Source organism: Pelodiscus sinensis, chromosome 25 (assembly GCF_049634645.1).
Source record: "Pelodiscus sinensis isolate JC-2024 chromosome 25, ASM4963464v1, whole genome shotgun sequence".
NCBI lineage: Eukaryota > Metazoa > Chordata > Testudines > Trionychidae > Pelodiscus > Pelodiscus sinensis.
In genome coordinates this window covers 14,094,203-14,348,377 of record NC_134735.1, presented here as the reverse complement: position 1 = coordinate 14,348,377, position 254,175 = coordinate 14,094,203, and the positions used below count along the sequence as shown (strand labels likewise).

Here is a 254,175-nt window from a genome sequence, read left to right as displayed (position 1 = left end):
CTGTGCATTGCCCCATCTCCCATTGGCTGCAGTTCCCAGCCAACAGGAGCTACAGAGCCGGCGCTCGGGGCAGGGACAGCATGCAGAACCCTGGCTATCCCTAGTGTAGGAGCTGGAGAGGGGACGTGTTGCTGATTTTGGAAGCTGGCATAGCCAAGGCACACAGGAAGCCCGCCTTCACCCTGCTGTGCTGCTGACGGGACTTTTAATGGTCTGGGCAGAGGCTCCACAGGTGTTCTGGCCAAAAACAGGAGAGCTGGCAACTCTACTCTGTGGGCATGTGCATGGTGGCGAAGGATCATTGCCCCATTTTGCGGATGAGGAAAAAGGTCTGGAGATGCACCGCGTCTTGCCAGCGCTCACCCAGGATGTCAGGGGAAGAGCTGGGAATGGAAACCAGCTGTCCTGACGTCCAGCGCTGTTCCTTTGCCCTCCCAGAGCATTCACCCCAAAGCATGGGTGTGATGGACCGGGCCGGGTCTGAGCACAGCTGAGGGCGTCCACTCAGGGCGAATTGCTCAAACTAGGGTCTTCGTACAGCCCCGGACTGGAAACCTTCTCAAACAGGCCACCAACCAGTCCCACAGAGCGCTTCTGCTGTCAGCCTGGGCAGCCAGAAGCCTCACTAGCCAACTCACTGACACCCCAGCTCTATCTGTGCCCCAATCAACCCGGGGCCTAACACACAGGTGAGGGGTTGTAGAACCCAATCTCACCCTCTCCGAATAGGTTCTGTCCAGTCCCAAGAAACCAGCCACAGGTCCCGATCAATTTACACTCTGGATCTTACCCACAAGTCACACTGAGCCAATCCTTTAGAACGTAAGAACATAAGAACGGCCATACTGGGTCAGACCAAAGGTCCATCTAGCCCATTATCCTGTCTACCGACAGTGGCCAGCACCAGGTGCCCCAGAGAGGGTGGACCAAAGACAATGGTCAAGCGATTTGTCTCCTGCCATCCCTCTCCAGCCTCTGACAAACAGTGGCCAAGGACACCATTTTATCCCCTGGCTAATAGCCTTTTATGGACCTAACCTCCATGAATTTATCTAGCTTCTCTTTAAACTCTATTATAGTCCTAGCCTTCACAGCCTCCTCTGGCAAGGAGTTCCACAGGTTGACTACACGCTGTGTGAAGAAGAACTTTCTTTTATTAGTTTTAAACCTGCTACCCATTAATTTCATTTGGTGTCCTCTAGTTCTTCTATTATGGGAACTAATAAATAACTTTTCTTTATCAGCCCTCTCCACACCACTCATGATTTTATAGACCTCTATCATATCCCCCCTCAGTCTCCTCTTTTCTAAACTGAAAAGTCCCAGTCGCTTTAACCTCTCCTCATATGGGACCCGTTCCAAACCCCTAATCATTTTAGTTGCCCTTTTCTGAACCCTTTCCAAGGCCAAAATATCTTTTTTGAGGTGAGGAGACCACATCTGTACACAGTATTCAAGATGTGGGCGTACCATAGTTTTATACAGGGGCAGTAAGATATTCTGGGTCTTATTTTCTATCCCTTTCCTAATAATTCCTAGCATCCTATTTGCCTTTTTGACCGCCGCCGCACTCTGTGTGGAAGTTTTCAGAGAACTGTCCACGATAACTCCAAGATCTCTTTCCTGATTTGTCGTAGCCAAATTAGCCCCCATCATACTGTACGTATAGTTGGGGTTATTTTTCCCGATGTGCATTACTTTACACTTATCCACATTAAATTTCATTTGCCATTTTGTTGCCCAATCACTCAGTTTGGTGAGATCTTCTTGGAGTCCCTCACAGTCTGCTTCTGTCTTGACTTTCCTAAACAGTTTGGTATCATCCGCAAACTTTACTACCTCACTGCTTACCCCTTTCTCCAGATCATTTATGAATAAGTTGAAAAGGATTGGTCCCAGGACTGACCCTTGGGGTACACCACTAGTTACCCCTCTCCAATCTGAAAATCTACCATTTATTCCTACCCTTTGTTTCCTGTCTTTTAACCAGTTCTCAATCCAAGAAAGGACCTTCCCTCTTATCCCATGGCCATGTAATTTACACAAGAACCTTTGGTGAGGGACCTTGTCAAAGGCTTTCTGAAAATCCAAGTATACTATATCTACTGGATCCCCCTTGTCCGCAGGCTTTCTGAAAATCCAAGTATACTATATCTACTGGATCCCCCTTGTCCGCATGTTTGTTAACCCCTTCAAAGAACTCTTAGGGTATGTCTACACTACCCCGCTAGTTCGAACTAGCGGGGTAATGTAGGCATACCGCACTTGCAAATGAAGCCTGGGATTTGAATTTCCTGGGCTTCATTTGCATAAGCGGGGAGCCGCCATTTTTAAATCCCCGCTGGTTCGAACCCCGTGCAGCGCGGCTACATGGGGCTCGAACTAGGTAGTTCGGACTAGGGTGCCTATTCCGAACTACCGGTACACCTCGTTTCACGAGGAGTAACGGTAGTTCGGAATAGGAACCTAGTCCAAACTACCTAGTTCGAGCCCCGTGTAGCCGCGCTGCACGGGGTTCGAACCAGCGGGGATTTAAAAATGGCGGCTCCCCGCTTATGCAAATGAAGCCCGGGAAATTCAAATCCCAGGCTTCATTTGCAAGTGCGGTATGCCTACATTACCCTCCTAGTTCGAACTAGGAGGGTAGTGTAGACATACCCTAACAGATTAGTAAGACAGGATTTCCCTTTACAGAAACCATGTTGACTTTTGTCCAACAAATTATGTTCTTCTACATGCTTCACAATTTTATTCTTTACTATTGTTTCGACTAATTTGCCCGGTACTGAAGTTAGACTTACCGGTCTGTTATTGCCAGGATCGCCTCTAGAGCCCTTTTTAAATATTGGTGTCACGTTGGCTACCTTCCAGTCATTAGGTACGGAAGCCGATTTAAAGGATAGGTTACAAACCACAGATAATAGCTCAGCAATTTCCCATTTAAGTTCTTTTAGAACCCTTAGATGAATGCCATCCGGTCCCGGAGATTTGTTAATATTAAGTTTTTCTATTTGTTCCAAAACCTCCTCTAATGACACTTCAATCCGGGACAGTTCCTCAGATTCATCACCCACAAAGGACGGTGCAGATTCAGGAATCTCCCCAACGTCCTCAGCCGTGAAGACTGAAGCAAAGAAATCATTTAGTTTCTCCGCAATGGCTTTATCATCCTTGATTGCTCCTTTTCTAGCTCGATCATCTAGGGGACCCACAGGTTTTTTAGCAGGCTTCCTGCTTCTAATGTACTTAAAAAACATTTTGTTATTTCTTTTTGAGTTTTTGGCTAGCTGTTCCTCAAAATCTTTTTTTGCTTTTCTTATTACATGTTTACACTTGATTTGACAGTGTTTATGTTCCTTTCTATTTATCTCACTAGGATTGGACTTCCACTTCTTAAAAGATACCTTTTTGTCCCTCACTGCTTCTTTTACATGGTGGTTAAGCCACGGTGACTCTTTTTTAGGTCTCTTGCTATGTTTTTTAATTTGGGGTATACATTTAAGTTGGGCCTCTATTATGGTGTCTTTAAAAAGTTTCCATGCAGCTTTCAGGGATTTGGCTCTAGTCACTGTGCCTTTTAATTTCTGTTTAACTAACCTCCTCATTTTTGCGTAATTCCCCTTTTTTAAATTAAATGCCAGGGTGCTGCACTGCTGAGGTGTTCTTCCCACCACAGGAATGTTGAATGTTATTATATTATGGTCACTATTCCCAAGCGGTCCTGTAACGGTTATATCCTGGACCTGATCCTGCACTCCACTCAGGAGTAAATCGAGAATTGCCTCTCCCCTTGTGGGTTCCTGCACTAGCTGCTCCAAGAAGCAGTCATTTAAGCCATTGAGAAATTTTATCTCCGCTTCTCTTCCTGAGGTGACATGTATCCAGTCAATATGGGGGTAATTAAAATCCCCCATTATTATAGAGGTCTTTATTCTGGTAGCCTCTCTAATCTCCCTCAGCATTTCTATGTCAGTTTCGCTGTCCTGGTCAGGTGGTCGGTAATATCCCTACTGCTAATTTCTTATTATTGGAGCATGGAATTTCTATCCGTAGCGATTCTATGGAACATGTTGATTCACTTAATATTTTTATTTCATTTGATTCTACATTATCTTTCACATACAGTGCCACTCCGCCACCCAGCCTGCTCTATCCTTTCTATATATTTTATATCCTGGTATGATTGTGTCCCACAGATTTTCCTCATTCCACCAGGTTTCAGTGATGTCTATTATGTCTATCTCCTCATTTAATACGAGGTACTCTAGTTCACCCATCTTATTAGTCAGACTCCTAGCATTTGTGTATAAGCACTTTAAAAATTTGCCACTGGTTATTTGTCTGCCCTTCCCTGATGCATTGGATTCCTTTGTATGTGGTTGTTTGTCAGCTCTGGCCCATGGTTTGCCCTCTCCCCTCCTCTCTTTCCGACTACAGCTTAGAGAATCTCTATCAACGGATTCTCCTCTAAGAGAAGTCTCCCTCCGATTTACGTGCATCTCCGCACCAATCGGCTTTCCCCCATCTCTTAGTTTAAAAACTGCTCTACGGCCTTATTAATGTTTAGTGCCAGCAGTCTGGTTCCACCCTGGTTTAGGTGGAGCCCATCCTTCCTGTATAGGCTCCCCCTCTCCCAAAAGTGTCCCCAGTTCCTAATAAATCTAAACCCCTCTTCCCTACACCATCATCTCATCCACACATTGAGACTCTGAAGCTCTGCCTGCCTACCTGGCCCTGCGCGTGGAACTGGAAGCATTTCCGAGAACGCCACCATAGAGGTCCTGGATTTCAGTCTCTTTCCTAGCAGCCTAAATTTGGCCTCCAGGACATCTCTCCTACCCTTCCCTACGTCATTGGTACCTACATGTACCACGACCACCGGCTCCTCCCCAGCACTACACATAAGTCTATCTAGATGCCTTTAGAATCTAAAATCTAAGGCCATGTCTACATTGCTTTTGTGCAAAAACGTGCTGCCTGTCTACACTGGCAGGGAGTTCTAGCACAAGAACACTGACGTTCTACTGTATGAAATCAGGGCTTCTTGCACAAGAACTACGATGCTCCCACTCAGGAATAAGCCCTCGTGTGCAACTGTTCTTGCGCAAGAGGCCAGTGTAGACAGGTAACATGAATTTCTTGCGCAAGAAAGCCCAATGGCTAAAATGACCATCAGTGCTTTCTTGCGCAAGAAAGCATCTACATTGGCATGGATGCTCTTGCGCAAAAGCACATCTCTTGCGCTAAGGCACATGCCAGTGTAGACACTCTTTTGCACAAATACTTTAATGCAAGAACTCTTGCGTTAAAGAGTATTTGCGCAAGATCAAGCCAATGTAGACATAGCCTAAAGGTTTATTACTAAAAGAAAGAAAAGCATGAGAGTAAGGTTGTTAAAGTATCATACATTAGATGCATTGAATCTCCCCGTTCTCGATGCAGGCTTGCAGCAGAGATGTTATAACTGCTGGCTTAAAAGTCCTTGGTGTACATCCTATGTCAGGATGGGTCCACAGTTCTTTCCGGCTTGTTGATCCCTGCAAGGCTGCCTCGGGGATGAAGAGCTGAGCTGAGCACCAAGATGGAGTCAGCCACATAGCATATTTATACCCCCCCTTGCTTCTTCCAAGCTGGAGATGGTCAGTGGCCAGCTGTGTCTTTGGCCTTCAGAGGTCCATTGGGCACGTTGCTGACTGATGCTTTTTAACCCTTTTTATTGTATAATTACAATCTTATTACTATGATGGGCTCTAACCCTGCAGCCCAATCCACTGAGGTCTGGACCACGCTGGGATTTTCCCTCGGTATAGCTACATCTCTCAGGCATGTGACCTCCACTTCCCCTGAGAGATGTAGCCCCACCAACAAAGCCCCACGTCAATGGACAAATTCTCCTGTCGACCTAGCTACCATCTCCCAGGCTGGGAAGTTCCTACGCCATGGAAGAGCCTCTCCTGTTGGTGGAGATCGTGTCTACACGGGTACAGCTGCACTGTTGTAGCATTTGAAGTAGAGATGTACCCTCAGGCTGCCCAGATCCTCAGGGCTGGAAGTATCCACCCACTCAGCTCACATTGCAGGCTGGAGGTGAGGAAGGGGACGTGGCTGAACCATGGCAAATGCTGAAAAATCCCAGCTCTGTTGTTACTCAGCAATCGTCCGGGCCCCTGTTGTCCCTATGAACTTGTTTCGTGTCCTGCCCATTCCAGTTCCTCATCACCCTTCTGTGTTCTCTCTGGCTGAGCCTGTGCCACCTCTGCCAACCTTAAGTAAGTCAGGTAGCGACCCAGATCTTCCAAGCTATGTCAGCACCTCCCTCCCATTGGATACTATGGGGATTAGGCACCGTGCCTGAGATCTTTGTGATTATTTCACCCTCTATCTCTGCTCACTCTTTAGGAATAAATTACCACCACCATGGAGCCCCAGCTCTGCCACTGTGGGCCTCGGCCAAATCGCTGTCTTGCTGTGCCTCGGTCTCCCCTCTCTGCCAAAGGGGGAAATGACTGGCTCCATTGTACAGGTGCATTGGGAGTCCTCATTAACACTTGTAGATTGAGACCCTCAGATGGGAGGGGAAATAGAAGAGCCAGGGACTATCATTATCTATGGCCCACGCATGGACTAGCCTCTCTCCCTGCTATTGCTGTCCAGGGTCGAAACTTCAGCTGCTCTTTGAACATAACCCATCCATCACTGCCCCTCCAATCCCTTGCTTGGATTTTAACCCAGCCACTCTGATTGGCTAACAGTTCCCATCTGCCCCTTGGGGGGAGGGGAGGGCCTGCCTCCGCTGTGTCTCACTGATTACTCTTATCAGGCGACAGTGGCTTTTCCTCTGCCAGCCCAAAGGAGTGTCACTGGCTTATTGATTGTGTTTCATCAAGGCCAGGCCATCCTATATCCTCATCCCCCTGCCTCTTAATTGCCTTTTGCATTTGAAATACCGGTTTCTAAAGAGCAGGCTCTTCCCACTCATACTCAGTCTCCAGGGCTCCATAAAACTCCTGGGTTTCTAAAACGAGCCTGGTTTAATCTCCTCCATACAGATTACTGCTGAGGCTAGTCATGGTTGTCGTTGCCTGGACATCCAGGACACTGACAGATGCTCACTGTGATCCCATCCAGCATGGTTGGCAGTGGGCAAATGAGGCTGTGTAGGCTAAGGTTACCTGCATAACTGTAATCCAGCCCCGGAGAAGATGCCTTGTGATTCAGTCTTTAACTACATGATCCCATTTACCACTTCCAGCAAGTTACCCGCTTTCCAGGATAGAGCCTGGTTCAAAGTCTCACTGGTCATTCTCCTGGGTCAGCGTCCTGAGGGAAGGCGGGTGTGTTTCTGGCACTGGGAGAGGGCGCCTCATGGGAGACTCCTGGGAAGTCCGGAGGGCTGTGCCTCTTTACACCAGCACAGGATCTGGCCTCTGAATTTGCATAAGAAGCTTTCCTTGATCTGTGTGTGCACCTGCACGGGACACCCACACAGTACCGTGCTGTTCCTTCCGGCACTGAGAGCTCGGAAATGCAGAGTGAAGGTTGCCTGCATGACTTTACTCCAGCCCCCAGGGGATATGCCTCTGATACAGACTTTAACAACATGATCCCGTGTTATTTTGCTACAGGACCCCTGCCTCCAACTCCTGGGCGCCACCCCAAGCTCCTGGAGCCAGTTTCATCCCACCATCTCCCACCCACCTGGTTCAGTTCTTGTCCTCTTCGGTCCTGCAGCTTCCTCCTTCTCCCTGGGCACCAGCCGGGGGTGGCCCTGAGGGCCTGGAGCCACAGCCTTCCCCTCTCTGCCCAGTGCCTAGGACCACAGTGGCCCCTGGTGAACACGAAGAGGAACTGCAGGGCAAGTCTGGCTCAGATGGATGGAGCATGCTCCTTTGCTCAGTTTGATCATGTACAGGAGCTGTGAGGGGCTGGAGCATGCTCAGTGCAGAGGGACTCTCTGGACAGAATACTGTATGCACCAGCACTTCATTGCTGTCCTCAATGGGGCAACTCCTAAGGGTGGGGAAAGAGCCTCCAGCCTAGACAAGGCGAGGGGGGACATAAAGCAATCGGGGGAGAGGTCAATGGGCATTCACTGTAAAATAGGCACATCTCGTCTATTTCACACTCCCTACGACTCCACGGGTCCTGCAGACCAGCATGTAGGGAATCTCGCTGCCAGACTCTGAGTCTGCACGGAGCCTGTGTGAGCTGAGCTCTATCCCTCCCCCCCCCCCCCCCCCACACACCCCCAGAAGTATACTCATAACTTAGCCAAATTTGGGCAGATTTTCATGGAGATGTCAAAAGTCACATCGAGGATGCCAGGATGAACCCAACCCTCCACCAATTGTCAAATCCTTTCTCTAAAGCATGGAGGTGCTAAAGCTGCTCAACAAAGCAGTTGTAGCCTTTTTTAAATGGCGTCAGAATGTATCGTCCGCCAATCTTATTCTTCTGAATGGCTGGACAACTTTTGCTGCAAGTTTAAAAACCAGCCCAAGTCAGACACCTGGCATGAGACACTTCAGCCCTAAGGCTTAAAGTATGAGAAAGTTACAAGCAATTGAAAACAGGATTTTGGAATGGAAAATGCCAGCTAACCTTTTAGATGGTACTGCTGATTCTGCCTAGAATTACACTTCTTATGAAGCCTCAAAGTCAAATTCGCTTGCCCACACTGTATTTATATGGCCCCATTTCCACAGCATCTCAATTCCATCAAGGGATTATGGATTTATAGTTAATGTTGTTGGGAACCACCAAGGGACGTTTGGATTTTAGTGATTTTTGTTGCTAAGGAACAAACTTCCAGCACATTCAGATCCTGAAAATCTGAAATCTCCCAGGCAGGTGACTGTGAATTAAATGACTTGTTCTGTAATACGAGCTGTGGTGGTGACATATTGAAAATCCACCCTCTCCCCGTCCTTCTTCCTCTGGATTGCTCCACTTTTGAGGGGTGGGTGCTGCTGACTCCTGCACGGAATAGACTTTGGGCCAAGTGTTTGCCCTTGGTGAAGGCTGCAAGGAACTATGCATAGGTAAGCATGGCAGAACCTGGCCTTGTATGCAGCTGGCACTTCAATCTCTGTCCTGGTCCCTACTGCCAGAACCTATATGTAATCAACAGCAGACTGGAAAATTCCCCCACCTCTGGAATTCTTGTATCATCTGTTCCTGTGTTTTATGGGCCCTCCGAGGCAAACTGCGAGGCTGCATTTGTATCCGCACTGGTGTGCTCTGCAGGTCTGATGGGCACGCAAGCTCGACGGGTTCTGCATGTGCAGCTCATTATGCACAAAGGCGGGTGTCTGGTATAGACGATTCCAATCTTTTCAAACAGCAGAGTAATTATTGCCACATGGGATGAGAGGGCCGAGTCGTGGGAGCTTTGATTTGCACGGGATGGGTAAGGTACTGCTCAACGGGCAAGGAGTGGGTTTCCAAATCTGACATTGACAGAGATTAAGGAACGGCTCAGGCTCAGTTAGCCCCCTCCCCACAAATATAGAGGGTCAGGCTGAAGGAAGGGCTTGGGGTGAGAGCCTGGTGCTTGCTCCGCTGGACAAGGGCAGTCCAGTGGCTCTTGCCGGGGGAGAGTAAGACCCTGAGGAAGACTGCAGCCTTAGCTGCCCCACCTGAAGAAAATGTGGGCCGAGCTGAAGACACCCGGGACCTGTTAATGCTGCTTAGGTGAGGCCTCCTCTGAGAGAAAAAGGGGCAGCGAGAGCTGAACCCAAAGGGTGGATGGACAAGTAACCAGCTGGGACAGACGCCTTTAATCAGTGCTGGATGTTGGCCTGTGACTTTGGACGCGGCTCCCCAGGAAGGGGACGGGCTGGTGCAGTGGCGTGGCTGGAGGGCTGAGCCACGTAAGCCACCAGAGCCATCAGGAACCTGCTTCCATTTCCCACCCCATTGCTCTCTGCCACGCGAGGGAACACGAGGGGAGGTGATGTAACCACGGGGTGTTACAAAGGGTTTGCACGCGGGATGCAAAGGGTTTGGGCGATGTTCTCAGTGTTTCCCATGAACTGTGAGAGAGACAGATACATTGTTCTTCACTGAAACCCATCTCTGACATGCAACTTCCAGGGCCAGCTGGAGTCTAGGGAGTGTGAAATAGACGAGATGTGTCTATTTCACAGTGAATGCCCATTGACCTCCCCTCCTCCCACCCCTCTCCCCACCCACCCCCGATCGCTTCCTGCCCCCACTGGCCTTGTCTAGGCTGGAGGCTCTTTCCCACCCTTAGGAGCTGCAGTCAATGTTCTCTCAGCTGCATCACTGCCGTGTTGCCACATCCACGAGCCGTCAGATGAGGGCGGCTCAGACAGCGGTGGTGGGTGCGTGGCTGTGGAGCAGCCTTTGCTAGCACCAGTGGAGATGCTCCAGGTGAAAATAGTCTAGTGTAGACACTGAGGCTGGTGGAGCCATAGTGCTGGGGGGTGACAGTACCCTCAAAGGCCTTGTAGCCATTGGCCCTGGCTCCGTTAAGCTGGAGTGAATGCCTGTACGGAGGCTCATGTTTCACTGAAGAGCAGTTGTTTTGGTTTAACCCTGTTCCTAACTAAGCGGAAGTGAAGACTCCTGGACTATGTCTACACTGGTGGGTTCTTGCGCAAGAACGACCTTTCTTCTGCAGAGAGTCCACACTGCCCGCCTGCTCCTGTGCAAGAAGATTTACAGTACGGCGTCGGACGAGAGGGCTTCTTGCACAGGGGCTACACTCTTGTCTAACAGGTGTAAGTCTTCTTGTGCAGGAGCTCTTGCGCAAGAAGGAAATGTGGACGCGCGGCAGGGGGTTCTTGCGCAAGAGACCCCTATGGCTAAAATGGCCATCAGAGCTTTCTTGGCAAGAGAGCGTCCACACCGCCATGGATGCTCTTATGCAAAAGCACATGGCAGTGCGGACGTGTTCTTGTGCAAGATGTTCTTGAGCAAGAACTGCCAATGTAGACATAGCCCTGAGGGAAACAGATACAAGTGTTCATGCTGCCTCTTGCACCAGGCCCAGCAGGGCGGGGACCCCAGGGGGCTGGGAACAGATGCAAGTGATCAGGGCTGTCCTTTCTGTAGTGCTAAATGGGTGGGGCGACCACATCTCCCCAGGCAAAATACGGGACACCAAGGCAGGGGGCTGCTGGCTCTTGCGGCTTCAGCCCTGTAGTGGGGTATGCAGGGTACCAGCACTCAGGGCTCCAGCCCCACAGGGAAGAGAGCTGCCGGCACTCGAGGGCACTCAGGGCTCCCGCTACAGAGTGGTTGGGGGGAGGAGCCCTCTTCTGCGGGGGAAATACGGGGAAATGTGCCCATTTAAAAAAAGAGTTGGGATGCCAGGAACAGACCTTAAATACAGAACTGGCCCAGTAAAAATGTGACAGGTGGTCACCCTATACATGGGAGGGGAGGTGTAAAGGTGAGGGTGGGAGTAAGGGTCAGTATGTAAAAGACCTAGTATGGGGCTGGGTTCATACATGGCACTCATCAGTTTTAATTGTCTCTGGCTGTTAACTCACTACAAAGGCAATTTCCCCTGCCTCTGACATCCACATTTTCACAGCAAAAGCAACGAATAGGACACATCCAGCCCACTTAACTAGCTTCATTTACACGGGTCCTACAATTGAAAGGTGCTTCTTTTGCTGTTATATATAGGGTGGATTCTGCTATTTCCACTTCAGCTCATCTGATGAAGTGGGTCTTACCCACAGAAGCCTGTGATCCTGTATGTTTTGGTTAGTCTCTGAAGTGCCCAAGGACCACTCGTTTTTAAAGTCGCAGACTCACATGGCCACCCCCTGAGACTTCACACTAGACCCTTTTTGAAACAAATTTCTACAATTTCCAAAGTGTGAGTGCAAGTGGGAGCTGGCTTGTTGGCTGCTGAAGGAATTTAGAGTCTTGGTGCCCTGTTACTGCTCTTCTCCCGCTCGTCAATCGTCTGCTTATCACAGTCTCTGTGGTTACATGGCCATCGTACTTCCTGCGACCATGGCAAATCAGCGGGCTGGTCCCTGGAGCGTGAGAACAAACCCAGGCTGCGGTAGGCATAAGTCTCCCGTTGATACGCTCTGAGCGGGCTGCCTATGACTAAGGTTGAAACATACAGTGTGAGACACAAGAGGGCCAAACTGTGTTCACCTGCCTCATGTCGTTTTGCCTTAATGGCAGCAGCTGCTGGGAGTAAAGCTCACGAAGATGAAATCGAAGGCCTGGCCCCACAAATCTCAGGCGTATGGGAGAGGCTGAGTCCAGCCTATTTGCAAAAGGCTGGCAGAAGCTCCGGCCCTACCACAGGCTGATCTCCCGTACCAGGAGTCCCATCACACTGGAAGTTTTACCTGGGCAGGCTCCAGCCCATCTGTTTCCTTATCTGGCCGTAGCGAGGCAGGGAGAGGATTGCGTTTGCAGGGGCTTATTCAAAACTCCCATCTTTCAAGTTGCGGTGGGAGAGGTCCAGGTTGGATATTAGGAAAAACTATTTCCCTAGGAGGGTGGGGAAGCACTGGGATGGGTTCCCTAGGGAAGTCGTGGAGTCTCCATCCCTAGAGGTGTTTAAGTCTTGGCTTGACAAAGCCCTGGCTGGGTTGTTTTAATTGGGATTGGTTCTGCCTTGGGCAGGGGGCTGGACTTGATGGCCTTCTGAGGTCTCTTCTAGCTGTATGGTTCAATGATCTTTTTCCTGAGACGTAATGGAGTGAGCCCGCAGTGTCTTGCTTGGCCCAAAAAGCCGAGCAGGAGAGCAGCAAAGTAACAGACAAGGCGGCCTTGGAGAGCAACGGTTCCTTTAGAGTGTGGTGAGGGAGCTCCAGATAATCAAGTCAGGCTGTAGGGAAAATAATCTCTGCATAATCAAGCCCAGCCTCCTCATCTCTGCTGGGGGCATCTGCGGCTGGGTGGGAGCTGCCTCGGAGCAGAGAGCGGAACATGATCTTGCTGAGGAAGGGAGGCGGGATGGTACCGGGTGTGGAAGAGGGATGGATAGTTCCTTGTGGGTCTAAGTGCCTTTGAGGGAAGGTTCTCTTATTTCGCCTCCCCTCTCCCTGTGCCCTGCATCCAAGCGGCTGGGAGGGAAAGAGGCGTGCATGGCTGTGCTTTGTCTGGCTGGTGGTAATGCCTTCGGGGCTGAGGTTTCCAGTTTTCACAGATCTCCCTGGCTTTTCCTGAAGCTAAGCTGGCCTTGGCTCCATTTCTTCCATTCCTCTCTGTGCCACTCCAAGCAATTCCTTTCCCTCCTCGGAGTTCACCCACACCAGGGCATGTAGATACACCAGAACCCCTCCCGCCTCCTGCTCAGCAGACAAATGCATCTGATTTTTTCTCTTTGCATCCACAACTCCAGCTGGCCAGGGCTTCCCCAAGCTCCTGTGAGCGTATTTGCTGGGCTTCCTTGTTGAGCACCAGGTGCGTGAGGCTGGCAGGCCAGATGCCAGGCCCTGCCTGGCTGCAGGCATTAGCTGAGGACTGGCAGTCTCCTAGCTGGAGACCAACCAGGTCACCAGTACATCAGTTTTGCTCAACCTAATCTTATGGGAAAGTATTTAGTGGTTAGCCTCCACGACAAGGATGGGCAATAATTTCTGATGGGGGCCACACCAAGAATTTGCCAGACTCTTCCATGAGGAGGAAGAACAGAGTCTGGGATGGAGGTTGGGTGCAGCAGGGAGCTTGGAGGACGGGACTGTGGGCCGAAGGAGAGGGTGTGGGGTCTGGGAGGGAGTTTGGGTGAAGAAGGGGGCGTGGCCTGGGGCAGGAGACTGGGGTGCAGGGTCTAGAAGGAGGTATGGGTGCAGAAGAGGATTCTGATGTGCAGGAAGGATGTAAGAGGGGGTGAAGAGTCTGGGAGGGGGTTGTGTCCTGGAGGAGGAGAGGGAGGGGTGCAGGGATCTGGGCTGTGACCATAGGAAAGGGATTGGGGTGCAAGGTCTGGAAAGAGGTTTGGCCTGGAGGAGGGGATGAAGGAGACTGTGGTAGGAGACTGGAACAGGAGAGGGTGCAGGGTTCAAGAAGGGAGCAGGAGCAGGAGTGCAGGGATTTGGGTTACATGGGGTAAGGATCATAGAATCATAGAACCATAGAGCTGGAAGAGACCTCAGGAGGTCAGCAAGTCCAGCCCCCTGCCCAAGGCAGGACCAATCCCAACTAAATCAACCCGGCCAGGGCTTTGTCAAACCAAGATTTAAACACCTCTAGGGATGGAGACTCCACTACTTCCCTAGGGAACCCATCCCAGTGCTTCACCACCCTCCTAGGGAAATACTTTTTCCTAATATCCAACCTGGACCTCTCCCACCGCAACTTGAGACCATTGTTGCTTGTTCTGCATCTGTCACTGCTGTGAACAGCCTTTCTCCAGCCTGTTTGGAACCTCCCTTAAGGAAGTTGAAGGGTGCTGTCAAATCCCCCCTCACTCTTCTCTTCTGAAGATTAAATAGACCCAACTCCCTCAGCGTCTCCTCGTAGGTCATATGCTCCAGCCCCCTCATCATTTTGGTCTCCCTCCGCTGGACCCTCTCCAATGCATCCACATCCTTCCTGTAATTGGGGGCCTAGAACTGGACACACTACTCCAGGGCTACATCTAGACTGGCATGATTTTCTGCAAATGCTTTTAACGGAAAAGTTTTCCGTTAAAAGCATTTGTGGAAAAGAGCATCTAGATTGGCACAGACGCTTTTCCGCAAAAGCACTTTTTGCGGAAAAGCGTCCGTGCCAATCTAGACGTGCTTTTCCGCAAAAAAGCCCCGATTGCCATTTTCGCGATCGGGGCTTTTTTGCACAAAACAAATCTGAGCTGTCTACACTGGCCCTTTTGCGCAAAAGCTTTGCACAAAGGGACTTTTGCCCGAACGGGAGCAGCACAGTATTTCCGCAAGAAGCACTGATTTCTTACATGAGATCGTCAGTGTTCTTGCGGAAATTCAAGTGGCCAGTGTAGACAGCTGGCAAGTTATTCCGCAAAAGCAGCTGCTTTTGTGGAAAAACTTGCCAGTCTAGACACAGCCCGGATGTGGCCTCACCAGAGCCAAATAAAAAGGAATAATCACATCTCTGGATCTGCTGGCAATGCTCCTCTTAATGTAGCCTAATATGCATTAGCCTTCTTGGTTACAAGGGCACACTGTTAACTCATCTCCAGCTTCTCATCCCCCAGGTCCTTTTCTGCAGAACTGCTACTTAGCCATTCTGTCCCCAGCCTGTAACAATGTTTGGGATTCTTCCCAAGGATGCAGGAAGGGGGCAGAGGGCTAGGGAAAGAGGGGCTGGAGTGTCAGAGGCAGGCTCTGGGCGGGAAGCACTTACCTGGGCAGCTCCCAGCCAGCAACCCTGCCCAGCGACCCTGCCCAGCAGGTTCCTCAGCCAGGTGGGGGCCATGTGTGCTGCTTTGAACGCTGTGAGCCAGGGGATGGGGGAGGAGTATTTCACACGCTGCCTGTCCCATAAATAGGCAGCTCCCATTGGCCAGAACTGCAAGATTTTGCTGGGGGTGGGGGCAGTGTGTGAAGGTTCTCCCCTCCCCTGCCTCAACTCTCAGTGTTCAGCAAGCTGCTCTGAGCAGCACGCAGGGACGAAGCAGGCAGGGGACTGGACTGAGCTCCAGTGGGCCAGATCTGGCAGCTTGGTGGGCTGGGTACAGCCCAGGGGCCATATTTTGCCTGTCCCCCTTCTATGAAATGCTTCTGTTCCAGCTTGTTTATCTCACTGGTCATCTCCACGTCCCATGGGCCATGTAACTGAAGGGTTTGCTCTGGAATGGGAAAACCCCCCAGTTGGGGGGAAACGCATTCTCAGGTGAGAAATATCAGCTGGCCACAGGCGCTGTTCTCTGCTGCCTGGCAAAAGAGGGCCCAGAGCCCCCGACAAATCATCGTGGAACCTCAGAAGACGGAAGACTGTGTTGCTTACTAACCCCTCCTCGCCTCCCTCATGAAGTGGAGACTTCCCAGCATCTGTGAGCTCTGGGGGAGGGGAATACAAACCCTGGGCAAGAAAAAATGGCTTCTTTTTGCCTAAAACTCTGAAGAGCCAGAGACTGTAACTCAAGCCAGAGATTCCCCAGGGGCAACCTCCTTGGGTCCATCCTGAAAGATACTTTGAGTAGATCTGTACCCCAGTGGCTGAGCCAGCAGCTTCTTGCTCATGCGGCAGAAGCTCGAGGCTTTAGCCCCTTAGGGCTTGTCTATCGAGGGGAGTTTTGGTGGAGCCTTGGCACTGCAACGCGCTAGAAGTCGTGAAAAATGCCCAGTGTCGGCAACAAAAAGTTCGGCCTCCGAGAGGGACTCTGTCCACAGCAAAGGGAAGGGAGCGACCAGTCAGGCCGGGTGAGCTACAGGAGGGTTTTTTACAGTTCATTGAACTCCAGCATGTTTCCCACGATGCCCGAAGAGCCGCTCTGGCCAGCGCTTTGAAGTCTGCTGTGCTGCGGCCACGTACACAGGTAACCAGAGACAGGCCCTTCCCCCTGCAGGCCCCGGGACTTTAGAATCCATTTCCTGCTGGCTGGCTCATTGTGGAGCACTCCTCATGGCACTTTCCCGGGGCCCAGGGTGGGTGTCACTCCAGGCGCTCTCCTGCAGGGAGCACCCCAGAGCTTTGGGATCTTATCAGTGGGGGGGGGGGGGGGGGTGAAGACTCAGTACAATCACAGCTGTGAGTGACCTGTAGGAAGTGGGACACGGACGGTCACATTTCTGGAGCCCTTGGTGCAAAGGGGTAGGAACGAGGCACCCAGCAGGGCAGAGCCAAGAGAAAGGGACTCCGGCAGCCCACCAGGAGATGGGGCAAACCTCCGGTCTGGTGCTGCACCCGCAACGTGCTGCTTTTATAAAGAACTGGACCCGATCCTGGGTGGGGGTCCACATGCCAGGCCCTTGTGGCCGTGTCCCAGAGCACGGAGTCAGCAGAAACAGAACTTGGCGTGGAGGAGGATGCAGACACGGGGGAGAGGGGTGTGACGGCGCGTTGGGGTCCCCCGTCTCCTGCACCCCGAAATGGCACAAACAGACTGCACCAGCCGGTGGAGTAGAGGAAGTTTATTGCCTCTCCAGGATACAGCACAGCACAGATGTAATCTGGTCACAGAGCTGGGCTAGGATGCCTCAGGCCCCCTTGAGATGGGGGAGACTGGGCCCCTAAACTCCAGCCCCTTTCCCTAGGCTCTCCTCCATGCTCTCAGACCGCAACTAACTAACCCTCTTCCAGCCCTGCCCCCCAGCCAGGGCAGCATTCCACCTTCCTTTGTTCCTCTCCATGGGGGGTGGCTGGTTCAACAAGTTTGGCATTACCTCTGCCTAGCGAGGTTTTCCCTGCTGGGTCTTGCTCCAGACAGCAGGGGTCACCACAGCCCAGCAAGTACCCCCACTACGTCACGGGGGGGGGCTCAATGTGTGGTCAGCCTGGGCGCCAGGCAGCATGGAACGGTTCTCAAGCCCTGAGGCTCATGGGGGGTCTCAGCAACTGGAGCACAAAGCAAGGGAAGAGATGCAGGGGGAGTTGCTCTATTGCAGCGGGGTGGGGGTTAGGGTTAGTTCCCATGTGGATGGTACGTTCTCGGGACCCCAACCCTCCTCTCCCCTTCTCCCACCTTTAAAACTCCCCACGATCAGAGTGTCTGGAGAGATCTGTAGGAAATATCGAACAGTCCTGCAGCAGCTGGGAGACTAACAAAAAACAGAGCAGTATCACGAGCTTTGGTGGGCACAACCCGCTTAGTCAGATGACAAATATGGAGCAAGAGGCTCAGCAGGTCAAATACAAAGCAGAAAAAGAGGGGAGAGGGGGAAGAGAAAAGAACCTGTCAAAGTACAGCCCACTCCATTAGCTTCATTTAGCACAGACACTTCATCATCTGAAGAAGTGGGTTGTGCCCACACACTGCACCTTCCCTTGCTCTTGCCCCCTCCCCCGGCCACACACCCTACTCCCAGCCTGCTCCTGTACCCCACCTCCCGCCCAGATCCTGCACCATCACCCCCTCCTGCATCCCATCTCTCATCCAAATCCTGCACCCTCATCCCTATCCCACTCACTGGCAGCCCTGTCCTATACACTGAACCCCTCATTTTTGTCCTCATCCCAGAGCCTAGGGAGGTCCATAAAATCCACTAACCCTGGAATCCCAGAAAAGTAAATCTGGCCGATGGAAAGCCCCAAACCTCAGTCTCCCCTGTCCTTGCCCTTGCTCTGGTGCTCCAGCCCCACCTGGGGTGAGATGTCTCAGTTGGAGGCCACATCAGTGAGGGCTGGAAATTTTTTTTTTGGGGGGGGGGAGATTTGCTTCTCACTTGTGTGGTCCCCAACTGATTTTTCTGTGGGTCTGTGGCCCCCACCCCAAAAAGGGCCCCACTCCCGCCATAAAGAAAACATGGAAACCTTTTGTGTTGGACTTAAATTAATATCTGACCATTTAAAATGACCTTTGATTAACTTTATCGTGTTAGTTGAAGCGTTTTGTCTCTTTAACAATTTAAATCAGTATTTCCACTGGTTAACTTAACCCTTCTCCCCGGCTGCAGCACTAGCCAAACGGCTGGGGCATAATCCGTAGCGACCATCGAGTTTCCCTTCCCAGTGGGTGGGCCCCGGGAAGGTTTGCAGTGAGCCAGGAGGGCCACGGACCAAACAGCTGGAGCACCAGGGGCTCAGCTCCGGCTGCTGCCCCGGTGCCCTCTGCAAGGCTCCCTGGGCCCGGCTGTCCGGGGCGGAGCGCTGGGGGCTCCCCGCACTTCTCTTCCCCCTTCCCAGGCCCCGGCTTTGGGCTTCCATCGCTGACCTGAGGGCCCCTGGGCTCTTGGGGCCCACGGCAGACTGGGGACCAGAGTCCAGGCGAGCCGGTGAGCAGCTCCTGTCTCCTGCTCCCGCCTGCCTACGAGAGCGCGGGGTGAGCCTGGGGGATGGGCAGGGCCCCTGTCTCCGCTTCCCCGCCTGCCTGCCGCGTGGGCACCGCTCGCGGGGCTGGGACGCCAAAAAGCAACTTTGGACTCCGCTTGGGACCGGAGCGCCCCCCCCCCCCCCCCGCCTGCATCATGGAAAAAGGCAGCAGGGCTCCAGCAGCGCCCCTGGCAGGGCTCCACCATTGCGCGTGCCAGGGGCAGGCTGAGAAATGAACAGGCCGTTCCCTGCCTGCCGCCTCCCCCCCCCCCCCCCCGGCTCGGCCGATCCCTTCTGCGCATGCCCCCAGCTGCCCCCTCCTCGGGCAGATGCTCCCCCCTGAACGCTCCGGCGCAAAAGGCGCACGGGGCCGCCTGGGACCTCGGCACGCGCCCCGCAAGGCTCCGTCTCCAGGGGAGTGCGCGCTAGGTGCGAAGGAAACTCCTCGTGCGGCGGGGCGCTGGGATTGGAGCCCCCCGCGCTGCAGCATCACAGCCTGGGGGGGAACCGGCCGCCTGCTCCCCCGCCTGCTGCGCGACAGGCAACCCCTGGCCAGCCCCCCCCCGCCCCCCACCAGGGTTTTGTTTTCGTGCCCAGTCGCGTCTTGCCTGCCCTGCCCTGCCCGGTCTGGGGCCAGGGCGCGGGGAAGCAGCTTTCCAGGCCACGTTTTACTCGGGGCGGTTCTTGGGGTCGAGCCACCGGTCCTATCGGCGGAGGCGGGGGGACTCCGGGGAGATCGCCAGCAAACCTGGGGGGCGCGTCACGTGGCGCGGTTGTAGCCCTAAAAGAAACATACAAGGGGGAACTTTGTGAGGGGAGTCGGGTGCCCAGATGCCTTCTTACTCCCAGCCCCCAGCCTGATTATCTGCATGTTCTGGCTGGTCACCCCCGGGCAGATGGGGACGCATAGGGCCGGGTTGCCATCTTTCTACTCCTACTTCCTAACCCTGCCTCTTCCCCTGCTCACTGCACTCCCCTCCCTTGGTGACTCGCTTTCCCCCCACCCTCCCTCACTTTACTGGGCTGGGGCAGAGGGTTGGGGTGCAGGGTGGTGAGGGCTCTGGCTGGGGGTGCAGGTTCTGGGGTGGGGCCAGGGAGGAGGGGTTTGTGGTGCAGGAGGGGGCTCTAGGTTTGGGGGGTCTCAGGGCTGGGGAAGAGGTTGGGGTACAGGGCAGTGAGGGCTCTAGCTGGGGGTGCAGGTTCTGGGGTGGGGCCAGGGAGGAGGGGTTTGTGGTGCAGGAGGGGGCTCTAGGTTGGGGGGTCTCAGGGCTGGGGAAGAGGTTGGGGTACAGGGCAGTGAGGGCTCTAGCTGGGGGTGCAGGTTCTGGGGTGGGGCCAGGGAGGAGGGGTTTGTGGTGCAGGAGGGGATCTAGGTTGGGGGGGGGTCTCAGGGTTGGGGTAGAGGTTGGGGCTTGGGGTGTGAGTTTACCTCAGGCGGTGCCGTGTCAGCAGCACAGGGGGGCTAAAGCAGGCTCCCTTCCTATCCTGGCTCCTCGCTGTACCCTGGAAGCAGTCAGCTGGTACAGATTCTAGGTAGGGGGCAGGGCAAAAGGCTCTCTATGCAGCTCTCACTCTTGCCTGCAGGCATCACCCCTGCATCTCCCATTGGCTATAGTTCCCGGATAATGGGAGTGCAGAGCCAGTGCTTGGGGTGGGGGCAGTGTGTGAAGCTCTCTCCCCCCCCACAGTAGGAGCCAGACCTGCTAGTCACTTCTAGGGCATAGCATGGAGCAAGAACAGGTAGGGAGCAGCCTAGCCTGCCTTTGCACCACCAACCAGACTTTAACTGACCGGTAGGTGGTGCTAGCCAGAGCCATCTGGTCAAAAACTGGACCCCGGCAACCCTAAGGAAGCATCCCATCAGCCAACGGGCACAAGCCCTTTCCTTTGTTACCTTTAATTTAACATCCCATACATGGGACAGGTGGGACCCACTAACCCATACCGTTACAAGGTCAATAGCTAGAATCTTAGCTAATACAGCCAGTTGGCATGGTTTGGAGTCCAATTGTGTTGGATGGATTTTTAACAGATGGCCCATTGCTGAGTAACACTATTATTATGTCTGGTGCAGAATCTTGCACACTGTAGATGTGACAAAGAATCTATAAAAGACGTAACCAACAATACTTAGCTCTTACTAACTCTTGTTAAGCTGTGACTCTCAAAGCACTTCACTTCCAAGGCAGGGGAACTTCTCAGTTCCATAGAGGGGACTTAGAAAAGTTAGGTGTCTTCAAGTTACCAGGGCCTAATGAAATACACACTAGCATTCTCAAGGAGCTGACTGAGAAGATATCCCAACCTTTAGCTATTATCTTTGAACAGTCATGGAAGAGAGAAGAGTTTCCAGAAGATGAAAAGGGCAAATCTAGTGTCCATCTATAAAAAGGGAAATAAGATCAACCCAGGGAATTTCAGACCAGTCAGCTTAACTTTGGTGCCAGGAAAGATAATGGCACAAATAATTAAGGAACCCAAATATCTGGAGGATAATAAGGTGATAGGTAACAGCCAGAAGCGATTTGTAAAGAACAAATCATGTCAAACCAATCGGATAGTTTTCTTTGACAGGACAAGTCTTGTGGATAAGGGGGAAGTGGTGGACGTGGGATACCTAGACTTTAGTAAGGACAGGACAGCTCAGGACACAGACTTGCCTCAGCTCGCCCAGGAAGTGCATCAAACCCAGTTCTCCAGACTTGTGGCTCTGAACTCGACGCACTGGACTCTGCTGCCTCGCGGGACCCCTTGAGCTCTCTGTTGGGCTCGCCGCCCTTTGCATGTCCTGCCCCCGCTGGAGAGAGGCCTGAGACTGCTGCATCCTCCTCACCAAGGAGCTAGGAAAAGCAGCCAGGCCCCGCCCACTGGCACTCAGCATGGCTGGATGCAGGTCCCTGGGGAGCTGTTTGCCCCACACGAGGCTGAGCAGAGTCAGTGAGGTCCATTAACCTGACAGGCTGCACCTGGGGGAGAGCCAGGGGTGGCAAGACTGACGGGTACTGGAGCCCAGCTGTGAAGGAACAGGTGAGGCTAGAGCCAGGAAGTTGGCAGCAGGAGAAGGTAGCCTGCAGTCACTCCGGGGGAGGAAGGAGGTGATCTGAGGCTGTGGAGTTAAGTGGTTTACAGTTATTCTCTGGGAGGAGTTTGCTGGGCTGGTAAACTCTGAGGCTACGTCTACATTGGCATGGACTTGCACAAATACTTTTAACGCAAGAGTTCTTGCATTAAAGTATTTGTGCAAGAGAGCGTCTACACTGGCATGTGCCTTTGCGCAAGAGATGTGCTTTTGTGCAAACTCAGGCCCACTACAGTCTGTGCTCAGACTGCTACCGCCTATCCCCCTCCCCTTGCTTGTATACCAATAAGCATCCCAGCAGGTGATGTTTCTCATTTAACCCTTAGGGACCAAGAGCTGTGGCCTCCAACATTTTCAGCAAGCAAAAAAATGTTCATTTTGTTCAACAAATGTTTGTGTAGCAAATCCCCGTCTGTTTCTATTTCCTTTTTCGACCGGCCCTAGTTTAATGTCATCAGCATTTTCCTGCCGTGCTTTATTGGTCACTTCATTCAGCATGAGTGCAGATCACAGAATTCTGGTCCCTTTTTTCATAAGCCTGCTGGACAGTCTGGCCTCTGGCCCTGACTTTTCTTAGCCCCGCTCCTTGACAGATGTGGTGTAGTTCCCTGGCTGGCAGGCATGCTGAAGGGGGAGCTTGCAGAATGTGTTTGCACCACACCTGCCTGTCCTTGGTCCCGGGATATTAGACACACAAGGTGGGTGAAGTCTTGTCTTTTATTGGACAAACTTCTGTGGGTGAGAGAGATGAACGTTTGAGGTGCACTGAGCTGTTCTACAGCCCCGTGAATCTAGCAAAGCTGCTGCTGCTTGTGATGTTCCTGTCTCCAGCTCATGGGGAACTTTCAGTTGCTTTTCAAGACTTAAATTGAAAAAAACCCAGGCACAAAAATTCCGAAATGTATTTAATACGCTTTTATTCTAGGCTTATAAAATGAACTAATCAGACATTAAATGTTCATTAAACAACAGTGAAAGTGACTCAACGGGCTCCCTGCAAACCCCACAGCCCACCCCTTCCCCAAAACTCATCATGCAAACTCATCGGCCAACGGATGGGTCCCATCCGGCAAGGTCCTCGCGCAGCAGTGGAAACTCAGAGCGCGTGTTACTGGAAGGGGCTGGGGCTTTGCAGATGAGAGGCGGCAGGCTGCTCTGAAGATGGCTGACTTAATACAAGTGAAGCTCTCCGTCTGCTCGGGGACCCGGAACTTTTCTAAAGCTGGAGCGGCCTTGGACGGATTTGTGTGGCAGGTCAGAGCTGGGCTTCCTATTACCCGCCTGTGGGTGCCGGCACCTCTCAGGATGGGGCCCTCTGACTCAGCTGGTCACAGCACCATGGGAACATGTTTCATTGCTGAAAGCTCCGACTGACTCGATACTGTCCCTTCCCCCCCTTTATACTCCCTCTTCTCCCTTCCCTGCCTCTGCAGCAGTGATTACGCAGCCATCTGCCATCAGCCCGGCAGCTGTCCATCAAGGAGCCCCACAATTGCTACCCCCTGCTCACTGCTGGTGGGAATTTCTAATTTCTGTTACACAACCCCAGGAAACCTCCTTGCCTTAATGGGTATGTGACTAGCGCAGCCAGTCGCTAATAAAGCGATGGTTATATAAGCAGCCTAAGCCCCCGGCCTGAGCTGAAAAGGTTAGGACTCCCATCAGCTGATGCTAATGAGGGTCAAGGTAGGTGAGGGAATATCCTGTCTTGGACCAACTTCTGGTGGTGCGAGAGTTGCTGCACAGAACTCTCCTTCGGGGCTGGGAAACGTACTTCGCGTGTCAGCGCAGATCGGCTACCCAGTCTGCTCTGAGCAGTTAACACGTTGGGGACCATTCAAGGTGAAGTGGCCCATAACACACCTGCAGACATGGGAGGAACAGCCTGGGGAGTGCAGCTGGGCCGGGGGGTAGTTAGTGTGTCACGGATCATTGTAATAAGCCATAAAGCCGGGGTCTCTGTTCAGCCCGGGACTTTTAGTATCTAGCAAAGTTATGAATTTAAACTCCCAGACGAGGCTTCTGGAAGTTCAGGGCAGGGCTCCTGCGAGGCCGAGGGCCGACAGGTCGAATATGAAGCGATTGTTTTGGGAAAAGTGTTTGAAAAAAAGCCCAAAACACCACATCCGCTGTGGGTGAACAGCAGGGAGTGTGGCCGAGGGGTGAAGGCTTGGGCTGGTTCTGTTCTTAGAGCAGCTGCTAACCTGGTGTATGACCCTGGGCATGTGGTTTTGCCCAATCTGAGCTTTTGTTTTCCCTCTTTCTCTGCTTTGGCTTCTTAGCAGTTTAGGGAAGGTTGGAGCTGGTCACCACAGGACATTTGTCTCCCATCAGAGATTCCAAGATTTCGGATGGAGTGGTTCCGAATTTATGAGATAAGCTAGAAATCAACTTCTGCAGGCCTTCTGATTCAAAGTCAAAGCAAAACATTGTCTTCATTTCTCATCAAATTTCCGCTACATCGATTCCTTCCCACAAGATGTTTTTCTCTGGAAATTGCTGAGTCCATAAAACTGTTTTCTTGGAAACTTCAGACCCGCTCCAGGGCAAAGCCTGGCTCTTGCTCTCTGCACGGAGAACCCAGTATAATAGGGTGTGAGTAGGCACTGGTTTAGTATAAAAAACTGGAGAAGATCCACCAGGACCCTAATTAGCCAGCTTTTTTGTTTGGGAGTTTTTAGGGCAGCTACTTTGGCATTTCCTAATTTTCTGTCATTTCCCTCACATTTGCCCCCTTTTAAATTCTCAGCGGGTATGTCTGCACTGCAAAAAATGCTCCAGCAGCTGGCCCATGTCTGCTGAGTCAGGTTTGGGCTTCAGTGCTGTAACATTGCTGTGGAGCGCATGAATGTCTGCACTGCGATTGTAGAGCCCCAGGGACCCCCATCCGCTGTCCTGGGCCAGGCAGGGGTGTTTTATTGCAGTGCAGATCTACCCACAGACACCACAGCAGGCCAGTCCCAAATTCTACCATGGGAAGACAGATACAGCTGGTCCTGGAACCCAGCAATGTGTTCCGGCTGGCAGAAAGCGGGGAGGTTTAATGGGCTGGCATGATGGGAGGAGGACACTGTCTCTGGCCTGAAAAATGCCATCCCCTTGCATGGCCAAGTCAAGGGAGCTCTCAGGCAGCGATGCCCCTGCGAGACAAAGCCAACAAGCCCGCTATGTCCATCCAGCGCATCCCCCATGGAGCATGGATCACGTCTCCCAGTCAGTACCCAGCCTGGCCAGGAAAGCTAATGATCCAGCCAGCAGCCCAAATGCAGTGATGAATTGTGGCCACATGCCCCTTGACATTTCCAGGCCTGCGGGCGGGGCGGGGAGAGGGGCAAAGGAGGCAGTTGCCCACGGCCCAGTGATTCAAAGGGACTCAGAGCCCCGATCCCTTTAAATCGCCACCAGAGCACCAGGCGGCTCCAGGCAGTGCTGGGTGAGGTGCCGCAGTCCAGGTGCCACTGAGGGCCGGCTGCCCGTGGCCCCCTCACCTAGCCCATGGCCCCGGCGTGGCTCTCTCTCCTCTGGCATTTCCAGTTGCTTGCAGGTGGCCTCTTACTCCCTTCTCAGCTTGTGCAGGGTGGAAGAGCTCAGAGAGATTGAAGTTTGGCTTCCCTATCCCCCCCCCTCCCAGCTGTATATTCAGCTAATACAGCAGTTCTCAAACTGTGGTCCATGGCTGCATTCCATGTGGTTTGAGCTCAGCCCCCTCCCTCCCTCTGCAGCGGGGAGCCCCTGCTGGCGCTCCAGCCTTGTGCCCCCCCACTGGCTTCTCACAGGGGAAGGGAAGGGAGAAAGCCCCCAGCCTAACTGCACGATCCTGCTCATAGGGAAGAAGCAGAGCTGCACGGCTACTCCCGCTCCCCCTCCCCCAGCAGACGTGCTGCCTGGTGGCTTGCCCCATTGCTCCCATTGGCTGGAATCTGGCCAATGGGAGCAGCAGGAGGCTGTGCCTGGGAGCCTGATGCCTGGGAGTGATGTGGGGCACCAGGGCTGGCGTTAGGAAGTGCGGGTCCCACTTCGAACAGTTTTGACGGGGCCCCGGCAGCCAGGATTTTTTTGTTAAGCAAAAAACAAAAAAACAAAAACCCAGCACACAAAAAAAGAGTCACAGCCCCTTTAAATCCCCAGCTACAGGGCAGAGTCCCGCCTTCCCGCCACACCCCAGGGCCGACTCACCCCTCCTGTGATGCAGGGAAGCCGCTGCGCTCCTCCTCCGGGGCCGACCCCCACTCCCGCACTGGCACCAGCAAACTTCTGGCTTTAGGGTATGGGGCCCGATTCAGGGGAATCGGATGAATCGGCCTAAAGCCGGCCCTGTGGGGCACGAAGGCAAGTAAGTGCCCCCCTTCCACTTGTGCCCAGACCCCATATCTCCAGCCTGCTCTTGCACTCTCCGTTACTCCTGCCCCCTCCCTTGGCCAGACACCCTACTCCCAGCCTGCTTCTGCACCCTACCTCCCAGCTAGACCTCGCAGCATCATCCCCTCTTGCACCCCATCTCACCCAGATCCTGCATCCTCATCCCTATCCCACTTGCTGGCAGCCCTGTCTCATACACTGAACTCCTCATTTTTATTCCCACCCCAGAGCCTAGGGAGGTCCACAAAATCCACTAACCCTGGAACCCCAGAAGTATAAATCTGGCCTCTGGGGAGCGCTGAACTTCATCCCTCCCTGTCCCTTCTCCTCCCCTGGTGGGGCTGGAGCACCAGAGGAGTGAGGTGTCTCAGTTGGGGACCACATCAGTGAGGGTTGGGAATTTGTGGGGGAGGGTTTGCTTCCCACTTATGTGGTCCCCAACTGATTTTTCTGTGGGTCAGTGGCCCCCAATCCAAAAAAGGGTCCTTACCCCGCCATAAAGAGAACATAGAAACATTTAGTGTTGGACATAAATTAATATTTGATTTTATTTAAAATGAAGTTTGATAAACTAACATGAGAAAGTTAAAGCGCTTCATCTGTTTCATAATTTAAATCAATATTTCTACTGGTTAAATTAACCCATTCTCCCGAGCTGCAGTACTAGCAAAATGGCTCAGGCGTAATTCTGCAATGAATGGCGAGTTTCCATTAGCAGCTGGTGGTCCATAGAAAGGAGGGCCAGGTGGGTCACAGGCCAAAAGGTTTGAGCACCACTGAGCTGATAACATACTGTCTGTCCCCTGCTTTAAAGAGACACTGGGTGAAACTCAACACTGCTCGAAAACAGACTTCCTTTCCCTGCTTCTAACAGGCCCTCGCTGTCAGAACTGAGGCAAGTGTCCACTACAGAATTAACCCAGCCTCAATTACGTTACACTGGCTTTACGTGTCCCCACTACTCTGTTTCTTGTGTCAGCCGCACGTGGCCGCACCAGGAATGCTTGCACCGATGTGACTGCCAGTGCCGGGCGTGTGGGATGGCTTCTGAAGGCCAGCGACAGTCGATGCAAACAAAGCAGTCTCCACTGACAGTGCATTAACCTAACTACATCAACCTAAGCACTATGCCTTGCACGGAGATGGAGGGAAGTCAGGTCGTGAGTGAGTCACTTTGGTGGGAGCGACATTTTAGCGCAGTTACATTGATGTAAGATGCTTTCTTATGTTGACCTAACTCTGTTGTGTAGCCCAGGCCTGAGAATGGTAAATACTGAAGGCACTTCACGCTATGGATGGTTCTGATGGGCATTTTGCTTAATTTATCAAATTCACTTTGTTGTATAGTCAGGTTCACCTTCCTCTTCTCTTACCATAGCAGCAGGCTGCAGTGTTTGGGCTGCAAATGCAACTTTTTGGTAATAGTTTCTACTAAGCATTTTATTGAGCTCCCTGGATATATTTCTGTTCACCTTTGCTTGTATAAAAACGTGGTTTATGGAGTTCAGTTCTGGCTCTCACGTATGTTCCTTTCCACTGATTGTGTAAGGGTTTAATTTTTCAACCCTTACTTACCTTGGATATTAGTTTTGAAATCAATAAGTATCACTTCCCGGTTTGATTTTCCACTGTCTTGTAAATCACATTGGTTTCATTTTACCCCCTCTTTCCGAGGCGTAATTTATGCCCCAGGCAATAAGGTAGTGGAGACTCAAACGCAATGTAAGTGAGGATTGGCACAAGAGAGCTCTATTTCTCTGGCCGTGCTCTCTGCCCAAAGATCAGTGTCATGTAATGCAGCATTTTATAAATGAATGAGTTCAGCTGATTTGAGATTATCCTTGTAAAGGAATAAAAGTCTAACCAACTTCTCAAAACTGTGTACATTTGCCTGTAAATGGAAACTGGTTAATATCTTGGGACTTCAAATTCTCAGGCCTGTTTCCAAGACCTCACTGAAAAACTAGCTGTAATCACTCTTCCAGTGACATGCAAAGGTTCATTTTCATCACTGTCTTCCAAACAGATTTCAGTGCAATCGCTTCGTCAAAAGTCTTAACCATTTCTCTTGAGGTTGCATTTCTTACCCACTGAAATGGTGCCATCTCTGGGTGGAATGTGGCAGCTGTCCAACCACCTACATGACAATTTGAGTCCTGTTTCCAAGTAAAACTACCACGACACTTGGAATTTGGACAGGACATGTGGGGGCTTCTCTATTGAGGACTCAGTTCCTATTCAGGTACCTAGACAAAGCTAGATTTTCCTAAGTGTTTGTGCTATACAAATGTTAATACCTGGCATTGTACGGGTGCACAGTCCTATGGCAACCCGCGTCCCTGCCATCTCTTTCAATAGCTCCCTGCTGGCTTTTGCCACAGCTCAGCCAGCTCTTGCCAGAGCTGTGCACCCAGGTGCACCTGCGTCCTTTCACCTCTGAAGGGTGAAAGTCCAGGCTGATCCTCCCTTAGCCACAAGTTGTTTGGGTCACCTCCCAAACCCAGGAAGTCCATGCTCTTCGGCCAGGATAACGCAAGGCAACTGTAATTAACAAGAATCGGAGAGGTAGCCCTGTTAGTCTGAATCTGCATAAACAACAAGAAGTCCTATGGTGCCTTACAGACCAACAGATTTATTGGAGCATAAGCTTTTGTAGGCAAAGACCCACTTCGTCAGATGCATCTTTGCCCACGAAAGCTTATACTCTAATAAATCTGTTAGGGTATGTCTACACTACCCCGCTAGTTCGAACTAGGAGGGTAATGTAGGCATACCGCACTTGCAAATGAAGCCCGGGATTTGAATTTCCCAGGCTTCATTTGCATAAGCGGGGAGCCGCCATTTTTAAATCCCCGCTGCTTCGAACCCCGTGCAGCGCGGCTACACGGGGCTCGAACTAGGTAGTTCGGACTAGGTTCCTATTCCGAACTACCGGTACACCTCATTTCACGAGGAGTAACGGTAGTTCAGAATAGGAACCTAGTCCGAACTACCTAGTTCGTGCTGCGTGTAGCCGCGCTGCACGGGGTTCGAAGCAGCGGGGATTTAAAAATGGCGGCTCCCCGCTTATGCTAATGAAGCCCGGGAAATTCAAATCCCGGGCTTCATTTGCAAGTGTGGTATGCATACATTACCCTCCTAGTTCGAACTAGGAGGGTAGTGTAGACATACCCTAAGTCTATAAGGTGCCACAGGACTTCTTGTTGTTTTTGTAATTAACAAATGACTTTCAAGATCATTTCTCCCTCTGCCATGGACTCTCAGTGTGACTTGGCCCAAGAGGCATCACCTCAGTTTCCCTAGCCACAGGGCTAGGGGCTGGCTGCAGCACGGCACCGAGAGCCTGCAGAAGGCCAGGCAGGAGAGCAGGACAACAACTGAGCACAGCGGCCCACACAGCCACTATGTGCACCACTGGCAGGGGTGAGGGGCAGCAGCATTGGCTGCCCCGTGGGCCCCCCAGGATTGGCCTGCCAGCTCCCCACCATAATAAAGGGGCCATGTGGCAGAACTAGTGCACACACGCAGGGCAGCAGGTCTTCCTCTCCGCCTCCCCGGGGCTGGCTCCTGACACCCAGAAGGGCCTGCCCGGCCTTGCCCCACATCCAGCCTGCTCTCAGGGCTGGGATGCGACACTGCAGTGGGGCAGAGGGGGCTGAACGTGGCAGCTGAGGTGCAGGAGCTGGCAGCTGCAGCGGGGGGAGGGAGGCTCCATGGGGCTGGATGGACAATAAGGAATGTCTAGGGGCATGTGACTTGGCCGGAGGGAATGAAAGCCCCAGGCAGCTCTGCTCCCTCCTGTAGCACGTCCCATTAACCTAGGACCCGGGCTGGTGGGGTCTTCCCAAGTGCCTGCTTGAGCATCTGGGCTGCAGTGTTACCCTGGGCTTGCCATTGCCAGCCCACGTCTCCCAGCTGTGCTAGCAGCCGCACTGCCCTCGGCAGCCCTTCCAGCCCTGGCTGGAGCTGCATCTTCACTGCAAAATGGCAGGACTTGGACCCATGTCAAGATGGGACTTGACTTGAGCTCTGACCCATCCCCGTGTAGGCCCTGGGAGCTTCCTGACCTGAGGCAGCCTGACCTGTGTGAGGAGACAGGAGGAGCAATGGTCTCAAGTTGCAGTGGGGGAGGTCTAGATTGGATATTGGAGGGTGGGGAAGCGCTGGGCTGGGTTCCCTAGGGAGGGGGTGGAATCTCCATTCCTGGGGGATCTTAAGTCCCAGCTTGACAAAGCCCTGGCTGGGATGATTGAGTTGGGTTGGTCCTGCCTTGGGCAGGGGCTGGACTCGATGACTCCTGAGGTCTCTACCAGCCCTAGGATTTGATGAGCAGGGCGGCTGGGGCCCAATCCCCCGTCAGAGCCCAGGCGCAGGGTGCAGCGCAGCCATACCTGTAAGCTCCTCTCCTAGCTACTGGGCAGGCACAGAGCTGGCTCTAGGCTCTGGCCCTCATCAGGCTGCATGTGCATGTCACCACCTCCCACCAGCCCCCCCCTTGCACCCAAACCTCCTTCACCCCTTCTGGCCAACCCTCTCCCCAGCTCCCCCCCCAGCGCCCCAGCTGCCACATCTCTTCCCCGCCCACTGATCAGCCCGCTCTGGGGCTCTGGCTGAGACCCCGCCCCCTTTGCAGGGATTCCTGGGACCCTGTGGAGCAGGGAAGGGGCTTGTCACCCAGCCCAGAGCATGCCCGTGAATGGCCTGACAGCCCAGGCCAAGCGAGAGGCACATTTGCTGCAGCTTTTTGCTACTGCTTGGCCCAGCTCCTGTGTGCAGGGGCGCCCAGGAGAGGTCTCTGTCTGGCCGGAGGCAGGCGCCCAAGCAGGGCCGATTTCCAGACTGTGCTCCCACCACTGCTAAGGAGGTTTTGCCGCCCCTGAAAGCCTGTGCAAAGCAGCCTCCAGCAGCTGTGTGTTCTCGGCGTGACTCATCCCCACCTCCCCAGAACAACATTCCTCCTCTGTGAAATCAGGGCCTGGCTGTGTTAAATCACCAAGCAGTTCTCTCCCCACGCACCTCCTTGTAGCCAGTCTGGATGCCTGAGTCCCAGGACAAGGTGCCTGGGAGAAGGGAGTAGAATAATGCTACTGCTTTGCCTGCCTGTAGCCCCTGGGGTGCAGGAAAGCCTACTCAGTGGATGGGAAACTGAGGCACAGAGCCGTTGCAGCAGATCACAGAGCAAGGCAATGGCAGAGTTGAAAGTGGAGTGGAGCTCTGCCTCTTGTCCCCTGCCCTTCCATATGGACCATGCGGGGTGTTGTGTACAGCAAACGGCAAGGGGATGCTTAACTGTAAAGCAGGAGGAACCCGGGGTAACACCCTAGCAAGGAACTTTCTCTAGTCACAAATGGGGACTTAACCCATAATCTCCTCTGCTGATGGTCCTGAACCATTCACACTGCTGGCGCCTGCTCACTCACACGGAGGAGAATCAGGAGCCACCCAGCTCCCAAAGCAGGAAATAGATTGAGCACCACTGAAAAATCCAGCTTAGCTCTATTGCTGGCCATGGGGGAAGGAGGGTCTGGTCTGTGTGTGAGGCCCTGGAGAGAAATCAAATAATGCCCTTAAAAGAACTCTGCTTTCCTGGTTCCGGGAGCCAGCCTCAGCTGCTGGGGAAGGGAGCTTTAATGCAGTGCTAAGTGTTGCAAAAAGCAAGGTCAGGAATCCATGGTGGCTCTGCTCATTTTCCTCCTTGCGGAAGGCTGGGCCATGCAGCTTTCAGAGCCATTTGAAATGTGTCATCACAACCCCTCGCCCTGCCCTAGGGCTTCTCGTCCAAGGGCCTCCAAAGTGCTTTCCTGACACCACTTTAATTAACCCGCACAACAGAGACACCTGGCAAGTCAGTGGACATGCAGGAAAGAGAACCCAGGAGTCCTGACTCCTAGCCCCCTGGCTCCACCCACTGATCACCATAAAGAAAGAGGCACTTGCTCACACCAGGATGCCATCCCCTGTAAATTGTCAGTGAACAGAGCCTCATGTCTCCCCCCAGAGCTGACCTGCCTTTACACAGGCACCGAATCCTGCAGCCCTGACTCATCGAGGTTTGCATGCAGGAGGAATTGGGCTAGTCCCTAAACTGAGTGGGGGAAGGGCAAGGTCCAGGGTTTTAAATACAGGGCTGATGAATAGGCTCTTGCCTGCTCCAGGTCAAAAGGAATTTAGATCCTGGAAGCTGATGGACACAGCTCCTTCCCGCCTTGCGCAGGCTGGTGTGGCTGTGAGCCTCGGTGAGGTGCATTAGCATTTCATCTAGAACAAGTCCGAGCACACTGGCCGTTGATTTCAATCGCCGCACTGTGCCAGGAGCACTTCTGGGGAGGTGCGGGTGCATTTAGACACTTTTGTTATTTTTAGGTCCACTCTTCCAGTAAATCCTGCTACTGATTTCAGGAGGAGAGGGTCATCAAAGAGAGAGGAAAATATAGACACACCAGCATATATAAAACTGGTTTTAAAATCTTTCCTTTTCATTTTTCCCATCATAGGACATGCCTGGAGACCTTAATTAAAACATCCCCTCCAGGCCCCTGTCAAGTACTTTAGTCCTCAACCCTGGCAATGTATTTGGTGCAGCAGGCTTTCATGGTGAATGATACATTCACATAGAAGAGGTACATTTTGGAGGCAGAAGGTAAAGCAAATTATAATAAAGTGGCAAATCTGTCTGTGTGTCCCACTGCCAGGAATAAATCAGAACTGTTCCATTGTGTGTCATGGGCCCTATACTGCTGGCAGCTCTGGGAGACTTCCTTAGCTTCTATGGTAGGAAAGTGGACTTTCAAATCAGAAGGCTCTGTCTCTATTGGCCTCTCGTGTTAGCATGCCAGTCTGCCCATCAATTTATGGAGCTCACACCAGCCCTGGGAAGAAGAATCATAACTAGAGCTCTGCAAATCCATAGATAGCCTCATCCATGGATGCAGCAGCTGCTCATTTTTGCTGATTCAAACTTTGTCTCCTCACAGGGCAGGGAGATTAAGTGATGTGGCCAAGGTCACTCAAAGAGTTTGTAAGAGCCAGGAACGGGCGTCTCAGCTCCTGAATCCCAGCCCAGTGCATTAGCCACAAGACCATCCAGGCTGCCTCTATTGACCCCTGCCACCCTCACAGGGGCGGCAGCTCATTGCTATCCCCCAAAGGGAGTGCAACTCTACAGTACAGTTAAAAGAATCAATATACAGCAAAGCGATCGCTACTCCCTCGGGAACAGACTTTGGGTTGAAATTCATGCTTGCTCACAAGAAGTTAAGGAACCTCCGTTGCCAAGTGGATTTCTCTCCCCTTCCCCCCAAAAACGTTGTCACCAAGTGGGCAAAGGTGTCACAGCAAATATCGCAGCCGCTTCCCCGCGGCAAGACTGCAAAGCGCGTTTCCTTGTGTCCCCCTTTGACTCACCTTGAACTTGTTAGAATCGGCGGGGGTGGCCGTTCCCGCTCCCTGCCTCTGGGTTTTGCGATCTGTTCCCACACCGTGTGCACCCGAACGGGACAGCCCGAGCCAGGAGCCGTTCCACGCTCGGTCCACAAGGGCTCTCGCGGTTCCCCCTCTCTCCTTATCAAGCGCTCTGCGGGGAAAGCCGGATCGCGCGTGGGGAATAACTTGCGGGGGGGGGGGGGACTTTACCTTCTTTCTGTCACTGTCTGGGGCGGCCGTGGCGCTGTCTCAGCCCAGCCCAGCCCAAGGGGCCGCGAGGGAGGACGAGAGAAAAGTGAGCCGGGGGGAGGCTGCGTGCGCCCGAGGGGGGAACGGCGGGGCCAGGGAGGGGGAGGCGGCGGAGGGAGGCCGGGTTTAAAAGGAGGGCAGCGCAGGATTACGGAGGAGGAAGGGCGAGGGGAGGCGATCCCGGGCATGGCAGGCGGGGCCGAGCCGCCCGGCTGGGGAGCAGCCGCCCCACACGCGCAGCGCGGCGAGGATGGGCCGGTGCTGAGCCCGGTGCCCCCCGCAGCCGGAGGCGCAGCATGGAGCCGGGGGCTGGAGCAGCGGCAGCCGCGGGAGCCGGAGGCTGGTGGGCGAGACCGGCAGCGCGGGACGCCGCGGGGTAACTGCCCGGAGCGGACGGGGGCCGTGGCCCGGGGCCCCTTCGCACCCCGCCCAGCCCCGGGCCCGAGCGCGTGGGGGAGCCGGGCAGAGCTCCGGGCCCGCTGCCTCTGGCCTCCCCCGGCGCAGAAACTTCTCCCGCCGCAGCCCCGGCTGCGCGCTGCCCATCCCGGTCAGTGCCGGGCTCCCGGCGGGACCCGCCCCGGTTAGCCTGGGAGCGGCTCGCGGGGGGCGGGTCGAGTTCCCCCCCCTGCCCCGCGGGGAGAACTTCCCGGCTCAGAGCGCCCGAGGAGCGGGGCTGGGAGGGAAACGCGCGCGGCCGGATTCGCTCCGCTCCCCCGGGGCGGTTCCCACGCGGCGGACTCTGGCTCGGGGCGCGGGGGCGGCTCTTGCAGGTTGGGGCCAGGGGCCTGCTGGGAAGGGGCGACCGGCGCGGGTATGGCGGGATGCAGTGCGCCCTGATGCCCGGGCTTCAGCGGGGGGGGACAGGGACTGGGGCTGCCTAGGCTGAACCCAACCCGCCCCTGTGCGGAGGGAAAGCGGGTTAGGCTTCCCGGCCTGGTCCTGGGGGACGGCCACAGGCTCTCCTCGCCCTCCGGGCGCACAGCCCTGCAGGAGAGGCGATGAAATCCTGGCCCCCAAAAGTAGCCGGTTAAAGGAAGGCTGGAGCCGCGAAAGGCGGGGACTGGGCTAAGAGGAGAGAAGGATCAAGGGGGGGGGGGGGTTGTGATGCTACTGAGTAATACCAGCCTGTCTGCTAAACCCTCTGCTGTGGCCTTGGCTGCATCAGGGAGTATTTGGGGTAACCCCCTAGCTAGAGAGATGCACCCACTTAGACTGGCTCTGCCCTGGCTCTGGAGTTCAGTAACTAGCCCCATTGAGCGGCTTTTACCTCTCTCTCTCCTCCTCTGTTGCTGGAATTTCCAAAGGCGTTCAGGGAGTCGTGCACCAAGTCAGCGGGAGCAGAGCCCACAGCCAACTCCTTGACCATCCTTTTGTGTGATTCCTTTTGCTGGAGCACTTGTGCATAAGAACTTATTTAGCATTTCCCTCCCTCTGCAACTCTGAGATCTCCCTGCCACTTCCGAAAGGTGGGCATGCGTAGAGACTAGTCCCCCCTTTAGTAGGAGAAGGCACTGAGATGAGGAATCATGTTCTAAGTTCAATGGGAATATAGTCTTCTCTTGTGTGCCTCTTGCTTTATTACAATGGTGAGCAATGCAGATATAATAGTCAAGTCTCAGAGGCTAGCCCTGTTAGTCTGTAACTTTAAAAACAAGTAGTCCTGTGGCATCTTAAGCTCAAGTTACTAGATTTATATTTGTTAGCCTTCTTGGACAAAACCCACTTCTCAGATGAGCTTGAGTGGAGGAAAAAAGGGGTTGGTCAGAATATATAACTGAAAAAGGAAGGAGAGTGGAAAGAAAAAAAACCTGTCGGTTGTCATGCAGGTGCTAGTGAGGCTAACTGAGTGGGCTGGAGGTGTCCCATACTTAGCTTTGGATGTCAGTGGGGTGCTGAATGTAAGGAAAGCTGGTTTATAATGGGCCGTAACTCAGATCTGCTAGAGAAGCTGCCTGAGCCCACCTCTCTAATGCCTTGCTGGCCAGAGTAGACAACTAATGAGAATCCCTTTTTGAGACGCCTGTAGCTCCAACTCGCTTGTGACAGATTGTAGTTTAGTTTCCAGCTATGGTGATTAGTGTAATTAGCAGCACAAATCTGCATAAAATGGGCTTTGTAATTAGCAATCAGTTGGATGTTTCTGTGTTGGGGCTAGTGAGAACTAGACCACTGTAGCATCTGGCCCTCCTCTGGAGAACAGCAAACCCCAAAGAGACTAAGGGAAGTTTATGGCTAGAAACAATCCAGGAAGGGTAGGTCACTGAGTTGCACTTAGAGAAATAGTACCAGCAGATTCTTTATTTGGGTGACACAACAGTGTTTATTGTGAATGCAGAACTCATTTTTTCAGTCCCTAGCTACAAAAACTATCCAGCACACATACGTGCTCTTCCACAGATGGGATATAGTTACAGCCTCAATTGCTCATGCTAGTTCTCTGGCCAGGCGTGCTGGGTTGTGTTGGTGCGCACCAATGCTCCGGAGGATGATCACAGAACCGAAAAGCCCAACTGTCTAGTTTTGCATCCATCTTTTTATGTTTCAGTCCCTAGATCCGATCCTGCCCCAGGGAACTGTATGACCATGAGTCACCAGTTAGCAGCAAATGCAACTTTGATCTTTTTCGCGGTGGGGCTTTTGTCTCTTTCTTGGATGGGCTCTTTTATTGTTGGCAGCTGGTCGCAGAGACCAGAAGAGTGGCTTCTGGCACTGATCCCATTACAGATACATGCTTTGAACAGAGTTGAGGCAGTACAAGACTTAAAATTGGGTTTGTGACATCGTGGAGTCAGTTGAGTTACAATAACAGATTTTCAAAGGCAATTCTTAACAGGTTACTGACGAATTAACCCGAAGGTGGTTAATACTGTTTCGTTTATAAAATCCTGTCCATAACAATTGGGCTGCAATTCATGAGGTTACGTAACGTCACATTAAAAAGGTGACTTAATTCTGCAGCTCTACAGCTGCTTTTCAGACTGTGGGCTCTCTGGGTGCAGCACTTTCCTTACGTAGAACCTGGGCCTCCCCTCTGCTGCCTGCCTTGTCTACTGCTCTGATCTTTCTGGATCACTCGGCTGCTTAGTTCTGTCTGCCTAGTTACTTCCTATCACTTTCACTGTGACACTCAGGCCAGAAGTGACTTGCGGGTGATGCCAGAGTGAATCAGAAACACGCCCCAGAAGTCATCATTTGCCTGCTCCTTGCTCTAACCACCAGACCCTGCTCCTCGGGGGCAGCTCTAGGTTTTTTGCCGCCCCAAGCAAAAAAACTTGTTGCCGCCCTGCCCCCCTCCTTGTTTTTTGTTGGCGGCAACCCGGAGCAAGGGTGGCTCCGGCCGCGGCTTGGGCCCCCTGGTGCGGAGGAAGGGGGCGTTCTGCTTGGCCTGGGGCATAGGATCTGGCCTGGCACAGCCCGGCACAGGGGGTAAGAGCTTGGCCTGAGACCAGGACTGGCCTCAAATGACCTAGAGCACCAGGCTGGAGCCTGGATTCTGTCCCCAGCCCTGCTTCAGTTTCCCCTTTGGGAGCTGAGGAGACACTGCTGCCCTGCGCGGCCAAGCGCAGTGACTGGGTGGGGAGGGGCTGGGGCTCCCCGGCCACCCCCTCCCGATGGATGTGTACCACGACCCCTGGCAGGGCCTTGTGCCCCTCCCCCTCCTATTCTCCCCCGCAGGGCCCTGCCGGGTCTGTGACGTGGCGCCGGCTGGCCAATCAGCACGGGCAGTGGGGCACACGCAGGTCCCAGCCCCGCAGGAAAGACTCAGGCAGTGCTGCCCGTGGAGGGGTGGGGCTATGGGGCACCTGCCTGGGTGCTGGGACCCCCCCCCATGTGGGGGGGGCATGTGGAAGGGGCTGCTGCTGGCAGGTGACTGTGGATGGGGGGGAAGAAAGGGGGTGGCACAGTACAAACAAGTATGGCTGGAATGCCCCCCCCCCCAGAAATGTGCCACCCCAAGCACGTGCTTGCGTTGCTGGTGCCTAGAGCCGGCCCTGCTGCTCCCTCCCAAAACGCACTGCTTTTGGCTGCTGGGCCAACCTTACTTTTGCTGTACAGTGATGAGCCTGGTAAGTCCTGTGCAGTTGGCCCTGGTTGGGGTCATGCAACCTAAAAATACAACCAAATAAAATAGCCCCGCCAGGCGCCAGCCCCGCATCTGGGCATAAGAGGTGACTGCTCAGAGCAGCACAATGTTCAGGGGCTGGTTAGCAGTGGCAGGGCCGGAAGCAGCTGATGATGCGAGCTCTGATTCTTTGAGCTGCAAACCCTGTTCTGAATCCATCTCCTGAACAGGAAAGCTATGTCTACACTGGCGGGTTCTTGTGCCAGAAATATGCAAATGAGGCAAAGCGTGGAATATCGCTGAGCCTCATTTGCATACCTAATGAGCTGCCATTTTTGCAGAAGAGGCTCTTGCACCAGAAGGAGCGTCTACACTGCCCCTTCTTGCACAAGAAAAACCCTCTTGCGCAAGGCCATGATTCCTGAAAATAATCAGCGTAGCGGCATTGAGCAAGAGGGTTTCTCTTGAGCAAGTAGGGGCAGTGTAGACGCTCCTTCTGGCACAAGAGCCTCTTCTGCAAAAATGGCAGCTCATTAGGTATGCAAATGAGGCTCAGCGATATGCCACGCTTAGCCTCATTTGCATATTTCTGGCACCAGAACCCGCCAGTGTAGACGTAGCCGAATTGTTTTGGGTTAACATGTCCCATACATCGGTCCCTCCTGCTGGGCCTAGACTGGGCTGAAGTGACCCGGGAACAGAAGCAAATGAGAGTGTTAAGGACTCGCGGGCAGACTGCCTCACCAGTGGCAGCCCCGTTCCGCTTCAGGGCCCTTGGGCAGGTGGTGCCCAGCAGGGGCTGGGGGAGGTGGCTTTTGAGGGCCCTATTTTGGATGGGTGGGGTCAGGTGTGGAGCTGCAGGCCAATTTGGAACAGATCAGGGCACCAGGCTCCCAACATTGCAGCATGTTTGATGCAGACGGGCTCTTTCTGTGCAGAATGCCATGGGGGGGGGGTGTGTGTGTGTGTGTGTGTGTGTGTCCCCTAGGCCTGCCTCCTCCTGAAGGAAGATGGCCCACGCTGCTCTCCTGCTGTGGCTTGGGGCTTCCCCAACCTGCTTTGGGAGTTACCATGAGGGAGCCAGGAAGAGGGTTGAGCTTGGCACCCGTCATCCTGATGGACGTGAGATGGGGCCAGATTTGAGGAGACCCATCCTGCTTCCTGCCAGCTTGGAGCTTGGCAGATGGCCGGAGGAATGCAGAAGCCCCAGATGAGACCAGGGGACTGGCCACTAAGGCTCCTGCATCCTGCTCCTCGCCCTGTGGCTCAGCTTGGCTGTCTGTCAAATGGTGCGAGTGCGTTTGTCTCCCAGGGTTTTCCGTTAGTGAGTTCTCGTTAGCGCTTGTAAAGCCTGTTAGATCCTGGGGGAAACCAACTTAACTGTGAGTGATGAATGTGGGTTCCCCATTAGTTTGAAATTTACAACAAGGGGATGCTGCATGAGGGGACGCTGCTGGCACGGGGAGTCAGCCAAGGTAGTGGCAGCCCTAGAGAGAATGATGTGCAGGAAGCACTTCAACAGGTGTTGTGTCCATGCAGAAATACCCGTGAGGGCCCCTCTTTCTTTATCGCTTTGCCCAGTCGCTTTCCCTCTGGGCTTGGCAGCTGATGCAGGGATGGGGCAGGAGCAGCTGAACAGGTGCATAAGCCAGGGGGCAGAGTCTGTGTTTGGGGCCAGGAGGCAGCACTGAGTAGCAGAGGGAAATCGAGGAAAGGAAAACCGGGGGCCTGGCTACCAGCCAGAGGTGCTGCTCAGTGAGCTCTGGCAGGCTGCAGAAGACTCTACCCCATTGCTTGAGTCACGTGGGGCAGGCTAGACCAGGCTCTGGGGAGTACAGACAGCAGGGAGCAAGCCAGCTCTAGTTCCCGGAGTTCTCTTCCGTTTGATTCCTCTCTTCAAATCTCTTAGCCGGGCAGTGGAAAGGTGAGCCCTGGGCCAGCCTCTGCACGGGTGACCCTGACTCCTGGGAGCAGCACTGCTGAAGCCAATGAATGGGGCTGCTCCCGGGAGCACAGAGCAAGCCTGGAGTCCCTGCGCTCAGTTGATTCCCGAGTCTCTCAGCAGCGGGGCTGCTGTGCAGATGTTCCCCCTGGGAGGGCCTTTCTGAGCTTGCCGCAGGCTGGCATCCGGCTGTGCAGCAAGGGGCCTGGAGCAGGGAGTGGTCTGGAGCAGGCTGGGGGCTGATGAGGGAAGGGCTGCTGTTCAGGAGCGTAGGGCCCAAGGGTGCTTGCTCAAGGGGGAGGGGTGATGCACCGTATGAAGGGGGAGGGGTGATGCACCGTATGAAGGGGGAGGGGTGATGCACCATATGGGGGGGGGGGGTTGCTTTTCATTCTTATTGGCCCTTTGCTGCATTGGGAACTGGACATGGCAGCCCTGGGCTAGTGCCGGCGCCCGGCGCGAGGGCTGCGCTTTCCCTTGCTTAACTCCGCTGCGTGCTCCCCCGGACAGCCCCAGGAATCATCCCCTGGCATTTGGTCACGTCTCTCTGGGTCAAGGGGGCCAGAAATAGAAGCTCCCGTTCGGCAGCTCCAGCCCAGGTCGTTTTGTTTTCAGTTCCCCCTGCAGCTGCCAGGACGGGCTTGGTCCCCTCCTGTGCGCTCAGCAGCTCTCCCGGCCCCTCACACAGCCCGTCCTCACCCCTCTGCTCCTGGCTCTGTCCAGGGGCGCTTCCTCCTAGTGCAGAGATTGCTCAGAGCCTTCAGCTCTGCTCCCTGGCTGGGCGTTGCAGTGTCTGCTGCTTGCTCTGAGCCTCGCCCGGGGGCTGTGGCTGGGGACTCCAACGTGTCTAAGATGGGGGAGGGGGTGCCCCCAAGGCCTGCCCACTGCCCCCTTCCTCTGGCTCCGTGCCGGTTGATAGTCCCCTCTGCCGTGGCATGCCTGGCTCCCCGGAGGCCCTTCGTGAGGCTTAAGGCCTAGCCGGGACTTGCTGCTGCCGAACTGCCGCTGGAGATTGCCCACTTGTAGCTCAGTGGGGCCCTTGTGGCCCCTCCTAAGAGACCCAGGCCTGGCCCCTGGCCCTTCTCACAGGTCGGCAGCGGCACCAGGAGCAGCGTTTCCTGCTGGATATTTCTCCCTCAGAAGCAAAACAAGGTGGCCCCCGCCCATGGCAAAATGGCGGCCACGCCCGCCCAGGCAGCCTGTTGTGCGTCAGCTGGTTCCTGGTGACTTTCTTGTTGATGGGCTGGCAGCCTTGGAGGCCCAAACACTCTGAGCCCCGGGCCAGGGGAGCCCTCCTCCCGCGCTGCACTGGACCAGTGAGTGCTCGGCTGCCATCTGACGTGACCTCCCCCAGGGCGGGAGGGGCCCCTGGCTTCCCTGCCAAGACGGCGATTTCCTGCCAGCCCTGGGGGGTTCTTGAGATGCAGACACCAGAGGCCCTGGGAACTGGCCTGAGCCCCTCTGACCTCTCACTCCAACAGCCACCCCGCCTTGGGGGGGCGACTATGGACCCGGTGCAGGCCCTGCCATCGCTAAGCAACGCCTTGGTGCAGCCAGGCGCGGACCGGCTCCTGGAGGGGGCGCTCCGCTCCCAGGTGCGGGCCTTTGAGCTATGTTGGCAACGGGCACCAGGGCGTGTCTCTGCCGTCGCCCCTGCTGCTCTCGCCCAGGGAGGAGTGGGCAGCGTCCAGCCTCCCCGCCCGACAACTCGGAGATTCCAGGGGAGCCTGAGCAGGGACCAGAGCCCTGCGAGGGCTGGAGCAATGGTGCAGCCGCAGCACCGCTCTTGTGCACGGCAGAGGGCTCGCGGAGCGTCTCCTCTCTGCCCCGGGCGTGGGTGGCACTAGAAGGTGACACTGACAGGGAGTTATTTTTAACCGTCCTACCTTGGAGCAGACTGTAATTATGATTCCCCTTCTCCTGCCGTGGTGGGAGGCGGCTCCGGGGAGGATGGTTCCAGCAGGCGCCGTGCTGCCTGGCCCCTCCCGGCAGTCGTGTCTCGGGAGGGAGGAGTGGATGACAGCGCAAGGGAGGGAGCTCTGTGGCTGGAGAGGAGCTGGGGCTCACGGGTGGGAGTTTTTCCTACCTGCCATTGCTGGTTGGGACTGTCACCAGCTCCTCTCGTGGGTGCATTGGCGTGGGGGTGTTTAGCTCTTGCTCCCATGACGCAGCCGTGAGCTGGAAGGGTCCCGTTCACTTCCACAGACTTGGATGGGTGCAGACCAGGCCCTGTGTGGCACCCGGCACTGTGGCACATTCTCCTTTGCTGTGGGGGAAAGACAAGGGTTTGACTGTGCTTTGGAGTCTGTAGCTTGGGTGCTGTCCTGCCTGCCCAGTGAAGAGCCGGTCTTGAGTCCCATGGCCTGGAGAGGGCCGTTGCATTTGTTCCAGTCAACGAATGCTACAGAAATCTTCCCCTTATCTCCATGCTCGGCATGCTGCAACTGCCAGGCTCTGCCATGCCTCCCTCCCCACCCTACCTCGGGACCAGGGCCTGGCCCCCGAGCACAAAGCAAATTGGAGGTGGCCAGCGTCAAAGCCCAGTTGAACGCTGGCTGACAGGCTTGACCACGAGCGCGATGAACCCCTTTGCTGAGCGCTGTCCCCGGCCTTGCCTGGCCTTGCAGTTGCACAGCAGCCTTGCAACGGGAGATTTATCCATGTCTAGAGACCAGGCTCCAAGCTCCGTTTGGCCACTGCGGTGCCGCTTGCTCGGCAGGAGAGAGCTGGAGGTGCAGCTTCCTGCTGAGACCTTGTGTCTCCAGATCTGTTCTTGTCTCCTCGCTTCCCCCTCTCCAACCCTCTGGCAGTTTGTCTCCTGCTGGCCCAGCCTGGCAGAGCAATTTAAAATACACCCACCATGGAACCCCAAACATGGGCCACCCTCCCCCCATCATGCCATTTTGAAAACTAATAAGTACGGGGGAGGGGTCATTTGCTTGTGAAATTCTGAGCCTTTAGGGTGTGCTCGCATCACTCCCTGCATAACGACAAGGGCTGGAAACGTTCGCTCCGTGATGCTCATGCAGCGAGTTCTGCCTGGACGCCGCCTTCTGCTCTAAGCGGAGCCCCTGCTATCGTGAGAGCGGGCGATGCCGAGAGCTTGAGCTACGTGTGGGCCTGGGCTGCCACGCCGGGCGTGTGTGCGCGTGTGGCAAAGGGCCCCTCAGCCTAGTGGGGGGCCATGTTCTCCGAGTCTGTGAGAGCGTGGTCACCGAAAGGCCCCTGGGTTGGTCCCGTCCCACCGCGTGGAATTTCTTTCTCCCCTCCCCAAGGAAGGCAGAGGTGCTGACCGACTCTGTGGTGTTCCTGGTCCATGCCGACATTCCGTGGGCATCTCTCGCTCTCTAGGACTGAGCCACTGTTGTACCTGCTGCAGGACGTTAAGGAGCAGCTCCAGCTGGCCGCTTTGGAAAACTCTTCTCCCAGGGGCACGGGGTGGATGTGCTGTGGTGAGAGCCGGGAGGCTGGCTGGGAGCCGTGTGTGGATCCAGGAAGCGGAATGTGCTGGTAGAGCACCAGAATGTCCCAGCTGGCCCCAGGGCGTGGGTACCGGGGAAAGCTGCCTGCCAGGGTTGTGCTGCCAATGTTCTACCCGCAGGTTCCTCTGAGGTCTCCCTTCTGGAGCCTGTGACGATTCCTGTGCTGCAAGAGGAAGGGGATGAGCCATTTGGATGCCTTCCGCACTGGAGGGAGGCAGTTGCACAGAGCAAGTTGGCACACGAGCTGAGAACATAATAGACCCTGTTTGTGAAGAGCCAGCTGAGTGCGTGGATGGCACAGGCCAGTGCTCACCTGGGCAGAGGGTTGTGAAGGGAGGCTGAGAGACTGTCTTGCTCTAGGAAAAATGTGTCATACCTGCCTGCTTGGTACCATCTCCTCCATGCCAATGGCCACCGAAAAAGCCCTTCCCTTGTAAGAAGCAGTTTGACAAGCCCCCAGGGAGGAGCCTTGCTTGGCAGGAGTACCAAGGGGGCAAAGGGAAGGGGAGTCACCCCAGCCCTTGCTTCTGTCTGAAACTTTAACCAGCCCCTACTCCCCCCCCCGCCCCCCCGCAGCGTCTCCTCTTGCACAGAAACAAGCCCCGGGTAGGAGCTGGCACAGGTGCAGAGGAAACCTGGAGCTGCCCTTTCCCCAAAGTGCAGTGATCGGACTCCCCAAGTCCTTGTCCAGGTCACTCCCCAAACATCCTGTGTTTGGAGTGGGGGACTGGGAGTTGTTTTAAATGCTGCCTGCTGGAGTGAGGGTCCTCCCGGGGGGGAGGGGAAGGGAGTCTTATGGTAATATCCTACTCTTGTCATCAGTGTTATCTCTGTTTTATAGACGGGGAAACTGAGGCACAGAACAGGGTAGTGACTTGCTCCTGCAGGCCAGTGGCAGAGCGAGGAACAGAATCCACGTTGCCCAACTTTTCCTATAATGCATTAACCACTAGGTAACACTGCCTCTTGTGTCGCTGCTTCTTGTGGGCTCTTTGCTCCTGATACTGTCCTGGCTGCTGAGGTGAGTGCAGGATGCTTCGGGCTCATTGGATGGACCCGGCTCTGGAAGTGAAGGAGCTGCTGCTCTGACCCCAGCACGCTGGGCTCACGTTAAACGGCTGAGCAGGCCAGATGGAGCGTGTGTCTGTTCAGAGCCTTGCACCCCCAGGAGTGCGGTGCTGGGCCTGGCAGGAGCAGAACCCCCTCACCACCTGTGGTGATGCTGCCCGGTGCTCTAGTGCAATCGATCAGCAGAGAGACTTTTCCCAGCACCCACGTGCTTCATGCCCAAGTTGCTTTTGCCAAGTCTCCCAGGGCTGTTTGAAGATTTTAGGCATGTACGGGAGGGAGGAGCGGCCAGAGGGCTTGTGGGGGAGCCATCAACCTGCCCAAGTGATGGGGGATTAAGGAAATGGTTCTGATTTTTAATGAAAGGCTCATAGCAGGATTTGAAAGCTTAACTTCCAAACTCCCAGTCTAGGAGCTGAGCTGCTGTCTTGCTGTATCATGCAAACGCCGTTCACGTTTCAGTAGCATCTTTCATCCCATGGGACACCAAGCCCTTCCCGAACTGCAGATGATCTGCTGAAATGCAGCCACCTCTGGAGTGGAGGGCAGCAGTTGATTAGCAGCACAGCAGCCTGCATTTCAGGAGGGATGGAGAGTCCTTCATCAGTGACACTGGGGCAAACACCCCTCTTTTGCAGGGCGTGAAGCTGAGCCTGTCATGCCGGCACAGAAGAGAGGGCTTCAGTCTCTCTCTACACTTGGCGCGGGTTTGTGAGCCTGCTAAAATAGCGAGTTAATCAATGAACTCGAGTGACAGTGTCTGGGAGTTTTAGCATTTGGTGGCAACGCTGGATTTTTTTTACAAAGCTTATGTAACCCTTGGGGATTCTATTAATAAAAATAATGGGGCTGCACTCCGGGAAGAGCCGTCACTAGCGAGGAGCATGAAATGCTCCAACTTTCAAAAACATGCTGCCGTGAGTTGGTGCTTTCTACGCGCAGGGGAGGACAGTGGGGCTGGCTGGCAGTGGGCGGAGGGGGACGTCACGCCAAGAAATTTTCGGGGAGGGCGGGTTGTTTCTATTCAATGAATCCCTTTCAATCAAAGAGCTTTTTGATGGAGACTGTTGCAGGCCAGTCAGCTGGGGCAGTGCCCCTTTAAATGCCACTGACCCTCCTCTGATCAGCACTAGGGAATGGGATGTAATTGAATCATCGTTCAAACGGTTAACCAATATGCATAAGCTTATCGGTTACCATAACGGTTACACACCCGCTCCTGGCCCTGCTCCCAGGGAGCCAGCTGCCACCCCATGCTGTGAGCTCTGTAGTGCCAGGCAGCAGCCAGCTCTCCGGGAGCGAGGCCAGAAGGTGGGAGCCAGTACATGCCAGGAGCCAGCTCAAAAGCCAGCTTCCAGCATGCAGCAGTGCCCAGGGAGCTGGCTACCATCCCATGCTGCGGACCCTGCAGTATAACGCTCCCACTCCCAGGGAGCCAGCTGTGCTGCGGGCTCTACAGGATAGAGCCTTCAGCCTGTAACTACCAAGATTTTCAGAGGTGACATGGTTACTGAATTAACTGCTTTTTAACATCCCTAATTGGCGCCCCTACCCCACCCTGTTGAGCTCTGGAGCCAGGTCTGCTCCCAGTGCCTCCATCGCAGAGCCCACCTCTGGCTGGCTGCCTCATTGGAGGGCTGCGCAGAGATGCTGAAGACCAAGAGAGTCATGGAGAGTCAATGTCCTTCCTGCCCGGACAGCCAGTCCCTTGCACGAGTGGCAGTACCGTCGTGCGGCAGGGAAACGAGCTGTGTCTGGAGGTGGCCAGAGGACTAGCTGAGCCGTGCGGAAGGGCACTAGCTTGCTTACCCTTTTCACAACTGACAGCTGGCACCATGGACCTGATCCAAAGCCCAGTGACACTCATGGAAAGCTCCCACTGACCTAGGCGGGGTTCCACTCGGCAGGGCCCGGTGCGGATACAGAATTTCTATCTGCATCCGAGCTGCAGAAATGAGCTGTAGATACCCATGGCTGTAAAGTGACATCCACAGCTTTGCAGGGTCCTGCCAATCAGCTCTATGTGAAGAGGAAACCAGAGGGTGAGCTGCAGATCACAGCCCAGAAGAGCAGAGCTAGGCACATCCGAACACATGGTGCTGTCCTACACAATTGTCGTCTTTGACACACAGGTCGTTTCCAGGAATGAAAGGTGGGACTCACAGCCCGTCTGTGTAAGACGCAGGTGAACTTGAAGTCTGACCGAAGGGTGACTTGGAAGGAGGGTCAGTTGGGTGTGATGCTTGTTAGTCCCTGAGCAATTATAGACAGTTGCAAAGGGAAAGCTGCTGGCTCTCTTTGCTGGGCTCTGCAGCGGGGCATGTGGGGCTTAGAGGAACCTCAATGAGAGGAAGGGAATTAGGTTTAAAGAGACACAGTCAAGGCTGACAGCCAAAAATAGGACCAGCCCATTGTATGTTCTAATGGTAAGACTGTGTGTGAAATTTACAAGAATCCTCTTCCCTGCAACTGCTGGGAATGGATTGCACTCTGGGGGTGGTTTTCACTCAACCTTAGAGCCGCCAAAGTTTGCAGTGGCATCAAAGAGGCTTTGCAAAATCCGTGGAGTTTGGAGATTTGTATTTTTTTTAAACATTGATGCTGTCAGCAGGACATTTAAAAGTTTTAATGTAATTTAAAAGTAGGTCAAATCTAAGATCGTAATTGAGGCTAGTTGCTCTCCATAGCGGGCTGGGAACAACACAATATAAACAACAGCACACTGTGGAGAAGCAGCATAATCTTGGGAAGGCTTAAAGTGCCTGCTAACTTCATTTGGTAGCAGACAGTTTTAAGGGAGAATAACTCCATTACTTTAGGTGACTGTTAAGGCAACCTTTATGATGCATCCCCCATATGATGAAGGCTTTCGCAGTATCAAAGGCAGATTTAAAATCTCACCCGTCAGTAGGCTGTGGGTTTTGTTGGGTTTTTTTTCCCTTTAAATCTCCCTCATTCAAATTGTCACAGCTTGACAGGCCTGTGCCAGGAACACACTGTCATCAAGAAGCTTGTATACTTAATTCCTTCCCTCTGATACTAATAATGCCTTAAGATGATTAAAATTGGAAGAACTTTTGCATCTAATTTGCTTTCCATTGCTTATGCTGTTTGCTGGCTTTTTGCACTTCGCTCAAGTTAGGTAGTGAAATTAGGTCACTTTCCTTTCTTCCTCCTTTCCTTGTGTATGTTTTTAGTTTCCAGTCAGTATTACTTTCAGGCTGAAGGGCAGTCGCTGTATCCTGTAACAAGGAACCCAGTTCAGTTTGGGACCATGCTGTAGTCTTTCTGCCTCCGCACCATGGCCCGTCTGCATCTTCACGCTGCGTGGGACTCGTATCGGTGCATTGTGGGAGCGACTAGGCAGCTCTCCAATCCTGCTTCAGCAGGGCATAGAGTGCCCGGAAATCCTGCAGGACTGGCCAAGTCCATCATATGGGCGCTGTTAGGGGGTCTGGTCTGTGCCACGTAAGGGCTACATTCCAGCCCAGTTACAGGAAACACCTCTGACTGGGGCAAGGTGCTGTTGGCTGCTAAGTCGGTGTGTGGACGCAAACCTCCTTAGTGTAGCTGGACTGTAGCTTGGGCACCTGGCTGCTGTCAAAAGACCAGATACTGGGCTAAATGGGTAGAATATTTGCAAACCCAATTTCAAGCCACAATTGGAGGAGAGGGGGGAATATTCTCCGGGTGTTTGATTTGGTTTTTTTTTGCAAAATCTGATCAGCTGTGGCTCAGTTGGTGCCTGCCTGCTAATGCAGCCACATGCTTCCAGCCATGGTGGTGACCTCCTGACAGGCCAGAAAGAGAATCTGTCGGCAGGTTGTCAGGTAGGCCTGACAGCTCTAGAACTGACCTAGAAACCAGGCTGTGCTGCTGCTTCTTTAACAAAGACTTGCCGAGCACAGCGTGCGCTTTACCTCTGTGAAGTATGTGCATGCCAGGTGTAGCCAACCCATGTCTTTGCTCCACGCTGAGGGGAATGTCCCTGTGAAACTCTGGAGGGTTATTTTTCTTGCACCTGTGGTGCCTTTGGGGTATATTGGCTGCTACTTACCGGAGTCACCACTGCACATCCCAAGAGAAATCGACTGCACCTGTTCTGTTCATTCCCGCTGTGCCACCTGGCTTTGGCCTCTGTCGGAAGACAAGATACGGGGCTAGATGGACCTTTGCGCTGACCCAGTCTAGCTGTTCCTATGTTCTTATCTAATGATCCCTCCTGACCTTACGTACCAGGCCGTGTCTAGATTGGCATGATTTTCCAGAAATGCTCTTAATGGGAAAGTTTTCCATTAAAAGCATTTTCGAAACAGAGCGTTCAGATTGCCACGGACGCTTTTCCACAAAAGCACTTTTGCGGCAAAGCGTCCATGCCAATCTCGACGCGCTTTTCCGCAAAAAAGCCCTGATCGCCATTTTCGCAATCGGGGCTTTTTTGTGCAAAACAAATCTGAGCTGTCTACACTGGCCCTTTTGCACAAAAGTTTTGCACAAAAGGGACTTTTGCCTGAACGGGAGCAGAATAGTATTTCCACAAGAAGCACTGATTTCTTACAGTAGGAAGTCAGTGCTTTTGCGGAAATTCAAGCGTACAGTGTAGACAGCTGGCAAGTTTTTCCGGAAAAGCGGCTGATTTTCCGGAAAAACTGGCCAGTCTAGACACAGCCCATGACTCTTATGTTCCTTTGAAAGCCAGGTTTGTCATGCCAGCCAATCCCTGAAGTGCTATAAGCCCCACCCATAACAGTGCAAGTTCACGTAGGACCCCCAGAAAAAGCAACTGACAATGAGCAAAAAGCAAAATGGCGCCTCTAGTTACACTGCCCAAGCTGAGCAAAGAGCAGGAAGTAAAAGGCAGAAGGAGGAATCGGTAGAACAGGCCCTTATGTTGTTGCATTTCTCCTGCCAATGACCCTGTCATAGGAAAAGAGCTTTTTCTCTCCACCTCTGATGGGGCCTCTGAAGCCTTCGTGTTGAGTTAGTGGCAAGGGTTGATTTATGTGTGGCCATAAACCAGACCCCTGGCTCTGCACTGATCGGCTCCCTGTGCCTCTTTTGAGATGCATCAGCTTAGTTTGACAAGGTTCTTGCTGTCAGCCCCATGATGCTGCAGGCCAAAGAAGCTGGATTCTGCCCGGCTTCCAGCATCTTCACTAGAGCTGCAGGCTGAGTCTGGAATGGAAGGTCATTAGCATGAATGATGGGGGCTGGTGAGTTAGGGAAGTTCACAGCGTGGGGAGCAGACGCCTGGCTCAGCAGCAGTCAGTAATAATAATGCTAATGCTGATCATTTAAAAAACCCTCGTTTTGATTAGGAAACGGAGCAGATTGGCAAATCAATGTGATGGTCCCACGATCCTCTGCTGCTTTCTTTTGTCAGGTTTGGTTTTAATGGAGACATTTTTCCTGCTTCCAGGAGAATGATTCAGTTGTAAGGCCCTGGGCTGGGAGCTGGGGGTTCGAGGCTTTGTTGCACTCAGACATGCTGTGTAACTTTAGTCATGTCATAGCCCTACGCCATGCCTCAGTTTCCCCAGCTACAAAACGTGGATAACAAGATCGACTACCCAGAGATGTGATGAGGCTAAGCTAATATTGTGTCAGATCCTTCAGCATCCCTCCCTAGAAGATGCCCGAAAAATGGAAAGTACAGCGTGGAAGCCTGAGTTCTTACTGCGACTTCCGTGTGAATGTTCTTTGAGCAAGGGTTGTTTTAAAGACACCGCTATGTGACCCAGTTAATAACAGGTCAACACATCTTGCATGTGCCTGCACTGCTCTGAGGTGCTCAGAGAGCTATTTGCACTCACCTGCCTTACATTTGCAGAACCCTTCGGGGAAGGGACCGCTGTTTTCTTCCGCAGTACATGCAGTCAGTCTTACTAAGTCATCAGGCAGATGTGCGCTGCTTTGTGTGGGCACGGGCTAGGTGCCTGTGTTTGAATGACACCCTCCCCCCCAGCTGTTCAGCCGTTGTCTAGCTTCTGAGTGGGAGGAGAAAAATGCCTCCAGGAGGATGTAGCCCTGAGCCAGAGAAGGGAATGAGAAGGCCTGTTGCATGAGCCGCCATGTCCCAGTTCCTCGGTTGCGAGCCCTTTCCCTCCACTGCCTGCTAGTGATGTCTTCTGTTCATCTCTTTTCTCCCCGATTCTCTAGAAAGATCTGACCAGGGGGATGCCATGACGGCTGGAAGCGTTGAAGCCAGCAGAGCCATGAGAAATCAGGATCGTCCGGAGAAGAAGTCCCTGGGACATGCCCCTCCTTCCCGGAGGCATCGACGCAAGCTGAGGCACAAGCCACCAGCCGAGGTGAGGGTGAAGGGGCAGCTCCGGATGCGCTCAACCTCTGGAGCCTTCGTGATGGTGGGCGTCTCCGTTGTCTTGGTCGGCATGACGATTGCCGTGGTGGGCTACTGGCCACACCAGGGCCCACATGCAGCTGGGCCTTCAGCCAGGCCAGTTAACTCCAGCAGCCCAGGGGACATCAAAAAGCAAGTGAAGGTCTCTGCCCATGCCCGCTACCTCCCTCACAGCGAGAAGCTGAAGCTGATTGGCCCCGTTATCATGGGCGTTGGCCTCTTCATTGTCATCTGTGCCAACACCATGCTGTACGAGAACAGGGACACGGAGACCCGCCTGTTGATGCAGAAAGGCCTGTACTCCATGACCACGGGCCTCCCCCAGGATCTGAGCCATGAGGAGAAGTACTGCCAGAGGACTAGCTTGCCCCACCTCAAGGCCAATGCTGAGTGTGTGGAGGGCTGTTACGAGGTGGATCTCTCCTCCAGCGGCTTCCAATCCTCTTCCAATCCCAGGAACAAGTGGGCTGACTGCTACGGGCCCAGCCGGCTCCAGACAACAGCCCAGCTGCTCCATCACAAGGGAGTTTCTCCCTCCATGTCCCTCCTCAGCGTCCGCTCAGACTCTGGCAACTCCATGGAAGGGAACTTCAATCCGTCCTTCACCCAGGGGAGCGAGTCAATCATTTCCTCAGCCGCTAATGCCTTGTCGCTTCCCGTCATAAAGGTGAATAACTGCCTCGTCGAGAAGCCGGCTGCCTCTCGGAGGGTGAGCGACGAGGGGGGGAGCAGCCTGCCCGGGACGCCAGATGAGGTGCTGCGGCTCTCCTGGTCTCTTCCACCCGGCCACTCCCCCGGAGGCCGTGACCTCCAGGGTGGCCACGTCGTCATTAACATTGACAATGGGCCTCCCTCCCTCGCGGTGGTCGAGACACTCCTGAACCCAGCAGGCAGCGAGGCCGAATGCAGCTTAGACATGCAGCTCCCCAACCCGGGTCACTCCAAGTCGCTGGATCTCGGGAAGCCGGGGGTGCTGCTGGTGGCGCCCATCAAAGAGCGGAAGAACAGGAGCTGGCCTAGACTCGACCACATCAGCCTGGTTGGCTACGCCAAACTGGAGAGCACGGGCGAGTCCTCCGACAGGCTCCTGGAGCCGGCCGAGCCGCAGGGCAGGGACGAACCCAGCCTCAGCATGCAGGAGGTGGGAGCAGAATTGGGCTCACGAGTCTGACTTGGCAGGGGATGGGCGACGCAGCCAGGCTGCCTGTTCGGCCATTGCTCGCTTGGCGGACTGCTGGGCAGGTGGTTCTTTGAACAGCTGCTCCAGTGAGGAGGGGGGAGGTCAGTGCTGCTGACTGAGCCTAGTACAGGCCTGATCCCCCTTCAGGGAGACGCTTCAGGTCTCCCCTCCCCAGAGCCCCCTGGGGCTGAGTCACTGCTCCAGTTCTCAGTGGGCGGGCGTGGCCTGACCTCGCGCCCCCGCTCCCCAGGCTACGTGGGGAAGCCGGGCTTAGCCACTGAAGAGAGGTGGGTGGGGATCCCCCTACAACGCTGCAGGGGCCCCTTTCCTCATTGCTCACTGGAAGGGCAGCAGCAGTAGGTGGACGAGGGCGCCACGCTGCTAGGCCCCTGGTCAGTAGCAGGGTTATTGAATGTTCCCTCGCCACCCTGAGGGGCTGTCAGTCATTTTGTACGATGTTTTAGCAACGGCCTTTGCAAAGCTCCCGTCTCCTGCAGCAAGTTCCATTTGCCACTGGCCGGCAGGCAGAGTCTCCGCTGGGTGGGTTTCATTGAGCCCAGAACCTGGCTGAACACAAGGAAGCAACGGGGGCATTTCCCTATGTCTGGATGGGGCTCCCCTGGCCCAGGGCAGGCCCCCGCTGCAGTCGGGGCGTATCCCTGGCCGAGGGCAGGCCCCCGCTGCAGTCGGGGCGTGTCCCCGGCCCAGGGCAGGCCCGCGCTGCAGTCGGGGCGTATCCCCGGCCCAGGGCAGGCCCGCGCTGCAGTCGGGGCGTATCCCCGGCCCAGGGCAGGCCCGCGCTGCAGTCGGGGCGTATCCCCGGCCCAGGGCAGGCCCGCGCTGCAGTCGGGGCGTATCCCCGGCCCAGGGCAGGCCCGCGCTGCAGTCGGGGCGTATCCCCGGCCCAGGGCAGGCCCGCGCTGCAGTCGGGGCGTATCCCCGGCCCAGGGCAGGCCCCCGCTGCAGTCGGGGCGTATCCCCGGCCGAGGGCAGGCCCCCGCTGCAGTCGGGGCGTATCCCTGGCCGAGGGCAGGCCCCCGCTGCAGTCGGGGCGTATCCCTGGCCCAAGGCAGGCCCGCGCTGCAGTCGGGGCGTATCCCTGGCCCAGGGCAGGCCCGCGCTGCAGTCGGGGCATGATTGCTACTCAGACAGGCACACCCCTGCTAGCTGTAATGTAGCTAAAACTAGCAGTGAGCCTGCAGCTGCACAGACCTCACCAGGGGGCTAGGAACATGAGCAGCGCCTGGGGTCAGGGTGGGTTTTATGCAGCCTGTACTGCTGTGTCCTTGTTAGCTCGAGTAAAGCTACCCTGCACGTGCCTCTTGGTCACAAATCCGTATCTGCTGGCACTCGTGGGGCGCACGTACGCCGGCTCGGAATGTGGCCCTAGAGCTGTGTGAGAACAGGGAAGGGGGAGAATTTTTTTCCTGGGAAATGTTCATCATTTAATTTTGACCAGTTCCCATCCCCTTTTGCCTCGGCTGTTGTGTCTCTTCACCTAGCGCCTCCGCAAAGCTGCTCTCTGGGTGGGAGGAGGAGAGTGTCGGCGCCTTTTCACAAACATGCAGCACACGTTGTCCTTTGGCTGGATGTTCTCCCTGCGGGCGGGGCCCTGGCCCCCAGCCCTTTGCCCAGGAAAAAGGAGGCTGGGGAGAAGGGTGGTGACCTCCACCTGAGTATTTCAAGCGTACGCGGACGTGAGCCAGGATGTGAAGGCAGATCCCGCGCAGGCACCAGGCTAGCCTGGCCCGGGTGGTGGCTTAGGCAGCTGCAGCAGGTTGGTTTGTAACTAGAGATAAAGGGGAACCTGGATCCGAGCCCTAGTTTGGTTGGTCGGTTTGTGCAAAACCAGCCACAAGTGAAGTTTTGCAAACTCCAAACTGTGCTCCCGCTGCCCCAGCACAGTTCAGGGCAGGGTCCAGTGTGTGGCAGGCGCATTTCCCAGCCTTGTGGCTAGCAGGTCTGGACGGGCTAGGCCCACACCCATTCCGGCACCAGCGCTGTGGTCCGACGAGGTAGAAATTAAAGGCTCAAGATTTGTTTCTTTTGTAGATCACAGCCAGGCATGCTGCCCTTGCAGATAGGCTAGGCTAGTGACTCCAGTGGGGCAGGGGGAGCTCGCTGGGTTCAGGTTCTGTCCATCACTGATACAAAACCCCAGAGTGATAGCACAGTCCCTGGGGGTATTTATGGGTTTGTGTAACAGCGGGTCAGGGGGGCAGGCAGGTGGAGGTGGGTGGGGTATTGGGCACAGCAGGAGCGGAGACCTCTCAGTGAAGGGATTCTTAGGGGGGGAAGTTTTGCGCCCAAAGGCAAAGTCTTGAGTGTTTTGGGCAGACGCTGGATTTGCCTGAGCTCTGGGCGTTGGCCACAGCGCTGGGCTGCCTCGGCCGAGGAACGGCAGTAGCGCGGCAGGAGGCTGCACTTTCAAAGGGCAGCATCCCCTGTGCCAAGCACAGCTCTTCCTGCGCGCCAAGCACCACGTGGAGCGTGCCCGCACCTGGTCGGTGAGCGAGGTGCAGGCTTCCTGCCCCGACACCCGCGCCGGGGGGTGGAACAAGAATACTCCGGCCACGTAAAAGAGTCGCACGCTCCAACCTCCTCTCCCACTGCCTGGGCGACTCCTGCAGGCATGTGACTTGGGTCATTGCTGAACTAGGCAACTTACGAACCCAGCGGGGCCAGATTAAAAAGGGGCTGTAGGGGCTGCAGCCCCCAAAATATCTCCAGGCTGTCAAACGTGCAGCTCTTTGGGGGCCCCGGTTTGCAGCCACTAAACCCCCGTGCTCTGGCCCTGCCTGGTGGGGTGTGGAAGCGGAGCCACGTGCTATTCCTCCCGTCCCCGCTGGGCGGCAGCTGCAAGCTCCTGGATCTTTGCTCCTGGTTCCCTTGCCTGCAGGCTCGGCCCCCGCAGCTCCCATGGACCGGGAATCGCCGCCCCTGAGCCCCGGGGACGGTGCCTGCGGGCGAGCACAGGGCAGTGCACAGAGCCACCGGCCCCCTCCACTCCTGGGGGCCTGCACCAGCAAAGAGGAGTTGCCCCCAGGGAATTGCGCCACTTCTCAACCCCCAGCCCTGAGCCCCCTCCCACACCCTAGCTCCCCCTCAGACCCTGCAACCCCCAGCCCTGAGCCCCCACCCACACCCTAACTCCCCCTCAGACCCTGCAACCCCCAGCCCTGAGCCCCCTCCCACACCCTAACTCCCCCTCAGACCCTGCAACCCCCAGCCCTGAGCCCCCTCCCACACCCTAACTCCCCCTCAGACCCTGCACCCTCACACTCCTGCCCTGAGTCCCCTCGTGCACCCAGGAATGGGCTAAGAGGGTGCTTGGTTCTGCCGTGAGGGCAGGGGCCTGGACTTGATGCCCCCCCACTCCCCGAGGTCCCTTCCAGTTCTGGCGTTCAGTGAGTATGATTCATTTCCCTGCCTCAACCCACAACCCTCTCCCACACACTGATACTCTCACCACATGGCCTATTTATCCCTCCTTCCTGGTTTCTTCCAAGCTGGCTAGAGTCACGTGGCCAGTGGCCAGGTGTGTCTTTGGCCTCCAGAGATCCATTGTTCCCTGGAGACTTGCTCATTGGCATGTCCATAGGCTGAGCATTCTTCATCTATTCTCAGCCCCAGAGAAATAGTCAGTATCCACACAAAATACCTGCTTACAACTTCACACACAGACATTATATGATTACACGAATAGCATATAGAGAATCAGTATAAAGTAAGCTTTTCTTTGACACCTCACATGCCTCCCTCCTCTCCCCCCCCCCCCCCCCGGGTGCAGCAGTGACCTGGCTGCACCCCTCAAAATCCAATAACATGACAGGAGGCACATGCCATCTATGCTAGGTATAATCACATGGATGCTCCTCTCCCGTCCATGCTGATCTGCTCTCAGCGGGGTCTCCCACTTTGTCTGGCGTCCTGGCGCTGGAGCACAGCTCCCTGCTGCCTATGAACATGAGGGCTGGAGTGGGAGCTCTCCCTGCAAGCTGTCTGTAAGAAAACAAAGGGGCAATATGTGGGTCTCGAGGTGGGGAGCGTTCAGCTGCATCTGCATCTGGGTGGGGGTTGGGTTTCTAACACCCGTGGAGTTGGCAGGGCCTGTTATGGCTGGAAGAAACCAAGCCCAAACGAGTGTTCTGAACTGCCCGGCCCCGCCGCAGGGGGCCCACGCCTGTACACAGCGTCTGACTCCTCGCCTTACACCCACTTGAGCTGCTCTCCTGGGGGGAAGACGGATGGTCCAGAGGTTCTGAGACTGGAGAGACCAGGCTTCGCTTTTCTGCTCGCTATCACAGATTCCCCATGGGACCTGGGGCAAGTTCCTTAGGCCCTGAAACTCCTAGATATTTAGGTGCCTCGCTCCCATTGGCTCAGTGCCCATACCTCTGAAACCCGAGGCTAACAGCATTTCCCGAGCTGGAAGCATAAAGGCATTAAAGACTGCAAGCTGCTCAAATCCAATCGCAATGGGGGCTGTAGGTAGATTTACCCCCACGAGAGGAGAGTCAGGCAGCTGGACTTTGGTCTGCTGATCCAAGGGTCCTCTGTGTCCGATAGCCGGGCACATCGCAGTTTGGCAGCAAGCTGAGGACGCATCTGCTGCCCATTTTCTTCTGGGCGAGGCATTTCAGAGACATGTTTCCAGTTTTCCTCCTGACGTCCCTTTCCAAATTCTCTCCGTTTCCTTTACCGTGACCCGAGTCACCCCCCGGAAGGTGAGCTGAGAATCCAACTGAGCCCTGGCTTTGGAGCGGTTAAAGGGGCAGTTGCTATATAAAGCTCATCTCTGCCTTTTAGCTACGTCCTGTCTCGTAGTTAATGACACTGCAGCCAGCCTGGTACAAGTCAGGTTTAATTTTTACCTTCTTGTTGCCTGTAGCGAGATTTGACATTGCTCAGTTCCCATGCATTAGGCCAGTGCTGTGATGTTCCTCATGTTGCAGGGGCCCGGTGTAGTCCAGCGAATAAGGCAGCCAGCTTGGCTAACTCTAATCCCCGCTTTCCCTCTGGCTCAGTGTGGCCCCAAGTCCCATAAACAGCCGCTACCTCAGTTTCCCCATCTGCATAATGAGACTCTGTCTACTTGTAGAGCAGTTAGAGACCCTTGGCTAGAATATCCTCTGTGAATATTATTAGAGGATTGATCACAGGAGTCTTCAGTCCTGCCGCAAAGCTCGTTCTGTGACCATAAACACGGCACTTAACATCGCCTTGCCTCAGTTTCCCCATCTGGTTTAAAACAAAAGGGAAAAGGGTGTCCTGAAGATCAGCCAGTGTGTGAAGTGCTAAATATTCTCCCTGGGGGGAGGTTTTGTGTGAGTGCGTCTTTCAAAAGCAGAACCACTCTGGTTTTCTCCTGGCCCTTCTCCCCGGTCCCCCTCTCGCGGGCGTTACTCCTGCTACAAGCGGGGGGTGACGGGGCTTTGGCGAGGGGGCTCTGCACTGCAGTGACACGTTGGAGCTGAGCAGGGGGCAGTGACTGACTTGGCTGAAGGCCCAACGGGAAGTTACACAGTAACTGTCTGCTCTGAGCTCCTGTGTAGCCCAGGCCGGAGACCCTCTGCCAGGGACTTGCTTGTGGTCCAACTGGAGGGAGCACACGTCCTAGAGAGACCTCCAGTCCCAATGGGAACCCGCCCAAGTGATAGAGAATCCATCACCTGCCTTGAGAATTTGCTTCCCGTGCTCCCTTGGCCCTTTCTCCTGATAAGCAGACAAGTTTCCTGAAATAATAAAGCCGTTTCCTCTGGGTGACCTTTCACTTTTCTCAGGGCAGGGCCTGCTGGCTTTGCAAGGGCCGTTCTGGCTGCGAGCCAGCTCCCCACAGCCTGCTCCTCATGCAGCGTCAGGCTCCAATTCCAGAAGAGCCCAGCACAGTCAGTATCCGAGCTCTCGTTTGCCTGGCCCTTTGGTAGGCGAAGAGAAGCTGCCTGCAGCACCAACCTGCCCTGGCTCCTAGCCTCACTGCACCAAGGAGAAGGCAGCCACGGCTCCATTGATGCTACAGCCCAGGCTTGGCCTGGCTTAATATCAGAGGCACGTGCACCTCTTCTGGGAGCACTCCCGGGCCCTGCCCCACCACCTCCCTGCAGCTGAAACCTGAGTTCAGACTTGGCTTCCGGCCTGGGGCATACCTCAGTTTCCCCATCCGGAAATGGGCCCTTGGGCAGTGCAGCTCCCAGTGTTTATGGGTCCTGATGATGTTTAGTCTTGGGGTCCAGCCCCACTGTGCCAGGTGCTGCACATTCGTGTAATGTATCGGCTGCCTCTCTGAACTGAACTCCTTCGCTGCCCCCTCCTGGCCCCTCCAATGGGGTAAACACCAAACCGTTCTCACGTCCAAACTGGCTCTCGCTGCACTCGGACCCAGTGCCAACCTCTGCCTGACCCCAGGGAGGGTGTTTCCAGGGGACGTGACTTATTTCAAATGGAGGGGGATGCAAGAACAAAAATCAGCCAGTCTGGGATAGGGCCACCCTGGAGGCGGCATAAGGATTCAAGTGATGGACATTGGGCGTCCCGCTCCTCTGGCTTCCTCAGGGTTTGAAGAATAAGGAGGACTGGGTGGCAGAGGCCTATGTTCCTTGCAGGCCAATGGAGTCTCGCGCACTACGGAGAGCCGAGCCAGCCTGCCCCGAGAGATGCCGGCACTGACGGAGCCAGACACTTCCCGGGCTCTGAGAGGCTTGGCTCTGACATGACACATAGTGTGAAAGTCGGCTGCTGCTCTCAGGATCGCAGAGGAGGCGTTTTAATAGCAGCCCGTCAGCTGCCTTTCAAAATCCAGCTCCAACGCAAAGCAGCAAGGTTAAAATAGCGGCGGCGGCAGCCCAAACATCGCCGAGATGGGAGCGCTTCGCCCGGCGCGGGTGTGGGGCTTGGAGGGGGCTGCTTTAGGGTCAGCGTTTGCTCCCAGCAGTATTGGGGTTTGTCATTTGTTACAGTGGCATGAGAGGCCCCAAATGAGGACAGGCCCCCTGGTGTGAGCAAGAGCAAGCTGCTGGTGAAAGAGCGTCCCATCAAATGAGACAAGGCTGAGAATGGAAGGTTCGTGTCCCATTTCGGAAGTGGGATGTTAACGTGGCAAGAGATCTAGTGACTTGTCCAGGGTCGCGCAGGGCGTCTGGGAAGCGTCAGGGAGCAGAAGCCATGTCTCCATCCTGAGGCACTGGACCGCCCCTCTCCAGTGGCACCCGTGTACTCTGGGGTGGACGGTCCTTTGTACATTGTTATTCCCAGGGGTATGGAGGCAGCACCCTCTGCTCCTGCCCCGCATGCTGGGGAAGGGCGTGGCTCATTGGGACTCTTTCTCAGGTGCCTGGGACTGTGGGTTACCTTGTTACTCTCCACACAGCTCAAGAGAGAGATTTGCTGGTGCTACACAGGGTGACAAATCCCTGCCAGGCCAGACAAACCAGTACGAAGTCTGCTGGCCTTTCAGCTAATGCTTTGGGCACGTCATTTCCCCAAGCTCCATTGAAGCTCATCCCTCTGAGGTACCCCAGCGCCCGGCCCTGGACCCACACAGACGTTACTGAGTCTGAGAGCCAGCACACACAGCAGTGTACTCCATTCTGCTAAGAACTCACCCCTCGCTTGCTCTGCAGCCCGGAGAAAGGGCAGGTACAAACCAACACAAACATGCAACATATTTCTAAGGAACTAAACATTCCCTGAGTCGGCAAAAATCTTTATTTCTCTCCGAAAACAACCTACGGGCATCACCAGGGCCAGGACCCAAAAACACCTGTCCTGTTCGTTCCCTCAGGGATGGGTAATCAAATGTCTTTGAGCTTCGCCTCATTCTTCCCCCAGAGTGATTGTTTTGACCCCCAAAGACAGGCCAACCCACACCCTATGGGTTACTCTGCCATTTCTTCAAACACCCCCAGACCCCCATCAGTCTGATTTCCTGTTGACTCAATATGGGGCTTCCTTTCTCTCGGCTCCACAGTGCTTAATTGCCATTAGAAACATAGGTAGCTGCCTTCTCTCTTGACTGGGCGAAAACCTGCTTTTCCCTGTGTTTGGTCACAGACTTTAAATCTGGTGCGTGGCCATAACTCCGATGGCGTGAATACGGACATGTCCCAGTGATATCTTTAAGAAAGGGAAGTGATATCTTTAAGAAAGAGAAGAAGGACGATCCAGGGAACTATAGGCCTCAGTCTTACCTCAGTCCCTGGAAAAATCATGGAAGGGATCATAAAGGAATCCATTTTGAAGAACTTGGACGAGGGGAAGGTAATCAGGAATAGTCAGCATGGATTCACCAAGGGCAAGTCATACCTGACCAATCTGATTAGCTTCTATGATGAGGTAACTGGCTCTGTGGACATGGGAAAGTCAGTGGATGTGATATATCTTGACTGTAGAAAGGCTTTTGATACAGTCTCCCACAATATTCTTGCCAGCAAGTTAAGGGAATGTGGATTGGATAAATGGATGGTAAGATGGATAGAAAGCTGACTGGAAGGTCGGGTCCAGCGGGTAGTGATCAACAGCTCAATGTCAGGATAGCAGTTGGTTTCTAGTGGAGTGCCCCAAGGTTCGGTTCTGGGACCAGTTTTGTGCAACATCTTTATTAATGACCTGGATGAGAGGATGGATTGCACCCTCAGCAAGTTTGCAGATGACACTAAGCTAGGGGGAGAGATAGAGATGCTGGAGGGCAGGTATAGAGTCCAGAGTGACTTAGCCAGTTGGTCCCCAGGCTGTAACAATACTTGGGATTCTTCCAGCCCAAGTGTAGGACTCTACACTTGTCCTTATTGAACCTCATCAGATTTCTTGTGGCCCAAACCTCTGATTTGTCTAAGTAGCAGTTCTGCAGAAAAGGACCTGGGGATTACAGTGGATGAGAAGCTGGATGTGAGCCAACAGTGTGCCCTTGTAGCCACGAAGGCTAATGACATATTAGGGGGCATTAGGAGGAGCATTGCCAGCAGATCCAGAGATGTCATTATTCCCCTTTATTCGGCTCTGGTGAGGCCACATCTGGAGTATTGTGTCCAGTTCTGGGCTCCCCATTACAGAAAGGATGTGGACGCATTGGAGAGGGTCCAGCGGAGGGCAACCAAAATGATGAGGCGGCTGGAGCGCATGACCTATGAGGAGAGACTGAGGGATTTAGGTTTGTTTAGTCTGCAGAAGAGAAGAGCGAGGGGGGATTTGATAGCAGCCTTCAGCTTCCTGAAGGGAGGTTCCAAAGAGGATGGAGAGAGGCTGTTCACAGTACTAACAGGATGGTAGAACAAGGAGCAATGGTCTCAAGTTACAGTGGGAGAGGTCCAGGCTGGATATTAGGAAAAACTATTTCCCTAGGAGGGTGGGGAAGCACTGGAATGGGTTCCCTAGGGAAGTAGTGGAGTCTCCATCCGTAGAGGTGTTTAAGTCTCGGCTTGACAAAGCCCTGGCCGGGTTGATTTAGTTGGGATTGGTCCTGCCTAGAGCAGGGGGCTGGACTTGATGACTCCTGAGGTCTCTTCCAGCTCTATGGTTCTATGATTCTGTGATATCAATGCCCTGGGTGTTACTTGCTGTCATTTCCATTACCTTACCCCATGCCGGGTGTGCTGGGTGCAGAGTTCGTCAGGCCTGCTGGGATTTGCTGATGTGGAGCAGTGAAGTACTGAGGCGTTTCTGTGCCCCCGGCCTAGGGTTGCCAGGTGTCCAGTATTCAACCGGACAGTCTGGTTTTTGAGCCCTCTGTCCGGTGAAAAATATTCAGAAAATACCGGACGTGTGCAATGTCCAGTATTTTCTGGTTTTCCAGCTGGGCGCCTGAGGGAAGCCTGGTGGGGGTGGGGGGAGTGGCTAGGAGGCGGGGCGTGATCGGTGCTGGGAGCCTTTGTTTGCCTCTGACGTACGAGTGATGCCTTGGGGAGGAGGAGAAGCCCTGTCCATGCTCCTGAGCACCATTCAAGCATGTTGGGGAGCGGTAGCCAGATTCACTCGTGCTTTGCTGGGACTGTGTGCAGGTCAGGCACGCCTTGGGATCTGCATGTGCCTGGGTCAGTCCTGCTCCCCGCTGGCCAATTCTCTCCCCCCCTCACTCCCCCTCTGGCCAGCCCTGCTCCCCCCGACCCCCCCCCAATCTCCCCCAGCCAGTCCCACTCCCCCCGATCCCCCCGACCAGCCCCACTTCCTGCCGGCCACACCTCCCCCTATCTCCCCCGGCCAGCCCCACTCCCCCCGACCTCCCCGACCAGCCCTGCTCCCGCTGGCCACCACCCCTCCGATCTCCTCCAAACAGCCCCACTGCCCTGACCCCCTCCCCGCCAGCCCTGCTTCCTGTCCCACCCCCCCTCCCAGCCAGCCCTGCTCCCCTCCCGGCCGGTCCCTCTCCTCCAATCAAGTGTGTCTGGTGTTTTTTCTGAAGCTACCTGGTAACCTGATCCCCACCACAAGCACTGCAAACCATCCCACTGGCTTCAAGGGTGTCCCAGCCGAACAGTCCCTAACCAGACAGCCGGAGGGTGCAAGGCTGTGGGGCAGGGTGTGGGTTGGCCAAGGCCTGGAGTCACTCGGCTGGGTAAGGCGGGACTTCCAAAGTGCCTCTGTGCGTGAGGTGCACAAGCCCCACTGCAGTGGCCACTTACATTTCGCTAGGCAGAAGCGCCGTGTCCCTAATCCCTGGCACCGTGGTAATGCCAGACCCCCTCCTCCACGGCATGACATGCTGCTGCACACTGAGAGCTGACAGGGACCCGGCTTGCCTGTCACCGCCCGAGGAGGGCCAGCCCCTGGCTGGGGCCACCTAAGTGCCCTGGCGCCCCTAACTCGCTAGCTCAGCTCATGCTTTGCAGCAGCAGCTCCCCATGCTCCAGCCATAAGGCTGAGCTGCAGGCCAGCCGGGCTCTGCCCTGGGCTGCAGGGAGGAAGCATTTGGAGCAGCCCTGCTTGGTGGAGCTCGAAGCAGCCTTCCAGGTGGGTAAGTCACAGTCCCCAGGGCTCGGGCTGGGTTAGCAACGATGCCCTTGTACCAGAGCCATGGAAGTCACATGCGGGGATGGGATCTAATGCTCTCTGCCCGGAGCTCCGAGTTCCTACCATACGGGGGGTGCAGTGTGCGGGGGTGATCGGCGTTTCTGGGCTAGTGGGGGGGCTATCCACGGGGGGTGCGGTGTGCGGGGGCGTTGTGCATTGCTGGGCTAGCGGGGGGGCTATCCACGGGGGTGCGGGTGCGTTGTGCGTTGCTGGGCTAGCGGGGGGGCTATCCACGGGGGTGCGGGGGCGTTGTGCGTTGCTGGGCTAGCGGGGGGGCTATCCACGGGGGTGCGGGGGCGTTGTGCGTTGCTGGGCTAGCGGGGGGGCTATCCACGGGGGTGCGGGGGCGTTGTGCGTTGCTGGGCTAGCGGGGGGGCTATCCACGGGGGGTGCGGGGGCGTTGTGCGTTGCTGGGCTAGCGGGGGGGCTATCCACGGGGGGTGCGGTGTGCGGGGGCGTTGTGCGTTGCTGGGCTAGCGGGGGGGAGTTACCCACGGGGGGTGCGGTGTGCGGGGCCGTTGTGCGTTGCTGGGCTAGCGGGGGGGAGTTACCCACGGGGGGTGCGGTGTGCGGGGCCGTTGTGCGTTACTGGGCTAGCGGGGGGGCTATCCACGGGGGTGCGGTGTGCGGGGGCGTTGTGCGTTGCTGGGCTAGCGGGGGGGCTATCCACGGGGGTGCGGTGTGCGGGGGCGTTGTGCGTTGCTGGGCTAGCGGGGGGGGAGTTACCCACGGGGGGTGTGGTGTGCGGGGGCGTTGTGCGTTGCTGGGCTAGCGGGGGGGGAGTTACCCACGGGGGGTGCGGTGTGCGGGGGCGTTGTGCGTTGCTGGGCTAGCGGGGGGGCTATCCACGGGGGGTGCGGTGTGCGGGGGCGTAGTGCGTTGCTGGGCTAGCGGGGGGGAGTTACCCACGGGGGGTGCGGTGTGCGGGGCCGTTGTGCGTTGCTGGGCTAGCGGGGGGGAGTTACCCACGGGGGGTGCGGTGTGCGGGGCCGTTGTGCGTTGCTGGGCTAGCGGGGGGGAGTTACCCACGGGGGGTGCGGTGTGCGGGGCCGTTGTGCGTTACTGGGCTAGCGGGGGGGCTATCCACGGGGGTGCGGTGTGCGGGGGCGTTGTGCGTTGCTGGGCTAGCGGGGGGGCTATCCACGGGGGTGCGGTGTGCGGGGGCGTTGTGCGTTGCTGGGCTAGCGGGGGGGGAGTTACCCACGGGGGGTGTGGTGTGCGGGGGCGTTGTGCGTTGCTGGGCTAGCGGGGGGGGAGTTACCCACGGGGGGTGCGGTGTGCGGGGGCGTTGTGCGTTGCTGGGCTAGCGGGGGGGCTATCCACGGGGGGTGCGGTGTGCGGGGGCGTAGTGCGTTGCTGGGCTAGCGGGGGGGAGTTACCCACGGGGGGTGCGGTGTGCGGGGCCGTTGTGCGTTGCTGGGCTAGCGGGGGGGAGTTACCCACGGGGGGTGCGGTGTGCGGGGCCGTTGTGCGTTACTGGGCTAGCGGGGGGGCTATCCACGGGGGTGCGGTGTGCGGGGGCGTTGTGCGTTGCTGGGCTAGCGGGGGGGCTATCCACGGGGGTGCGGTGTGCGGGGGCGTTGTGCGTTGCTGGGCTAGCGGGGGGGCTATCCACGGGGGGTGCGGTGTGCGGGGGCGTTGTGCGTTGCTGGGCTAGCGGGGGGGCTATCCACGGGGGGTGCGGAGTGTGGGGGCATTGTGCGTTACTGGGCTAGCGGGGGGGCTATCCACGGGGGGTGCGGTGTGCGGGGGCGTTGTGCATTGCTGGGCTAGCGGGGGGGCTATCCACGGGGGTGCGGGTGCGTTGTGCGTTGCTGGGCTAGCGGGGGGGCTATCCACGGGGGTGCGGGGGCGTTGTGCGTTGCTGGGCTAGCGGGGGGGCTATCCACGGGGGTGCGGGGGCGTTGTGCGTTGCTGGGCTAGCGGGGGGGCTATCCACGGGGGTGCGGGGGCGTTGTGCGTTGCTGGGCTAGCGGGGGGGCTATCCACGGGGGTGCGGGGGCGTTGTGCGTTACTGGGCTAGCGGGGGGGCTATCCACGGGGGGTGCGGTGTGCGGGGGCGTTGTGCGTTGCTGGGCTAGCGGTGGGGCTATCCACGGGGGTGCGGGGGCGTTGTGCGTTGCTGGGCTAGCGGGGGGGCTATCCACGGGGGTGCGGGGCCGTTGTGCATTGCTGGGCTGGGGGGGGCTATCCACGGGGGTGCGGGGCCGTTGTGCATTGCTGGGCTGGGGGGGGCTATCCACGGGGGTGCGGTGTGCGGGGGCATTGTGCGTTGCTGGGCTAGCGGAGGGGGGAGCCGTAGTTGTGAGCTCCCAGACTTTTGTAAGTCTTTTGACTGCGGCCCCATGGCATTCTCATCTGCAGGCCTTTATGGTTGCAAAGGGGCTGCAGGAGGCTTGCTCGAAACTGGGGGCAGCTTTACCGGAGTCCTGCCGGGGGCTGTGCAGGGCCTGGCACTAGCCAGTATTTTCGTGGCTGCCTGACCCGTGAAGCTGGGAGGGTCCCAAGCCGTGTGGCGGACGGGGGGCGGGATCCCAAGCGGTCTGCACGAGGGGGCGCACCGGTCTGAGCCCTGCAAGCTGAGACAAGGGCAAAGCCACTTAAGGGAGAACGAGCCCCACAAGCCCAACTCCAAAACGGGGGCAACTGGCCGAGACGGGCCTGGGGGTGCCAGTGGGGCGCCCAGAGAATACGAGCCAGCCGGGGCGTGTGTGCGAGAACAACGGCTAGCCAGGGGGCTCCGAGCCGTACGGCTCTCAGAGCAGTGACCCGCGTGCACAGGCGGGCCGGGACAGAGAGGGCAGAACTGGCCTGGCTGTAGCCCGTGCTGGCTCTCCCTGGCCAGGGCTGCCCAACAGCTGCTGAATGGTGGGTTTTGTGTCTAGGGAGGGGACATCATGGGGGCACCAGTCCCCGGCACAGTGTACCCAGCTCAGCCACCTGGGTTCTCCCTTGGCAGCAACAGCCGCGAGCGGGCCCAGGTCCAGGAAGCTCGCGAGGGGCTGCTGGAAGCTGGTTGTGGGAACGCTCCCTTTCTGGGGCACAGCTGGGAACCATGAAGGGAGCCATGGCTCAGGTCCCAAGGGGGAAGCTCCTTGACAGCCCTGAGTTCTGGCTCCGCCTGTCAGCAGGAGCCAGCAGCTGTTCCCAATGAAGGGCTTGCTGGCCTGAGGCAGGCAAGCTGAGAGGGATGGTTTAAGGGGGAGGGTGTTTGAGGGAGAATTTTAACCCCTACATTGCTGAAGAGTCTCCCTCAGATGGGGAGAGACCCAGCTGTGGAACTGCCCTGAAGACCCGTGTTTCTCAGCTACCGTTTTGTCCAGCCTGGAAGGGGTTCATGTGCCTTCCTTTTACTCCCTCGGGTGCCAGGCGGGTTGACTGGCCAGCGCCGTGGGGAGCCTGGTTCTGCTCCCACTTCTGCATGGCCCTGAAAACCCTTTTCGCCGACAGTGAAATTGGGGATGGGGCGGGGGAGAGGGGTGCGGCTGCTTGTGCCAGAGCAAGGAGCGGAGGAAAGAGCCAGGAGCAGTGCTCGGCTGAGGGAAGGGCTCTGTCCAGGCCGTCTCCTGTCTGAGTGGAGCTGCCTGGCCCGCACGGGGGGGAAGGTTGTGGGCCCAGAGGGCTCACGAGGGGAGGCTGAGGTGCTTGCGTGAGAGGCCTGAGCAGAGGCCGCAGGGCTGGGATCTAGAGCGAAGCGACAACCCATCCATTTCCTGCTGCTCCTCCCTCACGGGGCAGCGGGCTGCTCCCAGCTGTGGAGACAGCTGCAGACGCTCTGCACTTTGGGGCACCACCAGGGCTGGCCTTACCATGAGGCGGCTGCCTCAGGTGCCAGAGTGTGGGGGCACCACTAGGCCCCCGAGTGTAGAAAGTCGTGTCTGCTGCTGTGCCGATGTTCGCTCTCTGCTCGGGACGCACGGTGCACGAGTTACATTGGCTGGGCAGGCGTTTGAAAGGGAAGGGTTATGGCAAAGGCATCGTAAGTCGTTAGCTCTCCGCTATTGGGGAGGCAGCAGAGCAGAACAGCAAGGAGGCAGAATCGAGCCCTTTCGAAGTTTTGGCCCAAGCGAGGGGGCGTCATGTGAGCTCCCCGCCTCAGGTGCCAAAATGTTGTGGGCCGGCCCTGGGCCCCACATCGCAGGACTGGAGCCCATTGTTGTTGTTTGTGCTGTGACCGGGCCGGATACGTGTTGCTGGTGCGTGCGCTGCGGCTCGGCTCTGTGGGGCATGGAGCTCTGGCCTTAGAACTGGGCTGGGGGTAGGCAGATGGGTGACTGATTTGTTTCCCCAGTCCCAGTGGCATCGCCACGGATGGGCCTCAGTAGGCCGTGGCCACCCACTTGCGATCCAGGCCCACCCACCTGCTTCCCCGGCACCCATGTCCTGCTCAGCCAGTCTGGTGTTCTTGCCAAGGAGCAGGGGCGGGGCGCAGGGACTTGCCTCTCTCCCCCACGACGAGTGCTCTTGCCAAGGTCCAGGCTCACCCTGCATTTCCCTTCTGGCGTTCCAGCCCTGTGGCTTGCCTGGCTCCTGGGCGGGTGTGCCCGGCAGGTGGAGTGGGGTGAGCCTCCCTGCCCCGATCCTGCTCCCCAGAGGGAACGCTACAGTGCTAGGGCAAGCCCCCAATTCCACTCCCCAACTGTAGTGCTGGAGGAGGGGGCCCTGATGGCTCCTACCCCACCCTCCTGTCCTGCCCCCCCAGTCAGGGCCCACCCTAGGGTCCCAGTTTGTCTAACCACAGCCCAGTCCACAGAGCTCTGTCCTTGCTGGAGGGCCTTTGAGCCGAGCTCGCCAAGGCCTAGTGGCAGGGCAGGAACTCCAGGTCCCCAAGCCCCGAGCTGTAAATCTCTCAGGCAATTGTATCTGCAGGGACAGGGAAGGCCCGTGCCCGTCAGTCCAGGTACCTCGGCAGCAGGCACAGATGGCCCGAGCCCAGTGCGAAGGGTTTGCCCTGAGAGACATGCCAGGAATTGCGATCGCCCATTGGGGGCTGATGTGTCATGGGGGACCCGTGCGGGTTGTGCAGCCCTGCGTGCCGGGCGACTGGCAGTGAAAGGGGACACGCCCAGCACTGGAAGGGCCGGCATGACGCTGATGGTTGGTGCCTGCGGCGTCCAAGAGTTTCCTCTTACGAATGATGGACTCCTCCCTAGTGGCTAGCGAGGATTTGTCCTTCCTCCAGGACCGGGCTGGGCAGGCCAGGAGGGGGATCCACCGGCTGAGCAGCACAGGGTGGGTGTCGCAGGGGGTACGGTACTCGGGTGGCTAAGAGCAGAGGGGGGCTTAGATGGCAGCACCGGTGGGTGTATCTGGGGCTGCCCTACAGATGTGCCAGGGCTCCACTGAGCCATTGGAAGTCCTGGCTGTGCATGGAGGGGATTCCCTATGTGCATGGCGGGGGGGGGGGGGGGGGGGGGGGCTCTCGTAGGGAGCCCACTAGGGACTTGCTAGGGGTACTCAGCTTGGGAGGTGCAGGGTTAGAGCCGTCCCAGCAGGGCTGGGGCTCGTGTCTGTTTGGGGCACGGCTCACTGCAAGCAGGCAGCCTGGCCCACCCCGGGTGTTTGCAACTCCCCCGCCTGGCCGCAAGGAACCAGGACATTGGCAGAAGGATCCATGCGGCTTTTCAGACTCATCGATGCAGGTTTTCTTTGCCCTCTTGTCCGTCCTTCATGGCTGCCGGGGCTGGAGACTTTCATTTAAAGCTGATGCCATCACCTGCCCCCAGGCGCTGGGGCTTGGTGGGTGACACCAACTGTTGGGAGAGCTGGTTTTGGCATCTCCTCCTCCCCCCTCACACATTCATTGGACACTGGCAGCGCTTGGTAGGGTAGGAGCCAGGGGGCAGGTGAGGTCAGCGGGAGAGACGGGAGCGTGTGTCGCTTATGGGGCAGCTCTGTGTTAAGAACCAGAACCCCATCCTCTTGCCCCAGCCCCGGCTTGGTTCAGAGCTTGGGAGCTTCCGCACCTGATTCCATCTAATCACCAGCCGCTGCTGAGGGTGCAAGTACCGAGCCGCCTTCCCCGGCTCCTCCTGGCCTTTGCTCTGTCTTCCTGCAAAACGGCCTGTGCAGCCCCAACACTGACGGCATTCGGCCAACTTGGAAGAATTCCCCAGCCGCCGAACACGGGCCAGGACCCAACCTTGAGCAGCAAAGCCCAGAAATTGGGCTTCCTTGCACCCCACTGTCTCCTTTCTCCATAGGCAGGAGCATAACCAGAAGATCCCGGCGTGGGCAGCTGGAACGGAGGGTGTTGGGTCTGCTGGCTCAGCCTGCGCTGAAAGATCCTGCGGGCAGCTTCTCAGCCACGCTGCCACCAAGGTCTGTGGGGTCTGATAGAAGCAGGACATTGCCATTGGGCTGGAGAGGGACACAGGGACCCTGGAGATGTTGCAGCGTATCTGGGCCAGTGCCGGTGTGTTCAGCGCCGTACAGACCATGGCGTACGGACCATGTCTCCCTCTAGCGGCCGACTGAAGTGACTGCAGTAGCCTGCCCCTTAAAACCAGGCTGGAATAGAATATTTTTTAATATAATTTTATCAATGTTTGTTTTAAGCCCTTTTACTACACTTTATTGTATTGACAAGTTTTCACACACGTAAAAAAAATTACAGTGCTGGGGGTCAGAGGATAATAAGCACTGAGGTTCAAAAACGGTAAATCTTTGCAACTGCCATCGGCGTCACGTACTACCATTTCAGCCTGCAATCAAAGTTCAGGTAGTTCTCAAACAGGATTTTTGTTACTCTGCCTATCTGAAAATTTTGATTATCAGTGCACTATATTTGTGTGTGTGTGTGAGTGTGAGTGTGAGTGTGTGAGAGAGAGAGATCGATCAGTCTTTACCACTAAAACTCCAATCTCTCCTAGCCTATTTAAAATGAAGGGCTTGCCCTTAACCCAGTGGGCGTCTGTATGATTGTGGGAAGTTCTCCAGTTGAAGCCTGCTAATTTGGCACCTGCCACTCCCCGTATGCTCCTTACATCACACCCTCTCTGGCTGACGCTGTGTCACAGAAGGGGCAGGCTGGCGGCTGTGCACTGGCTTCCTGTCCTGGCCCCACCGGGCACGTCTTCGCTGAGGTTAAAGGCCCACGGCACAATGAAGTAGACGTCTGGGCTATGAGGGCAGGGGGTTCCCACAGCCTGGGAACAGGCTGACTGTTGCCACAGCGCACAGCGGTCCCAGCCCAGTCAGGGGGTGTTAGTGCCCCTGGAGTTGTCCCTTCTCCTGCTCCAACAACCTCCCTGCAGCGCCCGGGCCCTGTTCTAACAGGCGCTCTGGGAACACTGGTGCTCACCGGGGCTGGGATGTGGGACGGAGTCTTAGTGGGGAAGGTTCAGTCCCCCCAGGAGTCGTCACGGGGCCTTGCCACCCACCTGGGGCTGTGGCATTTCAATTGGCTAGTCCCTGCGGCTGGTCCCAGCTCCAGGCTGGGGTCACTGTGGGGAGGGACAACACAACGGTGGTGGTCAAGGTGGAGTTAAGCCCCGTTACTCAGCCCATCAGCTACACACAGGGTGGAGACTCCCAGATCCCTCTGTGCGGGGCTGGTGGGGTCAGATGCAAGAAGAGCAAAGTCAGCCGGCAGCTGCCCCTCCAGGGACAACCTCTGGCCGAGGGCAGTAGATGCTCGTGCAGGGATTGCAGAAGAGGAATGTCCTGCGCTGCACAGGCACCCCCCTTCCTCAGCTTGCAGGTCCTCAGCCCCCAGCTAGTCCCTCAGCCAGGCTCTGTCCAGCAATCCGAGCCTTCCTGCAAGATCACTAGCACCTAGCAAGGCGGCTCCTAGCTGGGGCCTGTGCAGAGCTGTCTCCAGCCCCAGCTGTGGGGGAGGTGGCTCCAGGTACGTGAGCGATCCCCAGCTGCCCGGGGGTCCTGCTGGAGCTGGAGTTACCCACAGCCGGCCGCGCCCTGTAGCCTGTGCCTGAAATGCAGCGATTTCCAATAGCTCTAACTGGCTCACTGCCGCCGTGCCTTGGATTATCAGCCGGTTAAATCAATCTCCGCTCCCCCCTCCCTCCCCCCCCGCCAGCTGGCCTGGGCTCTGCGTCCGTATGTGCCACTGGGCGTGGGTCCAGCTCTCCCCTGCAGCTGGGCAGAGGTTGTTTGCTTGGGAAGGAGGCGGCCAAGGGTGCGGAGGAGCTGGATGCAGACATGAGATACTCAAGGCTCCAGTCCCAGTGGCCCTCACCTACAGGGATTTAATGGGGCCCTCCAGCTGGGAGCCTGAGAGGCCCAGTGGGGCTGGTGTCACCCATGGCCCTCGATGTTTTACAAGCCCTTTTGGGCCTCTCAATTCCCCACCCCATGCCAGCCCCAAGGCTGGGAGCCTGGTCTCCATCTGGGAAAGAGACTCGCACGTAGTTGCTGGGACAGATCTGACTGTTTTCAAGCCCGAGATCACTTTTGTGCCTCAGTTTCCCCCTGTAAAAGAGGATGGATGCTCCCCCCTCGCTCCAGTTACTGTCTTTCCGTAAAGGGCTGTGTCCGGGAAGCATCAAGCATCGTCACTGCTCTGTGGTCCATGGGCTGTGGGTGTAATGGCTCCCCTCTCAAAGCTGGCTCTGAGGCAAAGAAAATCCTTCCCCCTCCTGAGAAATGCTGGTGTAGGCTCCAGCTGCTCCTTTCAACCGTCCCCAGCTCCCCCTCACGTACTTAATAACCCTCCAATGGCACCCAGACACGGACAAGGCGGAGTCTTGAACCAACTCTGCCTCCACCTCCGGCCCGATGGCAATGGGATCTCGGTGTAGCTGCTGGGTTTCCACAGGGGGGATGTCTGGTGCTTCTCTGGTGCATCCCGTCTGACGAGGCCAGGTCTGGGCTGTCCCGTCTGATGAGGCCAGGTCACCTGACCCTCAGGAGAGAGGGGATTATTCCCCCTTTGCGCACAGAGCTGGGAACGTGGATCCCCGCCCTGCCTGCTCGCCGCTGATCTCCCTGAGCAGTCGAAAGGCTCGCGGGAGTAGGGTGCAGCTGGCACCGAACTGCAGAAAGGATGAGAGGGGCAGCGGGCAGGGAGAGCCGTAACTGGTCCTACTGAAATACCTTCCCACAAGCCATTGCAGGGGGGTTTCTAGCCCTCGAACAGCTTGCAAAAGCCCGGTCTCCAGCATGCCCCACGCAGGGATTCCCCGCTCCAGAGCAGGTGCTGTGAAACGACCCGTTTCCTGGGTCACGGGGGTACATCTTCACCGCAGCTGGGTGTGCGGGTCCTGGCGCTGGAGCTGGCTGGCAGGGTGCGGCCCCACTCAGCCCCCAGGGATGTACCCAAGTGGCTAGTCTGGGCCGTCCCCATGGCCATTGCTCATGTAGGCAGGAAGGGCATCTCTCAGCTGGACCCAAAAGGGGCTCTCACCACTGATCACAAGAGCTTCTGCTACTCCCAGCCATGGGAGCTGAGGGGCAGAGTCACTGTCAGCATCTAGCTCCCCTCGGCTAGAAACGGGGGACAACTGGTTACCTAGTAACAGTTGTGCTTGGAGACGTGTTGCTCTGTCCATTTCAATAGGGGTGCGCACTGTGCGTGCAGTCGTCGGCGAATTTCCCCTTTGTGGTACCCACGGGGTTGCCTGTGGGACCCCTGGTGTGGCGCGCCATCTTGGCACAGTCTAGAAGGCAAGGCCAACCCACTGCCTTCTTCGGGTATGTCTACACTACCCCCCTAGTTCAAACTAGCGGGGTAATGTATGCATACCGCACTTGCTAATGAAGCCCGGGATTTGAATTTCCCGGGCTTCATTAGCATAAAGCCGGCTCCGCCATTTTTAAAAGCCGGCTTGTTCGAACCCCATGCCGCGCGGCTACACGCGGCACGGGCTAGATAGTTCGAACTATGTAGTTATTCCAAACTATCTGTACGCCTCGTGGAACGAGGTGTACAGATAGATCGGAATGGCTACATAGTTCGAACTATCTAGCCCGTGCCGCGTGTAGCTGCGCGGCACGGGGTTCCAACAAGCCGGCTTTTAAAAATGGCGGAGCCGGTTTTATGCTAATGAAGCCCGGGAAATTCAAATCCCGGGCTTCATTTGCAAGTGCGGTATGCATACATTACCCCGCTAGTTCGAACTAGGGGGGTAGTGTAGACATACCCTTGGTTCCTTCTTGCCCCATTATTCCCGCAGGGGGGAGGTGGCGGGAGTTGGAACTGGCATGAGCAGCACGTCACGAAGAACACCAATGACGAGACGCACGGAGCCCGTTTCACCCTTTGCGTGATTGCTCATGTGCTTTCCCACAGGTGACTCACCAGCAGCATCCACAGCGGAGCTCACCTGCTTGCTGCCCACAGAACTGCCCTGCTGAAGGCTGCGTCCTCTCCTGCCACAGGGTAACGGCGTAGTGAGAGGGGTGGATGTCCTCACAGCTGTCCTGCACGTGTCCTGGCTAGGGATTGGGCGAGGAACGCCGCCAGGAAAGCCGGTGCCCGTCCGGAGCGAACCGTCAAGGCGGGTGTTTGGACTTCGGCCAGGTTGCAGCAGACCCTGATGCAGGACGTGATCCACGAGGAAAAATGCTGGGCCGAGATGGGGAGGCCCTTCATTCCCTCCTCTATCACAATAAAGGGTCGTGTGGATTTACAGAATGGTCTAGTGCGGTCACTGTTAAACCCCAGGGGACGCCGAGCGGCCAGGGAACTGGGTGCACACTCTGTCATTGCTGTGGGGGTTTCAGGAACAAAGCCAGCAAAATGATCTCCATATGTCTACATGCCAGTGGGAGACCACCTGAGGCAGGACGGCTGGGTGAGGGCGCAGTTGCACCTTGTCCTTCTAAAAGACGGTGAACGGTGGTTCCAAGGCAAGAATTCAGAGCTCAGAGGCTTGTCAGGTCCACACTATGGCCTCCAGGAAGGCTGCCTTCCGAGAAAGATAGAATGGGGGCAGGCTTCTGTTCCATGATTTTAGAGAAAGGCAGGTTCAAACCTGGGGAACTGGATCTTTGGCCTGAGGGTCTAGCCTGTCCAGCCCCTTGAAGAACCGTCCTACCATGGGGTTTCCAAAGACAGACCTACCCCGATCCCCGGCTGAAATGGCGAGATGGCTGCTGGACGGACGAAATGGCCAGGCCGTGCCGTTTTAGGCACAGGAGGTTGTCAAGGATGGTGGCAATGGACCAAATGGAGAAGCGCTTTTGCTTTGCCATATATGTTGCCCAAGTGGCAGGTTTGTGACTGCCAAGGAGGACTCCATGGACGGAATCCGAGCAGCGCCACTCGCGCTAGCTTAACCGTGATGTTTCCACACCACGAGGTGCAGGAGCTCCAGGCTGGGGTGTCATGGGTGGCCGTGGTCCTGGGAGATGAGGCCCGGAAGCAGGGACCTGCCTGAACAGGTTCAGCAGTGCAGTGAACCAGCGTTGCCTGGGCCGTGCTGGTGTGACTGGGATGAAGACAGCTTGTCCTGCTGGACTTGGAGAAGGACCCTGTGTCTGGGCGGGAAGGCGCAGAGGAGGGGGCTCGACCAGGCGAGGAGAAACAGATCCACTATGGAGCCCTGGCTGTGATTGTGGGAGGAGCAGACAGGTGGCATTTCCCATTGCTCCTTGTTGCTGCCCACCTGCCGAAGATGGACACAGTGTTGTCCGCTCTGAGGGACCATTCATGGAGCTGAACAAGCGGCTGAGATGGTCCACTAGGCTGTTCTGCACCCTCGGTAGATCCGAGGCCTGTGGGTGGGTGCGGTGGGAGATACAGAATCCCATAGGAGAAGGGCTTCCTTTGCCCTTGTGACGCTCTTGACAATAGCAAAATGCAGGACAATGTAGCACTTTAAAGACTAACAAGATGGTTTATTAGGTGATGAGCTTTCGTGGGCCAGACCCACTTCCTCAGATCAAATAGTGGAAGAAAATAGTCACAACCATAGATACCAAAGGATACAATTAAAAAAATGAACAAATATGAAAACTACCCCAGACTAACACGGCTACATTTCTATCACTATTCTTGACAATAGGGCACTTATCAGTTGATGGCCCTCTCCAAGGTACACGGGGCACCAAGCGCGCGGCTGGCCCATGGGCATGGGGTGTCCTGCAGCTCTGGCAAGACAAGCCGCTGAGACGGCGGCACGCCCCAGTCAGGGGAACTGTAAATGGGCCCCCCCCCGAACTCACTGCTACCACTGCCAACGCTTGCAAAACAAGAGTGTGAGGATGTTCCAGCGACCGTCACAGGCCGTGAGATGGGATGGAGAGGGGGTGGGGCAGCAGTGCCCCATCTATCGCGCCAGGAAGACACCAGGCGGGGGGGGCTCCATAGCTGCCCCAACAGGACCCACTGAGGGAAACGGCTCCGATCGGGCCTGCAGCGCGCTCACCTAGGGGCAAGCACCCAAAGAAGACTCTGACCCGCCCGGGGACCAGCTGCACGAGGGGCACGTCCACCACCCCATCCCGGAGTGCGGCTTCGCTTCCACGCCCGGAAAGCTTTTCGAGCCGCACCCGGTGAAGCCAAGGCCAGGATGTGGCCTCCTTCCTCAGCGACCGCACTGTGGAGCACGTGCCGGGTTGTCCCCGGAGCAGTGTCCATGATGACTCCTGCCTGCAGGACTGTCCGAGGCACCTGGATCTGGAGGCAGCGAGTTCGGTCTCCGGTTCTCCGGATTCCAGAGCAGCAGCAGGTTCTGCGGGGAAGTGATTTCCTCTGCGAATGAGCCTTCTGGCCCCAGACCTGCCTATGTCACAAGTACCGGCCCCGTATGCTGGGCTCTGCACAGAATCCCCCGAGGCCAGCTCTGACCCCAATTACACAGACGGAGCTGCCAGAAAAACAACCCGGCTGCTTGAGGCCCTGGCAAGAGAGAACAAACTAAAAATACCCAGCGTGGGACTTTCTACTCTTGAACTGGAATTTTCTCCTCGCTGCCTGGCACGGACTCGCGGAGGCCGCTGCACGGAAACCCTGTTCAATGGGCTTGTTTTAAAATGGCTTCATTGCCTTGAATTGCCAATTGTGGGAGATCTGGGCCGCGGTGGTGCACCAAGGTGGGCCAGCTCGTCCGGCAGGGGAGGCGGAGGGGGCAGCTTGCCGCAGTCGTGGAGTGCAAGGGGCTGTCAGGGTCCCCAGTGGAGATGCCTGGTGTAAGAGTCGGCATCGGGCCCCTGTTGGGGAAGGACTTGCCCACCTGAGCTGGCTTCTGACGCCACCGCGGCCTTTGGCAGGGCACTTTCAAAGCAGGTTGGGGGGTTGTTTTTTCTCTATTGCCAAATAAAATCTCTGAAAATGACCCTGTGATACAGCGGCAGGATGCTGCTCTGTGAGCTGCGCTGCTCCAGCCTGCTCGTGCGCTCCCAAAGCGGAGCAATTCATCCGGAACCAAAGCAGGTGGTGTGCTCTGGAACGGGGGGCTCCCGGAGGCGCCTCTCCCATAGTAGCATTGCCGGTCAGTTTCCCCAGGCCGGCCAGGGGGACATGGCCACTTTCTTACATTGAGTCCTAAGTTACATGATGCTTTTAAGACGGCCTTTCCCCGGGCTGTAGAGACCTTCAGGCTCCAGTGCTGCCAATCCCTGTGCCCCCGACAGCCCAGAACAAATATTTTCCAAAAGGCCTCGCTCTCCGAGGCCAGACAGGTGGAGGCCTGCAGCAGCCGACTCCAGGCCTGGCCCTGTACAGCACACATGGCGCCCTCTCCCGCGATGCCCCGTCAGGAGGGAGGAGTGTCTGGCACTGTACTGGGTGTGAAGCAGCCTTACCCAGCCTTACCCGTCCCCACTAACAGCCCCAGCCCCTGGCAGCACAAGCCCTGCCTGGGAGGCCTCGCACGCTCTATGCAGGCGGCCGATGGCCTGTCCCAGCCTCCTCAAGCCTCATTCACTATCCGCTCCCAGAGCCGGCAGCCGTGCTGTTCCCAAAGGCCCCGCGCCACGGCCTGGAGTTACCCAGTCCCATGGCACCGCGGCACGTGTCTCTGTGGGCACAGACCAGAGATGTGGGGACGGCACGTCAGGACACCCGGAACCAACGCTGTCGTGAGAACCAAACTATCCCGCGCTCTCCAGAGACAAGCTCTCCCCTCCCCCCCGCCCGCTTTTCCAGGCACGCTGGGTGGGGGCCCCCTTTCACAAAGCCAACTGGCTGGCTGTGAGCTTCCTGGGTGAGGCAGGTTGGGGGGTCATCTCCCCCCCAATATACCAGAACGGATCCTTGATGTGTGCTCTGAGGGGCCCCTCCTCCCCTGCTTTGTTGTGCTTCTGAAATCCCCGTTCTCTCTTTGCCAGAGGAGCCAGAGGCGGCTGCGTTTCCGTTGCATGCCGATGGATAAACACGTTTTCACCCCGCCCAGCAGCACCTGCCTTAGGTACGGCTGCAGATGGAGCGCCTCAGCGTCTGTGCGCCCAGGCTTGATCAAGAAAACAAAATGGCCGACAGAAAAAAGCCTAAAGACCAAGGGGAAGCAATGCTTTCCCTGGGTCTTAGTGCTCAACTGCTCCCCTATTCCTACCCCCACTCTGACTCTGCCCGCACTGAAAGGGGCCAGGCTGTTTTTATGCTGTTTTATTTTTTTATTTTTTGCTTAACTCTCAAAGTGCTTTTTTTCCCCCTCAACAACTTAGGTCTCCCGCTTTTTCCCTCCCCCTCAACAGAATTTTTTCCCTTTTTTGGGGGGGGGGGGGAGAGGGGGTGTTCAGTATTTTTGGTTAAACCATCTGGCAACCCTACTTGGGGAGCAAAGTGAGCCCAGTGCACGCTGGCCTAGGAGGGGTTAGTGGCTAACTCCAGGTGCCTGGGCCAGCTGGTCTAGGCTGCCAGGCCCCATGAGAAAGGCAAGAGACTCTAAGGAAGTGGGCGTGTTGTTGTGACTTCCTGCATGAGCTGGAGCCCAGGCTGGTGCCGTCACATGAAGTATAATGACAGCTCCTTGGTGGGTGCGGAGTCTGGCTAACGAAACCTCTGCAAGGGGGCGGGTGGCCCTAGGCGGAGAGACCGTCCTGGTGCCATATGTAGGAAGAACATCACAGGGAGCATCTCGGAGCGAGCAATGGGATCCAAGTGGGACTGAAGAATGGGCCTGAGCTGAGTTCTGCTAAGTGAATGACATTAAATAGAGGGGAGGGGAGGGGATGCTCTCCCCCCCACTAAGCTAGGGGGAGAGGTAGATACGCTAGAGGGCAGGGATAGGGGTCCAGAGTGACCTGGACAGATCAGAGGATTGGGCCAAAAGAAATCTGATGAAGTTCAATAAGGACAAGTGTAGAGTCCAGCACTTGGGATGGAAGGATCCCGCATTGTTACAGGCTGGGGACTGACTGGCTAAGCAGCAGTTCTGCAGAAAAGGACCTGGGATTCCAGTGGATGAGAAGCTGGATATGAATCGTGTGCCCTTGTAGCCAAGAAGGCTAATGGCATAGTAGGGTGCATTGCCAGCAGAGCCAGAGAAGTGATTATTCCTCTTTATTTGGCTCTGGTGAGGCCTCATGTGGAGTATCGTGCCCAGTTCTGGGCCCCCCATTACAGAAAGGATGTGGACGCATTGGAGAGGGTCCAGCAGAGGGCAGCCAGAATGATGAGGGAGCTGGAGCACGAGACCTATGAGGAGAGACTGAGGGATTTGGGCTTGTTTAGTCTGCAGAAGAGAAGAGTGAGGGAGGATTTGAAAGCAGCCTTCACCTTCCTGATGGGATTCCAGTGAGGATGGCGAGAGGCTGTTCAGTGGTGACAGAAGGAGGAGCACTCAAGTTACAGTGGGGGAGGTCTAGGTTGGATATTAGGAAAAACTATTTCCCTAGGAGGGTGGGGAAGTATTGGGATGGGTTTCCTAGGGAGGGAGTGGAGGGGTAACAAAGCCCTGGCTGGGATGATTGAGTTGGGATTGGTCCTGCTTTGGGCAGGGGGCTGGACTCAATGACTCCTGAGGTCTCTTCCAGCTCTGGGATTCTATGTCTCGCTTGCCTGCTCACATGCTTTACACACACAGAAGCTTTCTTTAAACAAACCAAAGACGGGGCCATAATGTTCTCAACCCAGTAAAACAGCCGTGCCTGAGCAGCTCAGGGTTCGTGGGCAGGCTCTGTTACCCACACAAATTTCTCTATCCCTTCCACACTGTAGGGACACACACCTTTACCCAGTTTCTAGGGCTCAAGGTGCAACCCTGTTAATTTACACACCCACCCTTACCCAATTCCTAGTGCTCAGGGAGCATCTTCCTGCGGGCTGGCAGGATCTTTAGCCACTGAAAGAGCCTCATGCAGTAATATCCTTATCCTCTATTTATTGCCAATTCCCAAGCAAGCAGACTACACATCACAAGCACACAGTGTCATGCTCACCAATCCGGGTGCAGGCAGACTTCCCCTGTTGGCCAGGCAATATCAGTCTCTCTTGGCTTAAGCTGTGTCTCAGAGGTGAGTTCTTCTTTTCCAGGTCTTCCCCCTTTTCCTTGGTGTTCCTGGTCTTCTTCCAGCCTTTTCTTCTTTCCTTCTGCTTCTGTTACTTCCAATCTTCTTCTTGGTCTCCTTCTTGGACCCCAGTTTATATAATGAAACCTGAGTCCTACTATACCGTACCAAATTATTTTAGTATAATTTTACTAACCAATCATAACAAAATTACCTAATCAATCATACCCCACCAGCTTACTTGATTTACACCTAGCAAAATCAATTATACAGCAGACAGGAACAATTACAAATCAGACAGAGATCACACAGTCAGACAATAGGAAAGCGTAATGACAATGATCATACGATGAGGATTCCACAACATTCTCTATTGATAAGCAGTTTCTTGCCAGACAGAACGATGTGACTTACGTTTTCTTTACCCATCTTGAGATCTGTTTCTTTATCTGGTGACAGTGGGGGAGCGATCAGGACAAAGCCCCCTCCTCACAGCTTGGGGTGACATTATTTTAATACAAAATAGATGGAATGTGAGCATGTGACTCCAGGCCTTACAGCTAACGGCTGCTGCTCTTCAGGCTGGCAGCAGAAGGCGGCTTGGGTTCGGGCCTAGCACAGGCCTTCTAACATGGCTACAGAAAAACCACATTGCTACTGCTCCTGCTAGAAGAGATTTCTCTAGTAACTTTTGGGTGCTTATGTTGAGATACTTCTTAAAGGGGCCTGATTTCCAGACCCTTTTGGAAATGGATGCATCTCCGTCTAAAACACTCTCTTCTCCTTTGTGCAGCTGCTTGGGATAGCTGCCTGCTTGGGATAGATTTATTCCCAGAAAAATGTGGCAAGATGTTTAGTACAAGGCTGTTGAGTTGTGCAGAGCGCGTGGGGTTTTGGAACGTGCTAGAGGAAGGCACCTCCCACTTGTGCCTTTCATTTCCCCACATACCTGTCTGTCTTCTCCCTCTGGTGAACGACTAAGCCCATAGACGAGATGGGCAGCTAATTCAGCTAAGTGTCACTAAGCAGGTTGCTTTCATTTTCTCAGCAACTTTCTTGTTCACTGGCCTTAGAACTCTCTGTGGAGCTGCAGCACATTATCCGAGTCTAACCAGCTCAACAGCCTGGAGAGGAGATTCCACATCCTCTTTAAACAGCCCCCTCCTGCAGAACTGAGTATTTTGGAAGGTTGGATGCACACTGTGATTCTAATGAGGTTAGACAGATAAAGGAGCCCTGGGTGTACCCCAGCATTGGAGCAGAAAGGGAGTTGAACAGCCTAACATGCTTATTTTCCATGGTATTTTATTTGAAAGCGCATTAGGCTAGTCTGCTGTGTTAAGTAAATCAAGATCTTCTGCAGGATTATTGAAGAATCGAGTCATGGCAGTGGCCTTTACCCAACTATTTTTGGATGATTTTTCATTTCACTTACTGAGCATGGGGAGCTAATGGCTGGAAGGGCTAGAAAGCACACTGCCAGCAGGCAGTTGTTAGTTTTGCAGCAGGGCCAACGCTATGATGTCAGTAAGAGAGAAACAGATGAGTTCTGATGCTGAGCATGCATCTACTTCCAGCATTCTATAAGCATGAACCCCTCCAAGTGGGGCTTCGGAAAGGTTTTAAGATAGTGAGTTCCATTGATTTCAATGGGAGTTAAGTGCCTAAATACCTTTTGGAAATCCCCTTGCCCCACCTCTCGGTAAATATCTCCCTTTTGCAGTTGGGGAAACTGAGGCATGGCAACTAATCTATGAGAGACTTCACCTCTCCCAGTCAACAGAGAGTGCAATTCTGAAAAGTTTTAGGCAGAGAGACCTGGGTTCTGATCTACAACTCTATTTACAAGATGAATTCAGGGAAGCCTCTTTAATTTCTTACTCACGGATGTCTGTAGGGATGCCACAGCCTCAGGCTAGAGCTACACACCGGTGTTTTCGGAATAACTGACGATATTCCGAAATAACAAAGAGCATCTACACAGCAAGCCATTATTTCGAAATAGTGGCAAGCCGGAGGACTTCTCACTACAACTCCTGTAACCCTCATTTCACGAGGAGTAAAGGAAGTGGAAGGAAGTGTTCTTCCTTTGACTTCCTGCTGCGTAGACAGTGCCGAAAGCCAAATTAAGCTATTTCGATTGCACCTACAGTTGCAGAGCTTAATTCAACTTTTGCCCTGCTCTGTAGCCGTGCCCTCGGGGAACTGTGTGAGTATTTTAATATAAGGAAAAATGTTTGCACTCAACCACCTATTTGCAAATTCCTGCTCTGGGTTCTGCTCTAAGGTTTGGCAACACTTCACTCCAGTGTGCTAGGGCTGCCTCCCATCAGTGCCAGCTTGACAGCCTTACCCCGATTCCTAAGAGCATGCAGCAAGGACAATGACTATGAATAAGCCACTACATGGCTGTTGCCTTCTTCTTCATTCCCCCTTTTCCCTCCAGGAGATTCATTCCCAGAGTCCCATCTGACAGGGCCTTATTCCAGAAGCTCTTTGCTGGTAACAATCAATCTGTTAAGGGCCTGCAACAGGCAGAGTTAATATACAGTCCCAGCCTAATCAGGAGGGGTGGCTAATACCAATAGGACAAACACACTGGAGGTGGCTTTAGCATGCCCAGCAAAACACAAGCCAATCAATTACTGCCTAAGTCTAGCGCAGAGCTGCAGAGAACTCTAGTGGTCATTTGCCTGAACTGCAAGCAAAGCTGCAAATGCAGGAAAGCCGGAAAAGTTTCACAGTGAAGACTCCATATCCTGCAGTGACCTCAGAAGAGATGCAATGGCATGTCTATCAAACTCAGCTTCCAATTCTCTTCCTCCCCGCTTCACCTGAGGAGCCATACTTCTGCTATCAGAGAACAGGTGCAACTCATTATACTTCATCAGGGCAGGGACTAGTGAAGCTAGAGTAAAGTGATTCCTGGGCCAGCTGTTATCCTGAAAGTGTCACTTCAAAGCTCTTGGGGGAGGATTTATGTTTGCCTCTCGCACATTAGCACCTTCATTGCAATATAGTTAGTGTTTCCAACACACTACAGACTTGTCTACATTTGAAGTGCTGCAGTTGTAGTTAATCCACCTTCCCGAGAGGCAGGAACTAAATCAACAGTCAAATTCTTCTGCCAATTTAATGTTTCCTATACGAGAGGTTGTCAGTTTCATTGCATCAGTCAAGATGTGGGATTTTACTTTGAAGATTCATATAACTCAAGTTTGTAGGGTGAAATCAGCAAATATATCATTGCTATCTAGAAAAGGTCTTGTCTACACTCATAAAAACTGACCCAGAATAAGGTACAATAGGAATTTAAGGCAGGAATTTAAGTTCCTGAGTAGATGCACTTATTCTGGCCCATAGAGTTAATTTGGAATAGCTATCTCAGAATAAGTCACTCAAGGCACAGCACCTGAAACTTGAAATAAGATACACAGTTTGTGCTATGCAAATTGCGTATCTTATTTCAAGTCTATTTCAAAATAACTTATTTCATCATTTGGCACTGTCTACACAGTGCCAAATTTTAAAATAAAGCGCTATTTCAAGCCATCCCTTACTTCTCGTAGAATGAGGTTTACAGGGATGGCGAAATACCGTGTCCGCTATATTTCGATATAGCGGACACATTCAAAAGACTATTTTGGGATACTCTGGTGTCCCGAAATAACTCTGCTGTGTAGACATACCCTCAGAGTTTGCCTGCCTAGAGAGTAGAATGTGCCGGACAACGGAAGATTTATTTTTTAAAAAGACAAGCACACAATTGTTTGAAAATTTATTGAAAAATGCAATACAAGAAACAATACTGAACCCTTACATCTAAATACTACAGCAACTTTCCCTTTGAATTGCTACAAAAGTCCAAAATAACAGCTCATCATTTACTATTCAATCTATAAAGATTTGCCAGTTTTAAGTCTGTTGCAATATTTCCTATTTGTTGTAAAGAAAAGATGTAAACAGCTAGTCTAAACAATTCACAATTGTCTTTAAAAATGTACAAAGCTCCTTCATATTTGCAACTAACTTTTGATTAAACTTGTAAAAAAAAAAAAAACCCAGGTTGGGATATTAACATCTCAAAGTAATTGTACATCATATGAAATCAGTAAACTAGTGCTCACTAAGCTCAGCACTCAGTCCTTTATTACAACTGTATTGCTTGGAGATTGCTGTCTGGAAACCAAAGCTGCCTTTCCAGTTTAATTCTTCAGAGGTCACATGCGTCTCTTTCCTTCCTTGCTATACATTCATTCATATATAAATAGCTTCTGTAAAGTGTATACTATACAATCAAGTCCGTCTCTGGCTGATCTCCTGGACTGGGAATAGCTGGGAACATTCATAGCTTATAAATAGAACCCTTGTTCACATGTCACGTTGACATGAGCGGCACTGGTCCCTGGAAATTCACAAGTTACAATGGACCAAATTTTAAAACTCATGAATATGATCAACTCATTTTAGGAAGGAAAGGTGAAAAGTGGGATGCGTCACAGGCAGCTCTGCAGCCTTTTCTTGCAAAGGTGGAAGTGAATTTCATTAGCAGTAGCAGGTATCAAAAGAGATCTTCAAGAACGTTTTCAAAGCTATTCTCTTCCCCACATCTGTGAAAAGGGAACAAGCAGTTCCAGCAACCCCTATTCCTCTCCAAAATATTGACTAAGGCTATTACTACGCTGCCGGGGTTTTTTTTCGGAAGAAGATATGCAAATCGTGCTTGCATTTGCATATCTTCTTCTGATTCTTTTTGCGGAAGAGGTTTTGCCGCTATTTGGATGTCAGAAAAAAATCCTCTTTCGCAAGACCCTGTAAACCTTGATTTATGAGGAATAAGGAGTCTTGCGAAAGAGGTTTTTTTCCTGACATTTGGCTCAGTCTACACGGGGCCAAATAGCGGCAAAACCTCTTCTGCAAAAAGAATCGGAAAATGCAAATGCAAGCGTGATTTGCATATCTTCTTCCGAAAAAGAACGGCAGTGTAGCCGTAGTCTCAGAGAACCTTCTGCCTGTAAAAACTTGCTCATCGGAAGGGTGCTGGAGTTGCATGGATGTGGCAGCTAGGAATCCCTCCTGGGATTAACTATCAAGCTCCTGAGGGGTCAGCAGTGCCCAAAGGGAAGCTTTTTGCCTGAGCTCTGAAGCCAGTTTGGTTTGGACCATATTTTGTCCCGCAATAGCACTGACATATCTTATCAGAGGGTGAACAGAAGAAACACACACACTTAATGCTATCAAGGGAACCTGAGCAGCACAGCAACCTAAAAGCACATATTATTCTACTTGTCCCTTTCAAAGAAGTGGTTCTATTGTCAAAGGCAACATGCTAGGAAATGCCTGTGCACCATTGTTCGGAAAGGGAAACTTCTCACCAACAAGAAACTCCTCTGGATCTCAGACCTAGTTCACGATCTCTGTTCCTTAGGAGGAGATTTAAAAAAAAAAAAAAAAAAAAAAAAAAAGATCAAACTTCGTGCTGCTACTGCTTTACTGAACAAGGTTGTGTGTGAATTAAGATACAGCTGTGTCAAGGTCCTCAGTACTTCCTTTGTGGCATATCTAAACCCTAACCACCACCAAATGCCTTTAATTAAGTGCTATGGGAAGATTAAACATTTGGTAGCTCAAAGTCCCATGAAGCCAACTGGGATGAACTGGGAACTCTTGTATGAACATTGTGCAGCCAAGCAAGACAAGCAAAATAATGACCTAGAGAAAGGGCATCCCAGCAAACGCTCAACCACGACTGCCAGATTGGTAGCTGTACCCACCAGATGATGGCAAAGTTACACAGCTGTTCTCATACTTCTCTCCTCTGCCTGAATAAGAGAGCAGCCAGTTGCAGGGTTTGCCTCTAAGAAAGGGAGGGGAGAGAAAGATTTGTCAGCAGACCCAAGAGAGCTGTGGAGATACAAACTAATCCTCAGATTCAGGAGCAGCATGTGAAATAAACTGGACCTGCCTAAGCTATGGCTAGAGAGGCTGATTCATGCCTCTTACTAAGCCTTTGTCCTCTGTACTTTATGGATGGATGAATGAAAAGTGCTCTGTTTCGACAAAACTGTTTGTCTCACTGCAATCCCAATCCCATTATAAGCACCCAATCCCACTGGGCCTGTGAGAGGTTTGTGGCTCCAGTCTAAAGATCACATTGTCCCACCCAGAGCAGGAAACCAGGCTTGTTGGCCAAAGGGAGCAGTCCTGAGGGACTGAAAGGGACTCTAAATTGCAGTTCAGCACCTAACTGCACGTTTAAATGTCTGCCAGTGAAAAGTCACAGGAGGTAAAGTAGCAGCCCCCAAAACAGCTGCCTCTGTGGGAAAGTAGATGCTGAGGATTACACCAGTAGACAAGCAACTCCATAATCCTTTCAAAGAAAGTGTCTCCAGCCAATATGAATCTACTTTAACAAGAGCTGCAATTTTAATGATATGGTCAGTGCCATTTAAAGGCAATTTCCAGTCCAACAGCAAGTCACCGGGTCTAGTTCAGTCTTCTACCTCCTTTAAAACAAAAACACAGTCAAACCAAAGTAGAGCTCTCACTGCCATTTTTTTCTCACCCTGGAATGTAGCTTAGCAGCAGAGGGTTCTTCTCCCTCCTGGCTAGAGATACACCACACCAGAGATAGGATTAGAGCTCCAAAGCCCTATCTTTAAAAATATTGCTCACAACTCTACTCGTTACAAACCTTTACAATATTGCTGGAAAGAAAAACCAGGGCATGATTAAGCGGTTTCCATTAAATCCAAACAGGCTCTGTTCGCCTGCTGCTCTCACGAAAGGAAAGACACCCTACCTCCAGAAAAGCATTACTCTTGGATTTCAAAAGTCACGATTAACACCACAGTGATCACCTTATAAATTAATGGATCATCTCCAGTTAGAAAATTCCATTCACACACGTTCACCCTAAAATAGTTTAAAAAGATTACAAGTAAAAAAACTACTAAGTGCGCCACAGGTTGCTATAGTGGTTATGAGAGAAGTATCTAGAAAAAATACTTTGTTTTCAGTGCCTTTCGGGAAAAATACACGAGGTGTTCTAAAACCAGCAGTTGTGTAATTGTCATTATAGATCTGACTGCGCCCATCATCCAGAAGCTGAAAACGGCAGCCAACGCTGGCCCTGGTGTTACACTGGCAGTGAAGGAGCCAATGTACTACAGACCCTTAATTTTATGTTAAGAGGGGGAATGTCAGTGGTTGAACATGTGCCCTTTCCAAATGATTTGACTTTGTTCCCAGTGGTTGCTACAGTCTACAGCTGTGAGGATGTCTTGGACAGCCAGCTCAAACTGAGCTTGCATGTCTGGGAAGGTGAGATTGTCTAAGAGATGATTTTAAATTAAATTAAGATTACATACATACATATACACACACACCCTGCCCTGATTTATGGGTAATGTGCTTAGCTTTAAATAGTATTAGGTAAAATACATGATTTACACACTTATTTAAAAATTAAACACAAATAATTGAGAAAATCTGACACTGAGAAATCAACTATTGTGAATGCTGCACAGCCTACCATATAGTAGTCAGAGCCCAAACCCCTTAACCACACACTTCTATAGACATATTTAATGGCATTTAGAAAGCAAAAATAGGTAGGTAGCATTCAGTAGACATGCAGTCTGAGGTGCGCTATCACAGTTCTTAGAGATCTAGAATTCACAGTATGTGAAGCAACTTCCAGGATTCCTTAATCTAACTACCTTCTGAAATATGTTACACCACAAACTCCCTCCCCCCGCCCTCATGTTCAAACAACATCAAGAGACTGAAATCCACAAAAGCAAGGAAATTCAGAGTGAAGGGAGAAACTCTGTTTTGTGCACCTGGGTATCATGGCTATCATGGCGTGAAGTTTTCTGGAAATATCTAGGGCCAATTCCAAGAGGCAACTAGAAAAGCCACACAGTGAAATCTAAGTAAAATTATTTTTTTCTGAAGAAAGCCCCATCAATCATTATCGTTCACACGGCTGTTATTTTGAGCATGGCTTAACCCCAGTATACCTGATGAGGCTGAAGGAGTAAGACTTAAGAACCAATCCTCTTGCGAGTACCTAAGGAGACTATGGATGGGGGAATGCAAAACTGAAAATCAGTAAAAAAACAAACAAACATTCAGTACAGTGAGACGTATGGCATACTGTGTTTTACAATATAAAAATATTCAAAAGGATTCACTGTATTCTGAAAAATCCCAAGTAAATGGTAAAGTGTAACTTCTAGTAAGTGATATGAATGTTCAGTTATTAAGAGTGAATCTTGTAAATCTGTGGTCTTTGTGCTCCCGGCAGTTTCCCGTAGTTTTGCAGTTTTTTCACCTCTCTCTCTCTCCCCTCCTTTTCTGGTGTTCTCTCAGTCAGGGAGAAATGTCTCCTAGAAAGATAAGGTTAGGGTAAGTAGCCAGCTGTGCAAGCACTCCTAGAGGCACCCAGTGAGGGGCATTTTTAACACCCCAAATTCACAAGGTGCTTTTCCTCTTGCCCCTGACACTCAGCTCATTAAAGCATCAATTGTAATTTTCCAGCATATGTCTGAAGTCAAACTCCTAAAGCTACACTGAGGCACCCTGATTTTTCACAAGCCCCAAACACACACACACACACACACACACCCCCAATGAAGTCAACAAGAACTGTGCATCCACCACACTTTTGAAATGCGCAAGGATCCTAAATAGGAGATAGGACTTGACGTTAGGCATGAAGGTTTGAAAGACCGGCAGACAATGGCCTTTTCCACTACCAAATTTGGCTTTTGCTGTTGTTGCCCGGTAGTGATTTCTTGGCTGCTCCCATGTTCATCCTCACCCTCCATCTCTCAAATTCTCATCTGCATACTTTGTTCTGAATGGATCTCACATGCAAGGAGACTGTTTAACTCTACCTTATCTAGCATACTATCTGGTGCACCAGTATCACTGAGGCTGAGCAAAGCCCTAGGAATAAAATGCTAACTTGACAAATAAAGCTGCAACTATGGATTCTTAAAGCAGCTTTAACAATTTACTGTGGTTTCCAAATCGCTAAACTAGGAGGTATTTAGAAGTCACAGCAGATATAGAAAGCTTAACTCGTATTTTGGGGACTTCTCTAGACTAGGAAAACAAGCAGTTTGATACTGTGCCACACGGTTCTCCTCTGCTCTGGCCTCAGGGCTAGGACTGAGAGAGCCCAACTCATGACTCCTGCTGCAGAGAAAGGGTCCGGGGTGAAGAAGCAGCTTCACTTCCAGAGCTGAAGAGGGGGTCTCCTTTGGATTCCCAATTCAAAATGCTACTTTCCACAGTCCCTGTAGCTGAAAAAACAGGTGCCACTGCGGCTAGCAGGCACCCCACTGCTCCTCAAGCCACCATCGTAATAGTACTGAGAGGAGACCCAGAAAGCAGCTCTTGGGACACTGTCAAACTGCTTCTTTCCTTGGGTGTGGGCAGACAGCTCAAGGCTCCTCACTTTAGTCTGTGGGCTCATTTGCCTGCATTGCACGATGTTATCAAAACAAAGAGTGGGAGCCAGTGGGAAGACAGCCATTGCAGGTAAATGTGCGCCTACGATGCCTTTTCAATATACAGCTCTAGCATGATCAGTGTCAATACGTTTTTATTCACATCGACAAGGGTAGGAAATTTCACTTGCATCTGGTGGTTGTTATCTAAACAGAAAGATGATAGTACTTGATAACGGTGTTATGCTAATACAATTAAATTGGCACAATTGTGTAACTCATTGTGAGTTTTCACAACAAAGCCAGACCAAGCTTGCACAGTCCTTGCATAGGAGTCCTCCAAGGAAGAAGCAAGGAGCTGCAGGAAGTGACATTGGCAATTCAGTGAATGGTGAGATAAGGGTTCACATTTAACACCCTAGCCTTTTCCTTCCGAGCAAGTACTAAACCAATGTCCAAGCAATGTGGTGTTGGATATGCAGGATGCAATGTAAAATGGAGATCATCATCCATGGTCACAGATGAAACTCCCTGCAAACAGTTAAGCGATTGTCTTCACTGCAAGTTAATTCAGGTTATTCCTAAACTCTGCATCTGCCCACACTCACAAACGTTATTTGTAGCAGAACAAGCTGGCTGGCAAGACCTGCGCTATTGGCTAACGCCCAAACAAGCACAACTCATCAGCTGATAATACAGCCCTGCTGCTGTGTAGTGTGGACACAGGACTGGTCAAATTCCAAGTTGGCTAACTGTATCCAACCTATCCAAATTAACCTGCTGCTTCATTGCTTATCATTTTCTCTTCTCAGACTGTTGTAGCATACACACCAGTATTCCTTCTTAAACAAAAATCAGTATCTTCATTCTCTCCCTCAGACAGTTTAACCCACTGTATTTCTCATGAGTTCATACTTATCTGTAACTAGAGACACTAAGGCCGCCCACATCAAGTTGAATTTGGCATCTGTTGAAATGATTTCTACTGTGCAGTGATTACCATAAAATCTAAGAAGTCGATGCTCTTGACTACATTTTACACTGGATCGACACTGCAGCACTCAATCCACCAGCTGTCAATTTATCACATCTGCTGTAGACATGATAAATCAATTGGCAAGAGCACTCCCATCGACGCTGGTACTCCATCAAGGCGAAGAGTAGTTGCCGCCAGTGGGAGAGCAGCCCCCTTTGACCTTACCGCATGCAAGAAGCCGTGATGAGTATGCAACTTCAACCACGCTATTTGCATAGCTGATGTAGATAGATGGTGAGAGTCAGTACAGAGGAGGCCTTACATGCTACACGTTTGCAGTTGTGTATTTTGGGCAGCTAACTCATAGATCCACAGAGAAGATGCCAGTGCACAAAGTGCTGTTAAAATGCACAAAATAAAGTCAAAATATTTGTTCTCTGTACTACTACTGAAAGAGATGATTTTTGTGATTCCCAGATAGGCAGGTTCTACTGTAGTTTAGGTCCGTAAGACACCTTGATACTTCAAGTGCTATGCAAATCAGTATACCTGTGCACCTTCCACTTCAAGTTCCAGGATTCCAAGAAAATCTGAAAAGGCGCTGATAGGTTTTACATTAAATTGTGATGACTTGTGCTCTCTGGCTTCAGGTGATCCCTCCTCAATTGAGCCCAGAGTCTCTAGATACTGGATCGGAACACTAACTTCTACCTGCTTACCTGACTTTGCTATTCGTCAGTAATCTCAGTCTCCTGGTGGACAACAACCTTGGTTACAGACATGTCTGGGTGCTGCTCTTTTGCTTCCTTGATGGCCTGCACTAGAACCTGAAAAAGAAATGGCTCTTCAGAGAAGCATGTTGGGCTGCCTGCAGCTGAACAGTTTAAAGTGAAATTCTTTGTCTAGGTAGTTTGGAAGCCCTAGGGTAGAAATCATGTCTTCATGCCACTGTGCAGCATAGCACAAAAGGATGCCCCATTCCTACTAATCTCTTACAATGCCAACAGCGGCAGTATTGCCTATTGCTCTAGCCGCCACCATCTTCACAGCACTTTAGAAAACAACAAAAGAACTGGAATTACTGGACTTACCCTTGTTACCTTTTTAAAAACCTGCTTTGTGCCTGGATGCAGGAAATGAACCATTTTACACGTATTTATTTCACACCTTTCTGACAAAAATGGAGCAAATGAAGCCACTTGCTTCCGGGAAAATTTGAAAACAATGCTGATTTCATAGAAAATTCTCTGTTTAGTTTCTTTCTAGACTTAGGGGTTCAAGTGGCATTGGCAGGTGTGAAATTCTTCATATCATTGGGCAGCAGCGGGATTGGTGGGAGGAGTGGAGAGGCATTAGAAATCTGCACTCCTCCTGGAATCTACCATAAAGAAATAGAAACTGACAAAGTCAATCCAATTTTGATCCATCCAATTCCAATGGACTTGGGAAAGGCACATTTGCTTTACAAGAAACCAGTTGCTAATGAGTGCATTATTATTGGCCTTTGCAATAAAGTTGTCATGAAAGCATTAACAAAACAGAGACACTGAAGAACAACAGAAAGTCTGGCCCAAGTAAGGTTTCTGGGAGAAGTGGTCTCTTTGCAGAACACAGTGATATTAGCGAGTAAAAACTGTTTCTCAAAAGAAAATGTTAGTGAACGGAAAAACTGAATTTCATCTAAATAAGATGCACATAGAGACATAAAGACAAAATCCAAGTGAAAACAAAGAGCATTTGGATTTGCTGCTGACAATAGGGTCTCAAACTCACAAAACTAGGTTCTACAAAAGATTGGTTTGTGACAACTGGAACAAAATTCACTGAAGGAAGTATGATAAGGAATCACATCCCAGTTCTCAGAGGATCTAAATTAAAAGTACTTTGTTGATTATCTGATGATTTTGGATGAAATTATTACCACAAAGGAGACTGTGGTTTTTTGTTTTTTTTTAGTAAAATAAAAACCTGAAATTGTACCAGAACAAATACTAGGTCAGGCTGAATGAGATTATTTAGATGGCAAATGCTCTCAACAATGACAATGCCCACGAATGCAGGAAGCAATCGTACAAATGGAAAAACCCCAACAAGATGGCTTCACAGACATTCATGGGAATGTTAATTTTGAAAAATTAGAGACGAATTTGCTTAGATGTGTTAGCTTTTCCATTCAGAATGCTGTGTGAGGACCACGCAATAATGGGTCTAGGATGTTAAATCACAGAACAACCTGTTTTGGAAAGAATCTAAGATCTCATCTGATGCACGCTCCCATGGTTTGGATAATTGCTCTGTGGCATTTGCTTCTAAGAGCACAAATATATAACAGAAACGTTATAATTAGCGTTGAGTGTCTGCAGTACTTCTGAATGCTATATAAATAATTTACCCCATTAGACACCCAAATAAAGAGCCTAAAAACCAGCTTAGTGTTCATGTGAGTTCACAATATTATTATTATGGGAGAGAGGAAGTTTACAAGAGGAACAGTTTATTGGATCAGGTTTAGGTAGCAGCACAGTGGTTTTGAGAACTGTATATCTCTGTAATTTCTAGGAAAAGCTCATATCTCCCATTAGGAAAAGTTACCACATTTCTAGTCAGGGTACTGTTGCTTGGGTCCAGATACTTAGTTTTTAATCACTGAGCTCCAACTCCTGGAGCATGTTGTCTATGTGGAAACAAGAGTTCTCGAAGGAGCAGGAAACAAGAATACCCAGCATAAAGGGGGCAAGAGCTATGAAGACTGTTAACTAGGGATGTTAAAATGCATTTATTTAGGTAAACATGTATGTGTGGGGAACCGGCTTAAAAGGCAGCGGGAAGGGGGAGGTGGTGGAGGTGAGGGGTGGCTTCCCGTGAGCACCAGCTCTCACCTGCTTCCCCACTGCATGGTACAGAGGCAGCAGCACACGGGGGGAGGTGGCTCACGGGGATCTGGCTTTAAAGTCTAAAAACATGGGTGTTAATGGTGGTGAAATTCAGAGAGAGAGAGAGAGACTGTAGAACTGGAATTCATCTACAAATTTGACACTGTTACCCTGGGCTTGAATAGACATTAACTGGTTAATGCACTACAAAGCCAATTTCCCCTGCCTTTAAAATCTGCATTTTGACATCAAAAGCTATGAATGGGACATCAAGCCCACTTAATTAGGTTCATTAACACAGGTCCTATAATTGACAGGTACTTCTTTTGCTGTTATATATATCATGGATTCTGTTATTTTCACTCCAACTCATCTGATGAAGTGGGTCTTACCTATGAAAGCACATGATACTACATATTTTTGTTGGTCTCTAAAAACAAGTAGTTCTGGGCACCTTAAGTTACAGACTAACACGGCTACCCTTCTAAAACATTTTAGCACAGAAATAATTTGCAGGTTATAACAACTGATTAGCTCTTTGCGAAAATGGTCTTGTCTAGGCGACAACAGAGTCGCTCACCTGATCATGGTCAATGTCTGCATCTCCTGTGATGACAATTCTTTTTTCAATTCTGGTCTCTGAAATTCCACCTTTTACAGTCTAGTATGAAAGAACATAAGTTATTAGTAGCCTACAGTGCAAAAATGGCAAGAGAGTTACAAAGTGAATTGATGCTGGCTTTCAAAGATGGAAATTAAACTAAACTTAATGACAATTATCAAAACGTTATGGTGAAGCTAACAACAATCAGTGAAAGAACACACAGAAAAATCTCAGCTCAGTGTAGGACAATATTCCCTTCATCCAAACCAAACATGCATGGCGATAATATTAATAATAAATACATACAAATACTAATCTTTCTTGTCTTGAAGGCTGGAATGTTAATCATGTCAAATGGACACTATGTCAACGGCATATTGGGGTGCATTAGTAGGAGCACTGACACCAGATCAAGGAAAATGATTATTCCCCTTTATTTGGCACTGGTGAGGCTACATCTGGAGTATTGTGTCCAATTCTGGGGCCCCCATTATAGAAAGGATGTGGATGCATTGGAGGCAGTCCAGTGGAGGGCAACCAAAATGATTAGGAGGCTGGAGCAAATGACTTATGAAAAGAGACTGAGGGATTTGGGCTTGTTTAAGTCTACAGAAGAGAAGGGTGGGGTGGGGGGATTTGATGGAAGTCTTCAACTACCTGAAAGGGGGTTCCAAAGAGGATGCAGAGAGGCTGTTCTCAGTGGTGACAGATGGCAGAACGAGAAGCAATGGTCTCAAGTTGTGGTGGGAGAGGTCCAGATTGGATATTAGGAAAAACTATTTTACTAGGAGGGTGGGGAAGCACTGGGATGGGTTACCTAGGGAGGGGGTAGAGTCTCCATCCTTAGAGGTTTTTAAGTCCTTACTTGACAAAATCCATCTAAATCATCCCAGCCAGGGGTTGGTCCTGGTGTTAGGAGGGGTTGTACTTGATGATCTGAGGTTTCTTCTAACCCTATGACTCTGTGAATGTAACATGTTCTATAATTACAGCTGAAAATCATTAAAAAAATCTAATTGGTATTTTAGTGCCAAGAGCATGCAGCCTGTTTTATGATTCACTCAACATGGACAATGCACTCAGGCGGATTTTTTTTACTTACTGACTCTCAGGAACTAGCACAATAATATTGTTTGATTTTTATTCAGAGGAATGTTCAAATCCAAATAACCCCTGCAACACCGCCTCAAATTAAATATATATATACACAAGAAGCCCACAGCAATGGGTCCTTTATTGGAGCCATGACAGCGTTTCCTAAGCAATTTAGGTTTTGTTACACCTTTGATAAAAATGTGACATGATTCTAGAGCAAGGGGACTTTCCTGTAACTTAGAACTAAACTGAAGTCTTCAAACTCCTTTCTACTCTCTCAAGTTGATAATTTTTCACAGGTAAGTTTCATTTGCCAACTTTTCCCAACGTGTATCTCAAACTCTGCATTAATTAATAAGTTCCATACAGGACTCAATCTTTTTACTGTACAGAAGAGCAAATAACTGAAAGGCTAGCTCAATTTAAAATGAAAATAAACATTTGGCTAACACACTGATACTAGAAGCAAAATGCAGGACTATGTAGCACTTTAAAGATTAACAAGATGGTTTATTAGATGATGAGCTTTCGAGGGCCAGACACACTTCCTCAGATCAAATAGTGGAAGAAAATAGTCACAACCACATATACCAAAGGATACAATTTAAAAAAATGAACACATATGAAAAGGACAAATCAAATTTCAAATATATACCTTTGGTATGTATGGTTGTGACTATTTTCTTCCACTATTTGATCTGAGGAAGTGGGTCTGGCCCACGAAAGCTCATCATCTAATAAACCATCTTGTTAGTCTTTAAAGTGCTACATAGTCCTGTATTTTGCTTCAGCTACACCAGACTAACACGGCTACACTTCTATCACTATTCTACATTGATACTAGGTTCTTAGAACTGCCTCAAGATCCCAAGCTAATGTTGGATCAGTTTGAAACCATGGTGGTACAGTTCTCCAGGAAGCAAGGCTATGTTAATTTCCAAGTGATGCTGAATTGCACAGGTGGCAGGCAGAATTAAGGGCAGAGAAACGGACAAACAGAATTGCAGGGGAAAATATTTGTACAACTAAATATTTGGCAGACAAAGGCCAACTGTGATCTCTGTGGCTGATGAACACCAATGGGACTTTTCGATTTCATACCAGTCCTGTAAGCATCATCTTTTTACCTTTGTAATCTGTGTGGTGGTTGTGCTGCTGGTGGTCTCTGATGTGATGGTCTGTGCAGTGAGCAGGACTCCAGGGTCTAAATCCCCATTGCCATCATCTATCTAGAAGACACACACAAAACAACCATCAACCATTTCCCCACTCAGTCTCCATTGCAATCGGACCTCAGTGCTGTAACGTAAGAGGACATACAATAATTTCAAAAGTAGACTTTGCATTATACACGAGACAAAGTGAACTCATTCACAGCTCAACAAATGTTTTAGCAGCATAATAAGTGTTTCAAGATGAATGCTGTCTGAAGTTACAGCATAGAACATTTGCACTTAAAGAACCAAGGAGCCATGTTGCCATTCAGAGACAATGAAATTGAGCAGGGAAGCCTTGACATCCATTAGGATATCTGAGCTGCGATCTCACCCAGAACACATAGTGATTATTTTCCATTTCACACAGTAACTTTGTTCTGCTTTCTCCCTCTCCTCCTTTTCCAGCTGAATTGGGGTGCTGTATTGGTAAGATTACTTAGCACACACTGCCCTGACTGGCAGGCTTTCCGGCAGCCTGGGTAGTGCAACATATTTACTTAAATTGCTTTGCACTGTCCTACAGATTTCATAGAAGCTGCATGACAAGATCCCCACACCTATCACTCCCCTGGCTCTAACACTACCAGCCTTGTCCACACTGCCTGTGCGGCACACATCACCTTCCCTGCACTGATCTGTGAAGGCTATTACCCAACTCAAGTCTCACTTCTGTTGAGACGTCTATAAAAGTATCAATTCAATTAAAATAGTGGAGGGGAAAGATGGTGTTAAATTGGATTCCAAATTTATAAATAGATTAAATGCCATCTCCTTCACTCTCCTACCACATTATCTGTTGTACAGCTCTTCTTGGCTATGCCCAGTGCAGTGTCAGATCCTTGCCTGCTTAAATAATAAATCCTAATTAACAACAACTGTGTACTACTTCTTTAATTACTTGGCTCCCGTCCTGTACAATTCTCAAGTTTTCCAAAGCCTATCTATTCATCCAGAGTTTACTGTCCATGTCTCCAAATGACTGAATTAAAAGTGTACAGTAACAGCCTCTTCTATCCAATTATTGTTACAGAACTGAGTGTCATAACAATTTTAGGCAAGATGTTATCTTCAGAACGACCACTAGATGGGACCATTTTCTGTACTGTATGAAACTTCAATTCCTCCAGAGCACCATTACTTTTTGGCTGTATCTCATCTAATCTCAAATAATTAGGTTACAGGATTCTCGTTTCTCTTGAGACATCAGGGCTAGAGATGGTGACTAAATTGAGCTGGATTAACTGATCTCACTTACTAATGCACTGAGCAATATGGGTTCAAACCTAACACAATAAGGTTCTGGATCTCATGCCCAGTACTGGTGATACAGTTTGGTTCTAGTGAGCATGTGATGCTGTTAGAGTGCTTTACTTCAGATGGAATGCTAAAGTTGCTCATGATCTCTGGAGGCAGAGTGTTATGCCAGGTATGCATCAAACAAGTGGTCCACTGCATGGATACCTCCTTGCAGCAGGCAGACACATCAATTCCATATTACAGATGGGGAAGCAGACACAAATATTTTTAAATTTGGGTGCCATATTTAGGCACCAAATAATTCATGTGATTTTACAGGCATCATTTAGTAGCTCTAAGAGTGCTAAGTGCCAGTCCATGGTAGAACAGAACCCAGTTCTTGGCTCCTAGCCCAGCTCTATTCCTCTACCACTTGGCCTCCAACACGCAGACTTCTTAAAGTAAAACATGATTACTTACCTGTTCTGTAACTGTTCTTGCAAATGCAAGTGCAGACATATATTCAGCTCAGTTGTGTGTGCAAGCAACACACCAAAGTCAGAGAACCATAGTTATTCTTTCAGTGTTTGCAGACACACATTTCTCTCAGGTGACTCACGGGAGGTTTGGGGGTTTGGCATCTATTTAAACAAAGATGGCAGGCCTGCTTTCCCAAAACTTACATCTGACCCAGACACAGTGATAACAGCATAGTGCTTGGTAAAACAAAAGACAAGGTAGCAGCCCTGCAAACTCCTACTATTGAAATATCACTGAAGAATGTGATCAGTGTTTCTTGGGCCCTCATCGAATAGCCCATAATGTTATGGAGGCCTGGTCTGCACTACAGCATATGGTGTTGTGAAGCAGGAAGTTATCCACCTGGAAATTGGCTATGCAAAGACTGATCTTTCACTCAATCCGCAATAGGCAATTTTGAATACTATGTGCAGATGTGGCTGCCTCATTTAAAAAAAAATCTATTGGAATTGAAAAAGGTTCAGAAAAGGGCAATAAAATTATTAGGGTGTATGGAACAACTGCCATATGAGGAAAGATTAAGAAGACCAATACTATTTAGCTAGGAAAAGCGACAACAAAGGAGGATATTTTAGAGGTCTATAAAATCATGTCTGGCGTGAAGAAACTAAATAAAGAAGAACTTAAAAAACAATGAATCGTCCTGCAGTATCATGACCTTTCGTGCGCACTGATGAATGGAGCAAGCGGTCCAGAGATACAAATAAACAGCAGAAAAAGAGGGGATGAGGAGGAAATGGGAAGGGAAAAAAAATCTTGTCAATTCGAGAGTCCATGCTAAATGAAGCTAATAGAGTGGGCTGTTAAGTATTTATGAACGACAGGCCTATCAATGGCTATTAGCCAGGATGGGCAGGGATAGTGTCCCTAGCCTTTGTCAAGGTTGGGAATGGGTAGCAGGGACAGGGTACTTGGCTAGATGGACCTTTGGTCGGACCCAATATGGCTGTTCTTATGTTCTTAATGGCTGAAAAATCCTCTTTAAAATTCCAAGCACTTCTTCCCATCCAACATGCGAGGTGCCTGCATTGGAGTTTAGTTTAGGGAAGAACACCAGTAAGTAAATCCTTTGGTTAAAATGAAACTACTGTCAACAAAAGTGTAAAAAACTGCGTACAATGGGGACTCTGCCATTTAGCACTATAGCTCATTTACTCTCCTTGCAGATGTTCTAGCAACAAGAAACACTGTCTTCTGGAACAAGAGGGATACGGAACATTAATGATTCTGAGAAAAAACCCTGCTGAGGTGATCAGCTAAGCAGTTCCAGATATTCAGTAGCATCTGCTCCTTCAGATGGTGTTTGAGTCTCAAGTCCCTGGCAACCTGCATTCTCTTCTTAAAAGATATGCAAATGGAGCACCTTTCTTGAACGTGACCTTCTCCCAGGCATAAGCAGCACTGTGTGTGGGGATAACTACTTGGAATAGTCATCCCACATGACAGAATGTTTAAACCAGCAATGGGCAACATCAGTTAGTGATTGGGCCGCAAGACTGTTGTAACCATGAGGGTCTCCTGGGATAGGGGGTCGTTTTGTTAACTGCATTTAAATACTTAGAATTTGTGAGGTGTGCTGACTGGATGCAGAGGGAGCACGTGGCTTTTACAGAGGATGTTGTGTGCAATCAATCTGCACTTCACTTTATGTGCCCTTGCTTTATGTGCATGGCATGTACCTATACTGGCATGAAAAAAATGACACTGAAGAGGGCATCCCATGGTAGCTATCTATCATAATTACTCTTAAGTATGGATGGGAACTATTAACTATCCCACAACAACAAAATCTTAGACCAAGATAGAAAAGTGTGAAGTAAATATCACAAATAACACTCCAATTTAGCCACAGGTACTGAGAAGGACTGGAAGGTCAGAGTTGTGATGTCTTTGCTATGCCAGAAAAGGGCTAAAACCTGCAAGGAGCAAAAGCCACCTCTATGGGTACTGTTAAGCAAAGTCCCTTCCCTTACCCCCCTCCCCCCCGTGCTTTGGGAGTGTGCAGTCCTGAGTGGAATGCATGTTTATAGCCAGTCAGAGAAGAATCTATACTACACACAATTTAAACAGTCTGCATCATGCAACTGTAGGCCTTCAGCAGTCTGAATTTGGACTGCAGTGCCAAGTGGAGTTCCTACGGCATGCACTGTATCTTTGTGCAATGCGTGAAGTCTTATGCTACTGTTGTGACCTTACTTGTCAAAGCTTACACACAGAGCCCATAAACTACTTTCAATAACCACACACTGCCAACGAATCTCCAGAAGTGAGAAAGGGCACAGTTCCTTATCACGAACATCATCTTACAAAAATCAGAAGTTTACAGGCCAGTCCGTGTTAGAGTAATGATAAGTCAGAAAAAGAATCAGTAAAAATAGTGAAGAGATTTTTCTGAACCACTGTTTAATTTGCCTTGTCAGAAAAAATTTACTCTGATATAAAATTACATTTGTAAGATATTCAAGTGGTTTGAATTTGGATCATGTGCCCTTGCTTTAGGTAAAAATCTGCATCATCCTTAACTATGGAGCCACATCTGAATTTACAGTAATTACACCACTACTATTCAAATTTACTAACTGGAGATAGAGTCTGCTTATAACAAGTACTTTCACATTCTATTTTGAGTTTCAGTACCTGTTTTAGATAGAGACCATGTAGTAGGAAATCAGGATAAGATAATAGAAAACAATTTTTTTTAAAGGCAAGATCATTTAATCTGTACACAAAATTCTGAATAAAGATAAGTGGGAAAGGTTACAAGAAAAGTGTGATAAACAGGAATGAAAATAAAATAGATAGCAAATCTCTCACAGGACAGATGCTAAATGTTGTTTGCTTAGAACAGTCTAGTCCACATCAAAGCACCAGCAGCCAATGAGAAATTCTGTTCAGACATGAAGTGCTTTTGAAAATTGGTGCACACATACCAGTATGTAGGACAAGCTTTCACATTCTGAAAAACAGAACTTTAGTTTAATACATACATATTGGGAGTGCAAAGGCTGATTTCATGCAGCCTGTTTAAGGATTCATGAAACACGCCAAGCTTTTCTTTCTGTTTAACAGACTCTTTTAATGTGATGGGCATTGTAAGGGATAATATTTGAAACCGGACAACTTAGAACTGGCCATCTTGGAAATCAGAAAGAAAAGTAAGGATTTTCCTGATAAAAAAGAAATGTAATCTGAAAAAAAAACTATTACTACTATGGTGCCAACTGGCAAACTACCTAACGAGAATTGGGGATCAGGACAATATTTACAAGGAATGAACAGAGAGCCAAAAGGACATTGAAAACGGACAAGGAGCAGCTCCGTTTCAAAGCTAGAGATGGCAAGAGGAAATGAGTGGCAGTGGGTCATTCTGCCCTTTTAATGTGGTTTGCCTGGGGCATAAGAAAATTCAGAGTATATGTGGCCACAATGGACACTGCTAACCAAAAGACTCCAAACTCAGGCCCATGTGGCATATACACAGTATGTGGAATATGTACATAGACAAGCAGTTGAAAGAGAACCTTAATTCAGTCCTCTGTTTTTAATTAAATGATCACATTCCTGGCACCTGCAAAGACTACCTGGTTGCAGGAAATAATAATTCTTGTATTGCTGGAATCTATGGTGTTCACACCTTGAACAGCGCATGCATTTCTGGTCATGCCATCTCATAAAAGATATATTGGTATTGGAAAAAGTATAGGGAGGGGCCACAAACACATTCCATATAAGGAGAGATTAAAAAGGCAGACTACTTATCTTGGGAAAAAAAAGAAAATTAAGGGGCAGAGGATATGATAGAGGTCTCTCAAATTATGAATGGTGTGGAGAAAGCGACAAAGAAAGTGTATTTATTCTTTCACGTCACACAAAAACCAGGAATCATCCAATGAATTTAATGGTTTAAAACAAGTAAAAGTCTTTCTTCACATACTGCACAGTAACCGTGTGAAACTCATTGCCAGGTGATGTTGTGAAGGCCAACAATATAACAAGGTTCAGTGAAAAAATAGACTACATCTACATGACAATGGGGATCAAGGCTCTGAGACTGATCCACCGGCAGTTGATTTAGCAGATCTAGTGAAGCCCTGCCAGACTGACTTGCAGACCACCCTGCAGTTGGGCCCTCGTGCTCTATCCCCGATAAGAAGAGTAAGATGAGTCAATGGAAGAAGTTTCTTCTGTCGACTCCCGCAGTGTAGATCCTACAGTAACTCAATCTAAGGTATGTCGACTCCAGCTACGTTATTCACATAGCTGGATTTGCGTACCTTAAATTGACTTTCTGTAGTAGCATAGAAAAGTTAGGTAAGTTGATGGGGGATAGGTCTATCATTGTGTATTAGCCAAGATGGTCAGGAATACAACCCCAAGTTCTGGGTATCCCCAGCCTAGCTGCCAGCAGCTGGGATTGGAAAAGTGGGGATGGATCACTTAATGACTGCTTGTTCTGTTCATCCCTACTGATGCATCTGGCAGTGACCACTGTTGGAAGCCAGGATACTGGTCTAGAGGGACCACTGATCTGACCAAGTATGGCTATTCTAATGTTCTTCTGCTGTCTCATTCTAAGGATTAATAAAATGTGCACTTACATAATGGTAAATTTAATTCAACACACTGTGAGTTGGGCAAAACATTTCTACCTGTGCAGCTTCATAGGTGATAGTCTTCGTCTCAGTGTGAACAATGGGAACTTCTTTTGTTGGAATTTCACTTTTCACAGCATTGGACACGTCAGAGATGGTGACTGTCTGTGTCTTCACTAGGGGTGGCTGTGAAAAAGGTTTAAAAAGAAACACAAAGCACAGTTACTTACTGATGATGTTTCTGGTATACGTTCTGACATTGATCTGATAAAAACATCAGAAAGACTCATCTTAGAAATCTTGAACATTTTATCCCTACAAAGAGTTTGATGCATGTTTCAGAGTATGAAGCACTCAACCAGCAAAGTTAGAGGATTAAAACACACAGTGAAATGTTCTCTTTTAAATTAGACCAAGAAAGTAATCAAAGATTAAATAGTCTGATAACCATGAGTACACAACATTGATTAGCTTTCTCAGTATGAGGATCCCACAGACAACTGTCTATGTCATAGTCAGACCGTGACTGTCACTGTACTGTAATATCACAATTGATGCTGCAGAGACTAGCCAAATAAAAAGTTAATCCTGGCTGTCTGAAGCTTTATTCTGAATGCAAACAAAGCCATTTTCATTGTTAAAATGCTTGGTCTGTGGTTCGCTGGCTTTTATTAAATCAATGTCAGACACAAGTCTGTAAAAGACAAACAGCATGTGTCTTGAAAGAGAAACTAGAAAAATCAGTTCTTCCGTCACCTGGTAATTAATCAAAAGAGAAGATAATGTTAGCAAAAGACCCACAACATTTTCCCAGCTCAATCAGTTTTTACTCAACTTCCCAAAGTCTGAGTTGCCACCTTGATTGTTAGCATGCTAAGCGGTCATCTACTTTAACACAAATGATTAATATTCAGCAACACTGAAGCAGGCAAAAATCTTGCCAAGGTGGTAATGGGATTGGGAATCTCATGACAGTTACAATGTAAATGTAGATTTCTGAGAGAGCTACAATTTGCTGTACAGTTTTCAGCCCTGCGGCATCTCCTTTAGTCTGGTTTCCAAGTTTTCTGCAATATAGCAGTAAAACACACCAAAACCCCATGATAGCCATCCAATTCTGTGGAATAAAATTAAATGTCTTTGGAATCTGTGTGTTTTCTCTTATCTAGAGCACAGGGCACTTGAGTCAAAGGAAGACAAAAGCCATTTCTCATTCAGGCATGTCTGTCACTTTATGCAAGGCTAAATTGGAGGGGGCTCAGTTGCACAGACTTTACAGGAGATTAACTGGCTGATTAGTTTGCGAAATGAATTCAGGCCATGTAAACATCATTTCTCTTCATAGATTTGTGGCATATGCTTGCTGCAGTGTTTGGGGTTCATTCCAAAAATCAAAAGGGAGCTATGAAGAAAAGGGAGGCATTGAGAGCTCACAGTTACTACCTGTAAACAGCGAATGAGCGTGGGAAGCCCATTACCAATAGTTGAGTCGTGACATTCTTCGTTTAGCTTTCTAAGTGGCTCGCTTGTAAAATAATTGTCTTCAACAGTCTCTGCCTCCTCCTCTCTGTCACAGGGGTGCAGTAGAGGTGAAACAGAGATTGTCGGGGTCTCCAACTCAGATTGTTCTGAGTCATCTGCCAGCTTTTCCACACCTGCATAATCCCACTTTTCACATGTTAGGTCACCCTTGCTCTCAAGGAATACAGGAGCGCCCTCCTCCTCCTTGCTGCTTAGGGAGGAAGTGCCAAAGTCACGACTTTGTAAAGATTCTGGTGGAGCTGATATTTGGTTCTCACTAAAGGCTACCATATGCTTTGAGCCCTCCCATTCAAAATCAGGGTTAGTACTTTTCCTCTCTGTCACTGCATCCACATCTGTTTCGGAGGGAAAGTCACTCAGACTCTAAAAAGAGAAAAATACACAAAAAGGCCAGAGAAGGTTAGGAAGAATGGAGCATTCTGAACCACGAAGAAAAATAATGTTAGTCTCCGACACCGTATCAAGTCGACTGAAATCCTTGCACAGCACCAGGTGGACTTAAAAAAATAGTAATAATAAAAAAGCCTGAAATGTCTTTGTGTAATAAACATTGTAACCAGCAGACATCTTAAACACAATCTTCCATATTGACTAGTTCTTCCTATGCTGCCTCTCCCTGCCACTCTGAGAAATCACAAAGCTGATTCTTGACTTGCACGCTCTTTGCTTAAATTAGAAACTAATAAAGTAATTACTGCATGGTGGATGGAGACTTCTGGGAACAGCCATAAATTGTAGGTACAAAGATACTCATGCACTGCACTGAGACTATATTCCAAGTCCATTTCTTTTCCTTAAAACAACACTTTAGTGGAAAGCATGGGAGAGAAGTGGGCACAAGACCACCACGAGCCACTGAAAGAGAACCATTGTCACTGAGAATTCAGACAGCGTGTGTACAGCTGATTAGAACTCACAATTTGTAGCACCTCTGAAACTTAACTGCGAGAACCTTGTTTATTACTGCAGCCTCTAGGATGGAGGTTCTCACCTATTTATCACTGTGGGCCACATATATATAAAACAGAGAGCTGCATTTTTTGCAGATGCAACCCACGTACTGCCTATAGGGCCATGAGATTGTCATATGGGCTACAACTACACGCTGATTGGGCCACAAGTGGCCTGTGATTTGAGAACCACTGATCAAGGATAACTACTACAGAGGTTGTAAAAGACATGATGCCGTTGAAAACATTTTTAAAAGAAGTCAGTCTCATAGTCAACTGATTCAATTGTCAAGTGGCTCACTAAACAAAGCTATGGGTTCACACAAGAATTATGATGCATTCTCACCTAAGTTCCCTGTAAGCTGTGCGGCAGGGCGGGCCACGCAGCTGCTCACTGAGCACTGCCCAGAGGTTCAGGACTGCCGCACAGAGAGCTTCCTGGCTGGGGAGGGGCACTCCCAGCAGCAGAATCTCCCTGCTCCAGACAAGGAGCATGCTGGCAGGAAAGGGGACATAAGGAGGAGGGAGAGAGGGAGTAAGTACGTGGATGGGATGGGAGGGGAGTGTTTGGAGCGTGCAGTAGAACGGAAGAGGAGATGTTTGATTACAGCGATCTGATTACAGCAGCTCGTTTGCCTGTAGCTTCCTGTGAGGAAACCCAGCGGCTGCTTTTGAATACAGGAACAAAAGGCCTAGCTCATGACATTTACATGATTACATTTTAAACAAAGTTTACATAGGTATTAAAAGAATCCTTTCCTTTCTTACCTTAAATCATTAACAGATTTTTTTTAGTATTGTAGGTATCTGCAAACTATGATCTTAATGATGTTTTTAAAATCCTGTGCCGCTAGTTAATACAGGGTAAATTGTTAAAACTGGAAGAACTTTACCATGGATCCTGTTTAATTTGTTTGGCCTTTGAACTGGAACTGGATTCTGGACAAGTGATGTGAGGGCATCTACTCTTTGAGTTAGTGACACACACAAGGTAAAAGTTTCCAGGCAGAATTTTTATCTGTTTTAGAGATCTGTTTCATTTGCATAGTATGGATCCTAAACATTCCCCAGAGAAAGTGTATAAGCCTAAGTGAATGCCTTTCACTCTCCTTTCCAGTGTCACTAAATATTGTATTAATATTTTCAAAGAGATCATGACTATTTCTAGTTGACTCATACATTTGTTTAGCATCTTAAAGCTGTGCATATTGTTTTAGACTTTTACTTAGTGGTCATATATTTGATTTATTTATATAGCTATTTTCACTATGCCTCATTTTGGTGTGTTTACGTACTCCAAGGGTAGTGTTAGTTTTCTTTATTTGATTTCATATTAAATAAACATCTTATGCATTGCTCCTTGTTAATTATCACTTGTTTTACTATATTGTCTTCCTTACCTATGGACTATTTAAAATATATATTTAGGTTTTTTGTTTGTACTGGGACACACTGCACATCCACATACAACCTCAATATCGGTGGTGCATGTAAGAAATTTCAACCCGTCCAAGGATGGAAAATGTTAGAGGGAACACAGATTTATTATTCTAGACAAATTCAGTGAACTGACTGGCACATAAATGTAACATACTCTTTGTTTAGATAAGGAATCATATAAAGGAGCAATAGAACTTCAGATAGTCAAGCTAAAGTGTACTAACCACACTGTGGCTGAATACAAAATTACGTTTATTCGCCAAACAGCAATATGACTTGTCCAAAACTACTGAAACACATGTACACTTGGTTGTAACAGTTTGAGCACAGAAATCCTTAGAATACCAACCCTCTTACAGCATAATTAGTATTAGCAACAATGCATTATTGAAAAGACATGTAATAAACAAATCCAGCCTCCCTAGAAGAAAGCAAGTGTGTCTATAGCACCTGAGATACTTTGGAAGACTGTGCCAAGCCAGAGGATTTAACTAAGGCTGGAGCTATTCTGCCTTCCATTCTGCTCTTGTTAGCAAGTTCTCAACTAGGTCTTCTTACATCTCTGGGAGCCCTCTAGCCAGAACTTGAAGAAAAGGAACAGTGACAGAAGAGAAGACAAGAGTTAAAACATGCACAAGACAAAACTTGCACAAAATCATCTATTTTCCCAAATGCCCCGTGAGTGCAGGAAAAAGATATAATTCATAAACTCATGTCAAACTCATTCTGCATAGAGGACTGGGTTCCATTCTGGGCTGTTAACCAAAGCTAGAGCCTTGTCCTATTCTGGAGTCACAGCATTTCTCCCACTGAATTTAATAGAAGCATAAAAAGGAGGATACAATAAACAGACTTAACATAGAAACTACGATTTTGCTATAGTTAATAAAATTACTGCTGCATTCTGTGTCACTCAGTAAGGATTGGGAAAAACCCCAAAGGATGGAGCTCATTAGCCAATTTGTGATTTTATTTAACAGATAATTTGCATGGTTAGCTGTGTTAAAATACACCCAAATAGGACATACAAATACATGTGCATACTAAATGCACAACTTTCTACCTCAGCTTTCAGAAAATCTTGCCCATTAAGCATTAACACTAAGATGATCAGAAGACAGAATCACATGGATCTGCATTCAAAAAATTCCCTTAACAATCACAAGTACTATCATCTTAGTTTTAAATTAGAGTTTGTACTTAGCAGTAGCTGAATCTGCCAAAGGGTCGAGATTAACATACCAAGTGAGTCGTAAATCTGACATCCCTGATTTAATGGTCCCATGGGATGGGATAGCACAAATCTGTTTTAGGAACTATGACTGCTTTTTATTTAAGGACAAGTTAACTTAATTGCACTTTTGTGGGGAGGGTGAACCTATTCTAAATTCTAGATCATGACACTCTTGTTATGGACAAGGAAAATCACAAATTGCTACTTATTCCAAATAATTTGTGTTTCCTGTTAATACTTGGGAAACATTCCGAGGTGACTAAGATGATATAAGGACTACCAACCCAGATAATAAGCATAAGCTTATACTGAAAATATTGTTTTTACATACATGTACATAGAACAGCCAGTGATACCAATTTGGAACTACTGTGTATATTGCAACTACCTTTCAAAGTTAGGGGAGACACTGAAAAAACTGTCAGCTTTTTTGCTTATATCTTATTTTGAATGTTTGTTTAATGAACTGTCAGCCTGCCAACTACAACTGTGTTGTACATGACAAAGTTTTACTAATAAGGGCCCTGACCCTGGGTTTTCAGTAGCAGCAGCAATTGCTCAGTACTTCTATGGCATGTGCTCTAGAGGAACAATTTGCTTCAACATCAACTGTGAGGTTAAGTCGAACAGCAAAAAACACAAAATCCCATACAGAAAACTAAAAGTTTATAAAAAAAGACAGAAAATTGGAGCTGTATTTAAGTTCTAACAACAGAACAGAACAATATTTTGCAACTAAATGTAACTTTCATTGTGAGTTGTATATAAAAATACCAGCACTCAAAATGAAATCTAGAGTAAAGATATATTGGTTTTCAGTAAAGCAACATCCTGAAATAAACATCAACATTCAAACTAAAAAGATGGAACCAAATTATGATAAGATCAATTGACCAGAAGCGCTTTGTTCTTCCCTTCCTGTTCCACCAATATCAGTGGAGTCTAATTAAAAGCTACTTCTTTCTATAAATAGATATAATTAACTGTTTACAAACCGAGATTTTTATACAAATATGCTTGTGCTTGTTCTTATGTTTAGAAATAGAGTCTAGACACAGGGAGAACAGATCATCTGTTTATAAAAATAAATTGGGAATGTGAACATCTGTTACAAAATCTGATTGTATCAAGATTAAAAAAATTGGAAATGCAAAGGCAATACTATTTTTAGGACTATTCAAAGTCTTATTTCTGAGCTGCTGAAACCTCTCGATTTTGACTTAAATCAGCAGATGTGGAGGGTGATCAGCAGTTTGGCCAAATCACCCCATTATTTTCTATTGGCTACTTGCAATTAAAAAAAAACATATGGGATGTGCAACAGACTATTTTGCAAAAGCCAAACAAAATGTAGAAAGAGTACAGGACAGGATGCATGGCCCCATTTCTTAAGAACAAAAATGAATGCAATTAAAACAATCATCTTGGGAAATCTCAATCACAGTGCACTTGAAGTTGAAAAATACTGAGGACACAGCTGCATTTACTTAGTGTTACAGTGAAAAAAGTGACACTAAAACCAGCAACTCAAATACGGGATAAATTAATAACAGACTAATTGTGTGACTGATGCCAAACACCAGATATTTTAGTGCTTTAATATAATAATGATTTTAAATGGCATTTGAAAGCAGCAAAATATACAAAGGTGATTTCTTACCAACCCTCTCCACATTCAGCCAGTTGCTCATGCTTAGCTGTAAAGTTTTCCTACTCTGCGTCCTCCCTCATTCAAAGTAGTGCTTGCATAGAGCACATTTCCACAGAGACTGCTCTAACTGCCTTGTCAAAATTTTCAGTTACCTCACCATATGAGAGAACTGTGGAGGGAGTGCCCATGGATTGATGAAATACTTGTTATGCCACCAAAACTGCTAATTACTGTGTATTTGAGAAACATTTAAGACAATGAAATAAAAGGAACAATGTCAGCTTCAAACAATTTCCTACAAACAGAACAGAATGACATTTACAAATTCTAACTAGCTAAAACTTCTTATCAACTCTTTATAGCCTTATCAGTGTAGAACACGGGCATTTGTTATTAGGTTATCCCCAAGTTATAAGCATATGCACAAGCAAACAAGAGCAATGTAAATGCCTACAGATGCACAATTAGCCATTAAGTAGAAGACATTGATTTTGCAATGAACTACACTCACCAGTACGAATTCCACAGGTCAAATGATGAACGTTCTCAATCTCAACAAAGCTGTCAGAAGCACTTAAGTAAAGAACATTATCATGAAGTAAATAGGTATTTTAAAATGTATAAACACCTTTTTCAACCTTATGTAGCTTCCAGATTTTCCAAGACAAGGAGGGTTAAGGCTTTACAACTAGGACAGCAAAAGCCAGCTTTTATTTATGGCCATCCACTCTGAGGTTGCTATTTTTGACTGTTTTTAGGTCACCAATGAACTGATAATATTCTGCTTAGCTAGTCTCATAATTTCCAACAATACTGTACTGAACACAGACTGAAATCCTGTAAGTTGCAGAGTGGCATCAAATCCCTGTGCATCAAAGGGAATTTCACTTGCTTAGCAACTAAAAAGGTCAATACCTCAGTAATTTTATTAAAAAGCAATTTGCCAAGTTAAGCTATTCCAGAGCACTCTTCTCTCTGTCTTTATGGAACAACTCTGTACTGGATAGTATTGCTGGCATAAGAGGTTGCCTATTTGCTGTTCTAACACTCCTTCCATATTGCATCTGACAAAGTGGGTTCTAGCCCAAGAAAGCTTATGCTCAAATACATTTGTTAGTCTTTAAGGTGCCACAGGACTCCGCTTCGATTTTGCTGAAAGAGACTAACACTGCTACCCCCTGAAACTTGTTCAGTGGCGTGAGTATCTGCTGCCTTTGGTAATAAACACTGCACTTGAGAGTGTACTAGAAACATATTGAAGATATTAAAACTGAGGAGAGATCGTTACTTTTTTATTGTTGCATTTTTTTTACTTTATCTCTTGATACTGCTGAAGCCGCAGTTCTGCAAGCCTGTGCTCATGTAGAGCTCCAATGAAGTTAGTAATCATGCAGAAGAGCAGTGAGAGTGAAAGGAAGGTGAAGGAAATGGTAAAGAAGCATCACCTAGTGGTCAGGACTTAGGTCACTAACTTGCAAGGCCAGTGATTGATAAGGTAGTCTAGACCCTCCCACTCCACTGGGCTCCAGCCCAGGGCTCTCTGAGGGGTATCAATGATCTGACACTCAGAGGTATTTAAAATTACATTCAGAGTCACTTCCTACCACTACCCTGAGCTTGTAAGGTGGCCATCAAAGTAAAGCCAGCATTAAAGGTTTTGCAGCTGCAGTTGGCAACTGTCTCCTCCCAAGGTATGACCCTGTCTCCTGGGCCTGATCAGTTCTAGGGCTTTCCCCCTCCCCTGCTGGGGTAGTTCAAACAAATCAGAGGAAGAGGAAGATGTTTTCATTTCAGGCTGTCTCTACAAGAGACATTTCAGGCTGTCTCCCTTGTCTCAAGGACCTTTGGGCAGTTTAGGGAGAGATTTTGTTTCTCTCTTCTCTGCTGGAACTGCAGGTCTACTCCAGTGTTCCCTGTAAGCTGTGTGCTTTGGTGACCACCCAAGAGATATTCAAATGACGCTCAGCTGATTAACAGTGTGCCCACAGCTGGCAGGAGCTGGAAGCAATTGTTTCTACTGATAGTGCACATCCACACATGCTTCTGTGCACATCACAAAATTAATTCTGCACATCGATGGTAAAATTAGAGGGAACATTGGTCTGCTCCCAATTGAGCTATTCCCCTGCCTTTTAAAGCCTCTTCGAGTTGGTCCATTTCCTAAAGTGTGGTGGGGCAAAGCTGGCTGAGCAAGAGTAGTTCCTTAATCCCTTCTTGCCCAGTGTGGGGGTTGTATATCCCATCACAAGATCTTACTGGCAGTCCAGGCTCACTTTCTGCAGGATGATATGTAGCTGCATATAATGCCAAAATGAAACAATGATCTGGCAAAGAGAATAAACTCACAAATGAAGACGTGATATAAAGAATATTTACTCTAGACAGTTCATGAATGACCTTTCATGTAGGGTCAATCTCATGCACAATTTTAGTCAACTTCAAAATAAGCCCATTGCTGAAGGCCAGATAATTTTACTATATGAGTTTTTCTAAGGGTGGAAGTGGGGGGAATAGAAGTTGGTTAGGTAGGAAATTAGCACTTCCCAATGCCTGACAGACATTATAGGAGAGGGTTTTTTGTTTTGTTTTGAAATCTAACACTGAATTCAGACCACAGAACAACTGTCATGTAAAAAATCCCAAATGTTAAAAAATACATTTCAACACAATTAGAATTGTTGACCGAGGTTCCATGCAGTTTTAAGTTAGGAAAGAATGTTTCTCATACTGGCTGCAGAACAGATGCAACTACTGTACCTTTTCTAAACTCATTGTTCACAATCAGTCTTAGTAGTGAATACTAAGAAATGCTATTCACCGAGCATCTGAGATAGTGCCAAATGTTTTCTTAAAGCTATTCTTATGCTGCATGAGCGTTAGTCTCAACAAATTATTATGGCTGTATGATATGACAGATAATGTAGGGGGCCTATAATGGCAACCTAGTGGGGCCAGTCACTGTAGTGGTACTAATGGACCCTACATTAGTTAGGGGTTAGCTCTAAAATAAAGCAAGCCAAAAATAAAAATGGATTGCAGATCCATTTTTTGTATAAGATTGTACAGTGGTTTGGTAAAGAATTCACCCAGGGATGGAAGAAAGTGTGTTAGTTCACAAAGGTGGGAATGCTGCCTGGTTTGTTAACAGAATAATAGAAGAAGGTTCAGATTTGCAATAATATTTATTAACAATAAATGTACATATTTACAAAGCAAATGATCTGAGAAAGATACAAAAGAAAAAGTCTTCCAAAAGAGAGTTTTAGTTTTAAAAAAAATCTTATTTTAGTCTCCATGCACTGGCTGTTGACTGTATCATATACCACTGGGATTACAGACACTACGGGGCACAGAGTTCATCAGAATGCACTTTCCCCAATTTTGGGTGCTTGTCAAGGAACATAGCTTAAGAGTCCTAATCTTTCCACACAGCACTGTAACTGAGAAACAGTCTAGTACCCAACAAGAGAGTTACATTTATCAACATTAAATTTCATTTGCCATTTTGTTGTCCAATCACTTAGTTTGGTGAGATCTTTTTGAAGTGCTTCACAATCTGCTTTGGTTTTAACTATCTTGAGTAGCTCAGTACCATCTGCAAATTTTGCCACCTCACTGTTTACCCCTTTCTCTAGATCATTTATAAATAAGTTGAACATGACTGGTCTCAGGACAGGTCCTTGGGAGACCCCACTAGTTACCTCTCTCCACTCTGAAAACTTACCATTTATTCCTCCTACGCTTGTTTCCCATTGCCTGCAATTCCTCATTATACCCTTCATAAACTCAGAGTGGAAATAAGGAATAAGAAGTCTGTAGAAGAACTGCTCTGAAGCACAACTGGAGATTAATTCCCTCTATCTGGAAGGTCTATGAGATGTGGAATACACACATGTGGGTATGCATGTGCACTCTGCACCCAAGTCTGGAGATTTTCATAAATGACTATTCATAGGCCTGAATATGTACAATGGCTCTTCTAATGCTCCAGACCAAGTGCATAAGAGGCAGTGTAGGCTGATGCTTCTCCCATTCTGAAGCAGGGGAAAACAGAGTAGTAGTGGAATACAGATTGGGACCACACATCCCAAAGAACTTCCAGTTACAGGTAAGTAATGTCCATTTCCTCTTCAAGTGCTGGACCTTATGTGTATTCCACACAGGAGTAAATAATAAGCAGTACTTAGACTAGAGAGGTATATGAGAATGCAGTCCATAAAGATTCATGAAGAACTGCAGCCACATGTGCAGAGGAAGCCTGAAGTACCATATGAGGTTTTGTCAATTTGTGAATGGCAGGCAGGGAGCTGCTTTAGCCCCCAGAGGTTAACTAGAACTAGGTTAATTGTTCACATCCCTAATTGGTAGCTCTTGATGATGATGCAACCAGAAATCCATTCAGCCACTCTCTGAGAAGATACTGCTTGTCCTTGTGATCTTTCTGCTACAGTGACAATCTTGGTGATTTTCTAATTGGTTTGATCCCTTGCAGGTATACTGAGAGGGCTCATCAGACATCCAGGAAATGAAGTCTTCTTGTCAAAAGCAGCATTAGGTTTCGGGAAGAAAAAAAAATCAGTAAAAAGGAAAAGTCGGTTTACGTGGTATTCAGAAGTTACTTTAGGGAAGAATTTAGGAAGATACTAAGAGGACACTCATTTTAATACCTGCCATTAGAGAAGAGAATTTGCCTCCTGGCAGAATGGAGACAGTGGCCCCTGAAGAGGGACCAGGAAGAAGTCTGAGGAGGGAAGGGAGGAAGAAGAAACTGATAGACTACCCCTATTGGATCATTTTTAGATGTGGTCTGTCATGACAGAGTTCCAATTATGGATAAAAAGTGTAAGAGAGCCCCCAAACACAGGGGTAAAGATATAAGTGGCTGGCATAAATTAAGGCAGGTAGTTCTTAACAGACATAAAAAATAGCCATTACCGGGAGGGTGGAGTTTGTGGAAGCAACGGGAAATGAAAAAAACCCCAAGGTCTTTGAACTCAGTTGCTTACACGAGACTCAGCCAGATTCTGGTGATAGAATGGTTGAGGAAGGTGTCTTGTTCTATACACTTGCCTCTGGTGTTACCTTTTTGAGGCCAAGGAATAAATGGTAGCAAAAGGTCCAAACTCTTCAAGACCATGTCAGTCAGGGTGGCCTTAAAGTCCTACAGCCTTCTCTTTCTGTGGCTGCCTGAACCACCAGTGAGTTGAGCTCTGAATGCATGAAAAGAAATTCAGCACCTTTGGCTGGGACAAAATGGTGCACCACTTCTTAAGTGTGGGGGTGCAGGAGGCTGGGGTATTTCAAATGATGCTGGTTGGTTCCACGATGGCCTCATTTACCAGACGACCCACTGTGCTGGGATCTGTGGGTTGCAGCTTGTCAAGGAGATGATGCCAGGTAACTTGGATGTCTTGCAGTGCGATCTGAAAATAATTTACTATCATCCGCAGGAGCTCCTGACACTGCCTATGGTTCTTTGGCACAGATGGTGAAGATGGAGCATTTGTTTCATCCAGTGAAGAGGATGAGACCCCTATCAATACCATTAGTACCTGCGGATTTGAATCTCTTCCTCCTCCTCATAATCATAGAATGAGAGCTGGAAGAGACCTCAGGAGGTCATCAAGTCCAGCCCCCTGCCCAAGGCAGAACCAATCCCAACTAAATCAACCAAGCCAGGGGTTTGTCAAGCCAAGACTTAAAAACCTCTAGGGATGGAGATTCCAACACCTTCCTAGGAAACCCATTCCAGAGCTTCACCACCCTCCAAGGGAAATAGTTTTTCCTAATATCCAACCTAGACCTCTCCCATTGTAACTTGAGTCTATTACTCCTTGTTCTACCATCTCGTCACTACTGTGAACAGCCTTTCTCCATCCTCTTTGGAACCCCCCTTCCTGAAGTTGAAGGCTGCTATCAAATCCCCCCTCACTCTTCTCTTCTGCAGACTAAACAAACCCAAATCCCTCAGTCTCTCCTCATAGGTCATGCGCTCCACCCCCCTAATCATTTTGGTTGCCCTCCACTGGACCCTCTCCAATGTGTCCACATCCTTTCTATAATGGGGGGCCCAGAACTGGACACAATATTTTAGATGTGGCCTCACCAGAGCCGAATAAAGGGGAATAATCACTTCTCTGGATCTGCTGGCAATGCTCCTCCTAATGCACCCCAATATGCCCATTAGCCTTCTTGGCTACAAGGGCACACTGCTGACTCATACCCAGCTTCTCATCCACTGTAATCCCCAGGTCCTTTTCTGCAGAACTGCTACTCAGCCATTCGGTCCCCAGCCTGTAACAATGCTTGGGATTCTTCTGTCCCAAGTGCAGGACTCTACACTTGTCCTTGTTGAACCTCATAAGATTTCTTTTGGCCCAATCCTCTCATCTGTCCAGGTCACTTTGGACCCTATCCCTGCTCGCCAGTATATCTACCTCTCCCCCTAGCTTAGTGTCATCTGCAAACTTGCTCAGAGTGCAATCCATCCTCTCATCCAGGTTATTAATAAAAATGTTGAACAAAACCGGTCTAAGAACAGATCCTTGGGGCAGTCTGCTAGAAACCGACCGCCAACCTGACATCGAGCTGTTGATCACCACCCGTTGGGCCCTACACTCTAGCTTGGTTTCTATCCATCTTACAGTCCATTTATCCAATCCGTATTCCCTTAACTTGCTGGCAAGAATATTGTGGGAAACGGTATCAAAAGATTTGCTAAAGTCAAGGTATATCACATCTACTGACTCCCATGTCCACAGAGCCTCATCATAGAAGCTAATCAGATTGGTTAAGCATGACTTGCCCTTTGTGAATCCATGTTGAGTATTCCTGATCACTTTCCCCTCTTCCAAGTGCTTCAAAATGGATTCCTTGAGGATCCCCTCCATGATTTTTCCAGGGACTGGGGTAAGGCTGACTGGTCTGTAGTTCCCTGGATTGTCCTCCTCCTCTTTTTTAAAGATGGGCACTACATTTGCCTTTTTCCAATCTCTCCCGATCTCCATGAGTTTTCAAAGATAATGGCCAAAGGCTCCACAATGACACTTTCCAACTCTCTCAGTACCCTCGGATCCATTAAATCCGGGCCCATGGATTTGTGTAAGTTTAGCTTTTCTAAATGGTTCCTAACTTGTTCTTTCCCCACCAAGGGCTGTCTACCTCTTTCCCATACTGCGTTGCCTAGTGCATTCATCTGGGAGCTGACCTTGTCCGTGAAGACAGAGGCAAAAAAAGCATTGAGTACCTCAGCTTTTCCCACATCATCTGACACTAGGTTACCTCCCTCATCCAGTAAGGGCCCCACACCCTCTCTGATCACCCTCTTATTGCTAACATGCCTATAGAAACCTTTCTTGTTATCCTTCACATCCCTTACTAGCCTCAATTCCAATTGTGCTTTCACCTTCGTGATAACTCCCCAGCATTCTCGAGCAATATATTTATACTTCTTCCTAGTCATCTGTCCAAGTTTCCACTTCTTGTATGCTTCCTTTTTGTGTTTAAGCTCACCAAGGATGTCCCTGATAAGCCAATATGGTCGCCTAAAATATTTGCTTTTCTTGCTGCGCATCGGGATGGTTTCTTCCTGTGCTTTTAATAAGGCTTCTTTAAAATACTGCCAGCTCTCCTGGACTTCTTTGCCCTTCATGTAAGCATCCCAGAGAATCTTGCCCATCAGTTCTTTGAGGGAGTCAAAATTTTCTGTTCTGAAGTCCAGAATGTGTATTTTGCTACTCTCCTTTCCTCCTTTGGTCAGGATCCTGAAATCTACCATCTCATGATAACTGCTTCCCAAGTTGTCACCCACCTCTACTTCCCCTACTAGTTCCTCCCTCTTTGTGAGCAGCAGGTCAAGCTGCGCATGGCCTCTGGTCGGTTCCTTCAGCACTTGTACCAAGAAGTTATCCCCTACATTCTCCAAAACTCTCCTGGATTGTCTGTGAACTGCTGTATTGGTCTCCCAACAGATATCAGGGTGATTAAAGTTGCTCATGAGAACCAGGGCCTGCGATCTGGATGCTTCTCTCAGTTGTCCAAAGAAAGCCTCATTTACCTCATCCACCTGATCCAGCGGTCTATAGCAGACCCCAACCACAACATCACCCCTGCTGCTTCCACCTCTAAACTTAACCCATAGACTCTCAACGGGCTTTTCTCCCTCTAAATACTGGAGCTCTGAGCAATCATACTGCTCTCTTACATACAATGCAACCCCTCCTTCTTTTCTCCCCCGCCTGTTCTTCCTGAACAGTTTATACCCTTCAATGACAGTGCTCCAGTCATGCAAGTCATCCCACCAAGTCTCCTTTACTCCAATCAAATCATAGTTCTTAGACTGGGCCAGGGCATCTGGAATGGGTCCAGCAGATGGATGTGGAAGAGGTGTGATAGGCTGTGTGGATGTATTCAGAATGCCTGCCATATGGGCTTCAGGGGACCATCTAAGGAGGACCCCCTGCATCAGGTACCAGCAGTCCCTGAATACTTATATCTGGGAGGAGGGTATCTGGATTTCATCAACTCCCTGTCAAGATTCATCAATGAGGGGTTGATGGGCTTGTCAGAGATTCTGTTTTGTCCAATAAGACTCTTGCTTCATGAGTGGGATCTAGAGGGTGAACACTTCTTTCTGTGGATTGGAGGAGGCAGAGTTCCCATGTTATCAAATAGTTTCTCCCTCTGGTGTAGGAATGTCTCTTAGGAGGACCAGGTTCAAAATGAGGCGGGACTGAGAATAAAATGAAGAAGATAGTCTCCAGTGAAAAACAGGTGTCTCTGCATGTTCTGGTGTTCCAGGATGTCCTGACTGACCGTTCCTGTGTTTCCTAAGATGCTGGAAGTGGAAGGACCTTAGAAGGGTGGACTGGTACTGCTGAAGAGTCAGGTGCACACTCTTACATGAGTTAGGAGACAGTGATCTGTATGTTTGGCAGTTAGAAGCAATGATAGCACTGATGGATCCTCTCTCTTGCATGCTTTACCCTCCTGCCTTAGAGTCTTAAATGGTCCTGAGACCTTAGGAGCCACACACAGATTCTGGACAGAGTTGGGGAGGGATCTCTTCTTTTAGGGGAAGATATAGATAGGGATCTGTTTGTAACTGAGAGTGACTCTTTCTCGTGCAAAGCCCTGGAGGAGGATTCCTTGAGCTTAGCCGTTCTAGAGTCTACTCTTGAGCTTGTTGGTTGACACTGATGTATTGGTGGAGAGGTAGGCTCTCTGGCCTGGGTCATTGAGAGGTATCACAGGCTTTTCCATAATATCTTCCCCCAACTCAATCTCACATGCTTCCTATGTTGGTGTATTAACAAATGGCAAATGCTGCTGCTTTGTTGAGATGTGCATTTCACCCAGACAGTAGAAGCAACATTGATGCCCGTGACGCACAGAGATGGAACAAGAAGCAAGGTATGCAATTCCTGAACTATATGATTCCAGGCACAGTCCCAGAACATGAGTAGACACTTCCCAGAAATGGAAGAACCGAAGCTATACTATACAATATTTAAGCTTTAACTTTGCTAAATATTAAAACTATTTATAGTCTGATAAGCACCAGGAGAGATCTGACACACACAGTATTCTGACTTGAACAATGCGGCAGTAAAAAGGAACTACACAATGGCACCACATAACCTCTTAGGGTATGTCTACACTTGCACCCTAGTTCGAATTAGGGATGCAAATGTAGGCATTCGAAATAGTCAATGAAGCGAGGATTTAAATACCCTTTGGTTCCAACTAACGTTACTCCTCATTTTTTAGAGTAACGTTAGATGGAACTAAAGGGGTTGGTTCGAACTAACGCATCCCGGCATGCACTTTCATTTTCGAAACAGCTGTTGATCGGAGTAACGTGCTGGCGAGATCATGCTAATGAAGCGCGGGATATTTAAATCCCCGCTTCACTGACTATTTTGAATGCCTACATTTGCATCCCTAATTCGAACTAGGGTGCAAGTGTAGACATACCCTAAGAGGTTATGTGGTGCCATTGTGTAGTTTGAACTAGGGTGCAAGTGTAGACATAAACTCTGGACTGAGGCTATAAGGGTAAGTATAGCAACTGTTGATGTATGAGTTAACAGTCACTACTTACTAAAAATTTCCCCAATAGCATGGTGCACATGCATACCATGTGTGGAATACACACGAGAACCAGGACTCAAAGAAGATCTATTTCTGTATTCCAAGTGAGCACCCAATTGATAATGCTCAAATAAATCTTGCTATATCTTTGAGGTTATTACTGGTCAAGAGATCAGTTTAAGATTTCATAGCATTTACTAGTACCATTAGCTCTACGTGCAAAGGAATGATGCTGCCTTAGGAGGCTGAGCATCTCTGGCACCAAATACAAATGCAGAAGGTACATGAAGCTCTATATGACATACTATCTGAACAGTCTATTTTCTTATTTAAAGGTGTACAAGTAAGGAAGTTACTAGTTCTCTACTAACAGACCTCATCTGAATGTCTCCAGTTAAAATGTAAATAAAGGATTTTAAAAAATTATATCCAAGTACCACCTATTTTAATACATTTTACCATCATTATTTAACCATTTCAAGTTCTGAGTTGAAAGGGAAAAAAAAAATCTCTGTGCAAGTTTCAAAATGCTAGAGTCATAGGGTATGTCTACACTACCACCCTAGTTCGAACTAGGGTGGTTAATGTAAGCAACCGAAGTTGCAAATGAAGCCCGGGATTTGACTTTCCCGGGCTTCATTTGCATATTGCCGGGCGCCGCCATTTTTAAATGTCCGCTAGTTCAGACTCCGTGCCCGCGGCTACACGCGGCACGGACTAGGTAGTTCGGATTAGGCTTCCTATTCCGAACTACCGGTACACCTCGTTCCACGAGGAGTAACGGTAGTTCGGAATAGGAAGCCTAATCCGAACTACCTAGTCCGTGCCGCGTGTAGCCGTGGGTTCGGAGTTTGAACTAGCGGACATTTAAAAATGGCGGCGCCCGGCAATATGCAAATGAAGCCCGGGAAATTCAAATCCCGGGCTTCATTTGCAACTTCGGTTGCCTACATTAACCACCCTAGTTTGAACTAGGGTGGTAGTGTAGACATACCCATACTGAGTAAAAAGTCTCCAATGATACCTGGTCTTGAAACAGACAGCCACTGGGGAATTCAAACCTGCTTCAAAGTGCCAATAACGTTTGAAAGAAAATGTGGGTAAGAGCACACTATTTTGCATTTCACTCCACAAGGGAGTTTAGCAAAGCTGATACAACACAAATAAATTAAGATTCACAGAATTTAAAATGACTTCTATTTAACTGTGTGCATTACATATACAACCAACCAATGGATTCTGGAGTTTTAAACTTTACATCCCAAAGACTATAATAGATAGAAGCCATGGAGAGATGGCTCTTATTTCTGCCTCTAACTGGACTGTGTATCACCCATTTTACATAAACTACACAGCACACAGACATCTTAGTTAAGCAAAGTCTTGGTATGATACTCGAAGGTATGAGAATGAAAAACATTGGGAAATAATTAAGGCTAATTCATCTGAACACCGTTAGCAGTGTCTATCCATCTAGGTATTTATAAAGCACCCAATGACTGGTATCAAGGTGTTGCTGAAACTTCCTGAGTTATAAGAGATCAAAGATTATAGGTAGGAACTCAATCTTGTTCACATAAACCTCGGCAAGGTTACATTTTATGCATCCTGCTGACACGTTCACTCTCCCTTCAGAGAAACAAATATCCTCACTATCTGGACAACAGACCTTAATTGGCCATATACAAATGATGAGGCTCTCTAATGACAATAAGATCAGCACCACCATGAATTAATGTATGACACTGACAGGTTAACAGTTGGCCAGTAGGTTAGGTGGTTTGTGGGCACTCCACCTTATCCTCTTAGGTAGAGACAAAGCAAGACACATTTTTCCAGTCTTTCTTCATGAAAGCTGCGACATCTACCTTTAAACTAAGCCAGCAATTTTCAAACTTTTTTTCTCATGACCCAGTTGAAGAAAGTTATTGATACCTGTGGCCCAACATAATTATATCTTTTGACAAGAGTGTGGGCTCCAGGGTGAGGCTGGGGAAGAGAGGTTTGAGGTGTTGGAAATGGCTCAGGACTGGGGCAAGGGTTTGGTACACCAGGTTGGGCACAGGCTTACCTCCAGCGACACAGTCAGTAAAGCAATGGGGATTCTAATGCTGGCTTCCTGCTTGTCTTGGCACTGCAGACCAGCCATGCCCCAGAAGCAGCCAGTAGCAGGTCTGAGTCCTAGGCAGAGGTGCGCAAGCCTAGGAGTGTGGAGCTGGTGCTCAGGGAGAGGACAGCATATGGAGCCCCTTGGCCCACCACCTGAGAGGTGAACCCACTCCTGGCTACTTGTGGGGTATAGTGCAGCCCATGTGCCAGAACTGGCAGGAAGTCTACCTTAACAACCCCCACTAGTCACCTGGTCACCCTACAGCAAAGTGACCCAGTGCCTGGCATTCCACAACCCAGTACTGGGTTGCGACCCATACTTTGAAAACCACTGAACTAAGCTACTGTGTGAGAGATCTTCTTCTGCACCTAATCTGACACCAGAAATACTTAGTTGCAAGAAAACAACAACTCTTGAAGCACCTTTTAAGACTGTCTCAGTTCTACAAAAATTAACTCATACTGATAAAGTATCTCTGCTAGCAATAGACATAAAAGGAATACATATCCTTGCAAACTGTACTACATTAAGTACACATAAGCATACATAATTGTTTATATATACATAAATGTGTATTACTCATATAATGTTTTTATTTCAGTGTTGCATCTTAAGGTGACTTAATGGAAAGCACAGAAATATAGCAATAGGTATATGATTTATGTATGTACTGCAATACAGAATCACAGGAATACAAGGCTGCAAGAGAGCTTGAGATACTAAATGCATATACAATTAAGATTTTATCTGTCCTTACCATAAAATATGGATTTGTGGTAATACTGTACTTCAATATGCCCTGTAAGCAAAGAGAATTGAGGTTCTCTCTCCAGGACAGGTGAAGACCTAGCACAGGTCTACTTATATACATATTCAAGAGCTACACTGAAATTTTGTCCTGTCGAAATTGCAGTCACTGTTACAGTACTCTATATGTCTCTTCATTTAGAAGCCCAAGAAGCATAAGACTTCTCCAGCCCAAGAGTGGGGAAAAAAAAGAGTAAAACCTCATACATAGTGAAAGCAAAATTTTAAGTCTCTTCTTTGATATTCCTTCACTCAAAAAGCAGATCACAAAGAAGTTGGCTTACAGGAAGTGAATGTAAAGGCCAGCTCAAGGATACTGGAGTTGGCCTTATGTTCATGCTCCATGAATTTTTAATGCGGACAAAACCACATCCTATTGGTGCTTGAAAGTAATGCAGTATTTACCACGAGATAACTGGTATTTCTATGAAAAACAGATTTGTTTGACTGGTGTAAGTCTATTCAAATGAAAGCCATTCACCTTCACAATGTGAAGCTGACCTCTAAATTGCTAAAAAGATTATTAATACCTTGTACAATTAATTAATTACTATATCTGAAGAGGACATGAAGTTCTGAGAAATGTTGTGTCAGGCTCTCTCCCAACCTACCTGTAGTTCAAAAGTCCTTTGCTGATAGAAACCAGCTTCATTTCAAAGTTAAATTTAATAAAGAGATTCTTTTATTTAGGAAGTTCAGAGATGAACTGAGTAGAGATATAAACTCTGCTTGTCCTGGAATGAGAGATCTCTTGAACATTATGTTCAAACCTTCTTCTAGGTAAGATCCCAAAGAGTATACAATTAGTTTCTTTTGCCATCCAGTGCATGCTTCCTTTTAAGTGGCATTTCCCCTTATTCTATGTATAAATCTGTATCTGCACATCAATGTTAATGTTCTGATTCTTAATTTAGTTTTAATGTGTTTAAATAACTACAAAGGAAAAATGTGTATATTATGGCTTCAATGTATATTGTTTGGCGTCAGTACAATATCAGAATTTATTTTTAACAGAAAGTTTATGATGCTACTAAAAGGTATGTCACTTTTCAATTAAATGGTATACACACCAAGCAAAATCCTGAGGGCACAAACTGGTGAACTTATCGGAACTCAATATTCAAGCAATAATGGCCAAAATCATGAACATTCTCATGAGATTAAAAACAAAATTAACGTTTCGCTCACTAACAAGATTCCTCCTAGCTGAAGTTCTGAGAGACTGTTCAGAGAACCTCAATTTACACACTTATGAGCACAGAGCTGCAGTTCAGATACTTTAAGATCATGTGCACAATTCTGTTCACACTCGTAGATTTGTCTCCTCTCCTTTCCCCAGTGTGAGAATGAACACACCTATACACGCACATTAACTTTCTATGTACAGTCTTATTTTAGATAGCTCTTTAAAGAAAAATAGAGACATAGATTTTAGTCCCTTTTATCCAAGTGTCTTCCATTCTCTTATAGCTCTTTAGTGTGAACACCATGGCAGATACTGAGCAATATTATTTACTATTATTTACACTCATCCTCTAGACAAAGCAATAGAATACAATCACACTACATCCTACTCTTTAGTAGGTTGGCTCATCTGTCCCCTGATTATTATATACTGAGAAGTAGCTGCCCAAAAGAAAGAGTCCCATCTTCCATCTACTTTCTGGGCCAAGTCTGCTCAGCCCAGCTGAACATCAAACCATTGCTCTCATACAATTCGATCAGTAACAATACAGTCAAGTTTAAACTTAAATATAGATAATTTAAACCAAATAATCCATATATATACAAAAGTGTTACAAAAAACAAGCAGCATGCAAAAGTTCTGTTAAAGAAATCAAAATAATAATGGTTTTAACACTGTAACTATGGTCTGGACTCACTGCTCTTTTATATGTTTTGATAAACTTAACAATGCTATTAGTCAACATGCAGACATAGGACGTATACTTAACAGCATGTTACTCCCATTCACATGTTCATTAGTACACACACTTCAATGAGTTCAACACAAATTGAAAGAACATATCTACAGTGCACCAACGAGGTCAAATTCAAAAAACAAATGGTTTTAACCTTACAATAAATAAATACTGCTTTTAATGAGGATTTCTCTCCCCCCCACCCCCAAAGTTAGGCAGTATTTTCATTCAGAGGAGAGTTCAGTTATGTAAGATAAACAGTGATGCTTATGCAAAGAGAGTAGTAAGACCTGAAAAGGATCTTCCATAAAGGGGACAGTTGAAGTAGCCTGTCCCTATGTAAATATATGAAATTTTCCTAAGACTGCCACTGACACCAAGCCTTTATGAATTAAAGAAAAGCCAACTATATGCTAATATTGTTTTCTTAGAAAAGGAGTGGTTATGGATGCGACTCTCTGTTGTGAATCATCTCAGGCTTTTTGAATAAATATTTGAGACAGAATTTTCCCCACCACAAACATCATAAATGTATGCAAGTGCTGGTTTTAAGAATAAGAGTGATCTTCAAATCAAATCTTTTAAAAAACTGCTATGCAAGATGTCTTTGAAGTCTACAGAAGCAAAATAGCCACTGTCAGCATGCCCGCTTCAGCACTTAAGACATTCAGACAGATACTCAATAGGTAACATGCTTTTTAAACTTTAGTCTATGGATTACTAAGGCTCAAATTTCAGTGCATTAATGCCACTCCTTTAGAATCTGCCAGTGCCACTCCTTTCAAATCTCAAATCATACACTATACAAAGTAAAAGTAAAATATTATGATAAAAAATACACTTGCAGAGTGTTCGTACGTCAGATCAGAAGGTAACATATAGAAGACACAGTAGAAGATGCTGTTGACAATTCAAGAGTTGTGGTCATGAGGTTTCAATTAGGCACCCTGTTTCCGATCACAGAAAGACCAACCACCACAAAGTTAGTGCAAGTACCATAAAAAGGGACATCATAAAGGGAATGCGCAGAGAAGGAAAAGTACTAGAGTACAGGTGGCATTTTTTGAGTGATTTCTGCTCCTCAGGAATTGGAATAGAAATCTTTGGAGGAATTTCTTCTTTTGCTTGCTGGGGCAATGCAGTCTCAGTAGGCATCTGCTTTTTTATTTTGTCTTCATCCTGTACTAACAGAGGACGTTCCTGTGTCTCCTTTCGTGGTAGAAGATCAAGAAAGACAGAGAGATGAACAAAAATGACAGATGGGAAGTGCTCAAAATGGTACTTGGGGATGCACAAAGTTTTAGAACAGGTCTTCTGATAAATATTTATTACTAAATTGGCAAATTGCTGTCAAGAACAAATACTGTGGAGGCTCAATCAGGATAGAAGTACTTTAGCAATATCCTCCAATTTAGCCTCTGAATGTGACCATCTCCATAGAATCCACTAGTCTTAGGGCAATGTTCAAATGTGTTCACAATTTTCCTTTGAGAGAAGGTTAAAGTTAAAATCTAGTATTTAAGTGCTCCACAATTGAAATTGTTGAGAAAAGTTAATGTATTACAAATTCAAATGATACAATACAAAATGCAGTCTTTTACAATTTCTTATATTACACTGGCCTTCGAGGTGGCATTAACTCAAAGTTTGATATCAAGATTTTAATATAGATGATATAATCTTATTTTGAAGATATTGCAAATGAAAACTATCAAACTGTCTACTTTTTTCAAAATGATATTTAGCTATGATTGCAAAATGTTCAATCCCTTTGAAATCAGGAGTATGTAATATGAATACACTCCAAACTTCATGGATTTTATTTTCCATTTTAGTGCATCTGTGTCTTGAGGGTCTAAAGAATGTGTAACTATAATGGACATGGTATCACACAAATGCTTTAGCATTTGTGAAAAATGTCTAGGGAAATTTTGTTGCAGTTTATTTGTAAAATGTTTTCCAGCCTTTCAGTTGGCCAACGCGGGTGCATCTATGAAAGAAAAAATTTGGCCCTAAGCTCTCTCAGTTGAGCCAACCTCCTTTGATCAGTCTGGTATTTTGGGACAGGTTCTTTGCACACCCCTAAGTGATGAGTATCAGGGAGAAAGTAGCTGGGGGGCTGGGCAGCAAAAGAAATAAAATGCAAGTGTAACATGATTATTAAAACAAAAAATGGAAAGGAAAGGAAGACAACATAAAAAGAACAGGGTACAGTTAAACTTTCATAACTGTTTTTCTTTCCAAATACATGGTTACATCATGCAGCTTTTCAACTAGCCATGCGCCGAAATAAGCAAATTGAAAGCTGCAAAAGCTGCAGCAGTGCAAATCCTTTACGTGTTAGGTAAGGAGGCTGTGAGATATGAAACTATTTCGTGTTGCCAAAAGAAAAACATTATTCAGCAGCTGCTGTTAAATTTTTGCTTTGTGCCATTACAACAGCAAAATTTGGTTCAGAAGCACATATTATAACACCAGCTTTACCTCTGGCCCACCAACCCTTCTTTCAGAGGATAGGATAGTGGCTTTCTTGACCTGGACATACAAAGTATGTAAAGTTCAGTTGTCTTGTAATGCACGATATAGGAATAGTAGAAAGATAACCTCTTATATAATACCATGATTTCTGCAATTATAACAATGGTGTAGCAGCAAAAAGAAATAATTAAATTCATATTTATCTTCTTTATACACATTTGATGACATGAAGGTAAACTCAAACACTAACCACATGCCTTCCTGCAGGTATCTCATGTTATTATCATAAATCACATTCACGAAAAAGCCATTTTCAGAAGGTTCATGTCACAGGTGGTGAAACTTCCAGAGACACGTATCAGTGATGTGACTTGCAGAGAGCTGGCATCACCCTTACTACAGTGTGAAAAAATTGCTAGCAAACCACTGAAGCTGCAGGCTGATAAGCACGCACTATCCCTATTGCCCCCATCTTATGGGTGGAGAGCCCTGCACCACCTGTTCTGGAGAGCACCCTGCAGAAAGGCTTCTGAAAATAAAGATCAGTGATCAAATGATAGAGTGGCTTCATGTGTTTAACAAATTAATTGGCAATTCCAATTAATTACAGACAGTTCAGATTTTCACTACATTCTTCTTGATAAGGAATGAGTCCCATAGCTTCTATGCCTCTTTCTTGCCTATATTTTAAGCAAACATTAAAAGATCAAATTTTCACTGCCTCTTCAATTAATTTCTCAACACCTTCTTCCTCCTCCTCTCCAGATTATTCCATGTTAAAAGTGCCATACTTGCATGGTTTAAAGGTCAAGCAAAGAAACAGTCTCCATAGCAGTTGGGACAGGAGAGAAGGACAGAGAGATTTATGATAAATTACTGGGCAAAAGTTTTGGCACTGATTTTAAATGAAGCTAGGATTATACTCCTCATTTTAAGTTAAGCAACTATCATTGTTCAAGAAGCTGCAATTAGTTTGATCTAAGAACTTTTATTCTGAGTCAAACAACAGAAGTAGAAATATAACAGGGAGATATTGATTACCAGTAAGGAAGAGATTAGACAGCATACTGACTGATCTCTTGGCCTCTCCAACTTCCTCATATTGAAAAGTCGTAAAATTCGTATGCAACTAAGTAAGAGGCCTATAAACTTGTATGACTACTACAAATAGGGATAACACTTTCCTAAAATGCAATTTTGTTTCTGCTCAACCCCTTGTAAATCCCTGTGCCCATGAGGAGTTCCACTGAGGTTAGTAAAACATCTCACAGGATTGTGTGTACACACTCGCAGCTCCTGATGCAAGTTCAGGGCTGTTACATACAAAATTCTCTTAATGAGAATCCTCTATGACTTATCAAGCCTTGTGATTTCTGATTCAGAGACACCATCCAAAATATACATTTTTTTCACTCCAGGGTTTGTGACAATATCCCTGAAGCTAAAATTTAAAATTACAATCCACATAAATTTTGACATTTTCCATTTAGGAAGATAAGATTTATCCGCACCTATATTTTGAATAAACCAGATTCCAACATAACTATTTTAGTCTGAGTTCTTGTAACGCTGAAACTAATAAGAAAATATATACCTTCAGTGGCGGCATTAACTAACGTTGCTAGAAAGCCAGCTGGGGAGCTCGCATTATTGTTTTACAGTGTTATCACCTAAGAACTGTGACTTAAGCTTTAAAAAAAAATACAGGAGGCCTCCAACATGCAACTGCCCGAGTTCTGACCCCCCAAACTTACAAACATTTTTTAAGTGCAGAAGGGGCTGGAAACCCCCAACATATATCCTCAGCCTGCATTTACGATGGCGCACCGTGTCTATTGTAAATGAGGGCTTGAGTAACGACACCCACAGCTTGCGATGCTTCCCCAACAATAGATTGTGTCACAAGTCGGGGGCCTCCTGCATCTTCAGCAAAAATGTTGTTCTTAAAACCCCAGAAATGAGTCAAATTTAGTCCTCAACTATTTAAAGATTTTCCTTTAAAGTCAGTATTTTGGTGTTACAATATAACATCAGTCAATATCACATTTCATAAGTACTCACTCCTTCCACTCCAGTGGAGACTTGCCCATTGACGTTAAATGTTCTGAAGGGGGAGTGAGTAGACAGGCGCTTATCCCATTCACTAGGCCGGGGTTCGGGGACGGACTCCATAAAGTTCTTCTTCAGCTCACTGATGTTAGCATGATGTTTCTTTATTTCGTCTTGAGTTTTATCTAGTTCCTGTTATTAAAAAAATAAATGGAGATGCACATAAAAAAAGGTCATTAAATTAATCCTGTGCTGTCAGATAGCAAGCTGCACACAAAGTTGCTACCAATTTCCATTAGATGTGCTCACTCTGTGAGCATAAAAGGGAATATTCTCCTTTCCTTTCTTCTACCTTTGCACTAAAGGACAAATTTTAATTAAGTGGAAGATATCTCCCCTTCCAGCAGTGAGACCTGACATTCTATTTTGCTGAAGGAAGAGATGTCTATAGTTGAAACACCTGGATTTTCACCTAAAGAGGAAAATATAAAGAAATGGAACTTGACAATTTGATTTCACACCCTTCACTGCATGTTTTTCGATTAAATCTGACTATCTAAAGGAAGCTCACAGACGCCATTAACATTTTAAGAGAATTTCCATGTCTTCCCCTCTCATATGAAAAGTAACATTGTTACCTTCTCTGCTCTGATCTTGATCCTTCCACAAACTACCTATGAGGTTTCACACTAGTAAACAAAATGGGAGATGAGAAAACAACTCCTGAAACTGAACTTAATGCATCTACTTAATGCCCGAGTAATTGGTGCACCCAAGCAAAGGAGGTATGGGTATGAAAAGAGCTAACTTTTTATCTGTGATTCCAGGTTGCAGCATAAATGCACAGACTTCAACAAAATTCCACTATTCAATTAACTAATTCAAAAGTAGCCTTCCTTTCCAAGCAAAGATAGTTGGTTTAAAACAAAGCTTTTGAGTATAGGCAGTCCCCGAGTTACGCGGATCCGACTTATGTCGGATCCGCAGTTACGAACGGGGATTTTCTCGCCCCGGAGAACTGGAGCGGCGGGACGCTTGGTCCCGCCGCCCGCCTCCTCCGGGGCGAGAAAAGCTGCTCCCCGTCTCCCTGGTCTGTTGAGGGAGTCAGCAGACCAGGGAGACGCTGAGCAAAGCGGCGGAGAACCTGGGGCTGGGGCCGGACCCGCGGCGTTTCCAGCTGATCTGGAAGCGCCGCGGTCCGGCCCGGGTCCTCCGCCGCTTGCTCCGCGTCTCCCTGGTCTGTTGGGGGGGGGGATGCAGCTAGTGCCCCGCCCCAGAAGACCAGGGAGAAGTGGAGCAAAGCCCAGGGCCTGTGGTAGAGCAGGTGGGGCGCTGCCGGTTGGTCCCGCAGCACCGCTCCTTGGCGCTACTGGACCAACCCGGCAGCACCCCAGCTGCTCTGCCCCAGGCGTCCTGATTCAGCCGCTGCTGATCAGTTTCAGCAGCGGCTGAATCAGGACGCCTGGGGCAGAGCAGCTGGGGTGCTGCTCTGCCCCAGGCATCCCCAAGTCAGCCGCTGCTGAAACTGACTCTGGATGCCAGTTCCGACTTACATACAGATTCAACTTAAGAACAAACCTACAGTCCCTATCTTGTACGTAACCCGGGGACTGCCTGTATAATAGGCTTAAGCCAAACAATAACATCTCAAGAAAGGGCCAAAATCAAGCAAGACTTAAGAGTCATTGGAAAATTTGATTTTGTTTAAAAATCATTATCTATATCAGGGGTGAAGAACCTCATGCCCAGGGTCCAGATGCAGCCCCCGGCTTGCTTAAATCCAGCCCTGGAGGCTCAGGACCACCCCCTCCACTCCGCCCAGTACTGGCACTCCAAACACCATCCTCCCCCTCACCGTGAGGCTGAGGCACACAAAATCTACTAGGCTGGGCCCCCCTAAGCTCTGGTGTGTGAGGAGAATGTGTGGAGTGTCCTTCTCCTTCTCAGTCAGCGGCCATGTTAGCGAAGATTTGTTTGTGTTTTTGCTTCTCAGTTGTGTGTGGCCCTCAACTGATGTTTCTGTAGGTCAGTGGCCCCTGACCCAAAAAAGGTTCCTCGTCCCTGCTCTATACATTCAGTTGTCCAATTAAGTCACTTACTTATATAAGACTAGTTTTGCTTTAAATTAATAGCTGTCAAAAGAGGCTATTCTGTTGTCTGGTCGCCCAGGATCTATGAACCTGCAGCTTACCAAAGAGAGACTGCCTTCAGCTAGCAGGAATAAAAGGTTCATGTGTGCTTCATTAACATAGCTTTCTCTTTGGGCTCATCTATAGTTGTGACTTCTGTCTGACATGAGAACAACATGAATGCCTGCTAGTTTAAAAAATGCATGAAGAAGCCTTTTGAAGACTTCATGGTAAGCTCAGAAGCTGGAATCAACAATGAATGCAGAGGAACCCCGCCACTGGACTCCTCTTGTTGAGCCTGCCCCTGTTAAGAAGCACTTTGTTCACATCTGGACATCCCCTGCCAGAAATGTTAATGTGGAAGCTCAAGTACACAAGATGTATCCCACAGAAGTTTGAATTGTTCTTGTAAGTCCCTTTTAATGAATAAAGCATTTTTTCCCTAGCGGTATCAACTTTCAGTAGACTACGCAATTAACCAATAAGCCTGAGTCTATCGGTTAATCCTATTGACTACACACATCTCCCCCTCCCCCCACTTCTGACTCAAAGGCAGCAAGCTAGGGGGAGGGTGGCGGGAGACAGTGTCCACTGGGAGCTGGATTTTTTTAGCCCACAAGCTCCAGATCCCCATGAGCACCAGATCCCGCAAAGCTCCCCCCCGCCCCAACCCCTATGCTGCTGCCTCTGATAGCACAGAAGGTGAGGGGGGCAGGCAGGAGACGGTACACATGGAGAGCCATCTTAAAAGCTGGCTCCTCCCAACAGTGGCTCTGCGGAGCTGCCTACCCACCCCACCCCATCCCACCCCTGCACTGCTGCTTCTATCAGAGGCAGCAGTGTGTGTGTGTGTGTGGGGAGGGAGTAGAGGGCTCCCTGGAGTTGAGGCAGGAACACAATGGCTGCTGGCCCCATCCCCAAGGACTATCAAATAATCGTATAACTGCTAATATTTTATGCAGTTACACTATTATTCAAATTAATTGATAGCTAACGTCCCTACTTCATTCATTACAGCTTTTTAAAAATGTATAAAGCACAGAAATGCAAGATCTAAAGCAGTAACTGTTTCCAATAAAACAACATTTTATGTAACATTTTCCCACACTCAGCCAGTCTCCAGGATTTAATCTGATCTGCCAAATGCAGAGTAAAAAGGAAGAAACACTTTTGGTCACCCTTTTCTAGCTGAGAGTCTGTGAATACCTGCAACAAAAGTGTTTCAGATGGCAGGGGAAGGCAGTAAGAGTTGAGGCGGCTGAGGTGAAAGGGAGCATACAATACATGTGCCAGAGCCAGGTACCACACCAGCAGGAAAAAGCCATTTAAGAGAGATGAATTTCCACTGAGAATAAATAAACAATCAGCTTATGCATGGCCTAAACAAACTGTGGGTGAAACCCTCATGGCATTCTGACTGTAGATGACTCCTGTTGACTATTTTAGTGATGTCCAAATGCTTCAAACTGTAGCAGTCAGAAAACAAAAGCCCCAAAAGCTTTAAATTAAGAGTAAAAAATGCAGTTAGTACATTTCATTTTTAGATACAACTGTAGAGGAAACCACTATCAGCCGCTGAAGCTGTAATCCTGAATAGAAACACAACACACAGGAAGGGTCAGTACCAGAAGCCACAAAGTGTCCTCTGTAACACTATAAATATATGATTGGAATGTTCCAGTCTTCAAGATCTTGTTTGCGTGGGAGTCTCTACATTTTAAGTTTCAGTGTCATAAAGCAAACTATTTGATCTACACCTGTGCATGAGGTGACAGAAAACAATCTTGCACCCTTAGAATACGTAGCAACTGACAGCTGAGCAGCAGCATACTGAAATGCACTCAGTGGCACACATTACTAGGGATAGTAATTACATCAGACAACAGGGGACTTGCTATTGACAACTGGGTTGTTCCAGTGTAGAAGAACTGCATGTTTCCTCGAATACATTAGAGCAGGAAAGTGGTGAGAGAAAAATTACAGCTACAATGATGGTAAATTCTATTGACAGTTTTCTGGAAAGCAAAAAAGGCCTCACTACTGTGCCTTGAGCAAGCACAGATGTTTCAGTGACATGAGCCCTCGTGAAGACTGCTGAACAAGAGTGTTGTTTAGCTTATGCCGCTTGCTGATTTGTTGCGCATCATTTTTACATACTCAATTGTGCCTCAGATTTGATTTCCCTCTTTTTTCCTTGTCCCAATCAAGGAAAGAGAAAGACACACACACAGAGAGAGTCTTTTTACAATAGCATCCCGTGTGAGGTTATTTTAAGTACCAGTGTAGAGATTCCTATTCATGGACCGAAAGTAACAACTGTGCAATAAAAATCACTGGAACTCTAAATTTAGCACAGGACTATCCCAATCATATATTTTTATGGTAAGTATGAAAAAATGAAAACCAAAAAAGGTAGGAGAAATGACTGCACATCGTCATGTTTTTTGTTGACATGCAAAAGCATACAGTATTTTAAAATAAAGTCTTCATGCAACAGCATGCAAAAAAAAAATTCAGCAGCAGAGGAGGAAGAAAAAGAGTTCAGCAAAGAACGCAGAAGGTCCAGGCAAATGCAAATGAAACAAGCGTCAAGTTCATACAAACCTCCAACATTAAATTGCTATGCCTGATATAAATGTTTTCACCATCTAGTTTCTTTGATCTTTTCTGTGAAAATGAAAGAAAGGGGAAAACAAAGAAGCACAAAAAATTAAAATGCTGTTCTTGCGGGAATCGCAAATTGGCAAATAAAAAAAGTTAAATAAATGTTTGGAGTGGAGTATTGTGCCAATATGAGATAGGCTATAGAACCACAAGAACATGTGTAGAAACCTTCACTGCCAAGAAATGGAGGACCTTGCTCATAGACAGTGGAAGAATGCAATGAGTCATTTAAAGAGACAGTTCCCAGAGTTTCATCGGCTTATTTGCATTGCTGCAACAAAGGCAATCTTGCTCTCAGCAAATAAGTGTTTAACATTTGCTATGGAAGATTTGCAAAGACTAGGACATTTTCAACTTCCTGATCACAAAGTGAATACAGTGCTGCATTACCTGGTGTTATATGTAGCTTTTCCAATGCTTCCGAGCCTTTAAAAATCATTTTATTAAAACATATACTATAGTTAATGTACTTAATCATTTATAGTTTCAAGGGATTCTTGACAGGAAAGATATGTAAAACACTGAAATTTCTGTATTTCCTGGAATACTGAAATGTACAGTTTCCTCTGGATTGTAATTAGCTTCATTTCTGTACAGAACTGTAAAATACAATTCATATTCCCGAGTCTGTATCTTATTGAAAAGTTCGTTAACAGAAATGTATTTAACAATCTCAGATTGCCATTGGGCTAAAAAGCTGAATTGTTTTGAAAGCCAGCAACAGATACTTGCAAATTAAAACTCAAAGCACATGAAGAAATTGGAGTACTGTCTTTTTAAATATATTGAGTATGCATGAGTGATATATGGCTGTTTCGTTCGGTGAAAGTGTAAAATGGCTAACCTTCCTCATTCTTATCGGCTCTTCCTCTTTTTCTGCAGGCTGCTGTTTTGTAGTGATAAAAAACAAAAAAAAATGGTTCATTTAGTTATGTCGAATCTATACAACCTTTTTTAAAAAAAATAAAATAAAAAAAAGAATGAGAACAACCTAACTGATAATAATCAGCACAAACCTGGGGCTGGTCACCATTTGTGGTAGGCAATGTGACCTCGATGTGAGTTTTCCCCACCTACATTTAAGAAATAAAGTGGTAAAAACATTTCTTGTTAGTAAATTTTTGGAAACCACTTAGTTTCAAAACACAGCTGAAATATTAAGTTGGTTTTGAAATGATGTGTCAGCATGCAGGAATCAACATGCAGTCTTTTGAAGAGAGTTAACAAGGGTTTACATAACTAACAGTAACAATTTGTTAGTTCAACATCAGGTTTCTGAAACTGAAAGTACAACTTTGACACCCATGTTTTAAAAGACCCCAAAAGGACATTTATTTAATATCTCCAACAAAGATAAGCTTTTTGTTTTAAGGCTATTTGTAAGTCAATGTTTCCAAAAGTTATCTATAATTCGATACTCCAACGATATATCACTGTCAAAAAAGGGAACAAATTCAAATTAATAGATATACAACTGTTCAAAGACAAAAAATAAATATGCTCTTTCCCAGTGATCATCTAGTCTGACCTGCCAGGCCATATACCTGTCTGTATGCATGTATTTACATTTGTCAGCTAACTGACTCACCAGCAGCACTGGATCTAGTCTTTCATTTGCCATAACTGTAGAGCTAAGAACCAATATTTTCAATTTTTTTTTTAAGTTAAATGGAATTGGGCTTCCAATTCACCCTAGCAGTCTAGGCTTGTAACAGAGCATGGCATGCCTACATTTGATGGACAAGAGTAAACACCAGAATCACTGAAATACACCTGCAGCTCCTGCCAGCCTATCATGGGTGTAACTTCGGAATGCTTACCTTGATGGTCCTGTTCAAATAGGAATACCACCACCACTATAATCCAAGAAGAATATTGAAATGAGATAAAGTAGAAGTTGAACTTCTCTAGTCCAGCACCCTTGGGATCTGACTGATACCAAACCAGAGAATTTGCTGAACCATGGGAAGTCAATATTGTTTAGCAGCTTTACCAACATTTCCAATGCTTACTGGGTTCTTAGAAGACATTTTGGGGTAAAATAACAGCACAGAACACTGACAGCCATGACTGGTGGCTATAAACAAACTTTTTGGGACCATAGGAATGTTGGCCATACCCATGGTAAGTGGACATCAGGCTAACTCAAATCATGCTGAACCACAGATGTTGTTGGATCAGAACCTGTACAAATGCAGGAAAAATCACAAAGTCTGGCTTCGACAAGGCAAAATAGTTATTTTATTTTTTAAAATTTTTATATTATATAAAGAAACAGGTTATTTACTCAAGACTAGATTAAATTATGGAGCACTTTAGCAGCTTCTAGAGTCTAAAAGGATTTTACAAGAATTCTTTCTACACTAAATACTGAAGTAAATCTAATACTGTAACTACCTGAAAATAAAACAGACATCATACTCTCTCACAGAGAGAAAGCTGCTGCTTGCCATTTCAGCCAGACTGACCATTCTCTCAATGACCTTAAAACATGCATATTGCTTCAGAGAGATTTTAACTCCAGACTTCAAAGAGAAGCTTCAGAATTGTCATTCATGCTTAAATTTGACACTTTATGTATGGGTCTCAACAAAGATGCTAATTATCTCACCCATTACAAAGATAGCTTCCCCAATTATCACCCCTAATGTCATTACCTCACAGACACTAATCTTCCCCCCTCACCTCCTCTCTGTTCTAAAATTTGATTTGTCAATTTTATATGTGTTCACTTTTTTTGATTGTATCACTTTGGTATATATGGTCATGCCAATTTTCTTCCACAAATTGATCTGAGGAAGTGGGTCTGGCCCACGAAAGCTCATCACCTAATAAACCATCTTGTTAGTCTTTAAAGTGCTACATAGTTCTGTCTTTTGTTTTACCTGAAAATCTGTCTGATAAATGAGGGCCTGGGTGAATGGAAGCAGAATTATTTTAAATTTAACCACTGTGTGGCATTCAACTGTTTTATGTTTCAATTATCTGCAAGACTCCATTAGTCTTCAGAACTCATTCTGAGTGACTCGGTGCTACTAACCTATGCCTTTGTAACTAAAAGCAGCTCAGAGCTCTTAGCTATTTTGCAATGATGTACACTCATTGACAATTTTAAACAGTGGTGTCATCAAATCAAGTGTAGCATCAAAAGTTGTATTTACTTAATCACAAAGAGAGGGTACTGATGACTAACTGATTTGTTCACCTCTTGCGTGTGTGTTTACATATGTAGCTATATGGAAAGTTGTCTATGCAAGGAAGAGAGGCACTTGAATATCAAGAGGTAATACAGTTAGTAAGTCAAAGAGGCTACAAAGTGGAATGAAAATATAACACTACGTTAAGCAATTATGGCTTTGGAAGGGCCGAATTTGCCAGCTTTAAGTGGGTACAACTTCATTAGATTGAGATGGACCAGATGTAACCACATCCAAATTTGGCCCTATGTTTCCAGATTGTCACCAGTTTTCTTCAAACAGGAATTCTTATTAACCCTACTGATATTCCTTGAAGACAGAAAATAAAGATTTTTTAATTTTTTGAAAGGTTGGTGAGGATATTGTGCTGTCTCCTCTCTTGTTCCTCAAGTGCCTATGTCATACACATAGATCTTCCTTGGAATATGACTACATCTATCATGTGAGACTTGCCCTCTATCTATAATACAGTAAGAGTACGAGTCCCAACAAAAAATAGGGGAAATAGAATGTACAATATTCAGTGCCAAAAAGCAATCTCAATCTACCCTTTCTGCCTCTAGATTTTCCACTATTTATATCCTCACTCAAAAGAAAATTATAAAATATTAGTCTTGAAACAAGATGAAAATCCTTTCATATATTATTCTGCCATTTATAAATTTTACACAGAACATTCACCGAAGAACCATATATTTGCACTTTTCAATTTAAGTAGTTCCCCTTAATATTAAATCTAACACAGTCTAAACCATGTTTGAATATTCATACATCAACATTTTAGTCTAGCTGGCAGCCTGTCAGAAGTCCATTAACAGCTTTCCAGAGAAAATGAATCAATTAAAACACTTTATACTATAGATGCTGTAAGGTCTAGATCCACTTCTTCTCTCACATTAATGGAATTGCCCCTGATTTACACAAACTAAAAAGCATTACTGGTTAACAAGGGCAAATGTAGCTGTACATGTGGTTAATTCTCAATGGAATTAACATACTGCTTTAAGGTGATCAACAGGAAATGGCGTCTTTAGGACTATTCCAGGGACAAAAAAAACATACTGCCATCGGTACAGTTAAGACATGAAAATTATAACATGTTGTAATGGACAGGAGGAGTGCTGAACATCACCCGGTGACTAAGGGGTTAAACTTAGGTAGCTAGCAAAGGTGTTGGCTAGGAGAACCAATCTAATAAAGCAGGGGTCTCCAAACTACGGCCCGGGGGCCGGATGCGGCCCGCGAGGCCCTCTCATCCGGCCCGTGGAGACCTTTTTGGATTCAAAGGCAGAAGAAGTGAGATTGTTTCAAAACCCATTTGAAGCAGATGTGGCCAGTTGCCCAGATGAACTGCAGCTGGAAGTCATTGAGTTGCAAGCAAATGACCTCCTTAGGGACAAGTTCAAAATAGGACTGGTGGGTTTTTACCAGTTTTTGCCCAAGGAAGACTTTCCTAATGTCAAAACTTTTGCATCAAGGTACCTTTCAATCTTTGGAACAACATACCTGTGTGAACAAACATTTTCAAGAATGAAATACGTGAAGAACAATTTGAGAACAAACTTGTCCGATGATAATCTCAGGTCACTGTTGATGTTAGGGACAACAAATCTAAAGCCAGAAATGTCTGCTATTTTGGCATCCAGGAAACAATTTCACCATTCACACTAATACAGGTGTTCATGTGTGGTGTATGAATGTGTTATTAAATAATAACTGAATAAAATAATATTAAATAAATAATTAAAAACAACATCCATGTTTTGATTGTTTTTTATTTGGACCTCAAGTGTGTAGTCGGCCCCCGAACTGCTGTTTGATAGTTAATGCGGCCCTCGGGCTGAAAAGTTTGGAGACCCCTGTAATAAAGGATTGAAATGTGAATTGGGTATAGATTCCCTGCCTTTCTTTGTGTGGGAGAGATAAACCAGGAGTTGAGAAACACAGAATGATTTAAATCTAGGCAGGACTACTATGTCTCCAAGGAATTTGGGGCATGGGAGTGGACTGAACAAAGAGAAAACTAGAAGTAAATCTCGTCGTGTTCATGGTAATTTTTCTTTATTTTGTGGTTTACATTGAACTGCTTTTTGTGAATCTATGCCTCCCCTCCCCATTTACTACTTCACATTGTGCCCAGAAACTTTTCTCTGTGTTTTAATTTGTTTTCATAGACTCAGACTCCAAGGTCAGAAGGGACCATTATGATCATCTAGTCTGACCCCCTGCACAGTGCAGGCCACAAAATCTCGCCCACCCCTCCTAGAATAATCCTCTCACCTATATCTCAGATATTGAAGCCTTCAAATACTTTGAAGACCCCAAGATGCAGAGCTCCTCTAGCTGTGATCTGTACCCCATGCTACAGAGGAAGGCGAAAAACCTCCAGGGCCTCTGCCAATCTACCCTGGAGGAAAATTCCTTCCCGACCCCAAATATGGCAATCAGCTAAACCCTGAGCATGTGGGCAAGACTCATCAGCCAGACACCCAGAAAGTTCTCTATAGTAACTCCTATCATCCCTCCATTGACCTATTTCCCACTGATAATGAATGGTCAATTAGATACCAAGATCCTGTTATCTCATCAAACCATCCCCTTCATAAACCCATCTAGTTTAATCTTGAAACCAGATAGATCTTTTGCCCCCACTACTTCCCTTGGAAGGCCATTCCAGAACTTCACTCCTCTAATGGTTAGAAACCTTCGTCTAATCTCAAGTCTAAACTTCCTACTAGCCAGCTTATATCCATTTGTTCTTGTGTCCACATTGGTATTAAACTTAAATAATTCCTCTCCCTCCCTGGTATTTATCCCTCTAATATATTTAAAAAGTGCAATCATGTCCCCCCCCTCAGCCTTCTTTTGGTTAAAGTAAACAAGCCAAGCTCCTTGAGTCTCCTTTCATAAGACAGGTTTTCCATTCCTCGGATCATCCTAGTGGCCCTTCTTTGTACCTGTTCCAGTTTGAATTCATCCTTCTTAAACATGGGAGACCAGAACTGCACACAGTATTCCAAATGGGGTCTCACCAATGCCTTGTATAATGGCACTAACACCTCCTTATCCCTACTGGAAATACCTCACCTAATACATCCCAAGATTGTATTAGCCTTTTTCACGGCCATGTCACAATGGCGGCTCATAGTCATTCTATAATCAACCAGGACTCCGAGGTCCTTCTCCTCCTCCGTTACTTCCAACTGATGTGTCCCCAGCTTATAACTAAAATGCTTGTTATTAATCCCTAAATGCATAACCTTACACTTCTCACTATTAAATTTCATCCTATTGCTATCACTCCAATTTACAAGATCATCCAGATCTTCCTGTATGATATCCCGATCCTTTTCTGAATTGGCAATAGCTCCCAACTTTGTGTCATCTGCAAATTTTATTAGGACACTTCCACTTTTGGTGCCAAGATCAGCAATAAAAAGATTAAATAAAATTGGCCCCAAAACTGATCCCTGAGGAACTCTGCTAGTAACCTTCCTCCAACCTGACAGTTCACCTTCCAGTATGACCCGCTGTAGTCTCCCCTTTAACCAGTTGCTTATCCACCTCTCAACTTTCATATTAATCCCTATCTTTTCCAATTTAACCAATAATTCCCCATGTGGTACTGTATTAAATGCCTTACTAAAGTCGAGGTAGATTAGATCCACTGCATTTCCTTTATCTAAAAAATCTGTTACTTTCTCAAAAAAGGAGATCAGGTTGGTTTGGCATGATCTACCTTTTGTAAAACCATGTTGTAATTTGTCCCAATTGCCATTAGCCTCAATGTCTCTAACTACTTTCTCTTTCAAAATTTTTTCCAGGATCTTACATACTACAGATGTCAAACTAACAGGCCTATAGTTACCCGGGTCGCTTTTTTCCCTTTCTTAAAAATCGGAACTATATTAGCAATTCTCCAGTCAAATGGTACAACCCCTGAGTTTAGAGATTTATTAAAAATGTTTTCCTTAGTTGCTCTGTAACATCTAGCAACCAAGCATGCTTTATCACATTTATCTTTTGTTTTGTAATAAAGATCACCTTTTTAAAGGTGATGATTGATGATGATTTGATTCTTGTGTCCTGGAAGGTCTGTCTGCCTCTGTGCAGGTGCATGCCTCTGACTGAGGAGTCAGCTACCAGAGACTGCAGCTTGTTTTTCTTTTTTCAAACTCTTTTCGGGCAAAAGAGCTTGGGTTACCCCTGAGAGTGGGTTCAAGTGTTCACCCCTGGTTTTAGGGGTTAAAAAAAAATCAATTGATGGTGGCAGCTTGTTTGTTTGTTTCTCAGAGGCAGGGAATCTGTGACTCTGGAAAGTTTGGTAACCAGCGCCTGTAGAGGCAAAAGTTCCTTTGTTTTTTTGAGCTCTTCGTGGGCCCCTATCTTCTGCACTCAGGGTGCCCGAGTGGGGAACAGCCCTGACACATGTACTGTAGCATTTTTGTTGTGTCTTGAAGTTCAGGAAAGGTATTTTCCTGGAATCACAGCCAATTAGCTGGAGGATATCCTATTCCCAGTCCACTGACTACACAGGAATGAGAAACTTCTGGTCTAATGAAATATCACCATTTGCGGCCATTTTAGAGCTAGCATCTACTATATATTTTGAATAGTTTGTGGATTTGTTTTTGCAAAATGAAGTCATACTTCATGATTACCTATGGATACCAAATTTTGCATAAACAATCCTACCACTTAAACTAGCTGAATACGCTACTTTTTACACCGGAATATTCTGGGCGAAAGGTTTAAATAATTATTTTTGGTTTCATCAGAAAAAAAAGTCATGACTTTTAAGATTAGAGCTCATAAAAAATATATGTTAACAAAATTAAAATTGAGTCGCCTATTCAAATGCCATTTTAGTGCAAAGAAAATTTTTTACTGTTAAATCAACGCCAGTTAATTTTCTTCACTAATTAATAGTTTCTGATTCAAATTTACTATGTATGGTAATTATTCAATAAAATGGAATTTGAATTCCTACAAAATTTAAAACTGTTCTTTTACTTCCTTTTTGAAAATACATTAATAAAAAGTTATATTATATATATTTCATTTCTTGAACTTGCCTATAAGTGTAACTTACGCAAAATGACTTTACCTGGTCAACAACAGGCCTCACCTGCTAGTTCTACATAAAACAAAAATCACTTACAGGCCTCACAAAACATTGTATGGTAATTTTCTGGGGCTAGTGTACCTTGGCTACTTCAGGTGGCTCCATCTTGACCAACTCATATGGCATTTCTTCACGCTTTCCTTCAGTATCCAATGCCTCCTTCTCCACTTTAGAGACTACTACTATTTCCTTGGTATCAGATGAAGCTGGTGGGGTAGGTTCAGCAACATGTCTCTGAGCAATGGCGGGTGCAGAAGTTGGCCGTGGGCTTCGGTCAGGTGTAATCACCGCTACTGCTGAACAGAGAAAAAGAGTCAAGGCAAGGTTCAAAATGCATAATGTTTCTAGCTGCCCTAGGACAATCCTCCCATATTAGAGCACTGTATTAAAAAAAGAAGTAAAGCAGTTGTGCATTTAGTACAGAAAAGCTGAGGTTATTTTCCTTATAGTTTTAATAATAGGTCTTGTACAGAAAGTAAAAAAAGCAAGCTTGCACTCTGCAAAGAAGCCACACCAGAAATGCCAATTTATTTGTGACACTGCGCAAGGAGTTTCTGGGTCTTTCAAATGCCACTGGTGTAAGTTCATCACTATGAAACCTTTGAAGAACAAACATTAAGTCTGATCATTAACTGCACCATGAAGTCCCCAACAGAAACTTTACCACCTCACCATCTGTGGATCTAAGTTATACATTGTCTTTTGGCCAATTCAAAAATCAATAGGTATATCCTTATAAAGCTATGAACAAGTCTGCAGTTATCTTTCAAAACAGACTTATTTTTGCCACAAATGATTTCCCTGCCACAAGAGTTGCTGTTGAGGGACAATATTCCTAATTTCCAAATAAGTGAAAGATGCAGCACTGAACACATATGTTTCAAACATGTGTCTTTCAGCAGAAGGATGACAAGCCTCACACACAAGCCTCAAGTACATCCAAGACCTACCATCCCTCTCTCTTCTCCAGTGCTAGTTTCTGAGCTACCAAGTTTCTAAAAATCCTTACATTTAAGGAACAGGCGATGAAATTTGATCCTGTGTGTCAAAGCCAATTCACTAAGAAGTTTCTATATCCATAATAACCCAGTTTATTTCCGATATTAATGTTTATGTTTATACAATTAAACTTCCCATTATCTGAAATAATAAATTTAGTTGGACAGAAGCTCATATTAATGAAGTCAACTGCCTGTTCAAAACAGAAAAATGTACACTTGGTGCTTTGGCCAAGATAATACTAATTTACTACAGTTCACCCACCTACAACCAAGACATCAGAAATAGTCACATTTAAGGATCACAGGCTGTATTTTTTAGATATCCTCTAATCCCTGTTTGCCTCCTATTCAAAAATGCATTCAACACTTTTTGTCTGTGTATAAAATAAAAATATATAGAAATACTGTATGTATTTGACCAATACGAATAGCAGATCAAAAGCAAAATGCAAGAAAACAGCAAACAGAGTTTTACTGGTAATCAAGTACATCAAACTTCTTGACACCAAAGTTTATTTAATTTTCAGTTTCATAATTATCTGAGGTATGACACTTCCCTTAAAATATTTCTCCTGTACATCAATAAGTCATTGTGTCTAAAGGATGCCACCTCGACACTATATAATCTTATCTAGCACCACTGCTTGTACTCTAGCAGAGATAAGAAACACTGGAAAAGCTGAATATGTTGGTTGTGAGATAGCAGGGTTGAGCTTAATAGAAAGAAATGTAAACCACACAGGTGTAAGAAGCCATCACAACTGTACCTGGCTCCTTTTGGACTGGTTCGAGAAATTTGGGCTCTAGCTCTAGATCTTTCATTGTCACTACTTTCTCCTCCTCCTCCTCTTCATTTATTGGGGTTATCTCAATATTTTCATGGACACGTATGACTAAAAAAATTATGCATTCATTAAAATGCCACCTCAACAACTGTATGGAAAGGTAGAAGTTACCAAGAGCAAACTTGCAAGAACCACCTCTCTTCAGGAATATCAGAGTCTCAGAGTCCCATGTTGGTCTGTATCTGTAAAAACAATGAGGAGTCCTGTGGTATCTTAAAAACTAGTGGTATGTCTACACTTGCAGCCTATTTTGGAATAGGGCTGCAAATGTAGGCATTTGGAATTGCAAATCAAGTCCGGGATTTAAATATCTCACGCTTGATTTGCATCTTCCTGGCCGGAGGATTTAAACCTCATTGCAAGAGGAATAACAGGTAGTTCGAAATAGAGCTTTATTTTGAATGCCCGTTTCACTGCTGCGTGTATACACAGGCAGTTATTCCGGGCTTGTAAATTTCAAAAATGGCGCTCGGCCAGGAAGATTCAAATCAAGAACGGGATATTTATGCCTACATTTGCAATCCTATTCCGAAATAGGCTGCAAGTGTAGACATACCCTAACAGATTTATCTGGGCATAAGCTTTCATGGGTCAAAACCACTTTGTCAAATACAGTGGCATTCCAACATAAGAACAGCTAGATTGGGTCAGACCAAAAGTCCATGCAGCCCAGTATCCTGTATTCCAACAGTGGCCAATGCCAGATGCTCCAGAAGGAATGAACAGAAACGGGTAGTCATCCATTTCCAGCCCCTGACAAACAGGCTAGAGACACCCATTCTGGCTAATAAGTATTGATGGGCCTAACCTCCATGAATTTATCTAGTTCTTTTTTGAATGCTGTTGAAGTCTTGGTCTTCCCAACATTGTCTGGCAAGGAGTTCCACAGACTGACTGCACTGCATGAAGAAAAATGTCCTTTTCTTTGTTTTAAACCTGCTACCTATTAATTTCATTTGGTGACCACTAGTTATTATGTTACGGGAACAAGTAAATAACCTTATTCCTTATTCACTTTCTCTGTCCATACCTATCATGATCTCGATCATATACCCCCTTTGTCTCCTCTTTTCTAAGCTGAAAAGTCCCAGTCTTTTTAATCTCTTTTCATATGGCACTAGTTCCAAACCCCAAGCATCTGATGAAATAGTTTTGACCCATGAAAACTTTGCCCAAATAAATCTGTTAGTCTTTAAGTTGCCACAGGGCTCCCCATTTTTGCTTACTAGTTATACTTAAAATGTATTTCTATACTCAACATAATAGGCTGCATCTAGACTGGCATTATTTTGCGCAAAAGCAATTGCTTTTGCGCAAAATCTTGCCGTCTGTCTTCACTGGCCGCGAGAATTTGCGCAAGAACACTGACTTTGTAATGTACAAAATCAGTGGTTCTTGCACAAATACTCTGATTCTCCCACTCAGGGATAAGCCCTCTTGCACAAGTATTATTTGGACACAATATTTGGATATTCTGTAATTTAAGCACAGAGCTAGTTTACCACCTTTTCCAAGGTACAAGGAGGGGATATTTTTAGTTTGCTTTCATTACATTATGTTAGTTGCCAACCTCTAATTTGCCAATAAAAGCAGAGGTTATTCACCTTAGCAGTAACTGACATGCTTTGAGATGAGCATCCCAGTGCCATCAACCGGAGTCTTTATAGCAGTGCCGGGGGGGGGAGGGGGGGAGGGGCGTGCATGCGCACGTGTGGTCCCTCTACCCTCAGTTCCTTCTCTACCTGAAAACCCATCCTGTATATGATTTCCAAAGCAGAGGGGAGGATAAGAGGGGAGCGGCCACACACAAAGAATTCTCCTCCCACCCACCTCCTTTGCAGAGCCACACCGCAATATTCACTTCCCTGCTGGAAGGTAAGTGGTACGGTGGGTTCCTGCTCTGGTGGCAGCCACGTGGCTGTCCTGGTGTGCTGCAACTGAAGCGGGGCTGAAAACATGCCATGCCTGCTGCTTCCTGGGGAAGCCACAGGGATTAACCGTGCCTGGGTGGCTGGCAAGGGGCTTCCTGGCAGAGGCTGCAGGAAAAGCGATTGCTGCTCCCACCATCAGGAAACTAGCCCCTGTGCATCCCCAGTGCCCCCCAGAATTCCCCTGCAGGGCACTGCACCCTTGTGCTGGGCCAGTGAGGCGAAGAGCAGAGCCCGGACAAGTGTGTGCTCCGCAGCTGGCTGAGATGGAGCCAGGCAGAGAGCAGGCGAGCCCATGACAACCCAGCCAAGCGGGACCCACTGAGCAGAGAGGTGGCAGGCACAGCAGAGCAAAGGTTCTCGCCAAAGAACAAAGCAGTGGTTGTTTAGCTTGTCCCCAGGGCTCTTCCTTATCTCCACTAGCCCAGATCTCTGCTGTGTGAACAGCAGCCATATACAGCAGGTGACTCCATTTCCAAGACCAAAAGAGGGTCATGGCCCAGGGAGTGGAATTTTTCTCAAGTTAACTTGTGCTCTGCTTCCTCTGAACCGAGGTGCAATGTGAACGGGTACTTCTGTGTGAAACAGTCATTTTGCTTCTTGTGCTTCGAAACTAGATCTGAGAAGGCAGAAGCTTGGAAACGTGGCTAGTTAGATATTCAAAGCTCGGTGTTTTGTGGCTTAGAAGAAGCAAAGAGAGAGTATCAGTAGGAGATCTGGTGGGATGCTGTGCTAGCCGGGACCTGATTTCTTATTATTTATCAGTGACTCAGGCAGGCTAATATTTTGTGAGGTGTTTTCAGCTCCTATGCTAGGCTGGGAGAAGATTTCTGGATACCTGCACTTAACGTCAGCTTTTAATAGGAAAATCTAGTAATATTTGAAAATGTTGGCCTGATCATGATTAATTCCCTTTGGTATATATTGTATTAAGGGAAATCATCAGAAGCCCATTTAGTATTAATGTACATGTCATAAGCACTTTCAGCCTTCATTGACTAGACTGGTATTTTATAGTCTTATCAGGAACTTTTAAATCAAATCATTGAAGGAGAATTTCTCACCATCCAGGTTTTCAGGACCTTTCCACCTACTTTACCCATTAGATCTCTCACAGGCACTACTGAAATTAATCCTCCCATTAGCTCGCCAGTCTTCTAAAACAACTGTGCTTGCCATTTTTTGAAAGGGATTCATTTGTTAAGCAAGGACTTATTGGGGAAGCCTCACCATGGGTTCTGGAGTTAGGAAAGAGATCCCTGTGCATGGATTCTCAGGTTTTGTCCACCATACTATTGCACCTTTCACTGTTACAAGGATGGAAAGAGTCTTGGTCAACAAGTAGATGTTTGGTTTGTATACTAGTCTGAGCCATTCCCAGAGGCAATGCATGAAAAGGCGTGCATTTGGTATTATGGGATTGCATGGTGCCATGTGTTCCAACAGCTGTAGGCAATTGTGGGCTATGACTTGCGGCATGACATGTAGCTTGATGACGTAACTAGGTGCCTGGTTCTTTCGAACCTGTCAGTTGGCAAGGAGGCTATGGCTGATTTGCATTTAGTTGTGCTCCTATGAACTGTATTGACTGTGATGGTATGAGCACTGATTTTGTCTTGTTTATTAGCAGGTCCAGAGAGTGGAAGCATGTATGACCAGGGAAGTACTGCAATGGGAGTCTATATCGGATTTTGCCTTGATCAAGCAATCATCCAGGTAAGGAAAGATGTCTTGCTTCCTTAGGTAAGTAGTGACTACCACCAGCATTCTGGAAAAGACTTTCGGTGTCATGGAGAGTCCAAACAGCAGGACCATATACTGGTAAGTGTCCGGGACCTAGGATGAAGTGGAGAAAGCATCTGTGAGCAGGATGATTTGTTATGTGAAAATAAGCATCTTGTAAGTCGAGAGATGAAAACCAATCTCCTTGCTCCAGTTCCGGAATGGGAATGGCTAGGGTTACCATTTTGAATCTTTGCCTTTTTATGTATTTGTTGAGGGCTCTGAGATGTAGAATCTTTTTCTGTGTGAGAACATAATGTGAATAAAACCCTCTTCCCCTGTATTTGTGAGGGACGGTGCCAGCTGAAGGAGGTGTTTGACTTCCTGATTCAGCATAAGATCATGAGAGTGGTCCCTGAAGAAGGACAGGGTGGGTGGTTGGGAAGGAGGTAAAGGAGATGGTATATCCTGATCAGTTTGTTTGGAGAACCCGTTTGTCAGCTGTTATAAAATGCCATTCAGCATATAAAGGCAGGAGACTATTATTGAGTGGTTTATAACTGGGTGATGGCGCTGGAGTGGATGCAAGTGTTTCCAGTCAATCAAATTTGCTTATTTTGCTGAGCTGGTTGGTTCGTAGAGTTGTTTTGCATGCATCTACGTTGCTGTCTATTTTGACCACGTTATTAGTGGTGCTGGTCTTGCCTTTGATGCTGGTAAGTATATTGTGGGTACCTTGCCCTGGGATACAGCTGGTATCTGTACTGTCTTCTCCTGGTTGCAAGTGCATGTATTCCTAAAGAGCAAAGCATGTCTCGGGAGTCTTTCATAGAATGAAGGACCTCATTGATCTTCCAGAGTCAGCTGGATCTTGTGGGGAAAGGCTGTGGAGTTGAACAACAAGGCTCATCTCATGACAACTGCAGTGGCTGTGGATCTTGTAGCCGTGTCCGCAGCATCAAGAGCTGCCTGCAGGGTGTTCTGTATATTGCGTGGTCTTCCTCAATGATCACCTTAAAAACTGCTGTTTTTTACCCTTCATATATCATCAATAAAGGTGTTAAACTTGAAATAGTTGTTGAAAATCATATTTACTGAGTAATGCTGCACAGTTCACTATTCCAAATTGTAGAGTGGATGATGTGCATACTTTCCTGCTGAATAGGTCCAGTCCCTTTGCTGTTTCTATTCGTCAGGGTAGAACAAGGTTGCTGATTCTTCTGGTGGGCCACTTCCACCACCAAAGAGTTGGGAGGTGGGTGGATAAAGAGGAATTTGGAGTCCTTGTGAGGGACATAATACTTCCTATCCACCCATTTAAATGTGGTCACAATGGTGGCCTGAGTGTGCCAAATCGATTTTACAAGGTGCATGATTGTTGTGTTTATAGGTAGGGTGATTTTTGCTGATGGGGTTTTTGGAGGATGTTAGTGAGTTCATGTTGACTCTCTGTGACTTCCTCCATGGCAATATTAAGGTCGGCTGCCACTCTTTTAAAAAGACATTGGAATGCAATAAAATAGTCTACTGCCATTGGTGGTGGTGGCATCACTGCCTCATCAGGGGATGATGTTGAGTTCGTATCATCAGGTCCTGGTTGCTGAGATTGTGGTTCCTGCACCTCTTCTCCATGGAGAGTGTGGTAGTGGAAGAGAGCAGGTTGTATGTTATGCTTCTTAGAATTACAGAACATTAGAACTGGAAGGGACCTCGAGAGGTCATCAAGTCCAGGCCCCTGCCCTCACAACAGGACCAAGCACCTTCTAGATTATCCCTGACAGACACCTATCTAACCTGCTCCAGAGATGGAGATTCCACAGTCTCCCTAGGCAATTTATTCCAGTGTTTAACCACCCTATCCTCCAAAGCACTTGCAACCCGTCCCAGCTTGGAATCATCTGCAAACTTAATAAGCATCCTCTCTATGCCAGTATCTAAATTGTTGATGAAGATATTGAACAGAACTAGTCCCAAAACAGACCCCTGCAGAACCCCGCTTGTTATGCCCTTCCAGCAGGATTGTGAACGATTAATAACTATTTTCTGAGAATGGTTATGCAGACAGTTATGCACCCACTTTACAGTAGCCCCATCTAGGTTGTATTTCCCTAATTGATGAGAATTTCATGCAAGACCCTATAAAACGTTTTAAGTCTAGATATACCACTTCTTTCTTTATCCACAAGACTTATCTTATCAAAAAAGCTATTAGATTGGTTTGACGTGATTTGTTCATTACAAACCCATGCTGGCTGTTACCTATCACATTATTATCTTCCAGATGTTTGCAGATGAATTCCTTAATTACTTGTTCCATTATCTTTCCTGGCACAGAAGTTAAACTGATTGGTCTGTAGTTTTCTGGGTTTTTCTTATTTCCCTTTTTATAGATAGGCACTATATTTGCCCTTTTCCAGTCTTCTGGAATCTCTTCAGACTTCTATGATTTTTCAAAGTTGATAGCTAAAGGCTCAGATACCTCCTCTATTAGCTTCTTGAGTATTCTAGGATGCATTTCCTCAGGCTCTGGTGACTTGCAGTCATCTAATTTTTCTAAGAAATTTTGTACTTGTTTTTTTTTTTAATTGTAACTTCTAAACCTACCCCATTTCCAATACCACTCACTATGTTAGGCATCCTTTCACCATCAATCTTCTGACAAAAACCGAAACAAAAAAGTCATTAAGCACCTCTGTCATTTCCAGGTTTCCTGTTATTATTTCTCCCTCTTCACTGAGCAATGGGCATACCCTGTCTTTGGTCTTCCTCTTGCTTCTAATATATGCGTAGAATGTCTTCTTGTTACCCTTAATGTCTCTAGCTAGACTGAGCTCCTTTTGTGCCTTTCTAATCTTGCCTCTGCATACTTGCGTTATTTGCCTATATTCACCCTTTGTAATTTGGCCTAGTTTCCACTTTTTAGAAGACTTATTTTTTAATTTTAGATCACGTAAGATCTCCTGGTTAAGCCAAAGTGGTCTCTTGCAGTGGAATAGTTTGCTTTTGGGTCCTTAATAATGGGACGTATGTTTCTTCCTATAGTTTAAGCCCATAGGCTCCAGTATTGCTAGTGCTAGGGGCATGGGTATGGTCCCAATGGTGAGATATTCCTGCCTGGTGGGGGTCTCAAACTGGCATGAGCAGATGGTACAGAGACCTCAGTGCCAGGTGACAATTGGGGTGAGAAAGTTATGCCCCCATCAATGTCATTGTCGCTAGATAGTTGGGTATCACTGATCTGGGTGAAATATTGGTACTGAGGAAAGGAGAATTGAACGTGGAGGAGACAAGTAAGTCCCTCTGCTGCAGATGTCTCAGTGCCGGGGTAGACAGTGCCATTGCTGTCTGCAACATAGCTGGTACCAACCCTGTTGGTGGTGGTGGTGCTGCAATGGGTACAGTGCCAACAGATGTTACCACAGTGCCAGCACCCGGTACGGATGGTTGTTGCATTGCCTTGCCAATAGTTCTCTGCACCTACATGGTGGCATCGTGAGTGTATGGTACCACGTTGGTTCCTGAGCTATGTGAGGCAGGCATACACAAGCCTATTGCCTTGACACAGGTTCTGTGTTCACCGTGCTTGCTAGTATTGTGATCAGTATCGGAGACACCCTATGCATGTGTACTCAGACAGAATGGCGTTCTGGCCCTCAATGTTGATGTCATACTTGTGTGCTGTCTGGGTGACTGAGCCTTATGAAGTACAGCTGAAGTGCGTTTCCTGGGAGACTTCTTCCCTTTATCATTTCGGGGGGAGGGAGGGTTCAGCCAGCTCAGTACCTGGGTCAGAGGCTGGGTGATTTCTCCAACATGATCATTTGGAGGCGGAGAGCTCTATCTCTGTGGGTTTGTGTTTTCAGTTTGGCATAATGGTGGCAGTTCTGCTGGACATGAGATTCCCTCAAGTGTCTAACACATTTAGAGTGTCCATCAGATACAAGCATAGCATTGCTGCAGCAAGAGCAATGTTTAAAACCCAGTGAACCAGAATAGTTAACTAAAACTTAGATAAGTCCAACAACAAATGGGAAAAAAAACTTTGGGGGGAGAGGGAGAGTTTTTAAAAAATTTATTTTAAGGAGCGAGAACTCGGATTGAACAGGGAGTCAACGAAGTAAGAAAAAACTAGAACTAGCTATCTACAGGATTTAACAACGGTGAAGAACACTGCTGAGCTCCATCTCAAGCTAGGGAACTGAAGGGAGAGGGCTACACATGCGCAGTCACAACATGCGGGACCCATGCACCACGGATGCCGCGCATGCACACACACACACCCCGCCACTGCTGTAAAGACTCCACTTAACAATACTAGGAAGGACCGACACCTGCTCTGGAGCATCCACAGGGACGTCTCTCAAAGAAGAACCTGCCTTTATTTAAGGCAAGCAGAGATTTGGATGTTTATGTGAAACAATGCCTTGGCTTGGAAAGAGCAACTGCCTCTAGTGGAGGCTGAATCGCAGTGTGATGAAAAAGGGAAGTTGCAATCTAACTCCTCACACTGTGCTGCACAACAGCCGCCACAGGTCACACTGAGCACAACTTGAAAAAGTCTAGGCTTTGTATATTCCTAGTAGGATTCATGACACTTACGATGAGACTGCAACACTTCCAGCAAGATACACCACCTTTGGAGGTTTAAAATCTCACAGGAGTAGCCGTGTTAGTATGTAACTGAAAAAACTTAAAGAACAACAAATGGTCCTGCAGCACCTTAGAGACTAACAAAAAATGTAGATGGTATCATGAGCTTTCATGGGCACAGCCCACTTCTTCAGATGAATGCTAGGTTGTGCCCACGAAAGCTTATGACACTAGCTACATTTTTTGTTAGTCTCTAAGGGTATGTCTATACTATAGCATTATTTCGAAATATCTTATTTCAAAATAAGTTATTTCAAAATAACGCGTCTACATACAAAATGCAATTCAAAATAGCCTTTTGCTATTTCGAAATAGCACGTCCACACTGAGTGTACACTGAATCACATGTAAGGCTGTCCGGAACCATGTCCGGCAGGGCAGCAGGTCAGGAGTTACTTTGCGTGGCTGCTGCCTGAGGCTATCTGAGGCCAGTGCTTAAAGGGACCTACCCTGGACAACCGGTTCTCAGCTTTTCCTGCTTGCTTGCCTACCTCGATGAGGGACAGCAAAGCATTTTGTCTCTGCATGCTCTGGTTATCCTCACTAGAGACACCACAGCACTCTGCAACATGGAGCCAGAGCTGCCCTGGGCACTTTGGTGCTGCTTGTGGACGCATTGCTGCAAGTCTGGCTGCACTTTCTGCAGGCTACCATCCGGGAGGTCCATCGGGGGGCTGTCACTATCCAGGAGGCTCTGTGGGTAAGCTTCCACCCTAAGGAGCATTAAGAGCCTCCCTGGTCTGCCCCACTGGGGGCTTGTGCCTCATTCCTCCCTCACGTCCTTCCACTTACCCCTCCCCAACCCCCCTTCCTGATGTCAAATAAAATACATGTATTTTCACGAACACAAACTCTCTTTATTTAACAAAACTGGCACGGGGTGGAGGGGAATGAAACTCTGGTGAGACTGGGGAAAGGAGGCGGAAGAGGGGAGAAGAGAGGGTGGGAGAGGGGAGGGGGAAACCTGGGAGGAGGGAGCTGGAAGGGGGAAGCAAGGGGAAGAAAGGGAGGGGAAGCTCAGGGTTGGAGATCTCGCCAGACCAACTTGATTTTCATGCAAAGCTGCTCCTGGGTTCGCATGTGGCCTTTGGTGGCCAGGCTGGCAGCTGTCCTGCCACAGACAGCTGCATTCCTCCACCTAGGGCGGAGAATGTTGGGGGCATTCCCCCCAAACCTGAATAAGGTCCATGATCTCCACCCTGGACCAGGAAGGCACCCGCCTTCTCCAGGCCCTGGCAGGCTCCTGGGTGCTGGCAGACTGCTCCAGTGGCTTGCTGGCTCATGTTTCGGGGCCACTGGGTCAGGGGCAGTGACTGCTGGCTCTGGGCTGGCAGACTTGGAGCTGGCACAGGCACTATAGCCAGATTCAACCCCTTTAAGGGCTCCGAGGAGGGGAGAGGGAGAGGAGTGTCCTTGATTGAGGCTGGAGTGGCCACCAGGGCACCCTGGGAAGGCTGGAGGCCCCCTATTTCAAAATAAGTGTCTACACAGCACCTATTTTGAAATAGCTATTTTGAATTTGGTGTTATTCCTCATGGAATGAGGCTTACCAAATTCGAAATAAGCGCGCCGCTATTTCGAACTAATTTCAAAATAGTGGTTTGGCTGTGTAGACGCTAATAAAGTTATTTCGAAATAACTTTGCTGTATAGACATACCCTAAGATGCTGCAGGACCATTCATTGTTTTTTAAGTTTTCTTGCCTTTGGAGATTGTCATCTGTTCTCTGACAAGTGTCTGTATCTATGCAACTGCTGAATCACTACTGTAAAAATATTTGTATATGTCTCACCACCCTGCTGAAGTGGTCTGATTCATATGCTGTTACAGCATTCTGATTCAAGGTATTTGCCACGTTTCCTCTGGTTTTAATGAGTTAGTTCCACAGCAAAAATCCTAGCCATATTTTATAGAATTTCAGAACTTTTAACACTGGCAATCCATAACACTGCTTGAATATTATAAATAAGATGTGTAAAAGCAGGTGTAAGTATTGTGGGAGGTGATGTTAGCAGGACCGACATAAGAAGCTATCACAGCTGTACCTGGCTGCTTTTGGAATGGTTCCATTAATTTTGATTCTGGAACAGTAACCTTAAACACCTCCACTTTCTCTTCTTCCTCTTCTTCTGCTATTGATTTCATCTCAATATTTTCAAAAGTGTGTTTGGCTAGAAGAAGTTATGAACGCATTAATATACCAAAAAGAAGACTGCAGGGAAGCAACAGTCACTAATTGGTGAGGTTAAGGTGAACGAGAACTCACCTCTTAAGGACAGCATACATCTACATTTGAAAAAACAGCCAACACACTACAATAGCTTGTTTTAAGCCACTCTAGGAGTTTGATCTTTGGTATAATTCTGCATTGCAATTGCCTATCAAAGTTATCATAATCACATTAGTTTTATCAACATATGGTATTATAAAGAATTGAGGAGGAAAAGCAAAGGTGTGAAGGAGCTTCTATTGAAAAGGAATGTTGCTGACGTTTCTAGGAAGAAGCCGACTGCTATGCTCTTAAGCATCCTGTTGATGCCCACTTTGCAATATTACTGCATCAGAAATTGCTGCTCATATTAGGGCAGTCTGATGAGATGAAGGTGATGCTATGAGAAAGAGAAGACAATAGGAGCTCAAGAAGACCATTACACAGTAATGATCCAGATTCATGGGTATAAAAAAGGTTGAGTTAAAGCACTGCTGAGCCAGGGCCAGGTGGACTTGAGACCCTGCTGCTCCCCAAGTTCACAGATCTAGAGAACAATTAGAATTCTGTTCTGGTGTCTTAGTTAGTAGTCCTTTGCCGTGCCTTGTGGGAGCCTGGGTTGATTTACAGTATTAATCTCTCACTTCTCAAGTCATCAGGAGCTGGCAACACTTGTGTAGGCAGATGTCGGTTTGGTGTGGAAAAAGATGTGAGTGACTAGCCTCCACCTCTAGAAAAGGTACTGACAGGCCTGTCTAGATCTTTATGGACAGAAAAATTATGGATACAAAACAGGGTTTCTGAGGTGTGGTGGGGTAGTAGGATGGGACTGTACTCAAACACAGATATGGAAGATTCTGACTGGAAATAATTATGCACCCCCCCAAAAAAAAATCTAGGTTCTGCAAAAGATGTTGAGAGTGGCAAAACATATAAACATATTTAGCAAGACTTTAAAAAATGCAAGCAACCTCAAAGATGAAAGCCAAAAGTTTTAAAGCAGATGTTTGAAGATTACATAATCAAGGCCACATTTTCTAACCTTGTATTTATAAAGTACACAAATAGAAATAAAGTCTTATTTGTAATGTAGCTATATCTTAAACATCTCTCCACCTGAGCAGAGTTTCTGTCTAAAAGTCTGTTTTATGGCTTGATACAGCAGTTTGTAACCCACTAATCTCATTTTGTCTTATCACTGCAGGGATGTTAATGGGCCACTCTGTTTTCCAAGGGACCATTCAAAGTAATCTGCTCCACCTTGCATTTAGCTGTGAGACTCAGAGTACTTTTCCCAGAGCTAAAGAAAAGCTCAGTGTGGCTCAAAAGCTCGTCTCTCACGAACAGAAGTTGGTCCAATAAAAAAGGAATATTACCCTCACTCACCTGGTCTTTCTAATCACCTGGGACTGACGAGATATAACTACACAGCATACATTTCTGAAAAGCGTAATCAGGCAATTCTATTCCAACAACTCTACACAATTTAGGATGTAAATCCATCCCAGCCTGTCGACCGCCTGACCTTAAAGACATATTTTCCAAAAAATGCCAAAATTTGTGAAACATTTCGGAGTGCTCAAGAACAAGCATAAAAAAGGAAAGGATAGAAAAAGCACTGCAGAGAATTATGGCCACCACAGCTATACCTGGCTTCTCTCGGAACTGTTCCACAGGTTTTGATTCTGGAATCTCAACCATCACCACATCATCCTGCTTCTCCTCCACTATGGGTCTGACCTCAACTTGAGACGTATGTTTAGCTGAAGAAATTGTGCATATGTTAACAAGCTACCCGTGTAGCATATAGAAAAGGCTGCAGACTTCAATTCAGACAGAAGCATTATTTGCTGTTTTTATTTTCCAAGGTCTGGTATTAAAACACAAGATTAGTAAAAGTAGAACTTTTCCTTTTCCTATGGTACTTGCCCATAGAGGTTGAAATGAACTCTCTCACCACTACTACTGATGAGGTTTATAAACTAGTAGCATAAAACAAATGCCATCACTTGGATCCCAAATGTAGTATGGGAGGGGGGCCCAAAGTTAGATCTGTTTTAGTAGTTTTCGAAAACAACATCAAAATTAAAATGTACAATTTTTCCTTTTAGCTTTGGGTGGTAACAGGATAAGCAAGCAGGTACAGACATTTTACTGCCATGTTTAATGCCATTTTCTCAAACACTACTTTCAAAACTAACACACAGTCTTGGAGCGAATGCGTGCTACGTCAGCACATAATAATTTGTATTCAGATGAAAAAGATTTGAAGGCAAGTGTTAGAAATAAGGTCCAGTCTTCAGCACACTTTTAAAACTCATAATATTCTTTTTTGCTTATCTTATTTGATAGTGCTATGAAGTGTTACCTCATTGCCATTTATAAGCTTCATAACAAAACCAATTTGTTTCTCTTCCACAATTTTTTTTGTTCATATATTTTGAATCAGAACTATTTTTAATTAAACTATAATTAACAAAATGCACTTCCTTACAACAACCAAATGTCTAAGAAATACATTCAAGGCACTGTCTCAGTTTCAGGTTCTCTAGCTCAGCCTTCTTCAGCTACACTACATTTTTTATTATTATAATTATTAATAAGTTACAAAGCCTAAACCTACAGGATGATTTTCAATAGAAAAATACAGGATTGGCCATTATAATACAGAAACCTTATAATAAACTGATGAAACTCCACTCACCTCCATCAAGGCTTCTAGATGCCCGTTTACTTGCTGTTCGCTCAAACTGTGGAGCAGGTCTGTCAATTAAGGCACTAGCTTGTCTTGTCTGGGCCTGAGTCCTTCCACTGTAACGGAATTTAGAGCCCAGTGCCAGGAATCTGCTCTTGGGAAGTGTTTCAGTGGAAGTTAACCTGAAAGGTCAAAATGCTCTTCAGTTTTATATATCAAAATCACTCATAAGAATATAAGCAGGGCTCGCCGAACCGCAGGGATCCCTGCTCATCAGCTGCGCTGTCCGGCGATCTGCGCATGCGCAGATCACCCAAACCCGGCTCTTCCGGGTTACAATCTACTCACCATGGTCGAGTAGATTGTATTATTTGTCGAGCCCTGAACATAAGAATGGACATACTGGGTCAGACCAAAGGTTCATCTAGCCCAGTAGCCTGTCTGCAAACAGTGGCTAGCACCAGGTGCCCCGGAGGGGGTGGACCGAAGACAGTGATCAAGCGATTTGTCTCGTGCCATCCGTCTCCAGCCTCTGACAAACAGAGGCCAGGGACACCACTCCTACCCCCTGGCTAATAGCCTTTTATGGACCTAACCTCCATGAATTTATCTAGCTTCTCTTTAAACTCTGTTATAGTTCTAGCCTTCACAGCCTCCTCTGGCAAGGAGTTCCACAGATTGACTATACGCTGTGTGAAGAAGAACTTTCGTTTATTAGTTTTAAACCTGCTACCCATTAATTTCATTTGGTGTCGTCTAGTCCTTATATTATGGGAACTAATGAATAACTTTTCTTTATTCACCCTCTATTCACTCATACTATAAAGGAAGGAATGAAAGAAATGGAAGTAAAGGGAAAAACACTGAATATATTTTTTGAAATGATCTCTTAACATAATAGCACGCACTAATAGCATTATCATGTTACTTAAGACTGTTCCAGCATAATCATCTTCAGTCTAGAAGGTAACTACAATTCATCATTTACTTTTTCTTTATTCATTTTCACTTCCTGATTTTGCCAGTTCCCATGGATGGTGACAGCAACATCCGTTTCTAGGGGCACATTTAATATAACGTACCAGTAATCATTCAAAATTATCTGGAACTGCTCTCTCTCTTGTATACTTTTTTTAAGCTTGCAAGGTTTCTATATTAACCAAAAATGTAACATTTAGATTTTTCTGTAAGAAAAAGCTTTTGGTAGGTAAGGAATGGCCCTGAGAGTATTTATTTATTTAAATATTCAGCAACCATTTCTCAGAACAAAGCATCTCATGTTACTTCTTTAGCACAAGTTTTACTCATTTCCAAAAAGGCCCCATTATCAAGAATTTTTGTCTTGCCTATTCTCATATTAGTATCTCCATCTCAAACTTCCATAGCTGAAAGGCGCTTTCCAATACAACAACACTGGAAAGTGGGTATCAACAAGATGCATGACAGCTCAGCAATCAGCATCTTTCTACAAACCTCAACATCCCCAGCTCTCATGAATCTGTCACAGATTCCCTTAACTTCAGACTCTATTTTATTCAGTCATTTCTTATTAAAAAGAAATCAGCTGGGGTAAAGATAAAACAATATCTGACAGAGATACCTCATAAAACAACAAATATCCGAATAAAGTATTGTTCTTTAGTCTCATTTTCCTATGGCGTTTAGATACAAATGTTATGCTTTCAGTGCCCTATTTCAGACCTCTATATTTTGATGGATTTCCTGTGTTATGTTCTCATTTGCTTAAACATTCATTTGCTAACTTGATTTATTTTAAAAATCCTAAAATAAAAGTCCGCATAAGCTTTTTACTTCTTTACAAGTCTTATTATCTTAAATCACTGTGAAGGAAGTCAGATAATTTATCAGCAAAGGAATTACAAAAACCGAGACTTAAAATTAGTATCACCTTTTTAAACCCACTATATTTAATAAACAGGATTTTTTTTAAAATACAATTTTAAGCAAGGAAGGCATACCTGAAAAAAGTGTGATGTTCAACACAGACTTTCCACAGTTTCTTAGCTGCCCGATAACTAGGTAATTTGAATCCAATGGTACTTTCATATTGTTCCTGCTATAGAAAATTGCAATGCACACTGTTTTAATATAGCTACAGGTGACATATGGAAAAGATCACCTCCTACATGGAAGATACATAGGTAAAAAACTAGACAGGCAACTTCAAAATTTCCCTCACAAAACATCTACAGTATTCTCCCACGAGGGAGATGAGGGGTTTGCCCCACCAAAGAAGGAAGTGAAGTTTTGGTCCACAAACTTTGTAGATGTATTATAATATTATATATAGGACCTTCTAGATGGGCCTTGTCTGGAGCAACCCTTTAAAAGGGATTTTCACCCAGAAACAGACACTTGACCTGTGACTAGATTATACTTGTAGGGGAATTTCCCATGGAGGAAATAAGAGGGGACAATAGGTCTCCTATGGCTTCCCTACTCGTTGTCTTCTTCATTTCATCATGGACCCAGCAAAGTGGGGGATAAAATAATCCATCAAAGGCCACTGCATTCCCCTAGCCACATGAGAAGATCTATGTGCAAGTCAAAACAGCATGATCCTGACCCACAAACATAATGTTGCTACATATTTTGAGAATTAATAAAAGTACAGTATTCTCAATTATGAATGGTCATCTAAGGTCTTTGAAATGAACAGCTACTTGCTTTCCACAACAGAATCTTTTACTCAGCTCATTAAAGTTATGTTTCCAAGTATTAGCAAAAAGATCAAGTGTTTTGCTTCATTTTGATTATGGTGGAATATTGGAGGATTTTTATTATATTTGTATTTCTACAACAAAGATCTGTTATGTGCTTGTCTTGTTCAAGTGATAATATGTTCGATTACAGAATACCATACTCTACAAGTAGGTGGAGCTAACTAAATGCAATTTATAATTCAAATGAAATTTTATACATTTCAGTTTTATATTATAAATTGAATCTACTACAAAGCCAAAGACAACAGGAAATAAGGGATCATTTAAAATTAAAAACCAACTGTATTACAGTAATTATGAAAACAACTTTAAATCTCCTCTGCACTTTCTGTCCTTTATGAAGACTTAAGACAAGAAGAACATGTTATGTCATAATACAGCACAAAAACCAGAAGATAAACCAGTAATGTACCTCCCCTGGCCGGATCTTAATGAAGAAGCTGCTCCTTTTGTAAGAAATCTTCAGCACTTTGGGCCAAGGGAAGCGGTTGATTCTCAGTTTATCTTTATAGATGAGTAGGCCACTGGAACAAACTCCCAGAGTGATGTCAACTCCCTCCAAGTCCTAAGAAAGTTAATACATAATACAATATACTGCAGCATTGGAGTTACACAGTCCAGAAAATGATCACCCAATATTTTCTCTATACATTCCTTTTGTCTTTTCCTAAATAGTTACTGAATTCATTTGTCCCACATGCTTGAACAGCATACTCGAACTCTGCTTAAAAGCTCCTCCCTTCTAATTATCAATTCTCCAAATCCATCTGCACAAAGTGTTGAGACTAATCTTTTAAATACAGAATGAATTCTAACAAAATTCTGAGAGTGGATTACCTTTCAGGATCAAACAATTTAAGTTCTTCAGAGTGAGGCTTTGTCTTCATTGATGAAGATCACTCTACGTGTAACTTCATTTTTATATAAAAACTTACACCAGTGCTCACAACATAAGATATTTTATGCTTGCATCTCTTCAAGAGTAACTGGCTGGCTGCCTACCTACGTCTTTGATAAAGGCTCTTGAAATAAGGAACCGATGGCCCAAATCTACTCCAAAAAACAACAAAATCTCCTACCTTGGCTTGGTGAAGGTCAACTCCATACATAGATAGCTTTTTTGCATTCTCAAGAAATTCGAGGTCTGCTTGGGCTGGAGTCATGGATCTAAAAAAGTTATGTTAATAAAAGACAATAGACTTAATATTATCTATAATTATGATTAGTTTTAAAGGAACAGCAAAAGGAATTTTATTTAGCAAAAGAAATTGCTGGGCCTGGGTTCACTAATGTCATTTTCTGAATGCAGATTCTTTACCGTTGGAGTTGTGTTTTAAAAGGATATTGCTTTGTATTTATTCTAGGATAATTCCTCAACCTCTTATGCCTCTGAAGTATCTAACACACTGATAGGCAACTTGAGGCCCACTGGGGTTTCTGTGTGTGGCCCATGAGACATTTTGTTTACCAGATTCTGCTGGTTCATCCTATCCATATTTTTTTCCTACCAGTATTACCAAAAGTGACACACACTTCAAGCAGGGGCACATGCTGACTGAACACAACTTTGGCAAAAGCTGTGCATTCTCCCTGTTGCATCCAAATTGCTGCTACAATTCAATAGGCACACCGTGCAAGTTCTACGAATGCAAGTACAGTTAGCAAAATTACCTTATCCCAGGAGACTGTCTTAGTAAGGACAATCTTACAGCCCACTGAGATGAAGGGGGGCCATTCATGCAGCCCACTCCCTAGCTTTGGTTGCCACTCACTGATCTAGCATGACCATATGTCCCATTTTGGCTGGGATAGTTACTTTTTAAAACCGTGTTCTAGATATCCTAATGCTTTTGGTGGGGGAGGGGTAGAGGCAAACCTGGAAATTTGTCTCAGTTGTCCAGCTATGTCAAAAAAGTGGGATGTGCCCCTCAGTGGGACATATAGAAATGCTAGGGGGAGAAGGTGGAGCAAGTGGCTCAGGCCAGCCCTGTGCATGGGAGGGGATGTGGGTCAGTCCTGTGCTCAGGAGCAGGCTTGGGGGAGTCCTGCACAGCGTCCCATTTTCCCTTTGGGAAATATGAGTCACCCTAGTAAACAAAGGCTAAAAGAAACAAGCACCTTGCCCCATGGCACTGACTCTCGAAACAGCCAACTTCATTTGCAAAAAATGTGAACAAATTAGATCCACTGAAGGTGAACAGCAAACTGGGGCACCTACTTATGCGCTTTCTCTCAATTATTGTCAGAATCCAGCTATTGTTCTGAGAATTAAATGCAAGAGCAGTTGAAAAAAAAATCACTTATTAGGAAACTCCTACTAGGAGCAGGATAGATGAATGAGACACTTTCTGGGAACAGATAGAGTCCTGTCCCTGGGAGAGGCAATACAATGAATCTCTGGATAACTAAAACAGTCTGATAATGGGGCTACTTTCAGTGTTATTGAAGAGTGTCTGTTAATAGGCTTCTATTATGAAAGAGGTGCCTAAATGCTATATTGGGACAGTACTCATTGATATACATTTATTGTTTGCTACTTTGATGTCTCTCTTACAAAGCACTTTGTGTGTTATGGAAACTGTAAATCCTAGTGTTGTGTCTTATGTTGGCATGATACAACACAGACCAACAAGAACAAATGAAATTAGATGAAATTCTTCATGTTGTCTGACTCTCTTGTTTTAAAGAGAATATAATAGCCAAAAAGGAATTCAGCAATGTTAATTGCCTGTTCTAACACAAATAGTACTTTATAACCTGAAGTCAGCAGAGGACACTGAGCAACTGACAGGCTTATCTTCCTCACTTACTCTTTCCCTGACTACAAATAGAGGAAATTTAAAATAATGATCCGACAGTGTCAATTTGAGGTAAAAAACAACAAATGGCCTGGTAGCACTTTATAGACTAACGAAACATGTAGATGATATCATGAGCTTTCATGGGCACAGCCCACTCCTGTGCCCTCAAAAGCTCATGAGACCATCTACATGTTTCGTTAGTCTATAAAGTGCTACCAGACCATTTTTTGTTTTTTTCTGTAACAGACTAACTCGGCTACCCCCTGAAGCGCCTGAATTTGAGGTGTTCATCATAGCTTTGGTATCACTCTTGGACTTCAGAGTGATACCATATTACAGGGTTATGCTTGTTATTAGTTTGCATTTTCCGTGGTAAGGGCTTCATCTTCCCTTTTAGTTTTTTAGGACATTACCGTGGCTCAGCTCATAGCCTTGGAGGGGATTAAAAGACTGCAGGTTCAAGTCCCATCCAAGGGCTTGGGTTCATTCTCTATGTTGTATAGGATTTTCTTTTTGCCCTTAAAACTACCCACACACAAACCTCTCTTTTAAATTGTACAACACTTATATACCAAAGCGCTAAGAGAATTAGACTGTAAATACAGAGTTCACTGTGAACTCTGTAGTTGAACATGTCAGTATAATAGCATAAATACGCACAATATAGGGTGAGATCTTTTCAAGAGAGTTTTTAAAAAGGCTTAGTTTGAGTATGATGAGCCTTTAGCATAATACAAGAGCTGCTCAAGAGAGACCCATCAGCATAAAAAGGAAGTCACAAAAAACCTCTCACAAATATTAGGCTATAGGAAAAGTTAATTCTCTTTAATATTGTCATCCAACAAAGTTGAAAGCACAGAAACATAACCAGTAATAAATCTGAAAAATTGCTGCCAACTAAAATCCTTCCTTTGGGGTAGGATACAATTGTATCAGCTTTCTCCATCCATTTAAATCATGAAAAGAAGAGTGAGGAGGCTTTCAACTACCTGAAGGAAGATTCCAAAGAGGATGGAGAGAGGCTGTTCTCAGTGGTGACAGAACAAGGAGCAATGGTCTCAAGTTACAGTGGGGGAGGTCTAGATTGGATAGTAAAAAAAGCTATTTCACTAGGGCTATGTCTAGACTGCAAGCCTCTTTCGAAAGAGCCTCTTTCGAAAGAGAGCGTCTAGACTGCACATTGAACTTTCGAAAAAGCGGCTTGCTTTTTCGAAAGAAAGCATCCAGTGAGTCTGGATGCTCTCTTTCGAAGAAGCCCTATTTACATTGAAGAACGCCTTCTTTCGAAAGAGGAACTTTCGAAAGAAGGCGTTCTTCCTCGTGAAATGAGGTTTACCGCCATCGAAAGAAAAGCCGCGTTCTTTCGATTTAATTTCGAAAGAACGCGGCTGCAGTCTAGACGCAGGTGAGGTTTTTTCGAAAAAAGGCTACTTTTTTCGAAAAAACCCCTGAGTCTGGACACAGCCTAGGAGAGGGGTGAAGCACAGGAATGGGCTACCTAGGGAGGTGGTAGAATCTCCATCCCTAGAGGTTTGGAAGTCTTGGCTGGAATGATTTAATTGGGATTGGTCCTCCTTTTAGCAGGGAGTTGGACTCAATGACCCTCCTGAAGAGTCTTCCAACCTTATGATTCTATGAACCCAAGGGTTAATAAAAGCCACATTTTTTTTGTTTTATATGGAGTTAGTGAATAAAACTTATGCTACTTACAATCATTAGGGATGTGAGTGGGTAACTGGTTATCTGTTAAGCATCACCCGCTTCCTGGTAACCGGTGCCGAGCCAAGCCAGAGTGGTGGCCAGAGAGTTGCTCCAGTCAAGCCAGGCACACCATGCCATCCCCCGGGGCCAATAGTCCCACAGCTGACCAGTTACACAGTTAATTTTTTTAAACGTTTTTACATCCCCAATAATCATGATGAGGAGTTCTGCTCATGTCAGCATCAAAACCAAAGTTAAATACTGAGAACTTAGCATTTACACTTCTCACACATACTTGTAATACATTTGATATTGTACAATGTTGTCTATTATCATTATTTGCAGTAGCACCAGAAGATTCCAAATAAGGATATAGGCCATAGCATGCTAAGGGCTAACATACATAAAGGAAGAAAAGGCCCCGCCCACAAACAGCTCACATGACAAATGAATAACAGACAACAGAGGAGAAGAGAGAACAAGTGACAAGATTAACACTATACAGTTTTAAGTGGAATCAAAACCATACAACTCTCTGTCATAATACTGATGACTATACAGACTCCAAAAGTGGAGTTCTTAAAGATGCTTTTAAAAGTTTCACAGAACTCTTCTAAAAACTGTTTGTTTTGTTTTTTTCCAGTAGGAGGGAAGAAAACCCCTTTACTAAACAACAGCTACTGGATATTCTCTGGACAAACTCACTAGTTTTGGACTCACCAAAGTTTTCAGCAACTCCTTTGTTATTCTTTATGTTGCAGTAGCGTCTAGAGGTCCCATTGTGTTGGAGACCATACAAACAACTAAAATGAGAAGACAAAGACAACACCTACCCCAAAGACCCTAGGATTACAACAAAAACAAAATGCAGACAAATGGACAAAAATAGGATAGTGTGAAGGGGAAGAGGAGAAGGAAACAGTAAAAGCAACATTTAATAAGTAGCCTCATGAGGCAATTAATATTACATGACCAACTCTGGACTTTCCCAGCATCTGATTCCTTCATAGCAGTAGCAAGATAGTTTATGCAAAGCAAGTGAATTATAATTCTGAAAGGACATTCGGTACTAAGGATGTTAAGAAGCGGGTAATGGGCTAATCGTGTATACTATTTGTACATAATTAGTCGATAAGGGGAGGCGCTCTGTCCTGACTTGTGCCAGGTCCAGGAGCTAATCCCGCTGTAGCTCTGCAGTTTAAATGTAGTAGGAGCCAGGTGCACAGGCAGCCCAGCTCCTAAAACATTTAAACTGCAGAGCGCCAGTGGGGGTAGCTCCTCGAGCCAGTGTGAGCTGAGACTGAGTAGTTATGGCTTGTGCTGGCTCTGGGACTACTGCAGCTCTGCCTCCCCTGTTTCCTCCCTTGCCCCATGCACCAGGGAAGACTGTGCTTGGGGAAACCAGCCTTTAAGCCAACTCTCCCCAGCACCAGCTCCTGCTTCCCCCTCCACTTTTGCTGCCTCTGTATCAGAGGCAGCAATGAGGGAGTGAAGCAAGTGGTAAAGTAGTCCCTTGACTACCCAATAACCCTATTCTGTACTTGCTTAAAGTTTGTTTGTTCATTTATTTAAAGCAGACCTTTTTCCTTTGTGAACTGAAAACTTATCTCTTAAACTAACTCTCTAACTGTAATTCTGTTTGAGGCTCACAAAAGATATTAATGGCTCTGAAGAGAAAATTTAAAAACACAGAATTTGGGAAAATACTAAATAGTTATTATTCTAATTACTCCATTTATTTTGTGGTTCAGAGACTGGTTCCCTTAATAACAGCACTCACCTGTATGTTTTATGCAGTTCCATGACTTTTTCTTCAAGTTCCTTTGTCTGGTTTGGGGCCAATTTAAACTCACTGACATAATCTGTGTTATGTAACTCCGGGTCATAATCTCCCAATTCAGACTGGACTGTATAAGAACTTAGCAGGGCCAGTGTGGCAAAGGAACAAGGCAGACGTCCTGTAACAATGTCATGTCTAAGCTGAAGACACAAATAATACCTACAGGGAAAAGCAGAAGATGTGATTTTAACTGAGAGTACAAAGACTGATAACTTTATTTTGAGCTCAGGCTCCTGAGGAAAATGAAGATAAAGGCAACTTTTTATGCTGCTAAATAGTACGGCAGCTTTTGATATCATCAACCATGGTATCTTTCTGGAGTGCCTGGCGGAGTTGGGTATCGGAGGCATGGTTTTACTGTGGTTCTGGTCTTACCTGTTGGGACACTTTCAGAAGGTGGAGCTAGGAGGCTGCTGCCCGACCCTGAGGTGACTGTGCTGCGGGGTCCCACAAGGTTCCATCTTGTCCCATGCTGTTTAACATCTAAATTAAACCGCTGGGAGAGTTTGTAAGGAGATATGGAGGATGGTGCCATCAATATGCAGATGACACACAACTCTATTTCTCTGACATCGGATCCAGGTTTGGCAGTGACCAGTCTGAACCGGTGTCTGGAGGCAGTGATGGACTGGATAAGGTCAAATAAGCTGAAGCTGAATTCAGATAAGACAGAGGTCTTATGGATCAGGAAACCATCTGTCTGGGAATGTGGTGTAGTACCTGTTCTGGACGAGGTTACGCTCCCCCTAAAAGAACAGATACGCATCTTGGGAGCCCTGAACCCTTTTTTAACATTTGAGAACCAGATTTCTTCAGTGGCTAGGAGTGCTTCTGGGGCAGCTTCAGCAGACCCAGCAGCTGCAACCCTTTCTGAATAAGAATGACCTGGCTATGGTGCTTCATGCTCGTCACATCCTGACTGGATTATTGCAATCCACTTTATGTGGGGCTGCCTCTCAAGAGTCTTGGGAAACATCAACTGGTCCCGAATGCAGCTGCTCAAGTTTTAACTAACACTCGTTATACGAAGCACATTATGCTGGTGTTTTGGCAGGTGCACTGGCTTTCGTTATGTTTCCGGGCACAATTTAAGGTCCTGGTTATGACCTATAAAGCCCTGAACGGGTTGGGACCAGAGTATTTGAAGGACTGTCTCCTCCCATACGAGCCTGCCTGGGGATTGAGGACAGCTGGGGAGGTTCTGCTCTGTGTTCCTCCACTTGTGGAGACATCTATGCGGCGCAGGGCCTTCTCAGTCTTTGTTCCCAGGCTGTGGAATTCTCTCCCCTGGGACATCCATCTGGCGCCAATGCTGGCACTGTTTCAGCACCAGGCTAAAGCCACCCTTTTTGCCCGTGCTTTTACTGGTGTTTGAGTTTGTGTATGTGTGTGTGTTCCTCCTCTCAAGGTATCTTAGCAGGTTTTATGTCCCCCTTTGGGGACTTGTATTTTAATTTTTTATATATATTTATATTGTGTTTTTAAAATTTTGTAAGCCACCTGGAATATTTTAAATAGAAAGGTGGGGTATAAATATTGTAAAAAATTTAATTAAATAATAGTATGAAAGGAAAAATGACCACAGAATTAAAAAAATATATATATCACCTCCTTCAAAATGGAGTAGGGTATGCTTTTGATAATGGAAATCAGATTTTGTTCAAGTCATTTAAAAGTATGTGTTCATCCTCCATTTATCCTTTCTCCCCCTCCCCCACACACAAAAGTATACATAAAAATCTTTCACATATACCTTTCAATGCAACACATCCACAATAAAGAAAAACCCTATATACAAAAAGTTCCCCATATTAACCAAATAGACACTCAGATATGGTGCTGCCACTAAGATATGCAACCTATTCCCACATATAGAGACACACATTAAAAACAGCTGCTCTGACTGGCTATAGCAGAGATGCCTGAGTATGTCTAGTCCTATGGATTTAATTCTAAAATATATTTGAACACAAATACGTATAAACAGCTTTTCAGCTTTTACCTGAAAATATATCATGCACTTCTATTGTACTTTCCACTCTCAATACTGTACTGAATTGGAGTAGCAAAGTTTATGGGTAATAATCAATGTCTTTACCTTGTTATATCCTCTGTCAGCTGTGCTGGATCTGGTGGATAAAACTTCACATTGAATGTAAAGTTCCAGGGGCCTCCTGTAATTAGAAACAGACAAGTTTTGAAAATGTACAACAAAATGTTCACAATACAGAAGTTTATAAAAATATGAATTTTGAATTGGACTCTCTTTAAAGCAAATGATGTTATATTTTAATGTTGCCATTTGAATTATTGATTATAGAATGTAATTTAAAGAAAAGTGATAACATCTCTGATCTGTTTTTATTGACATTGATTAAAAATATCTTTTATGGGAACACATAAACAGACTATGGGGAGTAAGGATGTTAAGTAATGGTTAATTAACTAGGCTAGTAGTTGATGGAATTTCTGAATACTCAACAGTCAATAGGCACTTCTGCATTCCTCCTTTGAAATGTACAAGAGTCCGCAACGAGGGCTCTTGTGTATTTCAAAGTGGCAGCGCAGCATAGAGCCCGGGGTCAGTGGGGAACTCAGAGGGGAACCCCTCTAACCCTGGGCTCCATGCTGCGCTGCCGATTTGAAATGCCACGCAGAGCCATGGGTTCCACACAGCATTTCCCCAGAACACGCGCAGCAGCACCCAGGCTCAGCTATGCGGCACTGTCACTTTGAAGTACCCCCTCTTCTCCCTGCCCTTTTCTGCCTCTAACTGATAGAGACGGCACAGGGTGGGGGTGGGACAGAGAATCCTTAACATCCCTAATGTGGAGGTGAACATATACACCGTGACATGAAAGACATCCCAGAAATGTGGAATTCACTTCTTTTGGAATCTACTGTTCATAAAACACTGCAGTTTTTATAGAGATGATATGAATAGAGGTCAAACTGTGCTGTGGGTTAATGAATTAGCATTTCACTACAAAATACTGAGGTTTTTAATCTTCCTTGGGTAAGAAGAAAGGTGTATAGTGGTTAAACGTTGGCCCATGTCACATAGCCACCCTATAAATTAATATAAAATGTAAATCTCTCGTCAAGAAACACCCAGGGTTAAACAGCAAGGATTTTGCAGGTCAAGACTGAAATGCTTTAGTACAGCTGAATTACAAGAGTTATGTAGCCCTTTCAGAGACAAATGCTTAGCTCTAGTTAGTGTCATCAGTGTTACTTCTTCAGAGCACTACAATTATATTCAAAATGCATGCTCAGCTACTGTTCAAGTAAATCACATCTGACAAGCAAAGATATAAAACTGTATGTTTATTTTCCCAGTTTATATAAAAATTAAACCTTTCATAAACTCTCTGGTAGTTATTCTGTATTTGAAAATAAAGATTTTTAAATAAACTGAAAAGTGAATTCATTAAAATAATATAAAATATGGTGTTCTGATATAGCACCTTATAATAATTACATTTTGTGGGTGTCATCCCTGTTCTCCTTAATTCAGAGAGTTCAGATTCCAAGAAGATAGCAGATTTAATGATTTACTTTTTCAAGTGTTCAGAATGAAGTCACTTTTTCCTCTTGGAGGGATAATCAATTTTGCCCTTAGATAGCTGATCTGAAGGGCAGAGCCAGTAAATGCTTCAATAGGGAATTTCTAAAAGTGCAGCAAAAACTTGAGTCAAATATAATGATTTCATTCATTGCCCTCTAATTCAATAGTTTAAAATGGTACTTATTTCAAGAAGGCAAGTTTTCCTGATTTGGTTTCTCAAAAGATGTAGTAAGTTCCAAATGGGGCTAAGATGGGGGAGGATTCGAGAAACCAAATGGATTCCATTTACAAATCTGTCTTTTACACACCACCATAGCGGAATTAGAGAGAAATTCTGCCAATTTCATCATGCTGTGCCAGAAGCATTCAAATTATTCATAAGTTTAAGATTAAATAAAAGGAAAGTTGCTCCGAGATAACAGGAACACAAATATTCTGGGCTTGTTTGCAGAAAAGCATTGTTCCAATTTTGACGTCTGTAACTTAATCATGTCATTTGTCCAGTAAGAGCATTTAAATTTACCTCAAACAGCTGAGTGAAACAAGGTTCTCTTTAAATATCATCCTGCTGTAGATTTTTGCATCAGTCTCATAATACTCTATTTTCACTCCTACTGTCTCAAAAGAGAAGAATGGCTAAAGACCTGTACACAAAAAAGTTGCTTTTACATATTTTTTAAAAATGGATGACTAATGAGGAAGCTTTCCCAGAGCTGTTTGTTTATTAATTCCAATGGAGGTTTGCCTCTTATGTCACTGAGAGCATAGAAGAATTTTCAGATTTGTTGAAATCTCTCTCCTCTTCTCCCCTGTAAACCTGCACAGAACTTCATTTTCACTGAGGTGAGAAGTCTTGAGTGTTCATATTCTTTGAAGAAAAACTAGTCTCTGAAAATGAAGCTACATGGACACTGGTCCCTGCATAGGTCTGGCCCAATATCAGAAGAAGTTACAGTCCATTTCTGCTTATACTGTGAGACATTTATCCTGACAATGTTCAAGCTAGTCAACTCAGCTGCTTGGATGCTCAAGCAGTTCTGAAGAATCCACAATGTCTATGTCTAGACTGGCATGATTTTCCGCAAATGCTTTTAACGGAAAAGTTTACTGTTAAAAGCATTTGCGGAAAAGAGCGTCTAGATTGGCACGTACACTTTTCCACAAAAGCACTTTTTGCGGAAAAGTGTCCGTGCCAATCTAGACGCGCTTTTGCGCAAAAAAGCCATGATCGCCATTTTCCCGACTGGGGCTTTTTTGCGCAAAACAAATCTGAGCTGTCTACACTGGCCCTTTTGCGCAAAAGCTTTGCGCAAAAGGACTTTTGCCCGAACGGGAGCAGCATAGTATTTCCGCAAGAAGCACTAATTTCAGACAGTAGGAAGTCAGTGTTCTTGAGGAACTTCAAGCAGCCAGTGTAGACAGCTGGCAAGTTTTTCCGCAAAAGCAATTGCTTTTGCGGAAAAACTTGCCAGTCTAGACACAGCCAATATGTTTGCTGTGGCACATACTTTTCTTTTCCCCCTTTCCGATCTCCTTATTCATCCTGATTCTCCATGGCATACTTATTTTCCCCACTATACTAGCAAGCTGAAAGAGATTTACCTAATTCTGAACTACTCTATAGCAGTAAAACATTTGTCTGCCTCCTGAAAACATATTGTAGGATATTCCTCATAGTAAAGAAGTGCCAGTGTTTTCTTCAGTCCAGCACATTAAGTGTAAAAGAAGAAAGATTGCATGCTGTTTGAACTTGAGCTGATCTCTGCCAACCACCCCTACATGAACTCTAACTGTTCTTTGGGGGATTCTCAACTGTAGGCCAAAGCTATAAATTATCCAGCAGTGTATTAAGAAAAAAAAAAAAAAGATCATGATGGACTCAATCTACTTACCATGAACCTGTTTTTTTATTTCTTTGGTAGAATCCAGCCATATCTGTAAGAAGAGAAAATAGTAAAATTCACACAGCTGACATGTATTAAAAGAAACACCACAGGGGAAACAGTACTGCCAATCAGCTAAATAAGCAGCTATCAAATGTGAACTGAACTGGCTGTTGTAATGTGCGTATACTATCTGTATTTTACAATATCCACAATATCCATCTACCCCAACACTACTCAGACACATGTACATTTCCCCATTTTTCATCATGGTCACTCCAGCCTACTCGGCCTACTACGTCATCACACCATTCACCTACAGGCAATGGTGGCGAGCGGGAAGTGGAGAGCGGGAAGGATGGGATGAAGGAAAGCAGCAGAATTCATTACTTTTGTCCCCTAGTGGCCAATTAGTACATATACACTGCATACATGATCAATTAAAATGCCAAAGGACACGAAAGCTCTATATACAAAAAGCTTTATTTATCTGAGCTTCTACAATGGCCTTGAGTAATAAAGTGGCTTCTAATGGAAGCCATCTCTCTGTGGATCTAAAGGTGCAGAATAGGCTGAAGTTTTCTCATTAAAATAAATACTCCGATGAAACAGTGCAACCCTTATTTCTCTCAAGTTCCAGCATCAGACAGTATAAGCTACTGCTAGCCATTAGCAAGAAAAAGGCACAGACCCATACTGGTTTTAACAGTGACATTTTCTCACACTCTCCCCCTTCTGCCTCCCCACCCTCTCCCCCATCATCCCTCTGTATTCTAAGATGTATTGCTCACACTCATTTGGATTTTTAGGTAGACAGTCAAGCCCCTCTCGATTATAGTCTTTATTACAGACAGTACCAATCATTGGATTAAGTGAAGGTATCTGCAATGCCAACCAAAACGTTTGGCACCGATCATGAAAGCTGGCAGTGAGGAGAGAATAAACTTTTTTTTAAAAAGGCACTAATTTCTGATAATTAGTTTGAAGAGATAATATATTAGACATTTTTATCCAGTTTCCTTAGTCACTGGTAATTCATCTCTCCTTTATTTGTATGTTTAGGGATCAAGGAAATGGTGCAGAATTGTGGTCAATGAAATTATCTCTCAGTCCTGCCAAAGCTCCTCATTCAATGGTAACCTCTGACAGCTCAGTCAGGAGCCTCCTCTTAGGAGAAACAATCAGCTGTGCCACACTATATGGAGACAATGCAAAACTGATAATCATCTTTTAGAGGCTAGAATTAAGTCGTAAAATTCACGGTCATGTGACCTAAGTGGGATTTGAAAATCTAGGTCTTCTGAGGTAAAAAACTGGAATGTTTAACCCATGCACACCTCTAAGGAATATGCTCTCTTCTACTCTTCCTTTAAAACTATAGTTATGAAACTCATGAAAAGCAAAACCTACAGCCTATCTATGTAGCATTTGGGGGGTGCCTATGGTTTTGTCAGCATAGCAATTTTAAATGCAAGTGCTGATGCTACAAATGTTAGCTTTCTCTGATGAGAATGGAACAGCCTCGCTCCTGGCTCTAACACAGCATGAGTGTAGTCATGCATTCATGAAACTCATCCTGTCTGCCTAATCCAGTAGACAATGAAGGGTTTGGTAATTAATGATTCTCTTATCCAATGCTATTTCATGAATCACTGGAAAACAATTCTCCCTTTCAGACTAGTATAAACTCCAATATAAACTCCTTCAGTACTAAACAGTCTCTCTATTCACTTTCCCACATTGGAAAAGCAGAAAGGAAAAGCACCCTTCTTTAGGGATATTGTTGGTTTATTTCTGAAGGTAGAAATATTTTGGTATCATATTTTCACATGCACAGACAGACAGACAGACAGACAGATACACACCTCCTCCTGCCAAATCTTTCCATCGCTTTGGAGGAGGTTCAGAAGATGATTTCCTAAGCTCCCTTGTTAAGATCACTTTAGTGGGTGAGGACCCTTTAGAGAGCATTGGTCGTGCTAGAGGGAATTTCAGACTTGGCAGTTTACACTTCATTAAACAAACATACAGATATAAAGCAATTATCCCAAAAGAACAAAGGGTGGCTATAAACATGAAGGCTACGTCTACACTGGCATGAATTTCCGAAAATGCTTTTAACGGAAAAGTTTTCCATTAAAAGCATTTTCGGAAAAGCGCGTCTAGATTGGTAGGATGCTTTTCCGCAAAAGCACTTTTTGCGCAAAAGCGTCCGTGGCCAATCTAGACGCGGTTTTCTGCAAAAAAGCCCCGATCGCCTTTTTCGCGATCAGGGCTTTTTTGCGGAAAACAGTACTATGCTGTCTACATTGGCCCTTTTGCGCAAAAGTCTTTCGGAAAAAGACTTTTGCCCAAACAGGAGCAGCATAGTTTTTCCGGAAAAGCACTGATGATTTTACAGGAGATCGTCAGTGCTTTTCCGGAAATTCAAGTGGCCAGTGTAGACAGCTGGCAAGTTTTTCCGCAAAAGCAGATGATTTTGCGGAAAAACTTGCCAGTCTAGACACAGCCGAACAGTTTATTCTAGACTGGGATTAAAATCTGTATCAAGAAGCGGTTAATTCTTGTTTTTAAGTGACAATAAATCTGTCACCAAACAATCCTGCTGACAGTGTTCCCGCACTCTTTGCAGTCTTTAAAATATTACAGAAGCAAACTCCCAATTAGACCTCAGATGAGTAAAATAGCATGTGCATAATTCTGTTGTCAAAGAAGGCAATGCAAATAGCTTTTTTCATTCCTCCTGTCCAAAACCTATGTTAACCTGCTTATCTCAAAAAGGGATGGATATAAAGAGGAAGACAAAAAATAAGTTTTTAAAGAACGATGATCTGGCAATTTTCTTCCCACAACACAAAGCATGCTGGTTAAAAGACTTAACTTGAACAACTTGACAAGTTCAGAAAAGGGTAACAAAAATGATTAGGAGTATGGAATGGCTGCCATATGAGGAGAGATTAATAAAACTGGGATTTTTCAAGTTGGTAAAGAAAAGACTAAGGGGGATATGATTTAGGTCCATAAAATCATAACTGATGTGGAAAAAATAAATAAGGAAAAGCTATTTACTTGTTTCCACAACACAAGAACTAGGGATCACCAAATGAAATCAATAGGTGTAAATATTTAGAGAGACAATGCAATTTTAATGTATTTGTTGAATATGAGTTAAATTCTTCATACTGAAACCCAAATTGGTCAGTTTTACTTTATGGTTTTGGAAAAACTTAAAAAACAAAAACAAATAATCTAGCAGCACTTTAATCCCTGTCTGTGGGGAGCTCAGACCGCCTGTGGACAGGGGCTGCTGCTGTCGTGGAACAACCTCAGCCCATGGCGGGCCCAGGCTTACCACAGAGGCAGCTCCATGTGGGGGGAGGGGGGAGGCAGATAGCTCCATGGAGCCAGTACTGGGGGGAACCACTTTTAAGGTTCATTTCTCTTACAATTCACAAACTTTGACTTTTCTTAGAAAATGCCTTTAATGCATAAGGGAAAAATGAAAATAGAGCTAGATTAAACATAATTGTTTGGGACGCTACACACTTCTTCCCATTTTGGAAACACTAACCTATCAAGAAAAGGGTTGGATTTTTTTTGGGGGGGGGGGGGGTGTTGTTTTGATTGCAGATGGTAGTTCCACAAGCATCTTCTTACCTTAGAAGTTGGAGAGTCCCAAATGGCCAGTCCAAAGTAGTCTTCTTCTAGAAGATTGAGATGTTCACATACTTTTCTAAGTAGATCCTGACCCTTGGCATGTTTCTGCAAATATGTAACAGGGATTAGATGTTATGCATTGTTTTTTGGCTCTCCTCTTCCTCCCCCAATAATTCTTCCATTCTACTCATATCACCGAGAAGAGCTGGACTCTGAAGAAAAAAAGGGGTGCTGATTCTCTTCAAGAGTCCAGTCTATATCCCCTCAGCAATTTATATCTAGGGCTCTACCAAACTCACAGCCATTAAAAACATGTCACAGACCATGAAATATTGTCGCCTTCTGTGAAATCTAGCCTTTCGCCCTACACCATAGAGTGCGTCTAGACTACATGAAATACTTGGCCATCGACGGAGCCATGTAAAGTAGTTTACTCGACATAGTCAATGAAGCGGGGATTTAAATAATCCCCGCTGCATTAAAATAAAAATGGCGGCCGCGCTGTGCCGACAATCAGCTGATCCGGCACAGCGTGGCAGTATAGACGCAGCGCAGGGCATCTGTGATCTTCGCCATCCCTTCATGGAGCGACAGTTCTACACCAGCCAGTGCTACAGCACTGAGCATATTAAACAGATAATTCCAGGGCTCTTCCAGCTCTTCTGCCTACAGGTGGAGGCTGGAAGCCACCCTCTTCAATAGCTCTTGATGAGGTTTAGTATCTTTGGAAGGGACTGTCAGAAGGGGTGCCATAATGGTCTAGTCTGGGGATGTGAATGACAACGACATAGTAACTGGCATCTCCGCTGGTACCAAAGTCTCCTGGGTATGCACGTCCTTGTCTTGTGGGACTTCAGGAATCCCTTCTACTGATGCTTCCTGGTGGTGATGAGAGAGGGAAGCAGACAGTATTTCTGAGGCTCCGGCACTGAACATTCAATCTGGACCAGCTAGGTGAATCCCAACAGGTTCAGCTGATATGGTGCCAATTATGGTGCCTGGTGGCACTGCACCAGTTGCAGTACCATCATTAAGATATGCCCCACGGTGAAGGTCTGGTCTGTCACCTCTTGTGAGCCCTGGATTCATAATTCACGGATGCAGGGCCATGACACAATCAACTGTTATATGGAGAGACAGATCCTCTGTAGATATGTCAAGAGTGATGCTGTGCTCATGACTCTGAACCTGGCGTCAAGGAGTCCAATTGCCAGTTGGAACAGCTGCATCCAGTGGATCCAGAGCAGCTGGTGGCTGGCAATCTATGCTGCTGGCTGTACAAATGGTGTTGCAATAGTGACCAGAACCATGACATGGGGCCAGATCCTGTGCCTCTAAGCACACATCCTGAACGATGCTTGAGGAGGGGACCAGTGTCCAACAGGGATCTGCGTCATTCTCTTGAGCAATCATGTAGTACCCTCTTGAGAACCCTGAATTCTGGCATCTTCAATACCAGTGCTCCTGTTCTCAGTGGGGAGTGTGTGCAACCAAACATCCATGTTCCTGTGCTGGAGAGTTGTGCCAGGAACCCCACCATATGGGTTGCCAACTCAACAGTTACAGGGGGATCAGTAGGATTTGTTTCACAGTGTGACTTGTGGCAGCCTCAAGCAGGTGAGCACTGCCTGGAACCTTTTTTTGGTAGGATCCGATGCCACTGGGACAGAGACATCAAAGGTCTGAGCACAGGCTTCCCCCATGACCAGGGAGCTGTAGATACCTGGGTGGCCAGCACCAACAAAGTCATTATGTCCTGTGCTGCTGCAGGGCCTCCAGCATAGAGGGATCTGGATACGGGTCCCGCTAATATCTGGGGATGCCTATGCAGAGCTTGGGAAAAGGGGCATGCCTGGGCCCAGATAGAGTCTCAAAAGGGAAGACAAGTATTCAATTTCCTGAAGGAAGGTTCCAAAGAGGATGGAGAGAGGTTGTTCTCAGTAGTGACGAATGGCAGAACAAGGAGCAATGGTCTCAAGTTACAGTGGGAGAAGTCTAGGTTGGATATTAGGAAAAACTCTTTCACTAGGAGGGTGGTGAAGCACTGGGATGGGGTGGAATCTCCAATCCCTAGAGGTTTTTAAGTCTCATCTTGACAAAGCCCTGGCTGGGTTGATTTAGTTGGGATTGGTCCTGCCTTGAGCAGGAGGCTGGACTTGATGACCTCCTGAGGTCTCTTCCAGCTCTATGATTCTATGAAGTCATTAATTAGTTAGGTATTACACCACTAAGGAAATATATACATGAAAACAATGAAAACAGTTACTGTAAAAACAAATGGTAGCTGGAGTAAAGGCAGTTCCATACACCATCACTGGTGGCAAGAAGAAACTGAGAGTGAAGGAAGTGAGTGGCATCTCTTATACCGTACCATGGAGGCACCCCTCCAGGGGTCATTAGAGGTGCTCCTCTAGGAGGATTGCTAAGGGAAAAAAATTCCAGCACCTACTGCAGAATGCATATGAGAAATCACTTAGGGTACGTCTAGACTACAGGCTTCTGTCGACAAGTTTTGTCGACAGATACTGTCGACAAAGCTTCTGTCGACAAAGAGCGTCTAGACTACATTCAGTTCTGTCGACAAAGCAAGGTCGACATGGTAGTGTAGACGCAAAGGACAGTTTACATGCAATAACACCTTCTGTCGACAGAACTCTGTCGACAGAAGGTGTTATGCCTCGTAAAATGAGGTTTACCAGCGTCGACAAAACTGCTAAGTTCTGTCGACGTTATGTTGACAGAACTCAGCAGTAGTGTAGACGCAGGTATAGTTTTGTCGACAAAAGTCTACTTTTGTCAACAAAACCCTGTAGTCTAGACACACCCTTAAAGAACACAAATCAAGTAAGGCTGACGCATTGGTTCAGTACATGAGAGAGCAACCAACACCAACCAAGGCTATGTGCTGTAGGAAGTGGGATGAGAGCAATATTCTGCCCTGAAAGTACTGAATGAATCAATGCCCAAACATGGTATTAAAAGTCCCTTTCCCACTGGAGGTATTCTCTTTTGGATAAGATGTAAAAACCCAGGTCCTCGCATTTGAGATCTTTTTTAGAGGTATGTTTCTTATTGCTACTATAGCACTGGATCAGGCTCCTGAGTAGCTGCTGATCCATGGAATAGCAATGGCAGCAACACTGGTACACAAACACTTAGATCAGTGCATCATTGTACAGGGTCCTCTGAGGTAACTGCTTTTTACAAGAAGCTCCTGAATCCTAAACAGGTCACAAATAAGCAACTATACTTAACCAGTGGGTGCAAGGCTTAACAAGCTCATTATGTCTCAAAGACTAAGTGCCAGATTGTTTACGGGTTAAGCTTGTACTCAGATGTTGAATTAGATTTCTGTTGACTTCTTACTGCTATGACACTGGGATTATCCCCTGAGATACATATGAAAACCATGTATAGCTGAAAACCTTTCAGCTATAGGGAAATTGAGCAGAGCTTCTGAAATTGACTGCAAGGAGATGCTAAAAACATTATTTGTTTAATGCTATTTATATTCTGAACAATATTGCTAGGCATTGTCACCCTACTTGCAATTTTTACCTGTGCCCTAGCACAGGTGCTGCTGCAAGGAGAGAGGCTGGTGGGAATCAACTCCCCATACTACAACCCTAAGGCAGGCTGCACCCTGTCATCATTACCAGTCCAACCAGACTAGAGCCTGCAACTTCCCATACCCCAACCCTGTGTCCCAGCCCTGAGGCTTCCCCCTCAAACACACTCCAAATTCTTATACCCCACCCCCACCACGAACCACCTTCATATTGGTGCACGTAACAAAATTAATATCCCTCATGCACGGGAATAATTAGAAGAAACACTGCTTCTAACTCTTTCAAAGCTTCACTCATATGAGGAGAAGGAATTTGAAGAATAAAAAAACCCCAAACAGGTATTTTGACCAAGTTTAAGTGGTGATAATTTTTCTCTAATGATTTGTTGAATATGTTTTCATGTTATTAGTCAGCAACATGTGATCTTAGGGTTCCAAGGTATTCTGAGGGAAAATCCAGTAAAGCATACAAATCCCTTAGCTGACAAGAAAAAATTTCTGGCTCTCATCTGAATATTTACAGTTATAATCAAATCTTAAGGGGATGTAAAAAAAATCCAACTCCAGCCTGAGCATCAAGAACAGAGGCAAGTGTCAGAGAAAGCATCAGCAATTTAAAAGCATCCCGCAAAAAGAGAGTTTGGATTTTTTTTCTGCAGTGTCCAAAGTGCTCTACTTTCTCATAATATATTTTAAATAATTATTATGGTTTAAGATACACTCCTCCTCAATTGGAATTTTACCATTTACTTCACTGGCAGCATCACTCAATTCTGAACTCTCCCTACCCCTTCATCTTATGAGACTTACATCCAAAGTACACTCGTAAATGGTGTCATCCAGCAAGGAAACCTTGCAGTACATATTTCTGTGTCTTCTTACTGATCTCTGAGTGACTTTTAATTCTTGGTCTGCTTTTGTCTCAGGGTTCTCTTTTTTCAACTCTGCCTTGGAACACTCTTCGTTCACTCCGTCTCCTTCCTTAATCTCAAGGTCTTGATCTTCTCTCCTGTCTTCCTGGGCAGGCTGCAATCCCACAACACCATATTTATTATTTAAATGTTTTAAACATGTAGTGTCACAAAGCATAAATATACTACAGGTGATTAAATCCATTTAGACCTCAAAGTGGGCCACCTCACACTGGCTCAGCAACCAAGAGATTTTCTCTGGTGCTGTATTTCTTTTTTTTTAGCTAAATATCTAGCCCTTCTCACTGAATATAATTTAAATGTAATCCAATGCAGTGATGTCTCCCCAAGTCTGCAGTGAATCTAAAACAATAGCTCCATATCACTGGATATTTAATCAGTGGAAATGCATATTAATTTTGAAGTCTAATGAAAATTTAAAATCAGTCTAATTAACTATTAGTTAATCAAAGCACATCAGAAGGGACAAAGTTGATTATATTATGAAGACTCATTCAATGTACTGTAAGTGGCATCTCATCTTAGATTGGAGACAAGTATACTAAAAAGGTTCAGAAACCAAAAGAAGCCCAAAAAAATCACAATTTTTAATGTCATGATTTTGGGGAGCCTAACTCATGATTTCTGAATGTTTGGTTTGGCAATACTATAAAATTTAAAGTGGAAATTTCTCAAAGTTTTCGAGCCAAAAGAAACTAGCAGTGAGCTTTCTATTTACACTATTGACAACAACAGTAGTCTGTCCAGTAGGCTGGGAACCAAGGGACCCTGATTTTATTCCCAGATATATACACACTTGTTTGGGACTATAACCCACCCTTGGAGACTATGGGCCTTTACCCAGGCTAAATTATTCAGAAACAGACACCAACTTTAGCTGTTATAAAACATTGGGCCTGACTCTTCCAAATACAGTAAAACTCCATTAGTCCGGCATCCAATGCTCCGGGACTCCTGATGGTCCGGCACCATCAGGAACCCAGAAGTGCTGGGGCAGCCGGACAGGCTTCCCCCATTCAGCTGCTGCAGAAACTGACCAGCAGCTGAATCGGGGAAGCCGGGAGCAGAGCAGCTGGGGTGCTGCGGGGTTGGTCTCGTAGCACCACCCCTCGGCGCTGCGGGACCAACCCGGCAGGACCCCAGCTGCTCTGCCCCAGGGGTCCCCAAGTCAGCCGCTGCTGAAACAGATCAGCGGCTGATTCCAGGAAGCCCCGGGCAGAGCAGCTCTACCCCGAGCTTCCTGGAATCAGCCGCTGATCTGTTTCAGCAGTGGCTGAATCGGGGACCCCTGGGGCAGAGCAGCTGGGGTCCTGCCGGGTTGGTCCCGCAGCGCCGTCCTTTGGCGCTGCGGGACCAACCCGGCAGCACTCCAGCTGCTCTGCCCCAGGCGTCCCCTAGAGCAGCTGGAGTGCTGCTGGGTTGGTGCCGTAGCGCCGCCCCTCGGCGCTGCGGGACCAACCCGGCAGCACCCCAGCTGCTCTATTGCAGGCATCCCCGATTCAGCTGCTGCTGAAACTGACCAGCAGCAGCTGAATCAGGGAGGCTGGGGCAGAGCCGGACTATCGTAAGGCGGGGGGGCTATGACGGGTCTGGGGTGGCATCCCCTCCCACCCCACTCCAGACCCCTCATAGCCCCCCCCTTCTGATAGTCCAGCATATCTGATAATCCAGCACCCCCTGGGTCCTAAAGGTGCCGGATTATCGGAAGTTTACTGTACTAAGCAACCACAATGCCAGCTGAACTCTAAGTTGCAGATACATAGCACTTCCAGTAAAAAAGAAAGAAGTCCATTGTATTTTAAGTCCAGTAGCCATAAGATGATGTACCTAAAACCACAGGCCACTTATAATCTTTAGCCGCCCTTTAAAGCCCCGATCTATATATGCTCTAAGTGATAAATATTAGTATTTGTGGGGCCACAGAAAAAACAGGGCCTGATGCACTGGTGGGAAAACAGTGTAAACTCAACTGAGGTCCATCAGGTCTGAACTGTTACTTGTGTTGCTTTAAGTCTGCAGTTTGTTTTGTGCTGAACACAACTATGACGTCTATTGTGTTTTCTATTTATTTTTCTTCCACCCATAGCGCATACATCAGAATATTTCAAAATGAGCACTAAAAGTCATTTTATTATGATGTAAATCTGAGTTCTAATCCTAACATAACTTTTCTTGCCTCAGAGGAATATTGTGAGGGTTTTTTTAGTATTTATATGATGCTTTGGAGATTAAACATATTAGGATTAAAATGGTAAGGGTAAAAATTAGATCACATTGTAGCATACAAAAATATAAAAGAGCAGAAAGTACCACAAGTAGCATAATATCTGTCAAATATTAGAATTTTACAAAGGATATTTAAGAATGTCGAGGGTTCATTGATCAAATCTATCATAGCAGGATTACAAACCTTTGCTTCTCACTTAACCTGACAAACAATCCTAACTACATGCGCTTGCAGACAAAGAAGCAAAAGAGAATCCAAATCAACTTTGCTTTTGTTTACCTGTGTTTCTGCGCTGCTTAATGAATGAAGATCTAAAGATGGGTCAGTCCTGAGTTCAGGTTCAGGAGCTGCTATTGGGGCCTTGAGTAGAATCTCTTCATCAGGACTGGCTTCTTGATCTCTCTCTTTCTGACCTTCTTCACCTGTCTGTTGTGGATTTTCCACTTCTTTGCCTTCTTCAGAAACCTGAGATTTGGGCCTTTTGAGAAATGATGAAAATAAGCGTGACAGGCCCCGACTCTCAGACGTGCAGCGCTCTTTGTTCTTGTTTTGGTCTTCGTGTGTGGGGGTATCACCGTTGGAAGCCTTCTGCTTCTGTTCAGCTTGATTATGTCCCTCAGATACCTGTTGGGAAGCCTCCTCCAAAGAAGCCTCTTGCTTCTGTGTTTCAGCAGCTACCTCCTCCTCTTTTTGCTGCTGTTGTTTAGGATTCTCTGCCTCAGCCACCAAACTCTTCTCTGTTGTCATGATGAAACTGTAACAGAGATTTTAAAAAGTAAACAATAATATTTCTTCAGTGTTTACACATGCATTTAGCCATTGTAAATCAAACAGCAATCAAGCACCACTTCCTGACTGCTGCTCTCTCTGTTCTCTGGCCTGCTGAGTTTTATATACAAAGCAATCATCGCTGACAGATCCCACTCCTATGTAAAACCAGGCTTTGCTAAGTTTAGTTTTCTCAATAATAGAGACATCTTCATCAATGTCTCATCACACCTTTTACAGTGGGGATTATACCCACATGCATTTCAGATACATGTACAATTCTGCTTAACTCTGATACTGCAAGTGTAATTTCCTTAGCACGTTCTTCCCGCAGTTCTTAGAATGCATCACGGCTAAAATTGCAGCCTTCTTTTCTACTCAAAACAGCCAATGAGACACAGTTTCTAGTATGATGCCTGCAGAAGACAAACAAGCAAACAGCCAGGTCTACAGAAATAAAATTACACAACCCTCACATTTCTGGTTTTAGACTTTTCTCCTCAAATCTTCTTTTTTCACCCTCCAGTAAATTGGCCTGTGCCATTTTGTGGGAAGGGAGGAAGGGGAAACAGACATGACTAAACAAGCCTCTTCTTAAACATCCCATACAAAAATGCTGTGGCAACCATCTCTCGCTTCTTGAGATACTACACCATTTTTTTTTCCAGTTAACAGGAAGTTTCAGAAGAAAAGCTCCCAAAGCTACAACACCTACATGCAACAAACACTCTTAAAAGATCAAAAGTTTTACTACAACAACAAATTTCAGGTCCTAACAAAAAAAAAGTCACTGTAACGGACTAAAGAATCTAAATATTAAATTTAAGAAGTGGGAATACATAAACACAGTAAAATAATCCCCTTCATTTCCTTTACCGATCTAGATTGATTAATGCAGTACTATTGTCCTCAGAATGGTGCTTATTGAGGCCAAGTTTAAAATATACCTATTTCAAGTAAATAGCTTACCTTTAACCATTTTGGTTTTAGTAAACCAAGCTGCTGAAACTTACGGAATTCAACACTTATAAAATGATACTCGCACTACATGGGCAAAAAAAGGCTCAAATTTAAACTGAAAAGGCTTTCTGAAATGCATCCTACTAATGGACAGCAGGTTTTTTTGGAGTCCATTTTACTAATCTGATGCCACGTTTACTTCAACTTCAGCCTGGCTGTTGACACAAAGAGATGCAAATCACATGAGAAGCATATCTATTTAAAGAATAAAGAGACCTGAAATAATCATGCTTTAGCAGGGATAGAAGTAATCTCTGAGTTACATCACATGCATCTGCAGTAACAAATTACCATTGCTTACACAGAGGCTAATACATCTGTTTCAATCCCCTCGCTAGCCCAAACTTTAAATAGAAACACGTATTAAAAGTTCTCATTTAGAATTAAGAGACATTCAAGATGGACACCCATTTAGGCTTTACCACATTTAATATTCAACATTTTTTTCCAAATTAAAAAAAGTCGATGTTCATTTTCCCACAATAATCTAAATGCTTCAGATTTAAAAAAAAAAGTTTTCAGCCATAAATACAAGCAAAATTGAATATTGACGATACTAAAAATGTTGCAATTCTTTATATTTACTAGTGACGTGAAAGGTTAACCAGTTACCATCACCCTAACTGGGTAATGCTTATCATTTCTGGTTAACCAGTGAGGGCTGGAGCATCTCCTAGCCTGCCCAAGGAGGGGGTTGCTTCAGCCCCGCAGGGAGCCTACCACCAACTGGGGTTGATCTGGTGAGGGCTGGAAGCTGGCAGACAGCCTCAGCCTCAGGCTGGGGGTGGGAGCCCCATGGGCTGAGGACTGCTCCAGCCAGGCCGGAAGTGGTCCCCCGCTTTAGTCGGTTAACCGGTTAAACATTAGGTTGACCTAACATTTAACTGGTTAACTGATTAACTGGATTTTACATCCCTAATATTTACTGTTCCAAACAGCTAAGTTAGAATATGACAAGTACTGCATCTCTGTTGTACAAAGTCCACTTTTTAAATTTTTTCAACTAGATTACCATTATTTAAACACTGGTATATAGTGGGTTCTTTTCCTCCGAGAAGGTATTGCTTGTGAACAATGCCCTGGATGGGACAAGGAGCAATTCAAATTATCCTTCATCATCCCTTCAATACGAGACACCTGAGCCCTGGCCTGAAGGGGCTCTCTCTGCAGAAATGGGTGGGGGAATGTAGTTCCACAGCCCTGGTCCTTTTAGCTGAGGCAGTAAATCAAGCAGTCAGTGGTGCTGCAGGATTCTGCAATGTGAACACCTGTGTAGTAACAGCTGGACTGAGATTCTCCAAAATCCCCACCATTTTACACTGACCAGTGAGCTATCTGTATACAAAAACAACTTTCCATTGCTGTTCACCTCAGCCAAATTTGAACTGTCAATTCATAATGAGTGACAGGCTCCATATCCTATGGCAATCCCAAGTCAGGTGTTCTCAAACATTTTCATGAAGTTGATCATATTTTAACAGTGTCTTGCGGCTACTGATCCTTCTCTCCCATTTTCCACTGATGGACAATCTTCCACACCACCTGTGAGCTACCACCACCCTAAGGTGAACTACTGCAATTGCTTATGTGGGAAGATGAAGATTTAATGTATTTTTAACTCTCTTTAATGTGCTTTAGCAGCTGGAAACAAGGAGACGTCAGAAACACAGGAGCAGCCATGTATTAAGGATGTAATGGGTAGTCGATTAACTGATTAATAAATTAGCAAAAGATCATCAGTTAATGCTATAGACTACATGCATTTCCCCCCCACCACCACCGCCAGAAAATTTTTTAGCAGGCTCGCTACAGCTCTGCATTTAAAGTGTCTTAGAAGCCAGGTGGGCAGGCGCTGCTGCTTCTGTATCAGAGGCAGCAGTATGGGGCGACAGGCAGCCAGTCCATGAGGGAAGCTGGTTTTTAAACTGACTCCCCTCATGGACCAGCTCCCGCCTGGTACCCCATGCTGCTGCCTCTGTTACAGTGGCAGCAGCATGGAGGGGCAGGGGGGGTTCCTCAGGAGTGGGGCCAGAGTGCACTGGCTGCCAGCTGCACCCCCAGGGACTATAGGATAGTCAAATAACCTATAAGAATTCATGAGGTTAATCGACTATTCAATTAACCGATATTTAACATCCCTACCATGTACCACCACAAAGTTCCCAGTTACGGCAACCACAGTTTGGGAAAAGCTGCACTCAGGATGACCGATGGGAGGGAGGGGAAGCAAAAGGGAAAAGCTGCCCCAAACCCTGGCAATTTAAAAGGGCCCAGGGTTCTGGCCAACCACTGCCACTACACTGCTAGCAGCAGCGGCCTGAGCCCAGGCCCTTTAAATCGCTAAGGGCTCAGTTGGGAAGGCCAGCCCTCACCCTCAGCTCCTTCCACCTGAGACCCCACCCCTTTTTCGAGGCCCAAAACCGAGACTCTTTCCCCACGAGACTAGAGCCTGGTTAAGTCTGTTGCCAGTCCTGGCTGCACTGAGCTATCTAGTCCACACGATGGGGGTTTGCTTTGAAGAACAGGCTCACCCATTAGTCTACAGCAAGGTGACTATCCCCAACAGCTGACTACACAAACTTTAACCTTTCACTACCATTTAAGGCTGACATTAAATATCTTCACAAAATTACATTTTAAGAAGTCTGAATCCCTAAATAGTTGATTCTCTCTCCCGCCTTTCCTCCCCAGTATTTTTAAAATCTCTCACCACCCATTACTAAATTAAAGCTTAATGCTCTATTTAATATTCTTCTTATACCATAATTTAGTGTTCCCAACTAAGCAATTAAAAATATAAAATCGGTGGTAAGCATAACCGTAAAGCAGGGATTGGCAAGACAGCCTCCGTGGGGCCAATCGAGACCTGGGCACAGGGGAGGCATGCGAAGGCTCCTCTCCCTGCCAGGGGTGCGTGGCACAAGAGGGAACCACCAGCTGTTCAAAACAGCTTGTGGGCAGGGGCAAAGACTGTGTGTGCTCCCCCTGCCCTGAGGCCAATCATGGTCTGTGGGTGGGGAAACATGAAAAGCCTCCTGGCCCCGCCCCTTCTGTCCAAGGCTCTGCCCCTTCCAGGGCAGCCCACAATCATGTCAGAAATTTGTGAAGTGGCCCCTCTTCAAAAATTATTGCCCACTCCTGCCATAGAGAAAACCTCACATACGCACAAGTTAACACCTTTTGTTGTGTTATTTAAGGAGGCTGTTCAAAACTAAGTTCAAAAGAGGAAATGTTAAATAGAGGAGTGAGGTAAGAACAGCAGAACTGGAGATTTATGTTTACTTTGATCTGGTCCCTTTGTACCTCCCCATCATCCTGGAACAGGATGGTAAACATGTTCTTTCATACTTCTGTATCTAATTACATTATGACTTCTTTGCTTAATGACTTCTTTGTTTTGGTCTTCATCAAGAAGTCTGATGATGAAGGAATGCCTAATATGGTGAATGCTAGTGGAAATGGGGTAAGGTTTAGAAGATAAAATAAAAAAAGAACACATTAAAAAAATCACTTAGAAAAGTTAGATGTCTGAAGTCACCAGGGCCTGATGAAATGCATCCTAGAATACTCATGGTATCTGAGCCATTAGCTATCTGAGCCATTAGCTATCATCTCTGAAAAATCATAGAAGACAAGAGAGATTCCAGAAGATCGTAAAAGGGCAAATATACTGCCCAGGTATAAAAAGGCAAATAAGAACAATCCAGGAAACTACAGAACCATCAGTTTAACTTCTGGGCCAGGAAAGATAATGGAGCAAGTAATTAAGGAATTCATCTACAAATATCTGGAAGAAAAAAAATATATATATATTTTTTTTTTAAAAAGATAATCTTTCTAAAAGCGCACCAAAAGAGTAAAAATAAAGTTTTCAGCTATCAATTTACTCTTTCGGATCATCTGTGTGGTGGCTGCCCCTTTAAAACACTACCTCTGGCGTTTCAAAGCGGCAGCTGCGTGGAGTCCAGGGTCCCCAGCTGATCCCAGACTCTCTGTGGCATTTCCCCAGCTGACCCCAGTTCCGCGTGGCACTTCCCCAGAACCAGTTAGGGAGTCCCCAGCTGACCCCGGGTTCCAGGGAAGTGCCACTCGGAGCCCAGGATCAGCTGGGAAGTCCCCAGCTGACCCCGGGCTCCACTGCCCCTTAGAATACCCGCTCGGCTATGAGGTGACTGCCCTTTTGAAATGCCGCCTCAATGCATTTCAAAGGGGCAGTGGAGCCCGGGGTCAGCTGTGGACTTCCCAGCTGATCCCAGGCTCTGCATTGCGCTGCCCCTTTGAAGCGCCACAGCGGCATTTCAAAGGGGCAGTGTAACATTAACCTCTGTGATTAACGCATTAAAAAAATTAATGCATTAATCCTGCCCTGCGTTAATTGCAGGCGTTAACGCATGTGAACTGACAACCCTAGGGGTTTTGTGTTTTGTTTTGGGGGGTTTTTTTGGTCTTAAACGTAGTGTGTTTCCACTAAAAAAAAAAAAAAAAAACCAGAGAAAAACACTGGCTAGATTTGATCCGACACAACATTTATAAAAAATGTCCAAAAACAGCACTTGACTTCTCAGGGCGATCCTGGGACTGTTGTTCTCCCTCCATGCCTCAAGGGTTGCTGTTACCCTGATTCTGGGCTGCTGTCTGACCAGCTCTGGAGGTACTGCTACCTGAGCTGTGGAGTTGCTGTCACCCAACTCTGGGGTGTCCCCCGGCTCTGGAGCTATTGTCACAATGAGCCAAGTCTCTATTCTGCTGCCATTTTTGTAATGAAACCTTAGACCATTTGTCCTTCAAATTTTTCAAGCCTTGAAAAATCAATTCAAAATTCCACCCACAAATGCGATGAGTTGTTTCACTGAACTGCTAACACTTCTATATGATAGGGAATGAGTATATGGCAGAGATGAATCCATATTAAGCAGCGAAAGAGTTAACAGTGAGTCATGTTTTGGTCTGGCTTCCAAAACAATGTGTTTTGTAGTTACTTCCCATTGATTTCATTTAGAAAAAATAAATGGGCAAGAATTGCTATCAAAACATCATCCATTCAAAATTCCCTCCTCTATCTAAATCTAAATGCAAGAATCTGGAAGTTAAAAATAGGGATGGTAGGCTGACAAAAGAAATGTTTGTTATTAAGAGAAGTAAACCGGATAACTCAACAATAATAAACAAGCACTTCCTTTCTGAACAAACTAATAATACAGTCTCTGGATCCAGAACAGTCATTTTACTTGGTTGACTTCAGCAAGGGATAGTCCCTGTAGCTGCAGATCACGTTTTTTCCCCCCCACCACTGAAAAGGTGCATCTTGCTTTTGAAGAGCAAACATCTCCAAGTCTTTCCTTTGTCCCCCCAGGAATTACATTTCACCTCTCCTTTTCTCAGGGACAGACCAGTGATCTGATCCAAATGGACTTCACAAAGGTAGGGATGTGGAAACAGGCACGTACAAGTACTTCCTTTCCCTGCCCTTCCCAATAAAGATTTAATAAAGCCATTTAACCGCCAACAACAATAATTCACAAAGTGCAGTCAAATATTTTGTTACAAGGTCCCTGGTGCACACTCGTTCTCTGCTTGGACTCACTAATTATATTCTCTCTGAAATTCTACATTCAAAATTCAATTTTATGCTTTCAACTGAAATTGTAAGGATACAAGGCCATGTCTTATATTCAGTCTTTTAAATTGTTTCCCATTACAGGTTATTTAAAATACTTTTCTTAAAACCTTCTTTTTCCACTGAAACCTTCATAGCACGGCTCACAGAAAAAGAAGGCAAGAGGGTTTTGGGGTGTTTTTTTGGGGGGGATTGATTTTTTACACGGGTATTTTATTAAAACACTTTGGAAATATACTCCCTTGTGAAGGTTTAACCAGCAATCCTCACCCTTCATGAGTGAGGCTTCTCAATTAAGGTTAACAGGTAGGGCTGAAGGAGCTCCCCGTCTGCCTGCAGGGAGCCCTGGACTACTGCAGGCAGAGGCTACCTTGGCCTGTGGCAGAAGGGGGGACATTCAAGCCAGGCTGGAGCAGCTCCCCTTTAATCAGGTAACCAGTTAAACACTGTTTAACCAGTCAGGCAATTAAATAGGATTTTACATCTCTAACTCCCATACTCCCTTGATTTGAAGATTAAAAAGGAGATAGACTTAAAGCTTCCATTCATATCTTCTCCAACCCCATACCTTCTGGAACAAAGATGCACCTGCTGTATTGAGGAGTTTGGCTCATGCAGTTCTGAAGATGAGAATTCTTTTGAACAATTCAATTTTAAAATTACATTCTATTCTCAAGTTCTTATCTTGCTCTCATCACTGTAACTTCAGGAGCACCTTCCTGTAGTGCATTAAGCAACATGACTAATGTCTGTGACATGTGGTTAGCGTCTTCTCTCTCATTCTCTCCCCAGGGAAGAAGCATGTACACAACGTACCATTTTGTTTTCATGGGTTGTCTGGTTGTCTAGATTACTTACTAAAAGGTATGTGGCTGTGTGTTTATTGGAAGTGAAAATCAACAAAGCATGCCTTGCAGTTGGAATGGAAGGCATGATTTGTTATGGTTCTTAGCTCCTGAAGGTGCCTCAGATCAGTCCTTCAGAAAGCTCTGTCTCCAGCATGAACAAAATTCACTGTTGCAATCGAAAGTTCAGTTGTGCCAGAGGAGCAGTGTTAAGCACAGTGCTCAGCCTCTCAAAGCTATAGGTGATCATTTCTATATTACAATGGATGCAGGCGACTGAACACCGTAAAAAAAAGGATCAAGACTCTGAACTTACCTTCACAGTCTATGAGGACAATGAGGAGGACAATAACCTTAAAGATTAACAGATTTATTTGGGCATAAGCTTTTGGGGTAAATACCACTTTGTCAGATGCATTGTAGCGGGAATTACAGAAGCAGGGAGATATATTTATTTGAGATTTTATATTTTATATAGAATCATAGAACCATAGAGCTGGAAGAGACCTCAGAAGGCCATCAAGTCCAGCCCCCTGCCAAAGGCAGGCCAATCTCAATTAAATCAACCCAGCCAGGGCTTTGTCAAGCCAAGACTTAAACACCTCAAGGGATGGAGACTCTACTACTTCCCTAGGTAACCCATTCCAGTGCTTCACCACCCTCCTAGGGAAATACTTTTTCCTAATATCAAACCTGGACCTCTCCCACCACAACTTGAGACCATTGTTCCTTGTTCTGCCACCCGTCACTACTCTCCAGCCTCTCTCCAGCCTGTTTGGAACCTCCCTTCGGGAAGTTGAAGGCTGCTATCAAATCCCCCTTCACTCTTCTCTTCTGCAGATTAAATAGACCCAACTCCCTCAGCCCCTCCTTGTAAGTCATGTGCTCCAGCCCCCTAAACATTTTGGTCACCCTCCGCTGGACCCTCTCCAAAGCATCCACATCCTTCCTATAATTGGGGGCCCAGAACTGGACACAATACTCCAGATGTGGCCTCACTAGAGCCGAATAAACAGGAATAATCACTTTTCTGGATCTACTAGCAATGCTCCTCTTAATGCAACCTAATATGCCATTAGCCTTCTTGGTTACAAGGGCACACTGTTGACTCATATCCAGCTTCTCATCCACCGTAATCCCCAGGTCCTTTTCTGCAGAACTACTACTTAACTGGTTGGTCCCCAGCCTGTAACAATGCTTGGAATTCTTCGTCCCAAGTGCAGGACTCTACACTTGTCCTTGTTGAACCTCATCAGATTTCTTTTGGCCCAATCCTCTCATTTGTCCAGGTCACTCTGGACCCTATCCCTGCCCTCCAGCATATCTACCTCTCCCCCTAGCTTAGTGTCATCCGCAAACTTGCTCAGGATGTAATCCATCCCCTCATCCAGATCATTAATAAAGATATTGAACAAAACCGGTCCTAGAACCGAACCTTGGGGCACTCCACTAGAAACCGACCACCATCCTGACCGAGTCATTGGGCCCAACCTTCCAGCCAGCTTTCTATCTATGGGAAGCCCTGAACTAGGGGCGTTAGGGAGTAATCGACTACTTGATAAGCAAAAGCTTATTGGGTAGTCGAGTAGAGTAGCAGCAAAGTATTCTGCTGCATAGGAAAAGTAGAAAGTATGGCAAAAGATTGCCTTGGCTTAACCAGGAGATCTTGCATGTTCTAAAAATCAAAAAGGATTCATATAAAAGTATAAACTAGGACAAATTACAAAGGATGAATACAAGCAAACCATACAGGTATACAGTGGCAAGATTAGAAAGGCAAAGGCAGAAAATGAGCTGCTGCCAGGAGGGGGAGAGATGGCTGGGTCCGAGGCACCAAGTAGACACTCCCAGACTTCAGCATTTTTAAATTGCTGCCCGTGCCCTGGCAGGGGCTGCATGGAATTCAGCTGGGGCGGTGTCACTCCCTCGGGGCATGCTCGGGCTCACCGCCGCCCCCTCGGGGTGCGCTCGGGCTCACTGCCCCCTGTGTGGTGCCGCTTTCTCTCCCGCACACCCCTCCCCACCCTGCTGGGGACGCGGCAGCGAGCCTGGTCTGGCATGGAAGGTCAGGGTTTCTTCACACGCTCCCCACATCCCGCCAGCGGGAAGCCTGACCTGGTGCTGCAGCTGCATGGGGAGAGGACTGAGCACCCTCTCCCTCCTCCCTGCTGGGGGAATGAGAGCATGCTGCCTAGAGGCTTTCCCTGCTGCAACAGGGTGCCCAGCCAAGTAAGCATCACCCCTCATGCCCAGACCTCGCACCCAAATTCCCCTCACTCACTCCCCTCCCCCTGCCAAGACAGTGCATTCCCAGCTTGCTCTGACACCCTGCCCCAAGACCCCTCCTGTGCCCCCCTCCTGGCCAGAGACCCTACCCCGAGCCTATCTGTGTACTCTACGTCTCACCCAGACCTCGCAACCTCTCCGCCTTCTGCACCCTACCTCCATCCCAGATCCTGAACCCATCCCTATCCCACACATTGGCAGTCCTATCTCGCACACAAAACCCCGTTTTTTCTCCCCACGCCAGTGCCTTAAGGGGGTTCATACAATTCACTAATTCCAGAACCCCTGAAAAGTCAATTTGGCCTATGGGAAGCCCTGAACTAGGGGCGTTAGGGAGTAATCGACTACCTGATAAGCAAAAGCTTATTGGGTAGTCGAGTAGAGTAGCAGCACAGGGGTGGGGAGAGGAAGGAGGCAGCTCTGCAGAACTAGCATGCATGGAGAGCTGGCTTAAAAGCTGGCTCCCCATGCATCTGGGCTCCTGCCTTCCGTGCACTGCTGTTTCTGTATCAGAGGCAGCTGCATAGAGAAGGGCAGGTGGCTCCACGGGATCAGGTGCTTATAGGGAGCCTGCTTTTAAGTAAATTTCAAAAAAAATAAAAAAATATTTAAAAAAACCCAGTAATACCATACAGTCAAAATCTGCTCAGGCTGGAGCTCAGCATCATTAGATAGTACCAGATGCAACTGCTTTTTTATAAGTATTACCAAATAAGGCTACAAATAAAATAAAATAAAAAAGTCTGGCAGTGCCAGCTATATGAAAGCTACTAGAAATTAAACAATTTAGAGAGTAATTCAAGTGATCATTTTTGCAAGATATTGGTTATTTTGGAACAATGTTAGGTGTTCTAAACTGCAAATTCATATGTATTTTGCTTTTAAAATGCCACAGGACTCCTCATTGTTTCTGCATAGACCACATTCTAAAGCTTTTAGTGATGGAAAGAGAACGGTGCAGATTTTATATTTATTCCATTTGTTATCGACAGAAATATCTGATGTATGTGTTCTCTCTCTAAAAAAAGAAATAACCCTGCTTAGAGCCCCCCAAATTAAGAAGGTAAATCCCTTATACATTATTCTTCAATTTTCTTTGGGTCCTTTACAAACAAACCAGTAGGTTTTGTGTCCTGAACAGCGTACAAACTAATAGTGACCCTTTAATCAAATGGTGAGCTTCTATTACCTGAAGAAGAAAGATACAGTCACCAAAACATCTGAAAATTTTGCCTCAGCAACAGAGGAAAAAATAAAGCCTCCCAGTGTTACAACACAGATGGTACATTGTAAATGCCTGGATTTAATTCTCACTAGCCTCTCCCAGTAATCTACTGTATGTCAGCAGCACTATACCTCTCCTTCATCCTCCTACCATGGTACAGCTTTTCTATTTAAATGAGGGACCAAACAGTAGCTTACCATCTGCCTTCGGCAGCTCATTTATGTCAAACTGAGGACTGGATTTATAAAAGGATCTGACATTAATAGAGGGATAAAATGTATTACAAGTTAATGGTGTGCAAGAACTCCGATAGAGTTCCTCTCTATGAAGTGTCCCAGAAAATGCTTTCCTGAAAATAGCCTAGATTTCAAAAACTGTTTGTGATACACGGATGTTTAAGATCTTGCTAACTGACAAGGGCTATAGCCTCCAGAAGGCCAATATTTCACTCATCTGCTCACCTGTAAGAGCTGGAAATGCCTACACATTCACTATGTGCCAAGAAAACTTACTCAAAATTGGTCCACAGCGTAAGATGAGCAGAGTCCATAAAAACTATTATTTTAAGTTACTTATGGAACAAGATCACTCAGACTTTAACATTATTGCCTTTTCCTTGCCTGCTCGAACCAGTAGAGTCCTAAAGCTTCAACATTCTTTTAAACAGAATACAGGGACACACACACACACACACACAAGTGGTTTTTTTAGTTTAAAAAAAGCTTCCAAAAATAAATAAGTTTTCCCATGCAAGTTGCTTCTATTTTTACAAGATTGCAGAATTTTTTATTTATTGCTATTCATTTTAGATATCAGAAGAAAATTACAAGATTTAATATAAATTTGCATATATAGCTGTTAAAGGTAGCTTCCAAATCAATAGCAGTGATGCTATGAAAACAGAAAAAGCATCAACAGGCACAACACCATAGCTAGCAATTTATCTCCAGCCCTGCCTCTCTCAACTTTGAACTGATGAGCCATCAAGCTGTACTGAAGAAGAGAGGAACTGTTCGAAGGAACAGTTTGAAGAAATGCTGCCCAATAACTTGTGTCACCCAAAGTTTGTAAGACTCATCAATATGCAGCTCCAAAGTTGGTATGTCACTTACATGTACATACATGACTGCTTGCATGGGTATGGCAGATATTCATCAGAAGTGCCTGTCTCTAAGTAAAATGCACCTCAGGTACCTATCAAGTGTGCCACATGCCATGGTACATGCAATGCCTTTTGGGAATTTTTCACAAATGAGTTGCAGGGGGATCTGTGGTATCTTGAGAGTAAGATCCCAGTATGTAACTTTCCCTACTGCATAATGCTATCTATAGTCCATAATTTTCACACTTTTTAAAATCCCACAAGCCACGCAGGACATTTCAGTATCCACCACTATCTCTAACAGGAGTATGGAGACTTAACAGCTGTGCTGTTCCTATGAACAATGCAAATACACGATACATGATCCTCCAGTATTTGGAAATAGCACAATAGGGGATTTCTCTGACAACAGTTTGTTAAGGGACACAGCGAAAAACAAATGGAGGTTGGTGGTAGCGTTCCCAGAGCAGTTGCAGACAGTGAAACCCCTGGGCCAGAGAAAAGAGCACCAACTGACAGGATTGTACTGTAAGGCAGATTTGGGATGACAAGCAGTGACTACAGAACTTCTGGATGCAGGTGGCCACATTTCTGGATCTGTAGTCCAAGCTCACCTTCTTTGCAGGAGCACCAGAACTGAAGTCACACTCTGGATACTTATAGTGCCAGATTGCTACCAGTCAATGGGAAAGTATTTGTGAGTTGGAAAATCCACAATGAGGGCTGTTGTCATTCAAATATATAGGGCCATTAATCATCTCCCGATACACAGGATTGAGACTCAGAAATGTGCAGTTCATACTGGATGGATTTGCAGCAGTGGATCTCCCAAACCATAGTGGGGCAATAGATAGATAGCATGTCCCTATTTTGGCACCAGCACACACTGCCACACAGTACATCAATAGAAAAGACTATTTTCCTGTGATTAGGCAAACACTGTTGAATCACTAGGGATGCTTCACCAATATCAGTTTGGACTGGTGAGAGAAAATGCATGGGAACTTACATCTTTAAGAACACAGGGCAGTGCAGAAAACTGCAAATAAGGGCATTCTTTCCAAACAAAATTGCCCGTTAGTAATATTTACATGTCAATAGTGATTCAAGGTGAGCCAGCCTATCCCTTGCTCATAAAGCTATACACCAGCCACCTTAACAGCAGGAAAGATTTAACAAGGAAAGATTTAACTACAGCTCAGCAGCACAGAATGACAGCTGAATGTGCTTTTGGTAAACTGAACGGGTGCTGGTGGGGTTTACTCAATAGAATGGATCTCAGGGTACATCTAGACTGCTTTCCTCTTCCGAAAGAGGAAATGCAAATAAAGTGCTGATTAGCATATTCTCACACTTCATTTGCGGATCCTTTTCCAACCTTTTCTGTGGAAGAGGTTTTTTTGCCAAAAAACACAGTCTAGATGTGACTTTTTCGTGGGAAAAAAAAAAACCTTGTTCGAAAGAACCTGTAAACCTAATTTTTTGAGGAATACGGGTTCTTTTGAAAAAGGGGTTTTTTCGCGAAAAAGCTTCTTCAGCAAAAAGGGTCGGAAGAGGATATGCAAATGAAGCAGGAAGATATGCTAATCAGCACTTCATTTGCATTTCCTCTTTTGGAAGAGGAAAGCAGTCTAGATGTACCCTCAGTGAGAAAAATATCCCAACGGTTAAGATTGCATAGTGTATATGCAAAATATCCATGAGGCAACGGGGAGTCGGGGGAGTCTGCTGTCAGGCTGGAGATGGAGCAGCTGCCTGTTGAGTTCAAACAGTCTGACATAAGAGCCATTATAAGAGCTCATTGTGGAATGATACTGTTGAGGGGGATTTGAAAGAACACTATAATGGTCACAGTATTCTGTGCTAGACTGTTCTCTAATCCAGGCTTTGAGTGTTGTTAGGAACCATATTGTGCTTGCTGTACATTTATAACTTTAAACATGGTTTACTGAAGTTACAAATTTTGCAGTCTTTGTTATACATTTATGAATAGGACTGAGTGTCTCCTTAGCCTATTACTTCTTTAGTGTTTTATGTTTACAAGCACTAGGTGCTTTGAAGACCACTAAACATTCTGCATGTATCTTGTGAACTAATACAGCTTTTTAAATTTTAAATAGAAATGTATTTTGTCAAAAACAGTGCCAGAAAACATTATGCAAAAGAACAGGCAATGCAGTATAAACGAACATAATAAGTTAAGCAGAACTTAACTTTATAACGGTCTAGGCAGCAAACTTTTCTGTCCCTTTCAGTGCACAAATGTCACTTCTAGCTGCACATACATAGACCTGTGCAAACCATAGCGAGTGTATATGAAGCTATGGTTTTTTCCATGCTGTCCCATGAATGATGGGGATAAGACTGAGCTCCATGATGCCATGCGGCATACTATGAGGTGTAGGGAACTGCTACTATGGACCTCTAAGGACTGCAAAGGGTGGAAAGTAATTTGGGACATGTTGGTCAGCTAGATCTACAGCATTTGGGTTTGCTGCCTGAGAAAGCCATTATGGTCTGGTTCATCTCCCTCTTCTTTTCCTGCTGGAACTGTCTTCTCTCCACTCGGTCTGTTTCTATGCTATCTGACAAGTCATCACTCCAGGCCCTTTGTGGCCCAGTGCAGCACTACCTCACAGAGTCTCACTGTATGTCTTCCCTAATCCAGGAGCTGACATTCTGCAACAATGGGGTACAGTCTTCAAGGCAGTAATGGCAGCAACTGCTGAAGTAATCTAAGTGGTGGTTGGTTGTGCAAGGACTTGACCTCCTGAGGTTCCTTCCAGTTCTATTTTTTTTTCACAGAATCAGTTCCTATAGGAATAAGGGAAGGAAGTTTTGAAACTTTTAATAGGATATGCTTACTGACACTTCAGCTTTGGAGAATATCTACAAAGAACCAAATCACCTGGGCTGTGTCTACACTGGGCCACTTATTCCGGAAAATCAGCCACTTTTCCGGAGTAAGCTGCGAGCTGTCTACACTGGCCCTTGAATTTCCGGAAAAGCAACGATGCTCTACTGTACAAAATCAGCTGCTATTCCGGAAAAACTATTCTGCTCCCGCTCGGGCATAAGTCCTTATTCCGGAACACTGTTCAGGAAAAGGGCCAGTGTAGACAGCCCAGCAGTCTTTTCCGGAAAAAAGCCCCGATCGTGAAAATGGTGATCGGGGCTCTTTTCCGGAAAAGCGCGTCTACATTGGCCACAGACACTTTTCCGGAAAAAGGGCTTTTCCAGAAAAGCAGCCTGCCAATGTAGACGCTCCTTTTCCGGAAAAACTGAAAACAGAATAGTATTCCGTTTTAAGCAGTTCCGGAAATTCATGCCAGTGTAGACGTAGCCTAGGAGTATGGCATGCCCAGGGAGAAGGAATTTCAGTTGAATAAAGCAATAAAGTGTCCATTCCTATTCCACAGATACAAGCAAAGGGAGTAATATTTTCCAAATGAAGTCGTGGGTTCAGTTGATAATTCCTGAGGATAAGAAAAGCAGACAGCACAGTCACTACTTGTATTCTAATGCCACCCTGCCCTATATGTCACTATACTCTTTACCGCACCATTGCCAGCCAAACTCATCACAGAATGGCAAGGGAAAGTGTTACCACAGATGAAGAAATAAAGCTGCTATCCTTAGAAACTCTCTAGAGAGGACTGCAGAGCAGCTCCACAGAGGTTTCATAGATTTCTCTTAAGAAGATCCAAGGAACATCACGGTGTACAAACAGCTCTGTCTGGGCCCCCTCAATCTAATTTAACAGGGAATGAAAAGCAGATGTTAACTCCAGCTCAGTTTGGTCTGATATATCCTCTTCACATAAGTGAAACAATTAAAAGATGATAGTTTCACCTTGATAACCTGGGGTGGATTAGGAGGGTGTCATCTTTAAATTTAGACATCATAAAGAAAAATGCATACATGCATAGTTATTGGAGGTCTCTCCCTTTTTATTGAGCTCATCTATGCTTGGCTAGCAGGATTGGCTGGACTGTGGAGAAGTGCTACACGCCACATCTTCCTCACCCTGCTTCTCCTCCTTGCTATGCATGACAGAGGTCTAGCTCCTCCAAGGTATCTGTAGTGGTCTACAGGATGCTGATGGGTTCTCACCCAATTTATAATACAAAAGGCAACTCTGTAGCTCAACACCAGATTAAGTGTTGGACTCCTTGGCTTTGTGCTGTGTCAGGCACAATTCCTCCACTGCTGCTGATTCCTGCTGTACCCCTTTGGCTGCATCCCCCACAGTCTTTTCACAGATGTCCACAGACAGCACAGTCACCAGTAGACCTAGTTAATGGAATTATAGTCTCAGATACAGAAGGATGTACAAGGTCTCTTGTATTAAAACAATGCAAATGTGAATGTCAGTGAAGGCTCATGGGTTACCCATATTAAATGGCAACTAAAGTGGGACAAAAACTGATTTTTCCAATTGCATTATCCAAGTCAGAGTCATTAGTAGGGATGTGAAGGTTTAACTACGGAGAGGAGGGTGGGCGGAACTGCAGACATAGACTGTTCACCACCCTTTAATCAATTAACAGGTTAAACAATACGTTTAACCAATTAGCCAATTAAATGGGATTTTACAATCCTAGTCATTAGCATCTTTACTTGTAAGAGTTGTTCCCTTTATGTCTTTAACACATTAAGCTTCAAATGACAGACATATATTCTGCAAGTTACATTCTAAACTCTCACTCTACTAGTACTATATTGATTTAAAAGGAAAAATTTCTTATGGTCAGAGCCAGAGGCAGTATACTTCAGTTGAGTGAACCAGAACGGATTTAACATCAACACTTGACAGAAGATTTTTTTGCTGTGCACAGATGTGTTTACTCACACTGTGCCTCATTTATACTGGAGATATAGCAACAGATCTTGGTTACCTTCCTTCACAGTTTTTCAGTCATTTAGTGACATAGATTTTGCTTTTATTATTTCCCTCTTGGTTGTTTCCAAGCCAAGGCTATAATTAAGATCCAAAGGGGAATTAATTATGTACTCTTCTGATAAAGAGCAGCCTGCTAAATAATAGTATGTGTACACAACACACACACACACGCGCACACACACATACATATTATTAGAGGAATGAGAGAAGACATTTGAGACTAAAAGATTTCAGAGGCTTTAGTTGGCTACTGCTTTTCCGTAGCAGATCCCAAATGCTTGCATTAAGCATGCCTGGCCACAGCTAGCTCATGAACTTGGATTGTGATTTGCCTCTGTTCTACGATCATATCATGTTTAAATGCTTATAACAATGTTTGGGTGTACTAGGTGGGTGTTTTGTTTTTTTTTGTTTTTTAAATACAACCCCCTAAGTCTGTTTCTCCCATCCCAAGACAAACTGCATCAAAGGGACAATGCCAGGATTGAAATAATGTTTCAAAAACTAATTGCTTACCAGCTTCAGAGGGGAGCCCAGTTAGTCTATAACAGGAAAAACTTAAAACACAACAAATAGTCTAGTAGCTCCTTAAAGACTAACACAACATGTAGATGGTGGTATGAGCTTTCATGGGCACAACCCACTTCTTCGGGTGACCAACTTACCTTCTTTACAAGCAATGTTCAAAGGATTAAAACTATTTAAAAGCAAAAATAAAAATCACACAATCTTCACAAGCTAAGTTGGGGGTCTGCCAAACAGAGTCTCTTTAAAATGGGAACTGAGCACAACTCTTTCTTAATAAAGTCACACTCACCACATCCCAAAAACCCAGACTGCTTGCTGGAGTGCCCCACTGTGCCACCACCTGGGAGCTGCCTTACCTATAAGCACTTCTAGGCCGGACCCTGTACCTGGCACTCCCTCCCACAACCCAATCTCCCGCCCTAGGTAAGTGGTTTTCAAACTGTGGGTTGCGACCCAGCACTGGGTCACATAATGTCAGGCACTGGGTCACCTTGCTGTAGGGTGACCCAATGACTAGTGGGGGTGCCAGGCTTCCTGAATGTCCTAGCACTGCGGATTATGCTGCATCCTGGAAGAGGCCAGCAGCAGGTCTTGCTCCTCGGCAGGGGGCCATAGGGCTCTGTGCACTGCCCCTACCCTAACCACTGGCTCTATACTCCCATTAGCTGGTTCCTGGCCAATGGGAGCTGGGGCGGGGGAGAGCAGCGCACAGAGCTACTTGCATGCCTCTGCCTGGGAGCTGGACCTGCTGCTGGCTGCTTCTGGGAAACAGCATGGTCCGTGGTGCCAGGAGAGGCCAGAAGCCTGCTTTAGCATCCCCACTGTGCCACTGACCAGGGGCTGCTGGAAGTAAGCCAAGGCCTAACCACAAGCACCAACCCCCTACCACTCCCCAACCTAAGGATGGTAAGAGGCAGGTAACTGACTAATCATATAGTTGATACAATTTGTATTGACTACATGATTAGTCGATAAGCAAAGGGCTCTGCAGCAGCCTCTGTTCATGGCCAGGGGCTGCAGAGCGGCTTCCGCTTGTGGCAAGCCTGGGCCCGCCATGGGCAGAGACTGCTTCACGGCAGTCTCGCCTCCCCGTGGAGAGGGGCAGCAATGGGGGGAGGGGGAGAGTGGGAGCAGGCAGCACCACAGAGCTGGTGCTGGAGAGAAAAGGCTTTTAAGCCTACTATCCCCCCAACAACTCCTGTTTCCCCTTCTTTACTACCTCTGATTCAGAAGCAGCAAGGGGGGGGAGGGTAATCAAGTAGTCAACTTGACTACCTGATAAGTTTACGCTTGTGAGTAGCCAACTACTCACTCACATCCCTACCCCAACCTGGAGCCCTAGTAACTATATTAAATAATACAAGCAAAATTCATTGCTTCCCCCCTGTTGTCCCTATATTCCAGCTGTGATTCTTTAATGCTACAAGCTCCATAAAGACTGAGGGTATGTCTACACTATGTCCCTGCTGTCCTCGTTCCACGAGGAGTAACGGTAGTTCGGAATAGGAAGCCTAATCCAAACTACTTAGTTCATGCCGCGTGTAGCCGTGGGCACTGAGTCCAAACTAGCGGACATTTAAAAATGGCGGCGCCCCGCAATATGCAAATGAAGCCCGGGAAATTCAAATCCTGGGCTTCATTTGCAACTCCGGTTGCCTACATTAACCACCCAAGTTCGAACTAGGGTGGTAGTGTAGACATACCCTGAGGCAATGGAGAGTCCAAGTTAGGGCTGATAAAGTATGTGCTGGTGCCCTCACAACCTAGAACAGGCCTGGGCAAAATACATACTTACATCCAACCAAGCCACTGGATCCGGCCTGCGGATGCAGCAGGGAGGCCCACGCAAGCTGCTCTGCTTGCCCCACACACCACTCAGAAAAGCAGCTGCTGGGCCCATTTCTGTTTCAAAACTGTGATCACAGAGGGGTGGAGGGCAGGTGCTATCCCAGTCCCAGCACAATCCCATTGGTTGGTTTCTGGCCAGAAACTGGCCAATGAGAGCTGCCTGTTTGAATAACAGGCGGTACATGAAGCACCATGCCCCGCCCCACAGCTCAGTTGTTCGCATAAGCACACGTGCTGGGGTGGAGCAGGCAGGCAGACAAATGTTTTAAGCTCTGCAAGCATTTAGCTCTGCAGGCAAGCAGTCTGGTTGGGCTGCTGGCTGGTAAATCTCCTGGCCAGTGCCTGCCTCTGGCACCTCAGCTCCTGCCTTCCCCAACCCTCTGCCCCTTCCCACTCCTGCCTTCCCTACTCCACGTACCCATACCCTCTGCCTCCCTTCTGCACCCATATGTCCTCCCAGATCTGGTACCCAATCCCCTGCCCCAGATCACAATCCCCTCCTACCCTTGGTCACAACCCAAACTCCTGCCCCCCAGTACCGGAATTCCTCCATAAATATCCTGGAAGAGTGAGGCCCTTTGACCATTTTCCAAAATCTTGGAATGGCTCCCTTGTCAAAAATTATTGCTTACCCCTGATCTAGAACAGCAATTTTCAAATGAGGAGCCACTAGGTGCCTTTTTTGTTCTCCCCCCAGCCATAACCTTTTGGTCTGTGGCAACCCCTCCTCCCATTCTGTGTTGGGTCCTGGAGCCAACAGCAGCAGGTGGGTGCTACCCTATTGTAGAAGGGATGCTACCTTGCTTTGGAGATACCTAAGGCACAACATTGGAAGAACAGACAAACAGTGAATTCCCCCACCTTCCTGGGGACTTCGGACTTCAACCTCAAACCTTGGGTTGGTGGGACATAAGAACGGCCATACTGGGTCAGACCAAAGGTCCATTTAGCCCAGTATCCTGTCTGCTGACACTGGCCAATACCAGATGCCCCAGAGGCAGGAAAAACAACAGGTAATCATCACGTGATCCCTCTCCTGTCATCCACTTCTGGACAAACAGAGGCTAGGGACACCATTCCTATCCATCATGACTAATAGATTCATGGAGATTATGTCCATTAAATGCTAGCTAGCCCTTTTTTAAGCCCTGCTAAAGTCCTAGTCTTCACCACATCCTCTGGCAAGGAGTTCCACAGGTTGACTATGTGCTGCATGAAGAAAAACTTCCTTTTGTTTGTTTTAAACCTGCTGCCTATTAATTTCATTTGGTGACCCTTAGCTCTTATATTGTGGGAATAAGTCTTTTCCTTATTCACTTTTTCCACGCCAGTCATGATTTTATAGACCTCTATCATACCCTCCCTTAGTCTCCTCTTTTCTAAGCTGAAAAGTCGAAGTTTGTTAATCTCTCTTCACATGGGACACATTCCAAACCCCTAACTTTTAATGCCCTTTTCTGAACCTTTTCTAATGCCAATATATCTTTTTTGAGATAAGGCAACCACATCTAGAGGCAACCACATCTGTATGCAGTATTCAAGATGTGGGCGTACCGTGGTTTTATGTAGAAGCAATAAGATATTCTCTGTTTTAACCTCGATACCTTTTTTAATAGTTCCCAACATTCTATTTACTTTTTTGACTGCCGCTGCACAGTGAGTGGATGTTTTCAGAGAACTATCCACAATGACTCTAAGATCTCTCTCTTGAGAAGTTTAGTTGTTGCTAAATTAGTCCCAATCGTATTGTGTATGTATAACTGGGATTATTTTTTCCAATGTGCATTACTTTACATTTTTCAACATTACATTTCATTTGCCATTTTGTTGCCCAATCACGTAGTTTGGGACAGCAGGCTCTGGCCACAGGACTTCAGTTGCACAGCAGTAGGTCCCAAGATTGGTCCATGCAGCTTCAGTCCCCACTGAAGTCAGTGGGAGTCCTGGAACCAGCAGCAGGAGTCGGGCAGCAGCAGCGCAAAGCAGAGTGACCTAGCCCCAGTCTACTCTTCTCCCCCAGCTTCCAGCACCGTCACTCCACTTCCCACTGCCATTAAGAGCTGGGGGCAGTCCCATCCCTTTCCCCAAGTAACCAGGCTGGGGCCGGGTCATTCCAATTCCTGCCACTGGCAGTGAGTGCAGAGGTGGGCCCAACCCAACCCCCACTGCCAGCTCCAGATCCCTCTCCTCTGGGCCTCCTGGGTTTTGTAAGGCTCCCCAAAGCGCAGGGCCCAGTGTGATCACCCCGAGGCTGCAATCCTATTGAAAGGATACCTCTAACTACCTCCCACAAGTCTTGGCAATAGTACGAGAATGAACACACTTCTGATGTTTTCCCTTATTTTAACTGCAAAGGGAAACTGAAGGCAAAAGAGAAATGAGCTTACTAAAGAAGAAACACAGATCAGAAAAGAGAAAGTCTGCAGCAAATGTTCAATGGCTGCTACAGTACATAGAGCAGTGTTTCTCAACCAGTGATACAAGTACCCTTAGGGTTACTCAAGAGAAATCTGGGGGGGGGGGGTATGTAAACACAACTGACATTTGGAGAAAACTGAATTTTTGTTTTAAGTTTTATAGCACTTTATTGTTTTTGTACTTTTTACACGCAAAAATTTCATCGCCCACCTGGCTATGTTTAAGTTGTTTAAACAAATTTGTTGCAATGGTAGAAAAAATTGTGTGTCTGAAAACTGTAGGTATTGGGGGTTCTTTATTTAAAAAAAAAAAAAGGCACTAAGAAAAAGGTTGAGAAACACTGACCTAGAGGATGAGTGATCTAAGCTTCTGTATACTACTGAAGTGGTCTCGAAAACTGAGGAAGTACTTAAGAAATTCAGTTTTGCACTTAATTCCCCCTTTCCACCAAGAACAAGGAAAGGATGGAATGACACCACTTCAAGTAACAATCTGAGCAGGATGTGGAAGCCAGTTTGCAGAGAACTCCAAATTAGGATATTTCTGGGGCTTCCATCCTCAGAAAAACATATGAAAGATCTACCACTGTATCAAAGAATGCCTTTGCCTGTTTCACCAACTCTGCGATCAGGTGTTTTGGATCAGGCAGTGAAACAAGACAGTTTTAGTTTTTAAAATGTATAAACAGAGATGAGTGGAGGAGTTTTCATTCTCTAAGTATATCAACAAACAGCTGACATGGATGATGTAGCACATTTGTAAAACTCATTTGATTCAAAGTCATCTTCAATGAAAAACTTTTGTTCACTTCCCAGAAACCAGTATTTCCCCATGTTACCAGTCACTGATAGGATCTTCATGAGCCAGCTTTTCCATCAAGCACTTAAATATGGTGCAATGAGATAAACCTTCACATTACCACCATTTATGACACTTAATCAGTTCTTACTTCTCTCTCATTCATGGCATGACTTTTTCCAAGAGCACTAAGTTAACTAAAACAACAGAAAAAATACTAATTCAGTCTGCTTGTTTTTTCACTGTTTAAAAACAAACTGCAGAGAAAATTGCCATTTCAGAGATTTCACTGCCCCTTTTTTTAAAGCAATTCCCCAAAAGTGTCTTCAGGTTACAACAAGGAATAAGGAGCAGAAATTATTTTTTATTCTGTCCCCATTTTGGTTCTCTCATTTTAGTAGTGCACTTCTCATTAGGAGAGGACTTCTGACAACAGAGCAATTCAAATGAGGAGGCAAGAGTCCCTTTGATCTCCTGGGAGAATGAATACCTAGGCATGCTCTTCATCACCCCCAACTCTACTCCTGACCCAAATAATTATGCTGACACCTTCTCCTTGGCTGTGGAGCCTTTATACCCGTGGTCCCCAACACGGTGCCCGCGGGCGCGATGGCGCCCGCAGGGGCATTTGAATGCGCCCGCCAGGTGCTCGGGGCTGGCCTGGCCCCGGGCACATGGCGCACGGGCGCTTGCGGGGCGGGGGGGAGCGCCGGCCCCGGGCGCGCGGCGCTTGGCGGGGGGGCGGCCCCGGGCGCGCGGCGCTTACGGGGGGAGCGCCGGCCCCGGGTGCGCGGCGCTTGGCGGGGGGAGCGCCGGCCCCGGGCGCGCGGCGCTCAGCGGGGGGATAGGGGGGCCGGCCCCGGGCGCGAGGCGCTCGGCGGGGGGGGCCGCCCCCGGGCACGTGGCTATGGGGGGGGCCCGGCCCCCGAGCATGCGGCTGGGGGGGGCGCCCCCGGGCGCGGACGTGTCCCCGCCCCCTGGCGCCCAGCGGGCGAACGGCCACGCCCCCTGGCGCCCGACAACCTGAAAAGGTTAGGGACCACTGCTTTATACTATTACTGGGAAGAGGTATTTCCATTTGCTCTTGCCTTTGACCCACTATATCAAACTCCTACCTATAGCAAACGAGGCCACCACAGATGAGCTCCAGGGTGAAGTCAGCAACAACAGGTAAGCAGGATTTGTATAGATAACATATGGTCCAACCTTTTTAAAGGTGTAGGCCAGATGCTAGTTTTGGTGCATCTCCATGGCTTGGGCCACATTCAGAAATATAATTCCAGAATCAGATCATGTTTTTAGGATGATTTAGTATTGAGAAATAAATGGGCTTAAGAAAAAATCAAATCAAGCTAGAACCCTGAAGAAAGATTTTCCTCACACTAGAGTCCCACTATGGACATCAGTGTTTGTAGATGCAAATCAGCGATAGCAGACAACGATGTTGCTCTCCAGTTTGTTTCGCTATTTTGACTTCATGTGTTTTATAACAGCACTTTCAAAATCAGCAATGAACTTGACTAAGAGATCTAATATACTTTCCAAAAAGCTGCAAAAAAGATCATCCACCTCAGTTGCTCACATGATGGAAAAATGGATGATGTTCTTCTAAAGAGCGACTCTGAAGAGTCCAAGGCTACGTCTACATTGGCCCCTTTTCCGGAAGGGGCATGGTAATTTTTGAAATCGCAATAGGGAAATGCGCGGGGGATTTAAATATCCCCCGCGGCATTTAAATAAAAATGTCCGCCGCTTTTTTCCGGCTTTTAGAAAAGCCGGAAAAGAGCGTCTACACTGGCCCCGATCCTCCGGAAAAAAAGCCCTTTTCCGGAGGATCTTATTCCTACTTCGAAGTAGGATCCTCCAGAAAAGGACTTTTTTTCCGGAGGATCGGGGCCAGTGTAGACGCTCTTTTCCGGCTTTTCTAAAAGCCGGAAAAAAGCGGCGGACATTTTTATTTAAATGCCGCGGGGGATATTTAAATCCCCCGCGCATTTCCCTATTGCGATTTCAAAAATTACCATGCCCCTTCCGGAAAAGGGGCCAATGTAGACGAGCCCCAAGGCTTCTGCAGAATGTGTTGACATGACCCATAAGAGTAGAAATACTATGGTCTCTACCGTGCATATAGAGACAAAGCACATTGATAAGCAGCTGTATCTGTTAGGAAGGCCAGTGAGCAGAGAAATGCTTGGTCATCCAGCTGCTCTTGAAACTGGCTGGTGTTGCTATTTTTCTCTTTTTTCAGAAATGCAAGGCACTCCTTTCTAAGAGAAGAAAACACTCACACACCAAACACGTAAACAGTTGTACAAATCCCCATATTCTGCATTCAGCTCCTCAACACCGTTTCCTGAGCCTGTGTGCACTGTTTCCTCCGCACATGATGCAGACCACTTACTTTGAAATGCTCTAGTCTTTGCATCTGCTTTCCTTTACTTACTAAAACCACTGACACTGAAGTCACTACCACAAAAGTTCATGATACCATCTACATGTCTTTAAGGTGCTGCTAGGCTATTCATTGTTTTTTAAGTTTTTCCAGGTACAGACTAACTCAGCTAACCCTCTGAACCTTTTGAACATGCAAGGCACTGCATTCAGCCATATCGAGTGGAAATCCATCAACTATATAAAGAAACTCGCACAGATCCAAACAGACATCATCTTCCTATCCCAGTGCAAACAGATGAACTAATGGACTGAAGGTGAAAAACCCATTACAATCTACATACCCCATAAACTACAGCCAGAGATTATGCCACACTCTCTCAAAGACATTCGGGAACCACCTTATCAGCATACTATACAACAAACAGAAGAAAATCAAGGAAGAATTCTCAACATAAGAGACTCTCATTAAAAAAAAAAAAAACAAGCTTCCATGCACACTTCCTCTTCGCCAGACTTTACTAAAACCCAACAAGCCACCTACACTTCATCACTTCATCTCCCTTGAGAAGAAAAAGGACAATAAACTATCTAAACTCCTACATGCACGCCGCAACATCTCTCATTCCTGGTACTTTCAACTCACCTAGCAACATTGTCAGCCTATCCAACCACTCTTAGGACAGGACAGATTCCTGTCAGGCTCTCTCAAGGACTCTCCTTCTGCCCAACCACCCCCACGAATATGATACAGTTCTTGGAGCTCTAGAGGCCAAAAAGCAGACATTTCAGTTTACAGATTAGCACCTGCAATATTCAATTGACAAAAAGTTATTTGTATCAATATTCTTAATTAAATTGAGCTAGCATAGACAGAACAGTATCAGATGGAGGAAATGCAATCCCAAAAAACTACAATTAAAATATCAAGACCAACTGGCTTTATATTTGTGAATGAATGTGCGCCAGGGACTGGGTCACTAGAACTTCTGATGAATTCCAAGTCATTGTATTAACTGCTTGCATTAATAGGATGCCTTTCATCTCCATGGACTGTAAACTGTTCGACAGGCTATGTAAACAGTAATATTTCATTTATTATGCTCAACTTGCACTTGTCCATTACTCTAGGCCTCCTTCCTTTACAACCACAGCTGCTCTGCTCTTCTTATCTAATTGCAATGCCCCTCTCCCTTTGTTCCCTCTGCTCATTTCCCTCCTGCTGCCCAAGATCTTTTTCCTTCCACACCAGACACGGCTGCCAATTGCTGGTCCCTACCCACAACCCTATGAAGCTTCTGTTTCATTTTGTTTTACAATATTGAACTGGGAAAAGCTTAATGTCCCAGAAACATTAAAGCAAAACAAGCTAACCAAAGCCAGACACTGCTAACCAGACCACAGGGGGTGTGCTGGGGAAACCTGGGGCAGGGCTTTGAAGTTTTCCATCAGCTTTCCCTCCTCCTGCATCTTTGTGATAGCCCTGGGTTCTCCCAGCACACCACCCACAATATCACCAGTATGCAATTTCAGTTTGTATTAACACAAGTGGGAAAATTAAGCAGCTTACAAATTTCTGACTGCTACTACTACATGAAATTGTAGGAGCTATGCAGGACACACTCAGGAAAGTACAGCTAAGCAGAGAACAGAGAAAGGCAAATACAGAAGGAGGGAAACCATATTTTAAGGAGTCAATTTTAAACTGTTTTCACATCTACAAAATCAAATATTAATACATAAAAATAAATCCATTTTAAAAGAACTCAGTACACATGCATTATGTTATCAAATTAATGACAATGTTATTTGATCCAAAAACATTTTTTTAAAGGACGTACAAATAAGCTACAGAGAACACACAGCCAACTTTAGTAACTGCACAACCCTAGTTTTGTAACCACAGTCCTCTCCTTGTTTGTTCCTCATTTGTCATCTCTTATATTTAGGCCCCAGTCGTTTAATATAATCTACTAATTTGGACCTTTGCACCAACTGAAGCCCCATTGAAGTTAATATTCCATCAAACTGGAAGAGGAGGGCTGCAAATATGGCTCCTGGGGACAGAGACTGTCTCATTCACTTATACGCTACCTAACACTTTCAGGTGCTCTACAAATAAACGTACATTTGAATGATGTAGCAACATATTTTTATGATAACCCCAAAACATATCCTGATTAGTATCACCACTTTGGCCGCAAGGCCACCCTTTGTCCTGTTCAGTTTATATAAATTAAAACCCTCAATATCAAAAACTCAATTGAATTTTGCAGCTAAATTATGTTTCTGTTTAATCCAGGAGTGCCCAGCATGTCACAGCATTAATACCAGACAAATGACCTATTATTTTCAATGTGCTGCTGACAACAGAGCTAACAAAACAATGTTGCTGAAATCCACATTCATAGAGCACAAGAGAATAAAATACCACACAAATCCTCTTTTCTGCAAGCTCTGTTGATATCATTGTTAAGGCTACAATCACAGCAAGAAGTCCCTTTAACTGAATCCAGAGTGAAAAACACAAGAGAGGACAAAAAGCAGCTGTGATCTCACCAATTCCTGGTCAGACAGATGGCTTATGCAAAACCAGCTTTCTGTACCATAATGAAAACATTCTTAAAACCCACCTCCTCTAGATTTCCTCAGAGGCAAACTGAAATAATTTCTTTTTGTAAACCATTACAAGAGCTTAAGTAAATAGTCACAAGTATTTCTGGCCTGTAGTTCAGTATTAGAGGGTGAAAAACAATAAATTCACATAAACTACTGTGTCAAATTGGTAGTGCATCTGGCTTATAAGGCATTCTTTTGAAAATGTAGGCAAGACAATGTGGCCAGCAAGAGAGTTATCTGATTAAAAAAAACCCAACTCATTCACATTTGCATTTTATAAATCAAATCTTCCTTTTCTTGTATGTTCATAATATTTTAACTTTAAAAGGAGATTCTGCTCACCGAGTAAGCCCTAGACTGCATAAACAAACAAAAGTTTTACAATACAAGGAAAATTACCCCTTGAAATGTTGGTTCTAAAGTTTTAATTAATGCATTTTTTTAACTTAGAAAATAAACTTTAGAATTGCAATACAAACACTGCATGAATATTAAAGAGCCAAAGGGAGAGAGTTCATTTTCATTGTCCAAGCTAAGTAGGATGCAGACAGTAAACAATAACTTTAAAATGTGTTTTTTATTTTATTACAATAACTTAAGAGTATTAAAAGTAACACAGCTAAGAAAGTAGTTTTCTTAAAAATGACTTGACCTGTCAGTGTCCTATTAAACTCCAAACAGGAATTATATAAAAAACCCCACTTTGCTTTTGTGTAGAAACATACTGTATGCAAATGTTTAAACTTTTGTATTCCATGTAATAAGGCACTTTCTTTTGACCTGTTAATTGTTCTTACTATCAGTACAAAAACAGTAGGATCTAGTATCTTACCATTCTCAGATAGGCCTATTTTATAAAATATGTTCAAAAACAGTTCATATTTTTAAATCACTATTCAACTGATACTGTTAAATACTCCTTTTTAAAGCACTCTGCAATTTGACCATTGAGGTGGCTCTCAAAATACTCAAGTAAAGAATGTTGACTATTGTTCCAGCGTGGATTTTTTTCTTTCTACTCACCTTCATACACACCTCCAAAAAGCAAAAATGATAAAAGAATATACAGTAAGATTAAATCTGAAATATACCTAAGACCTAGTGACCAATGATAGATTTTCACTGACTCCCTGAGGAAACTAAAAAACATCAGTCATCTACCTGAAAATACCATCCTGGCCACCATGGACACAGAAGATTTTTACACCAACATTCCACATGAAGACGAACTACAGGCTATCAGGAACACCATCCCCAATGATAGCACTGCACACCTGATTACAGAGCTCTGCAACTTTGTCCCCACCCACAACTACTTCAAATTCGGAGACAATCTGTATCTTCAAGTAAGCGGCACAGCCATGGGTACCTGCATGGCACCACAATATGCTAACATCTTTATGGCTGACCTTGAACAACATTTCCTCAGCTCTCACCCCCCAAAGATCCTTACTCTACTTATGCTACATCGATGACATCTTCATCATATGGACCCACAGGAAAGAGACCCTTGAAGAATTTCACTGGGATTTCAACAACTTCCACCCCACCATCAACCTCAGCTTGGGTCAGTCCACACGAGAAATCCATTTCCTTGACACTACAGTACTATTAAATGATGGACACATTTCTATCACCCTATACTGGAAACCTATCGACCACTACATTTACCTTCATGACTCTAGCTTCCATCCCAGACACATTTCTTAATCTATTGTATACAGCTAAGCCCTAAGATACAACCATATTGCGCCAATCCCAGAGACAGAGAATAACACCTACAGGATCTATATAGAGCGTTTTTAAAACTGAAATACCCACCCGGAGAAATGAAAAAACAGATCGACAAAGCCAAAAAAAGTACCCAGACATGAACTACTTCAAGACAGGCCCAGAAGAGAAAACAGAATTCACGACTTAAATCCTTCCAATGCATTATCAACAATCTATAACCTATCCTGGAAAACGACCCCTCACTCTAGTGGATCGTAGTCTAGACATAGCCTGAGAGAGATGAGGGCTTTTTACTGCTATTCTGATAACTGTCTAATTTACTAAGAATGATAATTGGTTTAATTTAGAAAACAACAAATAGTCTAGTACCACTTATTTTTCAGGAAGAACGGCTCTTGCACAAAAGGGGGTTTTTGTGCAAAAAGGAGCTGTCTACACAGTGCTTTTTTGCACAAAAACTTCTTGCGCAAAAGGGATCAGAGGAGGAAATGCAAATGAGAGCACTCCATTTGCATTTCCCCTTGCGGAAGAGGATCGTAGTCTAGACGTAGCCTCACACTTTTCCATAAACCTACTCCTGCATGGAAAAGAGGGGGATATTTGTTAAATCCACAGTAATTACAGCAACTGGAATTTAATATTCACAACCACCACTATCTGGGATACAGAAGGATAACCACCTTTCTTAGTGTTTGTTACAATAAGAAATTTAACTAAAGGTGTGATTTTAAACCAATTTAGTTAAATTGATGCAAACCTTATAGGGACACTTACTTCAGTTTCACATAAAACAGATTGCCAACAGAGTTCAGATTAGACCAGGCTTACTTTGATTTAGTTGAAGTAAAAGTGTCACTGCATAGCCTTTTCCAATTAAGTAAAATTGGTTTAAAAATTAAACCATTAGCTAAGCCAGTGTATTCAAAGACAATTCCTTAGTTAGGAAATTACTTTACATTAAAAATAGCTTCAGAAACAGCACAGAGGCACTGTTCACTAATAAGCCATTGAACAAGATGTTAGGTCTCAGATGAGGCTTGTACTTAACATGTATTCTCAAAAGGGATGTTAGATACACGACTATTCAATTACACGCTAACTGCATGAAATGTTAGCCGTTACATGACTATTCCACAGTCCCTGGAAGCAGGGCCAGTAGTCAGTGCATTCCCGGCCTCACTCCTGGGGAGTCCCCTGCCACCCTGTGCTGCTGCCTCTCTATCAGAGGCAGCAGCACAGGGTGGCAGACAGGAGCCGGTTCGCCAACGGAGCCAGTTTAAAAACTGAGGCAGCAGCGTGGGGTGGCAGCAGCCCTTGTCCACAGGGGGTCCAAGCTTCCCACAGAGAGAAATTGCTCCACAACAGCAGCATTTGTCCGCAGGTAGATCGGATATCCCACAGACAGGAGCTGCTGCCGCGGAGCAGCCCCTGTCTGTGGCAGGCCCAGGATCACTGCGGACAGAGGCTGCTCTGTGGGATGTGGGAGCAGCACAAGGGGGAGGGCAAGTGGATCCAGAGCTCATGAGGAGCCGGCTTTTAAACCAGATCCTTGAAAGCACCAGCTCCCACTCCCCCCTTGCTGCTGGGGGGGAAGGGGGAGAAGAGTGTGCAGTTGACAAGATTAACTGATAAGTTCAGGCTTATCAGTGCGGACATCCCTAATTCTCAACTGTACTGCCAAAAAATATATACAGGCAGTCCCCGGGTTACGTACAAGATAGGGACTGTAGGTTTGTTCTTAAGTTGAATTTGTATGTAAGTCGGAACTGGTACATATTGTAGGGGAAACTCTAGCCAAACATTTCTCCAGAGCTCAGTTTTATTCTCCCATACCTCACTTCCCTCAGTCCTTTATTCTCAAGCTGAGGTGTCTGCTGAGAAAAGCCGCTCCACGTCTCCCTGGTCTGCTGGGGGGAAGCAGCTAGTGCGGGGTTGCCTCACCCTGTTTGTAAGTAGGGATCCGATGTAAGTCGGATCCATGTAACCCGGGGACTGCCTGTAGTATGTATTAGCTCTGCATAAAATTACAACTGGTTACACAAATGTAAAGAGTATGAATAATCAGCTCTAAATATTAATGTATTTGAAGAGTGACCATTTCCATCATGGCAATATATCTATTAACACCAAATATTCCATGCATCTCCATCACATGTAATTTTTTCACTGTTTAATTTATGATCACACCAAATGTGCTAAGAAAGTTCGCTTTAATATGCCTATAGAGGGAGGGCTAGCTCAGTGGTTTGAGCATTGACCTGCTAAACCCAGGGTTGTGAGTTTAATTCTTGAGGGGGCCATTTAGGGATCTGTGGCAAATCTGTCAAGGATGGTACTTAGCCCTGCTGTGAGGGCAGGGGACTAGACTAGATGATCTCTCAAAGGTCCCTTCCAGTTCTATGAAACAGGTATATCTCCATATATTCAGAGTCCTGGATAAATATTAAGGGAAAGATTAAAAGTCTCCTAGTTGGAGCAACAGGTGCACACTCTAAAAAGAGCAACTACAATTAAAGAAGTGTATCCACACCATAGTAGCACTTCAGTGCCGAATACCAATGTATGAACAAACAGCTTTCTGTATTTAAAAAAAAAAAAAGGCTCTGCTCTTCCACCCTTCCTGGAATTAACTATTATTATAGGGAGAATGTTACCTTCTGTTCTTTATCAATGATACTCAGTCATGTTTCAGCCTCTGCTGTTGGGAATATCTTGTAGCTTGCACACAAAACAGATTGAGTCACCCCTTATCACTGATGGCAGAAATTCCACAGTCAAAGTGCTTCCACAGACAATGCTTGGTCCCCATCACTTGTACTTTTTATCATGGGCTCCAGCAGCTATACCATGCCCATAAACTCAACTGACTCAGTGGATTGTGAATGCAGAAAATGAGTCCTTAAGTGTACTGACAGAAGCAACTGCATGTCAGAATTGGCTACTTTGAGTGTATTGAGCATGTGCACTGAACTGAGCGTGCTCAGTAAGAGCTGCTAATGCTGCTTCACATGCGTGGATTCAAACACTACACCTAGGTCTTTACAGGCATTAAAAAGAGGTTCAGAGGGCAAATCATAACGGGAGGATGGGCAGGGTGTGACCAGAGGGCAGAAATTAACTGGCCGGGGGGGGAGGGTCAAATAACTTTAGGGTGCGGAAGAAGAGGGTCTAGAAGGGAAAAATCAGGTGGGGGTGGGAGGTGATTGGAGTTGGGGTTTGACCGGGGGAGGAAGAGGCTGCCAGTGTCTGAGTGGGGGTTTTGCCCCCATACAGGGAGGGACAAGGGGGTAACAGTTACCCAGAGGGTGAGCCACCTGCCAAGTGTGCAAAGGCAGAGGGGGAGCAGAAAGAGATTTATTTGCCCCCTCGGGGCAAAATGTAGCAGCATGGGAGCACAGAGCAGCTTCTTGACTGTGCTCTTAAAGGTACAGCTGCCCTAATGCCTTGGCTCTCCCTGCTAGCTCCCGCAGCACCTCTCTGCACTGCTACAGTGCAGGACACAGGATGCTTTAGGAATTTAAGTGCAGGACCTACTCCCAATAAAATTAATGGCCAATATTCATTTGGTTTGACCTACAGCTTGTCAACTTCCCTGTCCCTGAGAATTTGCCAACTAAGGACACTAGAAGAGATTTGCTGGCATAGATTTGCCCTGCAATGTAATCTGTTCCTTTGTGTGAAGGTCTCCTACAGCCCTTACAGTTGACTAAGATATGGATTTCACCTTGGCTTTGTGATTCTTGGCTAATTATTACAATACTTCACTTTTACAGATCACTTTTCTCATCTATCCATCTCAAAATGCTTTACAGAAAAGGACAGCATTGTTAGCTTTATTTTACAGAGGGGGAAACTGAGGCATAGAAAAGGGATGGGACTTGTTCAAGGTCACTTAGCAGGCCAGGGCATGGCTGAGAACAGCACTCAGACCTCCTAAATCCCCATCTAGTGCCACTAGGCCAATTACCGCTCTAGGATCACCAGAAAGAGTTATATATTGACACCCAACTCCCAGTAGTAGAAATGCCCTGATGCCCTACGCAAGGGTCTTTCTGGAAAGCGGCAAACTAGTATAGGGACCCTGTTCCAAGCCCTGCTACAGTCTTTGCATTCCAGCATTTCAGGCATCCTCTAATGCCCAGCCTATTGCCAGCAGCCCACTGCCCTGACACGACTCTCTGGTCCGGCAACATGTGCCAGACAAGAGAGTACCAGTTGAGAGAGGTTCAACCTGTAATACCATATTTATATTCATTCATTACCACCTTCTTTTTAAAGAATTTGTCTCTGTAAAGGCTTTGTTTAATTTTCAATGATGAAATATATCCAAGTACAGATGTACTTGTTGCAAAGATAGTTAACTTTCTGTGAAAATTCATTTTCATTCCTAGATATAGGCCAAGTCTACACTGGCAAGTTACTGTGCAGTATGAGAGCCCACAGCAGGGTAACTTCCAAGGAGTCCACATAGGCAAGGCACTTAGGCTATGCCTACACTGGAAAGGTTTGGCAACAAAAGTACTTTCAACATGCAAAAATTGCCAAATTTGGAAAACAGACAAACTGTTTTTTCTGCCTTCCATTTGCATGGCCACATTGCATCCCAGGATATGTCTACATATCAAAGTTAATGCGAAATAACAGTCATTATTTCGAATTAACTTTTCTAGCATCTACACAGCCAAACTGCTATTTCGAAATAAATTCGAAATAGTAGAGCACTTATTTTGAATTTGGTAAACCTCATTCTACGAGGAATAACACCAAATTTGAAATAGCTATTTCAAAATAAGTGCTGTGTAGACTCTTATTTCAAAATAGGGGGCCTCCAGACTTCCCAGGGGGCCCTGGTGGCCCCTCCAGCCTCAAACAAGAACACTCCTCTCCCCTTCCTCCTTCCCCAGAGACCTTAAAGGGGTTGACTCTGGCCACAGTGCCTGTGCCAGCTCCAAGCCTGCCGGCCGAGAGCCAACAGTCACTGCCCTGACCCAGTGGCCCCATAACATGAGCCAGCAAGCCACTGGCAGCCAGACCTCCGCTGCACTCTGGATACAGCGCTGAGGTGCCAGTGTGGACATTGTGGTGTAGTATTGCATTCTGTCTGGCCTCTGATACCCTTCCCTCAATGCCTGTTCTTGCCTCTCTGGTCGTCTCTGGTAACCAACCCGCAGACCTACCCTTTGCATCCTTTGCAAATTTGAAGGCTCCCTTCCTGTTTGCTCAGCAACACATGGTGTGTTCTCATCATATCTTTCCAGCTAACTATGCCCGCTCCATGTGCCAGGAGATACCCTGCTTGGATCCATGTTGAGGTGCTGGATCCCATCAACATTTGGGTAGAAGAAACAATGAAGAAATTACGATACCTATGGGCACATCTCAAGATGCATAACTGGGAAGCAGTGCAATGCAGGATCAAAGTCTGAGAAATGTCTACCACAAGATGCAGAAAGCAAACTTCTGCTCCAGTGCTGTGCCCACAACCTGCTGGTTCTACAAAAGCAGGATGACATACTTGGGGGTGATTCCACCTCCCCGTCAAAGTCTCCCATGGATACTTTGGGACTTCATGGGCCTTTCTAGGGTGGACCAAACCAGGAAAAGGTAATTGAGGATGATAGTGCTGAGGGGGAGGGGGACTCAGACACAGAGGATGACTTGGCATCCACAGATTGATGCAGTCAAGAGCTCTACCCCTAAGGAGGCAAGCCAGTTGCAGTAGTCAGAGGCTATGGAGGACGCGCCTGGTGATTGGGTTTAACTTCTGGAATCATTCAAGCGAATGTCAGGAGTGGTAGGGTTGCAGAAAGCAGGCTTGGGTCTGTTTTGTTGCTACCAACACAGGACTTCTCTGATGCGAAACAGGACATTGATGCAATCTCTAATCTGTCTCTCAGATTTCATCAAAAGTGTCATGCAGCTGCTGGGCCACACATCTACGTAAGTTTTCTGGCAAGGCTGCCATGTTCACTGTCCCATTAAGAATAACGTTCTTTCAGCACTGTGTTGTTGGCCGTCAAGGCGGGGGAACGGATCATTGTTGCCCGAAGTCAAGACTCCTAAGGGCCTAGACAGAATCCGCAATCAACTACAATACCTTCCTTACCCAAAACAGTGAAACATCTTCCAGGAAAAACTTAAAAAACAACAAATAGCCTTGCAGCACCTTAAAGGCTAACAAAACAAGTAGATGATACTATGAGCTTTCGTGGGCACAAACCACTTCTGCAAATGGATGGAGTTATTAAAGGTCCAGTTTCTAAATAAATAGGGTAGGTGGAAGAGAGTAAGAAAAAGAAGGGGGAAAAGGGGAAACAAATGGAGTGTCCATGCTACATGAAGCTGATAGAGAAGATGAAAATTGTTCTTAAGTACCCATTGTTTGGTTTTTTATGTCATCAGGATGTGGAATGTAGTGGGCCATCCAGCCAATGTCTTTATTCATACCTTTGTGATAGGAATCAAACCTGTAAATGAAGTTAAGTTCTAAAGCTTCCCTCTGTAATTGGCTTGTAAAATTGGCCTGAAACAATACAGTGACGTTGAGATACATCAATGACTGCCCTGGCAAGTTAAAATGGTCCCCAACAGGTGTCTGTGTGTTGCCTTTTTGGATATCTGATTTGTGTCCATTAATTCTTTCCCATAGAGACCGTCCAGTTTGGCTAATATACATGGGAGCGGGGCATTGCTGGCATAGATGACAATAGTGGATGTGCTGTTAAATGAGCCTCCGATGTGGTGGTTTATGTGCTTAGATCCAGTGATGTATAGATGTGTGGACAGAGTTGGCACCAGGGCTAATTGCAGGGGTGGGTTCCTGGATGAATATGATGGACGTGGGTTGCATGGTTACTGAAAAGAATATGAGGTTAGGGGGTTGTCTCTAGGATTGGCCTATCTCCCCAGGCCTGTGAGAGTGAGGAGTCATTTTCCAGTATAGGTTGCAGATTGTTGATAATGCATTGGAAGGTTTAAGTTGTGGACTGTAGGTGATGACTAGTGATCTACTGTTTTCTTTTCTTGGCCTGTCTTGAAGTCTTCATATCTTGGTACTCTTCTGGCTCTGTCAATCTGTTTTTTCACTTCTCCAAGTGTATTCTCCAAGGTATTTCAGTTTTTAGAATGCTCTATATAGAACCTGTAGGTGTTTGCACAGGGCTGTTGAGATGCAAAGAGATGCACCACATGGCATTGGGACAGGACCTAGGATGCTCTACCCCCCCCCCCTCCCCCCCCCCCCCACAATCTTCCAACAAACCTCAGCAACAGAAGAGGAGGAGGTATTCTATGGAATAGCTGCCCAGAGTACACTGTTCTGAAAGTTGCTGCAAGCACCACAAGAGTGGTCATGCTACCATGCTGGCAGTTGACAGTGTGGACACCCAACAGCATTTTCACTGCTGCACTCTGAGTGGTGCTGTAACTGCCAGTGCTTTACATCTGCCAGTGTAGACATCGTCTTAGTTTCAATATTTCTTCTCGCTACCTGGTTTTGCCTAAGTTACAAGTTTCAGGATGTTAAAAAAAGAGAAGCAGCAGGCTTTTCAACTGCATTTTTTCAGTACGATATAGAATTCATACATCAAATTAATGAAATCTAGCATCAGTCTAAACTTAACCGTTTTACAGTCACTCAAAACAAGACTACCCACACAGAAGCACAAACCTTTTAGTTTCTTCACAAATCAGTTCCTTTTTAAATGTTTAATTTTTAAATGATAGAGTAAAATGCAAGCTCCTCCACGCTTTTCAACTACATGCAAGAATAGGATGTAAATGCAGCCTTGACCTTTCTAACAGCATTAACAATCCACACCCATTTCCGGTGAAGCAACAAGAACAGTTAGCTCCATATCCCTCCCCTCGGAAGCTGCTCAGCAATCAAATACTTCTGAAGCTGACTAGTCAACAGATCTGCACCTCAGGAAGTTCAGTGGTATTTGATTATCTTTGTATGAAAGCTGCAGATTTACTAAGCACATATATTACTGAAGTGCGATGAAAAGTCAACTGCTTTATCAGTTCTCTATACCTGATTTCAATTTGTGCTCTACACAGAAGAGTAAGATTCATTTACAATGAAATTAATGTAGAATTGAATTTCTATAAGCATGTCCTTAGCTGTAGAGATGAAGCTTTTTCTAACTCCAGTCACAAGCATTAGTAAGACTGATTTATTCATTAATATGAATGTTAAGAGGAAGGCCTCTAGCGCGCTGGGTGGATCCTTTATGGAAGGACATGGATGAGAACTGCACAAAACAGGACCGCATGGAAAAACTGCGATCTGCATCAGTGGAGAGATTGTCCACATCGATGAAATCACAGATCTTCCAAGTATTCCAAGTATGAATGCTAAGGCAGAAAAGTAGTTTTGTGACTACCAAATTAGGGATGTTAGCGTGTGCCTGTTTAGATGATTAACTGATAAGCCTTGACTCTTCGGTTAATCCAAACTGTTACATGCACTTCCCCCCTTTATTGCCTCTGTATCAATGCAGGGGGGAGGGGGGAGCCAGTGCCTGTGGGGAGCTGGCTTTTAAGCTGGTTCCCAACACATGGCCACTCCTGTGGAGCCACCTGCTCCTTTCCTTCCCTCCCCCCCAACCTCACGGCTGCCTCTGTATTCAAGTTTTCCTGGGGTCATTTCTTGTGTACATGGGAGAGCAGCAGAGTTAAATGTTCTAGCTGTCTAACTCTAACATGCAAGGTCAAATTTAGCACTACTCCTCTTGTCAAGGAGGAGTACAGAAATAAATTTTAACCACCCTTAACGTCAGCCAAATGGCCTTGGTTGTGCAGACTCATTGTTTATATAGTCGACCTAAATTCCTAAAACAACTAAATTCAACCTAAACTCAGATGAGGCCAAAGTCCTTCCACCTTCTATTAATGTTTGTAAAAACGTATGCTGCAAAAAATCCCAGCAATGGTTTCTTTGATAAATTTTAGATACCCTATGCTGTAGTATGGAGCAAAGGCTTAAGGTTTTGCAATAGGGCGTCACATTTCTGGGAATTGCTTTTTGCCATCCCGGTGAAAATCCACCCAAATCTGGCCAACTTAAAGACAGTTCTCCAAATATTCTGTCTTTGATGAGCATGCTCTAGTAGTCGCTAAGCAGAACTAAGTATATTAAGGAGTGGGTATTCAGCTAATTGAAGAGTTAATAGGATTAGCTGATAAGGAGAGGCCCTCTGCAGAGCCACAGTGCAAGGTCTGGGTCTCAGTGCAAACCAGGACTGAGGTAACACTGCAGCTCTGCATTTTAAATGCAGTAAGAGCCGCTTGATTCTTACAACATTTAAAATGTAGAGTCGCAGTGCTCCTGGACCAGCATGAGCTGGGACTGCTCGATCCCAGCTTGCGCCAGGTCCAACAGCCCCTGTTCACAGCAGCCCACGGTAGCCAAGGGCAGAGGCTGCTCTGGCACCAGCCCCAGTCAGCACCGGCTGCCACAAACAGAGGCTGCTGCCGGAGCAGTTTCGGTCCGCCGTGGGAAGAAGCTGCATTGTGGCAGCCTCCCCTATTCCCCCCTTGCTGCCTCTGACAGACAGCAGCAGGGGCGAGGGGGCAGGCAGCACTGCAGAGACAGTGCAGGGGGGACCCGGATTTTAAGCTGGCTCCCCCCAGCACCAGCTCCTGTTTCCCTTTCCCTTGCTGCCTCTGATACAGAGGCAGTGGGGGGGGGGGGGAGAGAGTGAGTAGTCAAGTACTCAACTACTCGCTTACATCCCTAAGCAGGACATTCCCCACTACAGCAATTCCCAGCTGCTCCAGACACTCTAGATCTGGGCATTGGAACTGAGCACAGGAAGGCTCTCTCTCTCTCTCTCTCTCTCTCATTGACCCCTTCCCATAAACACACTGGCTGTGTCTACATTGGCAAGATTTTGCGCAAAAGCTACTGCTTTTGCGCAAAATCTTGCCTCCTGTCTACACTGGCCGCGAGTATTTACGCAAGAACACTGAAGTTGTAATGTACAAAATCAGTGCTTTTTGTGCAAATACTCTGACGCTCCTGCTCAGGGCTAAGTCCTCTTGCACAAGTGTTCTTGCGCAAGAGGCCAGTGTAGACAGGTAATATCAATTTCTTGCGCAAGAAAGCCCTATGGCTAAAATGGCCATCGGAGCTTTCTTGCGCAAGAGAGCGTCTACACTGGCACGGATGCTTTTGCGCAAAAGCAAATCTTTTGCGCAAAGGCACATGCCAGTATAGACACTCTCTTGCGCAAATACTTTCAATGGAAAAACTCTTCTGTTAAAAGTATTTGCGCAAAATCATGCCAGTGTAGATGCAGCACTTGGTTTGGGTTTGCCTATGCTGCAATTAAAAACACAAAGCTGGCCCATGCCAGGTGACTTGAGCTAAGGCTAAGAAGCTATTTAATTGTGGTTCAGATGTTCAGGTTTGGGCTTGCAGGATCCTAGATATCAGATTCCAACCTGAACCCAAACATCTGCACTGCAATTAAACAGCTCCTTAGCCCAAGCCTAGCAAATCTAAGTCAGCTGACACAGGTCAGCCATGGGTGTCTAACTGCTGTGTAGACACGGAGCTGGGCCCAGTGAAAGGGAACACAGAGGACACTGCTTGAGTTGAATGCACAGACAAGAGCTGGACCCTGTGGGGAATGCAGAAAAAAGACAGACAGAAGGCTAGTGGGACCAGAGAGCAAAGAGAAACTGGACTAAAAGTTGGGGACAAAGGAATTGGAGACTAGCTGGGCAAAGAAACTAGGAACCAAGAAGAGAAGAGACTGATATCGGAACCCCAGGAGCAAAGAGAAATGGGACATGATCACAGTCTACCTTTTTTACCAGAGGTAGATTATCAACAATCTGCAACCTATACTGCACAGCTTGGTCAATGCTGAGTGAGCAGCTATTCCATATTTTGTGTAATGTTATTGGTCAGTATGTGGCCTTATGTCTTATTTACTGCCTACTACTCAAACCTTGCTTGTTTACCCCTGTGAAATGCATATTATCCCCTTTTACAGGCAGGGAACTGAAACAGAGGGATTCAAGTCAAAAGCATTCCCTAATCTGAGATGCTTATATCTTGATTTTTCATTATATTGCACTTCATGTGTTCAAAAACACAGCTTTCATTGAATTCAGCTCCGGCTATAATTTCTCAGCTCTTCTGAAAAAAAAAAAAAAACCTCACACCGTAGAGTCTGAAGTGAGACACTCAGAAAATGAGGAAAATGCAAACAATGAGCATCTCTGAAAAGTTTGGTTTAGGTGATTTTCCCATCATCACACAGGAATGCAGAAGCAGGGAAGGATAGAATCTGCAGGGCACCTTTCAACTGCCTTAACCACAACGCCATCCAATCTGTCCTGCAATCCCCTGGCTCATTCTGTACACATATTCCAACTTCTGGAACAAATAAAGCAGAAATTGTACAGACAAGTCTCCTTCACGACACAATTCTATTCTGTGGATAAATCAGGTCATTCCTGTGCACTGAATGAGGAAGGAGTTTCGTTGAAAAATAACGCTGCTATCTTACAATTAAGAACATATAATGCGTACACACAGGAGAGCTGAATTAAGGTCTTCACCGAGAAGTCTGGAGGTGTGCCTAACGTAGTGAATACAAGCAGAGAGATGGTAAGTTTAGAAGATAGGATACACAAAGAACAAGTTAAAAATCACTTAGGAAAGTTAGATGTCAGCAAGTCACCAGGTCCTGATGAAATGCATCCCAGGATACTCAAGGAGCTGATAGAGGAGGTATCTGAGCCTTTAGCTATGATCTTTGAAAAATGATGGAAGACAGGGGAGATTCCAGAAGACTGGAAAAGGGCAAATATTGTGCCCATCTATAAAAAGGGGAATAAGAACAACCCAGGAAACTACAGACCGGTCAGTTTAACGTCTGTCCCAGGGAAGATAACGGAGCAGGTAATTAAGGAAATCATATGCAAACACTTGGAAGGTAATAAAGTGATAGGGAATAGCCAGCATGGGTTTGTGAAGAACAAGTCATGCCAAACTAATCTGATAGCTTTCTTTGATAGGATAACGAGCCTAATGGATAAGGGAGAAGCGGTGGATGTCATATACCTAGACTTTAGTAAGGCATTTGATACGGTCTCGCACGATATTCTTATTGATAAACTAGGCAAATATAACTTAGATAGGGCCACGATAAGGTGGGTGCATAATTGGCTGGATAACCGTAGTCAGAGAGTTGTTGTTAACGGTGCTAAATCCTGCTGGAAAGGGATAACAAGTGGAGTTCCTCAAGGGTCTGTTTTGGGACCCATACTGTTCAATATCTTCATCAATGATGTAGATATTGGGATAGAAAGTACGCTTATTAAGTTTGCAGATGATACCAAACTGGGTGGGGTTGCAACTTCTTTGGAGGATAGGGACATAATTCAAAATGACCTTAGTAAGTTAGAGAAATGGTCTGAGGTAAACAGGATGAAGTTTAATAAAGAGAAATGCAAAGTGCTCCACTTAGGAAGGAACAATCAGTTCCATACATACAAGATGGGAAGCGACTGTCTAGGAAAGAGCATGGCGGAAAGGGATCTAGGGGTCATAGTGGACCACAAGTTGAATATGAGTCAACAGTGTGATGCTGCTGCAAAAAAAGCAAATATGATTCTAGGTTGTATCAACAGGTGCGTTGTAAGCAAAACTCGTGAAGTTATTCTGCCGCTCTACTCTGCACTAGTTAGGCCTCAGCTGGAGTACTGTGTCCAGTTCTGGGCACCACATTTCAAGAAAGATGTGGAGAAATTGGAAAGGGTACAGAGAAGAGCGACAAGAATGATTAAAGGTCTAGAGAACGTGACCTATGAAGCCAGGCTTCAGGAACTAGGCTTGTTTAGTCTGGATAAAAGAAGATTAAGGGGGGACATGATAGCGGTTTTCAAATATCTAAAAGGGTGTCACAAGGAGGAAGGAGAAAATTTGTTCCTCTTGGTTACTGAGGACAGGACAAGGAGTAATGGGCTTAAAGTGCAGCAGGGGAGGTTTAGATTGGACATTAGGAAAAAATTCCTAACTGTCAGGGTGGTCAAATATTGGAATAAATTGCCAAGGGAGGTGGTGGAATCTCCCTCTCTGGAGATATTTAAGAACAGGTTAGACAGACATCTGTCAGGGATGGTGTAGACGGAGCTTGGTCCTGCCTTGAGGGCGGGGGGCTGGGCTCGATGACCTCTCGAGGTCCCTTCCAGTCCTATGATTCTATGATTCTATGATAAGGTTGCACAGACAACTGCAATTATGGCATATCCTACTTTTGGTTCCTTGACTTTGCAACCTTAATAATGGTTAACAGTTTTGTGTACAATCCTTTAAAAAAAAAAAAAAGATGCCTACAGAGCACGATTTGAGACTGTCCACCATAAAAGCCCTGACCAGCATCCTCCCATGTCTCAATAGGCTATGTGAGATCAGAATACCGGGGAACTTTATTTTACGATTATCAAGAATACTTCAAGATAAAGACAGTAGAAGATATACAAATTGGCAACACAAATCTGAACAAGCTGATGGCTAGAAAGTTGCAGTAATCTGTTTTTCCAGAACTGGCTACTAAATTAATAATCCAGATTTCACCTAGTCACCCTTGCTGCATTGTCTGAATGTCAGTTTGAATTACATGGGCCACAACTTCCCCAATCAGCTCCAGAGTATAAAACAAAAAACATTTTGGTTACCTGAATCCTCTTCAGACACTTTATGCTTTCAGGAGAATGGACATTCCACTGGAATGTCTACACATACTGGTACAGATTTCCTCTATTCAAAAGGAGAAATATTAGTTCAAGTGTTTAATTTGCCAGAAAGCTTGAGGGATTTTTTTTAAAATACAACGTCACAAGGCACTCGTCCCCAAAAATGGATGGGAGAAACCACTCTTCAAACATACATGCATGGGAAGAACACACAACATCATACGATCAGACATATTACAACCTACTGTCACTGAACCTTTCTAATATCAGAAGCACCCTTCAAGTTCTAAGCTTGCTGCAGTTATTATACTTTCACTAAACATGAATAATGACAGAAAGAGATGGTCAAATGTCCAATGTCCTTCATCTCAGCAGATATAAAAGTTAAACAAGTCACTGTGCAATATAGGTTAATGAAAACTACACATACAGTTGGATGATATGTTTCTGATGTATAAATGTATTTTAAAGGTAAAATGATTAACAGGATGACATAGGGATTTATCATAAAAGCAGTATATCAAAACCCCAGCAAAGTCCTGTATGAGTGTGTCTGGAAAGAGCACATCAAATTAAACAAGAATCTTGCCCCAATCTAGAACTGCTTCAGAAATGAATAGATGTATGTCAGCACACAAAATTTAATATTAGATTTCCACACATACCTATAGTTGTGTTATGCAAGTAACAGTTCATAGTAAACAGAATGCAAGCATAAACAAATGACTGAACGTAAAGATAAACTTTAATATTATCTGGATTAACTACAAACCACAAGCATTCCTATACAATCCATCTGATGGACAAAAGGAAACTCCTGTCAACAACACATCCCACAGCTCTTTGAAGCTTTAAATGATCTTCCTATTAATCAAAGCAGCACCATAAGAAAGAAAAGTACCATCTTATAATGGTCAACAGCTATAAACAATCACAAAGAGCTCACCTTTACTCACATATTCAGACGGTGGCATAAAACTAAGGTGAAGCAAAGTATGCAGAGAGCAAAATAAAAAAATACAAATGATCACAAACTAAACAGGCTTCCATTAGAAATCCACATTGAACACACTCCCTAAAGAGCCTTTAAAAAAAATCAAAGACTGCAAGTTTGAAAACCTTTTTCTCTACTTGGTATTTTTTCTAACATTTTTGAAAAACTATGCTGAGATAAAACTCAGCCTGGGAAGTTTCAGAAGAACTGGTATGTCTCTAATGAAATCTGAGGCAAGAAATAAAGTTATAATGGTAGTCATTAATCTCTAGCAGGATTAGAATGCCCCTCCACTCCAATAATTCTCTCTTATTTAAAATAAAAGGTTCCACCACCCCTTAGATTTCTTATAGTTGTTTTTCAAATTCATGGTGAAAAGCAATTTCAGCAAGCATTAGTCAGCTCCCAGTAGAGCACATCCAGACACTAACCTAATGCCGTGTACACACACAGGTTTATTATTTTAGTTAATACAGACTAGCCAAAAGTACTCAAAACCTAACAGCAAATTTCTAAGGTGCATCGGCACACACAGATGAGCAGCAAAAACAGAATCACATCCCTCTGCCCTCCAGAGCTTTGACTAGATTTTGCTAGTCCAGATGAATCAATGGTCTTGCCACCATTTTAAAAGCTCAGGTTTTTGCATAATGTGTACCAAAAATGATCCTTCTCAGCTATCATATGTTCTTTGAAAACATACTCTTGGGGCTCCGACTGCTGGGACTCTTTCCAATAAACAACGATGTAAACAACATCATAGTAAAATGCTGGCAGAGCAAACTGCTGTGTTGAAAACAAAGGTACACAACACATTTGTGCTCTCTTCAAAGTAAATCCATTTAATGCAGAGGATGCCAATCCATTAACCTGCATCTGAATACAGATTTGACAAAAGCTGCACTTGATAAGAATCTTCTAAATCTTCTAAATCCTCACATATTGCTAGCATGTTTATCATACTGCCAGTAGTCATAAGAAATTAAGTTTTCACTGTTTGGATTCCTTGGTTTACAAGGAAATGTAGTTTCCCAAAGGATAACTCTATTTCATGGCTTACCTATGATCTAAAACAGGGCTATTCAACATGAGGCCTGTTTGTTTGTGGCCCTAAGTTCAGTTTGGGTTTATGTGGGGCTTACCACGTGGCCCGTGGGTGGGATCCTTTGAACATGGTCTCCACTGGTAACACAATCCACAACAGCGAGGCATCCCCCAGGCGGGGTGAGCACTGAAAGACGCAAGGGGATGGGATGGCCGAAACAGATGAGTTCAGGGTGTTGGCGTATCTGGCCCCCAAAGAGGAGGTGCCAAGACCAGAGGGGCATTGTGGGAAGTGCTTTGTATTCATGCCTGTCAATGTGAAAGAAGCTATTTGCATATATATTTGCATGTACAGGCAGTCCCCGGGTTACGTACAAGATAGGGACTATAGGTTTGTTCTTAAGTTGAATTTGTATGTAAGTCGGAACTGGCTCCAGATTCAGCTGCTGCCACTGAAACTGACCAGGGGCTGACTACAGGAAGCCGGAGGCAGAGTTGCTCTGCCCCCAGCTTCCTGGAATCAGCCTGATCAGTTTCAACAGCGGCTGAATCTGGAGCCTGGGACAGAACAGCTGGGGTGCTGCCCGGTAGGTTCCCATAGGACCAACCTGGCAGCACCCCACCTGCTCTACCCGAGGCGTTCCGCAATAAAAGCCTGGTCTGCTGGGGGGGAGGGGCGCACTAGCTGCGCTCCCTCCACCCCCCCCCAGCAGACCAGGGAGACCCGAGAAAAGCCCCGTTCGAATGCTTTTAATGTACAGTGATTTTTCTGATCACTAATGAATGTATTATTAAGAATGTCTGCCCGCCAGGGAATTGGCATACCATCTCAGGTACACATCTACTACAACTCTGAATTTTCTCAAGAGGGTCCTAACTAAAAGAATGAGGTTTGATGTAACCGATGAGTCCTTCAGACTTGCAAATTCAAATAAAGTCAACTGAAAATATCACAGTAACTCATACAAATGCCACCTTAATGCATAACAGCTGGAGTAATTTCTATATATGAGCTGCAGACTGCGGTAACATTTTCAAAAGTACTTAAGTGTCTTAGGAGTTTATAAGTTGCAGGCACTTTTGAAAAATTAACAATTAAATGGCTTGTTTCTGATATGCATTTATCTAATCTTCATAATTGCAATTTAAAAGCAAAGCAAGTAATTCCTGTTTTTCCTATTTGGATTGATAAATGCAATAACCAATCAAAAATAGAAGGATTTGCCGTTTTTTAAATTTGATTTGTTAATAAAACAAATACCTTTAGCAGGGCAGAGTGATTTAAATCCAGGTGATTTAAGTCACCAAAAAAACCAAACAGTGATTTAAATCAAGTTACCAAAAAAGCTAAGACTGGCTGTGCTTAGATAGCATGTAATTTTGGAGTAAGTCCCACTGAACACATTGGCACTTCTGTTTTTTGAGAAAACAAATATAGAATAGGGTTCCCTTGGAAAAGCTGAGTTATGTTGAAGTAAAATAGGGAATAGACTTACAGCATTGGGATTGTGGTCTGTGGTCAAGATGTTCCAAAATAAGGGACACATATTATATAATATAAAATAAGGAACTGACACTCAGACAGGAGGGAAAGCTCAGTGGTTTGAGCACTGACCTACTAAACGCAGGGTTGTGAGTTCAATCCTTGAGGGGGCCATTTAGGGATCTGGGGAAAATTGCTCAGGGATGGTACTTAGTCCTGCCATGAGGGCAGGGGACTGGGCTTGATGAACTCCCAAGGTCCCTTCCAGCTCTATGTGATAAACCTATCTCCTAGTGTGGCAACTGTATATTTGGGCAATAGCTAGGTTTAGAATCTAACTAATTATACAAGCCATAAAGATAAACCATTTTTTCTAGCAACGTCCAACACAGCAAAAAGCTTGGGAATTCACTTGTTAAAATCACACTTATACTAAAAGGCATAGAGAGCATCTTGAGGAATGATGCACTGCAAAGTGAATTATTTAAGTTACTAACCAGCTGATCAACTCAGCTATAGACACAGCTTCATATTATTTTCTCCCAATAAGCAGTTTCCTTATGCTGTTTCATTCTTGCAACTAGGCTCTGCATCATCTTCTTGCACTGCTTATACTTGATTCATTCTTTTTTATCCAGGGAACAAATTTCTTCAAAATATTCCCAAACAGGGTCTCTCTTATGCCCAGAAGCCATGACAGTTTTTCTGTAGCAAAAGCATAGGGGAATATAGGAAGCTGTGTGCTGAATAATGTCTTCTCTTTTTCTTTCCAGCCCACTCCACTGTTCCTTTCTATACTGCCTCCATCCTTTCCTATATGTCTCTCAGTCTTTAAGAATGTATTAACTAACTCTGCCATGCTTGGCAGAGGTACACCACCACATAATCACAGAACAAAAACAATCCTATACTGTCTGCATCTCTTTGCACATGGGAATTTAGTCTGCAGAGAAACAGAAATTGAAAGCTCAAAGCTTTCAAGAAGCAACAGCTCATAGTTAGGCTGAACAGACTAGAACCATTAGTACATTTTTGTAAGACTGTATATGTAGCATGTTTGTGATGAGATGTAATTGTAACTTACTTTTTAATGATAAATTTAATATTTTATTGATTTTTTTAAATTAAAAATCAGCTATTTTTATCCACCCTTACGTTGTTATATTTGTTAACTTCTTGAACCTTTTGTTTTCAGAAGAGAGCAGAGAGAACACAAAGTGATTTATTCACATCTAACGAGAGTTTTCTTCTGAAAATTGTAAAATATGTCTTGACAGATATGTAGTCCCAAGCCTGAAAGCATACCAAAACAGTAGAAATCTGCAAAAAGAATTCAGTGCTTTTTGAGCATCTGTTACAGCTTAAATTTCCCAATCAGAGAAATTATAGACTGGCACAGTCCATATGAAATAAAATAATGGATTCAGGGATCCATGCACTCCTACAGTCCGATGGTTTTCCCTAATTCAGAGGCAGCACCCAAGTTCAACACACAGATGGAGTTTTCTTTAATTATATTCTTCTATACTAATAAGATTTTAAAAAACTCAGAATGCTGGCACAATTAACACAGCTTCTAGTGAAGTAAAGATAAAGTGCACATCACTGAACCTCTGTAAAATTAGATTTCTAAAAAGCCCTTATTTCCATAAAAAGCATGCTCTCCCCAAAATAAGCCATCTGTACACTTTGCTAAATTCACAAGACATCCAATTTTGGGGGCATTTCCAAAATAAGGATTTGAATATTCATCAAGCTAGAAGTGCAATAATTGTTTACAAGATATGCATATTATCTTTTTATCACAGAAGCATCTAAAAGGTTATAACCAGGTCAGAACACTACAGTGCACTGTGCAAACACAGTAGTAGTTCCTGCCCCCTAGGGCTTTCCACAAATCTGTGAAGATAAATGTTTCAAATGTATAAACCTAAATACACTTAGCTGAATATTATATGAACGGGGACATTATTTTAATAATATATTACTATAATAATAAGTGGAAGTATGAAACGTTACAAAAATTAATTTGTTTCCTTCTGTACCAATGTTTAAAAATGAGAGTTTTATTTCAGTTTTCTTCAACTGTCATAATATTGGCACACTAGTGCAAAGATTTAAAAGGAACACTATTTACCTGAAATCTATTTACAATTAAAAAGTTAAAAATAATGTGTGACACTATCCATAGTCCTGAATACTTCTGGGAATTTCTCTAATTGTACAATGAGACATTTTTCTCATTTTTAAAAATATACTCTCACCTGTTGCTTTACCCAATCTGTAAGGAAAGAAAGTGATCACACAAGTGAAATTGAGTAAACATGTAGCTCTATCAAACTGAAGGGAAAACGAAAACCCAGAAGAGTTTTTCTTTTCTTCTAATGCTGCTTGAAATAGTAGAAAGATAATTTTCAGACAAATGTTTAATTTTTAAATTGATGTTGTCCCTTAGAAATTGTTTTAGTTTTAAATGTTATAATTCTCCTTTTAAAAAAACCCTCTTCATTGCAATGTCTCTTTAACATGACTACTGGTTGTTTTCAGAAGCAAATCAAGACACATTTTAGACCAATCACATCCATGACTAAATGCAGGATGCAACACAAGAAGCTTGATTTAACCTTTTGATCACTACAATATTCAAAAAATAATCCCGTGGGGTTTTTTTTACACCCAGGTAATTTTCTCTCTAGCCCAGGTTCATGCAAAGCAGCTCCATTAACAATAGTACCTGCTCCACCATCACAACGTTCAATTCCGTTCATCTACCGTGCCTGAAATCTCTTCTTCGGAGAGCTCAACCAACGGATGGGTTGTATTTGGAGATTTTTTCAAGCCGCTCACCGCCATAGCTTCATTCCCACCATCCTCCTCCTGAATTTCCCAACCCACCTTCCTCCCACACAATAGACTCGCCGAGGTTGGAAATAGGAAACACCTACTGACTCCGCGCATCCCTCCCTCTGCGCACAGAGGAGCACAGAGGAGCGGGCTGACAGTAAATGGCCACACAGGACGGGGTCTTGACCATCATCCCCCCCCCCCCCCCCCTGAAAATCTCGCCTCCCACCATTTCAGCGCCCAGATCATTCCGGTCCCCTACGGAGCCGCACATCATCCATCCCACAATGCTCCCTGCCACGCACCTTCCTGCTACCCGAGGAGCCCGGCGAGGCGCTCCCAGGCACCCGGCCTGTCAGCCCCACCACAGCCCCCGCTCGCCCCTTTCCCTCTGCCCCCCGCGCACCGTACCCGGCCGGGCGCTCTCGCCTGACACAGCGGGCACAGGGATCTCGCCGCCTCCCAGCCTGCCGCGGTCTCTCGTCGCTCACTCAGCGGCCCCAGGCCCCCCCCCATAACATAGTAGTAAGTTTCCATTGGCCGGGCAGCGAGGGCGGGGCCGCCGCCGCCTCCGCCATTGGCGGCTGGGAACCCGCGGCTCCCAAGGGAGGGGGAGGGGCGACGGCAGCGCGCCGCGCACGCGAGGAGAGCGGGGCGCTGAGGGGAGCCGCGGGAGCGCGCCGTCAGACCGCGAGGCAGGGAGAGGCGGGAACGAAAGCCTCCCGTGGCGCGCTCCGAACGGGGGGGGAAGCCTCCCGTGGCGCGCTCCGAACGGGGGGGGGGGAGAAGCCTCCCGTGGCGCGCTCCGAAGGGGGGGGGGCGGGAGAAGCCTCCCGTGGCGCGCTCCGAACGGGGGGGGGGGGGGAGAAGCTTCCCGTGGCGCGCTCCGAAGGGGGGGGGGAGAAGCCTCCCGTGGCGCGCTCCGAACGGGGGGGGGAAGCCTCCCGTGGCGCGCTCCGAACGGGGGGGAGGGGAGCCTCCCGCGGCGCGCTCCGAACGGGGGGGAGGGGAGCCTCCCGCGGCGCGCTCCCAACGGGGGGGAGGGGAGCCTCCCGTGGCGCGTTCCAAAAAGGGGGGGGGAAGAGCCTCCCGTGGCGCGCTCCGAACGGGTGGGGGGAAGAGCCTCCTGTGGTCCTCTCCGAACGGGGGCGAGGGGGGGAGAGAAGAGCCTCCCGTGGCGCGCTCCGAACGGGGGGGGGGGGCTGGGCGGAGCCTGAAAGAGCCTGCTGGAACCCTCCTTCCCTGACACGGGCGATGCCTCTTTCCCATACAGAAAATGAGGGGAAGAAGGCTGCTGGCCAGTTAAAGCCTGTGGAGAAAAGGTCCTGAAAGACATGCCGCCCCTGCCCCGGCAGGCAGCTCCTGCCTTGGTCCAGGCCCTTGGGTGCCAGCCCCAACCTGATGAGACCCCCAAAAGCACCTCTATTACACCCCTGCTCTGCCCCTCACATAACAGTGGGACCATGGTGAAACTGTCAAACAGCTTGGACAGCACCCCTAAGCATCAAGGGGAAGGACAGCAAAAGATGGATGTACCATGGGGCCAGCTCAGCACCCACCTGTGCAACAGAGATCTGTCATTGCCTTTAACATGGGTTGGCTCCATGTTAGCTTCTGAGCCACCCTAACATTACATCTGCACCTGTTTAATCACATCCTGACTTCACATCAATCTTTACTCTGTAGCATGAAGGGTATAGGGGAAAGACACACCTCCCCCCCCCCCCCCCCACAAAATCAATTACCCTTGTACTCTACCCAGGCAATCCATGAAGGACAGTACTGGGAGAGAAGGAGGAATTCTTTTGACTTTCTTCCACGCCAACTGGAACTGACAACACTTAGGTGCTGCATACATTGCAGTTTAGTGACAGCAGAGCTACAGCTTGTCTTCACTTATCCCAAGGTCAGTGCTCTAGAGATCAATATCCTGGGGTTTGATTCCGTGGGTCTAGTAAGGATCTGCTAAATGGAGCACAAGTGGCACTCTCCATCAACCGCAGAATTCCACCTACGAGTAAGGAAAGTCCCCTCCTACAGTAGGAACACTGCAAAAATTCAATTTAGGATATATCCACTCCAGCTATGTTATTCTCATAGCTGGAATTGCTTATCTTAGATTTACTTTCTCGAGTAGTGTAGACCTGGCCCTATTGTCAGTAAGGATTCACACCTCTTCTCAACCTTCAGTTATGCTAACAAAAGCCTTTCGCAAAGACAGTTATACAAGTAAAACTTCTTTAACTGTACTAGTATATAGATGCACGGTACAACCCTTACACTACAGCATCCAACTATGTCCATGCTGTTCGACTGAAAGATTGACGTCTACAAATGATGTAAAGCTGGAGTAGAGGCCGGAGGGAGGGAGGGAATCACATCTTAACCAACCAGTAAAACATTTATATTTAGACCAGGCTTTCATTTAAATGAAATAGGACACATAATATCAGTAGTTATTTCAGTACAAGTTGGTAATTACAACTGATTTATTTATTTCAGCTTGTTTGTAGACAAGCCTCTATTTAGGTGACAGAACCAGCTGGATGCAAATCCATGTTTAAGAATAGCAAGATACAGTCTTCCTCTTTTGGGCTCTGTGGCATAGCACTACATGACATGCAAGTTACTGATAAAAGACTGTTTCATGTCACAGATGAAGTTCCCACAGGGTAAAGCCTTTTATGAAAAATGTGCTGCTGTCTATCCCTATTAATAGCTGGGTGTTACAAAAAGAGAACTTCCTGAAGTGAGCTATTAGACCATGTTATATAGACCAGTGTTTCTTACACTATGTTCCGCGGAACACTGGTGTTCCGTGAACAACTCGCAGGTGTGCCGCGACCTCCTCTTAGTTTTTTATTACTTCTTTGTTTTTGTTTTTTTTGTCTGACAACAATTTTTTTTGAAGAACATTTTCACAGGTGTTCCGCATAAAAATATATTATTGTTTGGTGTTCCATGGTCTCAAAAAAGTTTAAGAAACACTGATATAGTGCTATAGGAATGGATGCTTTTTGAGTGCTTCCACCAGATATATCAACAAATCCCAGTTTCTTTAAATCTCTGTTCTAAACACACAAACAGTGTCCTTTAAGATGAAGTTGAAATGACATGCTTACTCCCACTGCTACACCTAAGTGGATAGAGAAGTGGAAGTGTTTATAAGGCGGGGGGGGGGGGGAAGTAAGCAAAAAGAACAAATGTAGAACTGTATAAATAAACTGGAAACAATACAGGAAAGAAATACACAAATTTAGAAACCATTACATCAGAACAAACTTTTTCTACAGCATCCCAGATTTTAGCTTGAACATTCTCTGTAAAAACAGAAAAATGTAGTGTAGTTGAGAAGCATGGACTTATTCTGCTGTAACAATTTGCAAAAGCAAAACTTTTTTAAAGATAGAAGACAAAGGCCATTAAGTAAGAAATAAAACAGAATCCCTAATCCAAACTTGATATTAAAAGGTGACAATTAAAACACCTGTGCATGTGTACATGGACACAAAAATTTTGAGGTACATTTGGCTTCTTGTTCTCAAAAAGATAATTGAGTTGGTCGCTTTTGAAAATAATTTCTATACTAGGATAGATAAGGTTTCCATACCATGGTCTACCAGAGATTAGTAGGGTATAGTGTTATCTGTTGTACTAGAAATCCTCGACTAAAATAAGTTTTTTCTTCATTTAAATCATTGTTCTGGAGTGAGGCTGGGGTAAAGGGGTTCAGCATGCAGGCTGCTCTGGGGAGGACAGGGCAACCACAGCCCTCTCTCATTACAGCAGTTTGGGGCCAAATGAAAAGTGCCTGTCCATGGCCGCTGCAGCTCCAGCAGCCACAGCCAGGGGACAGACAGACATGCAGGAAAACACACACAAGGTATGTCTACATGCAGAGGCAGATATAGGGCACGGCAAGCGGGGCGGCGGCCCCGGGCCCTGCACTTCAAGAAGCCCCGCACATGCGCTGTGGAGCCACCGCGCATACGCTGTGTCAAAGGGGGAGCCCCGCAAAATTGTGCTGCCCTGGGCCCCACAAAATCGTCATCTGCCCCTGTCTACATACTAAAGTCCAATTAAGCTATGCAACTTGAGCTACATGAATTGCGTAGCTTAAGTCAAAATAGCTTAATTCAGCTTTTGGTACCGTCTACACAGCAGGAAGTCGAAGGAAATATACTCTTCCTTCGACATCTGTTACTCCTCATAAAATGAAGGTTACAGAAGTTGGAGTAAGTCATCCTCCAGGCGCCATTATTTTGAAATAATGGCTTGCAGTATAGACACGCTAATTATTCCAGAATAATGTCAGTTATTCCAAAATAACGCTGCTGTATAGACATAGCCACAGACAAACCCTCTGAAATATATACAGGCAGTCCCCGAGTTACGCGGATCCGACTTATGTCGGATCCGCAGTTACGAACGGGGCCCTCCCTCTCCCTGGTCTCCAGCAGACCAGGGAGAGGAAGCAAAGCGGCGGAACACGCGGGCAGCAGACAGCCCAGACGCGTCTGGGCTGTCCGCTGCCCGCATGCTCCGCGGCTTTGCGGCTTTGCTCTGCTTTGCTCCCCATCCCCCTGGTCTGCAGACCAGGGGGACGGGGAGCAAAGCAGAGCAAAGCCGCGGACAGCGGACAGCCCAGACGCTGCCCGCGTGTTCCGCCGCTTTGCTCCCCGTCCCCCTGGTCTGCAGACCAGGGGGACGGGGAGCAAAGCAGAGCAAAGCCGGGGAGCACGCGGGCAGCTGACAGCCCAGACACATCTGGGCTCTCCGCTGCCCACGTGTTCCACTGCTTTGCTCCCCGTCCCCCTGGTCTGCAGACCAGGGGGACGGGGAACAAACCAGAGCAAAGCCGCGGAGCCTGGGGTTCTTAAGTTGAATCTTTATGTAAGTCAGAACTGGCATCCAGATTCAGCCGCTGTTGAAACTGATCAGTTTCAGCAGCGGCTGAATCTGGACGCCAGTTCCGACTTACATACAGATTCAACTTAAGAACAAACCTACAGTCCCTATCTTGTACGTAACCCGGGGACTGCCTGTAGTAGATAGCTGTCCCCTTTTCCACCCCTGCCAGGCCAGTGGAGTTACAGCTATCCAGTCCCCATTTTAGCACCTTGCTGCCCCCTGTTGCCATTCTACCGTATAACTCCCTCCTGTCAGACTCCTCCCTGTCCATTCCATGCACATCCCATTATCCTGGCACAACCGAACTCTGGCCTTGCTTTAAAGTTATGACTACCGAAAGCTGGGACTGGAGGATAGAGATGTAAAATCAATTAACCAGTTAAACATTACATTTAACTAGTTAACTACTTCAATGGGGGCCCGTGGTGCAGTGTGGCCATGCCCGCCACAGGTGGGGCTGTTCTGGCCAAGCTAGGGGCACTTCTTCCTGCACCACAGTTGCTCTGGCCAGAGGCAGTGAGGGAAGGAAGGAGCTTGCCAGCCAGACTGGTTCTCCGCAGAGTGCTGAGAGTGGGAGGTGCCCGGAGGAGTGAGGGGAGGGGAGGGGGAATTACAGAGGAGCAGTAGAGCTCTGGAGGTGAAGAGGCAAAGCAGGGAGAAGACAATGAAAGGGGGAGCACGTAAATGACCAATGGGTGGGCAGCAGAAACAACATGTAACCAGCCACATCTGGCATCTGCATGCGCTCACCAGCCACTGGAGCTTGCAGCACACAGCAGTGCCGGGTGGAAATGGGATAGGGGAGTGGGGCCCTGCTGGCTGACAGCAGGCACACAGTGGGGACTGGGCTGACGGACAAGCAGGGGAAGCAGCCAGCCCCACACACTACATCTTCACCCTGCCACCAGCTTGCACACACACTCCCATCATCAGCCTCTGGGCCCACCTCACTCACTGCTGGTGGGTAGGCTAGAACCAGGGCGGGCAGGGATCCAGTGATGGCGGGGGAGGGCAGACAAAATATGGGACAATTTGCCTGTTTTTAAGAAGAAGTCAGGACACCTGCAGGAGGACTAAATACAGGACTGTCCCTTTGAAAAACAGGAGGTCTGATCACCCTAAACATATTCAAGCATGCAGTTAGAGACTGGCTAACAAAACATCTACACTGTGCTCTGCTCTGAAGAAAACTCACCCTGCCCTGAAGAGTTGATGTAAACAAGGAGCTAACCATCTAAAATGGAACCATTTATGAGTGTGCAACATTTTGGGATTTTTTAGAGTAAAAAACAAGAGAATCTGGGGTAGATGAGGAGATCAAAACTGACAGACATTACAGGAAAAAACAAAAGTCAGTCATCTAAAGCTGAATGGTAACTTCATTTGAAAAAACGAGGAGTCCTGTGGCACCTAAGGGCACGTCTACATTAGGAAATAATTTCCCTGATCCCAGGCTCAGCTGTGTGGTACCACCACTTTGAAATACCCCTGTTCCCTCTCTCCCTTTGCTGCCTCAATCTGAGAGGCAGTAAGGCGGTTGGGGGGAATTGACTAGTCAACTGAGTATCCAATAAGCATTTGCTTGTCGACTAGTCCTTAATATCCCTACTGCAAATGCCCCTGAATCCTCCGGAGACCGCTGAACATCATCTCTGGTGGAGGGAGACCTGTTTGGACTGGTGGGACCACATTGGGAGCGGAGTGGCTTCTGTATGTGGAAGGCCATATTCCTGGAGCTCTGCAAGTGGATCACCCACTTCGATTTTTTATCCCCATGCAGAAACGGGTAGCCATCACCCTGTGGAAGCTCACCACGCTGGACAGCTACCACTCCAAGAACCAGTTAGGCATGGGGAAATCCACAGTCAGGGCCATACTCCTGCAAGTAGCCAACTACGTACTACTAAGGAGGGGTGTCACTCTGGCCAACGTGGACACCAACATGGCAAGCTTGCCACCATGAGCTTCTCCAACTGCAGGGGCAGCTGTAGAGGGCACTCACATACCCATTCTGGCCTCTGACCACAGTGCTTCAGACTACATAAACAGAAAGGGGTACTATTCCATAGAATCAAAGAACCATAGAGCTGGAAGAGACCTCAGAAGGTCATCAAGTCCAGCCCCCTGCTCTAGGAATCCCAACTAAATCAACTCGGCCAGGGCTTTGTCCAGCCGAGACTTAAACACCACTAGAGATGGAGACTCCATGATGCCACAGGCCCTCATGGACCACAAGGGATGCTTCACTGCTATCAGTGTTGGCTCGTCAGGAAAAGCGCACGACACCCGCATCGTCCAGAACTCATGCCAGTTCCAAAAGATGCATGCTGGTACTTTTTTCCCCCGACTGCACCATCAGGGTTGAGGACGTGGACATGCCCATGTGCATCCTGGGCACTGCAGCCTATGAACCCCTATACAGGCAGCCTGGTCCCCACCAAGGAGAACTTCAACGCCAGGCTGAGCAAATGCTGCATGACTGGGGAGTGAGCGTTTGGCCACTTAAGGAAAGGTTCCGGAATCTCCTCCCCACTGCCCTAATCTCTGAGCTGACACTGAAGGTCTCAGTTCAGGAGATGGCCATGTGCTTCGAGCAAGGCCATATGTTCTTGATGGCTGTGCAGGTAGAGGAGTCCCTGATAGTGTGGCTTATGTGGTTAGGTCCTGTGATTGTGTCGCTTGTGGACAGAGCTGGCAATGGGGTTTGTTGCAGGAATAAGTTCCTGGGTAAGTGTTTTGGGGCATTGTGTGCTGCTGGTATTTGTTTCAGGATGGGGGGCTGTCTGTAGGCAAGGACTGGCCTGTTTCCCAAGAACTGCAAGAATGAGGGATCGATTTCCAGGATAGGTTGAAGATTGTCAATGATGTACTGAAGGGATTTAAGCTGGGAATTGTAGGTGATGATAAGTTCAGTTATTTACCTTTTGGGGCCTATCCTGAAGCAGATGACTTCTGGGTATTTGTCTCGCTCTGTCAATCTGTCTCCTTGCTTCCCCAGATGGGTATTTAAGTTTAAAGAATGTTTGATAAAGATCTGGTAGATGCTAGTCTCTGTCTGAGTGATTGAAGCAAATATGATTGTATCTTAGGACTTGGCTGTAGACAATGGATCGCCGATGTGCCCTGAATGGAAGCTAGAGGCATATAGGTAAGAATAGCAGTCCGTAGGTTTCTGGTATAAGGTGGTGTTCATGTGACTATCATTTATTTGTACTGTCATGTCCAGGAAGTGTCTCTCTTGTGTGGATTGTCCCAAGCTGAGGTTGATAGTGGGGTGGAAATTGCTGTGGATTTCTTCAAGGGCCATAAAATGTTGGCATATTGTGGGATGTGAACTGGCTGTAAGTAACTGGAAGTGTCAACTTGTCTTTTTTACACTAGTGCACAAATTAGGTCTAACGGCAGCAGCAACTTTAAATAGTGCAAGCAAATAACCGGAGTGGGGGGAGGGAGGGAAGTAAGTGGTTTCGTCTTGTCAACCACTGGCTTTCCTGCCCTGGCGCTACGTTTCACATTCATTGGTATAGTCACAAATGTTGATTCAAGTGGTATCAGAAAGTTATGAAGAGGTCTAAAAAAAAAAAAAATCTCAATCTCATTGGCACTGCACAATAGCACAGATCCACTTTGGTTTAATTCTGATAAGTTTCTGGTCAGTGAACAGGGTACTTGACCTCTCTCTTCTGAGGTTTCTAGTATAATTTTCCCTTCCATTTAGAAGTATCCAAATTAACAATCATTGTGAGGGAGAAAATTACTGTTGACAAAGTCTTTAATAAGTCTGCCATAGAGGTAAAGTTACAAATATGTGAAAAATATTTCCATAGCTTTTGAGAGCTTATGCAGAGACTGCTTTGTTGTGACACAAGCGCAACCTTTGGGGATGATGGTTTTTAAAAGCCTGTCATATTATGATCTAAGAAATGAGGTGGAAGAGATTTATTAGATCATCTACCTCAGCTCATTATTAGTCTCTACAATAAATCATCTCTACAGCGTAATCTCTCCTGAGTGAATTATTATGGAGCCACAACTGCAACCCTATAGTTAATGCTAAAAATAAAATTACCATTATAATCCCAAATTTGGCACACTGCATCAACTTTTGCCAAAGCCAGAACATTTTTCTGGACATTTTCATGGAGAAGACCCTCTCCACTCCACCACCACTGTGTATCATTTCAACTATTTATGCATGATCAGATTTTAACAAAGCCTGATAATGCATTTTTGTAGCATGTTCCTTTTTGGAATGGCAGTTTGGCCCAGAAACTCACGATTTGTACATTGGAGTGTTTTCCAAAAATTGAAAGGCTTTATTTCAGCATTGCACCTATAAGAACACCCACTGCTCAGGAGTGTGGAAAATCCGCACCCTATGCATCTTATAGGTCCATACAGCTATCTCCCAGTGTAGAGAGTGCTATGTTGATGAGAGTGCTTCTCTTCACTAAGCACTACAATGACAGAGCTTGCTACATTTACAGTAACTGCTGTAAGTGAACAGTCCAGTACTGTAGAGATTCAAAACAGACTTAATCTGACCGTACTTTATGTACTTCCCAATTTACTAACATGCACCCACCACAATGGTGTCTGGATGCATGTACAGATTTAAACAATGTAAACAGTATGTTTTGCGTTTGTAATATTTACTCTGGCTTTTTTTACTGGAGGGATGCATGGAGTTGGCAAACTTTCAAAGGGTCTATCTAAAAATTTACTTCTTTCCATTGGTCAAGCAGATCTTATTTTGGCAAACTTTCAAGGCTTGACCAATGGAAAGAAGTAAATTTTTAGATAGACCCCTTGAAAGTTTGCCAACTCCATGCATTGAATTCTAGGGACTGTTTGCAAGTGGGTCACTTTCAGGTCCAGAGATGCAGCAATACAAAGGGAGAGAAGCAGTGTTATCAACTCTTACTACTTCAAATCATAACAGTTGGTGGGTTGTTTACTTTTAAAGCTCCAGCTCCTGGGATTCCATTATTACTTTTTAAAAATAAAAGTTTCTAGCCCTCAAGTTTGAAAGGGAAGGTTTGAAAAAAAAAATCATGGACAACCATTCAAACAGCAAAAGGCATATGAAGAACATGAATTTTAGGGCCCGACTCATGATTTTTTGAGTGCTTTGGGTTGGCATTACTAAATCTCTCTGGGTATGTCTACACTGCCACCCTAGTTCGAATTCCTTGCAGGAGGAATAACGGTAGTCCGAATTAGGAGCTTTAATTCATACTACCTAGTCCGTGCCGCGCGTAGCCGTGGGCAGGTACTTCAAACTATGGGGCATTTAAAAATGGTGCCCACCCAGGAACATGCAAATAAAGCCTGGGATATTTAAATCCCGGGCTTCATTTGCAAGGTCAAATGCCTACATTAGCCACCCTAGTTCGAACTAGGGTGGCAGTGTAGACATACCCTCTGAGAGCATGACCCTGAGGGCAGAGATATCACTTATTTGGCTCATGATGGATTTTTCTGCCCCCCCCCCCCCCCCCCATGTACTGGGTCAAATTTCAGCTCTGAAGCACCCTGAGATCACTTGTCTTAAGTTAGGCAGTAAGCTCTTCCACACAGGGACCGTGTCTTATGTTTTTATAGGCAGAATGCATATCCCCATTTTGGCATCTGATCACCTTACAAAGAAGTATATACACCACAAAGAGGGGAGGGCTAGCTTGGTGGTTTGAGCATTAGTCTGCTAAAACCATGGTTATGAGTTCAATTCTTGAGGGGGCTATTTAGGGATCTGGGGCAAGTCTGTCAGGGATGGTCCTTGGTCTTGTCATGAGGGCAGGGGACTGGACTGGACTTGATGACCTCTCAAGGTCCCTTCCAGCACTATGAGATAGGTACTTCAATGGTGCTGCAGACACTAGTGGATCACAAGGGCCATGTCACCAACCTCAGAATAAGATAGTCAGGAAAGGGTTGTGATGTATGCATCTTTGGGGACTCCTGCCTCTTCAGCAAGCTGGAACTTTTTCACAGATCAGTAAATTACAATCTGAGATGTTGAAAAGCCCATACTGATCCTTGGCAACCCAATCTACCCCTTGCTCCTATGGCTCATGAAGCTTTACACAGGCTGCCTGGACCGTAGTAAGGAGCAGTTCAGCTACAGGCTGCACAAGTGCAGAATGGTGGTAGAATTGCTTTTAGGTGTTTAAAGAGACATTTCCACAGTCTGCTAACGAGTTTAGACCTCAGCGAGTGCAACATTCCCATTGTTGTGGCAGCCTGAGTGGGCTCCAGAATACTTGTGAAAGCCGGGGAGAAGTGTATCCGTCTGGGTGCAAGGCCAAGGCACAGCGCTAGCCAGGGATTTTGAGCAGCCAGACACCAGGGCAATAAGGACAGTGCAAGTCAGAGAGGCTTTGAAAGACAACTTTATGAGTGGCCAGTTTTGAGAGTTATGCAGGCTTCTCTCAGCAAGGTGTCTCTGCATTCAGTGTGCTTACCTGTGAACTCCCCCACCCCTTGCCAATCTCTTCCAAACAAGCAATGAAGAGACTTATTCAAAAGTCATGTGCTTTTATTTAAGGAACACAGCAGGGACAGAAGAGAAGTCCAGGGCGGGAGCTTCGGGGGAAGAGGGGTGTGGTCACAATTGTGAGAAAGACAGCCTTTTGCTTCATGACACATCGCTGTGGGTTGAGTGTGAGGCTGTCCTTGACTCCCTCCCCCACCCCGTTTTCATGTTCTAGGGCCGTGGGAGAGGAGGCCATGGAACACAGCGAGGAGGGAATGGTGGTCTGTAAGAGGTGCCCATTCAAGCAGGTGTTCTGGAAAACCACCATGCAGTTCATCACATCCACCATGGACGACAAACACTTTTTCCTGGTGCCTCACTTCCTGTTCTCTACACGCTCTGAATTTCCTCCAGTAGCATATTCCTCCACTCATTTGCGCGCTCCCTGTCCAAGATGGCAGACTGCATTTGCTCCTTGAACATCTCTTGCCTAGTCTGTTTTTGCCTGCACATTTTGTGCCAGGCGGACAGCGGGGGGAGCCCCCAGGGGGCGCACAGCAGGCTGACTGCTATTCCCCCATAATGAAAAGTGAAGGGCAGACTTTACAGGAGCCACATTGTAGAGTGTAAAGCCTAACCTGGTAAAACAAAATGAAGGTCCGTCCACAAACAACAGGGATGTGTTATGTAGAAGGCCACTGTTAGGCATTAGGTAGCCACTTTGCAGCAGGTACACCTCTAAGTTCTGGACTTGGCTTGGTGGCAAGCATGATAAGAGACTGGACGGGGCACAAACCTGCAGGTGCAGGAGAGGGCACTGAGTCCGGGTGTGACAACAGAGCAGGGCAGGGGCTCACGCAGCACCTCGTGTCTGGCACCCCCATTTGCTGGAAGAGTGCAACTTTCCCTTGCTGCAGGAGCAGGAGGATAGGAGGGACGGGGAGCATGTCCGGGCACAGTGGCAGGGTAGGGCAGGGGCTCGAGCCACGAGCAAACAGAGGTTTACTGCAGAGAAATCAGCTAATAGCTTCCCCTCCTTCATCCAGATTGCCATGCAAGATACCAGTCTTCTCCGCATCACAGAGCGATAGGGAGCAAATGCTGAATGAATCTGGCCAGAAACCTAGACCTTGCAGCACAAAGCTTTGCAGTGTAGTGACACCGGAGCACTTACTGCTGGCTTGGCATGAAAAGATGGAATAAGGCAGCCTCCCCAGAAACCTTGTGAGAAGGATTAGCGTGAGAAGGATTACCTGGTATTCCTCCTGCAATGAGGTTTACCAGCTAATTCAAATTAGGGGCTTTAAATTGGAATCTCATTTCACTGCCGCGTGTAGACACAGGCAGTTACTTTGGGCTAGTCAATTTCTAAAATGGCAACCAGCCAGGAACATGCAAATCAAGCACAGGATATTTAAATCCTGAGCTTGATTTGCAATTCCGGTCACCCTCATTAGCCTCCCTAGATCAATTTAAGGGGCTAGTGTAGACATACCCTAATACAGCAGCCACACTGATTGCTTTCAGTGTGGTCCTTCTGTCTGTTTTATTAATTTATCCCTCAATAAAAGTTAACTTATTCTGGGAAGCAGTTAAACATTACTTACACAAACCCCACAGAATTGCTACACTTATACAATGCCCACATCTCGGGAATGGTTATACCAGAGCTCCAAAGACACATTTTCCCTAACAAAAATAAAACTGCTTGCTAATATAGTTCTCAATTTAAAAAAAGAACCTTTTAATAGGTGATGAGTAAAACCAGTAAAGCAGTGTCTGCATAAAAGTTTGCAGACAGCCTGAAAACAATAGTGCCAAACTGCCAAGGTGTGAGCTGCCCCAGTTGTTTAAATGAATTCTAACTCAGATGCTAGCCAGACAGTCTTAAATCAAGTGGTTCTCAGCCAAGGTCACATGTACTACTGGGACATGTGGAGATCTTCCAGGAGATGCATAAACGCATCTAGATATTTGCCTAGTTTTAAAACAGGCAACATAAAAGGTACTAGTGTAGTCAGTAAAAATGTTGATAATGCTCCATGTATTATAAATATTTACATTCCAACTGATTTTATTATATGGTAAACATGAGAAAGCAAGCAATTCTTCAGTAATAGTGTACTGTGATGCTTTTACATATGATTTTATAAGCAAGTCATTTTTAAGTGAGGTGAAATTTGGGGATACAAAGGACAAATTGGTTTCCTGAAAGTGGTACAGTAGACTGGAAAGTTTGAGAACCACTGAAAACTTTGTTAATTCCCCACCCTCCACCCCTCAGTTTACCAAAGCCTATAAAAGGCAGAAGATGCCAGATACGTAGACCTTTTAAAACACACACCGCCCTCTACCTGGCTAGGTTAGAGGTGAGAAAAAACAAACAGAAAGAGAAAAAAAACCCACACACCATAAAAAAAAAAGTTCTCATTTCTTTCTCTTTTTTTTTTTTTTTTTTGGTTTAATTTTTGGAAATCCTCTGTCCCCAAAAATGGGACATTTCTGTTTCTAACCTGCTCTAGTTTAAGCCAACTTCTGCTCTGAGTCACTGTAACATAACTACAGAATAAAACTGATTTCAATGGAGTTGATCTAAATTTATAATAGGATTCCGTGATCTGCTATCACTATAAGCATATAACAGCTGCTGGGAAGTGAGAAACATGAGTGAAGTGGGAAAAGCTAAAAGAGTCTGGCAAAATTGCATATTTTGGAGTAGGTACTTGTGATGTACACAGCATACCCACATAGAAGTTAGATAAAAACATAAACTACTCTGGCTGGAAGGTTTCAACATAAAACGTTTAGAACTTCAACATGCAAGAACCAAAAACAGAGAGAGGAAAAAGCTGGTAGTCTAAGGCAGAGAGGCACAACTTTCCCCACTTTGCATTAAAATGGTGCTTTCTAGACTAACTTTGATCACATGTTGCTATAGATCCCCCTAGCCTGCAAGTAGGACCAGAAGGACCCTCTCTCCCCATGCAGTATGCTCTTTAAGAAGGGTTGTCAGGCGTCCGGCTTTGAACCGGACAGTCCAGTATTTGAGCTCTCTGTTCAGGAAAATAGAATTGAGAAAATAGAAATGTCCGGTATTTTCTAAATAAGATGTAATGTAGATTGTGATGTAATGTCAGGTGTGTCCGGTATTTTTGTTGAAACCATCTGGCACCCCATCTTTAAGTGATGGCTTGTAATTTCAATAGTCCTCAGTGCACCGAAGGAGTATGTTCACATCTGGAGGAAGTTTTCTGGAGGAGGTTCTTGAGATTCACTACCTGCTGGTCAGGGTCTCTTCTGTAATCCCCTGCCTCCACTGAATGCTTCATTATCTGGGCCTGGTGTGCCATTACTGGTGAGACTGGGAAAAGGAATTCAATCCCTGACTGATGTTGCTTCTTCATCTTCTGCCTCACCAGTCTCAATTTATGCCCTGCTCCTCCATTTTTACATCACCTTACGAACCCAACATTTCATCCAACCAGTCCGCAGCTTCTCATTCAGTACTGAACGGTTGCCACTGCCTCCGTCCCCTACTTATTATATTTTCAAACCACCAACTTCATGCTTCCCCCATACTGTCTCATGCTAGGGATGCTAACTTTTTTAAAAAACAGTAACCGTGTAACAGATTGAAATTCGATCAGTTACATGGTTAAACACTTTGCGTGTCCCACACACAGCTGCATAGCTACTTCACTGTCCTCTCACAGCCCTCAGAAATCTCCTTTGCTGCGATGATGCCTTTAAAAAAAGAGGGGGGGGGGGAGAAATCAACCATTGGGTGCTAGTGTGCAGAGACCACTACTCATCATAGGGACCAATTTTGTTCCATTGTTTCCTCATACTCCCTCGTCAGTGTGTATCCACCTGTTGTCTTTTATACTCCGTAAGATCCCTGAAGCTGGAACCATATTTTTGGACTGTTTGTACAGTTCATAGCATAAGGAGGTCCTACTCCATTGCTGAGACTTCTAGGAGCTATGGGAATACAAATAAGAGTGAAGCATTCTGAGACCTCAGAAACTGTGTAACCAGAATAGTGATAGAAATGTAGCTGTGTTAGTCTGGGGTAGTTGAAGCAAAATGCAGGACAATGTAGCACTTTAAAGACTAACAAGATGGTTTATTAGATGATGAGCTTTCGTGGGCCAGACCCACTTCCTTAGATCAAATAGTGGAAGAAAGTAGTCACAACCATATATACCAAAGGATACAATTAAAAAAATGAACAAATATGAAAAGGACAAATCACAGTGCAGAACAGGAGGGGGATGGGGGGGGGGGGAAAGGAAGGAAGGTAAGTGTCTGTGAATTGATGATATTAGAGGTAGGGAGAGTGGGATGTTTGTGAGTTAATGGTATTACAGGTGATAATTGGGGAAACTGTCTTGGTAATGGGTGAGATAGTTCAAATGTTTGTTAAGTCCTTGTTGGCAAGTGTCGAATTTTAACATGAATGACAGTTATGTCCAAACATCTCAGACACTTCGCCAAAGGATTAATGCCCACAAAACAGATATCAGACAAGATCACAAAGAGAAAACAGTTTCTTGCCATTTTAACCAGAAAGGACACTCTCTCAATGACTTGACCACCTGCATTCTGCTACAAAGACCTTTTACATCTGCACTTGAAAGGGAATCCTCTGAACTGTCATTCATGTTAAAATTCGACACTTGCCAACAAGGACTTAACAAACATTTGAACTATCTCACCCATTACCAAGACAGTTTCCCCAATTATCACCTCTAATACCATTAACTCACAAACATCCCACTCTCCCTACCTCTAATATCATCAATTCACAGACACTTACCTTCCTTCCTTCCCCCCCCCCCCCCCCGCATCCCCCTCCTGTTCTGCACTGTGATTTGTCCTTTTCATATTTGTTCATTTTTTTAATTGTATCCTTTGGTATATATGGTTGTGACTATTTTCTTCCACTATTTGATCTAAGGAAGTGGGTCTGGCCCACGAAAGCTCATCATCTAATAAACCATCTTGTTAGTCTTTAAAGTGCTACATTGTCCTGCATTGTGGTAACCAGAAGCGTGGAGTTGGAGAAAACTCCATTATATCTACTAAGGAGAAAGGGAGGGCAAGGTGGAGATTAGTTTACTGCAGCAATTCCTATTCTTTTTTAGATGGAGTTCTAAGATATAAATACAAAAATGAGCAAGGTTTATAGAAGGAAAGATAACAGGAACGGTCCCGTTTCCCACCTAAGTGAGGTCAGTACTCTCCCCGTTCCAGTGAAATTTTTGCCACATGTGTTTTTATCTTTTCCATCATTAACAAGATACCACTTAGCCTTCTAAGCTTCTTACTTGGCCAAGATTAAGACCCACCACATTCAGTGACATCTTTTCTATTACCAGCAAAAGCAACTCAGCAAGCTGTTTGCATGCGTCACCTCCTGAGAAATGAGTGTTAATCATTAATGTTCAAATTGCTACACATTGTGCCATCTGGCACATGTACCTATCACCATGCTCGCGAGCAGAAGTGACTAATATACATTCCTATACAAGAAGATGAACCAGTGGCCTTATTCAGACTAAATTCTTTTCAAGTGAAAGTCCCTTCAGTGCAGGCCAACATAAGATTTAACTTTCATTTACATCCACAAGCATGCAGAGGTACAAGCAAGAATGGAATCAGCCCCACAGTTTTCTAAACACATCTTTTAAAACACCATGTTCTCCCATGGCTGTGACAGGGTGTGCACACCCCACACTACAGCAGGAGGGGTAAAAACCCTGTGGGTAGAGAAAGTCCCGCCCCTTCAACGAGACTGGGCATGCTCCAAGTGCTGGGAGAGTATAAAAGGCAGGAGAGCAGCTCAGTCTGGGCTAGCCAGCGAAGGGGGAAGGACCTCCAGCCAGAGCTCCCAAGCTACAACAGCCACCGACCCAGATAGCGGTAACCTAAGTTCCAGGAGCCTGCTGCTACACGGCCCCTGCAAGAAACCGCTGCCAGGGAACCAAGAGACCCAGCCACTATGTGGGATGATGCCCCAACAGCACCAGTAGGAAGCGACCCAAAGGGTGTAGAAGCGGCCTCTCCCACCCAGGTATACTCAGCATGTTTCAGATGGATTCCCCGCCAAGAGAGTGGGAGACGGATCTGCTGCTCTCAGCGCCCTCGGCCAGGACCTGATGGAACAGGGTGGGCCCAGATCCCCCTACCGGGGTGCTAGTCCTCAATCCTGCTGACTTTGGCCTTTAGGCCACACTGTCCTGAGACAAGGGCTGCTTACCGTCTCTGTGCTCCCCTGAGAAGGGAAAATGTACAGACTGTAGAGCTAGCTGACGACTCTGAAGTCAAGCAGGTGGCATCCTCACACCTGTGACGGGGTGTGCATGCGCTACCATGCATGCCTTTGTTTTGTACCCAATATGCTTCCTAGGCAGGGGCCTATTGGGCACACTGCACATCTTGCACAGTACTGCGTACACGAGTGTTGCTAGGACACAGTACAGCTAGAAAATAAGCCACAAGATGGCCAAAATAGGTAACATAAGCACAGGAGAGAGCCAAAAAACCCACCACCAAACAACTCCCCCACACATGACACAAAATTAACCCTCTGATAAAAACCAAATGAAAACTTCCCTCCCTCTGGCCCTAAAGGCAAGTACATCCAAGGCCTGGGGAGGATATCAAGAAAAGAGTCACAAATATGGGGAGTTAGTCACACGAAGAAGTCCAGCCACCATTTCCGGAGTGCAAACCCCAGAAGCAAAAGCATCCCAACAGATTGTTAAATGCTGCAACCGAATACTGTACTAAGCAGAGGCCCTCTAAGGGTGTGTCTACACTGCACCGTGACTCAAAATAAGATACATAATATAAGCTATGCAAATTGCTTATTTCAAAATACGAAATAAAGCGCTATTCCGAAATGTCCCTTACTTCTTGTAGAATGAGGTTTAGAGGGACATTGGAATAGCGAGCCCGAAATAACGGGCTTGCTGTTAAAACACAGGATAGCATTTTGGGATACATCGGTATCCTGAAATAGCGTTGCAGTGTAGACGTACTCTTAGGTCACAGGCAGGCTCTAAATAGTTGGAACTCCTAGACACCCTGTGCAGGAAGTTTGCTTGATATCTTCAGGAGACGCAGGTATCCTGAAATAGCGTTGCAGTGTAGACGTACTCTTAGGTCACAGGCAGGCTCTAAATAGTTGGAACTCCTAGACACCCTGTGCAGGAAGTTTGCTTGATATCTTCAGGAGACGCATGTACATCATTGAATATTACATCAGTCGTGGTCTACACAAGGAAATTATTTCAAAATAACTTCCTTATGAATTCAAAATGACAGAGCATCCACACTACCAAGCACGTTATTTCAAAATAACAACTGCTTTCCACAAGGAATAATGCTTGTTTTGAAATAGTAGTAGTGCGGATGCTCCACTGCTGCTATGTTGAAATAACTACTCTCCAGAGTTATTCGAAGTAATTACACTCTAGTGCTTCCTGGGGCTCTAAGTCAAGATAGTGTGCCCACATTAAGGGAGCCTTCCTTGGACTAATTTCGAGGCTTCCCTATAGTGTGGGCATGCTATTTTGAAATAATTTCCTAGTGTAGACATGCCTTCAGTGAACAACCTTATTCCACTGCACATGCCAATTTTCTCTCTAGCACATGTAACAGCAAAGAACTTTTTCCTGCAGTTGTACTGCACACTCTAAGAAGATTGATTCTGTTGTACACACAACCCTAGTTCGTTCACAAGAGAGAAAGAGATGCTCTAATAAAAACAAGTTCAAAGCTAGTGATCAGTTGGCTGTGGCCCTGACCTTCAGAGGTGCTCAGCTCCCACCAATTCCAACAATCCAAACAAAAAAATTATATCCTCGATTATAACCAGCGGCCACTATTTAGATTTTGTTTCCTAGGAGCTACCCATTATACCCTATCCCAAGTCACGAACCCTCTTGATCTTGTCATTTGAAAAAAGCCTGTAAAAATCACTTGCCTGGTTATTAAACCAAATCTGCTCCCATATGCCTTTGCATTCCCCCTCAAATGCTTCTTCAATGACTGGCATTTCTGCATCAGTAAACACCCAGACATGCAGCAGTTTGGATTTCTGCTTCCCTACATCCCTCTTCCTGGTAGAAGAGAGCAATCTTTACTGGCCACAGATCTTGTCTAATGCTTCAGAAGAACAGAAATCCAAATAATCAGACAAAACATCACCTAGCACCAAAACCTCCAGTCCTGTGCTGTAACCAAAGAGAGAAAGTCTCTTTACAAGGGGCTTTCCTAAGTTAACACCAGTTGTTCCAGACTGCTCAATCTTGAGGAATGCAGGGTCGGATTTCACATGTAGTTGCTGAAGCCTACGGAGGAGTCAGACCCATAAGAAGTTAGAGAGGCTCATAACATTGTTTATGGTTCAGTACAAAATTAGTGCAAAACTTGACCTAAACTATTCAATAAGCAGCAGCAGAGACTGGAAGGTGTGCTCGTTTGTTAACTTCGCTGTAAATGTATCTTCACCGGTCTGTAGATCTGGGACTGCAGATCCTGAGGTGGCTTCCCCTCCAACCCTACAGGTACGTCTAGACTACATGCCTCTGTCGCCAGAGGCATGTAGATTAGGCTACCAGACATAGTAAAATGAAGCGGCGATTTAAATAATCGCCGCTTCATTTAAATTTACATGGCTGCCGCGCTGAGCCGACAAACAGCTGATCAGCTGTTTGTCGGCTCAGCGCGATAGTCTTGACGCGCGGGTGTCGACATCAAAGGTATTTGTCAACCACCCAGGTAAACCTCATCCCAGGAGGTTTGTCGGCTCAGCTGATCAGCTGTTTGTCGGCTCAGCACGGCAGCCATGTAAATTTAAAGGAAGCGGCGATTATTTAAATCGCCGCTTCATTTTACTATGTCTGGTAGCCTAATCTACATGCCTCTGGCGACAGAGGCATGTAGTCTAGACATACCCTACATGTCCTGGCAGGGGGCTCTCCTACAGAACCACAGCACAGTTTCACACCACCATTTTCAGGAGGAAGGATTCTCTTTTCCCAGTTCAAAACAATTCTCAGGAGAATTGTGAAAACTGAAAGGACGCGTTCTACCTCGATGGCCAGAATACAAAGCAATCCTAGCTATCAAGAATTGCCTGCTGATAAAGATGCTTTAATAAAAACAAAATCCAGAAATAGCTATATAAACACACTCATTATCCTAAAACACACTTTTTACTTCACCTCCTAGTTCCTCACCATCACACACTCCATTCCGGAAGCCTGCAATTGCATAACAAACAATGCATCAGAAGGCTAAGCCAGGAGAGCCAACCCAGTTTCCTTGAAACTGATCAGTTTTTTTGAAAAGGCCTATGGATCATTATTTCTGCTCTCCAGCAGCCTAACGAAGCATGTACTCACCCACAGATGAGCCAATCAGATGAAGCCCACAGGTGAGGTGCGATAATCCATTGGAGGGCAGGCCATGAAAACAAAGGAGAGAGAGAAAAGGCATCAGTTAATAAGGAGTTCCAGCTTTTCAAATGACAACACCCACAAAAATCTCAAGCCACATAGCCAAGTGCTCCTACTTATGTGTTTATATATACTCGCCAAGAGTGTTTACTTGACTTTTTCAGGACTGGAACAGATGGCTGAACCAGAGTTCATACCAATATTCATCTGGAATATTTCTTGTTAGTGTGCAAAGGTATAGGGGAAAAAAACAGTCCTATTAATTAATTCAGATAATACTGCGTACAGGGATGCAGAGTCCTATATTTTAAATCACAGCTAATGATATGCATGAGTACCTCGGATGATCATCTCCCACATGTCCACAGAACAGAGGTTGTGAATATGAAAATAAAAAAAAAGACTAAAGTGTCAAGAGCATAACTGAGCTAGAGAAACATTGGCATTGGATTTGGGCACCGAGAATTGAGGCATGGCTCACTTCCCTTCATGCTAGGTCTGGAGAAGCCTGAAAAATATCAGTTCTGTAAAGGCAAACTCCCAGGCACAGGGGTGGAGAGACTGAGGGAGTCTCCAGCTCACATCCACATGGGTTTTGACTGAGCTCCCTAGTGGGCATTAAACACCCCCCCCCCCCCCACACACACACACACTTTAAAATCAATTAACACTTTTTCCAAACACCTCTAAACCCTAACCCTCTCCACACACAAGCTACCTGCTCCCCTTCCTGCGTGCTTTGTCTGTATGCTCTTCAGGGCGAGGATTCAGGATGCCTAGTGCTCAGTACATTTGTCTAGCTGTCATTTAGGCCAGCAGTTCTCAGCCAGGAGTCTAAGGCCCCTGAGGGGGCCGCCAAAATAAATCTCCATCCTTCAGTTGAGAAAGCTCCTACTTTAGTTCTCTGGCTCTGCCAGAATAAATAAGGAAGACAAGAACTGATGAACCACATCCTATCCCAGCACTATCTGGCAGTGACATACTGGTTTACCCAAGGTGAGGATATGGCCTAATATTCCCGAGGTGGTAAACAGCTGGGAAGAGACCCTTTCAAACGAACCTAAGAGAATTCCAGTTGTGTTACCCACCACAAAACAGCCCAAAAAGAAACATCCATTTTTCCTCCCTTCGCAGGTCACTCTGAAGCCTAACTGCGTGGACGTGGTTTGAATTCCTAAGTTATATTAGGAAGCTAACCACCGAGGCAGTAAGGCTGCTTAGAGCAGGGTCTATAAAGCTGCTCATTACTATGACGACCAGGATTACAAAATATTTTAATCACAATGTAAAAGTGTTCTTCGGGGCTGCACAACTTTTGGGGGAGTCTTAGCACAGAGAACTCAGCCCTCCAGTACCAGATGTGACATTAGTAGCTAGGAGTCAGGCTCAGAAGGATAGGCTCCCATCTGTTCTACTGATGGAAGTCCGCTACTGCAATCTGTAACCTGGATACTGGTCACAGCTGCTTTAATAAGCTGTGGAACCTTGACCTGCTTTTGCAAGAACCTGTACATAAAGAGGCAGGCCTTTCTGTAGCTACTTGTTACAGGCATTATAACCCAGAAATAAAAGCAGGCAGGTACCAAACTTCCATTTTTCACTGCACACAGCTCAGAGGGTTTTCAACCCTCTTCTGAAGCACCCATGAGCATTATTTGTATTGTGGTAGCTCAGAAGTGCCAGCTCCTTCTTACTCAGGTGCTTTATGTACATGTTAGAGAGGTGGTCTCTACCTCCAAGTTTACAATC

General features: G+C 46.6%; 2 protein-coding genes and 1 long non-coding RNA gene across 58 annotated transcripts; 1 reads left to right on the top strand and 2 right to left on the bottom strand.

The window, feature by feature from the left end:
- Positions 1 to 21,757: 21,757 nt before the first annotated feature.
- LOC142819962 (uncharacterized) lies at positions 21,758 to 34,144 on the bottom strand. Of its 2 annotated transcripts, none has more exons than XR_012897659.1 (3): positions 33,716 to 34,144; positions 26,129 to 26,266; positions 21,758 to 24,519 (listed from the first exon to the last, which is right to left on the bottom strand). It is a non-coding gene; the product is annotated as an uncharacterized LOC142819962 (long non-coding RNA). The 2 variants fall into 2 exon arrangements; XR_012897658.1 differs by having other exon boundaries at positions 21,761 to 24,519; positions 26,129 to 28,852.
- A 24-nt stretch (positions 34,145 to 34,168) lies between these two features.
- TMEM200B (transmembrane protein 200B) lies at positions 34,169 to 83,052 on the top strand. 8 transcript variants are annotated; one of them, XR_012897656.1, is made up of 4 exons: positions 34,169 to 34,358; positions 50,697 to 52,039; positions 69,283 to 69,400; positions 73,329 to 83,052. XR_012897656.1 is itself a non-coding variant. In XM_075909116.1 (4 exons), the coding sequence occupies exons 3-4, from the start codon at positions 50,720 to 50,722 to the stop codon at positions 73,428 to 73,430; spliced, it is 1,422 nt and encodes a 473-aa protein (XP_075765231.1). In that variant the 5' UTR covers positions 34,300 to 34,358; positions 35,287 to 35,448; positions 50,701 to 50,719; the 3' UTR covers positions 73,431 to 83,052. The 8 variants fall into 8 exon arrangements, 7 of the variants coding, with proteins under 7 accessions (XP_075765226.1, XP_075765225.1, XP_075765227.1 ...); XM_075909116.1 differs by lacking the exon at positions 69,283 to 69,400 and adding an exon at positions 35,287 to 35,448 and having other exon boundaries at positions 34,300 to 34,358; positions 50,701 to 52,039; XM_075909114.1 differs by lacking the exon at positions 69,283 to 69,400 and adding an exon at positions 35,287 to 35,448 and having other exon boundaries at positions 34,300 to 34,358.
- A 1,815-nt stretch (positions 83,053 to 84,867) lies between these two features.
- On the bottom strand, positions 84,868 to 253,789 carry EPB41 (erythrocyte membrane protein band 4.1). Of its 48 annotated transcripts, none has more exons than XM_075909091.1 (25): positions 252,373 to 253,789; positions 181,667 to 182,141; positions 179,039 to 179,254; positions 174,661 to 174,765; positions 171,013 to 171,055; positions 167,651 to 167,726; positions 165,493 to 165,711; positions 160,290 to 160,377; positions 159,623 to 159,775; positions 158,446 to 158,543; positions 156,476 to 156,648; positions 155,421 to 155,534; positions 153,608 to 153,733; positions 143,185 to 143,310; positions 141,498 to 141,712; positions 134,111 to 134,167; positions 133,939 to 133,980; positions 133,035 to 133,097; positions 128,314 to 128,493; positions 103,470 to 103,931; positions 102,084 to 102,212; positions 95,569 to 95,670; positions 93,323 to 93,403; positions 90,589 to 90,696; positions 84,868 to 87,825 (listed from the first exon to the last, which is right to left on the bottom strand). In XM_075909091.1, exons 2-24 carry the CDS (start codon positions 182,132 to 182,134, stop codon positions 90,598 to 90,600), a joined length of 3,435 nt encoding a protein of 1,144 aa, XP_075765206.1. In that variant the 5' UTR covers positions 182,135 to 182,141; positions 252,373 to 253,789; the 3' UTR covers positions 84,868 to 87,825; positions 90,589 to 90,597. The 48 variants fall into 48 exon arrangements, with proteins under 48 accessions (XP_075765206.1, XP_075765205.1, XP_075765204.1 ...); XM_075909090.1 differs by lacking the exon at positions 252,373 to 253,789 and adding an exon at positions 252,208 to 252,352; XM_075909089.1 differs by lacking the exon at positions 252,373 to 253,789 and adding an exon at positions 231,982 to 232,142.
- Positions 253,790 to 254,175: the final 386 nt, after the last annotated feature.

What these genes read in the sequence shown, in the direction of transcription:
- EPB41 (XM_075909091.1), bottom strand. Translation starts at nt 182,134, where the DNA reads ATGACAACAGAGAAGAGTTTGGTGGCTGAGGCAGAGAATCCTAAACAA. An exon ending in TTTACGAGTGTACTTTGGAT is followed by an intron (nt 174,766 to 179,038) that starts GTAAGTCTCATA and finishes ACATATTTGCAG; the next exon opens with AAACATGCCAAGGGTCAGGA. An exon ending in GAACTGCATAAAACATACAG is followed by an intron (nt 160,378 to 165,492) that starts GTGAGTGCTGTT and finishes TAACTTTTTTAG; the next exon opens with ATCCATGACTCCAGCCCAAG.
- TMEM200B (XM_075909110.1), top strand. Translation starts at nt 34,169, where the DNA reads ATGGCAGGCGGGGCCGAGCCGCCCGGCTGGGGAGCAGCCGCCCCACAC. An exon ending in GCAGCGCGGGACGCCGCGGG is followed by an intron (nt 34,359 to 50,696) that starts GTAACTGCCCGG and finishes CCGATTCTCTAG; the next exon opens with AAAGATCTGACCAGGGGGAT. An exon ending in CCAGCCTCAGCATGCAGGAG is followed by an intron (nt 52,040 to 73,328) that starts GTGGGAGCAGAA and finishes GCTTTCCCACAG; the next exon opens with GTGACTCACCAGCAGCATCC.